This window comes from Thermobia domestica, chromosome 3 (assembly GCF_964235325.1).
Source record: "Thermobia domestica chromosome 3, izTheDome1.hap1.1, whole genome shotgun sequence".
NCBI classification, from domain to species: Eukaryota; Metazoa; Arthropoda; class Insecta; order Zygentoma; family Lepismatidae; genus Thermobia; species Thermobia domestica.
The window spans coordinates 326,098,031-326,356,560 of NC_137456.1; the positions used below are offsets into that span (position 1 = coordinate 326,098,031).

The 258,530-nt window shown below is 36.5% G+C and overlaps 5 protein-coding genes across 5 annotated transcripts; 1 reads left to right on the forward strand and 4 right to left on the reverse strand.

Annotated features, from left to right (window-relative positions):
- Positions 1-55,058: 55,058 nt before the first annotated feature.
- LOC145681917 (uncharacterized) lies at positions 55,059-196,194 on the reverse strand. The gene is made up of 6 exons (XM_081753519.1): positions 196,093-196,194; positions 190,890-191,044; positions 133,861-133,933; positions 116,250-116,315; positions 96,058-96,155; positions 55,059-56,072 (listed from the first exon to the last, which is right to left on the reverse strand). The coding sequence occupies exons 4-6, from the start codon at positions 116,275-116,277 to the stop codon at positions 55,293-55,295; spliced, it is 906 nt and encodes a 301-aa protein (XP_081609645.1). The 5' UTR covers positions 116,278-116,315; positions 133,861-133,933; positions 190,890-191,044; positions 196,093-196,194; the 3' UTR covers positions 55,059-55,292.
- Positions 160,047-160,739, reverse strand: LOC145682309 (uncharacterized). The gene has a single exon (XM_081753886.1). The coding sequence runs from the start codon at positions 160,737-160,739 to the stop codon at positions 160,047-160,049; it is 693 nt and encodes a 230-aa protein (XP_081610012.1).
- Positions 160,964-163,075, reverse strand: LOC145682310 (uncharacterized). Its single transcript, XM_081753887.1, has one exon. The coding sequence runs from the start codon at positions 163,073-163,075 to the stop codon at positions 160,964-160,966; it is 2,112 nt and encodes a 703-aa protein (XP_081610013.1).
- On the reverse strand, positions 163,124-165,301 carry LOC145682311 (uncharacterized). Its single transcript, XM_081753888.1, has one exon. The coding sequence runs from the start codon at positions 165,299-165,301 to the stop codon at positions 163,124-163,126; it is 2,178 nt and encodes a 725-aa protein (XP_081610014.1).
- A 10,421-nt stretch (positions 196,195-206,615) lies between the features above and the next one.
- LOC145682312 (uncharacterized) lies at positions 206,616-241,546 on the forward strand. The gene is made up of 4 exons (XM_081753889.1): positions 206,616-206,651; positions 214,979-215,135; positions 231,897-232,099; positions 240,688-241,546. The coding sequence occupies exons 1-4, from the start codon at positions 206,616-206,618 to the stop codon at positions 241,414-241,416; spliced, it is 1,125 nt and encodes a 374-aa protein (XP_081610015.1). The 3' UTR covers positions 241,417-241,546.
- The last annotated feature ends 16,984 nt before the right edge of the window (positions 241,547-258,530 follow it).

Here is a 258,530-nt window from a genome sequence, read left to right on the forward strand (position 1 = left end):
TAGCTTTCTTGATTACGAGTTCACGAATTTCTCCTCAATTTATTTTTGAGTACGAATGCGAACGAGAAAATGTACAGATCAATCATTCTAAATGAATTTTCTTTATTCCTACAAGACAAATATCGAAATAATACCATCATTACTAAACTAATAAAAAAAAATCCTATCATATTTAGGCGACTAAACGATCACAAAATACATATTTATGTGTAATAAAGGATTTCAATCTCACCATTATTATTATTATTATTATTATTATTATTATTTTATTATTATTATTATTTTATTATTATTATTATTAAATGCATTAAATTTAGTGCTACATTGCTCAGTATAAATGAAAAAAATATTTTCTTCTTCTTCTTCTTCTTCTTCTTTATGAACAGAGGTCCACTCCATCGATACCTTGATTGCGTTTGCACACTAACAAATAAATCAGCCATAACTAAATCTATGAGTTTTTCTTTGCAAAACACGTTCATTTCCAATTTTAATCTTTCATCAGCAATGTTCACACAGCCGTTCTTATCAAGACACACTTGGAAAACTGAATGAAAACTGAAGATCTTGAATTTATTATTAACTTATTCCGTTAATAATAATCATGTTTCATCTAATTTATACATGTCTTGTACACTTACGATGAAGATATTAATTTAATAAATTCAAGATAGTGCATGTTACGTCCAGATAAATTAATCTAAATTCCTTTATATGTTAAACATACATTTCCACTTTGCAAATACGATGCTAATGCACCAGTATCAATAAAAACCCTGGAGGATATACATAATAGCACATACGTAAGTTATTTGTATAAATACATATTGTTTTGTTAACTTTAAAATATGTACATGTACTTTTTTTACAGTTATATAAAAAGAAAAAGTATGTAATGGAACTTTATTCAAATTTCACTTCAAATTGTATTATATTGAAAGGTAAGTTCCTTATTGCAACTCTTACTAACATTTTTATGTATATCATCATTCGGAGCATTACGACATACTTGCATATCAGAGTACTTTTCCTGTATTCGTTTTATAAACGCACATCCCTTCTTTAGGTGAAGAAATGGACAATTAGGAAAACATTTCGCGTGTTCTACCCATGGAACATCGTTATCAGTCCAATCTTTTAATCCACTAGCACAATAGAAGCATATAGTTTGGTTTCTTGTTCGTGTAAAAAAATTCAGCATCACTTAATTGATCCGGACGTTGTTTTGTTGAAACAGGCCAATGTTCGAATGTTCTTAAACGTAATTCCTTTGTACAATACTGATTATATTCAGGGGCAAAACATTTATATGCACTAAAATATGGTAATTCTGGTACTTGTTGGAATTGTACCCTTTCAGATACATAATTCGGTCGCAGCTCCATTCTTAATCTCCCACAATTCGTATTTTTCTAATCGTCTACTTAAATGAAATCTTGCTTACGTTTCTATGTTCAATTATGTTCGAAATCTATGAAAAAAATATTTTCAATTAATAAGAGTTTGTCAATATTACAAAGTAACTTATGATTTACATAGCCATGTTACTTCAGTAGCTGATCAACAGAGACTAATGGCATTATGCATACAGATATCTGTGTACGTATGCACGATGGAGGAAGGGGATGACCAAGAGGAAATCACGTTTCATCTTGTTTATACATGTACCATACACTTACGAGGACCACGAACCTTGGGGTCCGGGTTGGATTCTCAGTGAGAAAGCATTAAATATGTTAAAGCATTAAGTTAATTCGATCCTTTCTGTCGTGGAAACGAAAATCAATACGAAGTACTATATACGTGAATTTTTTTTCAGGCAAGGACATATGCTGCTGAAGCCCAAATCTTCATTGAACAATATCACTATTTTTTATTTTCACCATCATTACAGTATTCAATCATCGGCATGCACCCAATTGCATATGGCAAACAACATATGTGCGGCACAGGAAACGACACTAAGACAAACTTAATTCAACTCTAGAAGGTGAAGTATCAAATTCGATCCCAGTTCCTACCAAGTACTATGGGACAGGGGATCCAAAATAGTTAGCCAATGCAATTAGAAGCTTGCGTTCTTAGCTTCAATGGCTACCCAATGCTATTTCTCTCAAATTACAGTAAGAAAGTTAAGGAAATATGTTTCATATTTTTGGTCATGTTTTATTTTATAATGATGATTATATCTTCATGATCTTTTTAGATAGCCAACTGAGGTTTTGATCAGAGTGGAGGCCCCCTGTCCACCTGGAGGCCTGGGGAGATCGGTTCCGCTGATGTGCAAGTCAGTCGAAAATGTTTATACATGTCCCATACACTTATGAAGAACCACGACCCTTGGGGTTCGGGTTCGATTATCCGTGAGAAAGCATGGAACATTTTAAAACATTAAGTTAATTCGTTCCTTTCTGTCGTGAAACAAATATCAATGAGAAGTGCTATATACGTAAAATTCTTTTTTTTCATGCAAGGAGTAATTCAACTCTAAATCGTGAAGTACCAAATTCGATCCCAGCTCCCCAACCAAAGTAGATCTTTGTATCGTAAGTTAACGAAGCTACAATCAAGGTTAGCCGTCCCCTTCACTTTTCATGATTCAAGTTCTAGTTCCTCCCTGAGTTCGATTCTCGCTGAGAAAGTACGCATATGTGCCTTTAGAGGGAACATTATGTCCGCAAGTTAGTGAACAAACTTAAAAAGTTAAATGTAAACAGTTAAGCAATTTTAACATATAGCGTACAGTAAGCCGAAGGCTTCGGAAGGGGATAGGAAAACTAGTAATAAACGACATTCTTCTTTTAGCCTTCCAAGGTGGTCTAATACCTAACACGGATCTGTGGTGAACGTGGTCCTGAGTGCGATTTCCGGAGGGAGAGCATTGAAATTTAAACACACTTCACTTCCTGAGTTCGTTTCTCGCTGAGAAAATAGGCACATGTGCCTTTAGTGGGACCATTATGTCCTCAAGTTAGTGAACAAACTTAAAAAGTTAAATGTAAACAATTCAAACATACAGTTAAGCAATTTTAACATCTAGCGTATAGTAAGCCGAAGGCTTCGAAAGAGGATAGGACAACAAGTAATAAAAAACTTCTTCTCTTAGCCCATGGGGATCCGGGTTCAATTTTCGAAGAGAGAGAGAGCATTGAACACTTGAAAGCAGTATAGTGCTTCGAAATGAAGAGCTTCGAACGATATATATCATATGCTATACTACAGGGGGGCTAACGCCAATATATATATATACAAGGTCTGTATGATAAGTAATGAGACTCGCCGCGCCGCGGCGCGCGTGTCGCTGGAGCGGGTTTGTCGGTGATGGAGGATGTAGGGGGGGGTCCGAGCAAAGCAACGCACCGCGCGTCAGTTGGCTCCGAGCCTTAGTGGAGCGCGGACAAGCCTTGGACAAAGCCCTTGTGAACATTCTTGTCACGGCGGAAAATCAACAAACATGGAGGGTTCCATCGAACAGCGTTATGCGATCAAATTTTGCGTTCGCCTGGGGAAAACGGCTACTCAGACGCTTTCTCTCATCACGGAGGCCTACAAAGAGGAAGCCCTATCAAAAGCCCAGGTGTTTCGTTGGCACAGTGCGTTCCGGAACGGCCGGGAAAGCGTTGAGGATCTGGAGAGGGCTGGACGCCCGACAACAGTGACTACGGACGAAACTGTGGCAAAAGTGAGGGATCTCCTGAACTCAGACCGTCGATTATCGTTGAGATTGATTGCTGATGAACTCGATATGAACCACACAACAGTGCACAAGATTGTGACGGAACAATTGGGAATGAGAAAAATCTGTGCGAAACTGGTGCCGCGAGTGTTGACTGACGAACAAAAGCAACGACGTGTTGATTGTTGTCAGGAACTGTTGAACCTCATGAACAGTGACCCTAACTTTGAAGATGACGTCATAACAGGTGACGAGTCGTGGGTGTTCCAGTACGACCCTGAAACGAAACGTCAAAGCGCGGAGTGGCACACTCCTGCGTCCCCGCGCCCCAAGAAGGCCAGAATGTCGAAGTCAAAGGTGAAAACAATGTTGATTGTTTTTTTTGACAATGTGGGGGTGGTCCACAAGGAGTTTGTACCCCAAGGACAAGCCGTCAACGCCGCCTTCTACAAACAAGTCCTTGAGAGACTGCACAGGAGCGTCAAGCGGAAAAGACCGGCGATCGCTAGCCGGTGGAAGTTGCATCACGACAATGCCCCTGCCCACACCGCCTTCTTAGTGACCTCCTTTTTGACCCGGATTGGGGTGGAAGTCCTTCCACAACCACCCTACAGCCCAGATGTGAGCCCGGCCGACTTCTTCCTCTTCCCGAAGCTGAAGCCACGCTTGAAAGGAACCCGTTTTGCAGACGTCACAGCCATCCAAGCAGCCGTGACCACATTTCTAAAGGACATGCCGGCTGCTGACTTCCAGGGGGCGTTTGCAGCGTGGAAACATCGATTGCAGAAGTGCATCGACGCAAGAGGAGAGTACTTCGAAAGCTTTTAAGTCCCTGTACAGATCAGATCAATAAAACAATGTTTCCAGACCTGGTCTCATTACTTATCATACAAACCCTGTAAGTATACTCTTTGCCAGAGGGCTAAGGGGTCGAAAATGGCTATTCAATACAAGACGAAAAGACGATGACCCATCAATTGGGAAGCTTCGATCATGATAACTGAAAGGACTGTGATGAAGATCCGGTAGCCGTCCAAGAGTTTGAGCATAGCAACAACGGGTTCCCAGGACCAAAATTTTCTCACGGGTAGCCAATACACGACGAGAAGACGAAGAAGACGAAAAGGCATGTTTCGTCTTGATTCTACAGCCGGTAGGCGTCCAAGAGTATGAGCATACGTATACCAGCTTAGTAACAACGCCCACGCCAGGTTTCCGTGGGAAAATTTTTGAAAATTTTCCCACGCCCAACCCAAGTGATTTATTCACTACTGACCCTAGCACCAGAGGTGAACGTTCTACCACTTTTTTTAAAATTATACTGAATCACCGAACGTGCCTCATTAACTTGCTTATCTTGGTAATTTCTACTTAATTTTACTCTCGTTTAACTCATTTAACTCGCTTTACGAGTAAACTAGAACGACAGGGACACGAACACAGAAAATCGTGAACAATTAAAATTAAAAAGGCTGTCCCACCGGGAATCGAACCCGGAACCGTGTTCACCAAAGGCGCACGTGCTAGCCACTAGACCAGCGACCACTGAGGCATTGCGTCCAAAACATGTTTCAGTTTACTTTTCGCTTATCTGCTTCCTATGGACACAACTACTCTCATGATTTCCCAGATCCAATCATGGGCGGTCGTAAATGAATCAAATGATGACCAAAGTAAGTCAGACACTCAAGTTTATATACCTTGTAACAATTCATAAAATTATGTTCTCGGTCGTCTCGTGAACAACCGATTCAGAAAAACGACATACTGCAGTTATATGCTAAGAGGCAGATCGACTCACACCAGGCACGTAGCCAATGGAGGATCCGCGGGGTCCGGATCCCCCCTTCGAGACCAAAAATTAAAAAATTAAGGAAGTATGAAACAAAATGAAATGAGAAAAAGGAGGATCAGCGTTAAAAAAAATAAAAAGAACAGGAAGGTTTTGGTTACTCTTTCTTATGAGGAGATTTGTATTATTTGAAATACATGGTGGCGAGATGAACGAGATATCCTGGAAGAGTCAGGGAATTTCTTGAATAGTTAAGAAATTTTCAGAATTTCTGCTGCTAGTCAAGGAGATTTCAAGCGTACGAAATCATAGTGCCGTTGTGTAACAGCGTGGACATTTTTATCATAATTTTTCGTCATCGCATTCTTGCAATATTAAACACGTTATTTCAAAAACAATTTTATACTGCCCCTTTATTAATCTGTCATTTGGAACAGACAGTAGTTGATGGAATAATAAAAACAAAAATATGTGGAAAGAAAGTTCTATTAACATTTGATTCTACATAGAAAGGAGCGCAGATATTGTAAAATATTTTATAAGACATGGGTATGTACTTTTCATAATAGTTGAGATCATAATGAAAGGAAAATTGTTATATTTGAATGAACAGAGGAACAACTTAAATCTTGTAAAATCTTTTTCAATGCGGTTTTTTTTTTATTCTTTCACTTGAGATTTCTTCATAGTGTATTAAAATACTTACCAACATATCCTCATTTTATTGTCCTAACAAACCAATATATGTTGATAGTAAAGTAGTTTAGATTAATCGAGGTCCTGGGCCTTCAGAATTTCATGTCACGCCTCCCCCTTCCCCCCGTTACGAAATCCTGGTTAAAAGAACCAATGTATGTTCCAGTAAAATAGTTTAGAATGGTCGAGCCCCTCGTGTGGTGACAAAAGTATTTCATGTCACGGACCTCCCCACTTCACGAAATCCTGGCTACGTGCCTGCTCACACGGATTACATAAACTACTGGGAGCACATTCACTCCAGCTACATTTTTACAAGGGAAGACATTCAAGGGAAAGATATAATGATTTTTCCCCTTCCTTTTTACATTCTTAAAAAAATCAAGTAGTACAGGTACTTATGCAAGACTCTTGCGCAAGAGTCTTGGTCTTGGTCTTGGTCTTGCATGCAAGACCAAGACTCTTGCGCTCATCACTAGTTGTTAAATTCAGTCTCATGTATAACACGAGCTCATTTTGTGTTTTGTGTCGTATAAATCACTCTACAATATGTCTTGGAATGATACAGGCCTTGTTGCAAATTTCCAGCTATTTTTAATGCACAGCAATCGTTTTATATTGTGTAACTCATTCAAGACGCAGCCTGAGATATGGATATTTCTTCATATTCTTAATAGTCCAGTCATATTAGGCATTTTGGGCACCAAACCCAGACATTTAAAATAACAAAACGAAACTTGCTGGAATATGTAGTACTAGTTATGTTGTACTTCTGGCAGATCATTCCCAAGAATCCTGTGACGGGTTTCGGAGCTATGACGTCATCAATATGGCTGCCATCAACATTCATAGTGAAATATTTAAATACGTATAATTTTTCACGTAATATAATCGAGACGTTCATTTTTGTGACAAACTGAAGCGAACTGATTGGAAAATTTGTAGAATAAGCTATAGTGGTTCCCGTGGAACCTATATATGTAGCTAGAATAAGCTATATAGTGAAATATTTCCACATAAACTGCAAAAATTTACTTTTTTGAATACTTGTATTGAAGTTTGCACGTAAATATCTCCTTGGCTATAGACTACTAACTTACAGAAAGATCTCCACGCAACATGTGACATACAATATGGAGCATTACGGAAGTTGACACATAGTGTTTTATGTCTATGAAGGACGACCCAGCATAAAAAATGTGACCCACTCATGAAGAACAAAGTTACGTACTTCTGTTGAGATGATTGTCGAAGATAATGTTGAGATTTCCATGTCTCAAGAGGATTTCCTCTCAAATCACATCAACAAAGCACGGTTCATAAATATTTTAAAGCGCCACGTGATAGACGCTGGGTGCCATACGTACCAAGCAGTTGCTGAAACAAATACACTTTTTGTAGCCAAAGCCATGGAAGTAGCTGTTATAGGTCCATCGGTACTTGTTGGAGAAAATACAGATCTCCTTGTACTGTTAATCGTGCATGTGACATATCAAGTATTTATGGTAATGCCCGGAAGGTTTGGGAAAGAAGAACGCATATACAACATTCGACAGATACAGATCCAATTAGGTCCTATGAAAGAGTGTATGCTTTTCGTTCATGCATTCACCAGGTGTGATTTTACTTCTGCTCCTTTCAGAAAATGAGAAAAGATAGCTTACAATCTTCTTTCAACGAATAGGGAGCTTCGTGATCACATAGATGTCCAATTCTTCTTCATCTTCCCCAGATGCGATTAGTGTTGCGGGTTAAAAAATCTTCCTAGCTATGTATGGGTAGTGATGAGCGCAAGAGTCTTGGTCTTGCAGTTTTTGCAAGAGTCTTCCATGCAAGACCAAGACCAAGACCATACCTGTAAGACCAAGACCAAGACCAAGACTCTTACGGGCACTACTTGATTTTTTTATATAATGTAAAAAAGAAGGAGATGGATTTCTTGGCTTCAGTAAAAATGCTGCTGGAGTGAATGTGTTCCCAGTAGTTTATGCAATCCGTGTGAGTCGACCTGCCCCTGTAGCTTATAGCAAGAGTATGTCGTTTTCTGAATTTTTTTGTTCGCTTTTTCTGTAGATATTATTCGTTTTCAAGCCACACTGGTGTTATCTCGTACCATGTGAGCTTTTTTGGTGGACAAACACCGTGTGCGTGGGTTTTCTCGGTGTTTTTTCGTTTCCTTCCGCCATTTCAGTCATTTCTCATCATCACTGTCTCCCTTAGCCTTGGTGCACAATCGTGGGATGTTAAACTAGATACTTCATTTCATTTCAAAGCATATTAGTGGTGTTCTTCCAAAACTAAAGAGAAATGTAGTATTGAACATGGTAATACCGTACACCATAGGTGTCGACTACATGGGAATGGCCTTGGCTCCGAGACTCAAGCATCCGTTGGAAATTTTCAATGTGTGCTCTTAAAACTAATATCGAGTAATATTTTAATGACATTGACAAAAACTTAGTTCATGTGACGAAAGTTTGATTTCATGGGCGGATGCTTATACATTGAATAATTGTTTATTAAAATAACTTTTAGCCTCGTTAGATATACGGTACATCGAGGATTGAACGATATAACATTATACTACATCAATAAATTTATATTATAAAATTCAAAGTGACTATTTTTGTGACTCCTAATCTCTTGAACCAGCCGACCGATCTCGATCAAATTTTCAACATAGATTAGGTTTGGGCCTGGGAGTGTTTTCATAATTTCACTTTGACGGTAAAACTTAGGGGTGGGGAAGGGGAAGTTATAAAATAATAAACAAAACTTAATAACTCTTGAAACAAACGACCAATCTCGATCATATTTTTAACATAGTTGAGGTTCAAGCGTGGAATATTATCTGTCAGTTCACTTTGAGGAGCAATGTAGGGGAGGAGGAGGAGGGGGAGATGTACAAAAATCAATATAAATAAAAATAAAAGTGACTAAGTTTGTGACTTAATAACTCTTGAACCGATCTCTATCAAATTTTTAACATGTATGAGGTTCGGTCCTGAAAAGGTTTTTAGAGTTTGTTTCACTTTGATGGTAGAACCTAGGGGAGGAGGAAGGGAGGGTATAGATAGATAGATAGATAGATAGATAGATAGATAGATAGATAGATAGATAGATAGATAGATAGATAGATAGATAGATAGAAAGAAAGATAGATAGATAGATATAGATATAAATTAAGATATAAATAGATATAGATATAGATTAAGATATAAATTAAAACTTAATAATTCTTGAAACACCCGACCGATCTTGATCAGATTTTCAACATAGATGAAGTTCAGGCCTGGAGCGATTTTTATCATTTCACTTTGACGGTGCAACGTAGGGGAGGAGGGGACAGCAGGGGACAGCACTTACATAAAATTAAAAATGTAAGTGCTGTCTTTGTGACTTCATCGCTCTTGAACCAGCCAATCGATCTCAATCAAATTTTCGACATAGATGAGGATCGGACCTGAGGTGGTTTCTGTCATATCACTTTGACGGTGCAGTTTAGGGGAAGGGGAATGAGTGATATTTAAAAATGATCGAAAATGACCGATATTAAAATGGAGTCTATAATTTTAGGGGTTGCTGAGATAAACAGTGACACTTCCGATGCTATTTAAATCCAAGTTCAGCCCCGTAGCTTGGCGGAAGGAAGAGAAGATATATAAAAACGATCGAAAATGACAAATATTATTGTCGAATCCATAGTTTTCCAGTTCGCTGAGTTGAATACTGACACTTCCGATACCGTTTACGACCAAATTTAGCCTCGTAACTTGAGGGAGAGGGAGATACATAATAATGATCTAAAATGACCAAATATTAGTGTCGAATCCATAGTTTTCGGCGACGCTAAGGTGAACAGTGATACTTCCGATCCCGTTTAAATGCAAATTCAGCACCGCAACTTGGGAGAGGAACAAGATATATAAAATTATCAAAAATTACCATTATCAATGTCGAACTCATGGTTTTCGAGGTCACTGAGATGAACAATGACGCTTCCGATGCCGTTTAAATTCAAATTCAGTCCAGCAACTTGGGTTTGGAGGAGGGGAGAGAAATATAAAAATAATCGAAAATGGCCGATATCAGAGAGCTGTTTACTAATAGTAAAAAGTGACTGACTAACAAAATATATTATTATTATTAGTAGTAGTAGTATTAAGTTTAACCCAACGAAGTGGGTAATTGATGTTAGTAATCCATATTTACAAGTGAAACTTCAAGTAACTTGGCGTTTGATGCCTTTACTTTGTATTTCCAATACAGGTCAAAAGTATTTATATAGATTGAATTTACACAAAAGACATAGACAGTTGAATCGTTTTCTGTTTTCACTCAAATTATTCTAAACTATTAAGAGGTTTGATTATAATAATTATTATTTCAATTTTCTCTCTCCCTTTTTTAGTCAATATTGCTAAATATATCATCATCTTCATAAGAGCTATTCTGCCATTATTGGCAGGTTACTTGCAACTGAGAAGCTGTGGTCCTCAGTTAGTCTCTTCGTCTTGACGTAGCAATTTTCTATTTTAATACCTTCCTTCAACTAGTCTCCTTCACTGCCTCCCTCTCTTCCTTCCACAATACTCTCCAGCACGTCCCTCATAATACAGTTCGTCCTCAGCCAATATCCTAACCTGTTCCTCTTCCTCCTCTTAACAATATCTAAAATTCTTCCTTTTTTCCCTACTGCTGTTTTTTATAAACACCTTCTCATTCGTTGTCAGTTCAACACAGCTAATTCTCTCCTTTTTTTCTTCATGCCCATGTATCGAAAGCCTGCAATTTTTTCATCACTTTTGCGTAATGTCAATGTTTCTGCACATAGAGTACATATTGGAATCAGTAAAACAAAATCCGAGATAGTTCTTTCATCTTTAATAGAAATAAATAAAAAGGCATCACTTCTTGGCTTGCGTCTCAACTTTTCTAAATGCGAGGTGGGTTGTCTTGGAACAGATGAAACCGCATTCGACGAAGTCTTTAGAAGATTTAATGAAGCTGCACCAGGCATACGCCCTCTAACAATCCAGAATGCTTGTCTTTTAGGTGCTGCTCTCACGTCGGAAGCACTCACTAACGTGCTATTGAACAAAATATCTACTTTAGAATTGTTCTTGTCTCGACTTCCCTCAATTTCAGCCCATTCAGCATTTTTCCTTTTACGAGCATCTTTATCAATCCCTCGCTTAACCTATTTTTTACGATGCTTTCCATCTTGGCATGAGAGTTCTTTGCTGAAAAAATATGATACTGTCCTGAAAACTGGCCTTGAATCAATTCTGAACTGCTCCTTAAATGACAACTCTTGGACACAAGCATGTTTACCTGTTGGTTTGGGCGGTCTTGGTATACGACGAGCTGTGGATATGGCGATTCCTACATTCTTAACGTCATACCACGAATCTTTGCGTCTAATCGAAGCTCTCCTTCCACAGGGTTATTGTTTGGACCCAGATGGTTCAGTTCAAGAAGGCTCTAATAAGTGGGCAAACGTAGCAGATACAAGCCTTCCGGAGATTAACAAAAAGTGTTATCAATCATCTTGGTATACATCAATTCATGTCAATTACATAATCATTTGTTACAATCTATTGTTGTTCCGGAAGATAAAGCCAGGCTTCTTGCTGCCTCGTCTCCCGAAGCGGGTGCATGGTTGATGGCGATACCTTTTCCGCCTTTAGGCCTTCATTTGGCAAATGAAAGCTTTCGAATTGCTGCAGCCTTACGTTTAGGCTTAGCAGTTTGGGAGCCTCATCGCTGTCCAGCTTGTGGGGATGAGGTTAACCAACGTGGCCTGCATGGCCTTTCATGCATGAAGAGCGCTGGTAGATTCGCCCGACATTCCTCTGTAAATGATATAATAATACGAGCCCTCAACACAGCTGGATTTCCTTCAATACGGGAACCTTCTGGTTGCTGTCGTTCGGATGGAAAGCGACCGGGTGGGATGACACTGGTTCCATGGATGAGAGGTAAATGTTTATTGTGGGACTTCACATGCGCTGATACATACGCTCATTCAAGTCTCCCTCTGTCAGTATTGATTGCTGGAGCTGTTGCTAATCGCAGAGAAGCTGAAAAGCAAAGAAAATACAACAACCTTCTCGAAAAGTTTGTTTTCACTCCAATCGCTATTGAAACAAGTGGTGCTTGGGGTGCAAGAAGTCTTGAATTCATTAGGGAGGTAGGAAGACGCATTTCTTGTGTTTCCGGCGAAGTTCGCTCCACAACTTATTTAATACAGCGGATATCCGTTTCTATCCAACGTGGTAACGTCTCGTCGGTCCTGGGCACTTTACAACCTGGCAAGGAACTGGATGAAGTGTTTATACTATGAGGGACTATAGTTTTTCTTTTGACGTTATAATTACATAATTATTTCTGATTTAATATTTCTTGTTTCCGACCATGAATCGACAATACAATAATTATTATATTTATTCTCGATCACACAATAATTAGTTACGGACAACAATTAATATTCTGTTATTTTGATTTTGTCAGTAGATTTATATTTTAGAAACTTGAACTATTGAAAGATTATTGTGTCTGCTATACAGAAAATCTCAATATTTAATTGGAAGTTTGATTAATACAAGGATTAGCTAATCGTGGTTGAAAAGAAAAATCTGATGCCTTTAGAGTGTAAAAATAATTTTGCAATTCATGGTATTTCTATAATCTATGTGTGCCGTCTTGATTTTCTTTCATGCGTCTCAGGGGTAGCGTCCCCAGTTTGGGAACCAGTGGAGTGTTGGATATGTTAAAAAATATAACAGATTACGAAACATTGTGATTTAGGCATATCTTACAAGTGGTGAAGCGTGGGCACCAGGCCCGTGCTGGCCCTCCGGGACACCGGGACATGTCCCGGTGCGCCCTGTGATACACCACATTATAAATAAAGGTACGAGTATTTTGTATAATAAATTCTTACAGTTGTTATTGGTAAAGAACCTGTGATAAGTACACTGTGTCCTTTTATAAGGCACCCTTGCGAAACCACATCAAAGATAAACGGTTTTATTTATTCTTCTGTATGGCACAGTTCTATACAATGAATACATACTTTTACTGTTGGTAAAAAACCTCAGAAGGGTGCACTGCGCCCTTTATGTAAGGCGCCCTTACGAAACCACATCAAATATAAAGGGTTTTATTTATCCATCTATATGGCACAGTTCTGTACAATGAATACAAACTTTTACTATTGATTGAGACTCATTTGAAGGGTACAGTGCGCCCTGCGAAATATCACTTTATATATTTGTGGCTTTAGTTGTACTGTAGCATACCATTTCAGTATAGTAAATTCATATAGTGACTGTTGGTAAAGAACCTGCGAAAAGTATAGTGTGGCCTTATAAAAGACGGCCTACGAAATATCATATTACAAATATTTTTAAATTCTTCTGTGTACTAGTTTTGTATTATGCATTCATACAGTTGCTATTGAGGGAGAACAGGTAAAGAGTACAATCACTTTTCAAATTATGTGTAAAGCCAGTAAAGCAATTAACATGCAGTTCTCTTTGATAAGATAATGTAGGAGTTTTCATGCTGCTACTCATTTATTGGCAAAAAAAGTTTCAGAAGTTAAACGTAATCGATATAGCGCAGTTTAAAGAATTCAAGTTTATTTTAAGTAATTTATTTACGAATTTGATTGTTCTGTGTATTTTAGAGCACTGTTCGAACAATCAGTGCCTGTTGCATTTCTAAAATATAACTATTAGGGATGCGCACGAGACGAGTCGAGACAGGATTTTCCTAACAAAATTCTAGTCGAGACACGGCTCTTCCAATAGAGAAATATACATTTTTCGAGTCGAGACATCACTTTTACAGCACATTTTCGAGACGAGACAGCCACAAATCTTGTCTCGTTTGCATCCCTAACAACTATATTCATTTATTAATATATATTTAGCGTCATTTTATTAGACAAAAATTTATTAGATAAATAATAATGTTTCGCTAATAAAGACGGTTTCACGGTTTAGCTATTTATGTTAGTAAATAAATTGAGTGAATTTAATACATAAAATGGAGCCGTATACGAGGGTCACTACGAAAGTTTTAAGATGTGAAATAACATACATACTTAAAATCAATTTAACACTTACATTTTCTCAAAGTATTCATCATTATACTGTACACACTTTTGCATTCTCGGAAACCACTTTTGGAAGCAATGTTACCAGTCTTTTTCTTCAAGTGTTGAAAGTTCATTCTCGTAAGCCACTACAGCTTCTTCAGGGCTGCAAAATCTCTTCCCACGTATGCAATCTTTGATCCTGGGGAACAGAAAAACATCACACGGGGCCAGGTCAGGGCTATACGGCGGATGAGTCATGAGTTTGACCTCCGTAGATTCTAAAAACTGAATTGTGATGCTGGCCGTGTATGCGGACGCGTTGTCATGATGAAGCAGGATCCCACACAATCCAATTCTTGGACGCCGTTCCCGAAGCTTCTAGAACACTTTTGTTAGGCAAACCGTGGTGTACCACTGAGCAGTAACAGTCCTTTGTTCTTCAAGTGGAACAGCTGCAACATGGCCAGATTTGAAGAAGAAAGTTGCGACCATCTTCTTCCCCACACTTCGCGGTCGCTTCACTTTCGTGGATGGATTTTTGTCTGGAAAGATCCCAATTGTAGATTGGCGTTTATTTTCAGGGTCAAATTGATATATCCAAGCCTCATCACCAGTAACAATGTCAGAGACGCGTCGAGAATTGCCTCCATCAAATCTTGCAAGCATTTCTTCACACCATTCCACACTCATGCGCTTCTGCTGTTCAGTCAAAGTGTGAGGCACCCAACGAGATGAAACCTTCCTGAGCCGAAGATGATCATGAAGAATTTTTGTTACTGCTGGCGATCCAATGCTCACTGTAGATTCAATGTCCTTGAAAGTTTACGAGGATTTTCGCGAATCATTTGTTCCACAGCGGCAATCTTTTCATCTGACACAGCTGTTGCCGTACGTCCAGCTCTCTCTTTATCTTCAAGCGATGTCCGGCCTCTTCTGTATTCATCAAACCACCGAAAAATTGTAGCAAGGGAAGGAGCAAGATCCCCAAATGCCCCCTGCAAACGGTCAAGGCTTTGTGTCTCGTTCAAACCACTTTTGATATCGTAAAGGATCATTACCCGAAAATGTTCCCTTTCGAGCTCCATTCTAGACAACCGAATACTGCTCACATCAAAAGTGAAGGCGATACGGCCACGCCGATAAGCGAGGCCAGTTGAAACATGCTTCGCTTCTTCGCTATGGATACTACTACCGAACGCAATTTTTGGAATTCAAATACTGTGCCACAACAATGTGTATCTCAAAACTTTCATTGTGACCCTCGTATACATAGGGTGTAACTTAATTATTATAACAAACCTCGGACGGTGATTCCTGACACCGAGATAAAACTAGTGTTGCCACGAGACGAGACATTTCTCGTGCCTCGTCTCGTCTCGTCTCGTTTACGAGACGAGACACGAGACGGGACAGAACCCTCTTAGACGAGACACGAGACGAAACGGACTACTTGTCCCGTCTCGAAAACGAGACGAGACGAAGCGGGACGTCTCGTGAAATGACTCGTCTCGTCTCGTGTCTCGAAAATGAAAACGCTGGCGGGAATTGCCAAGATTGAAATTCCCAATGGTCATATAGATTGCAAAAGGAAAATCCCCTTTGTGAGAAAACATGTTGAAAAGCCTTCATAGAAAAGTGTCCTCTGTCTATTGAATGAAACAATCGTGATACATGAGCTTCCAGGAATATCATCCTTAATGTCTTGTCCCCAATTCCCCTTGCTGTAAACTGAGGAATTCTCATTTTTTTTTATTTCTGGCTGGAATGATGACAAACAAAATCAAAGACAGGGAAGATTTTTACAAGGTCAAGAAACCGAACTACCAGCACCATCTATTCAATTTGAAAACTGGGTAAGGTCTACACTTGTCTTTATTCTCTGGTGGCGGTATTCTTTTTGCTATATGAACCGAAAACGGCAATTGAAGTATGTCATCTTGCAACTAAAATTTTGTCTCCTCTGTCTCTCTCTCTCTCTCTCTCTCTCACACACACACACACACACACACACACACACACACACACACACACACATACACATACACATACATATAAAAACACACTTTTACCATTTTACCAATCGCTCGCTTATTATACAGCAGTCATGTAAAATTCACCTCTTCGTTTGGAAGGCTGGCGGAGGACAAAGAAAGCAAAGATATTATCGACGAACCCTTCAAATTGTTTGCTTTCAGTAAATTTATGATACTAATAATAACACTTTAGGTAAAGAAGTTTTAGAGGGCGACCTTCGTTTTGTTACGCGGAAATGTTTGATCTGACCAGAGTGCGAAATTGCCCTGTGCTTCCATGTTGAGAGGAGGGCAATACTTCCCCTTCCTAGTGAATAATATCCATTAGGACCTGAATTATCTTCAGAAATTGTTTCTTACAGGCATATAAAACCTCTCGAACTTAATAAGTTTAAAGAACATTTGGTATAATATTCATGAAACTCCGTTGAAAACAGAAAATATCATGAAAATGATCAAAATTCGAACATTGAAGAACATAATTAACAGAAAAGAAATAGGATACCCAAACCATATTTTTAAACCTGCTATAAAATGTATATCCTATATTTTTACTAATTCCTTACTCCCATGAAAGTATCCTGGGGAGGATATTCTCTCCATTTTTTTCAGTCTGAAATCCTTTTATCCCGTACGATTTCCCCCCCCTGACACAATACGAAAATACAAATGTTGTTAAAATCCATACACATGACCCTTCCGGGACTCAACCCGGGACCTTCAAGCCGATGGTCTATCGCCGCAGACCGCTCGGCTTGGTATGAAGATGTACGTTGTATGATTGCGAATAGATCCCGACAATATAAGAAACTTTAATCCAAAATGGCCACCCAAAAATCAACTTTTTTTTTAGCCACTAGCTAATCTGGGTGTACTGTCATGAGTTTGTTACACAAACGGGGCAACCACCACATAGTAGCATACAGGCCCGTGCTGGCCCACCCGTGTCCCGGTGCGCCTTCCGAAATTTCACAGTATAAATAAAGGTACAAGTTTTTATTAATAAATTCTAACAGTTTTATTGGTAAAGAACTCGCGAAAGGTGCAGTGCGCCCTTTACATTAGGCGCCCTTCCGAGACCACATCAAAGATGAACGATTTTATTTACTCTTCTGTATAGCACAATTCTGTACAATAAATACACACAGTTACTATTGGTGAAGAACCCGTGAAAGGTACAGTGCGCCCTTTACATAAGGCGCCCTACAAAACATCACATTATAGATAAGTGGTTTTAGTTATCCTGTATACCAACTTTGTATAATAAATTCAAATGCTGACTGGTAGTACAGAACCTGTGAAGAATTCAAGGCGCCCTTTACATAAGATGTCCTGCGAAATATCACATTATTATTTTTTTTTATTTTATTCTTCTGTATATCAGTTTTGTATTATGAATTCATACAGTTGCTATTGGCAGAGAACAGGTAAAGAGTATAATCACTTGCAAAAATATTATAAAGTTTATATATCTATAAAACGAAACAATGTGATACATGAAGAATAGTTCGGATAGTCAATCGTACGATGCATTTATGTAATACTGACACTAGTCTCTAATTTTCGATTTTTACGGCATCGAAACTTTCACAGTCTATATATGCATCCATATATCCGAGCATATTGATTGTTCCTGTGTGTTTTAAAGCAGTGTTCGGATAATTAGTACCTGTTATATTTCTGAAAAATAGCTATATTAATTTCCGTAAAATGTAGTCTTCCTGTCATCACGGCACAGCGCGTCCTCAGGTTGTGGATCGAGGAGATGGCCTCTGGGATATAGAGGTTAGCTGCGAATATACTGAGTAAGCAGTCGCGGACAGACAACGGGTGATAATCCAGCTTGAGAATTTGGTGTGAAGCTAACAACCTCATCCTGTAAAAAAGGATTGTTCAGATAAGTTCGCAGAATCCTCGGATCAGAACTGATAACTTGGCACGAACTCAGCAAAGTAAAATCGACATGAGATTTGGAACATGGAACATAAGAAGTCTCTATAGGGCAGGCGCGTTAAAATTTGTAAAAAATGAGTTCAGAAATAGAGGTTGGACCTAGTGGGATATCAGGACGTTAGATGAGAAGGAAATGGAGGAGTCAAGTCGGGAAATTTTACGTTCTTTTACGGGGAACAAATTAAAAATTACCAACTAGAAACAGGGCTTTCCGTTCACAAACGAATACGTAATATCAGCACTTACATAGGTTGAATTTGTGAATGATAGATTTTCTTTTACTTCTCTTAAGGGCGGTGGTGTAATATTATTGCTTGCCCCAACAGAAAATAAGGATGGCGATTTTAAAAAAATACAGTTTTTATGAAAGAATAGAACGGGTATTTGATCATCTCCTGCAATACCATATGAAAATTCTGTTAGGCGGTTTCAATGTGAAGGTAGGACGAGAGGTTATTTTCAAACCGATTATAGGGAATAAATGTTTGCATAAGGAAGGTTGTGACAACGGCGTTGGACACGTGAACTGTGCAATATCCAGAAACCTTATCGTGAAGATTACAAAATTCCAACATCGCGAAATTCATAAATATACTTGGACTTCATCAGATAGAAAAACACATATTCAAACTGATCATGTTTTAGTAGACAGAAAAGAACAGTCTAGCACAACTGATGTTCGGTCGTTCAGAGGAACTGACTGTGATAGTGAGAGAGAGACTATCGTTAAAGAAAGGAAATATTCAATATCTGAAAACGGAGCGGTTTATTTTACTTTATTTTATTTTATTTTTAATAGAGGAAAGTCAGGTGAGAGGGGAGCCAGATTGAAGTGTCGAAAAGATTCTCGGTTTTAGAAGGTTCGGAGTGCACTAGTGTTCAAGATACTTGGTTGAAATTAGAGATAACATTAAAATTTCAGCAAAAGAAATATTCGGGCACGCAGAAATACGTAGGAACAAACCATGGTTCAACCAGGAATATACTAAAGTAGCAGATAAGAGAAAACAGAAGAAACAGAAGAAACGGTTGGCTACAAAATCCGAACGAAATAACTACATAAAATTTCATTGTCATCTGGCAGAAAACTTCTAAAACTTTTAGAACAAGAAACGCAACTTTTGAAAGTTAAAATTAATTAACTTGAAGATAATAGTGAAAACAAAAACATTCGGGACATGTATAAATGCATCAACGAATTTAAGAAAGGCTATCAACTTTGTGCTTATATTTTAAAGAAACGTAAAGGAATGTTCTCACTGATACAGATAGCATCTTAAATAGGTGGACAGATTTCTTTGACGATTTGCTTAACACATAGTCAGAATGCACGTGGAGAAAGTGAAATGCATGCAACATAACCGTATATTCCAGAACCTAACCAGACAGAAATAGAAATCGCTATTTAAAAAAATTAAACACACATCTCCGGGTGTAGACGAAATTCTGGTAGGGGAAAAATTGTAGAGCAAGATACACAAACCGTTAATAATTATCGAGGCATTTCTCTTCTGTCAACATCCAATAAATCCTCTTAAACATTGTATTAGCAAGATTGACTCCATACGCAGATGAAATTATTGGAGATTATCAGAACGGATTTAGGTAAAATCGATCAACTATCGACCAGATATTTACCATTCGACTAATACTTTAAAAGAAATGAGAGAATACAGCATTCTGGCACATCAATTATTGACTTTAGACTCAGGTAGGAGGGAAACATTGTATACACGACTCCAAAAGTGCATTACCACCTGCAATTCTCGTTTTCTTGCAATAGCAGGCAACCCAAAAAGCTCGGCGGTTGGGTTGGTTGTGAATTCGAAAGGCGCTGGACCAAACCTCAATTTTGTAATAAATATATCAGTGTGGCAGACTGCAAATAAGGGAATAAAACAAATTGTTAAAAATGACAATAATATTATCATGACGGAGATGGATGACATCAAAAGTTACAAAATGATCTTACTTAAGCAGTTCAAACAAGATGAATGGCAACCAACAAATATCAGAGGAAAACATTTCTCTCCTCACCTCCCAAAAAAGAATCTCGTAAAAAAGAAAAAGTTACATAAAGTTACGTAAGTTTTAATATAAAAGCCCCACTCTATATTGTGAAAGTTGACACCCGAAAGGCAAGAACAACTGAACCAAAGTCAATGAAATTGTGCACAGATATTGTAGACGTAAAAGGAGGGAATACGAGTTTCGTATTTTCCTGGAAAAAACGGTTGGGTGGGGCACGGACTCCTCCAAACCTTTTATCACGAAATATCAAAACTGCTAGTAACAGTATGTCAGAAGTGTGTAAAAGACATGAATAATTGCAACGGAACATTTTGTATTGAAAATGCGCAAAAACTAAAGGAATACGGCCTCTTTAAATTTTCTGCGGAAAAACGGATTTAGGGACGAAAGCTCCCAACCAAAATTTTGAAACTTGATGTCCGAAAGGCAAGAAGAAGTGAACCGAAGTGAACGAAATTAAGCGCAGATATTGCAAACGTAACATGAGGATACGAGTTTCGTATTTTCCTCGAAAAAACGGTTAGGTGGGGCACGGAACGTGGCACGGAAAATCAAATGTGCTGGTAACAGCATGTCAGATGTAAAGGACATGAAGAATTTAATCAAACTGCGTCTATGGACAATACGCAAAAAATAAAGGAAAACATTTATTTAAATTTTCTGTGAAAAAAAAAACAGTTTTAAGGGGAAAAAGCTCAAACCCAAAATTTTGAAAGTTGATGCCCGAAAGGCAAAAGGAAGTGAACCGAAGTGAATGAAATTGTGCACAGATATTGTAGATATAAAATGGGGAAATACGGTTTTAGTATTTTTCTGGAAGTAACGGATCGGTGGGGCACTAACCCCTCCAAACCTTTGATCACGAAATATCAAAAGTGATAGTAACCGTATCTGAGATGTGTGTAAAGGACATGAAGAATTGCAACGAAACTTTATGTGTGGACAAAAAAAATGAATATTGTTTTTTTTTAATTTTCCGCGGAAAAACGGTTTTAGAGGGAAAAATTCCCACACAAAATTTTGGAAGTTGACGCCCGAAAGGCAGAAGAAAAAAATGAAATCTTTGAGTTTTACGTCTCACGGTTAGGCTAAAGGAGACAGACGCTGATGATGAGTAATGAATGAAATGGTGGAATGAAGAAAGTGGGAGGAAACGGAGAACCCCTAGAAAACCCACGCACACGGTGTTTGACCACCACAAAGTTCACTTGGCTGGGGCTGGCATCGAACCCGGGACCCCAAGCACCAGAGGTAAATGCTCTACCACTGAGCCACGGCGGCCCCTGAAAAGCAGAAATAAACCGAAGTGAATAAAAATGTTCACAGATATTGAATACGTAAAATGAGGATACGAATGTCGTATTTCCCTGGAAAAAACGGCCGCGTGGGGCACGGACCCCTCCAATTATTTGACCACGAAAAATAAAAGTTCTTGTAACAATATGTCAAATGTGTGTATAGGACATGAAGAATTGCAACGAAACTTTCTGTATGAACAATACGCAAAAAATGAAAGAATACGTTTTCTTAATGTTCTGCAGGAAAACGGTTTTAGGGGGCAAATGAACCTATCCGAAAAGTTTGAAATTTGACGCCGAAAAAGCAAGAAGAAGTGAACCAAAGTGAATGAAATTTTGCTCACATATTGTGAAAATAAAATGTGGGAATTCTAGTTCCGTATTTCCTGAAAAAACAGTTGGGTGGGGCACGGACCACTCCAAACATTTGGTCAGGAAATATCAAAAGTGCTAGTAACAGTACATCAGATTTGTGTAAAGGACATGAAGAATTCCAATGAAACTTTATGTACGGGCAATACGCAAAAAAAAAAATGGAGAAGGGTTTTTCTGCGGAAAAACGGCTTTAGGGGCAAAAGCTCTCACACAAAATTATGAAAGTTGACGCCGGGAAGGCAAAAAGAAGTGAACCGAAGTGAATCAAATTGTGCACGGACATTGTAGACATAAAATGAGGGAATATGGGTTTGCTATTTTCCTGGAAAAAAGGAGTGGGTGCGGCACGGACCCTCCCTAACTTTTGATCACAAAATATCAAAAGTGCTAGTATGTCAGATGTGTGTCAAGGACATGAAAAATTGCAACATAACTTTGTGTATGGACAATACGCAAAAAGTAAACGAATACGGGTTTTTCTAAGTTCTGCGGGAAAACGGTTTTAGGGGGCAAAAGCTCCCACCCTAAATTTTGAAAGTTGAACTCGAAAGGCAAACAGAAGTGAATCGAAGTGAGTGCAAATGTGAACATATATTGTAGACATAAAATAAGGATACGGGTTTCATATTTTCCTGGAAAAAATAGTCGTGTGGGGCACGGACCCCTCCAAACCTTTGATCACAAAAAATTAAAATGCTAATAACAGTATGTCAGATGTGTGTAAAGGAAATAAAGAATTGCAACATAACTTTGTGTATGGACAATACGCAGAAAGTAAATGAATACGGGTTTTTTTATGTTCTGCGGGAAAACGGTTTTTGGGGGGCAAAACCTCCCAAACAAAATTTTGAATGTTGACTCCCGAAAGGCAAAAAGAAGTGAACTGAAGGCAGTGAATTTGTGCACAGATATTGTAGACATAAAGTGAGTGAATACGGGTTTCGTATTTTCCTTTAGAAATCGGTTGGGTGGGGCACCGACCGCTCCAAAGCTTTGATCACAAAAAATGAAAAATGCTAGTAACAATATGTTAGATGTGTGTAAAAGACATGAAGAATTGCAACAAAACTTTCTGTGTGGACAAAAATAAAGAATATGTTGTTCTTTTTCGCGGAAAGACGGTTTTAGGGGCAAAAGAACACAAAACCAAAATTTTGAAAGTTGACGCGCGAAAGGTAAGAAGAAGTGAACTGAAGTGAATGAAATTTGGACAGATATTGTAGACACAAAATTAGGGAATAAGTTTCCTTATTTTCCTGGAAAAAACGGCCAGGTGGAGCACGGACCTCTCCAAACCCTTCATCACGAAATATCAAAATATCTAGTAACAGTATATCAGATGTGTGTAACGGACATGAAGAATTGCATCAAACTGCGTGTATGGGTTGAGTTGAGTTGATTTTAGTTTAGCGTCCCTTTCAGCAGCGAGGCTATATGAGACGTGGACCTACTGATTAACGTGGAATCCGAACCACATGAGCTCCCGCCGGGAATCGAACCCGGGTCTCCCACGCTAAAGGCGCGTACGCTAACCGCTTAGACACGGAGGAACTCTGCGTGTATGGGCAATACGCAAAAAATAAACGAATACATTTTTTTAATTTTGGTTAAAAACGGTTTTGGTTGGCAAAAGCCCCCGTCTACAATTTTGGAATTTGACCCCAAAAGACAAGAAGAAGTGGACCGAAGTGAATGAAATGTCCATTAATATTGTAGAGGTAAGGTGTACGTGTTTCGTATTTTCCTGAAAGAAAAAAAAAACTTGTGAGTGAACCGAGGCGTTGAGTTGCGGGAGAAGTGGACCGAAGCGAAAGCAATTGTATGTAGATATTGGATATGTAAAATATGGCCTCTCGTGTTTCACAAGTGTCGTGTCTCCATCCGATTTCTTCAAATTTGGCAGATCAAGTAACAGCAAACACAAACAGTATAGCGTATTTTATAGTATTTCAGGAGGCACCTTTAACCCTTGCAATGTTTTTTCAGCATAAAGAAAAACACGTGTCGATTTATTTCCAGTTTGCTATTGGTATGCCAAATTTGAAGCAAAACGGATAGGAACACTTGAGAAACACGAGAGCCCTTATTTTACATATAATATCTACACACAATTTGATTTGCTTGGGTCCACTCCTTTCTGAGCTATTACGGTAATTTTTCCTTTTTTTTTTTGGATGGGACCTAGGCCCCAACACTGTTTTTCCGCAAAAATTAAAACACGTTTCATATACTGTTTTGCAAATAGTCCCTTTACGAAGTTTCGTTCCAATTCTCCATATTCTTTAGGAACTTTTGCGTATGCTTATTTGCACTTTTGATATTCCGTAATCAACGGCTTAGAAGGTCCGTGCCTCACTCAACCGCTTTCCTAGGAAAATACGAAACCCAATTATCTCGTTTTTGTCTACAATATCTGCGCACAATTTCATTTAATTCGGTGCACTTCTTCTTGCATTTTGGGCCTCAAATTTCAAAATTTGGGATGGGGGCTTTTGTCCCCTAAAACCGTTTTTCCGCAGAAAATAAAAGAAAAACCGTATTCGTTTATTTTTTGCGTATTGTCCCTACACAATGTGTCGTTCCAATTCGTCATGTCCTTCAAACACTTCTGTTATTAGCAGTTTTGATATTTCATGATCAAAGTTCTGGAGGTGTGTGTGTCCCACCTAAACGGTTTTCTTTTTTTTCTCAGGAAAATGAGAAAAACGTATTCCCTCATTTTATGTCGACAATATCTGTGCACAATTTCATTCAGTTCGGTTCACTTCCTCTGGCTTTCCGGGCCTTAACTTTCAAAATTTTGGGTGATAGCTTTTGCCCCCTGAAATCGTTTCTCAGCACAAAATAAAAAAAACGTGTGCCTTTATTTTTTGGTATGTTGTTCATACACAAAGTTTCGTTGCAATTCTTTGTGTCCTTTACACACATTTGTCATATTGCTACTATCACTTTCGATATTTCGTGATGAAAGTTTTGGAGGGACTCGGTCCCCACCTAACCGTTTTTTCCAGGGAAATACGAAACACGTGTTCCCTCATTTTATATCTGCAATATGTGTGTAAAATTTCGTTTACTTCGGTTTCCTTGGTTTTTGCCTTTGGGGCATCAACTTTCAAAATTGTGGGTCGGGTCTCTTGCCCCTTAAAACCGTTTTCTCCGCAGAAAATAAGAAACACGTATTCGTTTATTTCATGTGTAGTATCTCCCTTCCAAATTTGATCAAAATCGGAGTGTTACACTTCAGAAGTGTTGCTTGTTAATAATAATATTTCTCTAAAATTTTATGAACAAATAGAGGGAATTAAAGCGAAAAATTGGGATCAATTGGAACTTCGGCTCCTACCAACATTGAAAGAAATGACAGCACAAGTATTTAGATGCAAGGTAGACATAAAATTTAGAACTGAGATTTAACTATGTTTCTGTCATGATTTTAATGCAGACTTCGAAGTTCTTAAATGCTAATTAAGTCAGGATTTCACATCCAAATTAAGTTGCAACATAATAATTCTTGTTAGAAGATCCGAATCGGCAATGCGAATTTAAGATTAGCCGATACTTTAGATAGCATGGGAAAAAGGTGAAGAGTGTAACCTAAGTGTGCTGCCAAGTGAGTCTTCTACTCGGCAGAGTCCACTTCAACCGTTTAATTTTGTTTTAAAACAAAACATTTTTGTCATGAGTTACATTTAGGGATGCGCACGAGACGAATCGAGACAGGATTTTCCTGACAAAATTCGAGTCGAGACATGGCACTTCCAATAGAGAAATATACATTTTTCGAGTCGAGACATCACTTTTACAGTACATTTTCGAGACGAGACAGCCACAAATCTTGTCTCGTGCGCATCCCTAGTTATATTAGCACACACTACATGAGTGATAATTTATATTATGACAGAATATACTATGAGCTTTAATAGAAAAGTGTAGACACTCGATAATTATTTTATATAGTAAGATTTCAATAGATTCAGTGCTTGATCGTACCGTGTATGAAGTTATGAAATATGAATTGGTTTCAACAGGCGCGGATCCAAGAGGAATTTTATAGGGGATAGGGATACAGCCCCTCCCCCCCCCCATGACGCTCAGGTGTACACTGGATAGAGTGGGTTTCAATCCTACTTTATTTACACTGGGTAAAGTTGGAAACTATGGTTTAGTCCAGCGTTTCCCAACCTTTTTCAACTTGCGGCACACTTCAGGGTAACTTGAATTCTCGCGGCACACATTATTATTATTATTATTATTATTATTATTATTATTATTATTATTATTATTATTATTATTATTATTATTATTATTATTATTATTTGAAAATATAAAATACTGTAGTATTTTTTCTGATTACTGACATCCTTCTCACAGAGAAGAAAGCTAGACCACTGTTTTTTCCCCGTGGTAAATCATTATGCTTATTTTTCATTTTAATTTAAAAATAGAAAACAATTACAATCAGATATAGGGCTCAAGTTGTTAAAAATACACTTTTTTTCGAAAACTGTATCCAACCTTTCATTAAGAAGGAGGATCACTAAATAACGAACGAACAAACGAATCTCTTTTACTTTTAAAACACAAATATAGGTAATTCGTATGCATGTTTACTTTGCCGGAAGGATTGAATAATATTTTAAAATTTCAAGTTACGAAATAGTCTGCAACAATAAAGAAGCAATAATGGTCATAACAATGATAACAAATACTTTTATTTTCAAAATTAGAAATGTACAGAAAAATGTTCTACAGAAAAGTAACACAGTATGAAACTTTAAATTTTAGATTCATAGTAGTAATTTGAAATTCAAATATACCTTTTTCTGTATGTCTTGCAATTTGATTGCTATAGAATTAATAATTTTGTTCCGATTTCCTCGCGGCACACCAGCGACCCATTCGCGGCACACCACTGTGCCGCGGCACACCGGTTGGGAAACGCTGGTTTAGTCCATCCCTTGATCATATTCTGGTTCTGCGATGTTAATATCTGGTCAGAACTTGCTGTTCTAGAAGCCTTAAGTTCATACGCGATAAAATAGTATTTCCGCATTATGCACCTTTTTAAACTATTTTCAATATTTGTATGTATCTTCAGATAAACCCTCCGTGAAAACTTTTATTTATTGGATACTGTATTTCTGACGATGCTTCCATTATCAAATAGTGTATGTAGTTTTATTTAACATAGAATTGCATACGACAAAACAGTAGAAAACATTCTCATTGTTTTAACTTTTCTTGAGTTGATTTTGAGCTTAACGTCACTTTCAGCAGCGAAGCTATATAAAACGTGGACCTACTAATTAACGACGAATCCGAATCACATGAACTCCCACCGGGAATCGAACCTGGGTCTTCCATGCGTTAACTTTACTTGAATTTGGACTCGAACGCTCTGCAGCGGATTTAAAATGGTGGACTTGCCACCCCTGAGTTTTTCAATGAATGTATTTCTTAGTAATTATTTTAATTTTACTTTTGAAAAGGTGTAAGCATTTTGCTTTTTTTAAAAAAAATCCTTGAATTATACGTAGTCAGTGTTGAATACAGGTTTCATTTTTGTACGTGGAAATAGTAACTTCCATGGTCCACTCTCTTCTACCTCTAGACACAGAAATATTGTTTTTAATAACGCCAAATTACGATTTTTATCAATAAAGAGTGGCTGTCCTACTAACTCTTGTATCGATTTCCTGCTAAGCAAAGATAAAGTGAATCTGAAAAGGTAGGGAAACGGTAGGTAGCGGCATGACATCACGCCGTCCCCATGCCTATCTTTGCCGATTGTAATTTCTTAGGAACTGGGGAGACGCCGTGCACATTTTTTGGAGGTGGGGGACGGCGTCCCCTGCATTCCCAAGCACTTTTACCTCTGCTGCTAAGTATTAATTGCTGTAAGGACTAACGAAAAATATTATGTGGTAATTCTACTACTACTACTACTACTACTACTACTACTAATAATAATAATAATAATAATAATAATAATAATAATAATAATAAATGATCTGAATGATAAAGATATTTTTTTAACTTTCTAATACAATCTCTGTGGGCTTTCGCGAATCTGGATATATTGTTTTTATGAGGAATAAAGAGGCTTCAAACAACGACGATTTGTATAAAAGTCTTATCAGGTGTCTGACAGCTGACCTTGTGTCTGTTTTTTTTTAACACAATGTTACAAGGCACAGAAGCGTGCGGGCATTTTGCTTTTTTTTTGCCTGAGTGTAGTTTCAGTACTATAATAAAATCAAGACTTTTGTTCTGTCGTTGGCACGTGTCGAAGCAGCTTGTTTGCTGTGCGATGTTTTGCCTTCAGGCGATCGACTAGATAGAAGAGTCAAGAAAGAAAAAAATAAACAAAACGATATGCTTGTTTCATGGAGATATGCTTGCTTCTTGGCATTAGTGTTTGAAAACCAAAACTGTTCTGAGTATCCTTTTTGTTATGTCCATAATAAGTATAAAGGGAAATGTTAATTCTCATATATAGTAGGGGTAAAACTGCGAGGGTAACGCGAGGGAACGCGAGGGTAACGTTATATATATTAGGGATGGCCGGATCCGGATCTGGGTCCGGATCTCGAATCTCGGATCTGGATCCGGATCTGGATTCGAAATTCGGATCTGGGTTCGAAATTCGGATCTCAGATCTTGATTCTTATCCAAACCCACATCCCACTCAAATTGTGATAAACTTGAATATCAAAAATTCGCCGAAAGAAATTTCACGAAGTCCTGACAGTGAAGAAGAAAACAGAAAATTAAGAAGAATACTGGCAAGTCTATTTGTCTCCTTCAATCTACACTAAAGATTAAATGCTTGCCTAACTAAAAAATAATCTGATTTGATCCGGATGAGAGTTCGAATGTCGAATCTAGGTCCACCCGGTTGCAGGACCGAGATGAAATACATACATATTTATATTTGAAACCGGAATACAAAACTCGAATTTTTAAAATTCGTCATTACACCTATTTCATTGGCAGTTAAATAAACATAAAAGTTATGATAAGTATTGACTAGTTTTTACGTATATTTATCTTGCTCAGTCTGCTCAAAATATCAAATGTATAACTTACAATAAGATTTAATAAATATTTAATAAATCACAATATGAGAACCGAGAATAAACTATGAATTTTGGTGCCCCTTATCTAGATTTGAAATTTCGGATTCATACATAGAATCAGGCTGAAAGATAAATATTTGAGATCCGGAAACCGAAACAAATGCTAGTACCAAGATCATAGCCGTTTGTACCTAGGTAGTGCGAGCGGAAGGCACTTGCACTAAGTCCGGGTGTACTTTGGGGAACACGAGAAACTAAAAACAGATATATATATTCTTTTTCAGGGGCAAGTCGCGCTTTAACATGACTTTTCATGAGTGTTGTGTTTAAATACGAAAAGTGTAATGGCGACTTGTTTGAAATAAATGCCATTTCTTTTTTAGCAATACAGTTAGGTACTTTCACATTGAATAAAAATTAGCAAAGCACATTTCATTGATGAGAGTGCTGGTTCTTATGGAAGCTTTCACACTGAACCGAAGATTTCCTCATGTGGGTATCGTATTGCCACAATTCAGCTTTCTGAAAGACGTGGTTTATCAGGAGGTCGGCCAAGATTCTTTTGGACTTAGCGTGTAGACTGCTTCTGGTCTCAATTATTCAAATATAGTAAGACTAACCATATATAAAGTTGGTTCGAAATTATTTAAAAGGAAGGGCGCGGTGGCTCCGTGGTAGAGCGTTCACCTCCGGTGATTGGGGTCCCTGGTTCGATCACAGCACGGGCCGTGTGGACTTTGTGGTTGACAAACATCATGCTCGTGGGTATTCTCGGGGTTCTCCCGTTTCCTCCCACTTCCTTCATTCCACCATTTCACTCATTTCTCATTATCACCGCCTCCTTTAGCCTAACCGGCATAACCGCGGGACGTTAAACTTAAAGATTTCATTTCGTTTCATGATTTAAAATATCACTAATTGACCTTAAGGGTATAATCGCGATTTAAATATTCGTAAATTAGAAGAGATGTAAAAATTAAGCGTTAAAATAAATCCGATGATTCCTAATGCAACCTAATAATAGCAATAAAACTCCTTACGTAACATTTTCAAAGCTAAGATTAACAGTTATGTTCTTGAAGAGGGTTTATGGCAACATAGATTATAAATCCAATTATCATAAGTAGTACCTCTGACAACCCCGCAATTCACATCACCATCGCCCTTCATCCTGACAATTCCGGACATCCGGGGCAATTTACTTACCCACAATGACTTTTCAGGCGTTCCAGTGACATCAATATCTCAGTTTGGGTTTGGGTTCATGCTTCGGTGAACCTTGACTATCACCATCAGCAGCTATTAGAGAATCAGAACTTATTTCTGTATTAGATAATGTGGGTAACTATAGCTTTTCGTCTATAGAAGACTGAAAGCCTGCCTTCGGTGCCCGTGGTCATGGGTTCAATTTCCGGAGAGGCACTCAACAATTTCGATGTTGACCCAGCATCGTGGGGGAGTTATCTTAAGTAAGAGGTAGCGGACTCCAGTCTAGAAAGCCGGCATAAGGACTTCGGGTGTCGATGCGTTGACTACACATCCCCACTTTGAACGTAAGGCCGCTGGTAGGAACCAATGGACTGTCGTGCCAAGAATTTAGTTTGTTTTAATTATCATAAATGCCTTCTTTATTATTAAATTTTATCCAATATTTTCTTTTCAACTAGTTTGCGAAACTCGGAGCTAGCTACTTGTTTTCTTTTTAATTCATGTTCATAGTTAGAAGAACTAATCACTAAGGAAAAACAATCTTTTTAATAAAATTCGTCTCGCGTCTTTCGTAGCTCTAAGTTTAGTTATTTTTAGTTTTTTTTTAAGTTGAAGGGCGGTTTATCATTTCCCCTCGCTTTCCCTATTTGTTTTTCTAGTTTTACCTATATTTCTTTGCACGGACATTGCGCCTATACCCACGTGCTTAGTGTGTTCGTTTACAAAAGCGGGCCATTTTCCTGCCACTATAGAAAGTAAGAGTGCACTGTATCAGAGAAATATTAATTGACGTATGTAAGTGAATATATCTGTGACGAAGTCATAATTACTCAGTTTTTGCATCGTACATAGTTTCCTCATCCTCATTAATCTCTTTATCCCCGCTTCCTGAATTCCAGTTCTAGTATTCTTTCTTGATAGCGGACTGATGTCTCATGTAGACTTATTAACTATAACATCAGCAATAAATAAAGTACGGTTTAATTTGCACTAATTTTAAAACATTACATTAATTAAATAATAATAATAATAATAATACGGAGCGAGCTCAGGCTACTTGTTATGATTCTTGCTTCGCAATTGGATAATACCGGATTCGAATTCGGAGACCAGCCATCCTGACTGAGGATTTTCCAGGGTTGTTTCTCAGTTATACTGGGCAAATGCTAGGTTAGTACCTTGATCTAAGGCTCTGGAGACCTTCCTTTCATTCCTTTTCCAATGTTTTCATCTGTTGATTACTACAGTGTAAACTGGCCTCTGAGGATGTATCTGGTAGCTTGTAGTGAAAAAACAATAACGACGTAATATATCTTCACGAAACGTGTGGGTTAATTTAACTACAGCCTTATAGTCCCAATATATAGCTAAAGTTTTAATATCAATTTCCTGACTTTTAAATACTATTTTCATATTGTTTCAGCTTTCAATTTTCTCATGTATGTTCCCACCGAGAATTGAACCTGAGATCACATGAACAAATGCGAATATGTTAAATATTTTTGAACACTTTAATATACAAAACACAAAACGCTTCAATGATACGACGAATGGATATGTTTTGGTTACCTCCTGCAATGTATGTTTAAAGAAACATGGAGGGTGAAGAAAAAATAATAGAAATCTCTTTTATATTTACTCCTTCAACAAACGACCGACCTCAGAAGGGCAAGCCATAAATTAGGTAATAAAGTCATACAACGAACACAACCATATCGCTCTCCTGAAATTCTCACGCCAACCAGTCTATATTTTTTGTTGTATATACCTTCGAAGTGAAAGATATTCATTATTACATTTGTTGATGGTTGGACTCTATAACAGATTTCAGATGATAAGCGGCATGGCCTTGAGTTGGCTTCACGTGGCGTCCAATTGGCTTTGAGCGGTGTTGACAATTCGCGACAAGCAGTCCGCACGCTGACTTCTCGCGCTACTGCGAATCTTGACAATACCAGAGGCGCTTATTAGAAATATTGTATTAGCACATCAACTGCTCACTTTACGAAGTAGAGAAAAGAATTACGAACACATACATGAAAACTACATCTTTTTATGTCAACTGGTTGTTATGATACACGCTTTTAAAGGTTTCCATATAAAACAATTAGTAAAACGAGCGATGAGTCCCGCGTCTAATTTCCAGTGGATTTTTCTTCAATTTGGAAATAGAACTCAACTTTTATTACAGAATAATCATGGGTGTAACCAGCAGGTTGTTCTAGAGGAACATTACTTTCAGGAGGAGGAAAGCTTTTTACACATTTAAAAGAGAACAAATGATCTCTTTCAGAATATGAAAGCATTTTAACTCACCATACATACTATACACATGTTATATTTTCACGATGCTATCTTATCAAAAGACGAATGTTGACAGTACTGAGTTGAAAACCGGATTGTAGATGAATCAATAACCTATTCATAAGAAAACAAAATGCTGTTTATAGCAGTCTGTTTATCTGACTTTGTATTTATATGGGTTAAAACAGTAAAGAAAAAAAAACTCGAAAAAATATCAACTCAGATATTATTATGCAATAATCTAATAGAGTTCATACGGTGTGCTCTCAGTTAGGGAAATGAGAATATAAAGCATATGGTTAATTTTAGTTGTTTTAATTAGGTACAGAAACCGCATTGATGATGTTTGATTTTTTTTTTAAATGTCATATTTTATTATAAACGTCCCTCATTTGCATTAACTATTAAATAAGTTTATTAAACACATACCACGAACCTCATTTTGGAGTTGGAAATAGTTTGGAAAGACAGGGCCCCCTTTTCCCCCGTGGCTACACGCCTTTGGAATCTGATTCATTTATATATATATATATATATATATATATATATATATATATATATATATATATATATATATAATATGCCTAACATCGTAAGAACAAAGTATGTAATATTGTTTTGAAATTTACTTCGGGATAAATTCTTCCTTACTCGACAGAAAAAACGCAGTATGTTTTTTTTTTCTTCACGTTTCACTACCTTACATATATGCGACCACTTCTTCCCTCTTTCCTCCTCCAGCAGGGATTCAAAAGCACCAGGCGTCTGAATGGTCTCGTAAATTATCGTAACCCAAAACAAACTCGATCATTAAGGAATCAGACGGATTGTTTTTGTGTGACTTAGACCAAGCCCAAGAAAGTTATTTGTTATGAAAACTGAGAAGGAAACAAAGGTGTTAGTTGTGTTGGAACGTAAGTTCTCTTCTAGCATAAACAGAATTCATCAGTGTCTGGGTTACTTTCTTTCGTTGTAGTTCGTTTCTTCTCCAAAATTATAGTTGACAATGTCTTTAAGCAAACCGAGTACAAGTGCTGAGCCTTCTTAAAAAAAATAAATAAATAAAAATAAAAAATAAAGTGCTACGAAATCAGTCTCGAAGAATTATTTTTTGTGTTTACATTTTTTTTAGCCCATGATAATAAATTTACAAGACTCAGATTCAGACAATGACGAAATATTAACTGACATAGTGAAAGTAGTGTTGAAGACGAGTGTTTATCATATCCACTGGAAAAGTTAATAGGTAAGTAATTTAATTGCTATATATACTTCTAGGATGCACAGTCAAAATTCTTGAGTTTGCTGGAATAGTATATTTACATTGCGAATAATGTTGCAAATGTATGTGTCATAACCTCAACTGGAGGAAGAGCGAGAAGGGAAAGGGGAGTCCATGATCCGGCAACACAGCGCGGAATATCGCGCACCATTGGCCCGTGATGCTTTACATCTGAAATACACAGTAGTGAGTCAGAAACTACTATTAATAAAGAGTTTGTTTTGTCTAGTATTCCTGCGATTAATAGGGCCTTATCTAAAAGATATTTCATTTGTATATGAGAAAAGGAGAAAGTTCATTTTCTAAGAATAAAATAAATATTATCAATGTGAAGCTAACATTAAGTTTCGAAGAGGAGCTAAACAGAAGAATTTGTTACCATTTACATCAGTTTTCAGACAGTTCACTATACTCTGAAATGCGAAGAAATCAAACTTGGAAACATTTTACTAAAGCGACTTCGACAGAAAGTGCAACATGTAAATATTGCAAGGTTAAATTAAAATAAAGAACAAAGGTAGCACAAACGTGTTACGGAAACATTTAAAAGCACAGCAACCTACTATATCAGTGAATCCGAAAAAAGTTTTAACGAATTTTAGATATTCAATTTTATAAGATCACAATTTCAGATGTAGGTTTGGATACGAATCAAGATCTGAGATTCGAATTTCGGATCCAGATCCGAGATCCGGACCCAGACCCGAGATCCGGATCTGAGATTCGGATCCGAGATCCGGATCTAGGTCCGGATCCGGCAAGATCCGGATCCGAAAATTTTTGGCCATCCCTAATATATATAATAACATAGCATATTTCTTTCCAAAATTTTATAAAAACTATTTATTTTATAGAGTTCAAAATTCGGCCAAATGTTTATTAGCATTAATATTGCATGTTCACTTTTACTTTTTCTTGCTAAGGTAATATTATAGCGCGCTAATTAAAAATTAATTTTCTTCCATTTAAAAGCTGTTTAAGATATTGGCTGCATTTTGCAACAGTGCAGAACAGCAGATAGGAATCTAACCAGGTAGATTTCTTTCTCTCTCTTCCCTCGCTAGGTCACGTGCGTGAACTTAGGATTGTCCGCGGAGAAAAAGAAACCGATGGAATGCAGATTGACAGCAAATAAGAACAAAGTCTGTTTTCTTTCTCTTCATAGATCGTAAAGATTTCCTTGATTCTATGTAAACATCTCCGCGAATAATTACCTGTACAGGAATATTGCAGCTAACAACGTACGAAAGTTTCAGAAAATCTGTCTGTGTTGTTTTCAAGTGTGGGGAGTCTGTTCATCTAATAAAATCAGTTTCGAACTGTAGAGCGTAGAACAAACTCACTTATTTTTTGCATCAACTGACAAAAGTTTACATACAGATCAAAGAGAAGTCTTAGTGCGTTTGCACACGGCAACGATAATATCGGTGGAAGCATCGATAATGTCAGCGGTGAAATCGACTTCAATGTACTCAAATCGTAGCTTACACACGCCACCGATATTATCGGCCGATCCTCCGACACGCAGATGCTGTCGGCCAAGCCCCAGATAATGTCGGCGGTATCGCCGACACCGATTTTGTCGGTGGCAATGTTTTCTTATGATTGGATGCACATGTGGCCGATAATGTCGGCCGGCCAGTGGGTTAGATGAAGAGAGTGAGTGACAAGGCGCTGTATATTTTTGTTTCGTTTCTTGTCTTTGGAATTTTGTTGTTTCCATTTTTTTCTATTATAATTGTATAATAATATTATTATTATCTTGTCCTATAAACAACTTCGGAACAGCTTATTATTTTTTTACAGTCTCTGTTTTGGTGTAACTAATTCCCTTAATTAAATAAGTATAAAATGTGGGAAGTTTGAAGAGTACTGGTTTCCCTCTAAATAGCTATTACCAAATAGAATATAGAAAATTTAGATAACCAAGTTCTTGATTATTCTCCACTAATTTTTAATTTTTGTTCTTTCTCTCTCTCTCTCTCTCTCTCTCTCACACACACACACACTTTGATGGTATATTTTTTAATCTATTAATGCATTTAAATTTCAATACATTCTGGAAATTAATTTAAGCTTAATTTTCAAAATTTGATACACTGTGAACATAAGCATATGGAAAAAAATCCTGATTATTATTACTTCCTTTTATTTTCATTAGAATTGTGTGCAGATCACTTTTCCCGGTTCCACTCAATAAGCAATGATTGAATACAATATTTTTTGACAAGTCAAAGTAGAATTATTATTTTGAAACGACACCAACACAATCAAACACTCTTTCCCAAGCTCCAAGGGCAAGTTACTCACTTGGCATTTTCTTGATTGTGATCTCAACAATAGGGATGTGGCTTCATGCTTCACTTGTTATAGATTTTTTCTCTTACTTCCAAAACTATCCCAAATCTCCCATTTTAAAAAATAATGTGTAGAATGGCAATTGAAAACAAAGATCAAAGCTATGTATCCAAGTTTTCCCTCTCCCCTTTGCACCGGGATCGACCCCCTGATAGAGTTCTGCATTTTAGCTAGTGACTGGATCAAAAGGTTGTGTATTATTGCATTCTTACCTTTCTAGTTTTCCTTAGATTTTTAGAGATGGCAGGAATTCTTCCATTCGATATTTTAACCTTATTGAACTTGTGGAATGTAGACTTTGCATATGGGATAAGATAACAGACTCTTTCAAGGACAGGATTGAAAAGCAAAAAGCACGGCGAGAAATTTATGCAAGCCTTGTCCAGGATTTTGAGTTCATGGACAGAAAGAAACGAGAAACGACAGGTATGTATGCAACAGCGCAAATCTGACTTCAACATAAGATCGTTCCCATATTATATATATACATATATAGCGATGTTCAAAATATTTCTGTAGCCGAGAAACAATGCTGTAGAGGATCAGGGGAGCAGAATTGTCTTCAACATTGGGAGGCGGGCAGATTTGAGGCTTATTCTGAGTGGACATTAATTTCATCTCACTTTCCTTTCTAGCGATCGGACACAAATAATCAAATTTCTCTCCCAAAAAACACATTTCAAATCGGATTATTGGGGAGGACAATCTCCCCAGTTCCAAGATTGGAGGGGACATGTCCCCTTCATCCCCCCGGGATTTGCTCCAAGTGTATGTATGGAGCAATGTAAAACAGAATTACTAATTCGAATTTTATCATTTAATCTACTATGACATTAATGTTAACTACATGGAAAACAAAATAATATATATACATGTGTTTTCATTGGGAAGGCCGATGGGGGCTTAATTTGAACGTAAACACTATCGGGGTTGTCAGTATACATCTGAGCAATCCCGATAAATATGGATTCGACACAAATATTGGTCATTTTCTACTACTTTTACATGTCCCGGTAAACGCCCCCTGAGACCCCCTTGGTTCGAATTGTGAAAAAATCGCCTCTGGCCTCCAGCCGATACCGCGAAAACTATGAATGTGACACTAAAATCTGGCATTTTCTACTACTTTTACATATTCCGATAAAAGCCCCTATGATCCTCTGGTTCCAATTTTGAAAAAAAAAACATGCCTCTGGCCAGCAGCCGATGGGGGCAGTATTTGGAAGTCAACGCCTGTGTGAGTATCACCATTCATCTCAGCGACAGTGAAAACTATTGATTTGAGACTAATATCGGTCATTTTCCATTATTTTTACATGTCTCGCAATTCTCCACCCCGGTGACTCCTGGCCCACATACAATGATGGCTGAATTAGAAAATCATCGCTAATGAAATTATCACCATTGATCTCAGCGACCGCGACAACTATGAAATCGACACTAATATCGGTCATTTTCTACTACTTTTACATGTCTGGGTTAACGCCCTCCTGAGACCCCCTGGTTCGAATTTAGTCAAAAACGCTTCACCTTGGTCTGTGACCTGAACCAAGGTATCCGTGTCCAAAATTTGGTAACTCTCGGCCAACTTGTCTGGTTCCCAGGCCGGTCCCGGTTGAAAAAAAAAACTCTTCGTCTTGATCTGTGGCCTAGACCAAGCTACCCGCGACCAAATTTTGAAAACTCGTCCACTCGTCTGGTCCACGGGCCGCACACAGATAGAGAGACAGACACTCAAGCAAACTCTATTTTATTTATATTAGAAAGGTCAGATCCACCGTTATTGTAATAGAGCGGTGCTTGAGTGATTGATCGTAGAAATTCAAAATCCAATGAGTGATAATTTCATAGCCTTGTTTTATTACAAGTTTAAACTCTTTAGTCAGTAGAGAAGAGGGCATGATTCATGGGTCAGAGTTGATGACAATGGGTTTCGGTGGGTCTTGGGTCACAGTGTGTGACATTGGTTCATGGTGGGTGGTGGGACAGAGTGGGTCACGGTGGGTCATGGGTCACGATGGGTGGTGGGTCAGTTGGTCGTGGCTAAAGTTTTCATTGCCCCACACTCTCTCTGAACTACAGTGTTGAAAATTAATCAGTGAAAATCAATTGCAATTGATCAATCAATTGAAAGTAATTGCTGTGGAAATCAAAAATTGCAATTGAATTAATTGCTAATTAATTTCAATTGCAATTGAATGACTGAATTAAATTGCAATTACTTTCCACTGCAATTACTTTCAATCGACTGATTAATTGCAATTGATTCTCCTTTATTAATGGGCAACTGCAATTAACAATTAACCATTACTTACTTCCGTTGTCAATTCCAATTAACAATTAAATTTACAGATTAATTGTTAATTGTCAATTCAATTGAAATTTGCCCAACACTGCCACTCTTCTCTTCACTGTCCCGATCCGGCCCTTCAAACTTTTTTTTTCCTTCTATCGAAGCCAGTACTGCCTATTTGGGAAAAGTCTCAATGTAGAGGATTGCTAGTGGTAAAAACGATGCATATTCGCCGTTCTGTTGGAAGGGGGGCTGGTGGAATGTGCCGTAAAATTTTACGTTGCCCCCATAGGAAAAAATCTAGATTCGACACTACTAATATATATATATATATATATAATTGAGAAACACTATGTTTGTGACTATAAATCTCCTGAACCGCCCCACTGATCTTAATCAAATTTGAAACATGGATGAGTTTTACGGGTGGGCTGGTTTTAGGCTATTCACTTTGATGGTACAACTTAGGGGGGGTGTAAAAATAAATAAAATTTAATAATTCCTGAACCACTCGACCAATCTTAATCAAATTTTCAACATAGATGAGGCTCAGGCCTGGGATCGTGTTATTTAAATTTGACGAAGTAACGTGGGGGCGGAGAAGAAGGAGAGATATATATATAAAAATCAATTTATATAAGACTGAAAGCCACTATTTTTGTAACTTAATAACTCTTGAACTATATCTTGAATATCCGACCGATCGCAATCAAATTTTCAAGATATATGAGGTTTGGATCTGGAAACATTTTTGTAATTTTACTTTAACGGTACATCCTAGGGGGAGGGGGGAACGTATAAATAGAAACTAATAAAACCTAATAACTTTTGAACCACCCAACCAATCTCGATCTAATTTTCAACAAATATGAGGGTCGGGCCTTGGGTGTTTTTTATCGTTTCACTTTGACGAGCCAACGAAGGGGAGGGAGAGGGGGCAGATATATGTAAAAAATAAAAATAAAAATGTCTGTATCTGTGACTTCATCACTCTTGAACCACCCGACCGATCTAAATCAAATTTTCAATATACATGAGTATAGGGGCAGGGATTACTTTAGGCTATTTACTTTGACGAAACAACGTAGGGGAGGGCGAGAGGGCGAGAAATTTAAAAATGATCAAAAATGATCGATATTAATGTTGAATCCATAGTTTTCGGGCCCGATGAGACAAACAGTAACACTTCTGATGCTGTTTCAATCCAAGTTCAGCCCTAATAGTTGGGAAGGGGGAGGGTACAATGGAGGAGAGAGGGATAAACGTTTAAAAGTGATCGAAACTGAGTAATATTAGTGTCGAATCAATAGTTTTAGGAGTAGCTGAGATTAACAGTGACAATTCTGATTTCGTGTGCCGCAGCACGGGGGAGGGGGAGCTATTTATAATAATAATAATCAAAAATAACCAATATTAGTGCCTAATTCATAGTTTTCGGGATCATTCTGATGAACTGTGACATCTTCGATCCGGTTTAAATGCAAAATCAGCTCCGCCACTTGCGGGAAGGGGAGAAAGTGATATATAAAATGATCGATAATGGCCACTATCAGTGTCAAATTTATAGTTTTCTGGGTCGCTTAGATGAGCAGTGGTACTTTCGATCATGTTTAAATTCAAATTCAACCCCACAACTTGGGGGAAAGGGAAGAAGAGATATTTCAAGATAATGGAAAATGACCGTTAATTAGTGCTGAATCCACATTTGTGGGGGGTCGCTGAGATGAACAGTGACACTTTCGTTGCCATGGCCCGCAACATAGGGGAGTAGGAAATATATATATAAATGACCGAAAATGACCATTATTGGTGTCGAATCCATGATTTTGGGGGTCGCCGAGATGATCAATGATCTTTCCGATGCTGTTTAAATCGATGCCATTAAAAACGAAAACAGCATATTTCACGGGTACTAAACATATGAAATACGGAGTTGTGCTTTAAAATCTTCATTTTAACTTAGCAAAGCGGGTAATATATGCTAGTAATACTAATAAAGCTCAGGTACTGTTCTTTCTCTATTTCAAAACCACCTATATTTTAAATCTCTTTGCTATAATATCTCTTACTGGAGCTATCAGTATATTTTTGTTTTTCGTCTTTATACAACACCAAGGTTATAAAGGAAGGTCTTTTATATGTGGGTTCGGAACTTGAATCTGATAGGTCGTTCCCAACCATACTATCTCGCCTCCAGAAAAACTGGATTACAGGGCAGAGTCTAAAGCAAGAAATTTCTCTCTCTTTTGCTAAAAAAACTTTAGTTCGCATACTAGTCATAGCACATGTTTAGAGGTTTTTCAACGAATCTGTATGAGACGAGATCTGCAAATGACACAATACTGAAAGTTGAGCTTACACCAGGAATCGAATCTGGTATCATCCTAAAACAAAAAAAATCCTAATGGCTGACTACTTTAATGCTCATAAATCATTCTAATGTAAAAATTTTTGGTGAGCCCGGCCCCCTAGACTCCCCGTGGATACGAGCCTGTGTGACCTCCCACCCTCGAACACAATTTTCTGGAAGAAAGCCTCTATTCTTCCTTTTGTCTGTCTAGTTTACTGAAAACTTGAAAATCAAACTAGATCACAGAGCATAGAGTTGGAAATGATGGACATGTTGCATTGCAGACATATTTCGTACCGTTGATGATTTTGGGAGGTTTTCCAGGGACAAAATTCACCTCGGAGTTATATCTCCTATGGTGCTCAATATGAGTTGAGTTGATTTTGTCGTCCCTTTCAGCAGCGAGGCTATATAAGACGGGACCTACTGATTAATTGACAAACCCGAACTACATGAGCTCTCACCGGAATCGAACCCGGGTCTCTCACGCCAAAGGCACGTACGCTAATCACTTAGCCACGAAGAAGCTCGGAGCTCATATTAGAAAAGAAGAAAGCACATTATGGGAATTTCAGTGCAGACAACTAAGTACGACGACTGTTAAAAGAATATTTTTCATCTTGAATATATTGTAATAATGGTCAATCTTATTCGATAATGTCATTTTTTTAAAAAATAGCATTCTCTTTTCTGTAACTTACTACAGTATACAAGTTAAATTTCACACAGTGTGCAAAAGAGGGGAAGGGATTACAACGTACGATGGGCTTCGTTCGCTTCCTATCCGATGGACAAAACCTTTCTTGTAAAATTCAGCGTTTCAAAGAACCTGTGTGGTTGCTGATAGCTACACATAAATTGACAGAATTTTAGTACTGTCTGCCTGAAGCAAAGTCTTAATTTTAGTACTGAAGCTACCTGAGGGAAAAAAGCAAGCACACCGCAGGCGTGGTGGCTTCTGTGCCTCGTAATATTGTGTTTAAAAAAACAGACACAAGGTCACTTGTCAGTTCTTGCAACTGATAAGGCTTTTTTTCTTTTATACAAATCATATTGTTGTTTGAAGCCTCTTTATTTCTTACAAAAACAATATAACCAGATTCATGGGAACCCACAGCAATTGTAATAAAAGTTGAAAAAATAACTGTATCATTCAAATACTTTATTATTATTATTATTATTATTATTATTATTATTATTATTATTATTATTATTATTATTATTATTATTATCACATAATATTTTTCGTTAGTCCTCACAGCAATTAATACTTAGCAGCAGGGGTTAAAGTGCGTGGGAACGCGGGGGACCCTATCCCCACCTCCAAAAAACTGGGTACGGCGTCCTCCCCTTCCTAAGCAATTACAATGGGCAAAGATAGGCATGGGGGACGGCGTGACGTCATGCCGCTACCTACCGTACCCCTACATTTTCAGATGATTCCATCCCATCTAGCCTAATCCCACCTCGCCTAACGATTTATCAGCCACTTATATCTCCAAAATAAGAATGTCTACCATTTTAGGCGAGATGGGAATTTCCATCTTACTTAACACCATCTCGCCTAAAATGGCGGTAGGATGCAAGGAGGGAATTTCTGTACTGAAAAGGGAATTCCTCTAATAGAATTTTAACCAGATATTTCAATCAATATTGGCAATCTCTGTCAATTACAATATAAATATATAATAAGTACTATACAAGAAGAAAGCATATGGGGAAGGCGATTTAGTGAATTTAGATCACTTTTGGTTTATTTTGGGAATACTGGAAATTGATTGGCAAAGAGAAGCTAATCAGAAAAGGATAGAAATATAGAGGGTGTTTCAAAACAACACGTACAACGTTTGAGCGCTCATTCCTGACACCATGATAAGACAACCTGGGTGCACAATGCTTCCTTTTGGCGCTATGACCAGCCAAAAACCAGTCGGAAAAATGCCCAAAACAGCCGTAACTCGAGAACAAAATGTCGGATCGAAGTCGGGGGAAAGGAAATGTATATTATTTTTAGCTATGGCTTCCATTAATGCACAACCCGATATGGTACAGAGGCAGCACAAAGGTCACCTCAAATAAATTGAAGAATTATGGGGATATTTTATGAAAGGGGGTTATAGCCCCACATAAGTTACTGGCACATGCAAGGAGCATTAGAATATTAATTCTGTGACATTTGTGAAAAATCTGACTCTCTGGCATTTCCGGAACAAAATTTTGAATTTTTATAAAGGTACATCATCTAATGCTTCGTCGCCTGTGTCCCCCTAAGGCGGTGCGTTACCAAAATAGCATTCGAGATTTCAAAAATGCATACTCTTTTGCTACAATGACGCCAAATTTCACACTAATTAACAAAAACACCTTCTTCTCGTATGTCCCTACTAAGGATATTTCTGGTGATTTTCTTACTTTTGAAAGGGGACTGTAGCCCCATCATTAGTCACTCGTACATGTAAGGAGCATTGGAGCATTAATTATGTGACATTCGTGATTAATCTGACGTTTACTAGCACTCCGAAAATAAATTTTGGGATTTGGTAACACATCACTGATCAGCTTTTTACGGCCCTTGCCCCCCGAAGGGGGGCCTTCCCAAAATAATGTTTGAGACGGCTTTACTAGCTTTGTGAATGAGTGTTTTTGCATTTCGTAACAAATACAACTCAATTGCCCCAAAATCTTTACGAATAATTATTGGAGAAAACTGCTTCCAAAATTTAACATTGAACCTCCCATAAGGAAAATGAACTTCTGTGTTTACACTTCCAAAAGGGGGACTAAACATTAATTTTCTTCTATTTCCTTTAGAAATTAGAAAAATTCAGATATTTCTCAATAAGAGTGCCAAATTTTATATTAATGGTGTGAAAACTTCATCTTCTCCCAGTGCTGTAGAAAATTACACGAATTGTATAACAGTCTATATATATATATATATATATATATATATATATATATATATATATATATATATATATATATATATATTATATATATATATATATATATATATATATATATATAATTCAAAATCACGTTTTCAGTCAAAAGAAAAAAACATTTCATTTGTTTACCTTTGGAATACCAATATCTAATCTAAATGATCAAGACCCTCAAAAGTATTGTAATATTTATTTATTTATTTTGTATATTACTGTTACGCACACGCCTAAAATGCCATGATTGTTCTTTCATTTTAGTAGATATTTCTTTTAAAGTTATGTTTTTTAAGTAACATTCCGTATTTTGGAATGCAAAATGTTGATGATAATGCTTCTACAATAACTTTGTTTTCCTTCTGTCGTATCTTCCTTTCTAACCTCGCAAAAGTCGATTTATGGTCAAAAATGGTTGAAAAATGAAAATAGGGATATTTCACTCTGTTTGACAAGTCTTGTTATAAAATACTGTACTTAGAAGGTAAATTCTGTGCCACCAGACATGTCAACTCTGACGCGAAATTGTAGCAATTATAGTAGTATTAACTGTGGTCGTAGTAGTAATAATAGAAGTAGTAGTAATATTAGTAGTATTACAGTACTTTGCAGTCTTGAATAAAGAGTCAGTTTCCCAAACACACTACGATTAACATAGACTGACAGTAAGACCGTACGAACAAGGCAATGGCAGGGGTAGTGGAGGACATTTAAGGGAAAAAATGACAACATTAGTTTCCAATCCGTCCTTGAGTGCCCGGTTCCAACCCGGAAATACGTGCGCCCGGTTCGGCCCTATAGCATTTGTGTCCGGGCCGAACAGGACACGCCCAGCCCGGGCAGGGCTCTGATTCATATCCACTGCAAACGCTGTTTTTGTTCCATTTTGACTTTTATTTTAGTACTCAGACGAGAATTGTGTTCTATGTCTTAATTTTCTGCATTCTTTCACATATGGAAAGATTCGTTTACGTATCTAAATGTTTCATTACGTATGTAGAGCTAAATGACAAACAGGCATGTGCTGATATTAATACAAAGTTTCGAAATATTGAATTATTAAGTATTTCAATCAATGTTTCTTTTTTATACAATTAATAACAAGTCTTATTATATTTAAAAGAAGAAAAACACATCTGCAAAATTTCTCCAGATTGCAAAGGTTAACTTCGAGGTTCGAACCTGGTTTACTTTTCCCGAAGATACCCGAAGCTGGACTTAGAAATTTTCTTCCTTAAAATAGCAATAAAGAATGCCCTCGACCTTTGAGACAACATGTACCTTTCGGGAGTCAACTTTCAAAAGTTTGGTGTGGGTTCTTTTGCCCCATAAAACTGTTTTTTCTGCAGAAAATAAAAAGCATTCTTTTATTTTTTTGCGTATTTGTCCATACAAAAAGTTTCGTTGGAATTCTTCGTGGCCTTTACACACATATGACATACTGTTACCAGCATTTTTTATATTTCGTGATCAAAGGTTTGGAGGGGTCGGCGCCCCACGCTTCCGTTTTCCCCAGGAAAATACGAAACTCGTATTCCCTCATTTTATGTCTACAATATCTGTGCACAATTTAATTCACTTCACCTCACTTCTTCTTGCCTTTCGGGCATCAACTTTCAAAACTTTGGGTGGGTTCTTTTACCCCCTACAACTGCTTCTCCGCAGAAATTAAAAAAAAACGTATTCCTTTATTTTTTGCGTATTGTCCATACAGAAAGTTTCTTTGGAATTCTTGGTGGGCTTCACACACACCTGACAATCTGTTACTAGCACTCTTGATATTTCGCGATCAAAGGTTCAGCAGAGTCCGGGCCCCAACTAACCGTTTTTTTTAGGTAAATACGAAACTCGTATTCCCTCGTTTTATGTCTACAATACTTGTGCAAAATTTCATTCACTTCCGTTTACTTTTTCTTACTTTTTGGCGTCAAATTTCAAAATTTTGGGATGGGGTCTTTTGCCCCATAAAACCGTTTTTCCGCAAAAATAAAAAACCCGTATTCCTTTGTTTTCAGTGCATTGTCCATACAAAAGTTTCGGTGCAATTTTTCATGTCCTATACACGCATTTGACATACTGTTAGTAGCACTTTTGATTTTTCGTTATCAAACGTTTGGAGGGGTCGGCGCTCCACCCGACTGTTTTCTCTAGAAAAATACGAAACCCGTAACCTAATTTTCTGTCTGCAATATCTGTGCAAATTTCATTTACTTCGACTCATTTCTTCTTTTCTTTCGGGTGTCAACTTCAAAATTTTGGGTGAGATATTTTGACCCCTAAAACAGTTTTCCGCAGAAAATAAGAAACCAGTATTCATTTATTTTTTTTGGTTATTTTGCATACACAATGTTTCGTTGCAATTCTTCATGTTCTTTACACACATCTGACATACTGTTACTAGCGCTTTTGATATTTCGTGATCAAAGGTTTGGAGGGGTCGGTGCCTCACCCAACCTTTTTCTTCAGCAAAATACGAAACTCATATCCTCATTTTACGTCTGTAATATCTGTGCAGAATTTCATTTACCTCGGCTAATGTCTTTTTATCTTTCGGGCGTCAACTTTTAAAATTTTGGATGGGGTCTTTTGCCCCCTAAAACCGTTTTTCGCAAAACATTAGAAACTCATATTCCTTTATTTTTTGCGTATTGTCCATACAAAACGTTATGTTGCAATTCTTCGTGCCCTTTACACATATCTCAAATACTGTTACTAGTACTTTTGATATTTCGTGATCAAAATGTTTGAAGGAGTCCGTGCCTCACCCAACCCCTTTTTCCAGGAAAATACGAAACCCGTATTCCCTCGTTTTAAGCCTTCAATATCTGTGCAATATTTCACTCACTTCGGTTCACTTGTTCTAACCTTTCCAGCTTCAAATTTAAAATTTTAGGGTGGGTTGTTTTGCCGCAGAAAATAATAAACCCGTATTCCTTTATTTTTTGCGTATTGTCCACACAAAAAGATATGTTGCAATTCTTCATGTCCTTTACACACATCTCAGATACTGTTACTAGTACTTTTGATATTTGGTGATCAAATGTTTGGAGGGGTTGGCGCACTACGGAACAGTTTTCCCCAGAACAATACGAAACCCGTATCCTCATTTTACGTCTGCAGTATCTGTGCACAATTTAATTCACTTCGGCTCACTTCTTCTTGCCTTTCGGGCTTCAACTTTCAAAAGTTTGGGTGGGGTTATAGCCTTTAAAACCGTTTTCCTGCAGAACATAAAAAACCCGTATTTTTTTATTTTTTGCGTATTGTCGATACGAAATGTTTCTTTGGAATTCTTCATGTCCTTTACACACATCTGACATACTATTAATAGTACTTTCGATATTTCGTGATCAAAGGTTTGGAGGGGTCGGCACCCCACGCTTCCGTTTTCTCAAGGAAAATACGAAACCCATACTCCCCCATTTTATGTCTACAATATCTGTGCACAATTTCGTTCACTTCGGCTCAATTCTTCTTACCTTTCGGGCATCAACTTTCAAAATTTTGGGTGGGTGCTTTTCCCCGTAAAACCATTTTTACGCAGAAAAAAAACAGTATTCGTATGTTTTTCGCATATTATCCATACATTAAGTTTCGTTGCAATTCTTCATGTTCTTTAGACACATCTCACATACTGTTACTAGCACTTTTGATATTTTGTGATCAAATGTTTGGAGGGGTCCGTGCCTCACCGAACCTTTTTTTGCAGGAAAATACGAAACCCGTATTTCCTCATTTTAAACCTACGACATCTGTGCAATATTTCACTCACTTCGGTTCACTTCTTCTTATCTTTCTCGCGTCAACTTTAAAGTTTTGGTTCACCTCTGGTGCTAGGGGTCTCGGGTTCAAACCCTGCTCCCGCCAAGTGAATTTTGTGGTGGACAAACACCGTGTGCGTGGGTTTTCTCGGGGTTCTCCCGTTTCCTCCCACTTTCTTCATTCCACCATTTTCATTCATTACTCATCATCACCGTCTCCTTTAGCCTAACCGGCATAAACGTGGGACGTAAAACTCAAGGATTTCATTTTTCATTTTTTAAAGTTTTGGGGTGGGTTCTTTTACCCTATAAAACTGTCTTTCCGCAGAAAATGAAAAAAAACGTATTCCTTTATTTTCTGCGTATTGTCCATACAAAAAGTTTCGTTGTAATTCTTCATGTCCTTTACACCCATCTGACATTTGTTACTAGTACTGTTGATATTTCATGATCAAATGTTTGGAGGAGTCCGTGCCCTACCCAGCCGTTTTTAAAGGAAAATAAGAAACCCGTATTCCCTCATTTTATGTTTATAATATCTGTGCAGAATTTTATTCAGTTCGGTTCACTTCTTCTTACCTTTCGGAAGTCAAATTTCAAAATTTTGGGTGAGTCTTTTATATTAAACCTTTACTTTATGTAACGTTTTCTTTTTTAAAATTCTTTTTTTAGGGGGAGAAGGAGAGAAATGTTTGTTCTGATATGTGTCTTTTGCCACTCATCATTTTTGAACTGCTTATGTAAGATCATTTTGTAACTTTTGATGTCATCCAACTCCGTCACGATAATAAAATTGTCATTCTTAACAATTTGTTTTATTTCCTTATTTTTCAGTTTGCCACACTGATATATTTTTAACAAAATTGAGGTTTGGTCCAACGCCTTTCGAATTCGGAACCAACCCAACCGCCGAGCTTTTTGGGTTGCCTGCTATTGCAGGAAAACGAGAATTGCAGGTGGTAATGCACTTTTGGAGTCGTGTATACAACATGATTACAGAATTTGTAATACCGAAAAAGGTAGATTAGTTAAGATAAGTTTAAATGAATCCCAAAGTAAGGTTCGAGTAGAGAAATTCTTGTTCACGAGCTTTCACGTTGAGAATGACCTGAAACAAGGAGATGCGTTGTGGTCATTATTATTTAACTTTGTTATGGAGAACACTATAAAGCAATGGTTCTCAAACTTTACGATAACACGGACCCCCAGTGCATTTGGAATGTGATCCGCGGACCCCCTGTTATTTGGAAAGTGATCCGCAGACCCCATTGCAAAACTATCTGAAACTTCACATGGTATTACAAACTATACTGATTAGAATTACCACTGACAAGAAAAAAAATCAAGAAAAATACTGCAATAAGTAATTTATTCTAAAGATACATGATTGTTTCTTAGTGAACATAATTTCAATTGAAAATATAGTAACTTTCAAGACTGAAAATCAATTTACTTTTTTTCTTTTTTAAGGAAATTCTCTTGAGAAATCCAATGTTCTCAAATGTGGGGTCACTAATATGAGGAATGCAATTATTTCTGTTTTTCCATAATTGCACTGAAATCCGGAATAAGATTTGTCACCATTAATCTTAGGTCCGATTCCACATTAAGACGAATTCGCTTTCAGGCTTTAATACTGCAAAGAGCAGAAAAGGACTGTTCACATAAGTAAGTGGTAGGGAAAGCCATCAAATGTTGCAATGACTTTTTAGACAACTCTTCATACTCACAGGCCAGAAATTTAGTAAAGTAAGAAAACATTTAAATTTACAAACGTAAGTATAATTTATAATTGCTTCCTTTTTAGTAACTGAAAAAAAAAATACTTTTTGCAAAACAGCTGTGAGTTCCATTTTATTGTAAAACTTTTCAAATTTTAGCCGTCGCGGACCCCCTGGCTACGTCCCACGGATCCCCAGGGGTCCGCGTACCTCACTTTGAAAACCACTGCAGGAAAATCAAAGACAGCAATCAGGTCCTAGAGCTGAATTGTATTTGCCAGGTTATGGCGTATGAAGATGATGTAAATTTAATAGAGAATGACAGAATAATAGAAAGGAATGCAGAAATCTTAATTAACGCTTGCAAGGATTTAGACTTAAAAGTAAATGCAGAGAAAACTAAATAAATGGAAGTTTGTCGGAATGTTGTTATTAAAAGTAAATCGTAATACTGCATTTTATGGATGTGTTAAAATACCAAATATATTTTCTTTCGACAAAGTGGATACTTTCAAATATCTAGGATCATTATTAACAGACCAAAACCATAATCACTAAAAAATTTGATGTCAACTGAAAGCAGGGATTTCGTGCTATTATTCAGTTAAAAATCTTTTGTTGTCGCTAATTCTATTGAGGAATTTGTAGCTCAAAATATAAAACGATAATCATGCCTGTTGTGCTGTATAATCACTGACTCTGAGGGAAAATCGCAGACTTATGGAAGTGTTTGAAAACAAGATCCTTAAACCAATATTCGAACTCCAAAAGGAACAGGAATGGGGAAAGGCGGAAACTTCATGAGCAGGAACTGCATAATTTTATACCGTTTACCAAACACTGTTAGGGTCAAGTCTAGGAGGCTCAGATGGTCAGGTTATGTAGCCAGAATGGAAGAAATTAGAAACGCTTTCTTAGTTGTAACTGGAAATCCAAATAGGAAAATGACCGTTAGGAAGACCGAGGCACAGATGGGAGGACAATATTAAAATGGTTCTCGCAGAGATTGAAATACAAAGTAGAAACTGGATTCAGTTGGTTAAGGACAGAAATCAATGGAGAGCTTTTGTAAACGCGGCAATGAACCTCCTGCGTCCATAGGCGTGCTATATTAAGTTGTTGATACATTTAGCTTCTTTTTATTTGACATAAATGTTATTACAGGAACTAAAAAGTTTTTCTGTAGTAAAGAGGATTTCGATTCGAGGTTAGCTATTTGCGTTAATACTAAAACAAATTTGGTGATGATTTTGATATAAAATGTCACCCATACTTTCTTTAACATATCTCTCTCTCTCTCTCTCTCTCTCTCTCTATATATATATATATATATATATATATATATATATATATATATATATATATATATATTCCCGTTTGTATGGGCGCCCTTTTAGTAGACTTGTCCACCGCCCTCATTAGTATCCCAGCACGGCCCTGGTGGGCACCCATTAAAAAAGGAAAGGCCATCACCTATGTTGTACACTATCATGATACTTACACAAAGTTAAACTATATTACATTTAGAAACATGCGTTGTATTTCCGTTACTATTGGCGCATTGTAGAGTTTATTATCACTTATATCCATAGTAAAATTTACCTATAAAAAGCTTGAGATTTCTTAAATGCAAGACCAAGACCAAGACCATCCCGGTCTTGGTCTTGGTCTTGCATTTGCTCATCACTATGTATGGGGCAAAGAAAGAAACGAATCTTGGTACAGCAAGATATCATATTTATTTGAAGACCGTTACTAAGAAGAGAATCGATGCGACTTAAACCTTGCAGTGCTTCCTCCGACCTCAGGTGCAGCATATCAGGATTCCTTCGTGTTTCTTTACAAGTGCAACAGTGAAAACATGTAGAACGATCTCATACAGAATAGAGTGTGAAAGTACGAAACAACAAACTTGTACCAGTTACAACACTTGAACCAACTGTTTCTGAAAGCCTTCTGATGCTAGTTATGTGGAAGTGTAAAATTTCATGCGAAAGAAATTGCGAGTGTAAAAGCAATAGCCTCGATTGTTCATCTGTTTGCGGTCAGTGTGTGGGTTATGGTTGTAGTAACACCCAAATAGCGATTGAAGAATGTTAGTATGACAAGACAAACATAATACATTCAACACATGCTAATAAAAAGGGCATTGAGCTTAGCAACGAGTTAAGTTCTCCACTAGCACAACATAAGCGTCCGAACTAAATGTGAAGCAACAGATGTTGTATGTACTGTAATCTTCTATATATTTAGATTATTACCTTACCTACGCTAATTTATATTATCATCATTTTTAGAGTGCTTTTTACCAGTGGCGGCTGGTACTATATGTTGCATGGCTGTGCAACCGGATATTTCTTTAATACTAAAGATGTTTTTAAGTATTAAAGTAGTGTATCAGTAAAAAATAAACCTTTGCTCTTGAGCGCAAAACAGTATTGATGCATTTCTAAAAAAAATTAATTTAAAAAACTGAAAGAAAGAGAGTGATATACAAATCCAGTGGCAGCAAGCGTTGCCACTGGAAGCAGTAACATTGAGCATATGGCAGCGAGCTCCTATCTCTTAACATGAGGAAGTGGATTTATTCTTGCATCGCTGGTATCCTGCCGTATTACGCGTTTCCAGTTGCTACTTCGTTGCAACTGGTATATAGTCAGCTTCTGTAGTAGTTACCAATTCCTCCGTTTGGCAGCGCTTGATTCAATTGATAGGTTGAGTGAGATATAGACGGTTGGAAGAAAGAAGTTAGTCACCAAACAGAAACTCGCAAAGAGCAAATACGCGTCTGGTAGTAGCAGGGGCGGATCCAAGCTGAATATTTGGGGGAGGGCAGTCGTTCGAAGTCTATAGATTTTATTTTACATTTATAATACAAAGGTAAAAATTCTTGGGATAGATTTTATTTTTAAAATAAAAAAAATCCTATTCTGGGGAGAAGGGGAGCGAGTCTCTCGAAGAAGAGAATGTCTTACCACTGGTCTAATTCCTAGCTGTGTGTCGCTCGTGCACATGATCCCGTGTTCAATTTCCGGCGGAGAGCATAAAAAATTAATCTCAAATTATTCACTTTCAATACTCATCTGTCTTCCTTAGCCTAAATTGCTGGAATGTTAAACTATTATTATTATTATTATTATTATTATTATTATTATTATTATTATTATTATTATTATTATTATTATTATTATTATTATTATTATTATTTTGCATTTTCGAAGGAAAAAATCTTATATTTCATGCTTCTTTATAATAGAAAAGCAGACAAAAATACGTAGTTACTGAAAATGAACTCTTTGTCCCTTATATTCTTACAAAGAAATGCCAACAAAATGCATTTTGTCGGAGGAGAGAGGTGTTTCTGTACCTTAAAGAAAATAAAGCGGAAAATATTTGCAGTAGCTATGCTTTCTATTCAGAAAAACTTGGCGAGCAGCATTTCAGATTTCAATGGAGTCATAGAAGAATTTGAAGCTCGAAAAGAACGAAGAAAGACCTTCCATTCGAAAATAACGCATTGTTTACTTAATTAAACAATTTTGTTTAACTGTGTGCATGAATATATGCAATTTTCTTGCTTTTTTTCTTCTTTTTGGGTTAACGATATCATTCATGGCTTACAGCACATGCTATATATTCGATTTATCTCTTGTTCAATAACATGAACATAGAAGTTTTTGTATATAAATAGTGTATAAACGTACATTGATAGTGGTTGTTTGAAAAAAAGGAAATAACTTATATATTAAATTAATATTAGAGAATACACTTTAATCAATAAATATACAAATGGAGCTTATAAGGACTTTCCTCTTCATATTTCCTGAATATTTTTGGATAAGACTCAAGAATGCTGGGGGAAGGGGAACACTTGCGCGTAACAACATACCTTTGATATTGCAACATTGCAACCGGTACTTCTACAGACCACGAACCGCTACTGCTTTTTATTATTAAACACTGTTTTCATTCACTTTAGATCACATATTGCTACACAAGTGTTGATATAAGGATTTTAATCTTGAATACGTTATTCGCACGTTCAAATATTTGAGTAGTGGAAAACCTTGTTTCAAAAATTTATTGAAACTCCAAATGATAGAATTCAAAATAGCTGTCATAGCAGGTAAGTAACTTCCGTAACCACTCAACCAAGTTGCTGGTAAAGGAAATCTACAATGCCTCTGACGAGTTACTATGAAAATGTAAATAGAATTACTTTATGCTCATCCAGCACACTTTACGGATCGCATGCTCCACAACATAAATTCATTAGCTCCCTTAATTTTTGCGATAGAAAAATGAAACTGGTGTCATTTTAAAGCTAATAAAATGGCATACAACATTATGCAAAAACATATTAGTATTGTATAGTCAGGGAGATATTTACGTGCAAGCTTCAAAACAAGTATTCAGAAAAGTTAATGTTTGCAGTTTCGACTTAACAACTATAGTTTATTCTACAAATTTTCCAATCAGTTTTTTTTTTTTTTTAGATTATCACAAAAATAAACATCTTGGCTTTATTACATGGAAAGTTATATGCATTCAAAAATGTCATTATGAATGTTGACGGCAGCCATATTTGATGACGTCATAGCTCCAAAACCCGTCACAGGATCCTTGGGATATATATATATATACCAGAAGTACATCATAACTAGTGCTACATATTCCAGCAAGTTTCCAGCAAGCCTAATTTGACTGGACTATAACCCCTTAAGTACATATCCTGAGTTATCTCGATTTTAAAAAACAATGTAATTATTATTTTTTTCGAGTTTTCTCGTTGTGTTTGTAACTTTATTATTCTTCCGTCTATTAGTGTTCGAAGTACATATTTTGTCCAACAGATGTCCCTAGGGGAGCTGTAGAATGTCTAGCAGCTTTGTACTCCAGCGTCACTAGCGTATCTGTGTTGAATTTATGTAGTTCTCTGCATCACTGTGACCATTCCCAGACTCCGCTTTTTAGTTTTTATTTGTGATTGTCGTTTGTAAACTATTGCTTTGTTTTTATATGGTTGTCGAGATGGATTACTCAAGTAATTCCGAAAGCGATACATGTATTTATTCTCGAGAAATTATGTAACCCTGTCGAGAATACTCGGTATAAAAATCATGATACGAAGTAGGAAATTTGAAAGGTTATTTTATTATGTATTGCACAACACATTATGTAAATCATTTAGCAATACATATCGTTCCTGCACGAATATTTTACCTATATCTATACGTTCCTATAGGCTATCTTCTTATAGCCCCGAGATAACTCGGGATAAAAATCTGCCACTTTTTCAGCTTCTTTTTTCTACGTACTGGAAAAGATTTGCGAAGAGATATTTTATTATGCACTCTTCTATATCCAAATTCAAACAAACAAAAAAATATGGGTATTTTGCCAGAAAATCTGGTAGTTAAGTCTTTATGGGATTAAAACAGAGTTCACCCAGTAGACAAACATTTTACACGTAAAAATACTCGTAGTTTGATTTTTGAATTTTGTATAAATATACGCATTTCCATTCTTAATACCACATTTTAAAAGAAGTAATATAGAATAATTTTTATATTATCTCCCTTCACCAATTTCTACTAAACCTTCATATGTACTAGATTGATCTATACCTTCACCCTGCTATCTTACCCTTTAAAACATAACTTCTGGCAAAATACATGTGCTACATGTACACTCGAAGAGGAATTAACCAAATTGTGTTGAGTGCATGGATAACAAAAAACAGAATTCTAATGACCAATTTTAGATCAAATGATAAAAGCAGTTAACTTCGTGTTCTTTATTTCTACAATACTACAATTACTTAATACAATATCACCCACTAGTGTAAAGTTGTGCTCAATATTCATTGTTATTACTGTGCATTTTTAGAAAAGAAAAGTTATATTCCTTATGTATTATCATTTAAATGTATTATATTACTAAAGAAATATAATATAAATCTAATTTATGTGTACATCCCAGAATCTCGGTGATGGCTTTGCGACAATTTCTCCTTATTTTGTGCCTGAAAACACTTACAAATACCAAATATCAACACTCAACATCAAATTGTAATAATTAAGAAGTTCATTATTTTTGTACCATGGCTGCATGTTGGCAATAGTTTCTTCTTCCCAAGGGTTCACTGTAGTATCCATGATAAATGCATAAGAAATATATGGAAGATTATTACGGTGCAGATTGATTCGGAATCCAAACTTAATATGTTCTTCTGTGTTGACAGGTCGAAGAATATAGTACATTCTTCTATTTGGATCATATTTAGTCTCGAGGGAAAACACTCCATGTCCAGGTATGTCAAGAAATTCTTTTTTCTCGTCCAAGCTGAATGGTATTACAAACGAATAACTACTCGAAGCTGAGCATTTTCCCTGATGCAACCGTACGTCTTTATGTTGAGTTTCTAAATGATACTTGATTTCAGGTTTAGTAATATTGACTGTACACTCTTTAACAGGACATTTGATCGGTCTGTACATACATATATTTTCATGCTTCATTTTTTGTTCAAATAACAAAGTTTCCTTACATCCTACTTTTCTGTACTTACAAGGTAGCGGGATCGTTTCAATCATATTTTCAAGAGCATAATTATATCCCCAAAACATCTCTTTTTGACATAGAGGACATGTGTGCAAAATTTCACTTTCTACGTGTACACAACTTTGACAAATAGAGTGGCCAGTCATACATATCTTAATCCGTAATTTAAAGATTTCATTACATACGGCACAGCTGGCACTATTCCAAATTTTCTCCAAATCCTCGTATGAAAGCTTCAATACTCCCTCATCCTTAAAAAAAAAAATAAATAAAATAATAATAATAATAATAATAATAATAATAATAATAATAATAATAATAATAATAATAATAATAATAATAATAATAATAAATTTGAACCATACATGCTACAACTGGTTAGTTCAGATTTATGGAAAACGAGTTTGAAAGATCCCTGAGGGTGCTAGGTTCACGACATGCAACAGAGACGCATAGTAAACAGAAACACTGTTGCCAAGTTCAATGCTTTTCCACTAAATCTGGCGATTTTACAATAGCGCCTTGCGGAGGAAATCGATTGTGAGCAATCCTGTGAAGATGAGAGATCCTTCCGAAAACCTGCTACATGTTTCAATTTTCTTTCTATAGAAGGGTAGATGTTGCGCAAACCGTGAAGGTCTTTATGTGCAATATACGTTATCAAAATAAATCAGCCAAAAGATGGCTTTCCTTCTCAAAATTACGATCTCCAAGATGTTCCTTTTGCAGCCTGCAAATAATCACAGAAAATATGGATATTCTGGTAGAAGTCAAGCAAGCCGGACATATATGTAGCTATGATGTCTGTACTTGTATCCCCCCCTACTTGAAGCATTAACGATAAAGTTAGTCTCAATCGTTAGTGCATCGTTAGTGCTTCTTAGTGCACCAACCCTTAATGTTAGTGTTTGATTAGTGTAGGTGCTACAAGTAAAAAAAACTTTGAAATATAAAATTCATGCTAGCCCCCACTTCAAGCACTAACGCAAAATTAGTGTCATTCGTTAATGTATCGTTAGTACTTTTAGTGCACCAACCCCTAACGTTAGTGCTTCATTAGTGTAGATGCTACAAGTTAAAATCTTTGGAGGTGCCATTCATTAGTGCATCGTTAGTGCTTCTTGGTGAACCAACCCCTAACATTAGTGCTTCAGTAGTGTAGGCTTTAGAGTCAAAACAATAGTAGAGGTAAGCACAGCCCAGGTAGCACACAGACGTACACTGTACGTATTATTAAGGGGTCGTTTGTGGAAATGACGTCTTGCAAGATATTCTGACGTTATTTGTACGCACCGAATATGGCAGAAGAAGGACGTTAACTATGAGACAAAATATTGAACGTAAATTGTACGGACCATAATAGTGACAAAAATTACGTCAAAAGTGGGACTAAAAATAAATGTGCAGTGTAGGGACCTTAATAATGACAAAAATGACGTCCAAAGTGGGACCAAAAATAAGCGTACGCTATACGAACCATAATAGTGACGGAAGTGACGTCGTAAGATTGACCAAACTAATTAATGGAACACGCTTGCGCATAAGTCCACTTTGGCGCCCGGCATTTGTTTGCATGTTGTGTATTTTTGTTGTCATTGAATTCTTATGAAAAGTTGCTGTATTTATTTTAATTTGAAGAAACATGTATGCTGTAGTTGAAGAAAAGGCACTTATAGGAGACAGCAATCCGATTGCAGTTATTAATGTGCGGTGGTTAACGCCGCGAAAATCGGAAGCTTTCTGGCCGCCTTACAAGTCGTCATCAAATTTCGAATCAGCTATACAAAACAGTGAACCCCCAAATAAGAACGTACTTAAATGCCCATAATATGACATCCGTTCGTGACGTCCAGATGACGTGATATTTGGTGACATCATGACGTACCATATGACGTTATTTAATGACCTTCAGAAGAAGTCATAAATGACGTCCGGTGCTACCTGCCCCCAACTTCAAGCACTAACGAAACAAATTGTGCCATTCGCATCGTCATTTTTCATTGTGTCAAATTCCCACCAAATTCGAAAGCACTAATGAACTCTTCTTGTGCAATCGTTAGTGCTTCTTTGAGCACCAGCTCCCAAATTAGTGCTCCAATAGGTTAGACGAATGAAAGAAAAAACTTTAGCCCCAAAAAAAGCACTAACGATTGAACCTACTGCAATCGATAGCGCACCGTTAGTGCTTCTAGAAAACACTAATAGTTTCGTTAATGCTCCATTATTAGTGTAGATATGGCCAATTATATGCCATTCTTTCCCATGTATTTTTATAGGAGTTTCGTGATATGTAATTGGCCATACCTACACTAATAATGAAGCACCAAAAAATATTAATGTTTTCTAGAAGCACTAACGATTGCACTAAGTTTCATCGTTAGTGGTTTCTGGGGGAGATAACGTGAAGTTAACCGTTCGAAAGTTGTTTCCTTCTAGCATCCAAACTGTCAAAGCACTGATGTTGAGTGTTGGTGCTCCAAGAAGCACTAACGAGTGTACTAGAAGAGACCATTAATGCTTCTAAATTTTGCGGGAATTTGACACATTGAAAAATTCCCCATATATTTCTTATGAGAGTTTCGTGACATGTAATTGCCCATATCTACATTAAAAGTGAAGCACTAACAACACTATCAGTGTTTTCTAGAAGCACTAACGATGCATTAACGAACGGTACTAATTTTTTCGTTAGTATTTGAAGTTGGGCAGCGTGTAATTGCCTCCTATCACTGTTTTCCCTCTAGAACCTACACTAATGAAGATCTGACGTTAAGGGTTGGTGCACTAATAAGCACTAAGGATGCACTAACGAATGACACTGATTTTTTCGTTAGTACTTCAAATGAAGGGCAGCGTGAACTTGTTCCCCTAAAGGTTTTTACTTGTATCACATACACTAATGAAGCACTAACGTTAAGGGTTGGTGTACTAAGAAGCACTAACGATTGAGTCTAATTTTATCGTTAGTGCGTCATGTGGGAGCGGGCAAGTTCACGGACAAAGATACACTGGGATCTGTATTTCGACAATTAGCTCGAGAGTACGTGCCAATTCAAACGAAATGGCCGGAACTACTAAACAGAAAAAGCATCGTATGTCACGCTGACAACGCGAGACCACATACACCTTTTAAAAACCTATCCGAAATTGAGAGAACTTGGCAAGGGGATTTGAGTGTATCCACTTTACAGCTGGGACTTGTCATCGTCAGTCTATTATTTTTTAGTTCTCTGCAGAACACCCTGAATGCTATTAATTAGTTTTGAAAGTTGAAACCATATGTCAATTCTTTGACCAGAAACTACAGAAGTTCTATAGCAGAAGTTCTATAGTTCTATAGAAGTTCTATGATGTTGCCAAAGAAGAATGACAGATCATCGACCAAATTGCAATTGTGGTTTTATTATAAAGCTTGAAATTATAATAAATCTATTCTAAATTTTGAGCTTCAATGGCTCAGTACTTTATACACAAACTTATTTATCTTTCTATCTATATTTAGAATTAAATTCTGCTATATCTAGAATTAGCCACGACACCAGGTTATGGGTACGAAGTAATGAGGTGACATGGTCTTAGGCGATGCCCTCGCGGATAATTTAAAATTAGTACCTCACCCTCTCTTATGAAGTCATTAAACCGGGATTTTTGAATTAATGGCTAAGGTGGTCTATCTCGTTCCCTTATATGGGTACAAAATTTGGAAGTTTTTATCACCTTTGATGAGCGATTTCTTACCTTATATGATTAAATATAGGGTCCAAGACAGGAGTACGTGAACGTCACTTATCTGTTCCCTTTAACGGTATAAAAATTTGAAGATTATTGACCTCTTTGCTAATATTTCATTATGTTATGAATCACTATATGGCTCGGTCACGTGGTATGACATCGTGAGGTTTCATGGTGTTATGCCACACCCTTAAGAAATTCGAAATTAGCCCCAGCCTCAACCTTTTGACGTTACTACACCGGCATGTTTGAATTAGAGGGTATAGTGGTCTATTTCGTTCATTTTCATGGGTATAAAATTATCAAAAATATAAATTTCGGAGGTTTCTGACCTATTTTTACCCTCTTTGATGAGTTCTTATAACCTTAGATCGTTATATGACTGAGTGCAGGGTCCTGGGGAGAAGTACATTAATGTCCCTTGGAAGAGTACCGATACGTATAGGTCCACCTTAAATCTTTAAAATTCCAAATTTTCAGTTTTCGTATGGCAACGTAGGACCATGGCATGTACCTGTTGATTCATCTTCTTCCCTTTGATAGATATAAAATTACCAAAGGGGAGGTTATTGACCTAAAGGATTCTCTTTAATGATGATTTATTTATTATATAGGAATCCAGAACATGGGATGCATTAACGCATTTCTTTAAATTTTCGGGAGGTGTGTACGGTATTGGATCACCCTTAAATTTTGGAAATTGCCACATTTTTAAATTTAGTATAATAATGTAGGAAGAGTGATGTATAGGCTCACTTTTAATTTTATAAATTATCATAGAATGTCCTTCGCAGTCTGATAAGTCCTAACTTGTTTATTTATTTATTTAGTTTTGTTCAAAGATGTTTGTTCAATGTAACTTGTTAGCTGTAGAAGAAGAAGAAGGAAGGTGTAGGTCTTGTTGAAACTGTGTATAGCATGAGTGTGTGAGTGTGCGCGTAGTCTATAGCTGCATCATTGTAGTGTTCAATGTGCATTTTATTTTAACTGGGGAATTGTAAGGAACAGTCATTGTATTTTTTGGTCTAGGAATTAATTCGTGCGGTTGGTACGCACACATTGAAGCTGTAGTACAAACACAAAATACATAAATACTTTTAAAAAAATATTGTCCATCGCTAGCCACCACTTTCGCCCATCTGTCAGGCAATGTACGGATTCCGTGGCGAAAGAAGTCCTCATCCTTGGAAGCGATCCAGTCAGAGACCCATGTTTCGATATCTTCTGAAGAAGTAAACCGCTGTCCAATCAAATCGTTGTTCATGCAATCGAACAAGTAGTAGTCCGAAGGAGCAACGTCTGGTGAATACGGCGGGTGGGGTAAAACTTCCCATCCGACATTTTCTAAATAGGTTTCGACCGGTTTTGCGACATGTGGGCGAGCGTTATCATGTTGAACAATAAGTTTATCATGTCTGTTCTCCCATTCTGGTCGTGTTCTGGCCAGAGCTTGCTTCAAACGCATTAATTGTCGTCGATAACGTTCTCCATTCATAGTTTCACCCGGTTGCAGCAGCTCATAGTACACCACACCTTTCATATCCCACCATATGCACAGCATAACCTTTGCACAGTGAATATCTCGTTTTGGTTGTGATGGACCTGGTTCACCTGGTTTCACCCAGGCCTTTTTTTGTTTAGGGTTCTCGTAATGGATCCACTTCTCATCACCCGTAATAATTCGATGCAGAAACCCCTTTCTGCTCTGTCGTTGAAGCAGCAATTCGCAAATGGTTTTTCGTCTTTCAACGTCCTGTCTTTCAATTCATGTGGAACCCAATGTGACATCTTTTGAATCATTCCCATGGCTTTCAAGCGTTTGGAGACTGTTGTTTGATCAACGCCTAATGCTGCTGCAAGTTGTTCCTGTGTTTGACACGAATCCTGCTCGAGCAATGCTGTCAATTCTTCGCCTTGAAATTTTTTTGGCTGTCCAGCTCGCTCTTGGTCTGCCAAGCCGAAATCACCACTTCTAAACCGTGCAAACAACTTCTGACACGTTCGCTCAGCTAGAGCATGGTCACCATACACTTCCACCAAAATACGATGACTTTCAGTCGCACTTTTCTGCATGTTAAAGTAATGCAGCAGGACACCCCGCAAAAACACTTTATCAAGCACAAATTGCGCCATGTTCACTTAACTACAAACTGGTATTGTTGACGCTTTAATCCACTGCCCTATACTACGAACGATACGCGATGACAGGGGTTTGCAACACATGTGTGGATACACGGAACTGTGGGACGCTCCGTTCGTTGCGCCATCTCTTGTCCACCCGCACGAATTAATTCCTAGACCAATATATTAAATCGAACTATTACAGAACGAACCAGCTTTTGTGTTATACTGTCCATCATAAAGAATTGGTCCTCCTGACTAGATGTTAATACGTGTTTATGTGTTTATGTGATCTACGTGCTAAGACTCGTGTGTAACAAAGAAAGAAAAAAATCTGTGGGCGACAATGGAAGCTTACAGTTCCAAAAGCGTGTTTTAAAAGGTAAGGTCACTCGTGCTGAAAAGTGCATAAACAATATCACAGAACAGGAAGATGCTAGTGTAGTTCAGGTTTACAAAAACAAAGTGAGTGAACTGTCATGTGAAACAAATGAGCTTTTGTTTCTAGCCAGTAACTTGTGTGCCGAAGAAGAAATTTATTTGGTGTAAGAAGAAGAGCTTGTTGCTATAGAAGATAGACTTACAAAGCTTAGCGTGAAATTAGTGGAAGTGCAGGGTAAAATATCTCACCCTTCTTCTAGTGATGTGAATAATAATAATAAAAAAAACAAGAAAAACACAACAGAAATTCGACTTCCAAAATTGCAGTTGTCATGCTTTAGCGGGAACTTAAATGATTGGCTTTCGTTTCGTGATTTGTTTATCGCAGCAGTGTATAATAATGAAAAATTGACGGGTGCATAAAAACTTCAGTACTTAAAAACTAGTCTGCAAGGTGAAGCAGCAAATCTATACAAATAACTGACGATAACTATAAAGAAGCTTGGGACCTGTTAAATTTAAGGTATCACAATAAACGAGAATTAGTCACGTCTATCTTGCGGGGCACAGTGTGACATATTGATGATCTAGGAGGACAAAATCCATTTTTCTAAGTTATTAATATACATATAACTGCTAGTTATTCCAATAATATAATAACCACAGTTTATCAAAACAACATTTGTTTCCAATTCTGTTATTTAATCTAGCCGACAGATAAGACCAAACTTGTCGGAACACCTGCTCACTGGTTTCGCAGTGCGCGTTCGAAAATCTGTGATGCGACTTCGCTTGCCCAGTGTGGATCACACGAGTCGTGTAACACCAAAAGGAAAGTGGTCATATTACGTCTGTTCTGAATTGTAGTGTTTCGTTTCAAATCATTTTGTTCGTTCTGAAAAAAGGTACGGAAAACTGTAAGTGTTAAACACACAATTATTTTGAAATGTAAAAAAGAGCTTTGAGTTTTAGTACATTATTCCGCATTATTCCAGTGTTAAATTGTATGTAAGTTATTGCTGATAATTCAGACTTTTCAAAAGTGAAAAGAGTTGTTGCGCAAATTTGCGCACTTAAAGGATTTTGGTTTTCAATTACAATGGCACTACAAATTCCCTTTCACACTTTATTTGAGATATAGGTACAGAATTCAAGTTCGACGAGATTCGATGCCTTACTGACGCATGTTGAGCGATCAGTAGTCTACCCCCCATTATCTGGTGATGATTTATAATCTATTAAGGCGCTACTTAGGATTTTAGTCACAAACTTGAAGTGAAGTGGAAGACAGCATCAAGACATCTCAAACGTTTTCTGCAAAATAATTCCTCCTGGCTTGAAGGAAGTCTTCAATTCCCGGACCTCATGACATTGCAGCCTAGTACATCTCAAGGTCATCTTCGAAGGCCAAACAAATTCTTCAGTGACTGCATCCGAAAATCAAAGAAACGTAGAGTGAAGATTCTCATTGAAGAAACGAACCATGAGGAACTGTCGCTGGCCATTTAACTAAAACTTAGACAAGAAGGAAAGAGGGGTTCTGCTTCAATTGTGAGTGAACTTTCAAGTGCCTCTCCCCAGAGAGGAACTAGAATGAAGTCTTGTCTTGTATTCTTCCTATTGGCGAGCTTTCGGATGAAGAACAAGAGACCAGAAATAAGCACCACAGGTAATACAGGGAATTCTTAACAAGGAATACATCGAGAACTAATACAAATAGCGATCTGCTCCACGGGCTTATTATCTCTGATCCAATCATTGGAAGTTACCGATTTCCTCCAAAAACAAAACACAGTCGTATCGACGGAGAGGTACTTGATTTATTGGATGAGCCTTCTTTGCACATTTCCAACGAACATCGATCTTCATCAAATGACTCATCGGCCAACAAACGTGAAGAATTTATAAGTCAACATAATGTTTGACTGTCCAAATAATTTTATAGTCCAAATTATGTTATATTTTGTGTTGTGTTATATTTATATAAAGTGGAATGTGTGATAAATGAAAACACAGGAGAGAAACAATTAATAAATATTGAATAAAAATGGTGAGAAGCAGTAAATCAAAAAGTAGTCAGCATACTAAATAATTGTTTTTTTTTTTTTTTTTTTTTTTTTGTTTATTTGTTTCTTTGTTCTATTCTGAGGCTGTTTCTTTTTTATTCTCAATTATGCGAGTCCACTATGCATGACGATCTTTGTGTTTTTCCTTTTTCTCTTGTAATAAAAATAATAAATTATAAATTAATAAAATGAGAAAATAAATGGCATAGAACCTAATCAAATTTTTGTAAAAGCATGCCAAAAAAATAGCAGCCTCGCCTCATCCTGTTGAGGTTTCGAAACTAAAAAAGAAGAAAGAAAGAAACGAAAAAGTAGCAGAGAGAGATCAAATTGTTAAGAGGCAGTTGTGTCTGCCATAAGACCAAAAGAACTTGGCCAAGGCAGGGGGAAGTAGAGGCATTAAAAATCATGTTTCCATGCTTTGTTTCAATAACTAGTGGTCATTACTGTTTTTTACAATCAACTTTCCTCTCGTTGTCGTTTTTCTTTATGTGAACAACCCTTTCTTCCTTTTTATTTAACGTGTGTATACAAAAGTTGTTATTGTTGCCGTGGATTAGTTACTACTTCTTTATATATATATATATATATATATATATATATATATATATATATATATATATATATATATATATATATATATATATATATATATATAGGGTTCAATAGCATGGGTTCAGTTATTTCTACTATTGTACCCCAGAAACCTGCCTTATGTCACTTTAATGTGACAGATTCTTGATATAATAATTTTCTCCTCCTAGATTGGCAAAATGTCACACTGTGCGGCGGTTTGTAAGTCAAGGTCAAGTGCAGCAAGAATCAGCTGGCGAGTTACATCAGTTGTTGGATACAAGTGTTCAGTGTGTGCGATCGTTATCAGTGTTGGACATAAAAGTAAACGAATGGGATCCTTTGCTTATATTTCATATAACAGAGAAACTAGACAGTGAAATAAAAAGGCATTGGGAACTTTCATTGTCAGACAGTGAACTACCAACATTCGACCAATTGGTGAAATTCATAGATCATAGGTGTCGTGCATTGGCAAGTAGTACTTCCAATGCAAAATCAACCCCACCTAGTGAGCCAAGCAATGGTAATAAAAAATCAACAATAGCGCATCATACTTCAGCTCAATTTTCGTGTTGCCAGTGCAAAAGCAAAAATCATCCTTTGCATAAATGTGATGACTTTCTTTCGCTGTCAGTTCACGAACGTCATTCTTTATTGAAAAACAAAGCATTATGCTTTAATTGCTCACAATCTAATCATAAACTGTCCAGTTGCAAATCAGCATCGTGTCGTGAGTGGCAAACGCCATCATACTTTACTTCATTTTCCAAATAAACAGAACTCAGGTGTTTCAGTGGGGACTCATTTTTCAAGTGAAACAAATGTGCAACCTGCTGTGTTATTACAGACTGCAGTAGTGATGGTGAAGGATTCATATGGTGATTTACAACCTGTGAGAGCCTTGTTAGATTCATCCAGTGAAAAAAGCTTTGTACCAGAAAACTGCACACAACGGCTCGGTTTACAAAAACAGCCTGTGTATGTACATGTTTCGGGATTGAGTTCCAGCAATGTTGCTCGGGCAAAAGGTGTTGTTAATATTGTGTTTACATCAAGTTATGATGTTAATTCAGAATTTTCTGTAGAAGCCAAAGGTAACAGGCATGTTACCAAAACGGTATATTCATAACAGCAAGCACTGGTCTTATGTTAACATGTTAACATTAGCAGATCCGAATTTTGATGTTTCTGACAGAATTGATCTGTTATTGGGTGCAGATATTTACCCTCAATTGCTATTGGTGGGTGTGTGTAGTGGTGTTAATGGTTCTCCGGTAGCAGTGAATACCAAATTAGGATGGGTGTTGTTTGGTTCTACTGTTGACGATGAAGTGCGACGTAAAGAATTCACATATCATATCCAGTGCAACAGTGAAAGAATATTGCAACAGTTTTGGGAATCTTAAGATATTTCTACACAAAATATAATGTTGTCAGAAGAAAAACTGTGAAATTTATTTCGAGAATACCCATCAAAGAGATGAGGCAGGTAGGTTTCATGTGCAGTTACCATTTCATGACAACAGTGCAAGACTTTGTGAGTCACGTGAAGTGGCAATTTAACGCCTTAAGCAAGTAGAAAGTCGGTTGAAGAAGCGGCCTAAAATGCGTCAATTATATGTAGATTTTATGAATAAGTATGAGGTACTTGGGCATATGGAGATTATTCCAGAAAGAGAAATACTGAAACTAAACATTGAAGTGTGTCACTTCATGCAATGCTAAAAGATTCCAGTTCTACGACAAAACTGAAAGTAAAACTTCATCTAATATGTCATTGAATGATAAGTTATTTGTCGGACCTAGGTTGCAGTGTGACTTAATTCCATTACTTGTGCGTTTTAGACAACATAATGTGGCGTTTACAACGATAACGTTGTATGTTTCATTAGCAATCTGTGCGTATTTACAAAAAGGAATCAGAGGCGAATTATGTGAGCAATATGATGTATAAAGAAAAGAAAGACATTTAGAGATTCTGAGATATTATTTGTGTAATCAGTAACAAAAATAAGAGTTGTAGTTACTATAGCATAAGTGTCATTTCGAAGATTAGTAAAAACGGCATTTCAACACGACCTTAATATTACTATATTGCGAAGTGGAAAAGTAATAAAGCGAAATATGGCCATGAGTACTGAAAGTAATAACATGATTGGTGAACAGAGTGTATATCCCGAATCGACTCCGAGTGACAATTTGGCTGACATCCTAAAAGACTTGGCCCAACAGATGAAAAATCAGGCTCAGCAGATGAAAAGCCAGTACGAGCAAATCAATGATCAAATGCGACACCAGTCAGAGCAGATGAAAAACCAATCTGAACAAATTCAAGAGAAATTGGACCAGAAATTAACCCAGTTAGCCCAGGACTTTGATGAAAAAATAGTGAAATTGAACCAACGTAATGAAGACAGATGGGAGCATGTGCATCATCAGCTAAATCAGATCAACCTCCAGGTGACGGAAAAATTCGAGAAATACGAAGAGAAGATAGAAAAGGTTGTACAAAGAAGTACAGAAATGGAAGAATCCATGGATGTTTTAAAATCAACTATCAACGTCCATGAAAACCATATTAAAGTACTGCGAGATGAAGTTAATTTCATCAAAGAAAGATGTATTCCCGGAACTTCATTCCAGGATACCGAAGGCGCGAGTCATCCTATAGCCACAGGTTGGGTACCTGATCATCCTCCAAGAACAACATTGGAATTTGAGGGATCATCCAGCGGTGCGGAGAATAGTGACAGAGAAGAACAAGTGAGGCAAATATCCAAGTGCAGACACATCTCCAGTAGAGGTTTGAAGACATCCACAGGTAATCAGTTGCGGTTTAGCGAAGTAAAGTCGCTCACAAAGTTTATGGTGTGCCAGGAGATATACCTGCTAGGGCATTTCTCGAAAAATTCCAAGATGAATGCGAGCTCATCGGTGTAAATGAGTCTCAATACTTAAAACTATTACCACATATCTTGTTGCCACCTTGCCTAACGTGGTTTAAGGATATTAGAGGTAGTATTCGTTCGTATTTAGATTTTAAGAATGCTCTTTTCTCAAATTACGAAAACGATTTTATGGTAGCAAATAGAGATGCTGTTTTGAGAACGAACCACTACAATCCTAAGTTACACCGTAGCATTACTGAATTTGTAGTATCGACATATCATGAGCTAAGATCATTAAATCCGAACCATCCGAAATCCCGAATTATAGCTTCAATTAGGATCTTATTGCCACTTAGACTACAACAGTTGTTAATGTCGGCTCAGTGCATTAATTTCAATCATTTAATTATGCTCATTCAAAGTTATGAGAGCCAGTCTGTAATTCAGAATAGCAATAAGATGCAAGATAGAGGTCAGGGTAATTATGCACGTAATCAAACACAATATGCTCCAGTCCGTAATGTAGATATACAACCTGAAAGTGATTCTAATGTTCGTAGTTCCAATAATAGAATGAATAGTTATAATGGTACCAGAAATCAAACACAACCTAACTATAGAAATGGAGCTAGGAATTTCAGAAACAACAACAGGAATTTCAGTAGGAATAATAATTACCGCCGATCTTCACAAAATCAATTTGCAGATGGCAGGAATTTCGTAAACAGGAATCAAAATATGGTATCATCCTATGAAAGACAAGCACGTACACAAGATTGTGCTATACAATGTTCCTTAAATGAACCCTTCGAACGTATAACTTGAACTGACAAAAAGGCGTCCGATAGATTTGTATTAATTTGACCTTTGCTTACGTCTATGGTTAATGTGCTCTTCGTTCAATTTATTATTAAAATGTACGTTGAAAACATATGTAATTATGAAATATTTTGATTATGGGTAAAACTCATTATTTACGGAATGTTGACGAAGCTCTTATACTCGGGTTAGCCGTTTGGTTGTCCGCGAACTCCTCCTAGACCGTTTGGGCGATCTCAACCAAACTTAGCACGCTGATAGAGTATGTCGTGCTGAGTGACAACATAGGTCGAAATCAAAAATCCGATGTACCATCGAGGAATAATCACCGAAAAACGCTTACTCCTAGACCGTTTGGCCGATCTTAACCAAGCTTAGCACGCTGATAGAGTATGTCGTGCTGAGTGACAACATAGGTCGAAATCAAAAATCCGATGTACCATCGAGGAATAATCACCGAAAAACGCTTACTCCTAGACCGTTTGGCCGATCTCAACCAAACTTAGCACGCTGATAGAGTATGTCGTGCTGAGTGACAACATAGGTTGAAATCAAAAATCCAATGTACCATCGAGGAATAATCACCGAAAACGCTTCCTTCTAGACCGTTTGGCCGATCTCAACCAAACTTAGCACGCTGATAGAGTATGTCGTACTGAGTGAGAACATAGGTCGAAATCAAAAATCCGATGTACCATCGAGGAATAATCACCGAAAAACGCTTACTCCTAGACCGTTTGGCCGATCTCAACCAAACTTAGCACGCTGATAGAGTATGTCGTGCTGAGTGACAACATAGGTTGAAATCAAAAATCCAATGTACCATCGAGGAATAATCACCGAAAACGCTTCCTTCTAGACCGTTTGGCCGATCTCAACCAAACTTAGCACGCTGATAGAGTATGTCGTACTGAGTGAGAACATAGGTCGAAATCAAAAATCCGATGTACCATCGAGGAATAATCACCGAAAAACGCTTCCATAGACTTAACATGGGGAAAAGGTTTTCATGCAGATAAAATGGTCCCTTATCGACGTAAAAGCAACTATGTTTTAAAAAGTCAGAATAAACGGATTACGTAGCTTAAGCTCACTCAGCTCATTTCATTGCAATCGAGTCTATCCATTGCATTCCTAGTATATTGTTTCTTTATTAACTGAAATTTAGAGTATATTCTCAACACCGAGATTACTTGAGACAAAAATGTACCGTTTAAAGTGGATTCCAGGGGGCGTGGTGGCTCATTAGTAGAGCTATTGCCACCTCTGGTGTGTGGAATTCCTGGTTCCATTCCCAGCCAAGTAAGTTTGTGGTGGACAACATCATGTCCTTAGGTTTTCTTGGGATAATTCCACATTCTCATTTCACCGATTCTTTCATCATAACTCAATGACCTTGATCATCAGTCTCATCATTACGTGGGATATTAAACTGAAAGATTTCATTTGCATTTTTTCTAATAACTTGAACTCTACAGAATAACTCTCTCACCTACACATTATCTGGTCAGCTGGACTTGTCTTGTCTTGTCTTCGTCACCATTAATGGTGTTTAATAATTAGGTGCACCAACAACTAAAGTCAAGTGTGCTACAAATGCAGAAATTTTGACTTATTTGTGTAGAAATTGACTTGCTTGTATAATAAAGTGTACAAAAGTTTGCAAATGGCGGACATCGCCATTTGCAATTGTTGGCCGTCAGTCAAGTCGAAGTGCCTGAATTATAGTGTAAAGAAATTGATAGCAGTTAAAAATAGAATTCAGTATATGCATGTAATATATATAAAAATAATATGTGAAAGTCAGGTTAATTGTAAAATTGTCAAAATAGGGATGAATTGAAGTCAAAATCGGGAAAGGGGTCCAGCAGGACGAAGAGGGCCAACTATCCAGTTAGGCAGGGTGTAAAATTGGAAAAAAGTGAGTATCAAATTAAATACAGATGAATAGAGTAATTGTGCATGAGTGTAGGTGTATTTGTAAGTAAATATAAATGTGTGGAATGAATGTATGACGTGCACTTTTCACTTAATCCCCTTCCTCTTCTGCATCACACACCAGGGGATGTTAACACTATCACTATTGCAGCTGAACTTGTATTTCCTTTAAATCTTCATTTTTTCCTTTAACGTAGATATCGAACTACAAAATTCATATTTCTTTCATTTTCTTTTTTATGACAAGACATGCGTGTGTCTAATTTTTAAATAAACAGTTTCTTTCCGTATCCTTACAAGTGATCATAATTGTCACTTGTAGATAACTAGAATTAGGATTGTAAATTTAATCGCTTCAAATACGGGCAATATTATGGTCTAATAGATAATAATGGTTTACACGACAACCTATGGAACCCAAAATATATATGAATAGGATTGATGTAGTTTACAGTGAGGAGATTTGGGAAGAAAAGTGAACTACTATTTCACTTATGCCTCGTTTATGGTAGTTAACTGAAAATATTATTGAATAGCTTTAATTGAAGAAATGTTAGATGTTTGTGTTCCATGTCTTGTACGAAGTTATCTTATAATTACTTATTTGAATATTATGAATATTTAAAAATAAAAGATCATAATTTTAATGTAAACTTATTAAAGTAATGACAGATATATCAAATAGATGCACCTTATTATATGGAAAGAATAAGAATAATGAATATCGAATTTCTTAATTTTTCAAAAGTTTATTAATGTATTAAATGATAACCATCAATGCGTTTATATGTTCCAACTTTGTTGACTTCTGATCCTATCAATATTTAATATTATGAAGATCCTTTGTAAATAGTGTTATTTGTATATGAAGGAATAGTTAATTTTGTACCCTAGAAGAAAACTACCAGTTAGGTTTAATTTGTGAATAGCCTTACTTATGATAATTGTAATGCGTCGTTATTAATATTGAGATATATTGACAAATATAAAAATGTGTTATGTTAATATATTATATATAAATGGAAAAATAGAATATGTGTATTAAAGGTGATATTATATATATATGAGGGCTATTCAAAAGATAAATGTTTCATGGTATTTAACCCAGGGTTCTTTCCTTCATAGTAAAACTATTATGGAAGTCCCGTTCGAGGCGACATCTACAACGATAACGTTGTATGTTTCATTAACAATCTGTGCCTATTTACAGAAAGGAATCAGAGGCGAATTATGTGAGCAATATGATGTATAAAGAAAAGAAAGACATTTAGAGATTCTGAGATATTATTTGTGTAATCAGTAACAAAAATAAGAGTTGTTGTTACTATAGCAACGACATAAATAATTGTACATATACGGAGACATATTGACGAGAAAGGAAGTGTGTGTATGAAGGTCCATATATTTTGTATATTTTGTTATATGTGCAGAAAAATTAACAATATATACTTTTCATGGTCAAATATTAAAAACCAGCTAAGACAGTGTTATAAGGCGTTTGAATTACTTTGAAGATTATTAGTATACGAACCAGGACAGACCCCTTACACGTTGACTGCTGATATTGAGAAAGTGTATAGACAGGTGAGAATCCAACCAGAACATAGAGACTTGCAGCAAATTGTGTGGCGTGAAAAACCTAATCTTCCGATGAAAGATTACAGGCTTGTGACGGTAACTTATGGTACAGCTTCAGCACCATATTTAGCGGTGAAAAGTTTGCAACAACTAGCGAAATATGAAGAAGAATCATTTCTTATTGCAGCGGCTGTAGTAATGCAAGACTTTTTTGTTGATTACTTAATCAGTGGTGCCAACTCAGTTAGTGAAACAATTCAGTTACGAGAACAACTCAGTGCATTGTTGCAGAAAGGAGGTTTTGAACTGAGAAAATGGGCATCCAACAGTCCCAACTTTTGAATTCCCTACCCTCCCATTTGAAACAAGTGACAAGTGGTTTAGATTTTGATAGTAGTAATTCAGTGAAAACGTTAGGAATTCAGTGGTATCCATCAAATGATGTATTTTCGTATAATGTCAATCTTGTGTCAGTTAAGTCAGTTGTAACTAAGCGTAATATTTTATCAGAAAGTGCAAAAGTGCTCGATCCATTAGGTTTGATTTCTCCAACTACTATTATTGCGAAAATTTTATTGAAAGAAATTTGGAAACTAAATTTGGAATGGGACAGTTCAGTTCCTCAATGGATTTTGAGGAAATGGAGGAATTACTACTCAGAGCTTCCTTTATTTAAAAACATCAAAATCAACAGGTGTATCAGTGTCACTCAAGCTACGAGAAGAGAGTTAATAGGATTTTGTGATTCTTCCGAAAAGGCCTATTATGGAGTGGTACATATATATGAAATCTATATCTCAAGACGGCCAAGTGTTTGTAAACATTGTTATGGGAAAAACGAAGGTTGCTCCAATCAAACAAGTGTGTTTGCCACGATTAGAGCTCTGTGGTGCATTGCTATTAGCTAAAATGATGAATATCATATTAAATTCATTATGTTTGGAAGTGCATGATGTAATTGCCTATTCTGACTCTACTGTTGTGTTATCGTGGCTGAATTTGGATTCAAGCAGATGGATAGTGTTTGTCGCGAATCGTGTCGCAAAGATTCAAACTCTTTTGTCATCAGTGAAGTGGCTCAAGGTGGATTCAAGGAATAATCCAGTAGACTATGGTTCTCGAGGTTTAATACCTTCTGCCTTACTAGCACATTACTTATGGTTCCCAGGCCCAGAGTGGCTCAAAAACCCCATTCTCCCAGAGTGTAATGAATATACAGTTGATTCAAAGTTAGTCAATCAAGAGGAAAGAAAACACATATTTGTATGCATGTTCATGTTGATAACTCCAGTATTAACAATTGTTCATCGTTGGTGAAACTTGAGCGAATTGTTGCATATTGTAAGCGCTTTATTAATAATTGTCGTGTGTCGCAAGGAAACAAGCATACAGGTCCACTTACACTGACATAACTTTCTAATGCCTTGATGTATCTGATAAAGATAGTTCAACAAAGGGCATTTGCATCAGAAATTGAGTACCTGAAAAACGGAAAAGCATTACCTTCCAAAAATCGATAGCTTTGCTTGAACCCATTTGTGGATTATAAAGGTATTTTACGTGTGGGAGGTCGACTTAAAAATGCCAATGTTTCAGAAGATCGAAAGCATCCCATTTTACTTCCATGGGATAGCTATTTAACAGAATTAATTGTGTGGAATGAACACAAATTGTGTTTGCATGGTGGACCAAGACTGGTATTATCTTCTTTACAACAGGCATGTTGGATTATAAATGGAAGAGATTTTGTTCGCAAATTACTTCGCAAATGTGTGACATGTCATCACCATAAAAAGTTAACGGTAGAACAGCTTATGTGATATTTGCCTGCTTCAAGAGTAAATCCCAGTCGTTCGTTTAGTCGTTCAGGAATTGATTATTGTGGGCCAATTGATCTCAAAGCAATTAAAGGCAGAGGGCGAATAACTTACAAAGCATATGTAGCATTATTTGTGCTTTACTACTCACGCAATCCATTTAGAAATTGTGAGTGACTGTACAACTGAAGCTCTCTTAGCTGCTCTAAGAAGATTTGTTGCTCGTAGGGGAAAACCAACAGGTATATTTAGTGACTGTTCCACAACATTCGTCAAAGCTAACAAAGAGCTAAAAGATTTTGTTACGTTGCGAAAATCTGATCATCATAATATTAGGGTCACAGATTATCTTAGTAAGGAAGGCATACAGTGGCATTTTAATGTACCACATTTTGGTGGATTGTGGGAGGCCGAAATCAAATCAATGAAGTACCATCTGAAAAGAAGAGTAGGCAATGCTGTATTAAATTCTGAAGAAATGGCAACTGTGTTGTATCAAATTGAAGCGTGCCTGAATTCACGGCCAATTACCCCTTTGTCTTCAGATCCTAGTGATTTGTGTAGCCTAACTCCAGGACTTTTTCTGAATGGGGTTCCAATGTCGGGAATACCTGAACCAGATTACACAGAAAAGAAACTTAATCGACTGTCAAGATGGCAATTAGTGCAATGACTTCAGCAAAACTTCTGGAAGAGGTGGAGTGTAGAATATATCTGTATGTTACAACAGCGTCCAAAGTGGTGGAAAAGAAACAACAACGTGAAGGAAGGTGATTTAGTTTTACTTGTGGAAGATAACTTACCTCCTTTAAAATGGAAGTTAGGACGTATTGTAAATATTCATCCTGGAAGCGATAACGTTATTCGTGCAGTGACCTTAAAGACCTCAGATGGAGTTTACAAAAGACCAGTTGTGAAAGTATCTCCATTGCCATTTGATTGAAAAAGACATTTTTCATTTACCGTTTTGTTTTACTTTTATATTTCATTTCCAAAATATTACTAATTCATCTTTTGTGTGTATCTTGAACTAGATCGTTCAAGGGTGGGGGCTATGTTTAGTCCTAACTTGTTTATTTAAATTGTTTAGTTTTGTTTAAAGATGTTTGTTCAATGTAACAAGTTAGCTGTAGAAGAAGAAGAAGGAAAGTGTAAGTGCTTGTTGAAACTGTGTATAGCAGCAGTGTGTGAGTGTGCGCGTAGTTTATAGCTGTATCATCGTAGTGTTCAATATGCATTTTATTTTAACTGGGGAATTGTAAGAAACAGTCATTGTATATTAAATCGAACTATTACAGAACGAACCAGCTTTGGTGTTATACACTCCATCCGTTCCCGTTCGTAAGTATATAGGCCTTACTGCCTAAAATATAAATTGGGAAGGTTTTTGACTTCTTTAATGAAGGTTTATCACGTTATATGGATAAGTATAGAACCCCCAATTGTCTTTCATAGGACAGTACATGAACGAACAATAAACTTTTCTAAAATTTTCAGGAATAGGCCTACCAGTACTCGGAGTCAAATTTTGAAGGTCAAGGTAATTCAATATATATATAGGTATACAGGGTGTAACATAAATGCATGACCAAAAGTGACGAGCTGATTGCAGACATCCAAATAAGTAACAATGTTCCAATAAACATGGGTCTGATGCCGCTCCATTTCCGAGATACAGGGTGTTCAAATGTGGAGTCCCTCCAATGGCTTACCGTGGGAAAAAGAATGGAGATGTTCAATATTACAGGAATAATACAATCAAGTGGAATTATGCCTGTGGAAATACATTTACACTAACATAGAAAATGAAACTAATCAACAATTTGAGATTATTGGGTTGTCAGTGTTGCCAACCTGGTACAAAGTGTTACATTTTCAAATAGCATTTAGGATTAAGAATTTAGATTTCTGGGCTCTCGGCATCTTATGGCTATTTAGCCCATCACGTTTGAGGGATGACGTCCCTCGGCGAGCACAATGTCCGTGAAAAGGGAAGGAAGAAAGGACCGGAAAGAAAGAAAGCGTTCTGGGACCTATAATTTAGGTACCACCCCGGCATTTGCCAGGTGTGAATGAGAAAAACCCGTAAAAACCTCATTCAGGGTGGCTGGCCTGAAAACACGTTTTACACTTTTTTGGCCGAGTGCCCCCACCGGGAATCGAACCCGGGACCGCTCGCACAGAAGGCGAGAGCGTTCAAATAGCATTAGACATTCATGCATTAGCATATGATTGCTAACATCAAAAGGTTCCTAAACATGCGGCATATTCCGGTTTTCGAAAGACAAGGCTATACACTTACTGCATATGATACTTATCTAAGCATTTTTCGAAATACAGCCTTTCGAAAAAGTTCAAATTTTCAACCCCGTAAAGCTTCGTTGTTATTCATTCAAAACAAGTCATACAACGACCATAGTACCCAACGCTAAGGTACTTCCGACGTGCATTGTTTTGTCCATCTCCGTTATGCTGTATGTGTGATAGAGGCTTTCAAACTTTGGATGTTTGTGATATTATAATATCCTTAGTTTGCAACACTGAATAATAAATGTGGTATTTTAAGTTTTCGTTTAACATGTTGATTTGAAATATATAACAATCTGACGTAGTGTCATTTGAAAACAATATAACTTTATACTGCAATGGCAACACTATTCACTGGGTGGTGTTTTTTAATACGTTAAATGATGTCCCCTTCCTTATAGTTGCTTCATGCAAAGTTTCGCTTTTCTCCCTCTCCTGGTTTCTCCGTTATCACTGATGATCCAGATAAATTATCCACCCTGTATATATATATAGGGCCGTAGGACTCAGTGGTAGATCGTTCACTATTGGTGCTTGGGGTCCCGGGTTCGATCCCAGCACCCGCCAAGTGAACATTGTGTTGGACAAACCGTGTATGTGGGTTTCCTCGGGGTTCTCCCGTTTTCTCCCAGTTTCTTCATTCCACCATTTCATTCATTACTCATCATCACCGTCTCCTTTAGCCTAACCGGCATACCCGTGGGACGTAAAACTCAAAAATTTTGTCCAACCCGGTATATATATATATATATATATATATATATATATATATATATATATATATATATATATATATATATATATATATATATATATACATGGATTGGACAAAAAATCTAAAACGTTTGCAAAAGTGTGAAAATCATACCTAGTATGGTGTGGACCTTTTGCGTCCAAAACAGCTTGGATTCGACGTGGAATGGTCGTATACAATTCCTGAATCGTGGTGTGTGGAATTTTGTACCATTGTTCCTCCAAAACATGCTCCAGTTCCTTAAGGGATGCTGGTGAAGGGTAATGAGACCAAACACGCCTTTTTAACTCAGACCACAATGACTCAATGATGTTCAGATCTGGTGATTGTGGGACCCAGGGGAGGTGTGATGGCTCCTGATCATGCTCCTCAAACCATGATTTCACCGTTTCTGCAGCGTGACAGGGTGCCAAATCATCTTGGTAGATGCCATCACCATAAGGAAACAATATTTGGGCCATGGGTGCCCCAAAATGGCCTCATACGCCTTAACATTCATCATTCCACGCAGGGCTATGACGGAACCTGCGGAAAACCACGATATCACAGCCCATACTGTAACAGAACCACCCCCATGCTTTACAGTTGGGAGCAGACAGTCTGTATCATAAGCCTGCGACGGTGTTCTCCATACATAAACACGACTGGTTTTGGAAACAAGGTGAAGGTCGATTCATCGGACCATATTACGCCTTGTGGTTCTTGCACCACTGGATATGCCTCTTCGCATTTACTGCTGTGACCAGGGATTTGGCGATAGCGGCCCTGCCATGAAGTTTCATTTTATGAAGTTCCCGTCGCTCTATTTTCAATGAAACCGGGTTCTGTATTCCGGGATTGAGTTCAGACGTAATTTTCATTGCAGCGGTCTTCTTTTTAGCTGCTACAATCCGTTTTAATGCTCTCCGGTCTCTATCTGACAGGTTTGTCTTTCGACCACTTTTGTGCTTTGCAGACGTCGTTTGCCCATGAATTGTGTTAAGTCCTCGTGACATTGGACATAATGTCTTTCGATACCCCCACAATGTTCGGCACTTTTGCCACTGAAGCTCCAACTAGACGGGCACCAACGATCATGCCTCTTTGGAAGTCTGTCAGGTCGCCCATTTTACCGCACCACTTTCACACCACGACACTCACAGGTGAACTGGTTACTGCTGACGGAACAGGAAGGTTTACATGACACATTGAAAACAAAAAAACGATCGGCAACCGGAACACGTGTTGTACAGTGGAGGGCCAAACTTACGTGTCCTGTATCTATCTATCCATCTATATAGATAGATAGATAGATAGATAGATAGATAGATAGATAGATAGATAGATAGATAGATAGATAGATAGATAGATAGATAGATAGATAGATATAGATACATAGATATACTGTAATTATAATAATATTGAATTACCTTGACTCTCAAAATTTGACTCTGAGTAGTAGTAGGCATATTCCTGAAAATTTTAGAAAAGTTTATTGTTCAAGTATTCAAGTTCAAGGGAATGGCAAAAAGGTAACTGGGGAAGGCTTGGCTTTAGACCATGTGACCTCATTACGTAATTATGCGTGACCTGGGAGCGTCGCTAATTCTGAATTTTTCGCTGGGCGGGGCTTAAGACCACGTTACCTGTATCAGCCAATCAGGCTATGGGCCTCTGAATGAGGATAATCAAAAGTTATATCAGCTTGCGCAATTACTACTGAGATAGATAGATAATTGAAAAGCATTTTGAAACCAAGTGTCAACTCGATAGCACATGTAGAAAATTTATGTGCATGTTTTCTTCTGTCTAGGATTGGTATGGTAACTGTATTACAGATGCTTACGAGTTGCGTAAAAGATAAATGGCAACATTACTGCTATAACACCTGCCAGTGTCATATCCTTTTTCGTTCTTTTACTACATATGGCTTATTGCTATTGGTTACCTAAGCGTTCTTTTCTTCGATATGTGCGAATTTATTTCTTGTTTACAGTTCTAAGAATGTATTTTTATTTAAAATGGGAATGATAAAAGCTGAATATTTATATAAATTTGGAAAGACTGGTTAAATGATCCAAAGGGCCTTTCCTAGTAAGGTAGTGAAATCAGCCTTTGATCCAAATTGGGTCGTTATTGACTCTAAATGTTAATTCTGACCTAAAACCATCCCCAAAATGTTTCGACCCCTACACCCACTTCTTATGGAATTATCGTATCATAAATGCACATAATTTAATATTTTTAAATTTTGATAGGCGTGGTCCATTTTAGGACCATTAAGGTGAAAACTTCAAACATTTATTTGCCAGAGCTCACGATTTTCCTTTCTCTTTCGTCACTAATTTATTTACAGCAGCTCTAAAGTTGAAAGTATTACAGTATCAACAAAGACAGCACGCAAATTATATGGTGTTTGGGTTTTGACTTGTTCTCTTTATCAGAGAACATTTATGTGTATCTTAATGCTTTGTATTTTAAACTAAATGACTATGTGTAGTAAATAAGTTTACTAAAACGTATATATGTAAAATCAAAACATATGTATTGTAATCGTTTTTTCCTTGTTTTCCTCTTAAATTAAATGTGGTTTTGTTTTTCTATTCTTAAACTTTAGTTTTACACACTAAAGCTTTAATTTCGTGGTTCTTGGAGTTATAAGACTTAATTGCATCCAGAAGTTGGAACCGCAAAGCACAACTGCAATTGTGTATAAAATAGATTTCAAATTTATCTATTGTGGAAGAAGCAATGCTATAAATAACAGGCAAAGTTGGGAATAAATTCCAAATGGAGATTCTGTACCCAAAAATATGCTACAAGAACCGTTTCAAAGTACCCTTTTAAATATTAAGTTGAATTCTAAGTTTTGACATTGAGGATAGTAAAATGGTCAAAAAACTGTGAAAAAATAAGTATTTTCAGTTTTAGTTTTTTGACAATGTTACCATCACATTCATATCCTGAAAAAATATATGTTGTACCTAAGGTATTACAATATTTTGAACAAAAATTCAACGATTTGTCCCGCAAATTTTTAAAAACACTTTTTGAAATTTTCAACACGTAAAAAACTAGAAAATACGATAGATTTTTAAAAATGAAATATTGACTCTTACAACTATATAGTATCCATAATCTGTGAAACTTTCAAATTATTTGGACCACCTCCGTCAGAATTTTAAAAGATGTTAAATTTTGAACATGTATGACACGATAATTCGGTAAGGGGAAGGGTAGGGTCTAATCATTTTTGGGGTGGTTTTAAGTCAAAACTAACATTTTGGGTCAATAACGACCCAATTTAAATTAAGGTTCGATTTCACTATCTTACTAGTAAAAACCCTATGAGGGACTGTGGATACATGCTTAAGATGACTAGGAAAGTACTACCGCAATTTTTCCATTCCAAATAATGATACAATGACAAAAACGACTTATTCAAGACTACATTTTATGCTTTATTCTTCGTTAAGTATGTAGACTTGCGCATCTTTCTCAGCAACACTTCGATTTTAGCAATATTTTCTGCTAGAATATAAGTTGTTTTTCCAATGAATCATATGAGATCGTGAATAATTTAATTAGCACCACTAGAAAATTGAATGTACATTTGAATATATGCCATCACAAAATGAAGCTCCTTGGGTGTAAAATTTCTTCGAAAATTATACTATTCTTGGAATAGCAAGTATATTAGGTGTACTTTCTCCGACCCACGACACAGTTATATTACGATAAAGACACAGTATTTTTGTTAAGGTTCCACCATATTCAAAAAGGATGTTACAATTTGATTAGAAGAATAAGAACGTACCGCCAGAACAAGAAAAAAACACCTCGAAATTCCAACCGTATAGAAAATTTGGTTGCAAGCATGCAGCCGTTGGTCAATAAGGAAAATCCGTCTACACAAAAAGCCAGTTGCAGAAGTGTGAGAAGATCCTAACTAACCATGCAAAGAATTATTAGCCATTATTGAGTCAAATATAGCTCACGTGTTCAACTTTTTATCAAACAACGCAGGATACACTGCAAAAGTTGAACAAGCGATATTTAACGTGAGGAAGATAGTATTTTGTAGTAGCTCTAACTCTAGAGATAAAGTTGCCCACTTGCAAACGAATCTACTCCATTAACTACCTTCCCAATGAGGCCAAGGAGCGGCCAAACTGATGTTGCATTTGCAGCTAAAAGGTTACAAAAGTTTACGTTGAACGCAGGCTTTCAGAGCTAAATATCAAGGTAAATGCAGGATAATACTAGCGGCATGACTTCGAGCTTTACCGGCGAAATATCCTTTCTTTGTAAGATAATAAAATGCCAAATGTGTACATTCACAAAGACAAAGATTGGTTGGATTAGACTTTGGCGTCAGTTCAGCACTGAGACCATGTATAGTCTGTCAGGAAAGTAAATGTACACCTATTTTTTGAGTCTGTCATTCCTGCGCTCCATCCACGGAGAGTATGAGAATTAAATCAATCAAATGTTTACTGAGGGGCAAGAAGATAAGTCTAATCTTAATAAGACCTTGCAGAGGGGTACAAGCTGTGAATACGAATAGTGCATACTGTAAATAAAGGACGACACCGAAAGAGAAAGCCAGAAACAGCTGCTAAACGGAGAAAAAGAGTAAAAATTGTCGAAGTGGGAACATAAAAAACAAATAGAACAAATACGCCGTCAACTAAACGTTCACCAGGTCATGATCTTGGTGTAGTGGTTAAGGTGCTTGGCTAGAAATTTAAAGGACGCCAGTTCGAATTCCCTGCAAGGAGAGTTTTTAAAATTTTTGTTAATAATACATACAGCCCATGAGAGATGGTAAAAAATTATGGGGTGGGTCGCCAGCCAGCCTTACATATTTCCACATGATAATATAAAATTATATTGTGCGAAATATACGCACACGTTAGCTAGTAATATTTCATATTATTATTATTATTATCAACAGCGTCTTTTCATTACGTGTGAATGTTTGACATGTAACGAAAGAGAAGATCCATCATTCGTAAAAAGAATAAAAATAGACGGTTACTTTAACTGTGAAGGACAACGAAAAATATGAAGAGAGTGACTACCTGTAGCGAAAAGAAACAATATTTTCTCTCAAACGGATAAAAAATCAAACCAAGGTAGATTCGAACTCGGGTGCCAGTGCTTTGTCCACTCGTTAGAGATTACAAGCACTTCATTAACAGCTATCACTTCCGTGGTTCTTATACTATGATCATATGTTACTTCTTTGATGGAAGTCGACAATGTTCTTACATGTAGTAGTTAAATCTACATGCTATGTAATACATGAGGCATGCTTTTCATATAATGTATTTAGACCTACATGCTTTTCATATAATGTATAAAAGGGTCATGCTGGCTTGGACAAAACGGAAACTATTGGCATCAGAAATATTTATCTACGAGGCATGCGCAGCAATATAATTCAGAATAGTTACTGTTTAGTTTAGTAAAGGAAGAAAGGGGTATAGAAAACAAACATGTCGCGTCAACGAGTTGTATTACTACACATTACAACATGTGTAGTAATACAACAACTTTGCTTAAATTGTTATTTCGTTCTGTATCCTATAGTAGATCGTATCACAACTTTACGGGAGAGCAGAGAAAGACTTACTAACCCTATCATATAGAAAGCTTTACTAACCCGGTCATATAGACACAAATGGATGTAACTGTGAATACTACAACTTGGATTTAACGAAAGCCGTTTAGACATTCAGTGGTTTGCAGGGTTGTATAAGACACAATACAATCCTTCATACCTCAGCGTCCAGTAGCTAGATACATGCAATTTCTGGTAAGATACTGAATCTGCTGTCAGATTTTAATACATGACTTAATGCAGGATACAAAATGCTTTGCATTACTTCTTTGTTTGTAGACAGCTATTAGTTTAGTGTTCTGAAAGGTTGTGTGTAAACTAGGGATGGCCAATTCCGGCATTTTTACTTTCCGGACTCCCGAAAGTAAAACCGGACAAATTCCGGAATTCACAAAATTCAGGAATTCGGAAAAATCCGGAATTTAGGAATTTATGATTTCGTAAACATTCCGAAATTCGGAAAAATCCGGAATTTTTCCGAATTCCTGGATTTTTCTGAATTTCGGAATTTTCTAAATTCTGGATTCTTTCCGAGTTCCGGAATTTTTCTGAATTCCGGAATTTTACCGAATTCCATAATTTTCCGAAATCCGGAAAGTGAAACTTCCGCTTCCGGAAAATGAATTTCTGTTGGTTAATCTGGAACGTGGCGGACATAAGTCTTTGACCAGGTAATGGCTAATGCTTTGAAATAAATGCAAAGTATAAGAATTAAATCTGTCTATCTGTAGTTTCGTGTGGAGAAAAAACAAAGTTTGTGAACCAAAGGTTTAAGAACAACTCAAGTTATTAATATAAAGTTTGGCGAAGATTATTCACAAAAGAAATACGAAAGACGTTTTGAATCGAAGAAACATAACATACAACTTTGCAAGCGGAGATAAAGAACCTAACGTAACCAGACTAAAGACGAATCGTTTACCGCGTAGCGATCGCGGTGCAGTGGTCAAGGTGCTTGTTCGAATCCACGTCGCACGTTTTTTTTTCACTTTAGGATTTTTTATGGCGATTGATCGGCGATGACATACATTTCGAAACTCGGATGTTTCAATACTTGAACTACCAAATCTTCAGGAATAATAATAGTAGTAATAATAATAATATATTATTATTATCTGGTAGAAGATTATTAGCTAGGAGCTAATTATCGTTCAGGTCATACCATTACAAGCAGAAACGTAGCATTTAGAAAGAATATTTCGGTTTTGTTTAATGTTGCCCACGAGCAGGGGCGGATCCAGGAGCGACTTCTGGGGGGCGGTGGGTTGTCATACTGCTACTTTTAAGGGCTCTAAACTTTGGGATGGGTTTAATTTATATATATAAAATAAGAAAGCTTCCTCTTTTGGGGGCCAATCGCCCCGATCGCCCTCCCCCCTGGATCTGACCCTGTCCACGAAAAGAGGAATTTCACAACTCATTTCTAAAACAAACAAAATAACATGAGAATTAAGATTTTACATTCGAGACGGGACAAGGCTAATTCAAATTATCGTCTCGCTTTGGAGCTGAGAATCGAGACGATGAAAAGTATCGTCAACATTTCCACTTTGTCTCGATTCTCGAAATAGTGTATGTCCATTCTTTAAGTAACAATTGCTCTGTAGACTGAATCTCATACGCTATTTCGTTACATTGTATTTTAGAGCTCATTGAATTATGGTCTGTGTAGGTATTTTTGTAGCAAAGCTTTTATATTTACCTCTGCATATCCTAAAAATTAGTTTATTGAATGCCTTACTGTTGCGTGATATTCATTTATTTTTATTACAGTTATTTTCCTTAAAGCATACAGTAGAATACTTTCTACATGGAACTTTAGTGGAACGCTCTAGTTTAAAATTTTGGCAGTTACAGAGGTGTCTTGAAGGTACGGCACCCTTTCCCCGAAATCTCTACTTTTAAGTAAGTTTTGCCAAATTTTAGGGCAAGTTTAAAACTTTTAATACCCTTATTATTATTATTATTATTATTATTATTATTATTATTATTATTATTATTATTATATCAACACCGTGTATAATCTTTAAAAGATATGCGGTTTGTATCTGAATAGTAAAAGCTAAAAAGCAAATTGATTGTCAATCTCGGTCGTCCAGAAGTCTTCAGGAGACAAGAATATCGGTCACGTTCTGGGTTTGAGTTCCGAAGGGGCAAGTATTCGGGCTCGAGCCAAAAATTGTTAAAAGTTATAGGTGTCAGCCAAACTTGTTCAAAACAGCTGGGACCGGGCTTAGGATTCTCAACGGCTCGAGCGGCTCGGCTTACAACTCACTCACTACCGAACCGGACCGAGAAGTAAGCCGAGCCAACAGCTCACCCAACCGAGCCGGTTCTAGCCATCGGCTTACTTGAGCTGAGTCGAACCGTGCCGATGGACTAGTTTCAACTTAGCTGGCTCGAACCGATGGTACACATGAGCCGAGTAGGTGACCCATCCCAACTGAGCCAGCTCGAGCCATCGGCTCAATTGATACGAGTCGATGGCTCGTTCCAACAGCCGGCTCAGGTTATCGGCTCAATTAGGCCGAGCCGACGGCTCATCCCAAACGAGCCGACTCAAGCTGTTCACTCAGTTGAAACGAGCCGAACCGGTTGATGTCATTACCCGGCTTGGTCTTCTGCTTGGGGTCAAGAATTCGACTGTGCAGGTCTCAGCCTTGATTTTAATAAGTACAGTATATACTTATACTGGTGATTACGACATTTGAGGCTGTCTCATAATAAAAAAGAAAAGCTCTTGTCCTTTCGTTATCTAGACGAGACGAAATACACTAAAATTGCCCCACGAAATGCACTAAAATTACGAGACGAGATGCACCCCTGTCGTGAGCAACATTAAAAGTATTCCACATTACTGCTTACATTTCTCATGGCTTTCGCTTTCCAGTCTAATCAGGCCATTATTTCAAAACGAGTTAAAACGAGCTGAACGAGCGAGCGAGCCATTATCAAACTCGACTAAACTCGAAACTCGACCCCGAAAACAGCGACTTGGCTTGGAACTCAACTCAAGAAAATTACCTTTGACTCGATTTGAATTGAATTCGAGTCGAGTCGAATTTTGGCTCGACTTGTGCTCATCCCTATTTGTATTTTGTTTCCACTTTAACAATTTCTATTCTTTTTTCTCCATTTACTTGCTCTTTCTGGATTTCACTTTTGGTGTCGTCTTTTGTTTACACCATGCACTATTCTTATTCCCAGCTTGTGCCCCACTTCAATGTCTTATTCAGTTTAGGCTTTTATCCTTACCTTGACCACACATGTGACTGATTTAATTCTCACTTTCCGCGCAGGACCGTTGGACAATTATTATTATTATTATTATTATTATTATTATTATTATTATTATTATTATTACTATTACTATTATTATTATTATTATTATTATTATTATTATTATTATTATTATTATATTGAACTTGCACGGCGAAATTACCGTATAATACATATCATTTCTGTAATTTTCCTCCATTGTATGTTATTTAGTTTATTAATGGCACTAAGTTGTCTCCAGATCATCGAATAAATTAACTTCGTCATGCACTTTGGTAGAAATATCATTACAGGAAGAACATTGCCGGTCCGTTCCAAACATCAGGGCTGAACTTAGCAATATTTAGCTTATGATGTTGCATGAGAAGATAATGTAGGGGTGAAGTGCTGGACTTCTGAGTAATACACCTAATCAATATAGTTTCAAATCCATTTCAATTTTTTTTTCTTTTCAAAGCAATCGTGAAGAATCAAAGAGTGACTTCACATACTAAATGAGCAGTCCTTAAGAAAGTGGACGCATACAGTTGTATCATGATAAAGGCGATTTGCGCATGTTAATTGGGAAAGGTCAAGGGAATTACTAGGACATTCGAAACACTTTGTCCATCTGCAGTATGCACTTTTCAATTTATCGTTCTAAGGAAAAAAACACTACACCATTTGTTAAACTAACTTTGGCTAGCGCAATCGTTGGAGTATCATGGTCTCTGCAATAGGCACATTTCTGAAGAAGTTTGCCTATTGTACAGACTCACGTGTGTGAAATTCGGAAAATTTCGTTTTATCGATCACCGCCCTCTGACTCATACCCTGATTAGATATACCTGCTTCCTCGTTTTCATTGTTTCACTTCTCTAATAAATGTAACTGGAATTTTTACCTCGTTTTCACTTAACGTCTCAAATGGGTAATACGATCTCTTTTACAACTTCTCACGTGCTGTATACATTATTAAAAATAATTCTACTTGTAGTGGATTCGAACTTACGTCCTTTGTATTTTCAATCTAGCGTCTTAGCCACTACATTCCTGCGCTCTAACCATCTATAAAATGAGAATTAAATGAATGCAGAGAAAGCGGAGAAAAAAGAGTAGAAATTGTCGAAGTGGGAACATAAAATACAAATGCGAAAATATATTCGAATAACTAAACGTTTACCAAGCAACGATCTTCGTGTAGTGGTTAAGACGTTAGATTGCAAGTCCAAAGGACAGCGGTTCGAATTGCTCCAAGGAGTTTATATTTTTTTAGCTTTTTTAAAAAATAATGCATACAGCACATGAGAGGTGGTGAAAGAGAGGGTATTATCCTTTTAATATGTTAAGTTAAAAAGAGTTTAAAATTTCGGTAAAATTTATTAGAGAAGTGAAACTGAAAACGATGAAGCAGATATATTTAATCAGGGGTATGTATCAGAGGGTGGTGAGAAAAGCTAGAAATTTTCCCCAATTTCGCACATGTGATTCTCTACGATATGCAAATTTCTTCAGAAATGTGCGTATTGCAGAGACCATCTTCCCAGAAATGCCGTAAAATTTCTATGCAATTTTGCCCTTTTGCCTATTATCAATTCTGAGACGGAAAGAGAGAGAGAGAGAGAGAGAGAGAGAGAGAGGGAGGTGTTCCCGGAACTGAGAGTGAGGTGCTTCCATTCAAATCAACGAGATGACAAATAGAGGCTTACATAATGAGAATGTTGAATACAAACAAATATAAAACATCAAAGTGAAATTGCAAGCATTATCATCTAAGGTTCCGGAACCGTGACGGTCAATGAAACATGATACGATGTCGGACGTCGAGAAATAACTTGATAATGAAATGAAAACAGAACTTTAGAAAAGAAATTATTATGATGCACTAGACACAACATGATTGCCTGTTTCTTTTCCTCATGTTAAATTGTTTCATTTTAGCGATGGGAGACGAAGCCTGTCTCGTCTCGTGGCTATCCCAGTGTCATCTCGTGTTTCCGAAACAAGACAAATTGGTACCTCGTCTCCTTTTGTCTAATTTTCTTTCGTAAACCTCATAATAATAGAAGTAAAATTGGAAGCCATGCGACTTCGAAATGTAACGAAGTTTACAAGTTAGAGTTGATAATCGGACAAGAGAGGGCTATGGAATGGTTTCGAGACATTGAAAATGCGAGGAGTCCAGACAAGGACATGTCATGTCTCGTCTCGAATTTAACAAAGCCTATATTGTCTAGCCCATGCTGAACTGGAAACCTCTCACCAGAGTTAAAGTGGGTCGTGTGTCAAGTGAGACATGTCAAGATGTGTAAGTCGGTTGGTGGGTCGTGGGTCAACATGATGTGACCCACTGCAACCCACCACCCTCCGTGACCCACCATAAACCTTCGATCTATCATAACCTACAGACTCACTACGACCCACCGACACACTCTGCTTAGTGTATTGTATATAGCACCCTCTGAACAGTGGTGAATTTGTCTACATTTTACTTCAGGATCTCCATTTTATTCTTCTTCTTTTGCATTTGTTTCTATTTACTTACCTGAGATGAGTATATCTAACAAGGAAAAAGCAGACTTTGTTAAATGAACTTCTTTTCTATCTTTCGCGAGGTAGTAGTGCACATTTAAAGTGTTAACATTACAAACTGGGAGAGCGCAATACTAAGAAATAGCCTAGAAAATGAGTCTTAAAGTTTCGACTCGCCGTATATATGATACGACGCGTAAAATTACCAAGTGACAGTGTGGTAGAGTGTGAAGCATTCACGATTCAGGCGTAAAGGATCCCGAGTTCGATTCCCGCTCGAGTCAACTTGTTTTTGCTTTTACCAATAGTCATTTATAACTACAAGTAAAATGTTAATTTACTATATGTTTGTAATGCATGAAACAATAGGAATTTTTAAACAGTTGTAAAACTTTTCAATGTTTCATGTGAACTAGATACAAAATATAACCTATTTCGTAAAGTCGTTAAATGAAAAATGTTCTTGAAGATTCGTGTCTATATCTGTAGACAGAGTGCGAATTGCAAGGGGGATACTTCGGAAATCCCCTTTGGCTATAGCATACATCCAGTATTCCTAAGCGGATTTCCCCCTCATTTCCCTTGCAATTCGCACACTGTCCGCAGATATAGACACGAAATTTCGGACACAACGACTGTGGTAACCGTAGTACAGCTAGTGATATCAATATATTTATGAAATAGGTTATATTTTGTATCTAGTTCACAAAAAAACATTGAAAAGTTTTACAACTGATTTGAAAATTCCTATCGTTTAGAATATATGAACATATGGTGATATTAATATTTTACTTGTAGTTATAAATGACTACTTTATTGGTAAAAAGCAAAAACAAGTTGACTCGAGCGGGAATCAAACGCTGGACCCTTTACATGTGAGTCGTGAATGCTCCACACTCTGCCACACCGCCACTTGATAATTTTAGGCGTCGTATCATATATACGGCGAGTCGAAAATTTAAGACGCTCTTTCTAGGCTATTTCTGGGTATTGCGCTCTCCCAGTTTGTAATGTTAACACTTTAAATGTGCACTACTACCTCGCGAAAGATAGAAAAGAAGTTCATTTAACAAAGTCTGCTTTTTCCTTGTTAGATATACTCATCTCAGGTAAGTAAATAGAAACAAATGCAAAAGAAGAAGAAAATGGAGATCCTAAAGTAAAATGTAGACAAATTCACCACTGTTCAGAGGGTGCTATATACAATACACTAAGCAGAGTGTGTCGGTGGGTCGTAGTGGGTATGTAGGTTATGGTGGGTCGCTGCTTTATGGTGGGTCACGGTGAATGGTGGGTTGCAGTGGGTCACGTACTGTTGGCCCACGGCCTACGATCTACTTCATCTCTGGTAAGAGGCTTCTAATTCAGCATTGGCGAAACAATATTGGCTTTGTTAAATCCCAGACCAGACGAGACAAAGCGTATGTCTCGGCTCGTTTTCAGAGAAGAGACGTGACAGGTTCTTGTCTGGACTCGTCGCGTTTGAAATGTCTTGAAAGCATTCCATAGCCCTCTCTTGTCCGATTATCAATTCTAACTTGTAAACTTCATTACATTTCGAAGCCGCATGGCTTCCAATTTCACTTCTATTATTATGAGGTTTACGAAAGAAAATTAGACGAAATGAGACTAGATAACAATTTGTTTCGTTTCGGAAACGAGATGACACCAGGATAGTCACAAGAGAAGTGGCGGATCTAGAAGGTAAAAATTGGGGGGCTGCCTGAATTTAGACTATAATAAGTTATATCATGACCTTACTATAAACTTTGAAAACTATATAAATAATAGCTTAAATTGTTTCCGTCAATCTGAAACTGGGACCTAGGTCCTCCGGCCCCGTGCTAGATCCGCCACTGCACAAGACGAGACACAGGCCTTTTCTCGTCTCTCTAAAACGAGACATTTTCACATGACGAGACGAAACAGGCAACCATGTTGTGTCTAGCGCATCATAACCCATCCTTTTATAAAGTTCTGTTTCCGTCTCATTATCAAATTATTTCTCGAAATCCAACCTCATATCATCTTCTTTTCATTGACCGTCATTGATTAATTCACTAAGTTGTGTTGATAATTGTAATTTCTTTAAAAAATCATTCTATTTTCTACGGTTTTATTCCATTGTCAGTCTACGGTTTTCATTCTACCACTTGTGAAGTGGTATTAACATATGATAGGTTATAATGATGTTGTGAATGTTTTTTATGTGTCGAATTGTTTGAAACCAGTATATATTTATACAATCGATATTATGTGGGGTTAATTGCATTCATCTATTACAACTTAACTCTCTATGTATGGTATATTTATAAATGTAGTGTTCTACGTTTCCCTTCGTAGAACAAAGTTGTTTGAAGCTTATGGATTAAGTGTAATTGGATTGTATAATAGTTTAGGCATGTACCTTTAATGGGGAAATGGAAGTTAGAACTACAGCATGAAGTGTGGAAAGAGGGATTTTTTCTTTTTTTCTTTTGAAATGTCTGTAATGCATTACTAGTTTCGTTTACTCTATCGCTATCTGTCCTCGTTGCTTCCTTCAGACGTTATTCAGCGTGCCTCGGTGGCTAGCCCCTCCATAGCAAAACTCACGAGTGTAATATCCATGATTCACGTGTAATGCAGTGTTGCAATAACTTCGCTTTGTCATCAACAAATATAGTGCTTTTGCTGTCTTGAATATGAATAAAACTGGTTGTGGAACAAAATAACTGAATACGAATCTGCTAAAAGTCTACTTATAGAATTTAACATTGTAGTCTCAATATGGTTCCTCATCCCAAAACTTGTGATTGTTTTCACAGGACACATTTGGGCAGAGGGGGAGTTGTGTAAGTCATATTTTGGCATTCGGGGTATTAGTGGTATGTTGTTCTAATCTTGGAACCTTAGGTGATAACGCTTGCAATTATTACTTTGGTATTTTATGGCTGTTTGTACTCGGCATTCTTATTATGTGTCTATTTGTCATCTCGTTGATTTGAATGGAAGCACCACACTCTCAGTTCCGGGATCATCTCTCTCGTTCTCTTTCTTTCTTTGTCTCTCTCTCTCTCTTTTCGTCTCAGAGGTGATGATCGGCGAAAGGGCAAAAGTGCATAGAAATTTTACGGCATTTCTGATATTGTGATCTCTGCACTGAAGAAATTTGCCTATCGTAGATACTCACATGGGCGAAATTCGGGAAAATCTCCAGTTTTTCCTATCACCACCCTCTGATACAACCCCAGGATAAATATATCTCCTTCCTCATTTTCATTCTTTCACTTCTCTAATAAATTTCACCGAAATTTTTAACTCGTTTTCACTTAACATATTAAACTGGTAATACGCTCTTTTACCACCTTTCATGTACTGTATGCATTATTTAAAAAAATAAAAAATAAACTTCTTGGACAAGATTCGAACCGCCGTTCTTTGGTTTTGTAATCTAACGCCTTAACTACTACACCAAGATCGTTCCTTGGTAAACGCTTAGTTGTTGGGATATTTGTTTGTATTTGTATTTTACGTTCCCACGTCGACAATTTTTACTCTTTTTTCTCCGCTTAGCAGCTGTTTCTGGCTTTCTCTTCCGGTGTCGTCCTTTATTTATACTATGCACTATTCGTATTCATAGCTTGTGCCCCTCTGCAATGTCTTATTCAGATTAGACTTTTCTTCTTGCTCCTCAGTAAACATTTGATTGATTTAATTCTCATACTCTCCATGGATGGAGCGCAGGAATGCCAGACTAAAAAAACAGGTGTACATTTACTTTTCTGACAGACAATACATGGACGTACAGTTTGGCGTGTTAACGGACGGACGTGAGTACCCGTCGGGAATCGAGCCGCGGTGTCATGCTCTGAAAACGCATAAGCTAACCATATAATCAAGAGAGATAAAGCTTCCAGCCATACTGATTAACACTTATTATATGCATGGCTCACGGGAAAGTAACATTTGCGCTACACTTCCTTTAATGGAAACTTTGGTGTGAGTCTATTACCAACGTTTAAGGCTGTCATATAGATCACAATCGCTGGTGAAAACGCAGCTTCACGTTTTAGTGTAAGGCTCAACATTACGTTTCCATAAATTTGGACCGACCTTCTGTATAATAAGGCCAGACAAATGGTAAGATAAAACTATCAAATAAATCTTCATTTTCTTAAAAAAAATATTGTAGATTTTGTTCAATAATATGGCTTCCTTACGTTTTATGTTCAGTTAGAACTGAAAATTTGTTATTGATACATAATAAAATATTTAATAATTCATTATTTCACTGTGAAAGATCAGCTTGCTATACATATATCGCTTGAAACTATAAACTGCTCATTATAAAATTTAAAAGGGTGTCTCCCTCTTCCGGGACAGGACATAAAAAGTTCAAGAGGTGGATAGAGTTTGGCTTCATGCTTTCTAATTTCGGGTCATGTAGGGAAATGATGTACAGGACATACTTTCCGGACACCTTAAGCTCCAAAATATTCACTTTACATGAGCCTTCATGCACATCGAAACAAAGGTTGAACAAGAAAAGAATTATCCTCCAATGCTGATTGATCCGGGTCTTCCCACATTGTATGCTGCCTGACAATTTCAAGGCAACAAACACATATTGACTTGTAAGTTTTGTTTACATGGTTTCATATTTGTTACCAGTGGGAGCTTTAGGGTGAGACATCGCGTCATCTGTGAGTTTGGTTATCAAAAACACTGTGACACTGCGTGAACAGGATGTTTCTACTAAATACAGCACATCCAAATACAGTAGAGGTCGTTGTTAGTGCTACAACCGTGCAAAGCGAAATAGTATGATGGAAGATTACGAGGAAGGTTCAGCTAAGTGCTTATAATTGTATGAGAGCTGCTAGAAGTTGAGTCATGATGATCGTATCAAGAGTATATAAGAGAGCCTAATATCAGAAAGCCTCTGTTTTAAGAGAAACAAACGTCCGTGTGCCTGGTGGGGGTAGTGGATGGTGTACGATATTTAGATATGATCGGTACCAAAGTCAATTACCTCTAGCCCCAATCAGTCACACATTTTTTCGATGTTTCTAGTGTCCATGTTTTTTCTCAGAACCATTTGAAGATGACTGAATAGTGTTAGGTTGTACGTCCGGAAATCAAGAAAATGCTTTCCATTATCCCCATAGTGCCAGATTACAATGGTAGACTAAACATTTTGACTTCAACGAGATGGGTGAATGTGATTATATCAGATAAATCAGGATTCTTTGGGGCACATGGTTGGATGATTAAGGTGATATTTTATTCCAGGAGCAGTTCTTCGTATTCGGTTGATGAGAATGACATATCCAGTCCAATTGCAGTGGCAGATCTAGAATGTAAAAACTGGAGTTGCCAGCCAGTACCCAGACTATAATAGGTATATATAAACTTTCAAAAATATATAAATAATACCTTAAATTATTTTGTCACTGATCCGCCACTGCCCAATTGCGTCATGTCGAAGTCCAAACAAACTAGAATTTCAATACCTGGTGACTCACGCTAGTTGTCGACTGCAACTAAATAACTTTGCCATCGATAATTAAACGATTGAATTCGGTGGAGAAAGAAGTGTACAGTTTGCGATACGAGGAAGTCCTCAATGGTACTTTCAACCACCCTAACTTCAGGGAAGGTCTTCCGTCCCAACAACTGATCAAGATGCCGCGAGGAGATCAATGGGAGGGATGTCGGGGAATCCTGTATGAAGAACGGTTTCATGATGCATTTAGTAGTCAGGTTGCACCGTCTTTTGCGCGACACATCAGCGAGAATTGCAAATAACCTTCACGATATTTGTCGACATTACAGGATGCTTACGGACACATTTGGTGCACTCTCTGGTGGTGTTCAGAACTATAACAATTTGCAATAATGGTCTCTCCTCGCATAAGGAAGTCATGATGGATCACCAACGTGCAACAACGAAACTCTTTCTGGTTGGAAACCATCATGGACTTTAATCTGAGCTAACCATTGTTCTGACCAGTCATGACTTGTACCAGTTCGATTTTAATTAAAAGTGATGACCCAATATAGAAAACCTTCAAGGTTATTCCGCATACACATACAACTGCACAGCTTAAGTCGATAAATCTTGCTAGAAGGTATCAAAAAAATCATATGAAACTGTAGGTCCTTTTAACATCTCGATTACACGGAGACGTATAACTATAGTAGAATGCTGTATGCCTGAGTTGTTTGCAATGGTATGAACACTATTCTGAGAGTCTCCTTTTACTGTGTTTCTAAGGAGGAGCTTAACCGAATATGGTTTTGGTCCGTTTCAATAGTCCGGTTATGTCACCTGAGTAACATGCGGAAAATTGTTCTTTCACTTGCCATTTCTGGCGGAAATTCAATTAGTGAATTAATATTAACAGTGTTAATATTATTGTAGCTTGATTTACAAGTTCAGAGTTTCAATTCGTAGAAAGGAATAACTCCTAATTGTGTGTTCTCTATGGTATACTTTCATGCGATCCTGTGTAACAACGCACTTCGTCTCGACTGAGAACTCAAGTCTGTTTGCTAGACGTGCACATAATTTGTGATATCAGACACGAGACCTCAGTTCACCGCTCAGGTTTGTTGTTGAGATGATTTTATCACTAACATGAAAGTGTATATCTCATTCACACCAACTTAGCATATCAATACAAGTCCTCCACACGAACTGTTTGCATTTAGCAAGTAATAAGCATTTCATAATGCAATTTATTGTTTAAAAATTATGCACAACATACGATGTGTACTATTGAAACATGATTACATATTTTATTCTACTTTTACTCTACTTCAGAGTCTGTTTACTGTTTCCAAGCACATCCTGCTGTCTATTAAAATTATAACAATGGGAGAAATTAAAACGTTTATTTTTATAAACAGAGGAAACGTGAAAATATTATATTGATTATCCTATATGACAATAGTTCATCAAGATATCAGTGTTAAGGGAATCACCACACATCATTAACTTCTGGAAGACAGTGGATCTTATGAATAGATTTTGGACAGATCTTTGGAGTATCCAAAGAACTGCAGTTTGACATGACTCAATTCGTCTTTTGTAACAGACACAGACTTCGATGTACGAATCATTCTGCAATTATGTTCACTAGAACAGAGATCAGAGAAATGCACTGACCAATTAAGCTGTGTAATATGGTGTATATGAATATGTGTAACGTTAGGTATCTTACAGCAGGGCATTTTCCTACTGAAACACATCCCAATTTAGAAGCTGCAGACGTGAGAGCACAACAGGATCCAGCATCTTGTCATGCAACGACAGCTGGTTAGCATAAAGTTAATGCGTATTAGGTATCACTGGAAACTGAATCCAATGGTATCACATACCGTAAGTCCCATTGCCGTTCTCGTAGGTGATGAAAATGCATGAATAGCCCTGTCTTGTCGCTATGGTGTCACCAAGCACAGATAACATCGATGGTGTTGTAGGCTCAAGACGGATGGGTTGATTTACTCCTTAGAGTTACAATTTTCATAGACAGCAGCGTAATAAATAATTCATGTAATTTCAAGAACAAAGTAAGATGCGCATAACGAAATGTCTGAAACAGTAAAACTGTAAGTATCTATTCATGTTTCGTAACTAATTTTGATTGAAAGGATGATCAAATGACTGACGAAACATCAATAGATACTTACATGTTACTTGGAAAAGTTCCTTTATTTGTACCGGCGAAGATTGTAATATAAGTAAACATATCGATCTTCCCCGATACTAAAAAGAAACTTTTAGGTCCTTTTAAATTAAACATGTAACCCTCCATTCAGGTTCTTCCAAGGATTTCGATTGATAATGATCCATACAAGTGATACAATGTATTCTCACCCTTATCGTTGTTATATTGTTATTGACCACAGCCACTGCAGATTGAACTGGAAGGATACACCCTGTCCCAATCAAACTTCCTGAGGCCGCATTCAAGCCTGAAAATAATACACATTAGTTTTGTTTTATCTCTTGGTTTTCATTCCTATAAGAAATATAAGTGGTAGAAAAATATTTTTATCTCCTTGACTACCAGACTGTACTCCTATTAAACTTTAGTTAATATTCATCTACAATTTACATTTGAACAGGATATTATCTATAAATGTTCAGGTTTTAAAAATACTTAAAACAATGGGCTAGAACTTCATGTGCTCGATTGTGCATATTGATTAATATATTTATATTAGTGTATCCCGCTTTCATGATATATTGTAATATGGGAACATATATATAAATATATACATTTCTTGTGAAGAAATTGAAATTATTTTAAGAAAATGTCTTACAAGGGTCGTGACAGCTAGATGTTTATGAAAATTGGTACCCTGACTCATTGTGGATGCTAATCGTCGTGGTGATAGTCACTCGGTGCGGAAATGCGTTGTTTACCCGCTACGTATAATAAGTATACCAAACAGTGACCGAGTGAGGCTGTGCCGAGTTATACGCCAAAAACACCGGAAAAAGGCAGAAAATGAAAAATTTGCAAAATTTCGGTTATCAATGTTGTCAAGTAAGAAAGATATGAGGTTCTAAATTTGAGAAATTATAGCGTCCGTGTGAACGGAAACGAACATATGTACAACAACAATAAGACTGCAGAATGAACAAATGCACAGTACGGAGTAAACCACATCATGCACAGCATCCAGCGACCAACGGGCTTTTGATGCTTCATATCGAGTGTGCGACTAGGGCGAGAAATGTGCGTTTTTGACACCTATCACAGGTCATTAATATTCGCAAATCGATCTTTCCTATGACAGATATGGTGCCACAACTTTTCTGTACTCTTTTCAGGAGTTATTCCGTAGCTTTTATGGTTTAAAAGGCATGAAGGATTTTATGTAGTGTTGTACTCCAAGACATTTCGTTTTATAGTTCTCGGGAATGGTTCGAGATATCGAATATACAAACCCCATTGGAATTGCTGCGCTACAGGCATACTTGTTGTTCACATTTGTGCATTATGTCACATGCGACATCTTCCTTCTAGGGCTACTGTAACATGTGCCCTTTTAGGGTGACTAATGCATCAAGCCTGTTGGTCACTGGATGTTGTGCATTCTGTGGTTTACTCACTACTGTACATTTGTTCTATCTGCAGTCTTGTTGTTGTACATTTGTTTGTTTCTGTGTAATTAGAGATGGCACCGAAACCGAGACCGAGACGGACTTTTATGTACCGAGATCGAGACAGACCTCTATAAATCTAGAATAGACCGAGACGAGACTTAGGTGAGTCTCGAAAGTCTCGGTCTCGTCTCGAATATTGATATCTATTTTGCCTTTACTCAAAAATTGTTTCGTTGTTGTGTGAGATAATATGGGAACGGTTGGCTGATGTACAGTGGCGTATTTAGGGGATAGGTATCTGGCTCAAGCCACTAGTGAAATAAATGTGTCATCAGTTTTTCGCATTGCTCGTACAACACAAATGAATTTTACCCGTTCCTCAAGCCTCTCCCGAAACAAAATCCACTGATCGTGTATATAATCTTCTCTCTCTCTCTCTCTCTCTCTCTATATATATATATATATATATATATATATATATATATATATATATATATATATATATATATATATATATGCTGAACTTTTGTACCATGTCGTGTGAAATATTGAAGAGAAAATTCTTCTATATACTCTGCAATACCTCAAACAGTGTTGCCGACGCAAGATAAAGTTGTATTTTCTCAAATTGCACTATGTAAAGTATTACCTATTTCTAATTTACAGTAGATATAAAATAAAGCCAAAATACCACGTACATTATTCAGTGTAACAAAGGACAATACAGTATCACTAACATCAACATTTTCGAGATTTCTAATAACTCAAATGGCATGGACGGTGCAATGCGCATCAATTGTATCTTAACGTCAAATACTATGATCATAGTATAATATATTTCAAGTGAATGAAGGAACAAAGATACAAGAAATGGAAAACTTAACTTTTTCAAAAGACTTTACTACAAAAACGTGCTGATATATCCCGTCTCATCATATAGATGCCTCCAAAAGACTTAAATGATCATTATGCCATTTACAACAATTCTTATTTCAAACCGTTGCAGAGATACCAAACACAAGGATACTGATCGTTATACTGCTTAAAATAACTAATTTGTTTTTAATTATTATATTGATTGTTGATTTTGTTTGCTTCTATAACATTACAAAAATAGTTTCTGGTGGCTTTAATTGCAAGAAGCAGTTCCATTGTTTTAAGCAGTGTTGCCAACTTAAATAAATTGTTAAATATTATTTTAAATATAGTGCAAATAACGTAGCTAAACTACAAAATATTTTCAAATTACTCGTAATTGGTTTTATAGTGTAAGAATATTTTCAAAAGACGACTTTTTTCATAGTCTTTATAATGTTAATTATTCATGTCAAAGTTTCAGTTCCAGCAATACATGTAAATCCTAATTGTAACTGAAATTAATTGTAACTGATAGCTTTTCAGTAACACTAGTTGTTCCCCTAAGCCTTAAGCCTGATGTACACAAAACCGTGCTTAATTAAAAGTTCTAATTACACCATTTATATTTCACTTGTTTTAGTTTGACCACCGGCCACCTCAAACTCGATCCATAACATATATGCAATTATCCTAGGACTTACAGTTAGTAATACACATTGTATTAATTTTTGATTTGGTTTGGTTTAGTTTAACATCCCATGGTTGAGCTAGGGCGGACAAAGGAGACGTGGAGCTACTGATTATGGTGCAATCCGAACCATTTCGGTCGTTCAACTGTACCCCCAACGGAAATCAAATTCGGGACCATGAGAACCGAAGTCAAGCGTGCTAGCTGCAAGACCAGATGAAGGTCCTCACATTGTGTTGATTTAGTTCATTGAGTCAGTGTTCAATCGATCAGATTCGAGTACTTGATCATATTCGAAGGTCAAAAAGTAGCTTGTCCGTGCTCAAAAAGTAGAGGATTTGAACTTTTCGTAGAACAAATATATACAAATGAATTATTTGGGAAGTAATGACTGGTACTAATGAAATAATTTTTAATATGGGCTGGAAAATTGATTTTGCAAACATGGCCTACATTTACCAACTGCACAAAATTCACGTCCCGGAAGTGGTTTGACGACCACATTAACAGTAGGTCCGTTCATTCAAAGCTTCCGTGCTGTGTCAGGACAGAAAACACAAAATCTCATCTAGAACAAGCACTGTATTTGCCATTATCCTACTTTAAGACAACGAGAACCTAGCAACTGATTTCAAAACTTGTTACGAACAAGACTTTTAATCTTGCGAATTCTATTGTTGCTTGTGCGTTTAGCAAATGTTAGACAAGTTTCCAAATGATTAGATCTACATAATAAGTTTCACTGCGAGTATTTAGAGGAAAAGGATGATGAAAGAAACTTTAAGCACACTGAATCACTACAAGCCATCTAAAATACATTTCGCAAACTTTTTTCTTAAGTTGATGTAACAAGATGTATGAGAAGGGCGTTTTATCAGTCGCTATCAATGAGTCTAAGTTTGATTCCATTACCAAGTGTTAGTGAGCTTCCTTGTGGCTATTTGAATAGCGCGCGCACCTTTAGCGCTAGAGACAGGAATTTGTTTCCCAGCGGAAATTCACATGGTTCACATTCTATGTTAGGCTGTAGGTCAACGTCTCATTTGGTCGCTGATGAAAGGGATGCTAAACTCCAATCGAAATTTTAAAAAAATAGAGTTAGTCTCTTGCAACTGCCACCAAAAAGCACAAATGTGATGTAAAGCATATCTCTAGTTCCCAGCAAGAAACATACGAAAATCATACTTCACACTGTTGATGCAATAAATGAGGTGCAGCTTGTATTAACATCTACTCACTTGATACGGTGGTTCTAATTCTCGCCCTACTGTGCTATTCTATGCTTTGTTCTGACGTATCGTGTGTTGTTGGAACAGGTCAGAAGAAACGAACAATTCCCTTAGGGTCAATGTACGATGCTCTAGGATCAGGAAAAGTAAATACACTTCCAGCATACCATGCCTTTACTAATCGTGATACAAGTTGTGGTTTTGCAGGAAGAGGTTCTTACTGAAAGACTTTCCAAAAGTGCGACTCCACATGTTTCACACCTTTCACGAGAATGGGATTGGAACACAAACCATCCATTTTCACTGGCACGGAAAGGTTTGTGTGTACATTGTATATACATTCCCAATGCCAAACATTCAACTATTAGTGACTATGTTTCAGAAGTGTTTGGAATCCGAGAAAATGTCTCCAGCACAGCCAGTTCTTCATCTTGCCTTAAGCACATTATCAACATATGATGTAGCAAAACTTAAACATTCTTCATCAAATAAAGGATATGGATTATTCAGAATGGTGTTTTCGTTCCTCTGATGACAACAGCTTCCCCGTCCACATTTACTGTACTTGAACTAGTGAAATGTTCCTGTCACAAAAGCCAATGTTTGTCTAAATTGTGCTTCTGTCAGCAGATTATGCTTCCATGCACTGATCTGTGCATGTGTAGAGACAATGGCATTTACATTTGTGACAATAGTAAATATACTGAACACTCACTGAACATTCCAGAATAGTAAATATACTGAACACCAGTGCCGGAATTACGTATAAGCTAAACAAGCTATAGCTTAGGGACCCACTCTCTTGGGAGCTTCAAAAATTAATGAAAAAACTGCATGTATATTTCCAAAATATAAGAAAAACAATAAGTAAAATTAAGTCTAAATATAGTAACAATGCTTGTGTTGTGTAGGCTCATGATATAAGTAATGGGGCACTTATGCTAATCTGCTTCATAAAATGTCACTAGCTTCTTCATTTCTGTGTATAGGTGCCTACGTTGATCTGGACATATAAAGGGCCCCATTACACTCAATAGCTTAGGGCCCCACCAAATCTGAATCCGGTTCTGCTGAACACTCATCAGCTAATGAGAGTGATGAAGAGGAGTTTTAGCTCCTCTCAGTAACGCATTTCAAATTATGCTGTAAGTAAGCAGTGTAGCACACTTGCTGAAATATTCTGAGTTATGGAGTTTGGAAGTTACTCAATATATGATTTATAATATGAAAAGATACACTACTTTGATTTTTCATGGGTTTTTTTCGTATTTATTACATTAGGAAGAAATGTCTGGCCTTTGGTGAGGGTGTCGTGACTACGCAGACAATGCAGCGGTGGTTTAACAAGTTTAAGATCTGTGACGAAACACTCGATGACGTACCACGTGCCGGAAGACCAACACATGTACAAAATGAAGATCTTCAGGCAGCAATTGAGGCGAACAGTCGCCAGACATGTGAGGAACTGGCACTACAATTCCGTGTGAGTGCAGAAACCATTCACCAGCACCTGCATCAACTTAGGAAAAGCTACAAGTTGGGTCGATGGTTCCCACATGATTTGACTCCGGGCCAAAAGGCAACGCGAGCAGACACCTGTGTTTCTTTCTTGTCTCGTCTGTGGAAGTAGCCATTTGTGGAGAGGGTGTTGACATGTGAGGAGAAGTGGGTCCTGTACGAAGCTTTACGGCGCCGTCATCATTGGTTAGCATCCCATGAACCAGTTCCAAAATAGTTGAAACCAGCAATGCACCAGAAGAAGGTCCTCCTGTGTGTTTCCTGGACTGCTCGCCGCATCGTGCATCGGGAACTGCTACCAGCTGGTCCGAGCATCAATGCAACTGTGTACGGTCAGCAGTTGAGCCGTGTTTAACAAAAACTCAAAACTCTGAAGCCAGCAATTCTGAATCACAAGAAGGTCCTCCTGTTATTGGATAACGCTAAGTTCCAGGTGGCTAGGATGACTCGGTACCATTCTACGCCTTGAATATGAAACACTATTGCATCCGCCATACTCCTCGGACATTGCACCGTCTGCTTATCACCTGTTCCATTCCTTGGACGATCACTTTAGAGGACTCCAGTTCAAATCCCTAGTAGAGGTGCAAAATGCACTTGATACCTTCTTCGCTTCACGGTCCACCAAGTTCTACCGCGATGGAATCCATGGCCTTCCGGAAAATTGGCAGAAGGTCGTCGATGCTGATGAGGGCTATTTGTGATCTTCCAGGTACGTCTTAGGTGATATATCGATGTTGGAAGGTGATGGATAAAGAAGCGACAGAACTTTCTTCGTTACCTTTATAATATACTGTAGTGAGAAAGAGTCTACATTGTATAATGTTATTCTTGATTTATTGATTTTTTTATTGACATATTACTATAAATACATTTGTTTCAGTCACGAGAAATGGGATTTTGAATAATGATCTATGTATCCACCAATTCCATGGTAACTTGTAAATTTTCATTTGGTCCTTCAACAGGACACAATATTATTTGGTAGCCTGAACCAGTTTGTACACCTGCTACCATGCGCACCCACTACGTGGGTGGTCCGGGGTTCCAGCACCCACACAAATAATGTTGTGGGTGCCGCGTACTCACAAGATTTTTGTTTTGATAGAAACAAAATAAAATAAATATTTTTCACTTGTCATTATCAAAAAATAATAAGCAATTAAAACATTGAGATGGAAGGTAAAATTTCTAACCTCTAAAACATAATTTTTTGTTTCAAATATGTTTGTGCAAAGGAACCAACAACACACTTAAGTTAGTCACTTTGTAATTTATGTTCACATCAAAGTCCTTGCAAATTATTTCTTCAATACCATTAAAGTTATTTGGGTTTTTGAAGATTTTTCATTTTAATTTATATGAATGTGGTATTTTCTTTTAGTAACATGAGGATAATATAATTTTCTCTTGCAATCATTGTGCATCATGTAAGTTGTTTCAAGTATACACTTAATGTTACAATTACATAACAATGTTGAGAATATTCATTACAGTAACTTAACCTTGGACCTGGGTTTGAACCCGTTTCTCTTACGTTTAAGTCAGTTATGTTATCGACTAAGCTAGGGCATCCCCAACGTATCCTTATAGTACCGGTATATTTTACTTTATCACAGCGCAGCCCCTTCTGACAGTGTTCATAGGAGATTTTAACTAATAGAAAATCAATTAAAAAATATCGGGACTCCCCAGAAAACATATAACACGACCCGCCATTGATATACACCCACATAAATTTTGGAAACAAGCCGCCGTTGCCTGCTATAGCACCATCTCATCATCTTTCCATTTACATGATTAATGTTTAATCATGACCACCCTAAATCATTCTTCATCAAATACAATATTACCCTCTTTTGCCAGCATTCAGATCTTTAAACTTCCTTGATACTGTACTTGAAACTGTGAGGTATTGAATCTTGAAATTTTGTTTAAGTGCTCTTCTTACATTATAAACTTTGAATTAGACGTTTCTTTTCTTTCTTTCTTTTTCGTTTTGCTTTTTTGTGTTTTACATTCGATCGTATGGTAGGAAAAGGGAAGAGCTTGATTTTTGGGGGAGGAGGGCATTATCCAGATCTTAGAACGTAGAAATTTTGTATCTAGTAGTGCCAGGCAACCCGGATTGAGAAGGAAAGGTTTACAAATCAAAAGAATAGCTTGAACATTTTCTTCGACTTTTACAAGGTCCTTGGAAATTTTGAGCAGAAGAACTAGAAATTGTATAGAATGTTGTTCTCTTTGAACCTTATAGGCCGGGATTTGAGGCGGTTAAGCATGCATGGAAAGTCTAACGCAATTTTATTTCTGATTATTGTTATAGGCACTATAGTGATCGTGAAAACCGATGTCGTCGCCCCCCAGCGTGGTAGACAACTTGGGGGAGGGGGGAATGGGTGGGGCGCACAAAATCGTAGAACTTCACATTGGCGGTCCTAGTATCCCTTCTAATTGTCACAGGGACATGAGCCACACCTCGTTGAAAAGCTTATAGAACACAAATTCCGTCGAGGTGACTTTTGTGCCCCAAGTGCCCAACACGTAAAAGAAGAAGAAGAAAAAGAAAATAAAAGTTAGGAAAAAAACTTATTTTTGTAAAATTTGTGAGACGCTGGCAACATTGTTATTTGTCGTACGCAGGAAAAAAAATAATCTCACATGTACGCCATACATAGGTAACAATCATATAATAAAATGAAGAGCGTAGATACAATAACAAGAAAGATAAAATTTCGGAAGTACCTACTTCCCATGCTCAATCTGTACATATTTTTCGTTGTCAGCCCTAGCGACGCCCCTAATTTTCACAAGGATACAACAGTACATTGTATATTTGTAATTTTGGGCCATAAGATATTCCAAATATGTACTAATCTGGCTGATCTTACTATCAGAAGAAGAGAAAGAAATGTTTTTAAATAATATGATTGTCAATATATATAAAGATATTCAAATGTTCTAATATAATAAGGTTTTGGATAGCAGGTTGTCAGGGGCAACCAGAAATATAATATAAATAAATGGAATCAAATAGGACGGAGTGGTATATTATTTAATGGCTCGAATTTAATATATAAAAGGAACTAGTGGTTTCATCGTTGTATATGGTCCGGGAACCCGAGAGTGGAAAGGAAAAGTCGAACAAGATTGAGCCATATATTAATTGTACTTTTTTTTAGATGAATCATCCGACAACATGTTGGAAGTTTTAAAGGAAATATCACGACAGATCAAGGAACAGGCTCAGGACCAAGCTCGATGTAGCGAGGAGCTATCACGACAGATAAAGGAATAGGCTCAGGACCAAGCTGAACAGTTTGCTAGGGTGGCTCAGGACCAAGCTCGATGTAGCGAGGAGCTATCCCGACAGATCAAGGAACAGGCTCTGGACCAAGCTGAACAGTTTGCTAGGTGAACCAGCAATTGGAAAAGTTGGACCAAAAGGTAAATCAGCAAGGTCAACATTTTGATGAAAGATTAGAACAGTTTCAGCATCATAATGATGGCATTCAACAGCAACTACAACAAATGAACCAGATAATTACAGCCAAACATCTTGATGAAAAAATGGACCATAAGATCATCAGAGAAACCACGGAGAAAGCAAATTTTGAATCTACCTTAGTGGAATTTACGGAGTTTTCACAGAAGCATACTGCCATATTGATTGGATTAGAGTGTCCTAACTTCTTTCCTCAGTCGAATGTTTTTGACTGCTTTGCTGATAATGTGTGTAACGAAGATTCTGGTAGGTATCAGTATGCGAGAAGTTATAATCATCTTCATCACGAGAACGTTATTGATTATCTGTGTTTCCCGTATATCCAACATGATAGTAATCGTGTGGTTCATGTAGCAGGAGATAAGTTGATCCGAATATTCGTGAAATGCAGAAAGAAGACGTGTGTTTTCAACAATGTGTGTATTGAGTGGCCGATTGAGTTGAATCTGTTGAACTGTGCATTTAACGATAAGACTAGAATGATGTTAGTTAACACTCCGATGATGTTTTCACATAATCTGATGCAGTGCATTAGTTTCCATCATCCAAGTGTGATGTTGCAAACTTTTGAAAATCTATCAATGAAGCAATACATTGCTAGCTTGAATCAGACTAACATTAATCGAGACCAACTTCGATGTATTCATGTGCGATTGAAGTGTGATCCCAATGTGCAGGAAGATGTTAAATTCATGTGTACCGGTGATGCAACCGAACCTAATCACAGAAGAAACAAAACCCGTGGTAGGACAAAGTACTGTGAGCATTATGGAAAGAATAGGTACAGATATGTTAAGATTCACGATATCTCGACATCAGTAAAACGAATGAGAACTGAACCTAATTTTACCGGTGATGTAAATAAACCTAATCCTGGTAGTAACAGTGGTAATGATTGTATAACTCAACCTAATCCTAGTGTAGTACGATCACGTACACCTAAGAAGCATGTAAGCATTAGATCTAATTTCGTTCGATGTGGACTTCGTAAAAATCTCATAGATGACGAATATTCTCAACGTAAGAAACGAAGAACTGAAGAAGTAAGTAATGCGCAATATTGTGTTTCTATTTGTGACTTTCAATGTGTCTTGAATGAACTTGTTGGCCACGTAACTTAGACTGGAATTCCGATGTTCGAAAAGATCGTATTCAATGGATTTTGCTTTAACTATCATTATGATTTCTCGGTTTATTGTATTTTACTTTACGTTATTTTATCTTGAGTTCATGTCTATGATCGCAGTTACTCAATTTTTGTCAGCATATGCCTTAATGTTATGTGTATTACTTAATATTTATGTTTCATACTATTTATGTGTTTTTCTTATGATTGCCAAAATGCAATATCAATCACATTATTCATGTTATGATGTTAATAAGATGTTAGTTATTATTTTATGTTCTGATTATTATCGATATTTCAATCTATATTTTGTTTAACTATATCTTATATTCAATCATTTTTGTGTTCAAAGAACAACTATATGAATATCACATACATCTTTTTCAAAACCTTCTTCATGTTGCCCAAATAGATAATGGTTGGATTGTAACAAGCATGTAATGGCCCCGAAAAGGAATCAAATAACTTTGTAAATCAAATCTCGAATATGCCTTATCGTCGTTGAAACGTATAAATAAATGAAGATGATGATAAAGTTTAAAATAAATATGATAATAATATTGTGATAAAATTAAGTATAATATATATGTATAATTATATGAATTGTAATTTTTAAGTATACGAGGTGCATTCGAAAACTCGAATGATTAATATGTATATGTAAACGCTTCAGAATTCTTTTTCTTTTTATGAAGTTAACGACTAAAAGAAAAGTCCGTCGGGCGCCACAATATACAACAGTACACTGTATATTTGTAATTTTGCTCCATAAGATATTCCAAGTATGTACTAGTCTGGCTGATTTTACTATCAGAAGAAGAGAAAGAAATGTTTTAAAATAATATGATTGTCAATATATATAAAGATATTCAAATGTTCTAAAATAATAAGGTTTTGGATAGCAGGTTGTCAGGGGCAACCAGAAATATAATATAAATAAATGGAATCAAATAGGACGGAGTGGTATATTATTTAATGGCTCAAATATAAATCAAAAGGAACCAGTGATTTAATCGTAGTAAAGACATGAGCTATACCTCTTTGGAAAGCATATGGGATACAGATTTCAAGGAGGTAACTTTTGTACTCTCCCTGCGTAAGACAAATATCAGTGTTGCCAGAGATCCACAAACTTAAAATCGTGTTTTCAATTTTTTATTTTCTTTTTCTTCTTCTTTTACAGGTTGGGCATGGGGACAAAAGAGTTCTCTAGTTGGATTCTGTGTTTTATAAGCTTTCCAATGAGGTATTGTTCATGGTCCTGTGACTAACAGGGGCGTCGCTAGGGCTGCCAGACAACGTGTAGGTAAACGGAAAATATACAAGGAGAGTGGAGAGTGGTACTAGCTTCCGAATTTGTATCTCCCTTGCTATTTCACCTACGCCCTTGATTGTTTTCATATAACTGTTCCTAATGTCTGGTGTACAAGTGAGATTTTTTTCCTGCGTACGACAAATAACAGTTTTGCCAGCGTTCCTCAAAATTCAAATATGTGGCTTTCTTTTATAAGAAAATATACACTGGAAAAATGGGCAAATTGAATACCCCCCATTTACCCCTTGTAAGCCCAATGACCAAATACAGGGTATCATGGGGGCTGCGGTTGCTCAGTGGTAGAGCGTTCACCTCTGGTGTATGAGGTCCCTGGTTCAAACCCTGCTTCCGCCAAGTGAACTTTGTGGTGGACAAACACCGTGTGCGTGGATTTTCTCGGAGTTCTCCCGTTTCCTTCCACTTTCTTCATTCCACCATTTCACTCATTTCTCATAATCACCGTCTGCTTTAGCCTATCCGGCATAAACGTGGGACGTAAAACTCAAAGATTTCATTTCAAACAGGATATCACTAGTTAGAATATTGATTTATTTAATTGGTACCAAATTGTTATGCTTGTAGGTAATTTGGGATAAGTATAAAGACATTTTGAGTTTGATATGGATTATATTTTTTTGAAATGCATATTTAGTTGTAAAGCCATTATCATATTGTTAATACATGTAACTGAAATGAAAGTATAGTATTAGTATTACAATAATTTTATTTGTATTTACCTTCATTTGTTGAACATGTGTGTTCCTGATGTTTATCCAGTCAATTTCCAATGTCTGGTAGTTTTGAAAACGAAAACGACAGTGAGATAAAACATGAAGATCAATTAATAAGAACGTATGAAACCTGAAAACTAACCAGAATGAAGCAGACACAAAATTTTTTCTTCATGTGTTTGATTCAGTTAGGAACATAGGAAGTGTAACCCTAATAATTCACAGCCCAGACACTGGTGTGTTTGTGTTAGCCATATCATACTGGCATGATTTGAAAGACGTCGGTTGCCAGAGTGTGTGGTTAGTCGCTGGTGTTGGAGAAAGGAAAAGAGGTTTAGAATGTCATATAGCTTCAGAAGAACTTGAAATAAAATTCTCCTTAAGTTTACCAGCTCTTCATGACTACAGGCTGTGACTCGACGAGCAAAGTAGGAAACAAACAATATGCTTTCAGTTTAGTAAGAAACTCGGATTATGTTTTACATGTGCTACAGTTGTTACAGTAACAAGACCTGAATGATATCTCAACTTCACCAACTAGAGCTTGTCTATTTAAAAATTGTTTAAAAAACGGAAACTCTTGTGATGAAAGTAGATACATTCACTTCTGCAATCCCTATCAGGAATTAATGAGATTGTTTGTTTACTGTTCACCTCCAACTATTTCTGACATGTACTGAGATGCACAGCTCAACTCTACTATTGGAATACCTCCACCATTCCGTTTGCAGAGCCATTAGATTTGGCTAAGTTTTTTTTCTTAGATGACAATAAAACTATACGTCCACTTCTGATGACACAGCCTGCCATACCAGATATCTTAATTCCACCTTGCACATGCAAAACCAACCTGCAAAACACTGTCTTGCAGATGTTTTGTCAGTAAGTCGTCTTGCTGCAGTTATTGTGCTTGTAAAGACAATCGCAAAAATCCTGTGACAAAATATCTCTGCGAATAAGCCAATAGTGACTAAGTAAATTATACCCAAATGCAATAATTAGTATTAGATTTATCTTTAAAATTGGTATGGAAACCTTAGGGCAACAGTTACCATACGTTAAATCTTAAGTGATTCATGTTTAGGTAAGAAAGTGGAAATTTTGAAACTCAATAACAATTCGTTTGTGAAATTAAGAAGTGTTATTAAACAACACGTGAAGATGTGGAAGTTATTTTTCATTGGAAATTGGCTGGATTAACATCAGGTACACAAATATTCAACAAATGAAGGTAAGTGCAAATAAAGTTGTTGTAATGCAAATATTATATTTTTATTTCAGTTACATTTAATAACAATATGATAACGGTTTTTAAAACTAAAGATGGAATTCAAAAAATGTAATCCATAATACCAAACTCAAATTGTCTTTAGACTTATCCCAAAAAAGCTACAAGCATAAAAATTGGTATCAATATAAATAAATGAATAAAAGTATGAGGTAACCAAAGAGGTTCTGTGCTTTTTCATTTACAACATTCAAACATCGATATGTCACGTAAGACGTACCTGAAAGATCAAAAATAGTCCCCATTAGCATTGACGACCTTTTGCCAAAGTTCTGGAAGACCACGGATTCCATCGCCGTAGAACCTATTGGGCCGTGAAACGAAGAAAGTATTAAGTGAATTTTACACCTCTAATAGGGATTTGGACTCTAGCCCTCTCAGGTGATTGTCCAGGGAAAGGAACAGGTGATAATCGAACGGTACAACGTCCGGTGAGTATGGAGGTTGCAATAGTGTTTTCCATCCAGGGCGCAGAATGGTGTCTCGGATCATCCTAGCCACGTGCGGCTTATCGATGTCTTGTAACAGGAGGAAACCTTTGTGATTCAGAAGTGCTGGCTCCAGAGTTTTGAGTTTCTCCTGAACACTGCTCAACTGCTGATAGTATACAGTTGCATTGATGCTCGGACCAGCTGGTAGCAGTTTCCGAAGCACGATGCCGCGAGTAGTCCACCAAACACACAGGAGGATTTTATTTTTGTGCAATGCTGGTGTCAACTGTTTTGGAATCGGTTCATATAATGCTAACCAATGATGACGACGCCGTAAAGCTTCGTACAGGACCCACTTCTCCTCACATGTCAACAAATGGCTACTTCCACAGACGAGAGAGCAAACAAACACAGGTGTCTGCTCGCGTTGCCTTCTGTCCCGGAATCAAATCATGTTGGACCCATCGACCCAAGTTATAGTGCTTCCAATGTAGATGGAGGTGGTGCCGAATGGTTTCTGTACTCACACTGAATTGTAGCCCGTATTCCACATATGTCTGGCCACTGTACGCCTCAATCGCTGCACGAAGATCTTCATTTTGTACATGTGTTGATCTTCCGGCACGTGTTGATCTTCGAGTGTTTCGTCACCGTCCTTAAATTTGTAAACCACCGCTGCACTGTCCGCGTAGTCGCGACACCCTCACCAGAGACCTGGCACAAATTCCGCTCCGCTGCAGCGGCGTTTGACCCCAGTTGAGCTCTACAGCATGCACGCCCTTATGACGCTCTGTGGAAGTCCCATGTTCACTCTGTCCTTAAACAAGTTCACGATGTAACTGAACTGACACAATCACGTAGTATGTTGGGTATACCCATAATAAAACTGACCTTTGCCTTATCTCCATTAGCTTCAAGTCATAGTGTTTGGTCCAATGTAACACAAGCATTCACAACAAGCAACAGAACTTTCTTGGTGACCTTTATTCTAACTAGTGATAGCCTATATTTGGTCATTTGGCATAAGAGCAGTTAATGGGGGTATTGAATTTGCCCATTTCTCCAGTGTATATTTCGCCTTTGGCGCGGGAGACCCGGGTTCGATTTCCGGCGGGAGCTCATGTGGTTCGGATTCCACGTTAATCAGTAGGTCCACGTCTCACATAGCCACGCTGCTGAAAGGGACGCTAAACTAACATCAACTCAACTCAACTCCAGTGCATATTTTTATATTTTCTTATAAAAGAAAGCCACATAATTCAACTTTGAGGAACGCTGGCAAAACTGTTATTAGTTGTACGCAGGAAAAAAATCTCACATGTACACCAGGCATTAGGAACAGTCATATGAAAACAATCAAGGGCGTAGATTCAATAGCAAGGATATAAATATTCGGAAGCCCATACTATTCTTCATTCCCCTTGTATATTTGTCGTCTACCTTCACGTCTGGCAGCCCTAGCGACGCCCCTATTAGTCACAAGACCATGAAAAATACCTCGTTGGAAAGCTTATAGGACACAGATTTCAACTAGGTAAATTTTGTGTCCCTATGTTTAACTTGTAAAAGAAGAAGAAATAGAAAATTTTAAAAATTGAAAAACAATTTTAGGTTTGTGGAGATCTGGCTACACTGATATTTGTCTTACTTAGAGGGGAGCACAAAAGTTATCTCACTGAAATCTGTATCCCATATGCTTTCTAAAGAGGTATAGTTCATGTCCCTGTGACAATTAGGAGCGTCGCTATGGCTGCCAACGTGACAACAGTCCATCGAAAAATATGAACAGAGTGACCATCTGAAGTAGGTACTTCCGGAATTTTATCTCTCTTGTTATTGTATCTACGCCCTTCATTTTATTATATGATTGTTACCTATGTATGGCGTACATGTGAGATTATTTTTTCCTGCGTACGACAAATAACAATGTTGCCAGCGTCTCACAAATTTTACAAAAAATAGTTTTTCTTCCTATTTTTTTATTTTCTTCTTCTTCTTCTTTTACGTGTTGGGCACTTGGGACTCAAAAGTTACCCCGACGGAATTTGTGTTCTATGAGCTTTCCAACGAGGTATGTCTCATGTCCCTGTGACAATTAGAAGGGATACTAGGACCGCCAACGTGAAGATCTACGATTTTCTGCGTCCCACCATTTTCCCCCTCCCCCAAATTGTCTACCACGCTGGGGGGCGACGACATCGGTTTTCACGATCGCTATAGTGCCTATAACAATAATCAGAAATAAAATTGCGTTAGGCTTTCCATGTATGCTCAACCCCCCTCAGATCCTGGACTATTACGTTGAGTGTAATTTGTTGTAGTACGAAATAGTACTCCTATAGGAAAGAAGGGGCCTTAAAACTTTCTTTCAACTTACACCAGATCTTTGGACCCTTGGGTATAGAAGTTAAAGTTTTGTAGAAATGTGCTTATTGAATCCTAGGCTGAGAATATGATGACCTTTTTCAAAAGCGGACTTGCTTTTGTCTTACTGTTCACCAGATCTCCTAAATGGATAAGCGTAAATAAATATTTTTGCTAAAAATGTTTTCCTCAGACTCTAAACTACGGATAAGATAGAAAGTTCTGATGTTCCAGGTAATAGAGGGCAGAAAAAGGGTTTGAAACTATTCTTGGTCTACGAAATTGAAATGTTCTAAGACGGAGATTTGAATAATTCTACTTCGAGACGTACATTATTATTATGAATTTCTTTTGAAACGTTAAGCATAGTCATGAAATTTAGATACTACCTAGGTATTTATTTTGACACATACAATATCAATATCTCATACAAGAAGAAAATTCGTATAATTATCGAACTGTGGAAAGAGTTAAGGTTGATTTCCAGAAAAATTTGGTTTGAGTGATATAAAGGACTCCGCTCAGAGCTCATGGAAATCCGGTTTCCGTTGCTTGACTAGTATTGCAGTATGTTGTGTATTTTGGTCTCCTGATGAAAAGTCTTATGGGCACGAAGCCCTAAAACCCCACGTTTTTTAGATATCCGCTGATTATTATCGTCACTTAAAGGCATACGCTCCATCGTAAACTGAAATTAATAATTAGATCGACAATTTATCTATGCAGTATGATCGAGTCTCACTAGGGTACACAAAGCTGATAGGGTAGCAAATTCCGAATCCGAGGTCGATTGCCCTCTATCACGTCAGGTTCAAGGTCATTTGAATGTCAAATCAAGAGGGTAGATTGCGAAAAATCTTAACAAAAAGTACATTTTTTTGAGTCGGTTGATTCGATTATGTCATTTTCTTGACCCAACAAGTTCATTGTAGGATCATTTCAAGGCCAAACTTGAAAAACCATCGGAAAAATCTTTTAAAAATTCATATATAGGTTTGTAAGGTAGCTGATTCCGAATTAGGGGTCGGTGTTAATCGAATTCACCATTAATATTGCGCATTTAGTTTCCAGTCAGTCATTTGCAGTGTATTCTTCACCAATAAAGATTTGTTCTGCATCTCACATCACATCATTCTTGAACTTCAACCTCCAGTATTTCGCCTTCATTTCCGTCGTTGTTCGCATTGCGATTACCAGCATCTTGTATGTATACCAGTAGAGCTTGATTAGGGTATTTGATTTGTTTTTGATGTCGAGCCCATTCTAAATCTATAGGACACTGACTGCAAGTGCACAACAACCCAATATCCTAGCAAGTGCAATATTACCCTAATATCGGACCATTTTCTACATGTAGGGCAGGTAATTCATCATCATTCACTGCAAAGCGTATCCAAAGCTGATATCGATTAGAGTTTCTAAATCTTGAAAACATTCTAAAACGAAAGAATCCTGAAATTGAAAATTATCAGTGCTTTCGTGGTCTAAATAGCCTTGTATACACGGAGGTACTAGTTCAGTCTACATGTCAGCACTCAACGTAGTTCGATTAAGAAACTCAAAATCAAATTGAGGGAGTTCTGGGATATCTACTTAAGTGATTTCTTGCCACATAGTATTTCGCCTCACCAAATTCTCTATCTCTCCTCTAGCCTGCATAACATTAACATCATCGATACAATCTTGAATTTGCTATGCCATTTGTACAGTCTTATCCAGCATCAATAAACGACCAACACATTTATTTATTAGGGCGTCGACAATCAAATAAAATTCCTTCAAATGTTAAGCATGTGCTCTTGAGATAATCCCATCCAGTAAGAGATAATTTTTAAAATAGCCATTTCGAGCTTCGACGGCCCACCATTGCGCTGTAAATCTGCGAGTGAAGTTTGCCAAGTGCACAGGAAGTTGCCGCTGATTTGATGCACGCAAAGTTGTATTTGTACAAGGTATTTTTCGTTCTCGAGGAACGGCACCACATCACGATATCTGCGGTCAACAAGGAAAATGTCTCCTTTCTGAAACCATTCGTTAATTTGATTGATACCTCAAATTCATGTATAAGTATTGATGCATCATTAATTTGTGAATCAGCAAAATACGGACCATGAATGTCTAAAATATAATCATCTGGTGCTACTACCAGCCCTGCTTTAACGAGATGACAGGTTTTATGAACAGAGTATGATTGACCCAATGCTCTTTCTTTTAGATTTTTCCGACAATTTTTCAAGTTTGATCTTGAAATGACCCATGAATGTTCTAGGCATAACCTAGTTGGGTCAAGAAAATGACATAATCGGATTCAGCGACTCAAAAAATTATTTATGTACTTTATGTTCAGATTTTTGCAACCTACCCTCTCCATTTGACCTTTAAATGACCTTGAACCTGACATAATAGACGTTAAGTGACCTTGGATTCGGAATCAGCTACCCCATCAGCCTAGTATACCTTAGTGAGACTCGTTTATACTGCATAGATAAAATGTCGACCTAATTATTATTTTCAGTTTACGAGGGAGCTTATGCCTTTAAGTGACGATAATTATCAGCAGATATCTCAAAAACGTGGAGTTTTAGGGATTTGTGCCCATTAACACTTTTCATCAGAGAACCAAAATACACAATATACTGCAATACTAGCCAATTTAACGGAAACTGGAGTTCCATAAGCTCTGCGCGGGGTTCTTTCAAGGAACAATTAATTTTCACGAAATGGAAAAAAGACTTCCGATCTCTTGTGCAGGGAATCGAGTTTACAACACAACTTTGACAAGATAGCTGCCATATATATATGTGTGTGTGTGTATTTGACGAAAATTGAGTATGAATTTGCGTAACAATTTCAACGAATTTTTTCATAGAATTCATTATTTTCGAAAAATGATATTTCACTCGGTCTTGATGCGTAAAAAGTTATTAGGATCAATTTAGAAGCATGATTTCAGCAAAATCAAACTTTCATTGAGAAGTATTTGAAGCCACTTTACACAGGGTCTATATTTTCCAGTATTTAAGAATGCTATTTAATGGTCTATGTTATAAGTATAATCAGGACGCAAAATTTCTGGTCGCCAGATCGCCAATGTCGACTAGAAATTTAGAGCTGGCGACCAGTATTCAGTAGAAATGGTTTCTGCGTAAACACACAGGGCTTTGAAGTTTTTGTTTCACATGAAAATAATTGTGACTGAGTGAAAAAATAATTGTCACTGATCTGAATTGTCTAATTCAAAATTGATTATCCTGAACCTAATTGTCTGGTTTTCAAATTTTATGCCCTGATGTAATCTCTTACTTTATCAAACCAAAGGATGGGTAGGGGCGACCTCTCATAATTTGTACGTGAAAGATAATGGCGACCATCATTTTCGGATTGGCGAGTGCGTCTGACTGAAATTTTGCGCCCAGTACTAAATGAATTTTAAATATCACTTATGGCTTCAGTATATGCAGCTAGTCTAGAACTAATAGCGTACTGGAGACGACACGGAGAGTGCTTATTCAATTATATAATAGATACGAACTAAGAGTGTATGCCTTTTGTGCGAAATGTACCTAACATGGAAAGAACAAGTAAATTGACTTAAGATTTTGAAACTAATATGTATAATATATTGAAAAATTGATAATAATAATAAGGAATCAGATTTTCATCGAAATAATTACAAGAGCTACTCGCAACTAAAATATTTACGTTCTTACGTGTGATGCTGTTCTCTCGGACTTAATCGCTGGTTACAATGTTTTTAAGAAGCTACTTTAAAAGATTTAAACTGCAAATGAATCAAAACTATACAGCAATGCAGTTTAGACACTTTTCAATGTACTTAAATAAATGTTACGAATCACAATCTATTTACTTTCATTATAAATACTTACAAAACTTACTTACCATGTATTTGCTCAGAACCTCCAGACATAATGTGTTTTTCAGCCAAGGGTTTTAGTTTGCTAAAATCTGAAACAAGATATAGTTACCTTCCATTAATACAACTCATAATATATTTGCGTTATACAGGGTAGTAAAGAGAAGTTTACAGACTGACCGGCTATTAGGGTTACAAGGTTTAAGAGCTACTTTCACAGACTTTATACTTGCAGACTAGACAATGCATAAATATGAGAAATTTCATAGAGCCACTGTCAAATTTCATTTCTATTCTCATCTTTCTATTGATATCGAAAGTGATAAATTTAAGCGCTCCAGTTCTCAATATTGTATTATAATACAGCAAAACTAAATAGCGATATTAAGAAATGGGATTGAGCATTCCAAAAACAACCTCTATCTCCGCTCGTACACTTCTATTGAACCCAGAGATTTTAAACATTTTTCTATACAACACAAGCGCTAAGAGATAATTCGACTTGCATTTTACATATTGACTAGAAGTCCCTGGAAAAAAAATTTCTCTATGGAGACCACAAATGGTATATCTATTATACTTACTTTAGTGTTGTATTCTCATATCTGGAAGTCCATTTTCATACTTCAGAAAAACGTACCGTTACGGGACAGGGGGAAGATACCCAAAAATTTAAAACCGATTAATTATAGAACATATTCTACACATAACGGCAAAGTAATCATAATTTAATCAGAATCACAACCTAAGTAATGTATGATTGAAAACAAATTAAGACAGAACCCACTTCCCTTAAGGTTCTATGGTAGATAACATTATGAACATAAAATACTATTCATTAATATCCTTGGAAACCTTTATTCATATCAATAAGAGAAAACATGTGCATATAATTTTTTAATAATTAAGGTCTATTAAGAATATTTTAAAATTATACGTCTATATGAGGTATCAGAATTCGTATACTTATCTTATTAAATAGCATAATGTATTATTTACATAGTTTACACTCTTTTGAGATTCTCAACTAGAGCATCTGATGTGTAGAGAAAAGGAAGTCTAATCCGAACAGGAGCGCAATTCGGATATCCTGAGGTTTTTTTTATCAGTTTCATGGCGAAGAAAATACGGAGCGCAATGCGCATTTGCGACCATACCTGCTTCCACGTTCAGTGTAGAGTTGAAAGGCAAAGTGACGCAGCAATGCGGAATAGAAAAGGAAATTCATGGTAAGTACTACCATACAATTTGCCACTTCTAATTTTGGAACAGCCTTTCTTAAGGTAATTTTAGCCCACAATTCAATTTTACGAATTCCTCTTGGGTGTCAGTAAACGGTTATATGTGCTAGTTACTTACATCAAAGTTGGAGCTCAGTTAATCGCCGTTTATGGTTATAAATCCAATTTACGGTGCTCGATTGGGGTGAAACAGAACACTAAATGTGAGGTGATTCTGCACATCGATCTTTATATGGAGCTATTTCAGTCATTTTTATATGAAATAAGTGAGATAACAATAAAGAATAGTTTATATGTGTTTGTAGAGGGTACATACTCTGGCCCGTGCTGGGACAGCGGGACACCGGAACATGTCCCGGTGCGCCCTCCGAAACATCACATTATATGTAAAGGTACAGTTTTTAATAATAAATTCTTACAGTTATTATTGGTAAAGAACCCATGATAAGTACAGTGCGATCTTTACATAAGACGCCCTTGCGAAAACACATCAAAGATAAACGGTTTAATTTATTCTTCTGTATGGCACAGTTCTGTACAATGAATACATATTGTTACTGTTGATAAAGAACCCGTGAAGGATACAGTGCGCCCTTTGCAAAGGCGCCCTTGAGAACCCCCATCAAAGATAAACGGTTTTATTCTCCTACATATGGCACAGTTCTGTACAATGAATGCATACTGTTGGTAAAGAACCGGTGAAGAATGGAGTGCGTCCTTTACGTAAAGCGCTCTCCTCATGTGATTATCCCTGTGTGTTTTAGAGCAGTATTGGAATAATCTATGTCTATTGTATTTCTAAAATATAGGTATAATGATTTATTAGTATACATTAGGTTCATTTTGTTTGACAAAAAATTATTACTAGAACTAAAAAAGTGTTTCTCTAATAAAGAAGTTTTCACAGTTTAGCTATTTGCGTTATTAAACAAACTTTGGGTTTTAATACATAAAATGGCGCCAGTATGTATACAGGGTGTAACTTAACATAAACTTCAGTGGGTGACTGCTAACACGGATATAAAACGAAAAGTATACACCAACCTGGGTGTAAAAATGCCTCCTTTTGGCGCCTTGATCACACGAAATGTTTTTTGGAAAAGTGTAAGAACAGCCATAACGCAAGAATAAAATATCGAATCGAAGTCGGGTAAAAGAAAATGTCCATTATTTTTAGTCGTAGATCTCATTAGTGTACAATCTGATATAGTGCAGTGGCGACGCAAGAATGCCTCCCAAAGAAGTTGGAGTATTCCTTCGACTATTTTATGAAACGTTGAATGAGAGCAATGAACAACAATCAAGTACAAAATTTCAACAATCAAAAGTAATAGTACATAATCAAATTAGAACACTTAGAATACGAAAGAAAGAGAGATACACATGAGCAATTGATCTATTTCGTCTCAGCACGGAATAAACTCCAGGGAGAATAATATAAACGGAAAGAAGTCTTTAACGTATCACAGTTATATCTTCTAGGCTATTGATAACGGATGATAAATGAACGGCTTTCTGTCCAAGTTACGAGTGTGTGAAAATGGAAAAAATAACTTTGACCCAGATTAGGTTTAAAATGACTGTGCATAGGACAGTCGGGTAGCATGTAAAAAAAACATAACGGGTAATATTCAAAAATGCAAAAATCATATGTGATCAACGAGTGTACAAGGGACTCTCAGGGTACATATTGGACGAAAGTAAGCTGCATTAAAGGATTGCCTCCTCGTAATATGCAATTCCCTGAAATATATTTCTGTGCACAGAAGCAACAAAAATGGACGAAATACGAGATGTTTTACACGTTGCATAACGAAACAAAGAAATTCGCTGAACAGTATACTTAATTTATCCGTTAGGTAAATTTTCTTCCACAGATACTTTTGAGGGGCTTTTCACTTCTCTTGGAGTTGGGAAAATGCCCCTTAATGATGAGCTATGACAAACTACATTCCTATTGTGAATATACCAAAAAAGTGTCATAGTGTAGCCCACTTATATTTTGATTTTGTCACTGGTGGGACATTTTTTAAGATGAAAATTGTTTCTAGAAGAAAACACATGCAACAAACAATGGAAAATATTTTTTCGACGTTCTCTATGTACTTTGGAGCTGGATAAAATATCTACACGGAGGAAAGAGAATGTGGGCACTTTTGCTTAGACGTAGCAGCACTTACGGAATTATCGTCCCTTGTGTGCCACTTGCAACTGGCTCGCGGAAGGCTGTATTGCAGTTTTGACATGGAATGTCAGAAATTATCATGGCTGTGTTATAGTAGACATCTGACGTAACTTGTGAGTGATATACAGAGTCCGATGCTCTGATGTTACGTGTGGAATTGCTATATTACAGAATAGAAAGTATTGCATACAAGGGTAAAGTGTTGTGTCCAGGCAAGGCTGTAGTCGAAGGTACGCGGCGGTACACGCCATATACCCTCTGCTTAATCTTAATCATTAGAGTGTACTTCCTGCTTTAAAGCGTAATGTACTTTCTGCTTTTGTTTCGTTTATACACTCTGTAAAGAAAAAATAGCGACACCTCAATTCTGAAACTAACTTACACAGAAAACCATAGTTGCAGCCCGTTAGAAGAGGAATAGAAGGAAATGAAGAGTGGGATAGTTCATTTGCGTGTTCTGTGACACCTGTGGTGTAGGACATCGCTTGTCAATTGTTTGTGTATCAGTAGTATTTTCGATAGATGGCACTGAGTGCGTCTCGTAAATTATTGTAGTAAGAATTCTGCATTGCATTTGTGATGTGTAGGCTGAGGTAAATAGCATTTTATGATTGTTCTTTGCTTTCACATTGTTTGGACAGTGTGTCAAGTGGCAAAATTTTTGTTGTGCAATGTTGTTTGTGTGTGATATTGTTGCTACATGTGGACTGTAAACAAATAAGATGGGTAAGAAATGTGAGTTGTGGCAAATCTCTAAAGGAATAGATGGAATTCTGAAAATCCATCATTCTACGGCAGGAAGAGTAATTCACAAGTGGAAACAGCATAACAAATCGTCCCTTCGTCAACAGTGTGAAGAAAAAAGAAAGCGTCACCCAGAGCAGATTGCTAAATGAAATCTATAGCACCGCAGATTTAATGAGTGATTTCCCCAAAAATCGCTTTTGTAGTTTGACATGATCTTGGAACTGCAGTCACTTGTACAACTGTATTGTCTTGACTGTATGAAGAGGATATTACAAAGAAAAAAACCGCGTAGAAAGTCGAAACTGACAAAACACAGATGACTTCAACATGTAGTTTTGTGAGTCGATATGCAACTTGGACTTATGACAACTGAAAGCATGTCGTTTTCTTTATTGAAAAGAAGTTTAGAATAGTGGGAAACGATAGTGGTGTGAAGTTGTGGATACGAACAAGCAAGGAACTTGACAAGGATTTTGTTTAAGAGATTAATATATTCAGTTACTGAGTGATGATATGGGCATGGTTCACCGTTAAAGACGTCAGAACGACCAATATATGTGAAGGATCGTTTGATGCACGAAAATATCTTCAAATTCTGGTACGTAAAGTTCTTACAACAGCTAAAGATGACTTTTCTGAAGAAAATATGGACTACTTCCTTTCCCAGGACAATAATGCTTCATGTCACCGAGCCAAAATTGTTAATACGTGGTTCAAGAATATGACTATTTAGAGACTCGTGTTGTCTACAAACTCACCCGACATGAATCCAGTTGAAAATTTGTGGATCTATATGAGTAGAAATTTCAATAGACGCCTATCTCAAATAGAATGGAATTCAAGGAACAGATAATCCGGGTGTTATTCCGTGATATCGAGGTTGCATTTTGCAATAGCTTTGGTACCAATGCGGGAAGCCCATGGTGCACATACAAAATACTAGTTTGGTGTATCGTACTTCTCGATGTTTGCACACAATATGTCTTACCCTAAAGAAATTCCATTTCTTGTTTTCTGCTATTGTTGTTAATCTTTTTCAGTTTTATGAAATACTCTTCCTACAAACGATTTTGCTCAAAACACACATAGCTACTTATATATGCATATAAATTCACTAAATTCATGTCAAAAGCCTGAAACTCTGGCGCAAGTATTAAGAATGAACTGCTCATTAGGAATATGCCTTGTAATATTATCAGGAATTCATGTAAAAATTCATATTGATTAAAGTATGTTGAGAAAACCATATTAGAGCAAGTGTCGCTATTTTTTCTTTACAGAGTGTATTTATTTAAATGGGTAATTATTGCAATGATAACCTGGCATCGGGATCGCCCCATCGCCCAGATTTTCGGAACTACAGGCAGTCACTGCAAGCCACTGGTCTTCCAGATTCGGGGTTGTGCCGGGGCGATCACCCGCCATTTAAAACCTACCATCGAGCACAGTGGAGTGCTTTTTTAATGCCAACCTTGCTATTGCATGTTTATGATAAATGAATTTGTGGTTTTAAGACGTCCGGACCCAGAGTCTTGGGACGGAGGAGTGAAGTGCACTTCCACTCAGCAGGAGTGGATGGAATGATGCCGTGAATGGTTGATGGGAGTCTTGAGAATTGGTGTTTTAAGTAGGAAGTGTCATCAAGAAAATAGCATAAAATGCTTTAAGACAATAAAACAGTAACGTATCCTTTATATTTTTGAATTGAATTAATATGTACGTTTTACATCGTTCATCAAAATTTTTTTCTGTCTTTTATGACAATCATACATGATCTCAAAACAGCATATAACCTCTGAAAATTTTAAGACTACAGCACTGTGTCCAGGTATTCACGGTTGTGTAAAACTGTAGACGTTGGTATTTAAGTAAAATTAATTTTGTTAATTTGTATGTGCCTGCGCAATGGCAGATTACCCTGTCCACGAGCTGGCAGATATGCACCTCATTTATGGAGAGGTATGGGGAAATATCACAGAGCCCAGGCGTTTATATCGTAACCGTCGCCCTCACAGGAGAGTAACTGTCCCTCTACTTTTTTTCCACGCCTCCATATTCAACTTCGGGAGATAGGGTCTCTTTAACTTCCCCTATGTGAAATCGGAGGAAATTGCACCATGTGGACAGTTGAATTTGAAGACAGCGTACTGAGAATGATCAAAGACTGTCCTGAAACTAGCAGTAGCCATGTGTATGGCATAAAAATCCACATGCAACTGTAGTGAACGATCAGCAAAGATTTAGTGTGGGCGCTCGGTGAAATATGGTGGATAATTTTGTGGTAGAACCTTATTTATTACCAGCCTGCCTGTGTGGGAGTACGTATATTTTTTTTACATAATGTTCTCTCCCAAAATTGTTGAAACATGTGTCCTTGATCATGAGACAGCAGATGTGATTCCAACATGACAGTGTACCTGCACATTTTGACAAGAATATGCACACCTACTTAAATGAAACATTCCCAGATAGTTGGATTTTGAGAGATTGACCTGAGTTATGACCACCTCTTTCACCCTACCTCACGTTCCTTGATTTTTTATTTGGGGGTTATGAAACGCTTTTTGTATGAAACACTATCCACGACAGCCGAAGAACTTTTTGCTCGAGTTAACATAGCTGCGGCAGTCACCTCCAAAATTTCAGGTGTGTTTGACCGCACGCGGAAAAATTTGTTTCCCCAATGTCTTCTGAGTGTTTCACAGTTATCCTCCTTTCTAGAAAACAGAATAAATCGGTAGTTCTGTATTTCTTTGTATCATTGTGCAACACGCGCAAGAGCTTGTGTTTCGTCGAGTTTCATTCCTTCTGTACTCGGAATTATCTTCCACGGAATTAAGTATTACGAGGAGCAAACCTTTTAATGCAGCTTACTTTTGTTTAAATTTATTCACATAATTATGTGGAAATCACTGTTATCATGTCAAGAATCACTTGTACTGTCGTTCATATCATCATACATGATCTTTGCTGCCTGACTGTTGTTATAACCCTAATCTGGTTCAAAGTTATTTTTTTTATTATTTTTACATACTTCTAACTTGGACAGAAAGCCGTTCATTTAACATCCGTTATCAATAGCCTAGAAGATATAACTGTGATAGTTAAAGACTTCTTTCCGCTTATATTATTCTCCCTAGAGTTTGTTCCGTGCTGAGACGAAATAGATCAATCACACATGTGTATCTCTCTTTCTTTCGAATTCTAAGTGTTCTAATTTGAAAATGTACTATGTTTGATTGTTGAAATTTTGTACTTGATTGTTGTTCATTGCCCTCATCCAACGTTTCGTAAAATAGTCGAAGGAATACTCCAATTTCTTTGGGAGTCACCCCTGCGTCGCCACTGCACTACATCCGATTGTACACTAATGGAATCTACGATTAAAAATAATAGATATTCCCTTTTGCACGATTTACATCCGACATTTTGTTCAAGAGTATGGCTGCTGTTGCATTTTCTCGAAACTTTTCGGATGATCATAGCTCAGAGGCATTTCTACAGCTAGGTTGGTGTATACTTTTCGTTTTATCTCCAGTGTCAGGAATCACCTCCCGACGTTTAGTATATTAATTAAGTTACACACACACACACACACACACACATGTATATATATATATATATATATATATATATTCACGTTTGTATGGGCGCCCTTGTAGTAGACTTGTCCACCGCCCTCGTTAGTGACCCAGCACGGGCCTGTACATACTCATACATATACATTGTATACACCACTCCAAAAGTGCATTCCCACCTGTAATTCACCCGTTCCTGCAATGGTAGCCAACCCAATACAGTGTCGTTCGGGTGGTTGAGAATTAGAAAGGCGTTGGACCAAACCTCAATTTTGTTACAAATATATCAGTGTAAACAGAAAATAAGAGAGAAAAAATAGTCTTAAAAATGACGCTTTTATAATAGTGACGGCAATGGATGACATAAAAAGTTACAAAATGATCTTATTTGAGCAGTTCAAACACGATGAATGATAAGAAATAGACATCAGAGGAGAGCAGTTTCTCTCCTTTTTCGAAAAAAAGATATGATAAAAAACAGAAAGGTTGCATAATGTAAAGACTTAATATGAAAAACTAACAGCACAAAAACAAACATCCACACGAAACCGAAAGAGAGACAAACTCAGAGGGACACCGTAGGCGTATAAGACTTTCAGGTCTGACATGCATGTTAAACAGATGGGACCCTAGTTATCAATAATAATAATAATAATAATAATAATAATAATAATAATAATAAAACTCATTTCGTTTTCAAAATATCTGACTCGCCCTAAGAGCATGTGTGCATATAGCGCTCACGTACGTTATTTTTGTCAATGAGCGGTTCCAAAGGCAAAAAGGGACTATAAACAATGTTGAATGATTTGGATAAGACTCGAACTGCCAACACTACGAAGTGAGCACTCGGAAAGTTAAAACTTGTTTCCTTACCAATACACTAAGAAGAAGGCGACTGCGAGTGATTTTGAGGTGTTGCTGTGATGCGCAGAAAATGCTTGCTTAATTAATCAAGCAAGCAGAAATATAGCAATAAGCGAGTTTTATATATACCATCATCATGTACAGCACACAATGTGCTTAGAAGAATGTGAAATCATATTGTTTCTTATAGTATTGCTATTCTCCTAAGCTCGTTTCGGATCTAGCTAAAAAAAACAGTTGCTGCCTTGTCTCTATTCTGTGTGCCACTAGCTGCCATAGCTATACACATAGTATCAATATTCTGCAGATCTCTACCATATAATACTTCTCTCCACGACCAATAAAGCCTGTCACATTTGCAGGTTGCAAAGTCAGAACATCTGAAAGCAGTAAGGATGAGGACCATCGTAGAAATCAGACAACGTAAGTCCATCAGCGAACGCGTTTGCGTCCTACTCGCGCAATGACGTCACCTTCGACACACGCTCGGGAAAGGAGTCGCGTTGTTGTCTGCTTGCTCCCGTATATTCTCTTTGGAATCTCAATGCGAAATTACTGTTTTCTCTTGACTTCAAGGTGTCTATTTGCTATTCCTGATTTAGATGCTTATTATATTACTGGAATTTTATTCCCTCATGGAAGTATATTTTATTTTTTAAAATTGCACATAAAAAGAAAAGTAGGGTAAATCAAGTATTTCAATATACTCTTATTACATCCAAAAGGATCTAACTTTCATCTATGTATATAGACAAGTTTTGCCTACAACTTGAGAAGTATTGTCCGTCTGTTTTCTTTTTCTTAAATGGTATCTTCAGTAGGACTAATCCACTTGCATTTGCCACAGAATTTTCTTTACTGAACTCTTAATTCTCTCACTTCACCACTTTCTTCATTTTCTTGTAAAATATTATTTTGTGGGAAGAGGTTTTCAGTTCCTTGTTTAGTTCATTTATTTTTATGCATATTCTAATCGGATAAAATATGTTGAAACTTTCGGTTCACACTTATTATCAAATTCATTTTTCATTATACATGTTAATTTTCTAATGATACCCCTTTTCTTCCCAGATGAATTCTAATTATTTTTGGAGATATTCAAGAAAATATTTGTTAGCTAGTTTGATTGTGTCCAAATGTTCCTTTGATAGAAATGTCAATCCTCTTTTTGAGATTAATTTTGTCCAGTTGTATTGCAGCAGGTTCTTCGACAAGGAGCTGTGAATATTTGATTTTAAATTTGAAACCTACCCGCCCAGCTATAAATTCAAGACTATTCTTCAAGGTCATGCTTATTTAATGAGCATATTTGATCTTCATTTTCATTTTCATTTCCTGGTAAAATATACATCAAGAGTTGCACTGTTGTACATAATTCATCATACAGTATGAAGGTTTTCAAGTACTTCAATTAATGTAAATCTTACTGTTTCCTGCTGCGTATAAGATTCTTTGATAGGTTTTACATTTTTACCGTGAGTAAATAAAGCAGCACAATGCTTTCTCATTATATATCCTCTTAGTCTGTACTTAAATCCTAGAGAATCCGGATGATCATTACTCAAACCCATGGCTTTGATATAAGGAAAAAACTTTTTTAAACTATCTTGACTTAATTTCCTTGTCAAGAACAATTATTTCTTCATATTGTTGAACTTTGATTCTAAATCAAAATGAAAGGAACAATACTTATTTCTTTTTTCCTGCTTGATCTAAACAAATAAATTTAGAAATAATAGGATTATTAGAAAAGATGAAACAAATAACATATTAAAGGGAGTTGATTAAGATTAAAATTATTTCACAACAAAAGCCACAGCTATGAAAATATTCGAATAAATTGTCTTCTATTATCCTGATAAAACAAATAAAGTTGACATAAATGATAAGAAAAACATGAATTTAAACATAAATTTAGATTCCAAAATACTCTCTTATAAACCACTGCTGAATATTAGAAAATAAGTGCATATGCATTAAATTTGCGTGATTAACTTGGAGCTTCACAAACAAATACCCAGAAACCTGCATGTAGAAAAATAAAGTTAGCTCATTCAGATCTTTTATTGGATAACTAGCCTTCGGTTACCCGGGAACTTCACCACCAGACCCCTGCATTTGCCTTTCCCACGGTTTCTCACTTCTCATATCCCTAAGAACTCTAATCTTAAGGGATTTTGAGATATGGTTATCTTATAATAACAATTGAAGCGCTTAGAATGTTGTTACATTCTTCGAAACGATGAATCCTGGCGGTTCATGCACGTGTCATATGTTAGTCATGCCACATAACACATCATTTAGTGAGTTCTCGACCCAGTGAAGAGATTTGGAAACGATGAAGGGTGTATGTTAACGGACATAGTTGTGAAAGTCAATTTTCCCGCATTGTACAATTTGTTACCTACCACCTTTACCTTCTAATCGCTTCAATTGCAACACGCTACTATTTTCTTCCCGTCCTTTTTTTCTTTTTAACGGTAATATCAAAACACGCTGAAATACATAATTAATTAAGATGTTTATACTCTAGAGGGATTTTGGGAACTGGACATTTTATTTTACTAATTACAACCCTAACCCCTTTTTTAATGAAACATTACGAAACGCAGAAACATATCTTTAAATGTTTTAAATTTAATTATTTTAAATTAAAAACCTAAACACCAATTTTCATGGCAATAACGTTAAGGGATTTCGACTTATGAGGACTTGTTCTTTTATGTAGAGAGATACATAATAAGCAAATTAATGAAAAAAGCAGTATTTAAAGTGGTAGTTGCAAAGAACACATATATTGTATACAATATATTCATTCATTTGGTAAAATTCTTACAATTGCTTAAATCCTCCTGCTTTGGAAATAAATGGAACTCGGCATTCTCTTCACCAACTTTTCTATTGTGTTCATTTTACAGCCATATACAGCACATGAGGGTATTGTTAAAGCTTTTAGAGTCAATGTAACAAATACAGATGAGTTGTACAGTACAAAATACAATATTTATACATAGAAAATATCATACACGACAGCGTATAACAAATTAACCAAATGTTAAAAACAAAGAAAACGTAGAAAATCTTGAATAGAAATACAACTAGCAACCTGTCAATTGAGAGGGAGCGACAATAGTACCTTGCACGGAGGGTCAGTGATTTGGTGTCCAATATGACGTCACGCGAACGGAGAGGCTGCGCTAGTGATGGGTAAATTCCCGGGAAGATATTTTTCGGGAAGATTCCCGGGAAGATTCCCAAAAATGGGAATTTTCCGGGAATTTATGTACAATCACAAAGAAAATTGCATTTTATTACTACATTATAACTTCAAAGTTAAATTCGTTTTTATATCACAGTATATTATTACTGTTGTCCCCAGAGGAGTCTTTAAAATGTATATTCTGAACGATGTTATGTTATTTTATTAATATTTTATTATTTAGAGAGTACGATAAATGTATATTTATTTACAATATGTTCTATGAAAGTAAATATGTTTCAAGAATGGTATAGTAACTCCACATACTTTTAAACCACTAAACAGTTCAAATTTACATGTAAGTGGATTTTCTAAACTTGACTCTACTACTGATATTATAAACATATTAAATTTTTAAATGTTATAAACAAATTAGGTTGGGTAACTGCCAGAAGACACATGCCCCTCCATTTCGTCAATATTTCCGCATAAATATGTATGTTCACAATATTTGCAAGATACTTTCCTATCTTTATAATTTTGCATGTAACATTTCCACACACGACATTTTTTCCTGCCCATTTCTCGAAATTTCATGCGTTAATTAACATGTAAAAGAAGTCCGAGTACCTCTTCAGAAATTCGAGTCAGAGAGAGGAGACAGACCGACGTCTATTATTAACGGTGGTTCAGGGTTTATTAATAGTAGTTCATCTCTATTTCTACATAATTCTACATTACTTTACAAAATGGATCCTTCTCATCATTTGTAAATTAGCTTGCTACTTTTGGCTATTGTTTAGCTTTGAGGGGCCAGATTTTGCACCTACTTTTTTGCGATATTCTATTCCGATGTGGTTGTTTTATGGCTTAATTCGTTAAATTACGTTACCAACATTAAATTCAGACAGCATTCCAGAGCGAACGTTAGCGGGTTAGAGCCCTGCAGGGCACGTTGTTTTCTATCTTCGTTACCAACAATTCACTTTCTCTTCTCACTTAAATCACTTCCAATTACTTTTACGGTTTGTACAAATTCCCTACTGCCCTAAAGAAAATGGTGTTCGATACTTTCTTGACTACTTGAACATCACTATCAACTCATTTCTTACGTAAATCATCCTATTTTCACTGATTTTGGCCCCCCAATACTAAAAAATACCATACTTTTTAGGGTAAATGGAGATGGAATTTAAAAAATCATATTATTAATTATATAAACTACAGTGAAGCAATTTTAAATGTTCTAACTTCCAAATTATTTAAAACCTAGAAGTAAATCATAATATACTAAAAGAAAGTTGTAACTCATATGGTTCTTATAATTTGGAAGATAAAGTAAAGAGATGGAAATAAATTCCTTCCCGGGAATTTATAGGCCAGGAAAAACCCGGGAATATTCCCATTTTTAAATTCCTTCCCACCGGGAATATTCCCACTGTTCGTCACTAGGCTGCGCGTGGGTTTACCTTATCTTATTTCTACCATGGATGAGTACGAGCCGAGTTGGACATAATTTACCCGATTCGAGTTGCGAGCCAATTCATTGTTTTTGAGGTGAAATTTGGAATTGAATCGAGTTTCATATTTAGTTCGTCCGTGCATCTCGTTTTAACTGGTTTTGAAATCATCATCTGATTAGTTGGAAAACAAAAGTTATGATCATTATAAACAGTAATGTCGAACAGTTTAAATGTTGTTCACGAGAGGAGACAATTCTAGCATCTCTTCCTGTCTAGATAACGAGAGGAAAAAAATTCTTATGAAAGTACAATCTCTCAAAATCTTGTCTTGTGTGCATGAATATCAATATTTACTTACTATCAAGGCAGAAATGTGCATGGTGAAATGTGTCAGCCGTAGTCAAACTCCAAACTGGGCCGAACGGTTTTGAACGCGTACGGCTGGCCCACGTTAATTTTAAACCACTTTTTGATCAAACCAGAATACATGCTTCTTCGAAACTCAAACCGGGAACCTCGTGAATAACATTCTGCCTCCTAGACATCTCGACCACCGAGGTCAGTAGTCAAACAATTAACAAATACACTACCTTTTAGTATTTGCAGAAATAAAATAGGTCATCTTTCATGTTTATTCGCTGTGTTATAATGGAAAGGAAGAAAGATAGGACGATATATGAAAGAGACAGAAACTAAGATAGAAAATTGAAAGAAGGGAAAAATCTTTTTTAATTTTCTTCTTGTTCTGGTATTATTATTCATGATATAATTGCAGTGCAATGGACGTTCAAGTCCTGTACGATTATTTGTACTTTTATGATTCATATTCTTCCAGAGTATTTAAAACAACATACAGAGAGTGCTCTATCTTTTAATGGACTTCACTTCAGTTGTTGAAAAGTGTTCGATTCGATTCAAGTTTCAAATAAAATTCACTCCAAGTTGCCTATGCCCATCCCTAGAAAGTAGGAACAGTGATCATGTCTTCGAAATATGCCGCACAAGAGTATGAATGTATAAGCATTTATTATTCACATTCGATTTGAACGTGTCTACAAATGAACAACATTTTCATTTCCTTTCCATTTTTATGCGTCTGTTGCTGCATTCTACTGTACTGTAACGATCTTTTATGTTTAAAAATAATTATTCATTTCTCAATAATTGTAAATATATAAGTTCAGTAATAGTACTTCAGAAATATATACTGTAAATATATAAGTTCATGAATAGAGTCAACCAGAAGTGTTTCTGTAAGCATGAAATCTGAAATCTCTTTTAACAAGCTGTCAAAATTTGATTTTGGACAAACTTTACACTTTCGGATACCAATTACTTCGAAACCCCGGTAACCAGAATTAGCCTGGGATAGGGGACTTATATTTAAAAAAATTGAAAATCTCAGGAATATGCAGAAGTCTTTTAATCTGACAAGGAAATTGATTTCACGAGTTATATATTGGTTAGCAAGGTCGTTGTATAAAAAAATGTTCTTTAGCTTCGTGTCTATATCTGTGGACAGTGTGCGAATTAGAAGCGGGATAAGGAGGAAATCTAATTTTTATAGCAACATAAAGTATTACTAAAGGGGATTTCCCCCTCATAACCCTCGTAATTGGCACACTGTCCACAAATATATACACTCGAAGCTTCAAGAACATTTTCTTACATAACGATTGTTGTAACCATGATATAACTCGTCATATATATACATTTACGGAATAGATTACATTTTGTTGCTAATTAAGATGGAATATCGAAAGGTTTTACAACTTATTTGGATATTTCTGTTGTTGATTCATTATAAACATATGGTGATTTAATATTTTACTTACAGTCACAAATGGCTAGTTTGTTGGTTAAAGCAAAAAACTAAAAAAGTTGACTCAAGTGGGAATTGAACCCGGGCCACTTAGCAGGTGATTCGCTGATACTCCTCCCTCTTGCATGTCGTAACTTAATAATTTTACGCTTAGTACGATATATGCGGCGAATCGAAAATTTAAAGACGCTTTATCTCCGTTATTTTTGGCTATTGCACTCTCCCAGTTTGTAATATTAACACTTTAAATGTGTACTAACAACTCGCGAAAAATGGTCCCGAAGTTTATTGACCAAAGTCTTCTTTCTCCTTGTGATAGAACAAAGGAGTAACATCTCTGATTTATATTTCTATTCGTCTAGTAGCACTGAATCTGTGGCAAAAGTATTGATAGAAATAAAGACAATGAACATTATTTTGTAAAACATTTCTCTTTAATGTCACAGGAATTTCATGTTCTGGTTTGCGTACTTGTGAAAAATTATAGTTTATTGTTATAGTATGTAAAGTAAGTGTACTGTCGCTGATTTGTAATGACAATCAAAAACAGAAGTAAAAAGTAAAATACAGTAATAATATTCTATTAACAAGGTAATATTTTTGGCTAAATTGTATAATGCAAAAACTTGCTACGACAAGACTCCCTTATTTTCGTTTTCATATATTCCGTTTCACGAACTGACAGAGACCAACACAGCCAAAGGATATCCTAATGTACACGAAAAGAATATTCCCAGGATAATCCTCATACCGAGATGAAGAAAGGCTATGAGGAATCAAAATAGGATATCCACAGGATATGCTTGGCTGTGTGGAGAAGTATAACTACTTATATTTGAACAAAATTTTTTGCCTTAAAATTTTTATTCGGGTTCGTCCCCTTTCCCCTCATCGTTGGATAGGGAAATAGAAGAAAATATTTAAATTTTGATTGTTTATTCCAGTATATTTCAAGCATAATTTCTCGGAAGTAGGCCTGTGCGTTATGTCGATATATCGATATCGTGAATATCGATATTGACATATATCAGCATTCGGCATCGCAAATACATCGACATCGATATATCAACATCTTAAATTTTCGATATCGATATTAGGGGGTAGAGTTATAGGAGGTCCCTAAGACTTGCGATGAATAATGAAATAAAATTTAATTTTTACAATAAAGCCATGAAGCAAAACTTAATTTTTACAATAATGTCTTCTAATGACAATTACTTTATTACCACAAATTGCAATGTAAACAAATCCCCTTGCAAATTTGCAGTTTTATATACTGTAATTTCTTAGACGCCAGAACTTTTCTTTTTCCGAGAAGAAAGAAAGAAAAATGTACCTGTCAAAAGCAAGTTCCACGAACTTTGCCCTAGAATTTATCATAAGAAAGTTTTTTTTTCCTCTCGGAGATTTCCATCCCTTTTGGCCTTTGGAACCACTCATTGGCAAAAAGTGCACAAATAAACGATATATAGACACATGCTCTTAGGCGGAGTCAAAAAATTTCAAAAGGAAATGGGTTTTTTATAATAATAATAATAATAATAATAATAATAATTATTATTATTATTATTATTATTATTATTATTATTATTATTATTATTATTATTATTATAGCAACTATTATTATTAATATTATTATTATATATTATTGAATTTACAACTAGGGTCTCATATCTTTATTTTGCAAGGCAGACCTAAAAGTTTACTACGCCAATGGTGTCCCTCATTCTGTGTTTATCTCTCTTTCCGTTCCGTTTGGATGTTGTTTTTTTTGTGCTGTTAGGCTTTTATATTAAGCTTTACTTTAGGTAACCTTTTTCTTTTTTTACCAGACTTTTTTTGAAAAGGGATAGAAACTGCTTTCCTCTTATATCTATGTCTCTCCATGGACAGACAATGAAGATCATTTTGTTACATTTTATGTCATCCATTGCCCTCAGGATAATAAAACATTCATTCTTAACTATTTATTTTATTCTCTTATTTGTAGTTTGCCACATTGATATATTTGAAACAAAATTGAGGTCTGGTACAACGCCTTTGATCCTTTTTTGCGGGTTGCCTACTATTGCAGAAAAGGGAGAATTGCAAGTGGGAATGCATTTTTGGAGTAGTTCATACATATGCATATATCCATGTATACATTATACATCCACGTTTGTGAACAAAGGGTAAGGGAGACGGTGGTGGTGATAATGAACAAAATAGTGGAATGAAGAAAGTAGGAAGAAACGAAAGAACCCCAAGTAAATTCATATACGCGATGTTAGTCCACTGCAAAGCTTACTGAGCTGAAGCTAACCTCGAACTAGGGACCTTCGCAACAGAGATGAGTAACTGCTTAATGAGCTGTCACGTCGCGAACCCGCAAACTCTTTTCTTCACAGACTATTAACTATTATCCGTTGACTATTAATTCCATACACATAACAAGTATTTAGTGCTTTGATGTACAAGTGTTTTAAGAAATATAATTGATACTAATGTCACTTGCCTAACAGTTCTAATTTTGTTCTATCTATTGATAAATTTTACCTTTTAGTGACAGGCTCGTAACCAAGGACGGGCTGGAGAGGGCAGTACTCGTTCTACGTTATTTCTTGTCTCCCTGAAACATAATATAATAGAATTTCTAAATTGAATAAAAGTAGATATTATGTTCTTGTAACTTCTTTTACCAAATTGAATTAAATTAAACGCATTTTACTCATTTCCGTATAAAATTATATAATTCTTACTGGATGAACCAAACCTTTCATCGTTCTAAGAATTTCAAACTCAAGTATCTTATTACACTACTGAATTATGACAAGCAGAAAAGGCGTGGAACCAGATGCACTTCCAAAGAACAGTTGCATCGAGTTAGTACACTATGATTTACAGAAAAAACGAAAAAAATCAAGTTGTAATACTGCAGAAAATTTGCGAATTGTGTAGGTTGAAAAGGAGTCAAACAAAAAATAGAATCGGTTTACATCTTCGAGGTGCTCTAAAGTTTGCCGAATGCACTGTATGGCACCCGTTATGTGTTAAGATGCATAATGGCACTGGTGACCTTATTCTAGTTCCGTGCAAGTTAATAGATTATTAAATTTCATTTTAAATTTGAGTAGATCACTTTCTGTGTAGTTACATTGCGGGCAGTGTATTTTGCCTTGCTAAGTTTCTTACTTTGCACAATTATATTTCATTATCAAAATGCTATAAAGTATTAATTATTACGATTTTAATTTGTTCTAAACTTTATGGGTTGTATAATAATTAATGATTCAATTTTAGAAGCACAGAAAAGGGAATGCTTATCATCTATTCAACCTACTCGCAATGCCGGCAGAATGTAATCAAATGCCATCATTCCCATGTATATTACATGTGAACTTAAAACTTTCGGTTTTAAAACGGAGTTTGGGCACTCCTTATATTAGTAATATGATGTACTTAGCTTTCCTTAATAATAAATGATACGAATTTCATTAGAAGTGAAAATAAATAAATAAGTGGAATACATACATTGATTCTTACCTAATGTTACGCTCTGCTGCTTATTAAAGCGCAGAACCGCCATCTTGGGGCAAGTGATGATCGAAGTTGGAAACAGCTTTATACAAATTAAATAGGAAAATATTGAAATATATAAAAATACAATAATAATAATAATAAATTCTTGCGAAATAATATATTCTTTCACTTAAGTGTAAAATTAGGAGATTTTAAATTAACGTATCATAAATTTGTATAGCTCTCACCTTATCAGAAGAGGGTGAGCGCAGTGTATAGAAGAAAGAAATATGTGACCAAAAAGTCGGGAAGAGAGACTCATAAATGTACCTTTTATGTATATGTAAATTGGAGTTTAGTTTAACCTGATGAATGTTAGATAAAAGAGGCCACCTACAAAATGGCTTTGAACTTTAATTTGGTGGAAAACCCGACGGCCACTTGAGGGCTCACATTGAAATGGGTATTGGAAGAAAGCCTGATTCACACAACGACAGACGATTGAAGCTGCAAACCCAGGTGAAGAGGTTTTGCAGATTCTACTGATTGATTGAACTATCAGGAAGCAAGCAATTTGAAGAAAATAATCAGTGCAGGTAACCTTTGTAAACTTAACCGAATCCCGAAAATCAACACGAAGGTCGCGTTAGTGAATGGCACCCCCATTTTGTGAAACTGTAGTCAAACCTTTGCAGAGTCTAGTGAAATAATATAGCCATACTGAACATTTTTAAGCTGTTAGAGTAGTGAAATTTCTTTTCGATTTGTTGAAATACTTTGCTCTGAACACTAATAGTAAAATCATGTAGTTTATCCACCTACCCTGTTTCTCACATCTCTTTAGGTAACTATTAATAAAAAATATCGTAATTCTGCCTGAAGTGGAAGATTAGGAGGCATGCTAATCCTGCTACTTAACATATATTGCTGCTGCATATGGCGGGAAGGCATGGTACATTGTCTGCGTTGCATCTTACTGTTAGATGTTTAATTCCATATTAACTACATTAGCATTGTCATTATTTATTTCACTCTTTCCTGTTTTGTTCGTCCTTACACAGATTTTTAATTTCCTTCTACATATGCACGTTTAATAGTACGTTTTCGGCTACCATATCGATTCTCTTCTACCTGCAAAAATGAATTGTCGAAAAGACGAAATCACTTTGCCTCATTTGTTATCCTTCAGCAATATCTCAAATTTTATTCTTATATTAAAATAAATTGATTTTGGCTCATGTATATTGCATCCTACATTTTATTGTCTCCCTATGCACATGTACTCTCCTCACCCACTTATGTGCAATTCACTTTATGTTGTATCTCTTTCTACATTTTGTACATATTTCATCTCCTCATTATTAGGTTAAATATAGGGTGACCAAATTACTGACTCGAAAAAAGAAGACGTTAATCTAAAATAACGTGGACCGAAATAATATATAATAATAATAATTACCATACGGAAAATAGCTTTATTGTGGACGACTTAGGGCGTCGCCTATGATAATTTCAAGTTGATGAGGTGGTTGTAAGATTAATAAGCAATATCACAAAGTATCATACCGTGAAAGGGTTAAGCACTTATATATAATGTAGACAGACATTCTGAGAGCTTTAAGAAATATTCATAAATTTTATATTTCTTTCTTAAACGTGGCATTGCAAACAAAAGTCATTATTTGAACGGTAAGAGTGTGTAGAAAACTTTATTTAAGTAAAAAATATGGTATACTATATTACTGCTGTAATAAAATTAAAACACTACACTGATTCACCAACAATGTATTTTCTCATACAAATTACTCATGTTTACTTGGATTTAGTGATGAGTAAATGCAAGACCGAGACCAAGACCGGGATGGTCTTGGTCTTGAACTGGAACCCTTGGTCTTGGTCTTGCTTGCAAGAGTCTCGCAAGTTTTGCTTTTAAGAAATCTTATGCTTTTCATAGGTAAATTTTACTCTGGATATAAGGGATAATAAATTATATAATGCGCCAATAGTAACGGAAATACAATGTATGTTTCTAAATGTAATATAATTTACCTTCGTGTAAGTATGATGATATGTAAAACATAGGTGATGACCCTTATCTTTTCAATGGGTGTCCACGCTTCACTACTTATAAGATAAATCACAACGTTTCGAAATATTTTTAAATTTTTAACAGATCCAGTACTTCACTGGTTTCTAAACTGGGGAGGCTACTCCTGAGACTCATGAGAGAAAATTAAGATGGTACAGGTTATTAAAATAGTATGAATTGCAAAATTATATTTACACTTTAAAGGCGCCAGATTTTTCTCTTCAACCACAATTAGCTAATCTACATATTAAACTAACTTCCAATTAAATATTGAGATTTTGTTTTACTGATTGCAATATGTACTCTATGGAGCAGAAACATGAACATTACGCAAAAGCGATGAAAAAATTGTAGGCTTTCGAAACATGGGCATGGAGAAAAAGGAGAGATTTTGCTGTGTTGAAAGGAAAACAAATGAGAAGGTGTTAGAAATATTAGCAGTAGGGGAAAAAAGAAGAATTTTAGATATTGCTAAGAGGAGGAAGAGGAACTGGTTGGGATATTGGCTGAGGAGGAACTCTATTATGAGGGACGTGCTAGAGCCTGTCTGTCTCAGGTATGCCCTCGGAAAATATGCGAAATATACTTCGGCCCCACTCTGCTACCCTGAGACGGATGAAACCCTCCCTTTGCTTAGTGAAAAGAAGTGAATGACCTCAGCTGTGTTGCCAATTTGTCATTCAGTCGTTTGGTCTTGACGAGTGAAGATCGTAGGCTACTTAGAATGGCTAACAAGACAGACCACAGCGAATTCCGTAAAATAATTCATTGTAGCAACGCTTCCACATCCAACAATTGAAAGATTTCGGCCGAAGCAACTTGGCCCTTTTCTTATGAGGGAGGTACGGAAAAACACACATCAACAGCAGCGCCAAAAGGGGCACGCTTGAAATAAAAAGGCTCTAGAGCAGCGTTTCCCAACCTTTTTCAACTTGCGGCACACTACGGGTGTTACTTGGATTCTCGCGGCACACTTATAGATATTATTTGTAAATATTAAACACAGTGGTATTTTTTCTGTGATTATTGATCTTCTCACAGAGAAGAAAGCTCGAACACTGGTTTTTCCCCGTGGTAAATCAATATGCTTATTTTTCATTCTAATTTAAAAATAGAAAACAATTGCAATGAAATATTAGACTCAAGTTTTTAAAAATACGCTTTCTTTTTAAAAACTGTATCCAACCTTTTACTAAGAAGGGAGATCACTAAATAACGAACGAACAAACAAATCTCATTTACTTTTAAAACACAAATGTAGGTACTTTGTCGAAAGGATTGAATGATATTTTAATTTTTTAAGTTAGGAAATAGTCTGCAACAATAAAGAAGCAATAATGGTCATAACAATGATAACCATTTTTTTCAACATTAGAAATGTACAGAACAGTAACCCGGCATGAAACTTAAAATTGTAGATTCACAGTAGAGGTTCATAGTAATGTGAAATACAAATACGCATTTTTCCCTAACTTTTGCAATTTGATTGCTATAAAATTAATAATTGTTTCGATTCCTCGCGGTACACCAGCGGCCCATTCACGGCACACCAGTGTGCCGCGGCACACCGGTTGGGAAACGCTGCTCTAGAGGGTATGGTGAATGAAAAGAGAGGGAGGGAGCGAAGGAAACTGTAGTTGAAAGAAAGTATTAAAACAGAAAATTGTTACGTCAAGACAAAGAGACTAGCTGAGGACCACCATACATCAAAGCTTATCAGCTGCAGCAAGTAACCTGCCAATAATGGCAGAATAGCTATGATGATGATTATTATGATATGTTTAGAAATATTGACCAAAAAGAGAGAAAAATTAAAATAACAATTATTATAATCAAACATCTTAATATTTTAGAATAATTTGAGTGAAAACTTTAAACGACTCAACTGTCTATGTCTTTTGTGTAATCTCAATTTATATAAATACTTTTGACCTATATTAGAAATACAAAATAATGGCAAGTTATTTGAAATAACTGTACAAAATCAGTCTCACTTGTGAATATGGATTACTAGTACCAATTACCCACTTCACTGGGTTATTAAAAATAATAATAATAATATGTTTCGTTAGTCAGTCACATTTTACTATTACTAAAGCGCTCTCTGATACCTGTCATTTTCGATGACTTTTATACTCCTCTCCTCTCCTCTTCCCGCGGGGCTGAATTTGGGTTTCAACGGCATCAGAAGTGTCACTGTTTATCTTAGAGACCCCGAAAACTATGGATTCGACACTAATATTCGTCATTTTCGATCATTTATATATATATATATGAAAGTGACCCTCGGAGAAGACCAAAATAATAATCTGTAATATAATAATAAATAGAATAGTATCAGCAGTGTCCCCCCGGAATACCAAGTGTGCCCCCCAGAACACTGTTTCTGAAAATACACTATATATATATATATATATATATATATATATATATATATATATCCCCTCCCCTCCACTAAGCTACGAGGCTGAATTTGGATTTAAACAGCATTGGAAGTATGACTCTTTTATCTCAGCGACCCCCAAAACTATAGATTTCACTCTAATATCGGTAATTTTCTATCATTTTTCAATATCGATCCCCTCTCTTTCTCCTAAGCTGCATCGTCAAAGTATGACAGAAACCATCTCAGGTCCGAACCTCGTCTATGTTGAAAATGTGATCGAGATCGGTCAGGTAGTTCAAGAGTTATTTCGTTTTATTTGGTTTTGTACATTTCACATCACCTCCCCCCTCCTAAGTTCTACTGTCAAAGCGATATGATAAAAATCATCCAAATCCGAACCTAATCTATTTTGAAAATTTGATTGAGATCGATCGGCTGCTCCAAGACTGATGAAGTCACAAAGAAAGTCACTTATATTTTTATCTTTTTTTTTTTTTTTTTTACATATATCTCCATCCTCTCCTTCCCCATCTCTGTTGAAAATTTGATCGTGATCGGTCGGGTGTTTCAAGAGTTATTAAGTTATTAAGTTATTAAGTTATATATATAAAACTTTTCAGTCCTGAACCTCATACATGTTAAAAATTCGATTGAGATCGGTTGGGTGGTTGAAGAGTTATTAAGTCACTTTTATTTTTGTTTATATTGATTTTTGTATATCTCCCCTTCCTCCTCCTACCCTACGTTGCTCCGTCAAAGTGAGCCAACAAATAATATTCCAGGCTTGAACCTCATCTATGTTAAAATTTGATAGAGATTGGTCGTTTGGTTGAAGAATTATAAGTTTTTATTTATTATTTTATAACTCCCCCTTCCTTAAATATTACCGTCAAAATGAAATGATGAAAACACTTCAAGGCCCAAACTTCATCTATGTTGAAAATTTGATCGAGATCGGTCGGGTGGTTCAAGAGATTAGGAGTCAGAAACATAGTCACTTTCAATTTTATAATATAGATTTATTGTTGTGGTATAATGTTATATGGTTTAATCCTGGGAGGCTAAAAGTTATATTGATACACAATTATTCAACGTATAAGCATCCACCCATGAAATCAAACTTGCGGTCACATGCACTTAGTTTTTGTCAATATCATGAAAATGTTATTTCAATATTAATTTTATGAGCACACATTAAAAATTAAAACTGATGCTTGAATCTCGGAGCCAAAGCCTACCCATGTAGTCGGCACCTATGGTGTAGGAATTACCGATGTTCAATACCACATTTCTTTTTAGTTTTGGAACAAGAACACAACTAATATGCTTTGAAATGAAATGAAATATCTAGTTTAACGTCCTATGATTATGCAAAAAAAATCTAAGGGAGACGGTGATGATCAAAAATGACTGAAATGCCGGAATGAAGAAAGTAGGAGAAAATCGACAAACCCCGAGAAAACCCACGTACACGGTGTTTATTCACCGAAAAAACTCACATGGCGCAAGATGACTACTGTGTGGCTTGGAAACGAGCAATATCTACAGAAAACGCAAACAACCAATTCAGAAACGACATACTGTAGCTATATGCTCCAGGGGCAGATCGACTCACACGATTGCTTAAACTACTGGGAGCACATTTACTCCAGCGGCATTTTTACTGAAGCCAAGAAATTCAAGTAAAAGATGTTATGTTTTTTTCTTCTTCTTCTTTACATTCCGTAAAAAAATTCAAAAAGTACCGGTACTTGTGCAAGACTTGCGCAAGAGTCTTGGTCTTAGTCTTGTACCCCTTGGTCTTGGTCTTGAATCTGGATTCCCGGTCTTGGTCTTGGTCTTGGACTTACAAGCAAGACTCTTGCAAAAAATGCAAGAACAAGACTTTTATGCTCATCACTACTTGGATTTGTTTTCATTTTCAGCTCTATCATATTTTCTTTGGTGCTCCTATCTAAATTAACATTTGTTTATTTTTGAAAATGAAAACATAAAATTCACAACATGAATATGTCTTAAAATTATACTTCACACATGCTATACTTTTAATTGTTTCTATGGATAATCTACTCCTTTCCTTTGCCTATTGCTCATAATAAGAGAAAACAGTCTATCAACGCTAGTATGACTAACCAATGAGAAAAAAATTAGAAATTTTCAGTAGCTCTGAGAATTTTGTTATTATTGTCAAAAATCAGGTAAAAATATTTCTTTCACATGTTAATTTGTATATATATTACGGTTCATAAAGTAACCCGAAAGAAGAGGACATTTGACTTTTTCCTACAAAATCCCTCCTGACGACTTCTTAGAGTCTGAAAGAGAGGACATGTCCGGGTAAAAGAGGACATCTGGTCACCCTAGCTAAATAGGTTTAGGATTTTCTTGTGTGTATTTGTTTTCTTTATTGCCCCTTTTCTCTCTGTAATGTACTGGAGACAAATATTTGTAGAAGTATAAAAAGTATGGTAAAAGGCCTATATCCTGTAAGAAGGGTCCGTCTAGCGTGAATGTAATCGTGCTTGAATGTAATCGCCATATTGATCCCCAAAGTAGAGATTGATGGCTAAACTAAACGGAGAGACCGTTGTTTATAGGCAAAGAAAGTATAATTGCACAGAGAGGTAATATGGAGCCTACCCAAAACTTTACTAATTGAATGTTTTGTATGTGCTTCTAAGGATAATTAGGAACTTTTTTTTATTGAATAACCATTTTTTTCATCAAATATAATGCTGTTCGCAGGGGCGGATCCAGAGGGCGATCGGGGCGATCGCCCCCCCCCCCCCAGAAGAGGAGACTTTCTTATTATATATATATAAATAAAACCCATTCCATAGTTTGGAGCCCTTAAAAGTAGCAGTATGACAACCTACCACCTCCCCCCAGGAAGCCGGTCATGGATCCGCCCCTGGCTATTCGTGAGTATGTTTGTGACAACAATCATTTGATTCTTCAATTGTTATGTACTTATTAAAATGATACAACAGATTTTTTTGCTTCTGTCTTGTTGTTTCTGGTTAAGACTGTAGATTTTCAAACTTAATATTTTTACTTTATTTGGAATATCTGAAATTAGTCAAAAAATGTCTCAAAATTAAAACGCTTATCATTTAATGGAAACGCCAATGCAGTGATATAGCTTAGGACAGGTTATGGGGCGTTTACACTTAGTCGATTTAGTCGCTCGACTAAATCGACTCGCTGCATTTGCCACTAAATCGAAGCAACTAGGCCGAATCAGATTGATGGATGTGTTCAATTATTTCAACCACAGAAAATAGAACGTCTTTTAATTCAGTTGCCAGTCGATTAGTCGCCTTCGATCAACAAGCGATTAACAAGGGAATGAAGGGAGAATTGATATCGAGTTGGAACGTTGTGCATACATCAATCGAAAGCACTAATGACGCTGATTAAGAATCTGTAATAAAAAGTTTCCACATAAATGTATTGAAGGATTTATGTCGATTTGTCACTTTTCACATTTTGCGAGATTTTGTTGTTTTGAAATTAGTTAAGTAGGTGAAAACAAAAGGATGAACTCAACTCACAGAGCTTGCTACCTTCTAAAGCTAATAATCTATGTGAAATGCATAGCGAGAACGCATAATAAAGTCCCTGTATGGTACTGTCATCTACTCGGTTAAGTGCGCAACAACTTCGATTCTCCCATGCCTAGCTTCGGACTGTAAACACACGCGAACAGTTGTCAGTGTGCTCTCGCCAAGGTAACAAGGTGCTTGTTTTGATGTGTACTCAAATGTTGTTCATTTGTTACGTCAAGGTGCAAAATGCCGCAAATGAATATTGACAACATCTTGGCAATTGTAACTGAATAAGTCAGCGACTATATCCAGCGGAATCGGGTCAAATCTGCTGAACAAACGTCAAGTGAAATTGACTTCGCATCCGCCATTAGTGGCATGATTATTGAAGGCTGTGAAAAAGGCGATGTTATTTCAGAAACTTTGGTTTTGGCAGACTTTCGCGTGATTGACGGTGATACACCAGTGGCAGATTTACATACATCACAAAGGAGCTGTTCGATTTTGGATGAAGACCCTGATTATGAACCATCGACATCAGCAGGTCATCCGAAAAATTCAGACACTCGGAAATACATAGACAACGAGATGAGGATGGTTCTTGATTGTGCATGGACACCGCGAGGCAAATGCAGAAAAATCACTGCCATCCGTAAGAAACACTCTTGGGCACCAGACTGGCCTGTCATTCGTGCGTGGAAAAGGCAATTCGCATCTGGTGGTAATAGAGAATTGAAGCTAAAGCAAATAAGCGACGACACGTTTGTCGATTTCAACGCAACTGTTGCGGCTGGGCATTCAATTTACAGCGATACTATAATTAATCTGTACCCATTTTATCAACATTGATCAGAGGCGCAATAATTAAACAGATAACTTAGATATAATTAAAAGAAAGAACGTTGTTATTGACTCGTTGTCATGAGTAAGATTATTGTTTTATGATGGATAGGACATGTTGGTATTATCAAGATCATTACTTGCTATGATTGCTGCTGATATTTTATGTACGTATACTACAGAGGAATAAATCGAAGATTTCTGGATGCAATTCATGTTTATGGTCAGTAAATTAGTAGTTGATATGTTTACTATAATAACGTAATAATTTAAAAGATACGTAAAGCGAATCAGGGCTAAAACGAAGTGATATCGTTTTATCTGGTGCCGAAACCCGGGACTATACTATTTAGTTCCGAAGAATAGTAAGAACTGAGTTTATGTGCATAAGTACATATACCTTTTTATGAGTTTCACTATTTTAAGAAGCGGGAAGAGAATACAAAGAATTGTTAATATGCAGGATTCTGAGATTGAAGAAGTACCCAGTGTTTCAAACGAAACCATATCTGGAAATGCAACAGCTTTGTCTGAACATTCCTATTCTAACCTTATTGATATGTTTAGTCGACTACTTGATGAAAAGCTAGAACAGAAATTTGATCAACAAGATGAAAAACTAGAACAGAAATTTGATCAACAAGATAAAAAGCTAGAACAGAAATTTGATCAACAAGATGAAAAGCTAGAACAGAAATTTGATCAACAAGATGAAAAGCTAGAACAGAAATTTGATCAACAAGATGAAAAGCTAGAACAGAAATTTGATCAACAACAAAAATTGTACGATGAAAAGTTAGAACAGATACTAGCGCAGCATAAATCTCTTGCAGATAAAGTACAAGGTGTGCAAGAAAATTTTGATCGCTTGCAATACAGTTTGAAAGAAAATTTGCAAGTATTAGCTAATGAAGTTACCGTCAAAATTACAAATGATATGACGCGAGAACTTGATACTAGGTTTCAACAATTTAGTAACAAATGGCAAGATAGACAGGATCAACTAGCTCTAGAAACAGAGTCGATAAAGAAAGCCGTTGAAGCGGTGGAATCGACGACAGCCCAACAAAAAAATCAGATAGTGAATATTACTGCCCAGGTTAATTCACATAGCATACTGATATCCAACTTACAAGAGGGAATCAGATCGTTACAAGAGAGGGAATGTGGCTACAATGATCTTATGTATAAGGAGGCTTTGGGTACTCCCAATCAACAGGAAATATTGCATCATCAACAGGAAGCATTGCATCACCGCCCGAGAACTCCATTAATAGAAACTGACTGGATATTTTCTTCTAAGAGTTCTGTTGATGATGGTTTAGTTGTGGAAGATCACAGTAGGCGATTCCAAAGTCCAGATCGCAAAAGAAGAAGGCAGATGAATGAGAGCGAAAGGGTTCCAGACCATTATCAACGCCAACAAAATCATAATCATAGTAAAATAAACGTTAAGGTCAGTGAAATTAAGGCCATGACTAAATTCAGCGGTAAGTGTGACGAAACCGCAAGCTCGTTCTTAGAGAAGTTTGAAGCAGAGTGTGAAATTATGGGTGTGGATCAATCTAAATTTATGAAGTTGTTACCACATCTGTTACTTCCCCCTTGCTCCTTGTGGTTTAAAGCTATTCGCGATCATGTCAAATCCTACGAAGAATTTAAACGGGCCCTGTTGGCTAATTACGAAAATGATTTCTTGTTAGCTAACCGTGATGCGATGGTGCGAACCCGACACTATTCACCTCGGGTCGATAAATCTCTTACAGATTTTACGATTAATGCCTATAATGAACTTAAACTTGTCAATCCGTTTCAGCCCGAATCCAGAATAATCGCTTCCGTACGCATTTTATTGCCATATAAATTACAACAGATACTGTTGTCTGCTCAATGCGTAAACTTCAATCATCTGATAATTTTAGTTCAGAACTTCGAGAATCAATTCCCGAACTCTAGCGGAAGTAATCGTAATCCACCCAATCCAATTCCTGTCAGAAACCTGAATATAACTAGTGAAAATATCGAAAACCTTCGCAGCGATGAGAGGTCACGTGATAATACTGGCATTGGAATTAGTGAAAGATCTGTTATACGTACTGGAACTGGAGCTAATGGAAGATTCAATTCTAACGGCAGAAATGGAACGAATTATGGTAATCCGAGGAACAGTTGGACGAACGGAAGAAACTTTCGTGGAAGACGTAATTACAGTAACAATGTCATGCATACCAGTGTGACTCAAAACAGATTCAATTGGAGATCTCGAGATGACAGGAACTGTCGGAATAGGACCGAAGTAATAAATGAAACGGGAAATGGATCAAGAGAGAATAACCAAGATTGTGGTGTTCAATGTACTTTAATTGACTCATTTGTTAATCATAATTTAAACTAAAACCCGCTGATATGGTTGGGGTTAATCCCATATCAGCTGAAGGTTCTCATGATTATTCGTCTCAATGTTCATCTAATAGTTTATTTGAGAACGATGGTAATTTATTTGAGGATAACAATTCTTAATTTATTCTCTCAGATGTTATGAGTTGTGTTATGAATACTTCATTTGGACTTTATGTTTGTGCAACATGTTATTATGTGATTAATTTATTTTATCTTTGTATTAACTTTGAGTGTTATGTTTACCTTTATTTTATTTTGCATGTTCAAAAGAGATTCGATTGTATTAACTTGAAATCCATGACAGTGAATTTAAATTGAAGCTTTTAAACGTAATTATTGCCTTCTGATCTTGTTGTTGTTTTGATAAGATGACAATCTTAATTATAAATAATATTGTTTGTAAATGGATGTTATTGCTCAATGTAAAAGAGGAACAGTTAAGTAGTAACTCTGCGTAAGTCATCAATTACCTATAATTTTGGATAGACCCATAAATGATATTTGTAATGAATCGACGTTTATGATATGTAATTAGTAATAAAAGAAAAATATTGTTATAAATGAATTGATATATATATATGGAGAAAGAAGAGAAAAGAAAAATATTTATATTGATGTAATAATAATAATTAATACGAGGATTGATGTAATAATGATTAGTACGAGGGCTATTCAAAAAGTAAGTGTTTTGAAAATATCCAGGGTTCTTTCCTTCTCTGTGAATACTGTTACGGAATTCCCGTTCTGGGCGACATTTACAGCGATACTATAATTAATCTGTACCCATTTTATCAACATTGATCAGAGGCGCAATAATTAAACAGATAACTTAGATATAATTAAAAGAAAGAACGTTGTTATTGACTCGTTGTCATGAGTAAGATTATTGTTTTATGATGGATAGGACATGTTGGTATTATCAAGATCATTACTTGCTATGATTGCTGCTGATATTTTATGTACGTATACTACAGAGGAATAAATCGAAGATTTCTGGATGCAATTCATGTTTATGGTCAGTAAATTAGTAGTTGATATGTTTACTATAATAACGTAATAATTTAAAAGATACGTAAAGCGAATCAGGGCTAAAACGAAGTGATATCGTTTTAAATTCACGACGACGACATACGAATCTGGGCTATGAAAAATGCAACCAAACTTGATTTCGCTCATTCGTTCGAGGCTTCGTCTTGGTGGGTACAGCAGTTTAAAAAAGCCCGTGGAATTACCAGCCGCCGAATCACGAGTCGCGTGACGAAGTCCTGCTTCGAAGATCAGGAGCTTTTGAAAACGGAAGCAGACAAATTTGCGACCCGCATCAGCAATACAATCAATGAAAAACGCATCGCTGCCGCAAACGTTTTGAACGCCGATCAGAGTGGTGTTCAATATGAAATGACAGGAAATCGCACTCTGGCGTTCAAAGGACAAGATAGATTTGAAAAAGTTGTGCAGTCAACAAATGCTACAACCCACTCTTTCACTATGTTGCCAATAGTTGCGATGAGCGGAGTTGTTCATGACGAAATGATGGTAACACTCCCAGAGTCTAGCGGAAAATTTGGGCCAAGGGTGTGGGAAACAATGATCAAACCCGAAAATCTAGTGGTTGATGCATCGAAAAGTGGCATCATGACAAGTGACAGCCGCGACAAGTTTGTTAAAGACTTGCTGTCTGCAACGATTTCACCGAACGAAGAAAATATCGTTCTACTTGACCATTGGGGTCCGTTTACAGACCACACGCGAATTGCCGCGTGTTTGCCAAATTGCGCAATGGTGAATGTTTAGAATACCCCGAAAAACTGCACGCGATTCTGTCAGCCGTTAGACCTTTATGGGTTTGGTATTTGGAAACATTATTTGAAGAAACTTGAACACTATGTGAAACTCGAACTTGACGGGTATAAAATATTTTAACGAGACCAGCGCATTATATTTGCTTCGATTCTACACAATCAGATGAGTTCGCCAAGATACGTTGGGTTGTATCAATATGCATTTATTAAAGCTGGTTATAAGACTGCTGAATATCCTACTTTTGATTCGTCAAGCAAATTTGGTTTCAGGTTTGCTGTCGCCAACTGTAAGCATTGTGAGAAACTTGCGAGAATCCGTTGCTCTTGGTGCAAAGACATTTTTTGCTTGAACCATTTTCTTGTTGATAACCCTGAGTATGTGCTGAAATATCATTACTGCACATCTTATGTCAACTAATACATTTGATTCTGTTATGCTCCAAACGTTATGTATCCTCAAATATGAGTAACGAAAACATTTCCAAACGATTTCTAGTGCGTGAATTAGTAGTTTGTATGAGTTTGGTAGCGATTGGAATTGAAATAACGTGAAAAAGTACGAAAACTGTGAAAAGTGACAAATCGACATAAATCCTTCAATACATTTATGTGGAAACTTTTTATTACAGATTCTTAATCAGCATCATTAATGCTTTCGATTGGTGTATGCACAACGTTCCAACTCGATATCAATTCTCCCTTCATTCCCTTGTAAGTTGAAGTCCCATTTACACGGTCGATTAAATTGAAAGTGACGTCAATTCAACTGAATCGAACGCAAATCGACTAAGTGTAAACGCCCCATTAAAGTCACTAAAAAAGAAAATAATATATACAGTTTTGTACTATATTATTAAATGAGAATACATACATAAGAAAGTTTTGTAAGCTCGAATGTCACTTCAGCAAGTTCCTGGAATTTCTGACGAAATGGACTAACACAATAGTCAGATCCTATGTTTTAAAGTCAAAGTTTATTGCAGTCTACTACTATATATACAAATTAGTTAACCAGTGCATATTTGCGAAGTTTCATTCTGAGTTTTTTTCCCTTCTTTGAACCTTAACTAATCTAATTTACTATTATCAGAGATTACTCTTATCATTAACCGCCGTAATCATCTAATATTATATAATTTAAATCATTTCATTCATATAATTATTTGTTTGTTAAATATTTTTTTGTGTTGTGGGTTATTAATTGGTTGTGTGTTCGTTCATAGGTAATTAATAATCTGGTAAAACGAAGATCTCTTATGTGCCCCTCATCTTTGTGTGAGAGAAAGAAATCCACAGCTTCTTACATTTGGCAGCTGTTGAAACTTTATGTATTGATTGAAGTAACAGTTCCAGTGGCGTGTAGTTCTGTGAAGAATTTCAAGTATGAACCCGAATTGTGACTGGGTATGGAGAGCAAAATCTTATGTCGTGACCATGTGCTTCTATTGTAAATCCGATCGATGTAAGAATCTAATACAATGCTTAATACAATGATTCTGAGGTAGTAAGTATTTTGTATATACAAGCGGGTAAGATAACGTAAATTTCTTCTTTCTACTAGTCATTCATGAAGGCTTTTTCTTTCTTTTCTTCTTTTTTAAAGAAAGTGGGGTCATATGTTGACTGTAATTTAAATTGAAAATAAATCTATTGCAAACATTTTGCACATTTTCCAAGCACTGGTTGATTATAGGGAAGATCAGAATAGGCTTAGTCGCAATAGTTAAGATGTGGATACATGAGCACCTTGACAATTTTGATCTTTAGAGATATCTGTAAGAAATTTCTTAGCCAATTTAATGAATGCAAGGCAGTAAATGCTTACAAATCCATTTATTTGATCTCGCTAGTAGAGATTTTGATTTAGTATGACTCCCAATTTTTTTTTTACTGCTGTGAAGAATAGAAAATCTTTGAGATTTACATCCCACCGTTATGCCGGCTAGGCTAAAGGAGGTGGTGATGATGAAAAATGAATGAAATGGTGCAATGAAGAAAGTGGGAGGAAACATGAAAATCCCGGCGAAACTCACGCACACAGTGTTTGTCCACCATAAAGTTTACTTGATGCGAGTTGGGATCGAACCAAGGACCCCATGCACCAGAGGTGAACGCTCTACCACTGAGCCACCGCGGCCACTTGTGAAGAATGGAGTAACACTATTGGACAATTTTATATTTGGGAGCTGATAGGTACTAACACTAAAGAGAATTCTTGAGGAGCCAATTAGAATGCACTGGGATTTTTTTATATATATTTAATTTTAACCCATGAGCCATAGACCAATCGTTGATTTTCCTTAATTGCTATTTATTCCCTCAATCGCATTATTAATATCTTGATGGGAATAACAAGCATATAGCTGAAAATCATCTGCATAAATATGGTATTTGCAATACATCGGAAGAATTTTAGGGAGATCATTAATGTAAAGTCCAAAGAGAAGCGGAGCCAGTTCGCTACCTTTCGGAACTCCACTGTAGATACAATGCCTTGTCAATTCATGATCCTAATTGACAACTATTCTTTGTTCACGTTGATGAAGGTAAGAGTGAAACCATTTAAATAGTAATTCAGAAAAATTAAACAATAATGATAATTTCTGAAGCAATATGTTGAATTCAGTTTCTTGAAAATCCTCACTGTAGTCGAGTAGAGCAAAAACCATAGTTTTCCGCCATCAATAGCCGACCTTATATTATCCGTTATGTTCACTAGCGTAGTGCATGTGCTGTGATTACTTCGAATACCAGTTTGATATGTATCCAACAAATTATTTCTTGTTAAGTATTCCCGAATGTGATCATTTACAATATATTTTAATACTTTAGAAAGCACGGGAAGACCACTGATAGGGCCCTAGTCTACATTATTGTCAGCGTTGTTCCTTTTTAAAATGGAATTTCCTTAGCGAATTTCCTTACTTGGGGAAGGTACCTGTGTGTGATAGCTTTAAGTACATGCGGTAGAATTTTCTTGGTCCTAGTTATTGAAATATCATCTATATTTATGGCTCGAGATTTAATTCTTTGGATAGTTTTCAGTACATGTGCAGGTTATAAGTGAGAATACAAAAATACAGAGTTGATTCCCGAGCCTACAGTATTATTTATTGTCTGCCGTTTCATGGAATCTTGTATCATTTGGCTTTGGCAGAAAAATTTGTTCAATTCATCTGGTGTATAGTTAACTGCAATAATGGCAATGTTCCACCCAACTCCTAACAGTTTGAGGCGTTTCGAAAGAACTGATCCTTTATTTTCAAATCCAAGTATTTCATAGGCGAAGCGCCGTTTACCCTTCCTAACTTCTTAAGTAAAACAGTTTCTTAATATTCTGTAGTTTTCGAATTTTGCATTGAGGTTTGTTGTTCTAGTACTAGAAGAATCATTATTTTTAACATGTCTCCTGTATAATGTATAGGCTTTGTCTCTCGTATCATTAATGGATGTAGCCCCTTAATTAGCCAATGTAATGGGTGTCGTGAAACATGTTTCTGAACTACAGGGGCGTGTCTATTAGAAAAATTTATTATTAAAGAATTCAAAGTATTTACCTGCTCATCAACTGTAGGCAGGTAGTTTATTGAGTGCTATGCCAAGTAGGCAGCATCGATGTTCGGGTTTCCTTCATTAATCTAAAGCCTCTGTATAAGATGAACTTAGTTGCATATTGCGGAATACGAAGTTCGTGAAACACATACAACACATCACGATAGCAGATGCCAGGTGTTTCGATTTGATCGTGGCTAATAACACATTTTTCCTTGTATACCAGTATAGATCAATCCATGATTCTGAATTCCTTATATGATAAGTTGGACAAAGGGGATAGATACCAAGCTTAAAGCCCGAGGTCAAATCCCAATATTGGAAGACTACATCTTTCGTAGTTACAAGATCCAAGTTGGTATCACCGATTATTATGGAATGCTGGTAATTGGGTAAATAGTTTGCAATATCATCAACGAAGTCTGTGAAGGATGTACAAGGGGACGAAACACGATACTTAAAAACATGTCTGGTGACCCACAGTGATTTCGAGTACGATATATTGTGAGCTACTGTTATGTGTATCAGCTAAGAGAGAAGTTTGACCTGGAAATTATCCTAGGTGTACTGCCACACCTCCTCCGCGTTTACCTTTTCTATTATTTGTAGACGGAAACCTGATAAATCAACGAGATAGGTTGCCATATCTAAGACTCAGAAATAAGTACTGGACGCCCATGTTTAAAAGAGGACACAATGCTTTCAGTTTCCACAAAGTGTTAAAAAATGACTGGTCACGGAGGTTGGTTTCAAAAAGGGAGGAAGAAACGTCATAGTCAATTTATGAAGGAGGAAGTGCAAATCAAACAGAAATCCAGGTTGCCATATCTAAGTCAGATATCCGTTGAAGATAATAAAATGCAATGCAATGTAATTTACTTGATATCATGTTTTCCGGAATTCCTTCCCTATACATATGTACAGGGTAATCGATAGTCCTACTTACCAGAATATTCATCAAATACAAAAATAAAACAAAACTCCAAGACAATAGTAAAATAACAGCACGAACACACACAAAGAAAACAAAGCATATCCTGCCTACATTGAATACACAAGCAACATAGCTGTACACACTATATACCTGACACATAAGCAGGATGGTGTAAGCACTCCACGTAATTCAAACATTATTAGCTTTTCATTATAACGAGGTGGAGTGGATACAAAAGTTGAAATTGTTATTGCCATATATGTTAAATACACTGAACTATAGAAACGATTCACAAAACTAGCAGCAAATAAAGAAATAAGGTGAATAGAAACATATTACAAAATAGTGTTCATAGAAATCTAATTTGTCAGTGGAATACAACACTAAGATTAAACTTATATTTACTCGATTAATCTAAAGAGTTTAACACTTTCTACCTAGGTATTTTCAAATAGTCCTTTATCTCAAAGTATACTTCATTTAATTTTAGATAGAATGTTATGTTTAAGTCTAGGCTTGGTAAAATTCAGCTTGTTAAAAAAATCGGTGTACGAAAAACAAAAGCAAACTCTTCACGTCATCACGTGGTGTACTCTACGGCACTAGTACTTAATAAAAATAAGAGTTGTAGTTATATTTGACGTTGCCATAAATAAGATCGAAAATTCAATTTATATTGCACGCCATAATTGAATACCATTTTTGCTAGATTGCTGAACCCTAATTTACTTTCGACAGAGGAAAAAAATATGGTGATTATTCAAATTATGTTTTGTTTGATTTTGTTCACAAATACGACTCAGGTGATTATGTTTATACTTTATAAATAATATGAGAATATGACGAATAATTTTTCGTTAAAGAAGTTTACAAAGGGCAGACTGTTGAGGGTGGATAAGTTTATCAAATTTAACTCAGGCAAATAGATAAGTATTCCATTAACAACACTATAGTGTGATATAAGTCATTTATCAAGACAGAAATTAAAAAGAAACAGGCGGGGTAGTTGAGTCTTATTTATTCTTGAGATTGGGTTTTCTTTAGGAAAACTTTTGAAGGACAATTATAATTTTCCTTGTTTCTAAATTTTGCAGTAACAATTGTAACATGACACGATTTAATTTGATTTGGATTTAATTTTGTATATGCAATTGCCATAGACAAAGAAGGATTCAACTAGAAAATATCAGCAGTCTTACTTATTGGACTAAAGTTCTTAAGAAAGAAGTTGGTCAAGTGCTGAAGTATTGGACTGTATGGTTTAAAACTTGGACATTACGGAAGTTAGAGGAGTAATATTTAGAGAACTTCGAAAGGTTGTGTTGGAGGAAGATGGAGAAGATAAAATGGACACAGAGAGCTACAAACGAAGATGTTTTAAAACGGATAGGAGAGAAGAGGACACTACTACCCAGCATCCTTCGTAGGAAGAACAATTGGATTGAACATCTTGCGAAGAAATTGTCTTCTTCATACCGCCATAGAAGGAAAGCGAGGAATAGGAAGAAGAAGAACATAACTGATCAATGATTTGAAAATAGAAGAAAATACTGTGAATTAAAGGAGGTAGCTGAAGATCGAGAAACGTGAAAGAAGCATTTCTAGGCTCAAACCTAAAATAATAATAATAATAAAACAATTCAAGAGACCTAGAACCTGCCGAAAGGCAAAACACTTAATAATAACAAGAATAAGTATACACAACACCAAAGCTACAAAGGACGGGAACAACAACCGAATCGTATGCACAGAGCATAAAGCAAGATCAATTTCTTACACAAAAATACGCCATACTATCTAACATGTAAGAAATGTAAGAAACGGGAGAGACAAAGCTTAGTGCAGCGTCCCATATCTTTTATTTTCTTTTCTGATGAAGGTAACAAATAAAGTGAGATTTGTTCCTAAGTGTGGTTATAAATTTTGTGCTTCTAGGAAATATATATTTTTATCATAGGCCGGGAGGGCATAAAGAAGGCATTGTGTGCGCTTGTTATATATAAAAAAAACACCACGAGCGAACAAAATAAATTGCGATATACCATATTGTATCGAACACTTCTTTATTCACTAGTGAACCAATACTGCATTATCCCATATGGTTAGTCTTTTGTTGTAAATTGCAAATACAATGAATAAGGTACATCAGAGATGAAAATTCATTTTATATAAGAGCAGAGAACACAATGAAACCAAGACCAACATATTCGGCAAGGGGTATTGTGATTATGATTGCTAGGCACAAGTTCTGTCAAATTGGTACTGGAAAAGGAAACATATCTTAAAGGTAAGTTACTGTATGATATATTGTATAAAATATATGTCTTTTCTTTCATATGGTGGATACCTAAAATAATAATAATAATAGTAATAATAATAATAATAAAAACAAGTTAAATTCCAGAAAAGAAATGTAGCTTTGAATTGAAGGCTTTCTGGTAAATTTAACTACCAGAACACCTTCTATTCAATTCCAGACTCATATCTAATAGAGATACTACAAATGTATAAAATACTGTACATCCTATGATCACAGAATTTTTAAAAGCAACTATGAAAGAATGGTCCACAAAACTTTATCCCTCCAATGAACAGAACAAGATAGTATCTCGGAAAATAAAAAAAGTGATATTACAAGGCGATTCTATCAGTCCTTCGTTGTTCAGTATAGCTCTCAATCATATCAGTAGATCTTTAACGAGAACATTCTACAGTTTTAAGATAAAATCACGCAACAAATCTTGTAAAATCAACCCGTTATACTGTACATAGATGAACTAAAGCTCCACGCCTACTCCCCATGCCAATATACAGATTAATGGAAATAGTAACAGCTTCTAGCTGCGATATTTGTATGGATTTAAGAATTAACAAATGTAAATCAGTATATCTACAACGAGGGAAAATAGCAAACCGAAGTATTCCCAATTGATGAACACCACAAAATAAAAGATTTAAAAGAAGTAGAACACTAGAAATACTTAACAATAATGCAGCTTCGAGGCATTAAACACAACACAATGAAACGCACATTGCAGAAAGATTTCCAATCAAGAGTTAAGGTGATACTCAGAACTCAGCTTACTGACGCAAATGAAGTCAAAGGTGTCAATATTTTTGCAGTACCCCTCCTTAATAATCATTCCTTACATATTACAAATTGGCATATACTGGTTTAATTAATTTAATACGAATGATCCGGACTTCAGGCATCTGAATGATAGAATTCAGAATGAAACACACAAAAGCCACAATACAGGGTTTGTCCGGAAAGTAATAGGACTGAGTCGATTTAAAAAAAAATATTGAGCCAATCGTTAAAATTCTTTAAAAACTTTCAAAATAGGCTCGTTCTGCGTCGATGCAGCGCTGCCAGCGCGATTTCCAAGCATTGAAGGCGTCACGGAAGTCATTCTCCGGAATAGCCTTGAGAGCCGCGGTGCAAGCTGCTTGGATCCCCTCTGTCGTCTCAAAATGCTTGCCTTTCATCGGGCGTTTCAGGCGAGGAAACAAAAAGAAGTCCGGGGGGCCACATCTGGGCTGTAGGGCGGCTGCGGAAGCGTTGGGATGCTGGCCTTGGTCAGGTAGCTGTTCACAAGAAAGGCGGTGTGAGCCGGGGCGTTGTCGTGGTGCAGCTTCCAGTCGGCTCCGATGTCTGGTCGGACCCGATTGACCCTTCGTTTGAGTCTCTTGAGCACTTCCACGTAAAACCTGGCGTTGACGGTTTGTCCAGGAGGAACAAATTCATGGTGGACGATGCCTTTGATGTCAAAAAAAACAATGAGCATCGTTTTCACTTTGGATTTGCTCATTATTCCCTTTTTTGGGCGAGGAGACGCCGGCGTGTGCCACTCGGAAGATTGCCTCTTTGTCTCGGGATCATACTCAAAGATCCATGATTCGTCACCTGTGATTACGTTATTCAAAAATTGGGGGTCACTTTCACACATGTTCAAATTTTCTTGGCACAATTCCACTCGCCGCAATTTCTGGTCATTAGTGAGCACTTTCGGGACAATCTTCGCACACACCTTGCGCATGTTCAAATGCTCTGTCACAATTTCATGAACCACAGATTTTGGTAAATTTAACATCTGGGCAATTAAACGAATACTTAGTCGACGGTCTGAGTTCAAAACTTCGCGCACACGAGTCACATTGTCGGTGTTTGTCGAAGTCGAAGGTCTTCCAGCACGGTCTTCATCGGCGATCTCTTCTCGGCCCTCCGAAAAGGCCTTGTGCCACCGAAACACACCACTTCTTGCTAAAGCATCATCTAGGTAAGCCTGCTTGATCATATCAAACGTCTCTGTCGCAGATTCACCGAGTTTAACACAGAATTTAATCGCGTACCTCTGCTCTAACGAACGCTGCATTTTCGGCTTGCACCACTCACAGAAACACGTCGCGCGAAAAAGCCTGTCCTGACTCTCCGTGTGCTCGGAGACAACTGACCAGCCGCTCGTTCGTTAGCTAGGAACGCCCTCTACCGGATCCAGTCGGTGCGCGCACGCTCCGAAGTACAGTCATGGCGGAATAAATTAGTCCTATTACTTCCCGGACAAACCCTGTAGAGCAAGTGACACTCTCCACAGAAGGAGCCATTGTTAACGCAGATTTACCAAGACTCCACCAAGAACAGATTGAAGATATTCGCTAATATTTCACCAACAGGAAAGAAACCAACCATCTGTTTCATGCAATATGTGGTGCAAACACGAAAAGTATATCACCCCATCTAGATATGAAAGAATACACCACAAATTATGAATGAGATGAACAAAAGGACACCAAATGGAAAACAAAAGAACTCCAGGAAACCTTTAAGAATCACTTAGAGAACAGTAACACAAATGAAGGGCAATCAAATGCTTAGTTCAAGAATACTGGACTCTTTACCGAAACAGTAGATTTATGATGGCCACCTAGGACCGAGTAATATCAACCTGAAACTAATGTAAATACATATTTAAAAAGAAATAACTAACTCTATGGCCTATGGAACCCGGAGGTTCAATACCGCGTTCACAAAAGCTCTCCACTGACTTCTATCCTTAGCTAACTGCATCCAGTTTCGACTTTGTATTCCAATTTCTGCGAGATCCGTCTTAATATTGTCCTCCCATCTGCGCCTAGGTCTTCCTAATGGTCGTTTTCCGATTCGTCTTCCAGTTAAGACTTTGAAAGCGTTTCTACTTTCTTCCAATCTAGCTACATGACCTGCCCACCTAAGCCTCCTAGACTTGACGACCCTAACAATGTTGGGTAAACCATATGAATTATGTAGTTCCTCGTTATGAAGTTTCCGCCATTCCCCATTCCCGTTTCTCTTGGGTCCGAATATTCGTCTCAGGATCTTGTTCTCAAATACTTTCAGTCTATGTTCTTCCCTCAGAGTAAGGGGCCATGTTTCGCAACCATACAGAACAACAGGCATGATTATCGTTTTATATATTTTAAGCTTCAAATTCCTCGAGAGAATTCGCGACGACAAGATATTTTGAACCGAATAGTAACACGAATTCCCTGCTTTTAGTCGACATTTAATTTCTCCGTGAATATGATTTTCCTCCGTTAATATTGATCCTAGATTTTGAAACTATCCACTTTATCAAAAGTATTATTTTATATTTTAACACATCCATAATTTGCTGTATTCCGGTCCCGACGCACTTTCATGTATTTAGTTTTCTCTGCATTTACTTCTAAATCCATGTCCCTACAAGCGTTTAATAATATCTCTGCTTTTTTTTCTATTGTTCTCCTATCATCCCCTATTAAATTTACATCATCAGCATAACCTGTAGAATACCGTTCAACTCTAGGCCCTGGTTGCTATTTTTGATTTTCCCTATAGCGTATTCCAGAACGAAGTTAAATAATAATGGTGACAACGCATCTCCTTGTTTCAGGCCATTTTCGACGTGAAAGCTCGTGGACAAAAATTTTCCTACCCGGATTTTACTTTGGGATTCATTTAAACATATCTTAATTAATCTAATTAGCTTTCTCGATATTCCAAGAATTCCGTCTCCAATAATTTCTGTAAGAACGTTGTATAATGTTTCTCTCCTAACCGAGTCGTACGCCTTTCTAAAATCAATAAATAGTTGATGTACCGGGGTATTGCATTCCCACTTTTTTTCGAGTATTTGGCGAGTGGTTAATATTTGGTCGATAGTTGATCGATTTCGTCTAAATCCGCACTGATAATCTCCAATAATTTCATCTGCGTATGGGATCAGTCTTGCTAATAGAATATTTTAAAGGATTTTATAGGATGTTGACAGTAGAGAAATGCCTCGATAATTATTACAGTCAGATTTGTCGCCTTTCTTCTGAATTGGCACAATGATTGATTCTTTCCACTCTTGTGGCAATTCTTCCTTGTTCCAGATAAGGAGAATGAGTTTGTGTATCTTGTTCCACTTTTTTCGCCTCCAGCTAAAATTAACTCAGGCGGAATTTCATCTACACCCGGATATTTGTTTATCTTTAATTTCTTTATAGCGGTTTCTACTTCTATTCGGTAGGGTTCTAGTATATACGGTTCTGCGGTGTGTATCTCCTTTTCTCCACGCACACTAGTTTTTGGTGTCGTGTTAATCAAATCGTCAAAGAAATCTTTCCATCTATTTAAGATGCTATCCGTATCAGTGAGAACTGTACCGTCAGATTTCTTTAATATATAAGCACGAGGTTGATAGCTTTTCTTAAATTTGTTGATTCCCTTATACATGTCCCGGATGTTTTTATTTTTACTATTATCTTCGAGTTCCTTAATTTTAGCTTTCAGAAAATCGCGTTTCTTTGTTCTAAAAGTTTTGGAAGTTTCGCGCCTGATATCTGCGAAATTTTGTGTATTTATTTCATTGGAATTTTGTAGCCAGCGTAATTTTGCCTGCTTTCTCTTCTCTGCTAATTTTATGGATTCCTGGTCGAACCATGGTTTGTTCCTACGTATTTCCGCGTGTCCCAATTTTTCTTTCGCTGAGATTTTAATGCTATCTCTAATTTCAATCCAGGTATTCTCAACACTAGTGCACTCCGAATTTTCTAAAACAGAGAATCTATTCGAAACTTCAATCTGGTATTTCTCTCTTACCTGGCTCTCTTCTCATTTCTTTAAATTGAATATCTCCGTTTTCGAACAATGAATATTACCTTTATTCAACGATAACCTCTCTCGTATTATCGCTGCTACCAGGTAGTGATCAGTGTCACAATCAGCCCCTCTAAACGACCGGACATCAATTATGCTAGATTGCCTTCTTCTATCTACTAAAACGTGATCAATTTGATTATGTGTTTTTCCGTCTGGTGATGTCCAAGTGTATTTATGAACTTCGCGATGTGGGAATTTTGTACTCTTCATGATTAGGTTTCTGGATGTTGCAAAGTTCACGAGTCTAACACCGTTGTTAGAAATCAAAAGATCTACACTTTAGAGGAATGAAACCCTTTTTTTTTTTCAGCTATTCACCTTTATTTCCACAAAGGAACGTAACACAAGAAAAATAGCTTCTACAAGCACCATGCGGCCACAATTTATAGTCCTTCTTCTTCTTCTAGCACCTGAACTGCAAACAAGGCACAATGTTGCCAGCTCCTATTCCCAACATCCTCCCACCTTGAGTCACGTAAAGGAACTAGTGACTCAACCATCCCATCATTAAAACTGTGGATTACAATACGTAAAAAGAGACAATCTTTTGGGAGGTTTCACAGCTCTTCCAGTTCTAGTAGTGATAATTTTAGATTCCTTTCCACCTTCACATTGATCAGTTTCACTTCTCGGTTCTCGTACCACCAGTCTTCTCTTAAGTACATTCTGTTCAACAGCTTCTTCTGGCCTGATTTCCAAAGGGAAGATACGTTGAAGAGGTCTCACCATCATCCCCGCGCCGGTCTTTAGTCTCACCAGACGAACTTTTCCATCACGGCCAGGTATAAGTTCCACAACACGTGCTAGGGGCCATTCCACCCGCTTTAAGTTGTCGTTTCCCACTAGAACAACCTCTCCTACTTCTATTTTCTTACAATTTACTCTGGTTCTCCAATGTTGAACCAACTGTCCCAAATATTCCTTTCGAAACCTACTGCGTAAAATCTTCCGTATATCCTGAATGTATTTCAGTCTTCTTCGTAGACTCCCCGCTTCTATGACATCAATGTCAGGTACTCCAATTTCAGCATTCTGTTGTAGGAACATTAGAGGAGTTAAAGGCACAAAATCAGAACTTTCTTCCGAAACGTATGTCAAAGGACGGGAATTTATAACTGCTTCACAGTCACAAAGAATTGTGTTAAATTCTTCATAAGTCAGGGAAGCTCTTCCAAGTACTCTTCTCAACAACTGTTTCATTAGTCTAATCAGATGTTCCCACCAGCCGCCCCACCAAGGTGATGTGGGAGGAATAAATTTCCATTTGATACGCTTCGTAGTGGTGTACGCTTCTATCTTCTCCCACTCGAGTTTGTCTAACAAGCTCTCTGCACCGACAAAATTGGTACCATTATCACAGTAGATTACTGATGGACGTCCTCTTCTAGCGACGAATCTCCGCAACGCTTGAAGGAAATCGGCCGTTACAATCCAGATACTAATTCTAGATGTACCGCCCTATACACTGCACATGTGAAGATACAAATCCATGCTTTCTTGCCATCTCTTAGTATTACTGGACCCGCCATATCCAATCCTGTAACTTCAAAGATTGCTGATTCCTTAACTCTATCTTCTGGTAAGGCCACGGGACAGGTCTCCATCTTCTTGGCGTTGTATCTTCTACAGACGACACACCTTCTAACAACGGATCGAACGCCTTGCCTTCCTCTTATAATCCAGTACCTTTCTCTGAGAAGACTCATCAGACCCTGCACTCCAACGTGACAAGATTCTACATGTTTGTCATGAATCAACCGCTTGACCACAGGATGTGCGTTTGGCAATACAACAGGATACCGAAACGCTTCTAAATCTGAAAGCTCTACAATTTTCGTCTTCAGCCTAATGATCTGATCTTTGTCTTCAAATGGGCATAGTGACTTCAACTTTTGGTCTTCTACGCCGTCGAATGACTCTTTCTGAACGAGTTTAAGGACTGTTTTCTCAGCAGCTGTCACTTCTTCTAGCGATAATTCTCCTTGTCTTCTCTTCTTTCCATTACGACAATTGAAGATGAATCTCTTGATCCAACCAACCATGCGGATTATCTGTTCATATTTTGAAAAACGGCGGTAGTACCAATCACGGTTTTCTTCTTTGGCATTAATCATTACAGATACAATGTTTTTTCTTCTTTCTTCTGAGATTATTTCTTCTTGATAAGTGTACTTCTGCTCCGGCCACTCTTCGATTGGTCGTCTTAACCAGTCTGGACCCTCCCACCATTTTGACGCAACTAACTGTTCAGGTGAACATCCTCGTGAGGGCAGATCAGCTGGATTCATGGTTCCTGGAACAAATCTCCAACACTCGTTGCCTGAATTGCTTAATCTTCTTATTTCTTGTATTCGATTCCACACAAAGGTATTCCATGGCATATCCCGCTTAATCCATGCTAAAACGGTGGTAGAATCTGTCCAGAAATAAATTGGTACATCTTCAACATCCAATGTTTCTCTCACTGTAGTAGCTAACCTTGCGCCAATTGTAGCTGCCAGTAATTCCAGTCGAGGAATGGTTAACTTCTTCATCGGAGCAACCCTGCATTTCGCCTGTATCAATTGCACCTTCACTTGTCCTTTTTCTTCAGTTCTGAGAAAGACAGCCGTAGCATACGATCTCTCACTAGCATCGCAGAATGCATGTAGGCTCCAATTCTTACAATCTCCAGCAGCCCATCTTGGAAAGACAAGTCTCTTTAAATGAGGCAACTCTTTGATCCATTGTAGGAATTTCTTCTCAACTTCCTTTGGTACCGCTTCGTCCCAATTTACCTTCGATGACCATACTTGTTGTAAAAGAATTTTCGGGCTTAACGTTACTGGACACGTGACACCAATAGGATCAAATATTCTGTTAGCAAATGACAAAATTATTCTCTTCGTGACAACCGCAGGTTTTGTACCCTCAAAACATTCTGGTCGTAATTCCAACACATCTGAAACAGTTTCCCATTGTAGGCCAAGTACAGGAACTCTATTCTCTTCTAGTGTGTTTTCTAAAGAGGTATGCTCCCACCCTCGAAGTTCGAATTTTGCTTCCGCCATTAAGTTCGTGGCTTCTTCTCTAAACTGACGAAGCTCATCTTCATTTTTGACACTAGTGACACAATTATCTACATAAAAACTATTCAATAACTTCAAAATGACTTCCTTAGCATAACTACTCTGACCCTCATTACACTTTTGTAGTGCTCGCCTAAGATGATGCTCTATTACGGCTCCCAACAGGAAAGGACTGCAACTCACGCCAAACACTACTCTTTTGTGACGATATATTTTTATACCACCTTCTCCATTTATCCAAAGAAATCGTAAATAGTCTCGGTCACTCTTACACAGGGAAATTTGTAGAAATGCCTTCTTTATGTCAGACACAACTCCCAACTTGTTCAATCTAAAACGTGTCAGAATCGCTGGAATAATTTCTATCAAATTGATTCCTTTCTCTAAACACTGATTTAAAGATGGATGATTTTTCTCTCTCGCTGAGGCATCGAATACTGGACGGATCTTCGTCGTACTACTAGTCATCTTAACAACATGACGATGAGGTAAGTAGTAGCCTTTCTTCTCTATCTCTTACGCAGGAACTTCCTCTACGATGTCTTCATCTTCCCACTCTTCCAGAACCTTCTCGTACATTTCGTAGTAGTTTTCAGCCTTCAATCTAGCAACTACATTCTTCAGTCTTCTTTTACAGGTATCTATGTTGTTGGGGAGAGGTGGATGTTCCATTAGCCAAGGCATTTTTACTTCATACCTCCCGTCAGCGTTAATGGTCGTTGTCTGGTTAAAATATTCCATTACTTTCTGTTGCGCCTCCATTTTCGTTTTCTTTTCCGCTGGATCAGTTATGCCTAAAACATCCAATTTCCACAAGTCTGAAACAGGTGTTGATTTGCAAAACATCGTTGTGACTTGCATTGTAGAAAACCTAACAGAATCCTTCCTGTTTATTTTTCCCATTAAAATCCAGCCGAGCAATGTCTCCATAGCAATCAGGCCAACTTTCAAAGCAATTCTCTTACCTGTGAAAAGTTTACCGGCAATGTCCGCTCCTATTAAAATTGCGATTGGGCCAGGTTGATTATCGGAAATTTCTATACCCATTTCCCGTAACTCTGATAACCAAGGACCATCTATGATTGATGTAACACTACTACAAATAACATCCTGATTCAGTGCTTCAAAATTACATGCATAATCACCATTGAGGTTGGTTAGCCTAACTCGAAAACAGTCATGTTCACATGGTTCTGAAAATACACCTCCAAAAAGAACGTGCGCTACAGTTTCTTTTCGTAATACTTCATAGTTCATTTCCTGCGTTAAGCTAGTACAGATATAAGATCGCTGTGAACCAGTGTCTATAATCGCCCTGACGTTCTTTTCTGAATTCCGCCCTCTCACTTTTACTACCAATGTTTGTAAAAATGTTTCGGAACGTTCATTGTTTGTCAGTGTGTTTTCGATAACATGCTTCACATAAGTCTGTTTATCACCGTTACTTGACGCATTCTTAGATTTATTTCTGCCACTACACATAACACTAACGTGACGCCCCTTGCATGCACTACAAGTCAACTTAGCATAACATTTTGAACTCTTGTGCGAATTCTTAAGGCACCGAAAACAGCATCCCTTTCCCTTCAAAATGTTTATTTTTTCCTCGTATGTCCAATTACAGGCTTTTACACAGTTTTCACTTGCGTGCGATTGATCACAAAAAATGCACTTTGCACTATTTTTACAATTAACTAATTCAGCGGCAGTTGGTACAAAATCGGAACGATTACTGCGTTCTTTCTTTTTCTTTCCCACATTATTGGTGTCTTGTATATCAAACCCGGACACAGCAAGAGCTATTCTTTCTTCATTTTCTACTTCTTTCCGCAAAAATGACATAAAGTCTTCCAAACGTTTTTCTAAAGTTGCGTCTGCACTGTTTGTACTGTCCCTCTGCCACGTACGCAATAGTTCAGCAGGTAAGCATGACTCCACAAGGGGATACAGCATGGCAGCATATTTATCTGTTGTGACACCTAAAGTACTTAAAGCGCGAAGTTGAGATTCCAACTTGTCATACAGGTCTATCAATTCTAGATTACCATTGTTACTTAGATTATGAAACACTAGCTTTAAAAGTTCACGAACATATACCTCTACTAACATATCGTCACGTCCAAAACGCGCTTTCAAACCCTGAATAACCTTCGGGTAGTTATCTTCACACAGGGGAAAACTTTCTACGAACTGACGTGCACGTGTGTTCGGTACAATAGCTTGAATGAGATATTGGAATTTGTCTACATTAGGAATCCGTTTATCTTCGTCTATGCGCACAAACTGTGACCAAAACAGAAGCCAGTTTTTCAAATTACCATCAAATTTCTTAATTTCCACTTCTGGAAGTTTAAAGTTTCTTTCACTACTCGTGCTACCACTACTCTCGTTCGTTTTACACGCATGCAACGCAGCCTCAACCTTGTTTTTAATTTGGTAGAATTTTAAAGAATACTTATCTGCTTTCTCCGTTTCTTCTAGTAGTTCTTTCTCGCTCCAATTATCTTCTATTGCTGATGTCATTATCTTCTCATCTATCTCCTTCATTTTCATGTATTTCTCTTCTAACACTTGAAATGTACCACTAATATTACTTTCGTTTTTAAGTTCTGCGCTACACAGTTCCGAACAGTTCGTATGCAACCTAGTGAATGCTGCTCTCAAGATTTTACGCTGTTTTTTCATTTCCTCCATGGTCTATTGTGTCCTGTCATGGTCGCCAGTTGTTAGAAATCAAAAGATCTACACTTTAGAGGAATGAAACCCTTTTTTTTTCAGCTATTCACCTTTATTTCCACAAAGGAACGTAACACAAGAAAAATAGCTTCTACAAGCACCATGCGGCCACACTTTATATCCTTCTTCTTCTTCTAGCAGCTGAACTGCAAACAAGGCACAATGTTGCCAGCTCCTATTCCCAACAACCGTTGTCATTACTTTCCTTATGCAGATTTTCGTTCCCTATAACACTGTTCAACAACGAAAATGTAAATTGAACAAAATCAGCTAATTCTTATTGATTTTGTGGTGCTGATCACGAATTTGAAAGTTATTTTCGAATATTAGCTCTACTTTTCGTTTTACAGGCATGTCTAATAATAACGCTTTAAAAATAAATATATTCGCTTCGTTTGGGGTAAAATGTTACACTGATCTGGCAACACTGGAGAAACTATATGAACGCTTGGTTTCATTGTGTTCCTTATCTCAGTAGTGTTCTGCTATTGTTAAAAAAGACATGTTTAGTGCAGTTATCAGCGTTTTGGGTGTGACGTTTGTGTAGTGCAGGATATAAAAATACAACTACAAGTACGCAAAAATACTGGTATTTGGAATGTATATTTTTAAATAGTTGTTGGAACTTTTTCAAGTGACATTTTGAGGATTTCAATAAACAAAAATGCCGCGAAATTGTGTAAACAGTGCGGATAGCTTCTGCTACGTGTGTGGGGAAGTGACATTTTCCTCACAAAAGCAGACTATAACACCACTAATAAGAAAAGCCTATCAATATTACTTTGGTTGTAAAATTGGAGACCAAGATAAATCTTGGGCACCCCACATTGTGTGTAACACTTGTGCCAGCAATCTAAGATATTGAATTAATGGGAAGGGGCGCTCAATGCCTTTTGCAGTGCCCATGATTTGGAGGGAGCCAAGCGACCACATCAGAGACTGTTATTTTTGTATGGTTCCTTCCGTCAAGAAGGGAATTTCCACGAAGAAGAAGCGGGCCTTGATCTATCCTAACATTCCTTCTGCAATGCGCCCTGTTCCACATGGAGAAGGACTACCTGTTCCTGACCCACCTAAAGAATACGATCTTTTTTCTGATGATGATCATGAGTTGAAGCTCCTGAATCAAGTACTTCGAAGGACCCTACGTTTGTTGTAGAAGAACCTCCATGTGAACCACATAGACTTACTCAAGAGGAACTAAGTGATCTAATCAGAGAGTTGGACCTCTCGAAAAACAAAGCCGAAATTTTAGCGTCACGCTTAAAGCAATGGAATTTATTGCAGGAAAAAGTAAATATTTCAGTGTATCGGAATAGGGAGATGTTCACTTCATTTTTTACTATGGAAGACACACTTGTGGCATGTACAGATGTAAATGGTCTCATGAGGGCACTTAAAATTAATTACGAACCTACGGAGTGGAGGCTCTTTATAGATTCGTCCAAGGTGAGTTTAAAGGCAGTGCTTTTACATATTGGAAATGAACTTCCTTCAATTCCTGTAGGTTACGCAGTTCATATGAAGGAATCTTATGAAAACTTGAAACGTTTACTTCAAGCCATTAAATATTACGATTTTCAGTGGCTCATTTGTGGTGACCTTAAAGTAATAGCACTGTTGCTAGGTATGCAGTTAGGGTATACAAAGTATTGTTGTTTTATATGTGAATGGGACAGTAGAGATCGTGGATCTCATTACCGCAAAAGTGATTGGAGTACCAGAGAAACTCTTCAGCCGGGAGTGAAAAATGTGCAGCATGAATCATTGGTAGATCGTAACCGAATTTTGCTTCCCCCTCTACATATTAAATTAGGTCTTATGAAAAGTTTTGTTAAGAGCATGAACCAAGAGGATGAGGCCTATAAGTACCTAAGAGGACAATTCCCTCCATTAAGTGATGCCAAAGTTAAAGAGGGTGTTTTCATAGGGCCACAGATTAGGCAACTATTCAAAGATCACAAGTTCGACGAAATTCTCCAAGGTGAGGAGAAAGCTGCGTGGGAAAGCTTGAAGAGTGTTTGTTCACAGTTCTTGGGAAGACACCGAGCAACAAATTACAAACAACTGGTAGCAAAGTTGTTATTGTGCTACGAAAATCTTGGTTGCAATATGTCTCTGAAACTCCACTTTCTTCATTCACATCTAGACTTCTTTCCCGAAGATGGTGGAGCAGTAAGTGACGAACATGGTGAGCGTTTCCATCAAGATATTGCAGCCATGGAGAAGAGATATGAGGGAAAGTAGAGTTCTAACATATTGGCCGACTACTGTTGGACTATTGCAAGGGATGCTCCAGATGTAACCCACAAAAGGCAAGCCAAGCGAAGACGCTCAAAATAAAATAAACATAATCCTGTACAAGGGATCACTTGAAACTTTTGTCTACATTGCAGTGTAGTTCTTGCACAAAAAGGTATTTGTACATATTTTTCATGTTTTGATGTTAATAATGATTTTTATTACGGAATTGTTAATGTTTAACTTGACCACGGTTACTTTATTTTCTGTATCGCTGTGAAACTGGTATTTGCGCAATTTTGAAAAAGGAAGTACAAGGGTATAGAAAGCTATAGGTTAGGGTACTTCTTAACTCCCCAGCTTATCACATCACAGTGAAATAGATAAAAAAAAGTGAAATGTAGGTTTTTACAAGGATTTTGCTTAAATGTTCTATAAATATTAATACATTTGTATATATACAGCTACTGTTGTACAAGGGCGTTTTTTCTACAACCTGAGCTAAGAAAATTCTTCTATTATCATTTCCTTTCATATTATGTTTAAATGAATGTAAAAATCGCAATTTCAAAGAATTAACATATTTTCGATCAAAATTTGTTGAACAGTGTAATCGGTTTGAAAATATCCTCTCGTCCTACCTTCGCATTGAAATCGCCTGATAGAATTTTCATATGGTATTGCGGGAGTTGTTCAAATATCAGTTCCACTTCTTCGTAAAAACTGTCTTTTATATCGCCATCCTTATCTTCAGTTGGGGCATGTACATTTAAAACAATAATATCACATCACCGTCCCTTAATAGTAATAAAAGAAAGTCTGTCAGTAACAAATTCAATCCGTTTAATTGCTGGTAATATACGTTTATGAACGAAAAACCCTGTTCCTAACTGGTGATTTTTATTTCCTTCCCCGTAAAAGAACGTAAAATTTCCGGAATTCGCAGATCCATTTCCTTCCCACCTAATTTCCTGAACTCCTACTACATCCATCCTGTATTTCTCTAACTCACTCGTTACGGATTTTAACGCGCCTGCCCTATAAATATTTCTAATATTCCATGTTCCAAATCCCATGCTCATTTTCTTTTGCTGAGGTCGTGCCAAGTTATCAGTCCTTGTCCGAGGCTTTTGTGAATATTTCTAACCAAGTGCTTTTTTTTACAGGATGAGCTTGTTAGCCCTACCCAAACCCCCAAGCTGGAGGACCACTCCTAGTCGTCTGTCCGCGACTGCTTATTCAGTATATTCGCAGCTAACCTCTATATCTAGAGGCCTTCTCTTCGATCCGCAACCTGAGGACGCGACATGCCGTGGTGACAGGAACCCACGTTACACGTAAAAGAAATATCGTATTAAAATGCACAAAATGCGGAGACAGATCAGAAACAATTGAACACATCGCAGGTTCCTGCCGCACAATGGCTCCTACAGACCATCTCAAAAAACAGAACTATATTGCAACAACCATTCACCAGTTTCACTTAAGATTGAAGTAATCACCGATACCAAGCCACCACACCACAAATTCAGTAATTGAAAACGATAAATACAAACTGTATTGGGATCGATTTGATTTCATTTGGAGTTTAACGTCCCGTTCAGCAGCGAGGCTATATGACAGAGACCTAATGATTGACGTGGAATGCGAACCACGTGAACTCCCGCCGAGAATCGAATCCAGTTGGGTCTCCCACGCCAAAGTTGCGTAACCTAACCGCTTAGCCACAAATGAGCTCTACTGGGATCGAGATATCAAAACGGATGTCACGGTGCCTGCAAACAGACCCGAAATGACTATTATCAATAAAATGGGCCAAAAAGTAACTCTCATATGTAGCTAGACATTGACTTACAACACACGTATAACATTTAGTACGAAAATTAACAAATACAAAATTTAGCAGACGAATTTTAAAAGGTACAGAAATGTCAGAAAGTTATAGTAAGACCAATCATTATCTTAGCTACAGCTATTGTTCCTAATACTGAGACCCAACTGTAACACATAAACGCAAAACATCTAACAAACATAAAAGAATCAGTAATGCTAGGCACCTGTCATTTTTTTTCATTGCTAGCTGAGGCTAGCTACCTTTGAGAGGGTTATACGCCCTCTTTTAGGGAAGTGATGTGAAGGGATTGAGGGTTGTGAGATCTCTGGTTGGTCTAAGTGCTTTATTCAAGTTCTGTCATAGCAGTAATGGACTTAAGGAACTTTGCGGTCCCTAACATTAGGTGGAGAAATAGACAAATACATATAGACAACATAAACATACATACATAGCAGTTATGAAAGATGAATTTGAACAGAGATCAACAATACAATAAATGAGGAACACTAGTTAGGTAACATATACAATAAGCATAATCAAGAGAATAGAAACTAGGTGATAATAACGTAGTAGTAGAGTAATATAATTAATGAGGATGAAGTATGAGATGAGGTGCAATCACAGGACAACATATAGGAACATATTAGTGGACGAATGCAGTTATCTTCTTGCCTAGGGGGACTCTAGGCTATGATGAGAGACATGATGAACCCAAGTTAGTAAGAGAAAATTACTGTGCATGAAATGATTGGAAAATGAGGGGTAAATGAACATGAGTGACGTAATCGTTCAGAAGCAAGAGTGAGGGATCATCGGGAGGAAGCGTGTAATGGTATAATGTAAATAGAAGAGATAATGACGTGTGAAGATACCGTGTGGGTGTGGGATGTAGAGCTATGTAGTGCATTGTGTCGAAAAGTAGTGGATGTTGGGTTTGAAATCGGCGTCGTATGTAGGAGAGTCGAAGGGATTCAATATGGTACTGCAAAGTAGGAAAAGTAATGCGTTGATACAAGTCTTGTGTGGGGCTAGGTAATTTTATGCGAAATGCAATGCGGAGGGCATGACGTTCGAGAATAAGAAGTTTGTTGTAGAATTTGTCTGATGCTGCAATCCAAGCTGTGAAACCATAGGTGAGACTAGGACAGAGAAAGACTTTATAGGTGTTTAAGACTGTGTGTGGTTTGAGACCCCATGTCGTTCCTACTAGACGTTTAAGTGAGTTGAGACGATTATGCGCTTTGGTCACAACTGTTTTAAGATGTTGCGTCCAGGTAAGGTGTGTGTCGAATGTGATGCCTATGTAGGTGACTGCCTTAGTAACCCGTAGTGGAACCTGGTCCACGTGGAGAGATAGGCAACGGCGATTGCGGCGAACCTTAGTTGTTTTCTTTGGTGGGATCAAGATGATACCCTGTGTTTTTGTAGCGTTGATGGTGAGTTTCCAGTTCCGGCACCAAAAGCTGAAATCTGTGATGGCTACTTGTGGGATATTATTTATGTGCTGGATGGATGTTCCTAGAGCGAGAAAGGCAGTATCATCTGCGTACTGGAAAGAATAGACTTGTTCTGGGAGACGTGGCATGTCAGCAACAAACAGAATGTATAACAGCGGGGAGAGGGCAGAACTCTGTGAAACTCTGGATAGTAAGAATATGGGATGAGATAGATGTTCATTGATGGCAACATAAGTAAGACGACCTGAGAGAAAGTTAAAGATTAGCCGGATTTATGTTGTAGGAAGCTGGAGCCTGATTAGTTTATGAATAAGTCCGAGATGCCACACTTTACCGAATGCTTTCTCGAGATCGAATAGGACGAGACATGATGGTTTCACTCTATTATAGTGGGTGAAGATAAGGCTTGTGAGTCGTAAGAATTGATCGTTTATAGAGAAAGAAGGATGGAAACCTGCTTGAGTGAAAGGAATGAGATTTCTTGTGTTGATGTAGATATGAAGGCGTTTGACGAGAATGCGTTCAAAGATTTTACTGAATGTGCTTGTGAGTTGGATCGGCCTGTAAGAAGAGATCTCATGAGGAGGCTTATGTGGTTTTGGAAACATAAGTGTTTTAGATGTTTTCCAAGACATAGGAAAGTAGCCTGTACGGAGTATAAAGGTGAAGAGATAGGCGATGAGGATGAGTAGTATAGGTGGACACTCCCTGATCTGACGATAGGTGATATTATCAAATCCTGGCGCTGTGTTTCGTTTACATTTGATGGTATCTGTGACCTCTTGAACAGTGATGGGTGCAGTGATATGTTGATCGATACTGAGTTCATGTATGGTATTGGATTGCAAGAATGGAGAAGTGTCGGCTTTGTCTGCAACATGGGATGTAATTCCAGGTGGTGGTGGCGTAAAAATGTTCTGCAGATGATTTGCAAAGGCATTTGCTTTCTCCGTATCTGTGTGAGCTGCGGAGTTTCCGATCAGAATGGGGTAGGGAGTTTTTGTGAACTTGCCGCATAAAGCGTTAAACTTTTTCCAAAATTTGGTAGGATGGCTGGTGGTAGACAGATTATTACAGGTTTTCACCCAACACCGAAGTTTATAGGCCCGGATGTAGTTGTCCACAGTTCTCTGCAATTGTTGATGATGATGTAAGGAATCAAGATTTCGGGTGCGAATGTAATCTCGATAAAGTCGGCGAGAACGTGTGATCATAGTCAGGTAATGTAGTGGAAGTCGAGGTTCATATGGAATATTTTTGGTGGTAGGAATGTAAAGAGTGCTAGCTTTCTGTATAGTAGAAGTGAGTGTATCGACAGTGCTGTAGAGGTCGTCTTCTGAAGTGGGCGATGAAAGGTGGAAGATTGTGTGTGGCGGTGGAGGAATGTGGCGGTGAAAGATTACCAGTTTCTCTCTGACCGGACTTCAGCACATCCGAAAATAATTTCAAAGCAAAATAATGTTGTTACTCAAGATACTGCTTAGACAATTGATCGGAGATCACATAGTCCAACTTGGTCTCAATTTTGAATACATCTTATTTCAAAACTACACAATAGAACTTGCTTTAGACAATGAAAGCACAGTTGCCAAATATAACTTTGATTCACAAACATGAACTTCGAGATTTTGTTAATGGGAGAAGTAGGAATTCCTTACACTCGAATGCTACGAAATTCTTAGCGTTTCTTTGTACACTCATGTCCAAAATTATTGTCGCATGTCAATAAATAAGTTGTTGTAGGAATATAATTTGATAACGAATTTGCCCGCTATTTCTTATAGTGTTAGTATGTGTATAATTGGCAAAGGCATGCATGTGGCAAATTTCATGTCAAAAGAGCAGTAAATAAAAATAATAAAACGAAAATAAAACTTTCTTCTCCATTTAGCAACATTTTGTTTTACTCATTCTAATTTTCGTATTTATAATTCTTTTCCTATGAAATTTACCACAAATATACATTTCCCGGTTATTCACATAGTATCAGTATTAAAGGTACCCTGCAAAATCATTATCAAATTATATTCTTACAAGAAGACAGTTATAGATATGCGACAATCATTTTGGACATGAGTGTACAACACAGAGGTTAGTTAATTCCTAAGTTATTGCCAAATTAATATGGAGGTTGTATGCACTTTGTTTGCGAGTCCTTTAAAATGTTCTGGAAATAACTTACATAGCTTTTGAAACAGTGTTTGTCTTAACTTGAACATTTGCGTGAAGTGGTTTATTATGAACAGGACAAAAATAACTGCGATAGATTAATTGCAAGTAATCTGGTTAGAAACACTGTTATTTCTATTTTAGTTCCAAAACCGGCCGCCCGCACTCGTTCGCTATTCAGGTAATATATATATATATATATATATATATATATATATATATATATATATATATATATATATATATATATATATATGAACACAGGACAGCTTCATGGCTATATAGGTAAGCATACAACCCTTGTTCGATTCCCGATGTTAGCTTCTGTGGTTCGGATTCCACGTTAAGCTCAGGTTCACACTTCATGTAGCATCTGTGCTCAGAGGGTTGCCCAAATCAATCAAATAATCGATCTTCACACGTGAGTATCAAGTATAAACGAAATTTCAAGTTTATTTACATATGTTGCTGGCGTACACATAATTTTATCAAGGGTTGTTCAGACAACCAAATTCATTGTGGTAATATTTTAAATAATAATACTAACAAAAGTACTTACACGTGTATTACAGGTACATGTCTTATCCATACCTCACTATTGTTACACAATCTATCTAATATAAATGTGTCTCTGCGTGTGTGTCTGTGTGCGGCCTGGGGAACAGACGCGTGGACTGAGAATCACCAATTTTTTTTTTCACGGGTACCTTGGCCCCAGACCAAGACGAAGCATTTTTTTTTTTTATTTCAAAGTAGTGAAGTCTCAGTGGGGAATGTTTACCAGGACATATAAAAGTAGTAGAAAATGAGCGATATTAGTGTTAAATTCATAGTTTTCACTGTCGCTGAGATCAATGGTGAAACTCCGATCGCATTCACTTCCAAACTCACCGTATTCGGCTCCGGGTCGGGGTTTAGCGAGACATGTAAAAATAATCTAAAATGACCGACAATAATGTCAAATCCATAGTTTTCGCGGTCGATGAGATCAATGGTGACACTTCCATTAGCGATGACTTTCAAATTCAGCTAAAATTGCATGCGGGCCGGAGGTCATGTGCGGGAGGGGGTAAAAGAGGCGCAAAAATAATTCAAAATGATCGATCTTAGTGTCAAATCCATAGTTTTCGCGGTTGCTGAGATGAATGGTGACACTTCCATTAGCGTTGACTTTCAAATTCACCTACCATTGTATGTGGGCCTGGGGTCACCTGCGGTGGGTACAAAGACATGTAAAAATAATCCAAAATGACCTATATTAGTGTCAAATCCATATTTTTCGCGGTTGCTCAGATCAATGGTGATATTCCCACAAGCGTTGACTTCCAAATACAGCCCCCATGCGAAGAATGGATATTTCTGCTTGTATCTAATAAAGTTAGATTTCGAAACCTTACCTACTAAGTTTAATCATTCTCTACCCTTTCAAATTACACTGAAAAAAACTACTTGTAGACACAGTTAGGACACTCTTTGAACACCTCCAGATGACATATATTCACCCCATTTAGATACTGTGTTGTCCAAGCATGTCCCAAAATGTATATACAAGGTGTGCAAAATTTATGTCATCACTTTGTTTTCGAACTGTTTGCCGAGAAGAAGTATTTTACATATGCCATACTAGATATTGTTTTAGAGAATGAATGCTTTTGTACACGCGAATCACACTTTATAAACACTATTTTATCAATTTTTCTTCAACATCTGTGCTAAAAGTGCTTAAAGGGCGTTTTATTACTTTTAGAGTGTAATAAATGATGGTATTTGGTCAAGGCAGATAGCTCGTTTAGAGTGAATACTTCTTTCTAATTAATTCTAAAAATTAGATTATTTTTTAGAAATATTGGCGAAACATTGGAAACATTTCACGAGCTGTACCGTGTCTTGTCTCGAATTCTAAAAAGCGTCTATCGTCTCGTTCTCGAGACGATACTTCGTACAATCACTAAAAACATAGTTTCTATCAAAAGAGGTCATTACTATGAGGGAAGGAAGAATAATCTCGGAAGGAAAGAAATCATTCCAGAGACTGCGGATATCTTCAATTCATTCGAGAAAGTTATTCACTCTATTCTAGGATTTCTTAAAACTGTTGGATATCTGTTTAAAGTAAAAATGTAACTTCAAAACAAAGCTCATTAGTTGTGTTATAGTAAATATTTCTTATATTACTTGATATTTGCTTTTCATCGAACAGAAAGAATTTAATCTCTTAATCTGTATTTGTCAAAAATCAAAATGTGGCAAAGTAGCATCGGATGTGTGCTTGTGGTATATTTTCTATGCCGTGAGCACACACTTTCATTTTTTTATACTCTACTAGATTCCGTTCTCCATTTTTGTGTATGAACTAGTTCTCAGAACTTTTGGGTGAACCGGCAAGCGCCAACCAACCCATTACCCGATTCATTCGGTTTTAGCTGATCGAATTCGAGCTCAGAACCGTTAACCCCTTTCGCCCGCATGACCATTTAGACTCATTTAACTCGCATGGCCCGTTTGGCTCGTTTGGCCCGTTAATACCGCTAGGCCTTCAATGTGGATTTAGGCTAAATTCATTAACTACCAATCAGATATTTACAATTCCAGAGATACTTAAAAAGAAGTCAAAATCCAATACCCCGGTACATCAATTATTTGTCAATTTTAGAAAGGTCTACGACTCGGTTCAAAGGGAAACATTGTGCACTTCGCATCAAAAAAATGCGACAGATAATACCGAGCAGTTAGCCCACCCAATATACACCTTCTTCTCCTATAATCGTGTCAGGTAAAGAGACCCCCTCTCCCTCCTGCTTTCTTCTCTCCCATAATAAAATTACCTAACAACATGAGCGCAATTCTAATTTCAAACTACACATTGTATTAGTTTCGATAAAATGAAATAAGGAAACCGAGACAAAATAAGTTTCATAAGTTGATTTAGGGAGAAACTGAAACACACGCAATGAAAAATTGAAACCAATGAATGTCTATTACAAAGAGATTCAAAAATGAGGCAGAGAGAGAGAGAGGAGAAGAAGAAAAAGAAAAGGGAGAACAGATAAAACTGTGGAATTGAAACGTAGTAAGAAAAGAACCTAATAAAATAGTTCCATTTCCAAAAATCCAATAGTAATATAGAAACAACGTTTGTTTTTACATATTTTTTTCAGAACTATTCGAATAAATAGAGGATGCTTCAAACATGCATTATGCTATTCATAATGGATAGCATACTCAATTTCCAGTAGAACTGTATATCTCTGAGACACATCTAGGATAATGTCAAAACTTTAACAAACATCCTTTGTTTACGCATGGTTTGATTACAAATTCAGTAGTGTTCATTCGACGTACTGATCCAAAATACATTCTAATATACTCAGTAGATATCGTTGGTCATATCTTCCATTTCAGACTACTAATGCAAACTGAAATAAAAAACGAAACGAAACTAAAAAGAAAGAAAGAAAGAAAGAGAAAATTGAAGAGTGCTATTTTACTGGTAAATTTTTATAAGAAATACCCTATATTAAAAGTGCAAACTGTATCGTAATGAAAAGTTACAAATGTCCGAAAAGAAAAGTTTATGTTCTCATAAATGTAGCATGTTTCAAATTTCAACGTGAATAAAACATAGTGAATTATAGGATGGGAACAAAGTTTGATTCGAACTGGTATAAATAAAATTTTGTTTCCAATAACCAAAGAGGTTATCATTTTCTAGTCTTTTCCGAAGATGTATCTGTTCCGAACATGCAGCATTGATTTCATCTCGTCCGGATATAACGTAATTTGCACAGATAGAATGAACACGCTGAGCTCAAACGGATCATCGTCTCAGTCGGATGATGTTGGTTAGGTTATAGACCACCACAGGGTCGAGGATTCAAATCCGTAGTGACCCGGTAATTCGACTGAGACTCGGTAACCCAGAAGATAAAAAGGAGATTTACTTATTCCCTTGCGTTTAAACAGTATTTCTGTCAGAGATGACCAGGACTGGAGATGTTATCCCAAGAGCACGAAAAACCCAACGCCGAAGTTCCCAGTTAATTAGATTTTCCAGACCAGGTGTATCGCGCTCTTCTTCCGTTTTTACTTTGGAACATGAAGTGTGTGTGTGGGTGAGAGAGAGAGAGAGAAGGGGGGAGAAGTGAAAGATGTAAAGACAGGGAAGGGAAACGTCAAGAAAGAGAGGGGGACGAATATAAATATGAAACATACTTATCATTGCAATGTATGATGTAGAACGCACACGCTGTTTACTCGAATTATCGTCAGTGATGCTTTATAAGTTTTCCATCACAAGATGAATCTGTTTGCAGTCATTATTTTATGCGAAAAAAATCATACTACCTAATGGGGAATCGAACCAAGGTTTTCATTTGGAAGTCTAGCACGCTACTACTACACCACCGATTGATGTAGCCAAACCTTGTTTAACAATTGGTGTAGTGTTTCTTACGAAAAGTATTTACTGCAGATCAATTATGTCTTTGGAATGTCCTGGTAATTCCCTTGCCCTTTCCCAACTGACATTCGTAAATCATCTCTATCAGGATACAGGTTTTCTCTTCCACATTCTTACATATTTTTGTCCAGTATGATAAGTCGATTCTTCACAATCACTTTGTAAAAAAATAACTTTGGCGTGAACAAGATTTGAACCTATGTTAGAAAGCTATATAATTCATAAAACCATTACGTTACCCCTACACTATTTTTTTATTTTCATTTGATTACATTACAGGAACTTATAACATCTCAGTTCATATATTCATTATACAAGATTCGTAAGTAGTGAGCAAAATATTTGTTTTCGCACTGTACAGAAATCTTTTACAAGCATTTTTCAGAAAAATAATGTAATCAAATATATTGCCACAAGGATACGTATCCATGATATAGTAAAGTGATATACACGCCATCATTTCAGGATAGCTTTCGAAAAAAAAACTTTAATGTAAGGACAGGTGTATGTGTGTGTGTGTGTTATTTTTTTTGGATGTTGAATTGCTTTCTTTTTTTAATAGCCCATTGACTTACATGAGGAAGTATTTTTCTTTTAAATATACGAGATTTTAATCATTCAATTTTACTAATTTCTTCTTCTGGCCTATTTAAGAGTTCATTGCTTTAAAAACATGCTATGTAATATTGTTTTAGTTTTTATTTATACCGGTATATATTAAAATTACATAATACAGTAGTTAAATTTCGCATAGAATACATTTAAAGATCTCAAGAAGTAGTCAGTAAAATTATCAGGCTAAAACTCTTTTATTTCAAAAAATTAAAACAATATTTCCTCATATAAATTAATGGGCTGAATAACCATTATGGTGCAAGTTATCAACATTCTTAAGAGCTACTCTTGTTTATTGGGATTTAAAGAAGCTACAATTAAATAATACATAATTATTTCGCTCGACTTTTCTATGAACACATAGCTTCATTAGTTGCTATTAGTAAATAAATTTCCTACTTCGCAAGGTCAAGTAGTTTCCTTACTCTATGATTTCACCAAAAAAAAAGCTTGGGTCATGGAAGTTGTTACTAAAACCACAAAAACGAATACCTTTCGCAAACAAATGCCATCTTCTCATAATAACCACGAAAAAGTCGGTTCTCTATCGAAAGGTGTTTGAAGTCCTCTGGACAATAAAATGACAGTTCAGACCTCAAGAATGTGATTTTTCTTTTTGTAAAGTTGTTTCATTCTTCCTTTACAATTCTGCACATGGAATGAGTTTCCTATTTTTTGACTCTAAAGCAAATGAGTGCACGTGAGTTTGAAGTGAGCGTGGGCTCGCACTCAATTTAACTGGCGATCGCTCGGGCTCACGTTCACTTCTCTCAACTGAGCTTGCACTCACTCGGGCTTGCGCTCACTTTCCTCAACTGGGCTCGCGCTCACTTGAGCTCGCGATCATTTCTCCCAACTGGGCTCGCGCTCACTCGGGCTTGCGCTCGCACTCACTAATCCTATCTGGGCTCGCGCTCACCTGTATCAACTGGGCTAGCGATCACTTCTCTGAACTGGGCTCATGATCACTCGAGCTCGCGATCACTTCTGTTAACTGGGCTCGCGCTCACTCGGGCTCGCACTCACTTCTCTCGATTGGGTTCGCGGTCACTGGGGCTCGCGCTCACTAATCTCAAGTGGGCTCGCGCTCACTTATTTCATTGGGGCTTGGGCTCACTCAGGCTCGCGCTCAATTATTGAGCCCAAGCCCGGTTGAGCGTGAGTGCCGAGCTCACGAGCGTCGTCCTCGCGAGTTTGGACACCTATGTACAGTACTACTGTTGAAGATACCCTGGAAATTGAACATTAAGCAAGGTAATGTATGGGAAATAACCATGTTAATATGTGAACTTTGTTCGGTGACAAACTAAACTTTAGTTGCCTATCGTAGCAAGCAGATCGCTCCAAAGTGCAACGATGCGACACCAAGAAGTTGCTGGATGTACAAACTTTTTAGTATATAGTTTACCGTACTTAGTACAGCATTACATAAATTGTGTTGCATCAACTGGAATTTTTCATGTTACAGAAATAAAAGTATATTGTCACTCATGTGTGCCCGAAGGAGGGGCAGGGGGTCGCTTCCCTAGCTAATGAAAATATATTAAATTTCTTAATGCAAATAAAAAAATACCAAATGTAATATGATATATAGTAACCAAGAAGATGAGTCCCCTAGAAAATTTTCATTGGGCGACTATGTTGTCACTACTTTTACTGGATAAATGAATTGTCATATTTGAAAAATATTTCTGTAAATGTTGTTTTTATCTTTAATTTTGTTCTGAGTACCTATAATCTGTTCTGGTGTCTTGTTAATACAGCGTATAATACATATGCAAAAGTTCGATACTCTGAAAATTTGGTGACTCTTTTTTAAGCATTGATGCCACTGTTACATAATTATGCAAACACGTATTTATTAATTTGGGATAGCGGATACTGGATACTGTAGGCAGTGTTGTGAGAAGTCATATGGTTTTACACTTGTTTTGTCGTACTTCTGGTCATTCTCAGCTATGTTGTCAGGTGCCTGCTTGGTTATCTGAAACCGTAATAATGCGACTAATCTAATGAATCGCTTATTACAAAATTTGAGGTCTATTAGTCTACTGGTACTCATTGCGAAAATACATGCAATAAAGCTAGTCTTAACACTGCAACAGAATATCAATTTATGAATATCTTAAAAGAACATGGATGTTTGTTCCAACTACATCTTCAAAGCATGCGAAAACTCAGCTTCTGTTCTATTCAATACATGACAAAATTGATAATTCTGAGAAGAAAAGCAATGTTATGCAAGATGATATCAGAACAAGGGTTCGATATTACAAACTAAGAATTAATTTCAACTTTTATTATTATGGATATTATGCACGTCGTAGGTGCAACGCTACTTTTGTTTTCTTTAGTTACGTAGTGTTTAACACCAGTGGACCAGTGTGCACACTAGTTGCATCCATCCAGCAAAAATTATTGCTAGCGAGTATGTGTAGTGATACAGTTTCCAGCAATTCGATGACAATTGGGTAAATATATATTGCCCAGCAAGAATTCTTACTAAATCTAGCAAGAGCGCATGCAGGACGTCTAGATAGGAAATCGGTGTGATAATTACCGTAAATCTGCCTTTATTTAACCTGTGCTTTTATTTTTAAAAAAAACGAAATCTAAATATTACGGTAATTTACCATAAAATATACGTTACCAAATTTGTTTCTAATCACGGTCAATATTATTTTGCTTCTAAATATACGGTCTGCCGTTTCTATGAAAAAACAGTGGTCCGTAAAATTTAGGGTAATCGGTTGGCAGCGAGAGTTGACGTTAATCGGTCAGTAAATTTAAGGCGAATTTTTTTACAGGGTAGAGCTTAATGGTATTCGCCAGGTTATGGCGTATGCTGATGAGAGGGGATGAAAGGAGAGAACAATAGAAAGAAATGTAGAGGTCTTCTTAAACACTTGCACGGACATGAGTTTAGAAGTGAATGCAAAGAAAACTAAATACATTGAAATTCGCCTGGGGTCGTAATATTTTGAATTATGGTTACGTCAAATTATCAAATAATACTTTCGACAAGGTGGATACTTTCAAATATCTAGAATCGATGTTAACAGACCAAACCATATCCTTGAAGAAATTACATGTCGAATGAATTCGTGTTATTATTGAGTTCAAAATATTTCGTATTCGCAAATTAGAAGCTGAAAATCTATAAAACAATAATTATGTCTGTTATGCCGTATGTTTAGGAAACATGGTCGCTTACTCTGGGGGAAGAACACGGACTGAACGTATTTGAGATAAAATCCTGAGACGAATATTCGGACTCAAAAGAGATGGGGAAAACTTCATATCGAGGAACTGCATAATTTATACCGTTTACCAAACACTGGTAGGGTCATCGAGTCTAGGGGACTCAAGCGCCCCATGCAAAAAATCAACTTAATGAGAAAATAAAATGAATAAAATTTCTTGAAACATTTTCATTATTTTTCTGGTATAATACACAAAACAATTCCTGTACTTTGTGAATGTCTCTTGGTAGTAACTTTTAAAGACGAATTTAAGGTTTGCTAACCTGAAGATACAATTATATTGTCGGATCGCCACGGCTATGTTCTGTAATCAAACATCAAATTAAACAGTACTCCGTAGTTAGTGTTTCGGATCTTAAGTTGTTTATCTCTGTTGGTGTTAGTGTATGTAATAACCCATTTGTAACATTGAAATTTCAGATTAAAAGGTTGTTGACAATTGTTTTAAAATTTGTACACAAAGTTATACTCTATTCAGGGAGTTGAAAACAAGCATTCATTAATTTTTAGATGTATAATTTCTTTGAACATCCATTTTGTAAAGACGTTTAAGTCTACTATTTTGCAAGTCCCAAAGGTTTGCGGTAAACGCAGTAGCTCAGTTATGTTTGAAGCATTGGCGGATTAAACCAAAAGTCTTAGGGGGGGGGTTAAAAAAAAGAAAGGTAAAACGGATTCAGGAAAAGAGGGTGAAATATATAATTGCTACGGAATTTTCACCACAATGCCCCCTCCCCGAAAAAGATATTCCGCCTTATGCAGAGTCATTTTGACGTTATGATTAGCGTCGTACTAAAAGCCTTACTACTGCAGGGAACATATGTTAGTCGAACTCTTTAGTATGGCACTAATCACGTGTCAGAACGATATAAGGCCCATTCTGTCTACAGGCCTGGTCGTGGCTATGCTTTACTAAATATTTCGCTAGAAAAAATATCAGGTTAAACATATTTTAGAACGCTCATAATGTTTCTGTATTTTAGTAAAATGAATTCAACAAAAGGACAAAAGAACTTACAAGTTACAACGCAAAACACGCTTTTCGGCGAATACCACACAAAGCGTATTTGTCAATATAATATTGTCGCGATCTACGACAATGTCCCTATGACATTTAAAAGTGCTGGTCCATTCAGCCGCTTTTCGCCAGAACGAGATCCCAACCACGTTTTCAGTCGGTGCAATGTGGATTAAGATCGTTCTGCACTGGCCACGCTCGAATGCAGGGTTACAAGTTGAGTTGATGTTGAGTTAAACGTCCCTTTCAGCAGCGAGGCTATATGAGACCTACTGATTAACGTGGAATCCGTACCACAGGATTACAAGTATGCGCAGCAGTTTTCGAATAGTCACGTGAAGATCTTCGTCGCTGGTGGTCAAGGCCTCCAACGCAGTCCGTGATAGAGTTCCACATTTTTCTTTAATTCTCTTCTATTTAGAAGTGCAGATTGCAAATTCAGAACTAAAGAGGAAAAACAGCATTTTTTCTCTAGTTCCGATAGTTTTGTAAATTCTTTCTGCTAGAACGCGGAAGTTGTTGCTCAGAGTTTAGTCAGTTGCGCGTGTTGGCAATAGAATGTTGAGTCCGTATACATTTAAAACTTCCTGCGCAAGACGAGTTTTGAGGTCTTCTACAACCGACTCTATCAACGGAATGTAGACAGTTCTTCAGTAGTAAGATGCCGTGTCATCTGCCCTGAAGTTCGTACGATGTGTTGTCTTTGGGTGAGATGAGGAGTTTGAATCTGCACGTCGACACTGTTAACCATTCTGGATATTGCTTCGAAAGTTGCTTTGAATTCTTTGCTGTTTGAATGCTTCTTGTTTAATGCTGCGATAGTGTCCTGAATGGCATCTGACGTTACGTTCATGTCTAAATTTGTCTTCTGCAAAAGTCGATTGAGGGGAGGGTTATCTTAAGAACACCCTGAAGACAAGTAACAGTTACGATAAACTCGTTGTCGTGCATGGCAGAAGAAAGTGCCCATGCTTTGGCTGCTGTATCTAACTCGGATCACTTGGAACACACCGTAGAACCTCACTTATTTATTGAAATTGCACGTGAAATTGTAACACCGCGTCGTTCCATTCAACCCATCTCGTTTCACACAATGTCTTCAACTGGCCACTAACCATAAGCTTAAGGACAGTGTTACGTTTTGACGATGCGGTGAAAACGTAATGATCTCTTTCGTTGTTCCCAGACAGTTCCTCATGCACTGTACTGACGACGACCTGAAGATGGACAAGTTGAGGCTGTGACTGCAATATGAAAAGTGCAGCGAGTTTGAAGCCTCCTTCTGGATCTCCTGCACTTCCCGGCGACTTTGAGAAGTCGTGACGGCGCAACCATCTTTACCAATACCAACGTAGTTTTTCGGGTCGAGTGAGAAGTCTCGTAGCAAAGATAGAACAACTTCTCCAATTTTCCCTCCAGTCAGTGAGAATTCGGGCGGTTTTGCGTCTTCGAATTCCGAGCTCGAACCAATGTCCTCACCTTTCAGCTCTGCTGATCGAGGATCAATGAAACTGAAGCAGTCTTCTCTTATTTCACCCTTGTGTTCGTACCTTAGAATCAAAGACAACTGAGATGTGTGCGAAACGACCGTAGTCTCATCAAACATAATAGAATAAAACTGATCCTCTCGCACTCGATTGACAATTTTACAGACGTGATTTCTCATCCCCAACCCTCAATGAAGGCATTTTCTGTGATTTTATTGGCATAAATGGTCCTTTTCGATGCTTTCTTCCAGTGATTCTTTAAGAGATCGTCACTACAAGCCATTCTAAATTTGAGCAATTCTCGAAAATTGCCCTCGTTGAACTTAGTTTCTGCACTGTCACCATCTGAGGTCCAATTATCCGCACACGCACCGTCCTTGTGCAAGGGCGCCGATCCTGGGGGGCCGGGCCCCCCAAATCTCATGTGGGCTTCCCTATTGTATCTATGAATATACAATATTTGACATAATTTGAATGCAATTTGTCTTAAAATCCTCATATAAGAACTTATATACATTCTGCATCTGAATGGTCCCCCAAATGTACGGAGAAATCGGCGCCCTTGTCCGTGTGGCCTTGAAAAGCAATGCCTTGCCTTCCAAGGAATATCACATTTCCCAACATTAATTTCAGTTTGTCGCAATTTTGGATGACTTGTCTTCTTGACGAGTTGATTTGATTCTCGACTGATTTCACTGGTTCCCAGTAATTTTTCAGAAACGCTTTTCCGACCTCAAGAGCGTTAATGTGATATTGTGCCTTGTTGTGAGTTTCTAAAATACCGTAGAAAGTAGCGAATTTCTTCAAAGGTTTAATCTCAAGAGTTTGGAGAGGCACGTTTCTTCGATAGCCCCCCTCCAAAAAAAAACCGTTGCAAAAAGTGAACAATATTTACAAAAAAGTTTCCTCTCCTTATGGGAAAGAACCAGCCATGGATAGTTTTCCAGATGTTCTGGCCTCAAGTAACATCGTTCTTCTTCCTGAGATTTATCTGATATTATTACTCGAATTATCGTTAGCGTAAACGCGGCATGCTAAACGCAGATTATTTTTAAATAGAATTTAAAGAATTAACCCTCTTTTGAAATATTGCAAGAATGATCCCAAACTTTCGTTCGTGTGGCGGTAAGCTACGAGCTGCAGTGTGTGTAATTTTAATATTTTAGAGGGCTCTTGGGGGGGGGGGGGATCGCCCCCTCGCCCCCTCCTTTAATCCGCCCCTGGTTTGAAGGTATTGATTTCAAACAAAGAGCATTTGAAAGAAAATTATATGTACTCAAATATATTTAAAGATATTGATTTTAAACAGAAAACGTTTGAAAGAAAATTATATGTACAACATTGAATGTTCAGTGCACATTTAAGCCTACACTATTGCAGATCCTTTAAAAATGTTGAAAACTTGACAAAACGCAAAATTGTTATTTTTTAAATTAAAGTTTTAAAGAAACTCGTCATTATTTTTCTTCTTTGTTCCAGATATAGACTTCGTAATATATTACTTTAAACATTTTATACCTAAAAGCATCTTTTTTTTTTTTTTTTTGTATGTATCTTCAGACACTGGGATTTTGAGAATCGGCTATGATCAACCTGAAATATCTCAAAAGTGACAGACTTGAAGAATCTCAAAGTTTTGCAAATTAATTGTGATTTGCATAGTATTAATTAATTAAAATTTGATTACTGATATTTAACTAGTTTTTTTTTTTTTAGTTGTGGTCTATTTTTAATGTGATGAAATCACAAAAAGTGGTGCGCAGTGCAAATTTGATAAAAGCTAGGTTGTAAATTATAATGACACATTAGTAAGACTATAGTAAAATGTTTACATATACAGTTTTCACTTTAAGCAAAAACACAAGCAACTGTTAATTCTTCTCTTTTCATCTTCTTAAAATGTTATTACTGAAAAAGTTCACTGATTTCTGTGCTTAGTTTTTCGCTAAATTGAAACTTCGATCTGAAGCAGATATACTATGTACTTTATTCGTGATAGTTTCTTTAAGACCTTAGTAATTGACACCAACACTTTGTCATCTTGGAAGAAGTTCTGAGGTCACGCAGAAGAAAAAAAAAGTGAATAAAAGTCGTTGTTTTCCTCAATTGAGGAGTTTGATTCAATAAGGGCGTAAGTCTGAAACATGGAGAAAACGATGTTGAAAATTTAAGTAGTGTTTTTTCTTACATAAAACAATGTAATATGCAGCATTTTATTCCGATATTGAATTGAAATTTTACCAGGATTCTAAACAGGCATGGCAAAAGACACAAATGCGTTTCATGCAAAAAGGGCTTAAACTCGCTTACGCCCTTATTAAATCAAACTCGTCAATTGTTTCTTTAACTTTTCCGATCCACTAGTTTTGTCATAAATACAAGCCTATAGTATCTTGTATTTTTATTGTTAACATTCTTTGTTCTGAAACGGCAGTAGTGCTGCAATAAGTAAACTCTTTTAAACCTAACTGTAAATAAAATTTGATTTTTGTTTGAATATACACATCTAGAAATAATCGGTAAAATATCAAAATTTTTAATATGGCAACAGTGCGTCATCAAAATACTAATACTATGCACGTGAGTCCATGGCTTGCTGGCAGAATATTGCAGTCAACGGAAGAAGTCTTGGCTTCAATACAAAGGCAGCCGGCTGGTTACCATCTAACCGCGCCGAATATATATTTTTAAAAAGTTTTATTTTATTATTTGTTTATTTTGTATTTTCCTTAAAGAGTGTGCAAAATAGGATCTTCTATTAATAAAATGGTACCGATTACTTATGAATTTTATATGCTCAAAAACTATAAGACAAGACAGTGTTTATTTTTAATAATTATTTTCTGCATAGGAAGATTAACAATTAGTTTGTCCCAGTAAAACATTATTACAATGAAAAGACATATACACAATTGAACTGAACTATATATATGTTTTTATACCTAAAATATATAGTTTAGTTGTAGAGTGAATCATCAGTTTAATTATACTTTAGTTACTAATAAACCGAATTTCGAAAAAAAACTCTCAGTGATCAACTTTTGACTATTGTTACTAAGCAAATAATGATTTTTTGTAAAAAAAATTTCAAATTTTTAAAGTCTGTCCTTTTTGAGACACTTGTTCAAATTGGACATAACCGATTTTCGAAAAATGTTTGAACACAAAAAAACTCGTTTATCAAATTATTTTAAGAAGTAGTACACAACGAAGCTTATACCCAGAAAAAATAACGGCTAGTATATAATTTTGTTTAAAATTTCTAATTTCAAAAATAACAATCTACATTCTTCAAACTTTTACTTTCAATTTTTAAAGGTAGTAGGCCTGCACATACATTTTTTCTTTCAAATTAATATCTTGAAAAATAACTAAGCTGGAGCAAATACCGCAAACCTTTGTAATGTGCAAAATAGACTTACGCGCCTATACAAAAAGCTGCTCAGTGACTTCAATTATGCTAGCACGGGAAGAGAGTTATCTTATGACAGCGTATGAAGGTTGATTTGGGTTGGAAACTCTTCTACGTAACAACAAGTGAACTGGCCCGCCGACCAACCGGGCAAACAGGTGCTCTCCTCTCCCTTTCATGATCACCCCGCTGGCCAAATATTTATATCTAGATATAATAACGAAAATAAAAGAAATAAATTTCCTTGAAATATCTTCATTGTCTTTCTCCTATAATACACAAAATAATTTATGTCCCTTGTGGTAATAACTTTTTAAAGCAAGTACCGTATGTAAGGTAAAGTAATCTGAAGTTAATAACTAGATTGCGTGACTACCACAGCCGTCTTATGTTTTCAAATATCAAACAAGAGCAGCACTTTTTTTTTCTTTACTTTAATGTCATTGTTTATCCTCCAAGGTGAAGGGAAATAGCCATTATGATAATTAACAAAATAGTAGAATGAAGAAAACGGAAACTGAGGAATCACGAAAGAAACCATACATATGTTTGTCTACTACATAATATCATGGGAGCGAGTTGGAATTGAATCAGGTACTCCGCGCAGCAGAAAGGGCGCTCTATCAGTGAATAAATTTGACCTAAAACAGCACATTTGTTTGAAGTTTCTCTTTATATTAAAATTTTTTATAGGTAAAATCCTGTGTTTATAGGCATAATATGAGTTGTTTGTAGCAACATACGACCATCTATAAATGATCTCTCTCCGACCAGCTGCTATAATGCCCTCCTAATATCTATACGACTTTACATCACACCCACTCACATGTCAGTGACGACGCCAGCTTTAATTTCTTGGGGGTGGGCAAGGGGAGGGATAAAGGCATTTTGCAGGGGGCAGCTATTATTTTTCTATACCCAAAATAATAACTAACTGGTTCATATTAGGTTTGCTTTCTTGAATAATTCAACATATTGGCTTCATCAGACATTGTCTGATCAGTGAACAGTATCTGATGAAGCCAATACGTTCAGTTAGAATAAACGTTGCTCTGTTCAATGATTCGTATTTCTAGTTTACGAAAATAATAGTTTTATAATACTTAACCTTCATTACAATACAACATGTTTGGGACAGACCCGTACCTACGGGAAGGTATAGCCCCCGCCCAGGCACGTAGCCAGGATTTCGCAATAGGGGGGGTCCGTGACGAAATACTGTAGGTATCACGCCAGGGCCCCATCATTCTAAACTATTTTACTGGCAACATATATTCGTTCGTTTAGCCAGCATTTCGTAATTGGGCGGTGGGGAGTGACATGAAATACTGTGGTTACTCACCAGCGGATCGATCAATCTATACTATTTTACTGGCAACATACCCATATTGGTTTGTGAGGACAATAAAATGAGGATATGTTAGTAAGTATAGCAACGAGATCTCTTTCGGCAGTAAAGACATTCTATAAATTGGATTACTGTTACCCCAAAATTCAAAATGTCTCAAATTATTGGTGATTCTGGGCGTTTCTTAAGTTCTACCTGAGACTCTATCTTATCGAACCGGTTTATATAGACCTATCGTCATTTGTAGTCCATAGGATTAGCATGGAGATAGATGGAATTCGGAATGCTTCGTTACAATAATATCCATTTTCAACTTAGCCCCTTCCCCCCGTTTCCTCCACACAAAACCCCTCATAAGAAAGAGTAACCAAACGCTTGCTGTAGCTTTATATTTTTGACGCTGATTCATCTTTTTCTCGTTTCTTTTTGTTTCATCCTTCCTTATAATTTTTCATTTCTGGATCCAAAGGGGGGGATCCGGACCCCCTGGACCTACCCCTTGGCTACGTGCCTGCCGCGCCCCCTCCCGCCGCAAAATTTAGTCGTGCTTCTCAAATGAAAGATTAACCCAAATTGCTTGATTTATTTTATATCATCATTATTAGTTTAGAAATATTGTTCATCGATTCCTGCTAATTTTTCTCATTTCTAGGCTCAGACAGGGCAAAGCTTAAAGTACAGGGGAAGTAAGAGAGCACAAAAGGACCAAAACTTAAATTAGGATTTTCAACCTAATCTCAACATTATTTTCTGATATTTACACTAGGCGTAATTTAACTGACACAAGGTTTTAGAATAAATTCTATGATGTATTACATCAGAACAATATATATTCTGAACTAAATTATAAATTTTGCTTAGTTGTCCTTTCCCATCTTACTAGATTGCACTTAACATAGGTCTATAAAACATTTTTGGTGAAAGCGATCATACACAAAATACTGCTTAAACTCTTAAAACCATACTAGGATTCATGCTTAGTTAATGATATTTTTTTCTTTCGTTTTTAAACTCATGCTTCACATTTATTCTTAGAAAAAGGTGACGTCATTAACATATTATAAATAGCTCCTGTTAAATAATATTATTGGAGAATCTTAGATGGCTGAAACAATTTAAACTTTGGATTCAAAAGTGCATTATAAAACCTTTTAAAAAATCTCATTTTCGAATCAAGAAATATTACTCACAATAGGCTATGAATCAATGTACAAAACTCTTAATTTGGAACAAACTAACGTTATGTGAAAAATAATTATTTCAAATTCTGAAGGTATATTGCTCATCTAAAGTGCGAATGCCATTACGAGAAAAAAATTATCGTGAGTTTAAAGTGGTAGTGTTTCTTATAGACATATTTTCAAGATAGTATGGATAAGTTTGTTATTCACTGACCGAGAGAATCAAATGCTGAAATCAACAGTCACAGTGAAATACCTGGCGTTGAAGATTCAGTAGAAAATATTTAGAACAAGTTATAAAGTGCAAGCTTCAACCTCGAACTGCACTGTATACAGGGTCGTAAATAAGGGCCTCGCAAACCCCGCATTTCGGAGGGCCAAGCCATCAGCGAGGCCCAAATCGTGAAGTGGGATGTAGAGAAGGGGCCCCACTCCACGCTCTCGGCAAGCCTTTAGTTACGCCACTGACTGCATATGCAACGGATTTTGGGGACGAAAGACCACCTCAGCCCAATTTACGTGAGTACGTCGAAACAAAATTCGGTAAAAAAAAAAAAATGTAGTTTCCAAAGTCAATGGCATCACATACTTGGTTAGAATATTCCGTCTCAAGGGACCAAGCATTTTGCTATCCTTGTGAGGAAGATTTCAAGGTATACTCTACGAGATCATACTTTTACTGTTACAAGATTATGCAATTGGAAATCAGCATTGGAGCGGGGGAAATGATTCAATAAGCATGCACTCCTAAAAGCCATATAGAAGTAATTCGAATTTGGGAAGAACTTAAATTTTAAGACATTGCAGGAGAAAATATGTTAATATAATTCTAGGTCCGGAACAGATAGCAAGGTACAGTACCATGTTAAGTGTGTAGTTGAGGTAATGCAATTTCTCGCAGTAAATGAGCTACCTATTATGTATAACTCCCCAAGAATTAAATTATTATGAATTAATTGCTACTGGTATTTTTATAGCACTGTTAAGTACACAATGGAAAAAAGATTCGAAACTGCGAGTCCATAGTTATACAAAATTCTCAGAAAGCTTAATATACGTCACCTGGTGTTCAGGACGAAATAATAGTTGTGTCGGCAGAGATAGTATTGGACGAACCAACACTATATGGTTGAAGTAAATCACAGCTTCTTTGGTTGAAAGGAGATGAAACATGAGACTCCTCTGGTGTGGAAAATCTGTCAGTGGTTGTGAGATTACTGAAAGAACAATAATAGGATAAAGAAATTAGGAACGATAATAATAATATAGAACGATAATGGGCAAATTTTAGAGCACATGCGCGACCGGAAGATATAAACCGATTTTATTTCTTTTTAATTTATTTTTTTATTCTCCCTAATTCGCAACTATTCTGCGATACTACGACTAAAAAAAAATGACTTTCAACCCATCACAATACATAGAGACCTTTCAATGAGTATAGCTTGTATTATTTCTTGTGTTATAGAGACTTAGAAAGTTTTTTTTTCATTGTAGCCAGTTAGATAAATATGCATATTTTCAATTGTTTAATTTGAAATAAAATACCTAATTCTTCTTCGTTAGGTAATCACAACACAAGAGATAGAAGTTCTCAACCTTCCAAAGCATGTATGAATCTTGTTCTCAAGTTTTTACAGCAGGGTTGTGAAGAACTCAAGCTTAGAAAAAAGCAGGGTTTCTTTGGGTAAAATTAGGTTTTATTAGGCAAAATTGGCTTTTATTGGGCAATATTGGGTTGCATTAAATTTTATACGTATATTTAGAGCTATATTCTTACATAAAATACAGAGTGGCCCAAAAGTAGCTATACATCCCTGCATTGATCAAGTATAACGTTCTAGTTTATGGGTTTATTTGCTTCTGCTGTTCCGAGCTTAAGGTATATGTAAAAAGACATTAAGAACAAATAATAAACAAACTAGGTTCACCTGTTTGATAACAATAAGAATTTATATGAAATACAGTGAACTGATCAGTACGGGACGGTATACCAACTTTTGGACCACCCTGTACAATTTAAGCATTCATGTTCTATTGTACACATGAAACTATCGAATTCCCTTGTGGGGCCACGGTGGCCCGTCACTAGCATGGGTTCCTAGTTTGAGTCCTGTTCCCGCCAACTGAGCTCTGTGGTATACAAACACCGTATCCTTGGGTTTTCTCGGGGATCTACTGTTTTCTTCCACTTTCGCAATGCCACCATTATCATCCATCTCATCATCACAGTCTCCCTAAGCCTCGTGTACAATCGTTAGACATTGAACTTGACTTAATAAAAAAATTTTAAAAATGTTGCACAAGGGAATCCGTAAAACCTCGTAAGTATATTGTGGGACACTCTTTGCACCATTGGCATTGGCTTATATTTCGATTTCTAGAATAAAGGAAGTAGAGAAATTTGTAGAATAAATAGAAGTGTGTAATTCTTAGGAATAAAAACCCCTATTACACTTAGAATTCAAATCCCTGAGCCAGTGTTGAGAAGATACAGGTCTATGTTTAGTAATTTCGCTTTTTAAGTGAAGCGTTCTAAATTTGTAGTTAACTGACAGATGGAGAAAGACAGTTTATTACTTGTTTATACTAATACGCAAGAATGTACTATAAAAGAAAAAGAATGTAGTTGCATTACTTTCTATTCCAAACTAGTTGATGCTCGTTCTTTACACAGGCAGAATTAGGATCAAGGGTAATGTTTGAGCCATTTCTCCCCCTTAGGATATACATATCAATGTAAGTGTAATTAAAAAAAACTCCATAAGATATTCTATTTTTGGCTAGTATTTTGAACCACTCTCTCCCTTAGAATGCGCCCTTTAAATAAAGTTAGGTAATAAAATCCTAAATTGAGGTAGGTATTATGTTCAAAAAATCATTTCAAACTGTTCAGCTGATTCCTTGTGATGTGTGTTGTGACAAACAACAGGCAACATTGCTTTCAATGAAGAAAGGAATTATAGAAAATTTCCCTCTCACCCCTTAAAATATTTTTTTAGAAACGCTGCAACGTGATCCCACTTATTTTTAATGAATTTATATGCCAAATTTCATCTTCTTGTGACATATTCTATTTTTTGAAGACATTTTGAACCCCCTTCCCATAGGATGCTCCCTTGATTCAAAGTAAAAACTCAACTCAAGATAGGTATTAATTGTGTTCAAAAATTCATTTTCAAAGTGATTAAACCATTTCCCAGTAATACGATCAGAAATAACAGGCAACATCCGTTTCAATATGAAGGAAGAAATTACCCTCTTCCTCCTTGAAACGGGATTTCTCAAAAAGGCTGGGACACGGATCCACTTAGTTTTAAAATGAGGAGTTTATATACCAAGTTCCATCTTCCTCACTTGACAGGATCATAATATACTCAACTTTTCGCATAGATTTTGACACTCCACTTTCCTCCCCCTCGCAAAATATGCATTTTAATCAAAGTAACATGATTGAAAATACACTTCGAGGTACGTGATAACAATATCCAAAAATTCATTTCAAACGGTTTACTCATTTTCCCATGATGCAATCACAAATAAGACCCTTTTCATTTTTATATAATAGATTACAGTTGAACACTGTTACACCAATTTTGATCGAGCGCAAACAAAATTCGTTATGCGTGATTCCTAAACATTTTAATTTCAATGCAATTTTGTTCTGATGATGATCTCTTGATAAATACATTTTTTAAGTAAATTCTGAAAATGGGCATGTACTAAGAAACACGACTGAAGAAAGTAATTATAATCACATTAAGGTTAGTATCTCAATCCAGGAAGTGGATTTTAATCTTGTTCTTTTCTAAGTGCAGCTTTTACCTTAAGAAAAACGCATTTTGAACGGGAGGAAATTCCAACAACCGTGGTTTATAGTGAATGGCGTCATACATGCTTGAAGTGCGTGATAGCATCACATTGTGATTAACCGAGAACTTTGCTTTTTCACGCATTAAAATAATACATGATTAAACGGAACAGTAGCGCTAGTGCAAATTAGAAATACCGGTACCGTTTCTTGACTTTCTACTCTTTCTCTTTCTCTGTGTCTTATAAAGCTTATGTATCAGTGTTTTTTTTTAAAGCGGTATCGGATCCTAGTTTGCTACACAAAATCACAGAATTGTGATAGAAACGAAAAATTGCATCGCAAAATGCGATACATCTATGACCGTAATTTACTAACGACATGAGATACTTTTAAGACAAGGATAGCATATCATAACCTTTCCTCCATGAGAAAAGACTTCTTTTTTGATATCATATATAGTTGTATCAAATGAATTAGGAAATTAACACTATGGTTAATTACCTTATCGTAGTTTTGCAATAATATAAGGTTCACTTAGCGGACTTCGTAATGCCAACTCTCCGTTTCTTGACGATATTACGGATTAAAAAAAAAAAAAAACTCTTTATGAACACATTCTAAAACAGCTACCGTCTCAGGCAATCTGTAGAATGGTAATACAGGCCTATACGTTTCTTACATAGAAAATTGTTTATATTTGTTATTCTAGTCCATGTAAAACATTACATTCACAGAAATACTCTCCTTCTCTTCCGATAATACGATACAAAAATTATAAATCGTGAGGTAAATTTAAATTGGATTTCTAACTGCTACGCAAGAAGCAAGGTGTAAAACATACATTTATCTATCCACCTATGTATATCATTTTATATACATGTAAATATCATGAACATTTTTAGTAGTCCCTTAACAAGAAAGTGTGCCTCCAATGAAAGAATCCTGGCTACTGACTGGGTCTTGTGAGGATAAGTCAGGGCAGATAATGCCATTGGGGAGGACCATGCCTATAGGGGCGCCCCTTGCCCTCCCTCTGGCGTCGTCAGTGCGGCCACTTAATATCGGCCATCTTTTTGATTAAGCCAGTCCATCCTTGTTGTACAGTACATAATTCAAAGTAAGCCTACCTACCTACATTGCATAAACCCGTACCTTCGAGGCATTCGTAACTTTCTCGCCTCAAATCTGATTTAAACTCTTCGCTGAGAAAAACAATACGTTTATTGTTAAAATTAACCCTGCACGTACACACTGGGGTCTGTGGGACCCCAAGGCATATTCATTTTAATACTATAACTATTCTATTTATTTTTGCAGTTTGGGCTACCAATGTAAATTAAGTTTGCAACACTGTCTTGCGGAGTAATAGCAGTCTAGCCAGTTTAGTGAGATTCATTGTTAGAAATAGACGTTATTTTCGCTCTTGCTTTGATTGGGGTCCAGCATACCCCATTGTGTACTTTAAGTGAGTTCTCTGTATGGGATGTAAGTTGAATCATGTTGCAGTTTCGAAACTCTAGTAGTGTCTAAAATGTTCTGTTTACATATACTACTTACAACAAAGTATCACAAAGTTTAGTTTCATAATTGTCAGAAAGGTGATAACATTTACTGCTGTTGGGGTCCCACAGACCCCAGTATGTATTTTAAAGGAAGAATTATTTTACAAATTTGCCTCATTTTTTTCAAAATAATACAGTAATTACAAGAATGGCATTAGAAATACTATTTTCAGTAAAATGTTGGAGCATTGTTGGTAGATATTGTGTAAAAATGTATGAGTTCATTAAATAAAAAGAAACCCCATAATTTAGAGAAATATGATTGGGGTCCTACAAACCCCAGTATGTACTTTGTGAGTAAGAAAATAAGTGTGTACGTGCAGGGTTAATAACGTGTAACAGTTTCGACAACTATCCACTTTGGCTTCATCAGACACTAGTGCCAAGCCAAAGTAGATAGTTGTCGAAACTGTTACACATTATTAATTTTAAAAATAAACTATTGTTTTGCTCAGCGAAGAGGTTAAATCAGATTTGAGTCTATAAAAAGTAAAACCTTGTACAATGGAAAATATTACTCGTCTTGTCTGCACTAAACTTAACAAGAAATAGAAAATAGAACACACTAGAAGACACTTCAACAGAAACTAGGTATTGCCGAGCGAAAGCACACGCACAAACGTTATAATTAAATATTTTCTATAGGAAAAGAATAGGTCCATGTTCCGTTAAGGGGGTCCAAAACTACACTGGACCCTTTTAAGCTAACCTAACCTAACCTGACCTAACCATAGCTAACCTAACCTAACCTTACCTGACCTAACCTAACCTAATATAACGTTATATTATGTAACCAAACGAAAATCAATAGAAAGAAGTGGTGTCAAAACACTGGACCCCCTTAACGGAACATTGACCAAAGAATATAATAATTACAAACATAACTTACCTTATTTTTTGACAAATACTGTGTAGAAACATCAGAATCAATGTGAATACTTCTATAGAATTGTCTCCAATCGGAAATTATTCTGTAGTCTCAAGGTTAGTGTCAGGAAGTTGATGAGAGAAGATTCAGCGTTGCCAGGACTACACATATACATATACATGTGATAATCCACTGAAACTCTTGCTCTTTCTTTCTTTTTTTTTTTAAGTTTCGTATTGGCAGATGCATTTGTTACAACTGGAGGAAGTGGGGATCTGCCCCCCCCCCAACGATCTCCTTGTCTTTCAAATCGTGTTAGTCTGTTATGTATTTATTATACCCAGAGTTCATAGGTTTGCTTAAGAAAATTTCCCTCTACTGACACAAAATTTTCCCTTTTTTAAATCAAATTTTCTCCATTTTCTTGATTGTCCAATTCCTATCACAGAAGTTGTGTGATAATATTAATTTAGCTATATTTAAAAAAGCGCCAAGCACATTCATTTTGTTCATTTGCTTTTTGCTTCTTTTTTTTATCAATCAGTCAGGGCCACAATTTCCCTAGATTTTCACCTTTCATTAAAAAAAATCGTTTTTCCCTTTTTGCTAAATTTACCTTACGAAATATCTCTAGATTAAGGAAACTTCAATCAAACTGAGAACACTGATTATACGTGTTTGGTAATTAGGGTTGAAAAAAACATGTTTTTTTTTTAAAAAAAAAGAACAAAAAAACGTTTTTTATGTTTAAAACATGTTTTTTTGTTTAAAACGTTTTAAACGTTTAAAACAAAGTACTTTGTTTTAAACAAAAAAAAATGTTTAAAATGTTTATTTTGTTTAAAACAATAATCTAAATAGGTATATATATATCACATTTTTACACTCTTAGGCACTGCTTGCCATCTATATTCAACCGCTAGATCAAATTTCGGGAACTTCCCCAATCTTGATCCGCCCAAATGTTCAATTCCGGAGAAAGAAATCGGGATTTTCCCGATCTCCGTTCACAGAATATATAGTTTAGTTTCTTTGTGTTACGTTCTACTGGTCGTCTGCATTCTTAATCTTTAAACTCCCATTGACGCAACTGCTGTGTCAGGGCTTTAAAACTCAATGGCTCAGTCTTAAACCTCAAATTAAGAATAAAAGATGGTTTTGGTAGCAATTTATTCCTGAAAGATGCAGCTTTGCTGTTGTGCATTTTATGTATGTGGGCGGAGGGTAAATATTGTGTTTTTTGTTTTGTTTTGTTTTGTTTTTTCAACAGTTTTTGGGGGGCCATTCCCCCTCTTGGGGGATAGATTGATAAAAATAGTTACGTGAAGCAATGAAGTAGGCCACTACATGGTAATATCGTGTATTTGTACTTCTTGCTTATATGGGGGAGCAGGGAGGGGCCAAAGTTTAGGGATGCGCACGAGACAAGATTTGAGACTGTCTCGACTCGAAAATGTGCTGTAAAAGTGATGTCTCGACTCGTAAAACATATATTTTTCTATTGGAAGAGCTGTGTCTCGACTCGAATTTTGTCAGGAAAATTCTGTCTCGACTCGACTCGAACGCATCCCTACCAAAGTTAGCCAATTTTTGGAGTCTAAGTTTTTTGACGTAAATTACATGTATTTTTACAACAAACATCAATAGCTCAGTCCTTAATTAAGCTAGAAAGTTGATTTGGTACCAAAGTATTTTTGAGGGATAAAGCTTTCCGTCAGTTGCATTTTATCAAAACTCAAAACTGCAACCCTCGACACGTTCTGATTTTCCGATCCTAAGCAATTCTCCGTACATCCGTAATCTCATGAAATTCATACCATCCCACAAATTCATGTTTTGTACAATTTCCAGAATCTGGCTAATGTGAGGAAAGACACATTTTCAACATTTCCTTCCTACATTGCCAGACACGATACGATGACATTTTTATACAACATTGTTTACAATGAATTGCTGACACAACTGTTAGCGAGATTGTGCAGCTTGCATTAACTTTACACATTCAACATTAAATTCCCATAACCTTTCTTAATAATTTCAAGATGTCAACATAACAATAAATTTAAAATCTACAAATAATTATTCTCGAAAATCGAGTTCCTCTACAGTATATAGGGGGTACGTATGTACGGCCGAGAGAGGGAGGATGAAGTTTTTTTTTCATCAATTTTTTTCAACAGGTTTTGGCGGGTATTCCTCCCCCCTTTGTGGTACATGCATAAAAATTGGTATGTGAAGCAATGAAGTAGTCCCCTACATGATAGTAACCTGTATGTGTACTTGTTGTTTATAGAGGAAGAGGGGGTCAATTTGGTTAATTTACATTTATTTTCGGGACGGTCCCATATAACACAAGATATATTTCACTGAAGTGGTCTAGAAGCATAATTATTGTTCGTATACGTGATGTGTGCAGCAAAAATGATTTGCATATGGACATGGTACTATAGTGGGGGAGGAGAGAGAATGTCTAATTCAATGAATGTTTTTCTGCGCATATATATATATATATATATATATATATATATATATATATATATATATATATATATATATATATATATATATATATATATATATATATATATTTCCTACATAAAGAATTCATTACGCAATGGCAGCAATGGCTACCACTTCTTATATTATTGTCACAAGTATGTGGCCTACACATTAGCATCATTTTGTCAGCGTAGGGTGGAGGCAAGGGTTGCCAGGGCCCCGCAAAGTCAATATTTTCATATTTTTAATGATTTTTTTATGTCTGTTCTTTTTCTACGAATGCGGCGGGAATTTCACGAATGTTACTTCGTTGGAATTTGTGGCCTATAAGCTTTCCAATGGTGTATAACTCATGACTCTGTGATAATTAGGGGGGGGGTCACCAGAGCCCCGAACGTGAGAGTCTACCATTTTGTTAAAATTCCTGGCGGGTGTCTAGAGTTAATTGTGTTGTTATGCCGTAGACACTAATCATTATTAGCTACCCATGTTGCAGATAGAGATGTATCTTGAAAACTGTTTAGTTAAAATGTGATTTGCTCCTTGTAGGCTAGTCACTGCTCTTTTCTATGAATTGTATTGTATTTGTCAGAGCATTTCTTCTAGCTTATGACGTGAGAACTGTTATTATTATGGAAATGATAGTGATCAAAAAATACCCAAGTTTTGAATTTGTGAATTTGGATGTTAGAATAGTGTATAGTGTGTTTAACCTCCGTTATTCTTGGAAATTAAGAAATGTTCAAATACTTTACTTGAATTTCTGTTGGTTTAGTTATACGCACAGTGATGTGCAGAATTTAGTTCAGTAATTGCTGTTATAATAAGAATATAACTCTGCTTGTAATTTACTCCATGCACAAATCCTGCGGAGGATGGGTTGTTTGTTAGAAAATTAAATTAGCTTCTTAAATATGATATTTTAGTTGTTTTAAACATGTCCAACCAGCATCGAAAAAAACATGTTTAAAACAATTTGTTTAAAACGTTTAAAACAAACTGAATAAAACAACAGCCCCAGTTTTAAACATGTTTTAAACACTTGTTTTAAACATTTTGTTTTAAACATATCAACCCTGTTGGTAATCCTGCACTTTGGCGTCGTGAATTAAAATCTAATGATTTCAGTATTGAAACGTAAAAGTCACGGACCCAGCCTCATAAAAAGATGTTGCTAATGCTGAAACATAAATTTACAATCTGCACTTATGCTGTTTGAATAGATGGCTACACATTAACGTTGCCCGCCAGAATTTTTGTGCAAGGGTGTCCAAAGTGTTAGCAGAACGGTAGTTAAGTGAGTTTTTTCAGCGAAAATAACAGTAAAGCAGACTGCTTTAATAGAAGGAAATAAAACCAAGCAACACTCGTAAGTAATAAAATAAGAGTATATACAGACCAGTAATGAAATCTTATTTAAAAGTATAATTTAACCAACGGTGTTTTTCTAAAAATAAAGGTGCCGGTACGCTGATCCTTGGGTTCATAACAGTTAAAAAGATGCATACATCTCAGGGTATATTAATAATAATAATAATAATAATAATAATAATAATAATAATAATAATAATAATAATAATAATAATAATAATAATAATAATCTCATGTCTAGTAGCATATCACTGCAGTCTTGTAAGTAAAAACTCTTACGTATATATACATATATAAAGATGCTTTTAAAATGTCTGATTCTTACATTTTAATTTTATAATAAAATAAACGTAATGATAATCGATATTTCTTAGTGATTTGTTTCTTGCTTTATCTTTTTTTGTAAACGGGCGAAAGTAAGTTGCTATTGTTTGTTTTCAAAAGGTATCAAGAGTTCTACAAATACTGAATTTCAATAATAACACACATACAGTACATTGTTCAAATAATATTCTTCAGAGTACTAATCATGCTACCAAAATGTTTTACAAACCTCTACTAAATTAATGGATAAACTTTGCGGGAAAATCTAGAGGCTGTACTCTTTCTAATAATGAATAAACACAATTAATTGTATACATTAAATGGGAACTGAGCAAAAGCTCCTCTGGGAACAAAGTACAGAGGTGGAGTCCCAACATAATTTTTGTACTGGTTTTTAGTTTAGTCAATTAGAAACTGTAGAACCAGTGTTCGTATTTTTATATATATCAAGCTTAAATCGTCAACAAAGATAATTGCAATCGGGAGAGCTTGATTCACAATGAAAGGAATGTCCAATTCTTATTGCAATCAGAAATAATTGGAGGGTCCAGATTAGCTTTGAAATTTTTAATTTCTACGTAAATTTGTGCATATTTTTTTATGTATTTTTAAAATCATATATATTGTATTCTTCACAATGAATTTGCAACCCCTCGAAAAGAAGTGTCTGCGCACGTGTCTGCTTGCAACGATTTGTGTGCATACATCTTGGTGAGAAGGGAAAGTGTTCACTGCTTTAATATATAAAGGAGAAAAATGATAATAGAATATTTTCTCTTCCAAACTAAAAACACTCTTCCCAATTTTATATATATATATATATATATATATATATATATATATATATATATATATATATATATATATATATATATATATATATATATATATATATAATCTATAATCCACAGTACTTCTTTTGCTACTAATTAGATTTTGACAGGAATAGGAAGTTGATGATACGTTCTTCTTAAAAAGGTACCGGTATGTCACACGTTGCGTTCCTCCAAAAACAAAAAAACTGATTTTAACTAAGGATATAAAAAAACTTATTCATTTTCACAGTATTTTTTGAATAACTTGTTCAAAAAATTTAATTGAAAAACTAACTGAACCTGAGCTCTCTACACAGCGCATCATTCACACATGAATATGAATCTCCTTGTCATTCCTCACAACATGTCCCTTTACAATCACAAGTGAAGGACGTCTTGATAAAAATCGGCAAGGGGTACCACAGAAAGGGGAAATTATTTCGATTATTTTTTCAACATCTCGCACCGTTTGCAAGATTTGAGCCTACTTCCTGTTGGTTAGCTACTTCAGCTAACCATTTCAGTTTTACGTCCCACTATTTTGCCGGCTAGGCTAAAGGAGACGGTGATGATGAGAAATGAATGAAATGGTAAAATGAACAAAGTGGGAGGAAACGGAGAACCCCTAGAAAATCCATGCACACGGTGTTTGTCCACCACAAAGCTTGGCGAGAGCATTGACCGAACCAAGGACTCCATGCACTACTTCCTGTTGGATTTTCTAATTCATGTATAATCAGTATTTTCTTTCTTCTTGCATGCAGTATGTAATAAGAAAATACATTACATACACAATTAATTATAATGTCAGTAATACATGGTGTTCATTGAGCAAAACACTCCAAATAATATAGATTCATCTTAGACTGCAGAAATGGTTATCTTTCGTTTTACATTATCTTTTGCCATGAAACAAACGCCTGAGAGACATGCAACCCCTGTATACAAATTGTGGTGTTTGAATGTATAGCTCTTTGGATATGATACTCTTTTTTTTTAATTTCAATACTTCCAGTTTACCCCTAAAAATGTAATAAAGAAATAACGGGTATGTTTTTTTAAAAAATATTCAATTACAACTGGATAATCTATAGAAAATTTAGAAACGACCAGTGGAAACGTCACGTTCCTAGCGCTTGTAGTTTTCGAGATCTCATTGTCGAAAGATTGGAGACAAATATATAAACCTAGCATTTTAATATATAGACTAGTTGTACCTGCGCTCTCTACACAGCGCATAGTTCTGTTATGATCATGAATCTCCTCTCCACTGTGCATGTCTCCTTACTCACACAAATAAAGGATAGGAAACTCACAAAGAAAGTGGATTGCTATGCATAGATCTTCGAGTGAGTTTGTAACCAATTTGTAAAAGTAACACCATACCAAGTGGAAATATTTTTCCTAATAAATCCATATCCGTCTGAGTACGCCTCATTGCGTCTCTTAAGGCCTTTGAAGTTGCCACCATTCAATAGATTTTGTTATCAGATTTAAGCAAAGCGCCTGCAATGTCTGACAACTTCCATACGAAAGTTTTCTACTGGATGCCTAACACCGTAGTTTTGACCTGCAACAATGTTAATTTTATGGGCTCAAAACGGCCCCTAAAATGTTGAATAGAACAATAACGACACTTTTTCTGCAAATTTGAATTAGAACTGGACAATCTACACAAAATTTGGGAACGACCAATGAAAACGGCACGTTTCTAGCACTTGTGGTTTTCGAGATCTCATTGTCGAAAGGATGGAGACAAACATATGAACCTAGCTTTTTAGTATATAGACTAGCTGAATCTGCGCTCTCTACACAGCGCACCATTCACATATGAGCATGAATCTCATTGCTATTCCTCACAGCTGTACCTGTCCCTTTACAAACACAAGTGAAAGACGTCTTGATAAAAATCGGCAAGAGATACCACAAAGGGGAGATTTTTTCGACTACTTTTTCAATATCTCGCATCGTTTGCAAGATTTGAGCCTGCTTCCTGTTGGAGTTTTTAATTCATGTATGATCAGTGTTTTCTTTCTTCTTGCATGCAGTATGTAGTACGCAAATACATTACACACATAATTAATTATAATGTCAATGATATATGGTGTTCATTGGGCAGAACTCTCCAAACAATAAAGATTCAACTTAGACTGGAGAAATAGCTATCCCTCGTTTTTCATTATAATTTGGCCATGAAACAAACGCCTGAGAGGTATGCAGCCCATGTATACTATTATGTTGTATTAAAATGTATAATGCGTAGGATATGATGCTTTAGTTTTTTTTTTAATTTCAACACTTCCAGCCGTAAAAATGTAATAAAGAAATAATGGCCATTTTTAAAAAAAATCAATTAGAACTGGACAATCTACGCAAAATTTGCAATCGATCAGTGAAAACATCATCTTTCTAGAGCCTGTAGTTTCCGAGATCTCATTGTCGAAAGGATTGGCCACAAACATATAAACGTCCACAAATGTATCGTTTAAAAGAACTGCAAAGATGACAGCACAATTCATTTGCATTGATTTTGGAGAAGGTTTATTAAAGTACAAAGGCTTCGAACAATAATTTAAAAAGAGATAAATTTTATGAAAAAGATCTATGTAATATTTTTTTTAAAGTACACATATTTTAAAATATTTGTCTTTATTAAAGGTGAAATCACACATAACCTTAAATGAATGGTTTGAAATCAAATGTTCCAGGTTGCAGCTGAGGCATGCCAACTGCTACGAGTGGCAGATGATGTCACCTTCAGATTTAACGAACGTGGGCACACTTTAGGCCTTTTCTTGGACATAGGACATAAAAAAGGCCTTTGACAAAGTGTGGCACGAAGGTCTCATTCATAAACTCATGCAAGCGAGTTTCCCAACCTACCTCGTGAAACTGTTACACAACTATCTGCAAAACAGGAATTTCCATGTACACCATGCAGGCCACACCACCACGTCAAGAAATATTAGAGCGGGAGTTCCGCATTGTTACTGCCTCTCCCTCATTCTCTACAACGTATATACCAGCGACATCCCTCAGACCGCCAACACCACCACTGCCACATATGCTGATGACACCGCACTGTTTGTCAGCCATCTGAATCATCGGTATGCAGAAGTCTATTTGCAGCGACACATACACATATTGGAAAACTGGACACGGTATTGGCGCATGAAGATAAATTCCAACAAGACCACCCTGGTGGACTTTACAAAAAACAGGAAGCAAAGACCCATCCACCTCCCCCTACAAGGAACCAACCTCCCACTCAGTCCCCAAGCAAAGTATCTCGGAATCATCCTCGACAAGAATCTTTCCTTCATCCCCACCTCTCCACGAAGGCAACACAACGCTTCCGAGCTCTCCTTCCGCTCTTCCTAAGCCCCCAAACCACCCATGAAACCAAGCTTCACGTCTACAAGATGTCAGTCAGATCAGTACTGCTGTACGCCCACTAAGCCTGGTGCCACGTACCACACACACATCTCCGCCAGCTGCAAGTGGTACAGAACAAAGCTGCGAGAGCAATCACTGGACACTCATGGAACACCAGGGTGGCTCAACTTCATGAAGATCTCAACCTGGCAAAGCTGAATGAGGTCAACAACAATCAGCTTCCTTCTGGGGCCAGGTCAGAAGTTCTGCATACCCACACATTGAGAACATCGCCACCAAAGAACCAAGAAGACATTTATACAGGATGCCTCGCCCCTGAACAACCCAGATGCTCAGCACGGAGCCAGCTACAGTTGCGCCCCCGAAGAACAGTTACGCCACTCACAAACAAGCCACGGCGCAACAAACATGGAAGGCAAGGGTTTAAGCCCGTCACTTCACCACTCAACAACAGCCACGACAATGACTGATTGACTGACTGAATTGGTGTTACAGAATAGTGGGATACGATAGCAGAACGTGAGACGCTTGTTTTTTGCGCTCCCGTCATTTTCGTGTTTTCAAGTGGAAATAGACCTTTTCCCATTTATTTTGTGAAAACATTCATATAAACATTGAACACAGTGTTTGTGAAAGTTAGAAGTGCAAAAAAGTGTCGAAAGTGCCAGTGCTAGTGCAGTGAAGTGTGCATGTTGCATGTCGCATGCTATAGATAGCTGTAGCTAGCCACGAAGCACTGCACACACTAAAGGCTGCATAGAAACAGAAACAGGAAAGTTAAAAATAAGGACGGCCCTCGGGAAAGCCCGCGCTCTGGATGGTGAGTAAGGCATCAACCAACATTCTACATGCCTCTCCTCCATGCAGCTAGTAAACTAAAGCTGCTGTCGGTGGGTGTGTGTCGCGGTTTCTATCTATTCGGTAGACATTTAACGCGTATCTGTAATTAAAGTGTAATATAGAAAGAAAGAAAGGTAAAATAGAAGATAGGAAAGCGCGAGAGAAGATTTTATTGTTTTGACAGAGGGATAAAAAAAACCTGGACACCAGGAAAAAAACCTTTATCGGTCATACTGCATGTAATGGTATTTACATGGTAAAACCACATTAGAAGGGTGGTGAAAATCCATGTAAAAGTGTCTGTAGTAATAAACTATTAATTTATCCGTTAATTTGAATTATAAATCCTATCTGAATATGTTAGATTAAACTAATCTGTGTTGTTTGTATTGTGGAAGTGTTTTGTTAGTGGGGATATCTGTTATTTTTTTAACATGCTTGAGTCGTCATCGGTTTGCGGGCTGCAACTACTTCCTCCGCTGCTACTACTGCGTGAATTTTGAGGGTTGACTTCCTTGTCGTTGTTGGTTATGGCTGTTTGTTCTTCTGGACTTGTTTTCTTTCCTAATTCCTTTATTTTTTCTGCGTAGGTGGGTTTGGTGATGTGGATTTTTCCTGTTGTTTTTGTTGTTAGTGAGTTGATGGTCTTGGAGAATACTTTTCTGGTTGTTATCTGGATTGCATCTATTGTTTTCTGCCGTTCGTTTAGCGGAGTGGAAATTGTGAGTACAGTAGTGACCCATGTGATGATATGATTTGTCGCTATTTCTATGGCTATTTTCAGTTGTTGTTCTATTGGAATGGTTTGCTCTTCATTTGTTGCTGGTGGTTGGTCTTTTTTCTGGCTCTGAAGAGGGCCAGTTTGACTGTTGTGTCTTCTATTGAAATATTGGTGATTCTGCTCTTTGTATAGCTTTTGGGTTTCTGACGGCATCTGCTGCTTCCAGTTCTGTGTGAGTCTTCCTTGCAGATTGCGCAAAAGTTCTTGTTTATTGGTTTACCACAGTCCTTAATCTGTGTGCCACCGCAACGAAAGCAAACTCTCTGTGTTTTGCATTGAGTCTTACGATGGCCATACTGGTAGCAATTCCAGCAAGGCATCAGTCTTGCCTGGAGTATCGAGTTTTCAACTTTGTAGTGTGATTTCAGTTCTTAGTCCTACTGTTGTAAGTCGATTGACATCAGAAGCGCAAATTTGAGAACATCCTCAATATGGGTGCTGGTCCTTCCCTTCTTTATACACGAACGAGGTTAGTGAATTGAATGTTTTGCTTTTTAAGTGCACTTCTAATATGGTCAATGTTGGTTGTGGTTAGGATACCTTTAATGACACAGGTATGCGTGGTTCTTGGAGGCACTATGTGTGTTTCAGTAGGCTCTATTGTATTTTTTCGATTTTTTGTTTTTCCTCTTCACAACTTGGAAGTCCCCCTTATGTTGTTGACTGTTTGTTGTGTCTTGGGATCTTGTTTCTTCTGGTTGGTTTGTCTTTTGAGTGTAGTTGGCGTCTTCTGATTGGTCGGTCACCTGAATGTGGGCAATTCCTTCGTGGTCCTTGAAAGGGCCATTTGGTACACTGTTTTTGTTTTTTCACCTGTATGGTTTGGTTTTTCACCTTCATGTTTTGGTTTTTCACCTGTTGGCTCTTAGAAGGGCCGGAATTTTGGTTATGCATTTGTGTGCGTTTTGGTTTATTTTCCTGTGTCCATTCCTGCGGGGACCATGGGGTAAACATTATCCTTTCGATAAATAGCACTTTTCAAATAATGAAACACGCGTTTTAGAATTTTGACACCTGTTTCACCGTTTTGGAATTCTTGTGGTCGCCATGCACTGTTTTCAAATTTTGAATCTTCCGCCATTACGCACAGTTTGATTAGAGCTGTGAGACTTGTGTTATTGTTTTTTCTTTTAACACTGGCTTTCAAACGGCATGCTTCTTGCCCCTCTTTTCAATTGCAAATTTTGAGTTGGACCCCGCCTGGGACCCTGCAGGAACCCTGAGGTAAACATTATCATTTCGATAAGTAGCATTTTTCAAACAATGAAACACGTGTTTTAGAATTTTGACACCTGTTTTACCGTTTTGGAATTCTAATGGTGGCCATGCAGTGTTAGCTACAGACTGTTTTCAAATTTTGAATCTTTCGTCATTTCGCACAGAGTTTGATTAGAGCTGTGAGACTTCTGTTATCGTTTTTGTTTTAACACTGGGTTTCAAACGATATGCTACTTGCCCCTCATTTCGATTGCAAATTTTGAGTTGGACCCCATCTGGGGCCCTGCGCGGACCCTGGGGCAAATATTTTCACTTCGTTAAATTATGCTTTTACAATGATGAAACAGGTGTTTTGGCGTTTTAGCATAGGTTTCAACTTTTAGGGTTAACAACGTACTTTATGTACACCTGCTATAGAAAATAGGTAAAAATGTTCTATATATTTTAGCCCCTGCAAAGGCGGGGTCACTTGCGGGCACGAAACGAACACCTGTTTTGGAATTTGCTCGAGAAATCCTATCAGGAAATATATAGAATGTCTCCCAATTCAAGGTGCAGTTTCGATATCATCCCTGGTTAGATATACTCACCTCAGGTAAGTAGAGAAAAACAAATGGAAAAGAAAGGGAAGTGGAGATCTTGAAAGTAAAACACAGACAAATTATCAGTCTTCAAAAGATACTCTCTACATTGCAGTGAACAGAGTGGATCAGTAGGTCAGAGTGGGTCGGTGGGCCGCAGTGGGTCATGGTGGGTAGTGGGTCGCAGTGGGTCACATGCTGTTGACCCACGACCCACTCAGAAAACGACTCACTGAACCACCGACCCACTGACCCACTCCATCTCTGTCAGATTTGGCGTGATCAATGAAAACTTCACCCACAACCCACTGACCCACTCTGACCCACCGACCCACTCCATCTGTGAGAGTTCGCGTTGGTCAATAAAAACTTGACCCACGACTCACCATGAAACACCACCCACAGTGTCCCACTCTGACCCACCACACACCGTGACCCACTTCAACCCACCACCTACCGTGACCCATCACCACTGTGACCCACTCTGATCCACCAAAACACATCGTCATCAACTCTGACACATGATCCACGGTCTCTTCTCTATTGAGTAAAGAGTTTACACCTGTAATAAAACCAGGTTGTGAAATTCTAACTAATCGGAGTTTGAATTTGTACGATCAATCACTCAAGCACCGCTCTGTTACAATAACGGTGGTTCTGACTTTTACGATATAAAATAGTAAAGTGTTTGTCATGGGTAAAATTGAGATGAATTTCAATTAATTATGGTCTAATTATTTCCTTGTTGAATTATCGATACTTTTCAGTGAAAAAAGGATGAAATTTGAAGTCCCAAATCAAGGTAAGTAAACCAACGTAAAAGGGGGAAAAAAGTTTTAAATTTTCCATGTAATATGCATACAGTCCAAACTTAAAATTTCCGTGTAATTAATCTTTCAGTACAAATTTTATGTCTATTTTTCCTACAACTTTATTAGTTGATTGCCCTGTGCCTTAGCACTCCATATAATAAATATGAACTTCAGCAATTGCGCTAGTAGAAAGTAGTGGATGTATGAAGCGAAGTACTATATTTTTTCTTTCTCAATAATTGTTTCTGAATTTGTTTCTCAACTAATATCGATCTTTTCGATTACTTTTACAAACCAATCCACTACCAATTTTCCATATATAGAAAGGAGAATTATTTAAAAAAAAAAAGTTAGGACACGTTCTGTTCATTTTCGACAAAGAGTTAATATAGGGTCTACTGACTTTCAGCTCTGGAAGTTTAACGGCTTCGAGATACTCAATTTTTTCGCAAAAATTCGGATCTCCACTACCTCCTAAGGATATACATAATAATGAAAGCGATAACATTTCAGTTTGGATTAAGGTCTAACTATATACCATAAGTAATTTCATTTGACTTTGCAATTTGGCCGTAATGATCAGGCACACATAGTTACATTCAATTTTTTACATAATCATTTATTTATATATTATATTTATATATATTACAGATTCAAAAATGCATTTTTTTCAGTAGTTAGCTCCTCTAAAAACTCATAGGCTATGTGACTCGAAAGCCAAGTAGTAGTATAAGTACTAGTGCTATTATTACAATTACAAATAACAATATCTATAACTGTCTGAAGTTCTTTTTTCCCTTAGATATACTCATCTCAGGTCGTAAACAGAAACAATTGCAAAAGAAAGAGAAATGGAGTCCTTGAAAGTAAAAAGTAGACAAATTCACCAGACTTCAAAAGATACTCTCTACAATGCAGTGGATCGGTAGGTCAGAGTGAGTCGTTGGGTCAGAGTGGGTCATGGTGGGTGGTGGATCACAGTGGGTCACGGTGGGTGGTGGGTTACAGTGGGTCATGGTGGGTAGTGGGTCAAAGTGTTTTACGGTGGGTGGTGGGTCGTAGTGGGTCACATGTTGTTGACCCACGACCCACTAACCCACTCAGAAAACTTGACCCACTGACTCACTCCATATCTGCCACTTATGTGATGCAGATCATTTTCTCGTGCAGAGACTCTCGATGAAGAAATAATTAATGACTGCAGAAATCTCTTACCCATACACACCAGTTAAACGACTTTATGGTCATATTAAAACGAGGTAAGGAATCAATACTTAGTTGCCTTTTGCTAACAACAACAATAATAATAACGAAACATACACTGACTGAGCAAAACCCATGGGATAGCAGCTTCGCGGATGGACACCACGTGTGCTCTACGCCACCTGTAGGGTTCCGCGACGGCTTCAGTTGTGTGTAATACGTTGTGAGAACTGGTTGTGTGAGTGATCCAGTAAAATGTAACGTTGTTGTGAGTTGACAGCATTCGAACGCGGCATGGTGGTAGGTGCCCGACGCATGGGGCATTCGATTTCGGAGGTGGTGCAGGAATTCAGCTTCCCACATTCAACCGTGTCGAGGGTGTACCGAGAATGGGTGAATGAAGGTATCACAGTCCACAACAGACACCATACCGGGCGTCCAGAGACCCTCAATGACCGAGACCGGCGACACCTGGGACGAGTAGTCAACAGAGACATGATAGAAACTATGCAACAAAGCACAGCCCAATTCAACACTAACCGTGCAAGAAACGTCTCCCAGTGCACAATCCGTCGGAACATGCTTGTCCTCGGGTATGGGAGCCGTCGCCCTACACGTGTGCCACTCTAATCCAGCGTCATCGGACACTCCGGCGTGCATTTGCCACCAATCACCACGGATGGACAGAAGGTACAGAAGGTAGCTGGTACAGAAGGTGGTTGTACGGTGAGTTTCCATCATTCTCTCTCAAACTGAATGTTTTATTCAGAATGTTTTACCTTTTTATGGAACGAGGTTCTTCTTGGAAGTGAGATTTGGTTTATTTTCTTTTTTCGTGATTAAAGCTATAATGACGGCAACTCTTCCTTCATTTCCACATATCTTCGAAGCAGCTCCTGTCAGATCTTTAACTGTTCTTTCAACAATCTAAGTGATTTGGAAAATAAAGTAAAGTTTCTTCTAACATCGACCCTGAATTTATGTTATCAATTTCTTTTGAAAACATGTTTTTCGTGATTGGAGGCCCCCTGATATCAGTTGAAGTCCAGTCGATGCAGTCAAAACTTTAAGGCATTTTCGGCAAATCAGGGAGTTTTCTTGAAAATATCATTTTTTTGTTTAAATTTAGTACTACCAGTCCCCTTTCCCTCACTAATGGAAAATCGATTCTTTTCGGCCTAACTTAATAAGTAATTACAGTTAACATAAACAATAAAAAGAAAGAAACCTGCTGGAGGTCAAACATAACTTACAGCTTTCGCCTATGTATACATGAGGAGTGACGCAATGTAATGCAATTTAATGGATGATGTATCAGAAAAGCTTTTCCTACCATCTGCGGGTATATTTTCGAAATTAAACTAGCTACATACTATTCTGTCATCCAATCCCAGCAACTCAACATATTAATTCAATTTTATTTGAAGTGGGGTCTGCCATTGTCTTTTCCAGAGCTGCTCATATTTTCTGTTAAGATGTCAGAATAAAACAGTCTATAACTCACACTAGGTCGCAAAGCAGAAGACCATTGCTTACCTGTGTGAATTCCCCCCCCCCCCCCGTTTCAAAGTTCCACTCGAAACCAAAGTCAATCGTTTGTTTTTTTGTTTATTATCGGTTGTTTTGAAGGCAAAAATACTTTGTTTCGAGAAACAGAAAGAGAGATTTACAAAATAATTTTACAAAGTGGTCAATTTCATCCTGGTTCCTTTACTTACAAATTTCGATATAAGACCAAAATCAAGCGACTGATTTGTTGCTGCTTGTTTCGAAGAAAAGTAATTTGATTCGAAAAACATAAGAATATATTTAAGAAATAATGTTGAAGGTGATTTGTTGCGGAGTGGGTTGCTATTTTGAAGAAAAAATAACTTGTTTCAAAACAACCAATAATATATATATATATATGCAGGATACATTTGGTGGTCAACTTCTCGCTGCTTTTTTTCCTTTTAAATTTCGATTCAATACTCAAGCCAATAGAGCGTTTAGCCTTTCTTATTGATTGGTTTAAAGAGAAAATAGTTTGTTCTGAAAAAATATTAAAACGAAAAATAAAGTTGGTTTGGTCAACGTCACACTAGTCTTTCAAATTTCAATTTAAGTTCATACTTAATCATTTATTTTTTGTTCGTTATTGATTGTTTTGAAGAAAAATAACAATTTTTGTATTCACTAATAAATGTCAAAGAGCTGAAAACAGTTTATTTATTAATCGAATAATTGAAAACTGGTAATAGTTTGACTGTTAACCGTGAAACATGAAGTTATTCTTAATGCAATCTGATTGGGTGATCAGTTGTACGTTATTCCTAATGCAATTTGATTGGTTAATCACCTTCAAATCTTTGCATCATGTAGTTTTTTTTTAATATTTAAAAGTTTTGCTTAACATTTTCAATCTGAAAAATTTTGAAAATTTTTAGTTTAAAATTTTTGGTTTATATTTCTGTTTAAAATTATTTGCATTTAATATCTTTGCTTATTTTTTCTAGGTTGAAAATATTTGCACTCGTTCAAATTTTTATTTCATCATGATGCATTGGTATGTATCATGACAAGTTTAGGCATTGCCAACACTCAGATACCTTTGGATTGTACTTGGAATGAAAAAATCAAATTAAAATGATAATTTTATTTATAAACATATGTATACTGCACTGGTTAACCATGTCATATAAAGAATCTGGATATTGTTGATACAATTTATTTTGCACATCTTGCACCATTTGTCTTTGGTACATAACTTTAATTCGAATTGAAGTCTTCTGAAGTTTATAGCAATGTCGTTAGGTGGAAAATCAATGTTATAAAAGATATAAACTGTCTATGAGTTGTGAGATGTGACTAAAGTTCAAAATGTGGAATTGAGATCAAACCCCCCAAATTTTGATTTCTAGTAATTTTCTACCCTTGATAGGAAACAAGTTGTATCATTCAAATTTACCAGAGTTCTAAACAACAATTACGAACTTTCATTTATTTTTGGCAATTCCAAGTTTTAAGGATGAGTAACATGTAGGCCTACTCATGTTCAAGGAAAGACAATGAGAATCTGTACTGGTAATATTACAGTTTATTTTACTGAACGTTAAGTACAATATTTAATCTTATCACCTCATACTAGAACATTTATCAAATTTTATTCTGTCAGAATTCCCAAATTTAAGGGTGTATCTTCCCCAAAATTTAAGAGGAGTGCAGTGCATCAATGTACCTAAGTCCTATGAAAAAATAAATTGACCCTATACTTAACCAGATAATCATATGTTGCAGAAACCAGAAAGCCTCATCTAAGGAGATATATTAGGTCAATAACTTCCAATTTTTAAATTTTTGGTAATTGTTTACCCTGCAAGCGGATAAGCAAAAGCACTCAAATTTACATAGTTTCAAGCGTGTCCTATGAAAAGAGAATGGACAACTGTATTAAATTATAATATCATAAACGTTTATGAAAGAATATAAATTAGGTCAATAACCGACCACGTAACAACTCTAATATTTGACATTTTTATCCACAAAAGTAATAAGTGGGACCACCCAAATCTACTGTGAGTTCTAAGGAGCATTTGTCAAATATTGTTTTGACAATTTCCAAATTTAAGGAGTGGTTCTATGTACCATTCCTCAAAAATAAGAAAAGTAACTTGTACAATGTTAAATCATCTCATATACGAAAATACCAACATTAGATCTACTTACTAATTCAATCACATTGTTCATCGCAATAATAATAATGATAATAATAATGAACTGCATGTTGCACTTTTGAGTCTTTGCTTGTAATTATGAAAATGTAAGCACCTAACGACGGTCGTCAACCAATGAAATAGTAATTGGGTTTACGCCCAGTACCTACTTAATACGCGGTTCCTGCTAATGTTTAACGCACAGTTCCTACTTAGGCATAACACACAGTTCCAATTATGGCTTAACACACGGTTCCTACTATGGTATAACACACAGTTCCTGTTATGGCATAACACACAGTTCCTGTTATGGCATAACACACAGTTCCTGTTATAACGTAACACACAGTTCCTGTTATGGCATAACACACAGTTCCTATTATGGCGTAACACACAGTTCCTATTATGGCATAACACAGTTCCCAATAAAACAACACATATAGTTCCTATTATGGTATAACACATAGTTCCCCACATATACGGGTTGTGCTGACAGGTGTGTTAATTTTTTTTACATTTTCTTCTTTTTTGAGTGTGTTCGTGGGTTCCCCATTCTGAGGGCGTTGTACCGGTAGTACCCCATTATGTAGGTTTTGTACCGATGGTTTATTTTTAAAGATACGACCATTTCAAATAGATATTTGTAATCAGCGTGTTGTCACGAGTAAGAAAAAAAGTCGAATTTTTCTCCCAGGACCATTATTTATGTGGGTCCCCGGATGGTAGCATTTTGTCCGATGGTCCCACAAAGCAGCAAACGCAAACAAATGTGTGTGTGTGTGTGTGTGTGTGTGTGTTCTTGGATCCCATAAAACCTTTTAAGCAGCATCTCCAAGAGAAGAAAATAAGCCTTTTGCGTTGTACTCTTGAAGACCGAACAGATGAAGTTATGACTCCCACTAATTTGACAAGCTCCTTCTCAAAACACAAGTGATCTGTTTCGCAATACACTGAATAATAAGAAAAACAACAGTAATAGATGTTAATTGAGCGTTTTAAAACAATACACACGTATGATGTACATGTGTCGTATATAGATATAAAATATATCCCAAAAAGGTTAATGGTTATCAAATAACATTAATGTTTACGTTTTTTCAAAAAATCCTTTTCTGACTTTTTTCAAAAACTACGCATCAGGATCTAGATGCGCCCATCATTTTGTTTAGCTCAACGATATTTATCAAATAGGATGTGTATCATCTCTTGAAAGTTTATTATTATTATTATTATTATTATTATTATTATTATTATTATTATTATTATTATTTAACGAAAATAAAATTATAAAATTGTTATATTGTATTACCTGTAACTTTATCCATAATTTTAGAAGATTTTAGTAATTTCTAGCTAATTTCTGTGCTCCCTTTAGCTCCTTTCTGAAGGCATTCCTTGGCAACACTGGCAATTTCCTGTACCGAGGAAGTTGAGCCGTGGAGTTGTACGTTGTGCTCAACCTCCAGAGTTAAGACAGTATTCTTCTCTGTCACAGCCAGTGTTAGAAATGGAAGGCAGAAATAACAACGATGGTAAGATACCCACTTTTAAAATCTTCCCAAAAAATCTTTACTCTAAATATAGTTACTGACAATTAATTTTTCATTAAGGATTTTAATGGGTTCCATTCCAACACTAACACATGGCAGAAAGTTTAAGAATTTTGTTATTTTGTAATTTGCACAAAAATAACATAGAATTCACATCAAACTTTAAGTAGTATAAAATGTGTTTCAGATGATTGTATTATTTTGTTATTTTAGAGTAGAACTTCCAGTGTAGTTTCTAAAACTTTATCAAAACGCTTTCTTCCAACTTCCAATATGGCGGTTGATCCGTGAATTGAATGACGTTGCAAATTCCAAGTTTCATGAAGTGATGAATTGTATTGATTGGGATAATTTAAAAAAAATAGCATTGAGTTATTTCAATATTGGTTTAAAGTAATTTTGAGGATTTAGTATCTTACATGGTATGTTTGTATTTTTCTAGATTTTTTTGTCTGGTATAATCTCTGATCAAAGACATTATTATGGCGACTGGGAGGATCAAAGTTAAGACTTTTATGTTGTAATTAAGGATAATAGTGTCGTTTGCACTCCACATTTTTTTTTCGTGCATGTGAGCGTGACTTTTAACTTATTACGTATATAAAGTCGTATCAGAAATTGCGGAGGTGTTATTTAGAAATACTAGAATATGCTATTTGTGAATATTGTGCAAGTCAGAAAGGTCCGCCATGTTTGTAGAAAGACTCTTACGTGTCATCAAGAATCCTTGTTTTCATATTTTCGATTTTCCGACGACAAATTAAATACGATGGCATGTTCAAGAAGTTAACCCGAGTGTTCTGGTTATGAATATTTAATAATTTGTCGAAATCAGCCGGAACACTGAAAATTAGTTATCTCTTAATTGACTAAAATTTAAGAAAGAAAAACGAAACAGAGAATAAAATACTGCACTCATATCAACTACTGAATATAGTACCTCGGTACATCGACAACATAATTAAGGCTTAACATAAGGGTGCTATTGGTATGTGATGCATTTCCTGTTATTCATGCACTGAAATCAGCTGATCCTAGTTCGTGTGTGTCATATTCTGCTGGTAAAATAGACCGTTATTCAAAAACAGCTGTTGACAACGAGTGCTTCTGATTTCTGGTGACCAAGAAGGGTATGAAAAAAGTATGCCTCTTTAGTTCTATAATAATTAAATAAAAATAAAATTTCATTTTATTATTATGGGTTAAATTCCAAATTCCTTTCTAGCAAAAGTTTGAAAATTTACCGGGAAGAAATGGATAATTTGTTCGTTTGTGTGCTTGATAATGTGTAAGGAGAGCGGAAGTTGTGTATATTTTTCTTTATAAGCGGTTATAAACATGGAACTATTTAGCAAGCGGAGGGAACTACTTCACACAAGGTTACCGCATGGTTCAATTGAGGGAGAGTAACGAGCATTTGTATTCTGAACATGGCTACAGGCATCCAGTTGGTATCCTTATGCAGAGACAAGAAATTACACTCTATTAATTTTAACAAAATGGGTCCAAACTTCCTTAATCCTAAGCCAACCCGACGCTACTCTGGAATAAATGCCATTATTATTATTATTATTATTATTCATTATTGGCTAAACTTCCCCAGATGACGGCCCGGATTCAGGGGCGTCATTTAGGGGGCAGGGAGGGGCATTTGCCCCCCCCTGAGTTTGAGATGTATATAGATTTTATCAATATAATAATAGTAAATCAGTGAAAAACGCGAAATTTTACTTATATCAAGGGGTCTTGCCCCCCCAAGCAAAATCTCAAATGACGCTCCTGCCCGGATTAAACCCACAATAACCTGTTTCTAACGTTGTATTACTATTTATTTGTTGTTATTTTAATATATCTTCACTCCTATTTCATTTCTATCGCTCACTCTTAAGTGTTAATCACAAATATTTATTTTCATACTTTCTTTGTTTTCCACTAGATAGTATTTATCTGTGATATAAAACTGCGCAAAATTAGTACCTTCCAACTGTTAAGTGTTCCAGACCACACTCTTCAGAAATAACGAAAACATTGAATCCTTTTTCTGTTTCCAACCAGCACTAAAACAAAACCCTACTGGTTTTATAAAGAAACTTTTAGAGGGGGTTGCGGGCGAGTCCTTCTATGAAATACACGTTCCTGAGACATCAAAAATTCCAAAACGCATAAAAATATATTTCTTTCTTGTATAAGATTATCACACAAGGGTGATCTTATATTCATGAAATATGAACTTAACTTAGCAGCAAATGCATTCTTACTGTCTTAGAATGTGTTACCTAAGAGAAGATTTGCATTAATAGGTCTAGACTGACTTAAGGAGGGCTGAGTATAACTAGCATGTACACATATAGCATAAAGTTCCAGTGTATAAAACACGAATTAACTTAAACACAGAAACCAATTTATGCAAGGTTACACACTAAAATGATCGAATGTTAGCTAACCGAGTCAGAGCAGGAGCGCAGCAAGGGGCCCAAGTGGTAGCGAGGAGGTGTTTATGCAGGGAGCAGGCGCGTCAGCGACGGTACGTATACGAATAAACGAGAATAGTGGAAAATATTTTACATGTCACTTGCCCTGGTTGTTGCACAGTTTTCTGTTATTTCTATGATCACTTAGTACATTGCCTTCCCATAACATTTCACTTCATGTCTTCCTTATGGAGTAATTATTACGTGGTAAGGAGCACACTTTCCATTTTGTATATCTCGATATCTTTTCATTACTTTCACAATCATATTTTGATATCAAGCAACGTATTTCTTCCGTAAATTTACAAATTTATGTCTCCATAAAACGTAACAGCACTTTAAATTTTGCCCTTTTTCTACACTTTTGGTACAGATGCAACTTCCCTTACATTAATTTCCGCATTACATTTCTATATCCCTTCGAATACTGCAGTATACACCTCCTAGGTTAGTTAATAACGCAGTGCGTTTGAAATATTGCCAAATTATGCTTAGGGGCAAAAGTGGATCTGAAAAGGAGGGGGCACGGTAGATACCGGCATGACGTCACGCCGTTCCCCATGCCTATCGTTGCCCATTGTATTTTTTTTAGGAGAGACGCCGTACATATTTATTCGAGGTGGGGGAGGGCGTGCCCCGCGTTCCCCCGCACTATTACACCTGATTATGCTCTATTGCCCGTTTACCTAATATCACACATCAATACGCGAATTCATATTGTCCAGAATTTAACTTCATTTTTCTCCCTAATTAACTTCATTTTCTCTCTCTACACTGATGACCTGCATACCTTTTTTTTTAATTCTCATATTGACCTTTTGCCTGATTCTGTTCATTTCTCTGTAAATTTTGTATTTTGGGGCCGCCACCTGCGATAGTTAATCCTTATTATTATTATTATTATTATTATTATTATTATTATTATTATTATTATTATTATTATTATTATTATTATTATTATTATTATAAGTGGTAGTAGTAGTAGGAGGAGAAGAAGAAGAAGCAGTAATAGTAGTTCTCGTTGTTTATGATGTAATTGTAGCAGTAGAGACTACAGTAGAAAACTACAAAAAATATTTGGTTTATAACATTTTTAATGGTAATACAGTGCCAGATTTAAAACAGGTACGAACACTGCCAGATTTACATATAATCTAAACAAGCTGTAACTTAAGGCAGTGGTTCCCCTGGTGTGAATCGCAGTCCTCTAATGTGTGTCGCTAAATTTTAGAATTTAGAAATTGAAGTATTTAATTATTATATAATTAGTTAAAATCGAGACAGAGCGTACCAGTCAACACCTCCAGCGGTAGTAGCAATGCTCAGAGCTATATAGAGTCATTATAATTAGTATAATAGTATAATAAAAAAATATCAAACAAATGTGTCGCTATGTTCAGTAAAGTGTATCTTCAGTCAAAGTAGGTTGAAAACCACTGGCTTAGAGCCCCTCTCTTTCTTTCGGAGCCCCCAAAAAATTTAAAGGAAAGAAAACTAGATGTACGCTCATGCCTAAAATGATTGTCGCATATCTATAACTGTCTTCTTGTAAGAATATAATTTGATAATGATTTTGCAGGGTAGTTTTAATACTGATACTATGTGTATAATCGGGAAATGTATATTTGTGGTATGTTTCATAGGAAAAGAATTATAAATACGAAAATTAGAATGAGTAAAACAAAATGTTGCTAAATGATGAAGGAAGTTTTATTTTCGTTTTATTGTTCTTATTGAAATTTGCCACATACATGTCTTTGCCGATTATACACCCTACTAACATTATAAGATATACCGGGAGAATTCATTATCAAATTATATTCCTACAACAACATATTTATAGACATGCGACAATAATTTTGAACATGAGTGTAGATTTTGAAAATATAAGATAAAAGCAATTACAATATAAGATAAATGCAAGCCTACCTAGCCTCCTCACAGTAACAAGGTTTTGTATTCTGTAAGCTCCTAAGATGTAAGTAATTCGGACCCCTATTGCTAGCTTTCTTCCTCAAACATATTACTAGCTTGCTTACTTCTGTATATGTTGCATTCCCACGTTCTGCATGGCAACATGTAGTATACAACTGAGGACTGCAGTCAATTTGTCATAGAAAAAGAAGAGTTGAACATACACCCAAAGCGCCCCCATTACCTGCAATAGCTTAGAGTCTTATCAAACCTAAATCTGACTTCGGGTAGGAAAAAAAGCCACAAAAATGACTAACCAAAATACGGATAACATTGATTTTAAACAAAGCATAACAAACATACTCAAATATGAGCATATTTTTAAGAAAATGAAAGGATGAAATGTGGAAAGAACTCACAGCTTCTGTAACGTAGGGATGAATTTTGAAAAGGATCCATTTGGAAGTAGTAGAAACGCGGTAGATACTTATTTATTCTTCTTGTTTCTAGCTTACTTTATTTATATGATACATGAAATGAAATTAACATATATGTTCTCGGGATATGGATGGTTAGGTAGATGGAGTAGAGTAGATGGTAGGTAGAGTAGATGGATAGATAGGTGGATAGATACAACTCTCTTAGGAAACAAACATTACAACATTAGGCAAAAGCAAATTTTTTACTGCATACCATAAGTGACAAGTAGAGACCTACACAACATCTTATTACAAGCTAGTGTGACAAAATTAGTAGCACCGTGAATATCTTGGAAACAAATTATCCAAGATAGATGTCTCTGAAAAAAGTATTGAAAATACCTTATTCCAGCAATGAATCGACAATTGTTCATAATAGAATGTATGCGATTCAAATATAAGTTACTCTCATCACTATACAAAGTACTCATGTCATCCCAGTTCTCATTCTTGATATATGAATATTTGATATTAAGAAATAATCGCTTATACCAGTGGTTCTCAAACTTGTTGTTACCGCGACCCACACTAAATATTAAAAAGTATTTTGTGGCCCACCTACTTTTATTCAAATACACATTGTCGTTCTACGCAATGATGGTGTATTTCAAACCAATTAAATTTTGTAAATCATATTTCTAATTTTTTCATATAATGCTAATACAGAGCCAACACTATCCCCAATGCAATGTCCTACCCCTTAACAAATTTTGACTCGCCCATTCTCTTTCCATCCAAACCCAGCATCTCTATTGACTGTGGAACAGGGCAAGGTTCTGAGTAACCACTTACTCTTCACCTCATTAACAAACACTTTCAATTTTCATTTCCTGAATAGTACTTCCTTTACAACATATGTTTCTGCATCAAATAAAATTTTCATAATTAAAAGGAAAAACTTCTCGCGACCCACCAAAAAACCGGTCCGCGACCCACACTTTGAGAAACACTGGTTTATACTTTTATTGTGAGAGAACATTATCCTTATGCAAAGTCGTTTTGACATATGATTAGATTCATACTAATGTGCTGACTACTGCAGGAAACATATGTTACTCAAACTTTTTAGTATGACACTAATCACGCGTCACAACGACTTTGCATAAGGACTTATATGTTTAATCCTGTAGCTGTAAGAATTTCTGAGAACAAAGATGGTTAAACTAAAATTTACTGTTCTTGGGTATAATTGTGTAAAATTTATTGTAATGTCTGGGTATAACAATCGGTTTTACGAACTCGAAATATTTTAACAACCGGTTCTGGCGAACCAGTGCAAACCGGCTGAATAGCACCACTGGTTATCCAACGTTTCGAGAACATACATTGTTCTCACCTTCAGCGTTAGTATTGGAGAACGAACACTTCACCTGGTTAATATCCCGAAAAACATGTATTTGCATTACGTCACCCGGAAAACTTTAGTTCCTAAGTTAAAACATTTATTCAGAATAGATACTGATAGTACGCAAATCTGTATCTAGAAATATAGCAAGTCAATGATTTTGCATCTATTGATCAGTCGTTAATTTCGTAGTTACGTTAATTCTCTGTAGTGATTTTGTAGAGAGTGTTTGTATGCGATCTCAGTAATAAATGAATTCTCAAAACAAACACAACCTTTTAAGGAGTCACCTATGTTCGAGTAAACACGGTAAAATAAATTAATTTTGAAACACATGCAGGAAATGCTACGAAATTGTGTAATGAAAGCTTGTTTATTTTCAATTATTTATAAAGATTTGTCATTTTAAGATTTATTTATTTTTATTTATTTATTTGACGTTTTGTTAAATTACATTAGACCATTTGACATAAATAACGTCATAACATGTATGCAAAGATTAGTAAAGTTAATTCATTGCCACATTTAACGGTTTACCCGAAGCTGGTGACGAACACTGAATATGCTCCTATTCTGTTTCATATTATTGTGCACTGATGCATAAATACAGTATAAGGTGATGGTTTGTCAGAGTAATACACAGGGAAATTAATACAACAGTTGTGATCAAAGGCTAAAAGTGAGGCTTATAAAATAACGGCTGTTGTAGTATAGTCGTGTTCGTATTATGGTCAACTCCCATGCGTGCTGTTTCCATAAGCATTGTATTCAGTTATGGCAGGTTACAATTAGAAACATTCTAATCATCAGCAGCAATATATGATACTGAATCAAGAGACATGATTTTATGTACCTTTGTCGCATTTGTTCCAGATGGTATGGGATTAGGAACATGTATTTGATCATATAAGAGGCGTGTAAGACTGGAAACAAAAATATAACAGCTTATTCTGAGAGCATGCTATTCAAGTAGTACTGATAAATGTCTGCACAGTACAGACATCTCTTGCCAGCAAGGCCGTAACTTGTGAGGAGGCAGAGGGACACAACTACAACCCAGGGAAGCTCTCCGCCGTTCGAGTGGGCCCACTTTAAGACAAAATCTTTTTACTCCGTATACGATACGAACATGACATTATAAATGAAGCATCAAATAGGTTCAATACATTACATAAACAAAACAGCACACAAAAGGTAAATAAAACACAAATGAGTCGTGGGCCTATTCAGTAAAAAAAAAATGTCTACTATTAGGGGCCCTAGAAATAATATTTATTCGTATGATTTTGAGATTTATCAATACTGTCCCCTTAATTAATTTGTCATGTATGGAACGGCCCCACAGACCTTGCCGTACGAGAGGGCCCACAGACTCCGGGAGACGCACAAAGAAAAAGATGGAAAGAAAGTGCCTATTTTCGAAACATCAGGGCCCTAAATAACTTTTTCAAGGGGGCCCAAATTAATGCTTGCTCCCTAGAAAAAAATATGTTACGGCGCTACTTGTTAGACAAAATTCGACTTATTTCCTATATTAGGAATCAGCATTACGTAGAGATTGGCGTGTTCTATTATTACAAAAGAGATTATTATTATTATTATTATTATTATTGAATCTCTGCTAAACGATCACCTTCAAAACTTCCCCTCATCCCCGTTTTTCTTTTCTTTCTTTTACGACAGCACTATACCCTAAGATAAAACAAAATTTAGAAAAAATAAACCTGTTTATATGGTGTATAGCTATAGTAAATTTACAACGAGATACTGGCAAAACAATCCATTGTCCTTAAGTAAAATTTGTGCTATGGGATAGAATACGGTTATTTTTTTCTAAATTATACAATTATATGTTGTACTTTTGTTATAAATCATTACAAGTAGTAGACGTGCCATTTTTAGGAGAAAGTAAACCACAATAGGTACAATGTGATTATGCAGTTTACATGAATAAAACATGAAGCAGCTGTTATGCAGATTAAACTGTGACAAGTTTGATTGCCAGATTTCCCCAGAGTCATTAGCATTTTGCTTGGCTCGCTTCAGAACTACACCAAATTTTTGTTGCTTTTTATGTATGTGAAACAGCAGTGCCAAATGATATGACTGCAAAGATAAAGATTGAGCTGTGCGTCAATCATTTCAACTCCGGGTTCGAATCTCTGCGTGAGCTCATGTGGTTCGGGCATCACGTGAAACTGTAGGTTCATGTCTCTTGTAATCTGGTTGCTGAAAAGAATACTAAATTATATTTCAACCAGCTAAATTACAATCGGTGCAATTGGTCACCCCTCTCCGCTGGCCTATTAACTACCACTTGTACTTTTGGTGCACATACTCCCTTCTTCGATGTTCCGTTTTAAAAAAGAGCACAAAAATTTAATATCACAACCATTCATTTTTTTTTTACATGTACAGTACATGAGTAAGCAAATTGGTTGTAGCTTATTTTTTTAAATTTATTTTATTTGAGAAGAACAGGTAATTCTACCCGATTACAGTGTTCATATCAGAATAACATTGAATACTTGTAATATATTTGCGAAATCTATCCTGACTTACACAATGTAATCAGGTTTTTGTACACTGCAACCATCCTCCACGTTGGTGACTATTTTATTGCATTTGTTCGAGATTTGTTACACAGAAATTTCTATTGCCCACACGTGTGTTTCTATTGGGTACCCTGAGATGAAAGACAGATATTTTGTACAAGAATATCATGTCATTTAACACTCTTCTGTGATTGAGAGACATTGTGTTAAAATTTTCATTAAGAGAAGTACTATTTTCGTATGTGGGGAAGATGCCTGTTTTCTTGTACACCAGAAACCGCAGAAATTTATTTTGAACTCTTTCTATTCTAATAGAGTCTTTCTTCGTGTGGGGGTTCCATATAATAGACGCATATTCTAACTTTGATCTAACAAATGTAAAATATAATTTCAGAAAGCATTCGACTTATTAAATTCCCTTCTCATTCTCAAAAATAAATCCAAGACTCCTGTTTGCATCATTTACAAATTGAGTCATATGATGCTCAAATGATAGTTTGCTATCATATTTAGGCCCAGATCTTTGACAGTTTGTTCCCCCTTTATTTGTTTACTATTTATTTTATATTAAAATTTAAAGACATTCTGTTTTTTAGTGAAGGACACTGTTTTGCATTTATTTGTATTTATGTTTAACAAAGTGCGTTTGCACCAGGAGCGTCATTTCAGATTTTGCCCTTGACATAAGTAAAATTTTGCGTTTTTCACTGACTTACTATTATTATATTGATAAAATTTATATAAATCTCAGACTCAAGGGGGGCAATTGACCCTCCCTGCCCCCCTACATGACGCCCCTGGTTTGCACTACTCATTTACTCTGTCTAGATCTTCCTGCCAACTAATACAATCCAGTATTGTTATAATTCTCCTATATAATTTTAGATCATCTGCATAGAGTAGCTGAATAAGAAGTAATTAATTTGCCATAGAACAACATACTTTTTAGCGGCATAAAGATTAGTTTTACTCCATTTTCTCGAAACGTCACTTGAATATTTACTTCAAAGCTTACCATTATTATTTTATTTCTTTTTATTTTCAGCTTGGTTAAATTTATCGATGGTAATCTACTTGATCTATCTATCGAATATTTATCTGCTTGGTTTCATGTATCATCTTTGGATATTATCGTTAAACAGAATTTAAAATTTAACATTTAATCATAATTTTAGGTTGTATCACGTCAATCGTATACTATAATTTTCTCTTGCTTATGTTGGTCGTTCACAGTGAAATCGTGTAATTTCTAGAAAAAAATTCTGTTTGACAGTAAATATTTGAAATTTCAAAAAAACATTTCTGTTTGACATGAAATCCTTGTAATTTCTAATAAAGCATTTCTGTTTGACAGGAAATCTTTGTAATTTCTAGTAAAGCATTTCTGTTTGACAGTGAATCGTTGTAATTTCTAGTAAAACATTTCTATTTGAAAGTGAATCATTGTAATTTCTAGAAAAACATTTCTATTTGAAAGTGAATCATTGTAATTTCTAGAAAAACATTACAACTGAGAAAAGGCTAATACTTAATCTTCTATGATTATGTTGTTTTCGGAGTTTTGCGTCTCCTTTACCACAGACACTATATAAGACATGGATATACAGGTTAACGTAGGGTGTAAACAATTTGAGATCCCACTGCACTTCTCTCGTTGAAGGTGCATTCGTAAGTAAGTCGCTAACGCTCACGTCTTTGGTGCTAGCAGTCTAAGGGCGAACCAAGGCAAAATTTTCATCCGGGCAAAGTGACTTTTTGGAGCTCCCCATCACTCATCTATTTTGGATAGCATGGGCTTACTGGCTCTTTTGTAGTGTGTAATATGACATTAAATAGTTAAGGTTTTTGAATTTTCTAAAATAATAATTGTAATTCATAATTAGCCTCGGTTGTTCTGTTATTAAAACGAAGATAACAAATTTTTCACCAAATTGTAATAGTAATATCCTAACTGAGATTTAAATCATTTTAAGAAAATTTATGGCTCTCTATGACCTCTGGTGATACTTTTTGGAATGAAACTTTTGTTCATCTGCAGCGCTACCTGGGATCGTCAGATCACAGGCTGCTATCAAATAGGAAGGAAAACGCTTATCTTTGGTGTCAAAATTCAATATATTTCAAACTAATCGGCTTCTAAATTAAATTAAGTGTTGGTTGTGTATTTGATAAATTGTGCATATGTGAGTTTACTGCTGTGAAAGCTTTGGTTTATAATTGGAATACCTACTGTAAGTAAATTATTTTCTAAAATTTCTCTTGGCAAGTTAGTTCGCCATTTAACATTGTGGTTGTTTCTATGCTGTTATCGCCGGTCGATATTTGAATGATAATGAGTTTTATAACTGAATTCTAAGTACAATTTTGTTATCTAAGTTAAATTTATTTCGTGTTATTTTTTGTATTCTCAAAAATTGGCAATTAATTATATTGTTCGAGTTTACAGATATAAAGTTGATAATATCCGATTTAACTCTATTATTTGCCTAATGTAGAGCTTAGATTACCTGGCGTGCTATGAGAGTTTTTTTTTTTTAAAATAAACGTATTTCCTGTTTCTATATATATATATATATATATATATATATATATATATATATATATATATATATATATATATATATATATATATATATATATATATATATATATATATATATATATTAATACTACAATTATTTTGGAAGGATATTAACACGTTACACGCGCACCTACCTCCGCAAAGACAACTTAAGCGTGCACGCTGGAAGGAAGGAGAATTGAATTTCCCCCACTAATAAATAAATTATGGTTATGTTGGTATAGTTCAAGTAACTGAACAAAGTGGGAACTTATTAAATCCAATATCTACCAGTAATAAAAAAAGAAAAACTCTCATAGCACGCCAGGTAATCTAAGCTCTACATTAGGCAAATAATAGAGTTAAATCGGATATTATCAACTTTATATCTGTAAACTCGAACAATATAATTAATTGCCAATTTTTGAGAATACAAAAAATAACACGAAATAAATTTAACTTAGATAACAAAATTGTACTTAGAATTCAGTTATAAAACTCATTATCATTCAAATATCGACCAGCGATAACAGCATAGAAACAACCACAATGTTAAATGGCGAACTAACTTGCCAAGAGAAATTTTAGAAAATAATTTACTTACAGTAGGTATTCCAATTATAAACCAAAGCTTTCACAGCAGTAAACTCACATATGCACAATTTATCAAATACACAACCAACACTTAATTTAATTTAGAAGCCGATTAGTTTGAAATATATTGAATTTTGACACCAAAGATAAGCGTTTTCCTTCCTATTTGATAGCAGCCTGTGATCTGACGATCCCAGGTAGCGCTGCAGATGAACAAAAGTTTCATTCCAAAAAGTACCACCAGAGGTCATAGAGAGCCATAAATTTTCTTAAAATGATTTAAATCTCAATTAGGATATTACTATTACAATTTGGTGAAAAATTTGTTATCTTCGTTTTAATAACAGAACAACCGAGGCTAATTATGAATTACAATTATTATTTTAGAAAATTTTAAACCTTAACTATTTAATGTCATATTACAAGTGGTGGTGGTTGTTGCTGAACTGATAATTTTATGTCTTAGTTTATCCCTCATTGTTATTAGTAACAACGAAAACAAAATTGCTGGAGGGAGGAAGAATTCAAAGGTAGTCGCTGAATGTTTTTTTTTTTTGTGTGTGTGTGTGTGTGTGTGTTTTTTTAATGCCGCTTCAAACCCCCTCCTATTGTTGCGGAATGGTATATTCTATTTCACAAACATTGTGGAAATGAATGATTTGGCAAGAACTGTACCTAGCGAAACAATAATATTTTCTAGACATTACTTTCAGCAAACGACGACAGTCTGGCACGGCGGTGTCCTTCCTAAGAAATCAAAAGTAAGTCTGTATATACTGTTCCCCTTCCACTATCATTTTAAAAGAGTAACATATGTCAAATCCAATAACATTCATTGCCTGGGAAAAGTTCACAAAGAACATGGCCCAATACCAACTTCCCCTCCACTCTTTCTCCTACATGCCATGTCTCCATTCGTCGATACAGCCCCCCCCCACTTTCGTACTACGAAACTCTCTTCTTCCATGGTGGAATGGCAAAATATGATGTAATTGAAGCTACTTTACAAGAATATAAACCAGAAAAGTCAATTAAAAAAACACGTTATAAAATTTACATTTTGAGGCTTCTTTTGGCGTCCCCCTAACTGTGGCGCCCTGGCCAGTTGTCCGGGTTGCCCGGTCCTTGATCAACCCCTGGAGCATACCTGGGTTCGATTCCCAGTGGGAGCACTTGGCCGAAAAAGTGTGAGAGGTGTTTCAGACCAGTCATCTTGAGTGAGGTTTTCCTGGGTTTTTCCTTATTCACACCAGGCAAATGCCCGAATGGTACCTAACATACAGGTCCCAGACATTTCCTTCTTTCCTTTTCTTCGGATAATGTGGTCACCGAGGGACGCCATTCCTCATAATTAACGGGCTAACATGGCCATAGATGAAGAAAGAACAGAAATCTAATCCCTAATCCTAGCTAACTATACGGTCACATTGGAACTCTTCCTAACTTTTCAGTGTGTTTGGTTCACAAGTGGCAAATTCTCCAAACATCAATCAACCTGAAACACAACATTATCTTTCGACTCTCACTTTACTTTATTTTCAACTTCACGGGAATCTACTTCTCATCGAAATTCATCTTCTTTCAGTGAACACACTTCTAACGTCTGACTTAACGTGATTCTTTCTTCGTCGAGATACGATTAAATGTTGAAAAGGATAAATGTGTAGCAAGGATTTGCCCATAAATAATCAAACCCCCTCGTGTAACAAAATATTATATTTGAGGGTGTTTTACTGAACTTTTATGTGATTAAACCCGCTTTCGCTAAATTATCATCACCGTATCCGAGAAATGTTCAGCATTGGAACTGGAAATTGTGTTATCCTTAAAACCATAAGAGACCCCGGGTCGCTAACTCTCTAGCCTTTGGTGCGAGCGGTACCGGTTTCGATTCCCCGTGAGGACACTCACTCAAAAAGGTATAACAGCTGTTTTAGCCCAGCCATCCTGAGTGAAGTTTTTCTTGGGTTTTCCTTATCCACAATAGGCAACTGCCGGGAACGTCCCAAGCCACTCCATTTCGCATTCTTGTCTTCCTCTCCAATTTCCCGGGCAGTGTGATCACTGAGGGACGTCATCCCTCATATGTGGGACGGGTTAACATGGCCATAGATGTCGAAAGCCCAGAAATCTAATTCCTAATCCTAATCCTAGTGACGGGCTAACATGGCCATAGATGCCGAAAGCCCAGAAATATAATTCCTAATCCTAATCCTAGTGACGGGCTAACATGGCCTAGATGCTGAAAGCCCAGAAATCTAATTCCTAATCCTAATCTTAGTGACGGGCTAACATGCTCATAGATGCCGAAAGCCCAGAAATATAATTCCTAATCCAAATCCTAGTGACGAGCTAACATGGCCATAGATGCCGAAAGCCCAGAAATCTAATTCCTAATCCTAATCCTAGTGACAGACTAACAAGGCCCTAGATGCCGAAAGCCCAGAAATCTAATTCCTAATCCTAATTCTAGTGACAGACTAACATGGCCATAGATGCCGAAAGCCCAGATATCTAATTCCTAATCCTAATTCTAGTGACAGATTAACATGGCCCTAGATGCCGAAAGCCCAGAAATCTAATTCCTAATCCTAATTCTAGTGACAGACTAACATGGCCATAGATGCCGAAAGCCCAGATATCTAATTCCTAATCCTAATTCTAGTGACAGACTAACATGGCCCTAGATGCCGAAAGCCCAGAAATCTAATTCCTAATCCTAATTCTAGTGACAGACTAACATGGCCATAGATGCCGAAAGCCCAGATATCTAATTCCTAATCCTAATTCTAGTGACAGACTAACATGGCCCTAGATGCCGAAAGCCCAGAAATCTAATTCCTAATCCTAATTCTAGTGACAGACTAACATGGCCCTAGATGCCGAAAGCCCAGAAATCTAATTCCTAATCCTAACCCTAGTGACGGACTAACATGGCCCTAGATGCCGAAAGTCCAGAAATCTAATTCCTAATCCTAATCCTAGTGACGGACTAACATGGCCATAGATGCCGAAAGCCCAGAAATCTAATTCCTAATCCTAATCCCTAAAACCATAAGAACGGATTTTGCAAAATGTGACCGGTAAGCTCCGAAGGAAAGCTAAGTGTTGAACATTTTCTTTTTCATCCATATCGCAGAAACTGTTGGGGATTCAACTGAATGAAGAAAATTAAAACAAGTGTTGTCCGTTAACTCTTAAGTTTTATAGAAGATAGGCTGCTCTTAGGAAATGTGATCCCTAAAATGAGAGACTACTGTGCTTTTAACATTTCGTCAAATCCCTGAAAACGTTGGGCTATTCTAAATTAAAACCTTCTAAAATGTTTATAACGTACTAATATCTTACTCGAGGTTATGTGTAAGATTAGTTCCTTTAAAACATAATCCCTAAGGAGAAATTAATTTTTCCTTACAGTCCTTCAGATCTGCGAAACCGCTGGATAAAGGAAATCAAATTCTGTACATGCTATCCTTACTCAGACTATCGTTAAGACAGGATATAATGGTACTATTTTCGGTGCTGTCAAAATAGTAAACACAACGGTTAAGCGATTGAAAAATAGTTTATGTTTGCACAACTCTTTTAGCATTTTCAGATCGAAAACCATTCACTCCACAATTGGTTGCCCATTCTCATTTACATCTAGATCTTTTTCTAAATTTCTCTGTTCTCGCTATTGAAAGAGCTTCATTAGCAACTTGAAAGCAAGGCACAAGCTCTGGTAACATTGCTCTTCATTCATTATCATCATCATCATAGGTTTTCTGCCATTATTAGCAGGTCCCTTGTCGCAAATGAAAAGCTTCCGTGGGCCACGGTGTTCCACTAACCTCTTCCTCTTCTCATAGAATTTTTCTACTTTGATATAATCCATAAATTGTAGTCTCCTTCGCCCTCTTCCTCTCTTTCCTGCCACCATATCCTCAAACACTTCCCTCAAGATACACTTCCTTCTTAATCAATGTCCCAACCAGTTTCTCTTTCTTTTCTTGATATCTAAAACTGTTCTCTACTCCCTCCCGCCACCATTTGACTGTATTTCTGAATCAAATTTTATTCATTTGTGTTCAAAATTGACCTAATATTTGGGAGGGGGCACGGTGGTTCAGTGGTAGAATGCTCACCTCTAGTGTATGAAGTCTCTGGTTCGATCCCACGGCCAAGTAAATTGGTGGTGGACAACATCGTATTTGTGGGTTTCCTCCCATATTCTCATTCCACCAATTGTTTCATCATCGTTCACTTGCCTTAATCATCCATCTCCCTTGGCCCAAAGAACATAATCATGGGATGTTAAACTGAAAGCTTTCATTTAATTTAAACAAGCATTAATGATTAAAGTTTCCGTCTATTACTGAGTTTGAGCCTTAACATTATAGGAATGGCTATCAGTTTTCCTTCACAGATGAGAAAAATGGACGCCATACAAGCCTATGATTTGTTTTGGAATGACTTATTTGGCAAATTAAATGCAAATGAGGCAATAAACCACACCCATACTCTTCACCCAGAAGTGTTTATAGACCACACCTGTCCTCAATGGGACAATCAACTGTATGTTTGTATGCCACGCCCGTCCCTACAAAGTTAAAGATTCACTAAAAATAAAGCTTTTCGATTAATTTACGGAACTACGATCATGTAATGTAAATGTTAATGTTTTACTGTAAATATCAGCAATTATTTCGAAGTATATCTGAAACTCCTAGAACTGACCATAACTAGACAACAGTGAGAAATAATAGCATACTGAAAGTAATATACAGTAATTTGTAATACTGTAGCTAAACCCTTAGGACTAATAAATGTTCCACTCATTTAGGTCGAGAGGAGGAAATTATACTGGACGATCCCGTTTTGCTAGCGGTTATTGCAATGGATTGCATAATCGAAAACGAAAGAAGAGACAGAAACGAACAGCTAGACCTAATGCAGATAGAAGTAGTAAATGCAGGAGGATTAAGACAGCCATGGCCACAGCTTGGTTTTCGTAACGACCGGATCCGCAGAGGTCTTCCGGATGAGGTAAGAGCTTTCTTTTCAGATTTACTCTTCATAGATTTACTGGTGTCTTCCTGTTCTGCCTAATGACCCTCCAGCACTTTGTAACACATTCTTTATCTAATCTTATCTTTAGGCACGACAGGAAGTCCTGTTCTGCCTAATTCCCTTTCTGCCTCATCTTCGTAAAAAGGGATATTTAGATTTAAGGGAAATTTAATATTAATTATTTTCCCAACAATTGCAACTGCTGTCAGGACCTCTTGAATTTCTTATATCATTTCAGCTTCTCTGAAATTAAATTAGCAATCATAGATCATTATTTATTTTACTACGAGTAAATCCACGCGATATCTGTTGGCCGTCTACAACTTCAGCGAGGAGATCTTATCCTTATGGTTGCGAGAGTGCAACTAACTGAACAATAATATAGTTTAAGACTAGGGATGGGCAAAACCGGTTTCTATAAAAACCGAAACCCGAAAAACCGACATTTCGGTTTTCTCCAAAACCGGCTCGGTTTTCTTCAAAACTGGTTCGGTTTTTCACCGAAACCGGTTTCGGTTTTCTCCAAAACCGGTTCGGTTTTCACCGAAACTGGTTTCGGTGAAAACTTTTCGAAAACACATAAAACTATTTCTGAGAAAATGGATTCGGTTTCCGGAGAACAACGAAACACCATTCTGGTCAGAAATAGAACAATTTTTTAAAAAATAAACCGGAATCGGTTTTGGAGAAAACCGATAACCGGTTTCGGAGAAAACCGAACTAATTTCGGTGAAAAACCGAAACCAGTTTTTTGAAAATTTTCAAAAACCGGTTTCGGTTTTTTTAAAACCGAAAAACCGGTTTTTGTGCCCACCACTATATAAGACATAAGTAACTGCCCATACGAAAGCGTGGATTGATTCTCTCTCATAACACGGAAAATTCTTAAAAGTAGTAATAAGAAAATTTGTATTTTTTTTTTTTAAAGTGACTCTGGGTATTAAGGTAATTCGGTCAACATTTCCTCGTACAGAAGTTGAAATCTTATGAATAATGGTAACACAAATATATAAATTGGGACAATATGACCTAACAATATTACTAAAGGCAAAGCAAGGTAGTATATAAAAATTATTCTTTGTGTGGAATTTAAGTGTTATAGTCAGTGGTTGAAATGAGACGGTATGCGGTGATATGCCATACCGCCTTTGGTTTTTCAGCAATGAAGGCATAACATCTCTGGTTTTTAATGATTAAAACATACCGTCACTGGAAAGTAAATGCTAAATACCTTTAATAAATCCATTTTTATAGAGAGTAATTAATGAATAGCTTTGCACGTAAAAAGGTCGTATTTCTTATGTATAAAAATTTCTAACTTGACAACACCGACATTTTTGTTATCTCTTTCATACCTTTTGTTTTTAAAATGAGGAGTCTTCAAAAAGGTTCATCTAGTTTATACTGTATTTAGATATGCCATATTGAATTGTTTCTTCGTTATGTATGTGTGTGTGTCTTCTTGCCTCAATGTCGTGTTTTGAGCATGGGTGGACTTAAGGGTTGTCTGCTGTGGGGGACGGACCTTCCGGAAGTTTGGAATAATCCACAGTCGAGTAGGGAGACCAGAAGTTTTCCCGTAGGAAATTGTTAATATTCCGATTCTATTTTTGAGCAGTTTCGTGTATAATTCTCTGTAATACAACATAAATGGATCAAAATCAAAAAATTGTTAATGGGGGATCAAAATCTCTCTTTATTCCCCACCCCCCGTTACTACAGAGAAGATCCTCAATGGGTTTGAGTCATTATGTAAATAGAAATGCAATCTTTTAGGCAACATACCCTCACTGCATTTCAACAGTTAGATAGCCGGTATGTCGAGATAAAATCCTAGTTAAACATACCGCCTCTGCTTTTTCTTTTTCACTTCGAACACTGGTTATAATATGTTGTATTTTACCATCGAGAGAAAAAAAACTACTTCTCAATGGTAAAAGAATTATCCATCTGAAAGATGAAAACAATTGCTTGTTTGTGATTGGCCAAAATTAGAAAATGTAAACAAATGCTTATCTCTGATTGGTGGAATATCTGTTCACGATATTTAAATGGAACTTATAAGAATATTTGTAATTTTTTTATTTGATGTAAGTTTGTTTTCGTAACAGTTTTCCAATAACTATTTGTCAAGTCACTCAGAGCTGTAATATAGCATTCTTCTTTTTCGTTAGTAACACATTGAGTCATCTCTCCATAGAGCAACTTGCTGGCCACATCCCTGAATGAATATGTGTTGGCTTCTGCATATGTTGTGTGTTGTAGTCTAGTCTCACATTAGTAGTCTAGCGATATATGTTGATTTTTTTTCTTATACATATCTATTCTATTATAATATGCTCCAAATGTCTCTAGGACGTTTTGGTGTAGAAAGTTTCGGTGTGAAGACGTTTGGCTGTAAAGAATATTTCAGTGTTTAAAAAAATAAGAACATTAATTACATATTCGTAATGGAGAAAAATGGAGAACTAGTTCACCTAGAAAAAATAAAATATTACTTTGAATTTTGTGATCTTACACTCATACTGCCGTAGTGTAGTTACCGTGCCATAGCGTAAACTGGTTAAAATATAATTCAAGCAATTAGAGAATGACGTTGGAGTTCGTTCATGATAGAATGAAATGTGTTCATGATAATAGAATAACGAGGTCCCCCGATATCCTAACTTTTGTGTAAATTTAGTCTAATTTTAGGAGTGATTGTACACTATACTTACTATAAGTTATCCTTATATTGAATTTAGGCCCTCCCAAAATAAATTCCTGCATATATGCCTGCCTCATAGGAATTCTGCTAAAGAAAATCTGAACAACTTCAGTTTCCTAAGAGTCACCAAATTTAGAATTTAAAATTGTATGCAACTACCTTAAATAAAGTAATTATAGCATTAAGTTTGTATTTGCACAAATGTTGCTCAGACTCTCTGTAACGCCAGCATTTTTTTCTTTTGTTTGTTTGCTCTGACTTCATGTTCGCCATTCGTTCTATTTGAATCGCACGTAGAAATTCATCTCTCAGAAGAGCATTTAAGAAGCGAAACGTCCTACATCGAAACTTCCGTCTTCTTATTGTTCACCTCAAAAATAGGCTGGTGGGCAACGTGGAAATTTTAGAACTTTTCTTTCGCTTGGGAGAGCTGTTTTATAATTTGATAAGGTCTCTTTTTTGTAACTGCGTCTAGATATTCTATCCCTGGTCTTCTTCTTCCTGGTTTTCCTTCGTCCTTTCCCTCTATCAACACGGTGATCCAATCGGAGTGCCGAATAAGATGGCCAAGCTTGCTGTTTCTTCTTTTTCCTATTATCTTCATGATCTGTCGTCCTTCATTAGCTTCCTTTAGTACGTCTTCGTTTCTTTTCCTTTTGGTCCATGATATGCGCGGCATTCTGCGCCAACACCACATTTCAAATGCTTCCAACTTGGATATTTCAGCTTTTCTCAATGTCCACGTCTCTGATATATAAAGCGTCACGCTCCATACCAGAGTCTTAATAAATCGTTTTCGAACGTCCAACGACAAATTTCTTGATGTTAGCAGTCCTCTTTTCCTATTGAATGCTTGTTTGGCCTGCGCTATTCTGGAACTTACGTCTTTTTCACTTCTTTCGTTCGAGGATATTAGAGACTTCCAAAATTGGGAAATGTCTTAACGTTTTCGATTTTCTCTCCTTCTAGTCATACGTTTGCCCCTTCCTGTCCTGCTCTTGTGCACTTTATCACATTGGTTTTCTTCTTATTTATCTTCATTTTTGCATGTTTTCTCCAGTTGGTCGTTCAAGTTTGAAAGTGCTTCCTGCAAGTCCTTTTCGTTCTCTACTATCAGTACTATGTCACCAGCGAACCTTGTTGTGCTGAAAACCTGGCCATTTACTTTTACGCCTTTCTCGTTTTTATCAAAGAATTCTTTAATATCCTCTTCTACATAGACGTTGAACAGGAGAGGTAAAAGTTCACATCCTTGCATTACCCCTTTACTTATTCTTGCTTCCTTCTGATCTCTTCCTATAACAGCTGTAAAGTTGGTATATTATTCTTCTGTCTCTGTAATCCACCTTCAGATTCTTCAGCGCTCTGAATATGATATTCAAATCTACATTGGCAAAAGCTTTTTCAATATCTACAATTGCTATCACAATTGGTTTGTTTATTCGGATGTGCGTTACATGAACAACCGTAGACTCAGTATTGCTTCCCTTGTTCCCCTTTTCCTCCTGAATCCAAACTGGTCCTTCGATAGCCGTTCTTCGATTTTCCCCTTCCATTCGCTGTGCGATAATTTTGCGCAGTATTTTTGATGTATGGGAAAGCAAACTTATCGTTCTGCACATGTGTTCTTCGCATTTCCGTGTGCCTTTCCTTTTCGGGATAAGGACCAATATGCTTTTCTCGAAGTCTCTTGGTATTTTTTCCCAAGATGTACATTTCATTAATAAGATTAAACAGTTTCTTCTTTGTTGCTATTTGAAGATTCTTAATTACTTCCGTTGGTATTTGGTCCATTCCTGGGGCTTTACCATGTTGCATTTTCTCCAAAACATTGTCAAATTCGCACTGGAAAATTGATGGTCCTAATTCATTTTCATCGACGTCTTCTTCCTTCTCTATCTCTTTTTCCTTCTCTGTGTCTCCTTTGTAGATTTCTTCAATATATTCCTTCTATCTTCTTGTTATTTGTTTCTCTTCTATTAGCGTTGTCTTGTCCTTGTCTATGATAATGTCTGCGTGTTTCTTTTTCTCGTCGAACTTCTAACCTTTCTATATGCCGTTTCTGTATTGCCTTTGACTATATTTTCCTCAATTTCCTTGCTCAAGTTGTTTATCCAGTTTTCTCTGGCCTTCTTTACTTCTCTGTTCATTTGATTTCTGCACCTTCTGTATTCCTCTTCTTTGTTTGTTATCTTGAACTGTCTTCTTTTCTCCACCATTTCCAATATGTCTACTGTTATCCAAGGTTTATGTGGGTTCTCGATTCTCTTCTAATGTGCTCGTTGGTTGCTCTTGTTATTCGTGCTTTCATGGCTTCCCATTTCGAGTTGATGTCATCCCCCGCTAAAGCTACTGTACCTTAGATGTCTCTTTGTCTGTCGCCGTTGCAAATTCCCTTTTCGTGTTTTCATCTCTTCTTAGTTTGATTGTGTTCCATCTTTTGTTTGGTGCTACCACTCTTTTCTTCTTTAGTCGAAGTTCGCTCTTCATCAAAACTAAATTATGGTCTGAGTCAACGTCTGCACCTGGGTAACTCTTATTGTTTTTCACTTGATTTTTAAATGCTTGTCGGACCAGTATATAATCTATTTGGTATCTTTTTTTGTCTGCTGGTCTTGCCCATGTGTATTTTCTTCTTAGTGGTTGTTCGAAGAGCGTATTTGTTACAGTCAGATTATGGCTTTTGCAGAACTCAATTAATCAACTCAACACGCATTACAGTGGTTTGATTTGTGTGTTAATCGAAGTTCAGCGTCTGTTTCTAACACCGACGTTAAATGAGGCATAGATTTGCAATTTTTTAGGTGGAATGCCTTCAAATTTCAAAGTTCTCCTGCCAGAAACAGAGATGGGTCAATGAAATCTTGATCCTTGACAAACTGATTCATCACAAACCGTGACTCATCATGACCCACTCTGATCCACTACTCACCCTACTCACCAAAACCCATCATCATCAACTTTGACCCATGATCCAAGCCCTCCTTTCCACTGACTAAAGAGTTTACACATGTAATAACACATGGTTGTGAAACTATCACTAATCGGAGTTTGCATTTCTACAGTCAATCGCTCAAGCACCGCTCTGTTAACCAATGCCAGTGGACCTGACTTTTACAATATAAAATGGTAAAGTGTTTGTCATGGACCATATTATGAATTTCAGTTTAATTATCATATATCATTATTTCCTTGTTGAATTACTGATAATTTTCGGTGGAAAATGGGTAAAATTTGAAAGTCTCAAATCAAGGTAAAGTAGGCCCAACATAATAGGAAAAAAGTGTAAAATTCGACTGTGTCCCAAAAGTCAAGTAGTAAGTCTGGTTGCTATTATTACAATTACAAATATCAATATTCAAAAGTGTCTGAAGTTCTTTTTTCACTTACAAGGGTCGTATGCGAAACGTGACAGCTAGATATTTATGAAAATTGCTACCCTGTCTAATTGAGAATTGTTAATTATGGTGGTATAGTCACTCGTTGCGGAAGTGCCTTGTTTACCCGCTACGTATAATACGTATACCAAGCAGTGACCGGGTGAGGCTGTGCCGAGTTATGCCCCAAAACCGCCATAAAACGCAGAAAATGAAAAATGTATGCAGGTAACCTGAACATACCGGAGGGGAGAAGCGGGACCAAGTACACGGCGGTACTGTGACACAAGCAGTGTTGCCATCCCAACACAAATTTATAGCTTTTCAAATAGAACGTATATCATTTTATAGCATTAAAACAATTGGCATAAAACGTGAAACAAAATAAGCAAAAAGTGGCTTATCAGTGTTGTCAAATAAGGAAGATATGAGGCTCTGAAGTTGAGAAATTATGGGGTCCGTACAATGAAACGAACAAATGTATAACAACAACAACACTGCTGAAGGACCAAATGTACAGTAGGAAGTAAACCACAGCCTCCAGTGACTAACGGTCTTGATACGTCATATCGAGTGCCTGCCTAGGGCGAGAAATGTACGTATACCATACTATCTGTGAGTTTTCTGTTGTATGTATTGGTGTATTATATTAAAGTATTTTGCACGTGTATATTACTGATAACTTGAATGCAGTGTGCTTTATCTTCATCATCGTCTCACATGCTAATTATACATTTCCTATACTCTCGACTGACACCTATCACAGTTCACTAATCTTTAGAATCGATTCTGACGTACTTTCTAGTCACAGATTGGTTACCTTTCGTGCCATAACTTTTCTGTACTCTACGCCTTCGTTTCTGTGGTTTGGAAAGCATGGAGGATTTTATACAGTGTTGCAACCCCAAGACAGTTCGTTTTATAGCTCTCAGGAGTGGTTCGAAATATCGATTCCACACAAGTACCGTTGGAGTTAATGCGCTACAGGAAGACTTGTTTGTTGTTCACATTTCCGCATAATGTCTCATGTAACTTCTTTCTACGGCAACTCTACCAGGTCCCCATTTTGGGTGAATCCTGTATCATGCCTGTTAGTTATTGGATGCTGTGCATGCTGTAGTTTACTCTCTACTGTACATTTGGTCCTTCTGCAGTCGTCTTCTTGTTGTACATTGTTCATTTCCCTGTACGAATCCTATAATTTCTCGATTTTAGAGCCTCATATCTCCCTATTTGGTAACAATGATAACCCACCTTTTGCTTATTTTCTTTCACGTTTTATGCCATTTGTTTTAATGCCATAAAATGATATACGTTCTATCTGAAAAAAAAAAAACTATAAATTTGTATTGGAATGGCAACACTGGTTGAATCACACTACTGCTATGTTCTTGGTTACGCGTCCTGCTCCCGTAGGTATCAGGTTACTTGCATGCATTTTTCATTTTCTGCCTTTTATGGCGTTTTTGGGGTATAACTCGCCATAGCCTCACCCGGTCACTGCTTGGTATATATGTTATGCGTAGAGAGTAAACAAAGCATTTCATTACCGAGTGATTATCAACACGATGATTAGCTATTCACAATTAGTCAGGGTACCAATATAAATATGTAGCTGTAAGGTTCGCATACGTCCCTTGTAAGTAAATAGAAACAAATAAAAAAAGGAGAAAATAGAGGCCTTGAAAGTAAAACGTACACAAATTTGCCAGTGTTCAAAAGATGCTATTTATAATGCACTGAGCAGGGTAGGTCTGTGAGTCATGGTATGGTGGTTCGGTGGATCAGAATGGATCACGGTTGGTGGTGGGTCGCAGTGAGTCATGTCCTGTTGACCAACGACCCATTGGCCCACTCACAAATCTTGATCCATGATCCATTGACCCACTCTATATCTGACCGGAAAACTAACCTGTTAGCACATACATGAGAAGCAAGCTAGCCATGAGACCAGTGGCGAGAATACAACAGTTGAGTTCCATCTTAAACTATAGATCGATGTCTCATATCGAGTCTGCGTTAAAAAGGGATGCTAAACTTCAACAAACACGAAAGACAGTCATAGCACACTAATCTTCAGTGTTACTAAGTCTCAAAATTTTAGTGTTTGTGTACATCAGTGTTTCCGTAAATGCAAAGTCAAAATATAGCCGCTTTTGAAGAGGTTAGCAAATTTTGAAAAGTGCATTAGCTGTATAAAAACAGAATATAGATATAGCTGAGAGTCGTAGCCAAATTTAGCTGGGAGCCCGAATAGTTTATTATTATTATTATTATTATTATTATTATTATTATTATTATTATTATTATTATTATTATTATTATTATTATTATTATTATTATTATTATTATTAATGATAAATATTTCATTTACAACGATTTTTTTATTTCGTCCATAACCTCGTGTCAATAGATGGAAATACATAGATATATGTTGATTGTTTGTCATAGAATAAGAGATTTTTCTTTACTTGTTACAGGCAGCTGCAAATCCGCCAGAATTTGGATTACCATCCTTTACATGTTCTGATTGTTACTCCAGTCCTCCAGCTCTTCCTGTTACTACATGCAGAAGAGGGCGCCTCATCTGTCGCCCATGCCGTCAAAGAAAACGCAATCGTGCCCACCCCGTCAACGCCTTGCGTCCACTTCCAATGGTACCCTGCAGCTATGAGCCCGATGGTTGTACATTCAAGAGTCCTGTACGACAGAATGTTGTTTACCACCAGAGAACCTGCAAATACAGGCCATATTTATGTTTCATCGAAACATGCAATGATGAGGTAAGACCATCAGGATTTGAAGAGCATTTCCTGCAACAGCATGGTGAACCTGGACGCTTGATTTACGGGATGTCAGCTAACAATCATTGTTATTTCAAATTTGCTGTAGAAAATAAAACAGAATTCAAACTTCTGAAGGCTCCATCGGCTTACTTCAAGTTTACACATAAACGTATCGCTCATTTCCATTACTTCCTCCTTCAATTGGTTGGCGATCAGCATCAGGCTGAAAAGTTTCGTTACAACATCTCCCTGATTCTTGGTAAGAATCGTTGTGTAGGTTTTACTTCAATGCCATACACTCTTCGCTATCCAGAGGGTGTTATTACCGACAAAAATGATTGTTTGATGGTTCGCAATGTTTTGATGGATCAGTTAAATCACAATCCCCCATCTCTTAAAATAACTGTGTGGCGAGCCGAGTAATTTCAACTACCTTTTCTCCATCAGCTTTTGTTAGCTGAAAAATAATGTAACTAATTGTTCTATTAATAAAAGTCTGGCGATTTCGATGCATTAATTCTCGTTTCTGTAACAAAAATATGGGTCTATTCTATTTAAGAGACATTAATAAAATACGAAAGAGTTTTAAATTACAAAAAATCTCAAAAATATTAAAAGATATAAAATGTTTAAGATTGAAAATTAAAAAAAAAGTTTAAACTATCTGAAAAGTAAGAAAAATGTTCAAAATGTTAAAATAGTACGAAAAGTTTAAAATTAAAAAATAGGAAAAAATGGTTTAAAACTTGAAAAAGCACCAAAAAAAATAAGATTTATGAAACGCAAAATAGACTTTAAGAATTTAAATAAAAAGGAAAAATATAATGCACTATAGTATATCAGTCTTAGGAATAAATGCAACAAAAAAGTAAAGCCGTGAAGAAATTTTAGAAAATAATCTTGGAGATGATGTATAGCAAACGAAAAAAATTAACATATTGAGATTTTTTAGAGAAATATATGCAAAAATTACAATGCAATAATTAGGAGTAATTCAGCTTTCCAAATATCCCTGAAACGTACTACAGTCCATCAGCTGAATATTCTAAAAAATTTGATACATCGGTTGATTCAAAAATTTTGTTTACTCTCTCTAATATATTACAAACATGAGGTCATATGAAAGGGAGAGCAAAAAGCATATTTTGAGCAAAAGTAATAGAAATAAATGGACCACATGGATACGAAGCTAGAATTTTCCAGCAGAGAAATTTGAAGTTAAATAAGATATCTCATGAACTATTGATATTTCTATTTGGCAACCAAAATCATAACTATGTAGTTTATGGTTTTATAATTTACTATTTACAAAAATCTTGTTGTAGAAAAGGCATTCATCCATAAAAGTGAATGAAAGTATTGGTCCATTTTCTCATTTTTATTAAGTTAAGCTACTTGGCATCCAAGCAGTCCATATGTAATCGTCATGTGAGGCCTCTAGAATGGGAACTACATATGGTCAACATATTCGTTTTTACTTCTGTTCTATCACATACGCTATGAACCTTCCTCTATAACCACTGAAAGCATACGCACCGACTATATGGATGCTGTTTGACCCAAGCACCCATTGGTGATTTTAATGGATACTCTTGAATTACCGTTCAGTTCGAAATTACCACTCATTCCATGAAACAAAAAAAGTCATCTAATCTGAGCATTATCAAAAGATATAATTTATTCGATTACACGACACAATCTTAAACCGTAATGACAATCAATCAAATTCTTTCCAGCTCTGTGCGCTATAATAATGATGTTATTATAATTATAACCTGAAGTCAGAAGCAAGTGTAATTTTCTAAAGTTATTTGGAATAATATGGAATTTGATGCTGTTATTTTATGATTTTAAAAAAAAATCTGAATAGCGTTTATATGTATTCCACAACAGTTGTCATTTTCAGTTTTCACTCAAATTGTTTTAAGATCTTTTAGAGATTTGATTGTAATCATTTCCATTTTATATATTTTATATTCTGTCTCTTTTGTTTAGCCAATATGCCGAACTCATTTGAATTAAAAAAAGAAAACCCTATCTTTCTTCTAGTATGGTTCATTTTTGTTTCTTTACTCTAAAACAACTTGTTCGCAATACATTCTATACAAACAAACGTTCTGAAACCTATCAATTAACTCAACAATATTAAAATAGTCGAGTTATTTCTGATTTTTGAGTTGTAAAATTGTATTGTGAAATATGTGTATATTGAATACCAACATTTCAAGGACATTTTTATTCAATATCAACATTTTAATTGGCACAACAATACTATTCGTTGTGCAGTGTATTTGTTTTCTCTTAAATTGTAGTTATAACAAATTATGCAGTAAGGTATTTCTGTTGCAACACATAAATACATATAATTATTTAATTTATTTACGGAAATAAATTAAATAAGTTTGAAACATATTTGAACCAAGTGTTGAAGAATTACAATACATTGTATTTGAATTTAAGCTTATGGTTTAAAATTTTGATTTCAGATTACATAGAATCTGTGGAGTTTGGAAGAAGCTGTATCTGAATAATTAAATTTTTCGTTTTAGAATGTATGGCTTTGCCAATACATAGTGTAACAATGTATAATGTTGGAAATGTAATAGATATAGCATTCAACAGCTACTAACACAAAAAGGCAATCCAGATTATGGTCAAATTAACTTCTTGCGTACTTACACATAATATCTGGACATGTCACGTAACAATTTCTCCGTTTTATAAAGAAACTATAGGGTGGTCAAGATAAAATAGGCCTCATGTCTTATAACTCGTTTATTTTATATAAAGATTACAGAATAGTAAATTATCTTATCATCACTAATAGCTGCTCGACACCAATCACATGACATCACGTGACCCTACTCAAGCGCCGCACTGAGCTCCTCCGTGGCTAAGCGGTTAGCGTACGCGCCTTTGGCGTGGGAGGCCCGGGTTCGATTCCCGGCGGGAGCTCATGTGGTTCGGATTCCACGTTAATCAGTAGGTCCACGTCTCATATAGCCTCGCTGCTGAAAAGGGACGTTAAACTCAAAATCAACTCAACTCGAGCGCTGCACTAATGTTAACAAATAACAACACTCAGAAAGCTGCGAATTTCACGTTCAGTATCACACTGGGTCTCTTTTATCTTGGTCACTCTGTAGAAAATACAATAATAGTGTATGTACGTGTATTAATGGCGACCATTATTAAGTATGATAAATTATTGTTTTCTTTTGCAGTTTTATTACAATAAATTTGTGAAAACAAAAACAAACAAAATTCTCATTGCTTTGTGATAAAATACAACTGTAATTGGTTTACATAATAATAAATTAATATATTATTGATTGGTATAAGAGTATTTGCTTTGCAAGTATTAATTCGTAACATCATGTGTTCATTGAATTACTAAATCGGTTGTTACTAATTATATTACTTACGAAACAGTCTAAGTCGAAAAATCAATCATGTATCGAACATAAAACTACTAAAATTGTGTTCAAACAATATTTGATCTGTAGTTTCCTACACGATCAAACAAATTTCAAAATTTAAAGACTCGATGGTGACATTAGCTTTTGGAGCAAAAGGAGTTTTATTTTTTTAAGTCTTATCGATCGAAATTTATCAAAGTTGAATTCGTAATAAAAACAGGAAATACAAAAATAAATGTAATATTACTGTAAGCACATTATATTTTACTGTTGAGGAACAAACCAATCTATAATTTGCAGTTGTAATTTCACCATAATTTGGAAAATAAAAATGTAAAAAGAAACAGATATGTCTTTACTTAATGTTATAATGTTTTGACAATGACTTACAATCGATTTATTATTCAAGTACTTAATTGACTATGGTTGTTTCCTTGTTCCATTAAACGACGATGGTGGATGACAATAAGAAGGGAAGGTAACCATCCTAACTATTTATAAAGCTACGTAAACTGACTGACATAAAATAAAGGGGTATTTCCGGTTGACGCGAAAAGTTGAAATTCGATATGATTGTAACTTTCCGGGAATAACCGACAGGAAAATTGCCAAAAGCGAATATTTTTAATCTTAGTGGATCTAAAGGGAGATGAAGAAATTCCAAATGTTATTTATTTATTTTATTTATTTATTTATTTATTTATTTTTTGTACCTATAATCTCATGTTTTAGGTACTTGGAATTGGAATAAAAACTTGAAATTCGTTATGCGTGTACGTTTTCTATAGGATTATTTAACAAAATGAGGAAGAATAAAAATTTCCAAGTTTAAAGTGGTTTTATGGGGAACTGAAAAATCTTCCCCATGTGATTTATATGGAACACTTTTTACACCCAAAATTATTGAGCATTTCCTGTAAGTCTACAATGATTAAATTTGACATGATTGTGGCTTTTCGGGACTAACCGACAGGAAAATTACGAAAAGGGAATGTTTCTAATTATTAGGGAGTCTAAAGGGGTGATGAAGAAATTCCTCATATTATTTAGTTTTTTTTTTTTTTTTTTTTTTTTAACTATGATATCATATTTTAGGTACTTGGAATTGGAATAAAAACTTGAAATTTGGTATGTTTGTACGTTTTCGTTAGAGTTACCTAAGTAATTTCCACCTTTAGAGTATGGAACTGAAAAATCTTTCCCATGTTAATTTTATGGGACATGTTCTACACCCTAAAATGTGTAGGCACTTCCGGCAGGATTAGAATGATGAAATTTGCCATGATTATAGCCTTCCGGGATTAACCCACAGGCAAATTTCCAAAAATGAATATTTTTAGTCTTTAAGGGATCTAAAGAGGGGGTGAAGAAACTCCCATGTTATTGAAATGGGCGTTTTCTTGGAATACGAAATCATATTTTTAGATAGTTGAAATAGGAAAAGAAACTTGAAATTCCGTATAATTATGGGTTTAGAAGATAAGCAAACGCGGGGATGTGAGGGCGGAGCCCCCAGCTAGTCGAAAGCTAGTCTTAAGAGTAAAATGAAACGTTATCATTTTTCATTTAAATTATGTAATTCTTTTCCAAAGATTCTTAACATAAAATTTATATTCAAGTTACTTAGGCTATAAATAACGTCTTGTTGACATTGCTATTCTCCAGGATCAAAAAAGTAATATTGTCTAAAATTCTATTTCAATTTTTTATTTCTTCAATTTTTGTCAAGACAGCTATAAAACAAAAGGCAAAATTAATATTTGAACGATGTATAGAGTTCTAGACAGGCCCGTAGCCAGCCCAAAAATTTAGGGGGGCCCGACCCAATCCTATTATACTTCATCACCATATTATATAGTTCATTTGCAAGCCTACCGTGAAATTTTATGGGGGCCAGCCAAGGTTTAGAGGGGTCCGGCCCCCCTTGCTCCCTCGTGGATACGGGACTGATTCTAGACCAGTGATTCCCAATCTTTTTTTGATCGGCAACACATTTTACTCAACGTCCATAACATCTCAACATAATTATTTGATTTTTCATTAATAATAATATAAATTAAAACAATGTAAGACTAAATGTTTCTGTAAACTAGTGATTGTATGTAGTATACTGAGCAGTATTCGTAGGTTTCTTTCAGAAAATTCCCTTCGACTGACACTGAATTTTCCCTCTTGGTATCAAATTTTCCGTAGTTTGTTGAGCGTCCAATACCTATGAGAGAAGACATAGGATTAATTTAGCTACATTAAACGAAGTACTAACCACATTTGTTTTTTTTTTTTATTTTTTTATTATTATTTTTTTTTACAAAAATACACCTAGCCAACAATGGGTGCAAGTAATGTTACTTCGAACAGAACATACTATTGCTATTTTATTGGTTTATATATCCAGGCCCCTATCCAGGGGCGTCTAGGGAAACGGGCCCCTAAATTTTTGCTGCCCCCCTCATAATTTTCACGACAGGCTTGCAAATGAACTATAATATGGTGATGAACTATAATGTGGTTAGATAGGGGCCTCCTAACTTCAGCCCCCCCCCCTTCTACATTTTAGGGCTGGCTACAGACCAGTTTATATCTAAAGAACAAAGTTGGCGAAACTGTTACACATAATATTTCTAACAATAAATATATTGTTTTGCTCAATGAGTGGTTTAAATCAAAATTTAAGTCCATAAGAAGCAAGGCTTGTACAATGGAAAACATTACACATGATTCCTAAATTCCAAAATTTCGCGATACACCCCGTGAGACTGCGTCTTTCCAAGAATTGTGAATGAATGATCTTAAAGTTTCCCCACGCAGCTTCCTCATCACATTCTAGTATTTCATCCAACTGTTGATCTCTGAAAGATGTCGAATCTGTGAACCTACGAAGATGCTTTCCTTAACTCTGCCATCACTTAACCAAAAGGATTTTCGTCTTAAGTACTTATAGGCCTTCCCCACGTGGTTCATACTCTTCATAAGACCTAATTTAATATGTAGCCAGAGAAGTAAAATTCGTTTAGAGTCTACAAGTGGTTCATGTTGCACGTTTCTCACGTCTGGCTGAAGCGTTAGTTTCTCTAGTATACTAGTCGCTTTTCCAGCACTATATAGCGCTCCTGTCCTCTTCGAGGAATCTATTTGCAGCTGATTCACAATCGTTCCTTCACATCTTCGACGACAGCGTGGTGGTATTACAACTCTCGATGCAGATGTGATTCAATTGACAGAAGGCGGCATTACCCGTATGAGCTAGAATTAGCCCTGAGTCACCACCGCGTTTAGAAAAGCGCGAAAAAACGCTGATTCCGGTTTCTTGGAAAGTAAGTTGGTAAAGTTCCGAAATCACACTACAATTGACAGATTAAACGCCGTGTCTTCAGATACACGTATGTCCGATTAGGTGTTGACTTATTTACTCTCCGAAGCTCCTCGGATAAAACCTTCTAGCTTAACACAAAGAAGCCATTAAAATACTCTTCACAGTGCCTTTATGAAAGTAAATTTGCAGACTAAGGTTGAAATACAATGTATCGACATCTGAGGTTCAACACCACGTATCTCCAATTTTGGCAAATTTGAGTTTTTTATACCGTTAGAACCAGTATAGAATGGCGCACAATCTGGTTAAGTATATCTATACCATGACAGATTGTTCTGTTATTCCCTCAAAGTAATACCGCGTATATTGAGGCTGAAGTTATTTTTTAAATATTTTTTTTTTTTTTTTTTTTTTTTTTTTTTTACTCTCCTGTAAAATTGATGAAACGTTTCTTACGCGGTGTTGAATTTCAGACGGTGGTATATTACAAAATCAATGACTATAGCAACTGACGATCAAAACATTGAAACATAATTTAAAAGAGTACATTTTCCGGACATCATTGTTTATAAGAGAAAGTGATATTATAGTTGAGCCTCCAGAAGAAATACAGAGATAAAAAGGTAGGTATTCGATTGTCTTCTTTTGCAAATCCATAAATAAATAGCATTCATAGTTCACTTTGAATTTAAAAATTGTTCAATATCTCGATCAGGTTATGTTTTCTAAATGTAGCAAAGATAGATTAAGTTCAAACTATTTTTCTAGTAAGCTTCCAACAGTTGAAATTAGGTTAAGTTGATATAACGAAGACATCGCTATTTATAATGAATCAATTAGTTTGATAGTGGAGGGTGTAATTAAATTATTAAATTTATAATTTGAATACGATGTCAAGGGTTTGTTGCATTATTCTTATTTTTGCTTTATTCTTATTCTTATGTTTCTTGCAATATAACTTCCGTCGATGACGCGCCTAATGTATGTATGCATGTTCCAACAGTGGAAATTATTATCTCAGATAGTCCTCTTTCATACGCACTCACACATTTTAACAGTAAAATTACTATTTGTTTGACGGGCTATTCTTAATCAATACTATGTACTAAATATGAGATAGGTTTGTGAAGAAAGTCTGATGCAGATGGGTGGAAAGTCCAGTTGCTGGAAAAATATTATCATTGCTTCGTTTGGTTTCCTGTGTTTTCAACTTTTTTTTAAAAGAAAAAAAAGTCTTCGATGTCATAGTATAAAAAACATCAAAAGGACGCCATTGCCTCGTGATACACACAATTTTAGGAAACAGTTCGATTTTTTCATTTTGAGTATGACTGTGTCATCAGTACACCAGATCAGATTTTTAAAAAGAATCAATTTTTAAAAAGCTTAGTAGAGGGAAAGATTTTATATCTAAGCAGCATTTTACTCTTTTAAAGTACGCTAATCTAACCCGCATCTAATGAAAAAGGTACAAAATACTTCGTGAAAATTCGATGGGCTTGCTACAAAATCAATTGACCTGTTTTCTAAATGATTTAATACAATCTATTAAAGTTTAAATGTCTTCAGAAAGTTAGGTAAGATATGCTAATATTATAGCTATTCATACGCAGGTCTGAACTAAATCAGTACGTAGTTTCGCTTTCATGTTCTTTCATAGTTCACTTATTTGGGACTGCCACCTATCAACGAGTATATAAAACATGATTCAGTACCTCTATGATCGTGAAAAAGTTGTTTCAAGTTCATTCGAGACTTTTGTACAAGTGTGTTGAACAATACTTCTTTGATCGTGTAAATTTGAGGTATTGAAAGGTCTTGTTCAAGCTTTCTTTGATCGTCTACAAGAAGCATTATGTTATTCTTTCTCCCTATTGATTTTACCAACAAAATATCCAAAGTTTCATACATATTCTTAACCTGATCTGTAAAATATTCGCTTTCAACATATTATTTTTTAGATCATTCTGACTCACATTTCGTATCAGTCATTCTAAAATTCTGCGTATAGCAGCACAATACAAATAACACCCCCCAAAAATCATTAGGCATTATGCACAGTAGTTTTCAAATATGATTAGAGTCATACTAAAGGCCTGACTACTGCAGGAAACATATCTGTGTTAGCTGCGTAAAAGGTGTTAAGTCCAAAATGTTATAAACGTTTGAACTTTAAAACTATTTCATAATACTTTGTGGGGAACAATTTATACAGAGATTTAAGACACTCAACACTTCACCAGCAGTGTAAAGTGCTTAATAAACTTTGTTTTCTAAGACTTTACACAAGCAGAAAATTTTCAATCCCAATCTTTGTCAAATGACTACCATTTATGATTTTTGGACTTAACGGGCCTTATACAGAATCGTTTTGACATATAATTAGCATCATACTAAAATCCTGACTACAGCGGGAAACATACATTAGTCGAACTTAGTGATGAGCAAATGCAAGACCAAGACCAAGACCGGGGTGGTCTTGGTCTTGGTCTTGGTCTTGCACATCCAGTCTTGGTCTTGGTCTTGCACTGGAACCCTTGGTCTTGGTCTTGGTCTTGGTCTTGGTCTTGGTCTTGGTCTTGGTCTTACATGCAAGAGTCTTGCAAGTTTTGCATTTAAGAAATCTCAAGCTTTTCATAGGTAAATTTTACTATGGATATAAGTGATAATAAACTCTACAATGCGCCAATAGTAACGGAAATACAACGCATGTTTCTAATTGTAATATAGTATAACTTTGTGTAAGTATCATGATAGTGTACAACATAGGTGATGACCTTTCCTTTTTTAATGGATGCCCACGCTTCACTACTTGTAAGATATGCCTAAATCACAACGTTTCGTAATCTGTTTATATTTTTTTAAACAGATGCAACACTCCACTGGTTCCCAAACTGGGGAGGCTACCCCTGAGACGCATGAAAGAAAATCAAGACGGCACAGATTATTGAAATAACATGAATTGCAAAATTATTTTTACACTCTAAAGCCGTCAGATTTTTCTTATCAACCACGATTAGCTAATCCTTGTATTAATCAACTTTCCAATTAAATATTGAGATTTTGTTTTACTGATTCCAATATGTACTCTATGGGGCAGAAACATTGACATTACGCAAAAGTGATTTTAAAAAATTGCAGGCTTTCGATCAAGAAAAAGGAGAGAATTAGCTGTGTTGAACGGACAAAGAATGAGAAGGTGTTTAAAAAAATTAGCACTAGGGAAAAAAAAGTAGACTTTTAGATTTAGAGGAGGAAGAGGAACAGGTTAGGATATTGGCTGAGGAGGAACTGTATTATGAGGGACTTGCTGGAGGGTATTGCGGAAGGAAAGAGAGGGAGTGAGCGATGGGAGACTAGTTGAAGGAAGGTATTAAAACAGAAAATTGCTACGTCAAGACAAAGAGACTAGCTGAGGACCACCGAACGTCGAAGCTTCTCAGTTGCAGCAAGTAACCTGCCAATAATGGCAGAATAGCTATTATGAAGATGATTATATATTTAGCAATATTGACTAAAAAAGGGAGAGAGAAAATTAAAATAATAATTATTTATAATCAAACCTCTTAATATTTTAGAATAATTTGAGTGAAAACTGAAAACGATTCAACTGTCTATGTCTTTTGAGTAAATTCAATCTATATAAATACTTTCGACCTGTAATGGAAATACAAAAGAACGGCATCAAACGCCAAGTTATTTGAAGTCTCACTTGTGAATATGGATTGCTAACATCAATTACCCACTTCGTTGGGTTAAACTTAATAATAATAATAATAATAATAATAATAATAATAATAATAATAATAATATAATTCGTTAATCAGCCACTTTTTACTATTAGTAAAGCGCTCTCTGATATCAGGCATTTTCGAATATTTTTATATTTCTCTCCCCTCCTCCTCCCCAAGTTGCTGGGCTGAATTTGAGTTTAAACGGCATCAGAAGTGTCACTGTTCGTCTCAGAGACCCCAAAAAGCTAAGGATCCGGCACTAATATCGGCCATTTTTAATAAACTTATATATCTCCTTCACCCCCATATTGTGAGGTACGGCATCAGAAGTGTCATTGTTCATCTCAATGACCTCGAAAATAATGAGTTCGACATTGTTAATGGTAATTTTTGACAATTTTTTATATCTTTTCCCTCTCCCAAGTTGCGGTGCTGAATTTACATTTAAACGGGATAGGAAGTAATACCATGGTGTCTACTAAATGTTCATTTTCAAATTCCAGGTTTTATCAAGGTTTTCAAGGTTTATTTTTCCTTTTTTTCCAGGTCTATTCAGTAGAGTGACATTTATTAACACGTATAAGTTAATGCAATTTTATATATTTCTTAACAAAAACTGGTTATAATTAGAGAATGCATAATATGGCAAGTGATAGTTCCTTTAAGTGACAAGATGAAAAGAAAAAACTGACTGAAATGTAGGTTCTCAAAACATTTTACAAAAGAAAATGTTTAATTAAAATATCCCCTACCAGAAGGCCGGTTGAGAAAAATGTGCAGTAGCTTTAAATATCCTAATGTAGTAATACTATACAAGGGTGCACCTTAATTAAACCGGCAAACTTCGGGAAATGATTCTCGGCACCCAAACAAGAAAAAAAAAGTCCTCTCTCCAGGACGCATAGTTTCAGAGCTAAAAGATGCCGAAAGTGTGGAAAAATAAACTATATTTCCAAAATTATCCAAAGTAGAGTGCTGCTTAAAATCTCACAAAGGAAATATGTTCAGAACAGATAAGACTTCCTTAAAGAGATATTAAGCTGTACTCTCTACGTTGGATAGGTTTGGAAATATAGGACTCGGAAGTTCATTTTTCCACACATTCGGCACCTTGTAGCTCCAAAACTATGCACCATGGAGAAAAATTAGAGGAATTTTCTTCTTGTTTTGGGCTCGAGAATCACCTCCCGAAGTTTATCCGTTTAGTTAAGGTTCAGGGTGAATAATAGTAAATTTCCGTCAAAAACATTACTTCAAATAAACTAATATTATAGTAGTAGCACGTGAGTGTTGATAAACAATGACAAAAATGGCGGGAAAATAGCTTACTCACCGCTAAGTTATGGAATAACATACCACAAGAGTATTTTACTACAAGCACTCCCCTTTAAAGTACTCTTGTGGTAATTTTTGCTAAGTGCTGGTAGGACTTAGCGGCAAGAAGCTATTTTCCCGCCATTTTTGTCAAACTAATATTAGTTTAGAAGTAAAAAGAAAATGATCATATATAATACAAATTCTTGACGCAAAGTAGTCCATATTGTTAAACGTTACTGCACATTCTTCTTGGATGGGGACTGGCCATCAGTTATATTTTATTTAAAAATGTATTGTAACATGAAAGTTTAAAAAACTGAAAATGTTATGGAACCACGCACATTATATGAACAAATATAGAAAACAACTTTCACAGTGAACAGTTTTTGACATTTAACTTCTAGAGTTCAACATCCCCTTTAACTTTTTCGCCTGTTCTTCCAACGCATCTACTTCTGCTTCGGCGTCAGTTAGTATTCTTTTCTTCTTTAATTCCAACTCTTTCATTTTCTTCTTAGTATCTTTCTTTCCTCGAGTTGCTCTGTCTTCTTTTTCACCGGGTCTTTTAGATATTCATTTCTTCTTCTTGATGCATTCCTCACATACTGGATCATACTCTTTGTGATATTCATATTACGTATGTCACCAGCAACACGCACAGCAACCAACACACTTCTCTGGACAATCAAGCACTCCTCTTGGAGATTTTCAACAATGCACTCTTTGTTAATGGAGAAACTCCTTTCCACTGCTGCGTTGCTATGGAAAAGTACACATATCTTATGCATGAATATTTTAAACGCATTGGAGACACCTTCTTTACTTAACAGATCATGGAGAAAAACGTCTAATCTGTCATTTTTGTAAATGAAATTTGAGAGTTTTCGTACTGTGTTTTGGTCTGAACAAAATTTTAAATATTCCCGTTTCACCATATCAGCATTTACAGGTGTTATTTGCTCCTTCTCGACAAATGTCTTCAGGGCGAGTGTGATACGTGATTCATGAAGGGCTTCGTTGGTCATAGTTTCTGGAGACAAGCAATTTGCGGCTCTTGTTACACTGTATTTTAAAGAACATTTTAGCATAAGTTTTTTACACAGTTCTTGCAAGAATCTTCTGCATTTTTTCTTAAAGTTCAATATATATTAATATCCTTCACTCCTTTAAGCGATGTAATCGCAGAAAATCCAACATCAACTAGATTAAGTGGTTTTAAGATGTCCTTATCAAAAACATCTATTGAGATTTTTTTTAAGTTTTAGCTACTTTTAAGAGATCATCTTTCACGAAGCGGCTTAACAAACTACGAATCAATGTGTTTAGATCATTCCATAGAAACGGTAGTAATGGACTGTCTGTCTGGTACTTAGTGAGGAATTCTTCTAGTTCTACAGATACGGACTGAAGGAACCCTAATCTAGCAGGCAACAGTAGATCAGAGATGTGGGCTTTTACTTTAGAGGAGTTTGATGTTTCAGGAGGTTTTGTTTTCACTGCATCAACATAAACTTTTAAGGCAGGAATCATAGTTATGGCACGGTTGATATAACTTTAGAATTCTCCACCTACCTAATAGAACAAAATTTAAGAGGGAAAACTGCTGTTCCAGACGCTGCCACGAAATCTGCTCTTCTTGAAGGGAAGTCCTTGAATAAATAGTACAACGCTCTCAAAAACTCTGTCACATTCCAACCAGCTTTGGTATGCGCAGTCTTAAAAACCCCATTAACAATATGTAAAGAGTACGTTTCTGTCTCCAAAAGCTGTGGACCTTCACCATTTTCTTTACTCAGATAGGCCTTCAAATCACTCAGAAATTTCAAATTAACGTTGGGGCCATCAAGAGAAACCTGGAGTAACTTACAAAAATCGAGACCCTTGTCCTTGAAAGTGTTTATAAATGCACTTAACAAATCCTGGGCAGTAGTATGTCCGAGGAATACTGATGTTAAATAATGTGTTAAAACTTTATTTTCGTCACTGTGCCAGAAACGAACTACTAAGTCCATTTGATTTTTCTGTGGGATAGTGTTTACGCTTTCGTCGAACCATACTGCAAAAAATTCACAATTTTGTAGTTCACGAAGTAACGTCTGTTGGAAATATGGACCCAATCCAAAAGTGATGACATAACCTATTTTGTCTTTGTATAACTACATATTTTTAGCAACTTCACACTCAGGAAACATTAAAGGAAACAAATCCGTTGCACTCGCTTGGCTTCTGGCCGATGCATGACGTAGCTTTGTGCAATGTCCAGATTATTTCTGCTTTTGTCACTTGATCTTGATAAGATAACTCTTTATTACACCACTAGTTTTTGCTGGGCTTTCATTTTGTCTCCTGAAGAACTGGAGTAGATGATGTGCCAGTCACTGAACTGGAAGACGCTGTAGAATTTTTTGTACAGGAAGGCTCCTTGTTAACACTGCTTGAGAACTTTACGATCGAACATTGTGCATTAAGAGCTTTAACAGCTATTTGATGTATCTTTCCTTTTTCATGAGATTTCAATGATCCAGCTCCCATATTTGAAATGTCAAAATCAGTTCTGCAGAGTTTACAACCTGCTTTAAATGGATCGTTGGACCTAATAACCCATTTCCACTGGCCTTTCCACAAGTCCTGGAATTTAGTTTTACTTTTCGCCATTTTAATGGCTGAAAAATAAAATGTTAATTGTTAGTGTGTAACAGGATTTATTGCAAGACTAGTAAAATGTTAACCTAAATACAAAAAGTGATTCCGTTAAGATGTGGACAATTTTACTTTTTTCCGGTGATACACCTTTCGGCCACCGGGAATGATGTTCACTGCAACATCCGCGGGCTTGGACTCCTGTTAAAAAGCTTCGGCACAAGAGTATAAGCAGAATGCTGTTCCAGACCTGTCTACTACTCTTGCTACAGAAACATGTAAACCAATGTCTTCACAAAGCAGCAAATAAGCTTGATTCATACTATGCAAATATGCAGCAACTACAGAGAAAGCTTCTAGCTTGTATGCCAGTATTCCCTCAGTGTAAGACACAAACTTAATAGATCATGAAGTTTAACTTTTTCAATTACCTCACTCTCATTATCGGAGACTAATTTATCTCTTTTTGTAGTGTAGTCACTGTTATTCACAACGACCATGCCAAACAAATAAAATCTTATTCAGTCTCTTCTTGAAACCTCAACATACTTTTCAAGAACATTCACCGCCTGCACTCTGCTCACATCTGTCTCTCCTCCACTGAATAAGTTATTATTGGCTTTTAACTTATGCTGTAGTATATAACTTTCTTGCGTTTTACAAAAATATACTTATTCCATACCAATCCCGAAAACAATATTTTAAAAACAATTTTAAAACTTCCAGGTTCCTCGTCCAATTCCAGGCTATTTCCAGGTTTTCCAGGTCCAAAAGTAAATTCCAGGCTAATTCCAGGTTTTCAAGGTTTTCCAGGTCAGTAGACACCCTGAACACTGTTCACCTTAGCGACGCCGAAAACTATGGATTCGACACTAATATTTGCTCATTTTTTTTTTTTTTTTTTATCATTATCATGTATCTCCCTCTCCCTAAGTTACGAGGCTGAATTTGATCGTAAACGGTATCGGAAGTGTCAGTATTCAACTCAGAGAACTGGAAAACTATGGATTCGACAATAATATTTGTCATTTTCGATCGTTTTTATTTATATTCTCTTCCCTCCACCAAGCTACGGGCCACCAAGCTACGGGCCACCAAGCTACGGGTATGAACTTGGATTTAAATAGCATCGGAAGTGTCACTTTTTATCTCAGCGATCCCAAAACCTATAGACTCCATTTTAATATCGGTCATTTTCGATCATTTTTAAATATCTTTCATTCCCCCTCCCCTAATCTGCACCGTCAAAGTGATATGACAGAAACCACCCCAGGTCCGATCATCTATGTTGAAAATTTGATCAAGATTGGTCGGGTGTTTCAAAAGTTATTAATTTATATATATATCCTTCCCTTCCTCCTCCCCTAGGTTCTACCATCAAAGTGAGACAAACTCTAAAAACCTTTTCAGGACCGAACCTCATACATGTTAAAAATTTGATTGACATCAGTTCAAGAGTTATTAAGTCACAAATTTAGTCATTTTTATTTTTATTTATATTGATTTTTGTACATCTCCCCCTCCTCCTCCACTCCTACATTGCTCCTCAAAGTGAACTGAGAAATAACATTCCAGGCTTGAACCTCATCTATGTTAAAAATTTGATCAATATTGGTCGTTTGTTTGAAGAGTTAAGTTTTATTTATTATTTTATAACTCCCCTTTTCCCTCCCCTAAGTTTTACCGTCAAAGTGAAATCATGAAAACACTCCCAGACCCAAACCTAATCTATGTTAAAAATTTGATCGAGATCGGTCGGCTGGTTCAAGAGATTAGGAGTCACACAAATAGTCACTTTCAATTTTACAATATAAATTTATTGTTGTAGTATAATGTTATATCGTTCAATCCTTGATGTGCCGTATACCTAAGGAGGCTAAAAGTTATATTAATAAACAATTATTCAATGTATAAGCATCTGCCCATGAAATCAAACTTGCGGTCACATGCACTAAATTTTTGTCAATGTCATGAAAATGTTATTTCGATATTAGTTTTAAGAGCACACATTGAAAATTTCCAACGGATGCTTGAGTCTCGGAGCCAAGGCCATACCCATGTAGTCGACACCTATGGTGTACGGGATTACCGATGTTCAATGCTAGATTTCTCTTTAGTTTTGGAAGAACACCACTAATATGCTTTGGAATGAAATGAAGTATCTAGTTTAACGTCCCACGATTATGCACCAATGCTAAGGGAGACAGTGATGATGAGAAATGACTGAAATAGTGGGATGAAGATGAGAAATGACTGAAATGGAGGAAACGAAAACATACCGAGAAAACCCACGCACACAGTGTTGTCAGGTGGCGGGAAATTTCCCGCAAAACGGGAAATTCTTAGGATTGGCGGGAATGTGGGAAATTCTGGTTGAAAATGGGAAATTTTGTCAACTTTTCTTCCTTTTCATGTCGTCTCTTTCTCACTCCTTATCTTCATCTCTTTGTACATTGAATAAGACATGGATTGGAAGCTTCTCTGAAGATGAAAAGAACCAGAACAGCAAGAGACTGAACCAAATGGAACTGATTGTTAATCGCGCTAATATCCGTTTTCTGTGTGAAGATAGAAAGGAGATAGGGTTTATGGCCCTTTGCTTACTATATTTATGGACAGTCATTCACTGAATGTTAGGGTAAAGTGAAGGGAAGGATGGAAGGATACTTGGAAGTAGCACACACATACACACACAAATATGTATATTTATACCAAATAAATACAGATAAAATAGAAGGATAGCCCTATAGCACATTTCCCTTCCCGCAGGAAATGATGTACTTCTGATTGATTGTTCAGAGTTGATTTTAATTTGAAGTTATTAATATAATGAATAATTAATTAATCATTAATGATTAATTAATTAATGATTGATATTCTTTCTTGGCGGGAAATTTAGGAACCGATCGGAAAATTTCAGGGCTTTGAGCGGGAAGTCTGTTATACTGAATCTGACAACACTGCACGCACACAGTGTTTGTCCACCAAGAAAGCTCACATGGTGCGAAATGACATCTATGTGGCTTGAAAACGAGTAATATCTACAGAAAACGCGAACAAGCAATTCAGAAAACGACATACTGTTGCTATAAGCTACAGGGGCAGATCGACTCG

Excerpts from the sequence above, each read along its gene's own strand:
- LOC145681917 (XM_081753519.1), bottom strand. The coding sequence starts at position 116,277 with ATGTCTGGAGGTTCTGAGCAAATACATG. Across the intron at positions 96,156-116,249 it reads AGGTTCTGAGCAAATACATG|GCTTGAATGCGGCCTCAGGA; the intron begins GTAAGTAAGTTT and ends TATTATTTTCAG. Across the intron at positions 56,073-96,057 it reads ACAATATAACAACGATAAGG|GATGAGGGAGTATTGAAGCT; the intron begins GTGAGAATACAT and ends TTTTTTTTTAAG.
- LOC145682309 (XM_081753886.1), bottom strand. The coding sequence starts at position 160,739 with ATGAAACAGTTGTTGAGAAGAGTACTTGGAAGAGCTTCCCTGACTTAT.
- LOC145682310 (XM_081753887.1), bottom strand. The coding sequence starts at position 163,075 with ATGACTAGTAGTACGACGAAGATCCGTCCAGTATTCGATGCCTCAGCG.
- LOC145682311 (XM_081753888.1), bottom strand. The coding sequence starts at position 165,301 with ATGGAGGAAATGAAAAAACAGCGTAAAATCTTGAGAGCAGCATTCACT.
- LOC145682312 (XM_081753889.1), top strand. The coding sequence starts at position 206,616 with ATGTTGGTTGTGGTTAGGATACCTTTAATGACACAG. Across the intron at positions 215,136-231,896 it reads AGGCAGAAATAACAACGATG|GTCGAGAGGAGGAAATTATA; the intron begins GTAAGATACCCA and ends CCACTCATTTAG. Across the intron at positions 232,100-240,687 it reads GCAGAGGTCTTCCGGATGAG|GCAGCTGCAAATCCGCCAGA; the intron begins GTAAGAGCTTTC and ends TACTTGTTACAG.